Source organism: Corvus hawaiiensis, chromosome 2, assembly GCF_020740725.1.
Source record: "Corvus hawaiiensis isolate bCorHaw1 chromosome 2, bCorHaw1.pri.cur, whole genome shotgun sequence".
NCBI lineage: Eukaryota > Metazoa > Chordata > Aves > Passeriformes > Corvidae > Corvus > Corvus hawaiiensis.
This window is the reverse complement of record NC_063214.1, coordinates 94,295,462-94,528,684: the sequence shown is the minus strand read 5'-3', so window position 1 is coordinate 94,528,684 and position 233,223 is coordinate 94,295,462. Positions and strand designations below refer to the sequence as shown.

General features: G+C 40.5%; 4 protein-coding genes across 9 annotated transcripts; 2 read left to right on the top strand and 2 right to left on the bottom strand.

The window, feature by feature from the left end:
* The first annotated feature begins 34,452 nt into the window (after window positions 1–34,452).
* Window positions 34,453–88,922, top strand: FHL2 (four and a half LIM domains 2). 6 transcript variants are annotated; one of them, XM_048326561.1, is made up of 7 exons: window positions 64,440–64,666; window positions 69,892–69,992; window positions 75,585–75,759; window positions 82,517–82,691; window positions 86,327–86,496; window positions 87,131–87,317; window positions 88,048–88,922. In XM_048326561.1, the coding sequence occupies exons 3-7, from the start codon at window positions 75,604–75,606 to the stop codon at window positions 88,197–88,199; spliced, it is 840 nt and encodes a 279-aa protein (XP_048182518.1). In that variant the 5' UTR covers window positions 64,440–64,666; window positions 69,892–69,992; window positions 75,585–75,603; the 3' UTR covers window positions 88,200–88,922. The 6 variants fall into 6 exon arrangements, with proteins under 6 accessions (XP_048182538.1, XP_048182548.1, XP_048182511.1 ...); XM_048326581.1 differs by lacking the exons at window positions 64,440–64,666; window positions 69,892–69,992 and adding an exon at window positions 34,453–34,473; XM_048326591.1 differs by lacking the exons at window positions 64,440–64,666; window positions 69,892–69,992 and adding an exon at window positions 36,720–36,743.
* Window positions 88,923–91,027: 2,105 nt separating this feature from the next.
* C2H2orf49 (chromosome 2 C2orf49 homolog) lies at window positions 91,028–103,153 on the bottom strand. The gene is made up of 4 exons (XM_048326601.1): window positions 102,994–103,153; window positions 100,971–101,137; window positions 95,482–95,851; window positions 91,028–92,554 (listed from the first exon to the last, which is right to left on the bottom strand). Exons 1-4 carry the CDS (start codon window positions 103,129–103,131, stop codon window positions 92,498–92,500), a joined length of 732 nt encoding a protein of 243 aa, XP_048182558.1. The 5' UTR covers window positions 103,132–103,153; the 3' UTR covers window positions 91,028–92,497.
* Window positions 103,154–106,871: 3,718 nt separating this feature from the next.
* On the top strand, window positions 106,872–140,415 carry TGFBRAP1 (transforming growth factor beta receptor associated protein 1). Its single transcript, XM_048326500.1, has 12 exons — window positions 106,872–106,955; window positions 109,634–110,335; window positions 117,729–117,923; window positions 118,881–119,035; window positions 124,673–124,755; window positions 130,420–130,761; window positions 132,120–132,177; window positions 133,541–133,684; window positions 134,657–134,803; window positions 136,123–136,282; window positions 137,881–138,314; window positions 138,937–140,415. Exons 2-12 carry the CDS (start codon window positions 109,651–109,653, stop codon window positions 139,123–139,125), a joined length of 2,592 nt encoding a protein of 863 aa, XP_048182457.1. The 5' UTR covers window positions 106,872–106,955; window positions 109,634–109,650; the 3' UTR covers window positions 139,126–140,415.
* Window positions 140,416–168,518: 28,103 nt separating this feature from the next.
* Window positions 168,519–202,698, bottom strand: MRPS9 (mitochondrial ribosomal protein S9). Its single transcript, XM_048326479.1, has 11 exons — window positions 202,605–202,698; window positions 195,623–195,802; window positions 187,128–187,190; window positions 187,007–187,037; window positions 184,626–184,705; window positions 178,273–178,355; window positions 175,451–175,526; window positions 172,619–172,787; window positions 171,096–171,204; window positions 170,080–170,249; window positions 168,519–168,724 (listed from the first exon to the last, which is right to left on the bottom strand). The coding sequence occupies exons 1-11, from the start codon at window positions 202,692–202,694 to the stop codon at window positions 168,633–168,635; spliced, it is 1,143 nt and encodes a 380-aa protein (XP_048182436.1). The 5' UTR covers window positions 202,695–202,698; the 3' UTR covers window positions 168,519–168,632.
* Between the last annotated feature and the right edge of the window lie 30,525 nt (window positions 202,699–233,223).

Genomic DNA, 233,223 nt, shown 5'->3' with positions numbered 1-233,223 from the left:
GTGTAGAACAAGTTATTGAGCAAACTTATTAAGCAAACACCACTGAAGCACCCAAAGGATAATACAGTGATTGAAACCCGGCAATCTTGGAGTTATTGAGAAGAATAATGTCAAACCAATCCCCAAAGCAATCTTTGTGTCAGATCTGCCAGCCCTGTATGGCTGTCCTGAGGGCACCACTGTCCAGTTCAGACAACAAATTCACCTGGCCTCTCATCGCCCACTCGAGGATGATCCAAAGAGCTCTCCAACCTCCACCCATTGTAACAGCAGCTTAGATACCTAGCTCATGGGTGGACATGTACACTGAGGGTAAAACATGCTTAGAGTTGTTTCTTGCTTTGTCAAACACGTATGTGTTTCAAATAATGTTCAGTAGGGATTTACCATGGATTTGGTAAGTTGGGTTTTAAGCAGCTTGTAGAACAGAATTGAAAAACAATTTTTTCTGCCATTCATAGATGACAGCTAACTGGGAAGGGATGCAAGTACTTTGGAGGACAGGGATAACATTTTAAATTATTTTTACAAGCTTCAGAAGTGATCCAAGGTCTGCAGGGTGTTCAATGAAAAGAAATTCAAAAAGCTTCCTTTAGTCATAAGATGTGAGTACAGAACTGCACAATGGAGAACTAACAGTAAGTCACCATTAGAGTGGAAAATAATTCAGCAATTGCTGTGATTCAGAAGCTAAAAATGTGTGTGTGATGGTGCTGCAGAAAAGACAACTCCCATTCTTGGATTCACTGGCAGGAATGTCTTGTACAAGACATCAGAAGTATTTAGTGTGCTCTCATCCATAATGATAAGTTTCCTGCTAGTGTGTTACTCTATTCAGGGCCAATAACCACACTTTAAAGAAAGACATGACAAGCCACAAAGAGAGTGGAGGAGAAAAATGAGTATGACAGGAGAGCTACAAAATATTATTTCTGTATAAATTCGAGAATTTTGCTGTGTTTACTGTGGGGAAGACCCAGGGGGCAAGGGGGAGGGGAGGGCAGGAACCCATACAAAGCCTACAGCTTATCAGGTTCTAATGAGAGGGAAGGAGATCAAACTTCCTCTGTCTGCTAAGGGCAGTACACAATATAATTGGCTTGATTTGCATCAGTGAGATGTATTTAAATCCTGGAGAGTTTTATGAGAGATTTTTGGGAACAGGTTCTGTTGCCACAAGGTTCAACAAATAGGAATGGTTAATACATCAAAGCAACAGAAAGGGGAACCACAGCTTTTCTGTGAGGAGGTGCTAGAAATGGCAAAACTGCCTCAGAAACCATTGCTCACCCCAACATCCCCCTACTACAGGGAAGCAGAAAGAAACCCTAATTAAGGAAGTGGCTGAGAAGCTCTTGAATGGGCTGGGCAAGGGGCAGCTGAGGAGGAGCCCTGGTCTGGTGGCCTTCCTCTGCAGGAGACAGGCATTTCCCCCAGCCCACTGAAACACCACCATGGAACTCATTTGAGACTTGGAGGCTTGTGTTTCTGTGGCTGTTGATCGAACACAATATGTAAATGGTCTGTTCATTTTTTCTCTTGCTGCAAAGGTGGAGTGATGGCAGTTTTATTATAGCACAAGTGTTCTTCAGTAAGGTGGTTAATGAGCTGTCAAGACTTCTGTAATAAACTTCTCTGTCAGAGCTGTAAGTAATAACTCACTGCAAAATGAAGCTTACTTTTAGTCATTGCTCAGAAATGTGTTTTGAGAAATAAACCTCAATTTTGAGAAATAAACCTCATCTTTTTCAAGAGTCTTATCTCTCAGTAAAAACAAACTGTGAGATTCTCCCAGAGCAACAGGGTAGGGTTCTTTTAATATGAATATAATTACTCTTTTTTGCTTATAGTGGAAATATGTGCGCTATAGAGTTGTAAAAAAGTGGAAGGGATTGGGAATTCTGGCTCATCGGTACCCTTATTTCTGCCTCATGCCACTTCTCTTTCCCCATGTGTGCTCTTCCTGAGACGACAACTAATCCTGGCTACCAGTAACTGGGAGTGCACAGATCTCTAGAAAGGACATGATAGTGCCTTACAGCAGAGTGCAGTTGCTTTTCCGAATTAAAAAAATGTCAATTTTTATTTGCCACCTCCGGTCCTTCCCATCCAATATTCATTGGTCCCAGCTGTCCTCAAAGGGGCAGGGAGAAGAGATGAAGGTATTTGCTGCCAATAATTTGTCTGAAAGCACATTTCTTTGTGCAAATGATGTGCACACTGTTTACAGTCCATGACTTTAATAACTGTTTAAAGTTTTACAGCTTGGATATACTTCAGCTGATTTTCTTCCTAAGCTTTCTGCTGCCTTTCCAATTTTCATGTCTTATGGCTGGTCAGAGAAATCATGTGCTAGTGTTTCTTGTCCACAGGCTGATCCAGGCTTTATGGTCAGGAAAATTCCCTCCCTGGTTTCTGATTATGCTCAGATGCTTTTCTAGTATTCCTGAAGTGTCTCTACAAATAATAAAATTTGGTTTTGAGGAAAGCTGTGGGTGCCTTTTTTGAATATTCACACAGGTTTCAACAGGGATTTTAGATTCTGCTTACTTCTTGCAAAACACAGAAAGTTTCCTGCGTTAGTGTTCATGAATCAGCAAATACAAAAGGCCAAAATATTCTAACATATCTGTGTTACACCCAGCAGTGTGAGAGCAGCACCTCTCCCCCTGCCTGTCTCCCAGCTCCTGTGTTGGCACACTGATGGCTGCACTGCTAACCTGGGCATCTTCCCTCCCAGTTGATGGGGATCCTTATGGTTACCGCCTGCATTTTACTTAGCAGGAATGTAGCAGTATTAGCTCTGCTGACTCTCCCACTTCCTTTTCTCCCGGCGAGTGACTGAGGGACTGAGGTGTTTTGCTTATGACCTCTGGTGGTAAAAGGGAGACTCTACAACCCCCTCATTTGCATCAGAAATGATCAGGAAAAAATCAGGTAGCCTTGTTTTCTATCAAGAATTAGGATGTGGCTTAGCTGGGCATGGCTTCTTATCAAGCACTGAGTTTTCCTTAAGTACATTCTTGCATGATATTGAGTCGATTGAATGAATGTTGTCATGCAAACAGTGTCATCTGCAGAGACACAATGGGGGACACAGGACCTGTACATACCTGCCTCTTGAGTGCCTGCTTTCCAGGAGTGTCCTTGCTCCATGATGTTTTATTTTATGACATCTCCTTCTCTAAAGTAATGTACAAAAAATTATACACTTTATTTAGCACTGAATACTTTGCTTGTAAAATTCAATTCCTTTCTCACTTCTTGAGCACTTTGCAATAGATAAATTGTGAACCTGTTTGCACCCACACAAATCTGTAGGCAGGGCAGGATCTGGACAGAGTTTGGTTAACCAATCTGCAGAACTGCAGTGAAGTGTGTACATATAAACTGTGCATTAGCTAAGTGTATATATAAATATTAACTACATGCTACTGAGGGGGATGTTGTGGAAAATGGAAATCAAATAACATACAGACATTTGCATAAGAAAGGCAGTGCTGGATACAGGCCAAGATATCTGAAACCTAATCTCGTCTTCAGACAGCTGGCAGCTCAAAGCAGCTACCAAACCATTTTCCTCCTCTGTACCAGCCCTAGCTGTTGCCCCCATCTCCTGCTTACTCTGTGGAGGTGGGTCCTCGAGTCTCTGTTGTCCGGTGGATTATGCCTCAAGCTTTACTTGAGGGAACAAAAAGGGACAGTTTTACTCCTGCTCAAGCCACCACCTCCTTGAGGGGCAGTTATACAAAACTTCACAGCAATGAAGTCGCTCACTGACTGAGAAGGGGACAAAGCAGGGCTCCAACTCCCTTCCAGACCTTAAATTGCAGGGGAAAACTCAGGGTGGGTATTTTTGCCAGAATCAAACAAGCCTCTCCTGAACCATAAAGCAAAAATGAAATGCCATTTCCCAGACACTCAGCAGTGCAGCAAAATCCTTCCTCTGCAAAGTTTGACACGGAAGGATAAGAACTAATGACACTGAAGGAAGGGAATGAACTGCAGGAGTGAGCATTTCCCCTGCAGAGACCTGCAAGGAAATTGGGTCACGGCAGTGAGCCTGACAGCAGGGCTTCACCCTGCCAAAGCATGTCAGCCTACTTTTAGCCCTGTGTACGTGTAGATCCCTCTAGTCTGTCCTCAGTTTTAAGCCCATTGACTTCACTGGGACCTTTCCTTTGCTTAAATCTTCACGTTTCTATGAACTAGGTCAGCAAAGATGGCTGTTTGAAGCTCTCCCTCTGTATTAATGAGGCTACATGTTTTTGAAGCAGCCCTTTCAGAAGTTACTTTACAAATCTGTATCTTACATTATCTGTGTTCTGAGAAAGGCAACATCACTTTTAGTGAAATGAGTTATCAATGTGTCTGTTCCTGTGGCTGACACAGAAAGAAACACACTTTCTTCTCTGAAAAGTCAGCGAATATATACAATTTATTATCAGGCTAAGCAATTAAGTTGCATTTGGGAAGAGTTTCATAATACATAGCAGACAAAGTCCTCCCAGAAGATGGATACAAAGTCCTCCCAGAAGATGGATACAAAGTCTCCATCATGTCTCAGACATTTCATACACTCCAACTCAGAAGTCACTTCAGAGACATGCTGATACATCAATGCCCCAGCTTCAGCACCTTTTCACCAGGCGCTGTGGACTCAGAGAAGCGGAGGTGCAGCCCAGACTCATGCCTGACCACTACATCCCACCTCATACCTCACCTGGAAGTGCTTGTCTCTGGCCTTCCAGTGACCACAAAGAGAGGTGAAGATGGGGATGAGATGTTTACCAGGCTCTTCAGTTACCTGCGTGAAGTTACGGAACATGGATCCAGACTGATGATTCTACAGTGGTTGCAGAGGAGGAGACATCCTGGAGAGCTCAGAAACGAGTTCTGTGGAGCATTTGAGAACTTGCCCAAGTGCACATAGGCTTTCTGGGTGACAGCCAGGGATGAGTGCTTGGCTCTACTGCCCTTGTCCTTGTTCACTCAGAGAGGTGTGAAACAGGCAGCTGTGATCTGACAGCTCTTTTCACAACTGTCTGTGAGAAAGGAGGATGAAAAAAGCCATTAGAAGAGCAGAGATGCCAAGCTAAATGTCCATCGTTTCCCCTGGCCAACACTTCCAAAGCCAAGATATTAATTGTAGAGGAAGTTTACTGTGTTTGTGTTAGACCTCTGAAATCTTCTACAGCATCATTACCCCATGAGAGCTTGGTGCCAGGAGATTCACAAGCTTTTTAAGTTTAAAGTATCTGTAATGAGATGGAAGGTATGTCCTCCTTCCTCCCAAGCACACACCACAGCATCCTATGAGGTGCAGGAGCGGAATTGGTCACCTCAGCTTCACAGGTATGTTGCACAGCAGCCCAAGTATGTTGTGACACCAACAGGAGCCCTATATAATGTTCCCTATGCAACCATGGCCCTATGGTTTTGAAGAAGTTTCAAAAACTCCACCCAAAGATGAACAATATAGAGAAATAAAAGTGCATGAAGTCCTTTGGTATTGCTGAATTCAGATTTGATACCTGAAAAGAGTCTTAGGTGTGAGAAAGGGAGAAGTAGAAAAATAGCCCATTTTCCATATTTATGTGCAATATGGGAGACATGGGAAAGTGCTCAAACTCAAAGACCATCAGCAGGTGTTAGGTATTCACCAGACAGCAAGAGGAATGAAGCCAATTTTAGCAAGGAACAGCTGACATCCCTGTGCCAGGCTGAAGGCCATGAGATGAGACAGAGACAGGCAGCAGGCTAAATTAGAAAACAAACTGAGCGGCCGATGCATGTGCACAGGCCATGCCACAGCCCTCACAAGTCTAACATGATCTCAGCACGGGAAGTATAAAAAAGGGCACAAGGGAGACAAGGGCAAAAAGACAAGGACAAAGAAGAGAAGGGGGAGAGAAGTGTGCCTCTCCCAGCAGAAACCAGCTTTCCTCTTCTGTGTATGCTTTTGCTATCTTAATGTACAAAGCTTGCGGCCAGTCGATTAGATCGCTCTCTCCTCCTTGCCATTTGTATGTCACTTCTCTGCTTATCTCAGATCTTCCCCAGGGCAAGGAGTTTATCTTCGTGTGCACAGCCTAGCTGCACTGCAATGCAGAGGTTAAGAAAAATAGGAAAGCACTCACAGAGAGAAAACAACATAAAGAGATTTTTTTGGTGAACAATGGGGGGAAAAAAATGATAGTGCCTGAACTTGTTACATTTAACTGCGTAAACATATTGAAAGTCTGCTGCCCTCTGTGCCTTTATTATTCCCATGCACCTATTTCCCTAACCTCACTTACCCTGCACAGCTAAGTATGGTGCCCTTTTACTGGAAATAAGCCCTGTCTCTGTCAGTGTTGAGAAGATCACTGTAATGCTTGCTGTAGGGGAAAGAGAGAGGAAAATCAGTGCCTGATGTGCTAGCAGACAGTAAAACTCAAGGGTCATAGGAAGCCACAAATCTGCCAGAGATGATTAATTCAGTGGAAAAGGTAGAAGTCTAAAGTTTTTTCTGTTTTCTTTATACTGTCAAATTTCTTTTTACTTGATACAAAGGACAACAAGGGATTAGGACTGATGTCTGAAAGGAGGGGTCCCAGGGCACAGGAGACTCTGGGATGCTGAGCTGTTGCAGCGCAGCTTGCCAGCAATCAGGACCTCTTTGAGTACGGGTGACACATGCCTGCCTGATATGTCAAAGCTCTGTCCCATCTGTGACATGACATGTTAGGTGATGTACGATCTGGGCAGCCTTTGCCTAATCGGACAGGAGCCATCTGTGGTGCTGCCTCCTGACCTCCAAATTCATGGCTTTACCTCTGTCTTTGGAACAGCAGAGATGAATTGTGTGAGACCTGACTAAGTGAAGAAGAGTGGACAATTACTCTAAATGTAAGAAAAGCTTCAAGAAGCAAATATTAGGAAACCCACCGTCCATGGGTTGCAGCAGCAGCAGCAGCAGCAGCAGCAGCATTTGTTAAGAAGAAGAACCTAAACATTTGGACCAAAATTATTTCTTAGCTGCTTTTCCCTTTCTAGGAATGGATTAGCCTCCATCCCACTGTACGCACCACTGATGCCCCCTCATCTTCCAAACCTGTCTTCTCTCCATTTCACAGCTTAAAAAATACATGTATCCCCCTTTCATTATCAAGACCCTATGTCCTTGATCTTTTGATCTTCTCTTCCTATCGCTTTATCCCAATAGTGCCCTTGGCGTCCTTTCATTCTCCATTTCCCACTCTCATTCTGCTGCCCTCCCTTTTGCAGCTCTCCATGCATGAAATAACCTCCAGAGAAAGGTTTTTACATTCTCATCCTTTCCTGTCAAAAAGCTCACGTCTGTCATGGACCTGACAAGTAGTACAGCGATATGATAGCAATAATATGCTAGATTTTCAAGATGACCACGATGCACATATATATATACACCTATATAGATACGGGTGTATATATATATATATATATATATATATATATATATATACATATATGCATTCATAAATTCATGAATGCAGGAGACCTGTCAGGAGTTTGTAACCAAATAGACATGGGACATTCTTCTTCCTCATTCTCTTTTCATTCATTTACCTCAGGTTTTGCATTGCCTCTTCATTTTCTCAGTGAACTCTTTTAAACAGGGGCTCTATTTCCATCACTGGAGAGTACTTAAAATGGAACTAATAACAAACAAAAAAGCGAACAGAGGAGTTTCAAGGTTTACAATTTTTTGCAGTTTGCAGTCTCACAGTTTTTAGGCTCATAAGCTTTTTCTCTACTCCTCCTTTCCAAAAATCCTAAGTGTGGTCACGCCCAGGCATGCTGGGATGGTCCTTTCACGTCCTAACCTCTGAGTTCCATCTAGGCACTGTCTAGAGGACTGTTGGTTGACTGACCTAACCTGTTTAGGGAAAACACTGATAAGACACACAGATGTATGGAGGAATGGTGCTCAAACTCACGGCCTGGCCCTGTTGTGCAAACATGCTCATATTACATCTGTTCCCCAGTAAATGCTTTTTCTTATCCTTGTTTTTGCTGGACAAGCTCTCACAACATTTAGCTGTGCAAAGGAAGTGAGAGTTCCAATCCCACTCTGTCCAGCAGAACCTGCAGAAAGTGCTGTATTGAGAAGCAGATCTGTGTAACACGAAATTCTGCAGGACACTTCTCCAAATGGACTGAGAGGGCATTCTCAAGCACATGAGGCCAAGGTCCCCAAAACACCCAACAGCAGCATCTTTTGAAGACAAACTCTGTCTAATACACACCATTTGTCAACCCATTATTTGTATGCATACAGACACAAACAGAAACAGAGGCAGTGCTCAGAACGGTGTTCATAATGAAAGCAGCTGAAGTGATGATGCCCATTCTTCCGCCCCTTCTTCCCCACACATATTCCTAAGCCTGGGTGCTGGTCTGCCAGCCTGCCTTGGGCAAAAGAGCTGTCAGAGGTGAAGCACTCAGAACTGTCTTATGACTTTGCTTTGGAGCATATGCAAAGATGGTCACAACAGTACTTTATAATGGACAATCAGATTGCAAAGAATTTTTGATACACTGAATTATAGACTTTGAGAACAAGCTTCAGGACTCTGGATGTACATCGGGGTAGGAAAATGATTAGCTGAGAAGTGACCTCTGATGAAGTGTATGAACACACTGGATCTAAACCTCCCTGAATCTTTGCCTGTGGGCTGTTGTGCGTGGGCTCTTTTCTCCTGACTCTATAACTGACAAATTCTCTGATCTTCAAAGCAGGAGAAACTGCTATGGCTGACAAGTTTGACCTCTTCCACTCTGCCCACCACAGAGATTCACTATATAAAACATGCCCAGGATGTAATTCTGTAATTGCTATTTGTGGTTATCCATGCAAGGCATATCTGGTGTGTCATTTCTTGCACAAAGTTTCATCTGGGATGGGAGGAATTTGGAACTTTGAGCTCAGTAATTTTGAGGTTAAATACCTTTCCTGGGTGCCAAAAACAAGTACCATGCATTTAGCTTTGATTTCCCAAAGACTTCCTGTAAACTTTTCCCCTGGGAAGGAAGGACATATACCTGTGATACCAAGTGCATGACTTGCATGCACACATTTTCCTCTGTTGGAAAAAAAAAAATAGTGGAAGGTGTAGGGTTAATGTATTCCAGGGCAAAAATGAGAACACATGATTTTGAGACCCTCTACAGGACTTTCTTATCAAGACAAACCTAAAGCAACTTGGGCTTATGAATTATGTTGCAGTGTAACCAATGAGGCTGAAGTAGTGGGGATTTTGGAAGATTACCCTGTGCAACTTATGTACCTTGATGAAACAAAGCTTCCCCATGCCTTGTGATTCCTCAGAAGGGAAGCCCAGGAGTCTGAGCTCAAAGGTTCCTCAGAGTGACCCATATCCCTGTGACTGGGGAACAGAAAGTAGGACAAAGTCATACACTGCATCTGCTCTGCAGTTTGGATGCAGCTCTTCCTATAATTTCCAGTTCATTCATTTATTACTTACCATGATTGATTTCTGTGGTTATTTTTTTCAGTGATGCATCAATAACTGAATATTATCCAGTTATTTCTCTTCTCTATAGTCTAATACATAAGAAAAGTCTTTACTTTTATGAAAGCTTAACGGGCATAAAACATTGATTATTAAAGTGGGGAGGAAAGTAATGTCAGATTGGGCATTGGGAAAAAAAAAGACTGAGTTCTCCATTTATGAAAACTGAAGTCCTAAAATTGGTATTACTCATTTCATCTGAATAACTAAGGAGTAATGACCGTGGCACCGACTATTGCAGGCAATTAATGATCAGCTCTCAGGGTTGATGGCCTGTGAGGGAGTTAAGGGACATTAACCTCTGCTGGCTATTAGTCATTCAGATATTACCAACTGCTGACTCTGTTGCAGATTCCTTCCATTTTTAAAATATAGGACTTAAAATTTACAGTAAATCATCCACACGGTAATGACTGTAAGTGAGCCAGACATCTCTGCAAAAATAGCAAACAATGAGGTCACTGTTGTGATGGCCCAAAGACCTCTTGAGGATGTCTTGGCTTCTGTTTGAGTCCGGATGGCAAATTAAAGAAGGTGAGAAGGCACCTCCACTTCTTCCAGTTCTCCTGGATTCAAGGGCACCCCTCCTCTGGGGGCTGCTTTATTCACATCCACCAGCAGGATGTGTCCTAAGAAGAAATTAGAAGGGGGATATTGCATGTTTTCCTTTACTTGTGCATGAGTTTCAGCCCTCTAGGAAGGGAAGAAAGAAATATCAGAAGAATGGAAGGTACTTGGGAGGTTTGTATATACGTGTGCATATATATATATATACACACACAAATATGAAAGAATGGATCTTATACCAAAAAAAAAGCATTTAAATATTTTTTTTTGGTAAAGAGGACTTGTAAGGAGTATTTATTTTGACCTTTCTTTTAATGGGAAATAATTAACAGAAAACACCTGATCTGCCCTTCACCAAATCTTTTGCGGCCTGCTTCATGATGCAGTTCAATAGTTTTGTCCCCAGTACCTTTTCAAACTGCAAACCCAGACGTTAGACACAACTTTATAGCATAAACAAGCATAAAAGGCCATAGATCCCCCTAATCTTCAACAACCAGTCTGAAGTAGATAAAGGCTAAAGAGTGAGAAGAAGGAACCATAATAATTATTGGGTTTTTTTCAAAGGCAGAAATTACTTCTTTTACTTTTTGTTCTTGTTTTTCCTGTGGTAAGGATGGATGTCAGTTTTGTTTTACAATGAAGTTATATTAGATAGGATCCACCAAGTCACATTTATTGCTGGTGTAATTTTGCTTCAGACAAAACAGCCTAACTCACATTAGATTGCTTTATTGCTGATCTCACTGGGACTCTTAGAAAAAACACTCTAAAGAGAATCAGGAGAGTAAAAATTGTAGGGAAATGCATCTAAACAGCATTTACTGTTTCCATGGAAGATGGAATTCTTAGATGCTGAAGAGTTTATTTATTTTGTTATATATTACTTTGTCCTCAGGCCCAGAGTACAATTGCTTTTTCATTGTGAAGAAGAGCAAAACTGATGCCATCAGACCTGGAGTATTGTTAGAACAGTGGTGACAAATTGAAAACACACCTTTTGCTGTAGCCTATGTTCTAAAGCTGCATCCAGATTTCACTCCAATTTACAGATGGTCTATTCAGCTGTAAATCCATCTACTGACAGGTTCTTCTGTAGTACTGCCCTGGATTTTTTTTTTTTTTTTCTTTTTCTTTTTTTTTTCTTTGGTTGGGTTTTTTCATAATTGCCAATAAAAAAATGAAAGGAAAGAGGAAAGAGGAAAGAGGAAAGAAAAATACCCTGTTCCTAGAAGTCCAACCCAGAACAATCTCTACTCTTCACCCCTGGACAGTACTAAATTGTTTGCAAACAGAAAATGAGCAGCTGGTTATAAACTGACAGGTTGGTCTGCCAGTCCCATGGCAAAACCAGCCTGAGCTTTGCACTGGAAACAACCTGTGCTACATTTTCTCTTTGTTGAGAGTCTGATCTTTGGATCTGTGTGTCCAAAGAAGCTGTCCAGGTTATAAGTTCTTAAAAGTGTCATGTCTAGTACATGAGATTTGGGAAGATTAGGGACTAAAGGAACTGTCTGTGAAACTTCAAAAGAAAACAGGTGGAAGGAGGAGGACATGGAAACGCAGTTGTACCTTCCCAACCCTATGAAGTCAGCACCCCTCTGCCCCTCTCTGGTTTAATTAAGACTGGCAAAATATGCTTGCCTCAGCTCTCTTGGTCCTTCCTGCTGTGATGAATGCAATGAAAACACTCCAGCTATTTTGCATCCTCGTTTAAAAAAAATAAAAGCAGCTTACTTTTAATGGGTAATAATTTTGCAGATGGTTGCATTTCCCTGGCAATTAGATTTATCTTCTTAGGGTTTTTTTACTACTTGTATTTTCATAGTTTCTTGTTTGATAGCCTAAGTGTTCAGAGCAGCTTCTCCTGATCATACTACACACATTGATTACCTTCAGGTCTACAAACCAGTTCCTGACAAGAAATAACCTAATCCTTCATCCTTTATTTTCTTATTCTTCTTTTTATGGTAAGGTTAAAACACTCAAAGCATTCATATCATTCCCTTATTTATTACTACAAGGAACAAATTAACTTCAGATTAATTTAGAAAAAGTTGCAGTAGATGCCATGTACACAAGAGGGCAGATCTGCTTCTCCTTTCATCATCAGTAGTCTCTGCTGTACTTTGCTCATCCGTAACTTCTGCTTTCAGCCGGATATCTGGGGCTGGATGTCACAGGAACAGCATGGCTGTAAGGATGGCTTTCAGTCTGAATAGACCAGTGATGGTCTAAAGGCCTTTTGTGCTGCTAGAGCAATGCCTGTGAGGGTAACAAATACACAGTTATAAATCTTCCTTTATTTGATTCCCACCGTGGTCACTGAACCTAACTTTCTAGCTTGCAATTGACTTTCAAGCCTAAAGGAGCAGGGTTCACACCTGGCTTTCTTCCCCTGTCCATCATACTCTTTCCTCCTTTTTCCCCAGTACAATGCTGGAACTCAGGTACCAGTTTCCACCCCTCTCTGCTGGCTGACTATGAAGATTTCATTTAAAAGCCCTTTGACAGGGAGGAAATATCTCTGACCTGAAGGCAGCCCGGGGGCCATGTGGCTCCAGCATGTTGTGTGACATGGAACAGAACCCCCAGCATGGGTGGCTTGCTGTCCCATCTGCTCTGCTACCTTGGAATATCACTTGATGCTGGGAAGCCTGATTGTGGTTTAACTCCCCAGATTTAAACTCCCTGAGAGGAAAGGACAGTGTGTCTGAACCCAGAGTGTTTGCTATTCCCTTCCCAGGCTTGCTCTGGGTACTGAAATGGGGAGCAGCCACCCCAGGAGACCCAGGGTGTAGGTCTCATTCACAGAGAATTTTTCAAACCCCACAGAGGACAAGGGACTTCTCCAAACTCCCAGAATTAATTCATGGCCAGCACTGTGCTTCCCAGGAGAGCTGGCTGCTGCCTATTAATTCCCTGGGGACAGACTGTACCCCCTTGCCTTTGGCTCATAAACCACTGCTGGCTTCTCTGGTCACCACACAGCCAGAGGAGTCCAGGAAATTTCTGCAAAACTATCCCAAGGGATGTAAGCAACCCAGCCAAGGTGAAGGAATTACGCTCCGTCTCCCACAAAGTTTTGATTTAACTTAATGAAACAAAAAAAGCAAAGTTTTATACAATGACATGAAGACACACTGTCTCCACCAAGTGGTCCAAACCCAAAAGAAACTTACAAATTCCGAAGAGCAAAAAAAGACTTATTTTTTAAAAAAGAAAAGACACTTTATGTCAAACATTTTTCTTTTGGGGAGGGCAGAAAAGAATACAGTGTTTACCTTCCAAATGCCTTTTTACCTTCTAAATTACCTTCCACCTTTCCAAAAGAAAGGTGGAAGCAGGCAAATGGGCTAGCAAACCCAGGTTTTTTAAAGAGCAAAGGTCAGGAAAGCTCATCTTTAAACAGGCAAACTAGGAAAAAAAAAAAAGAGATCTGGCCAGAGTTTATCTGGATGCTTTCCTCTCGTACTTTATGATGTCTCCCAACACTGTCACATACCTTGTATTTTATGTATGGGGCAGAATATTGTTGTCACCAGTGTCACTTGATTACCGTCCAGCAAAAGGCCACCTGTTGGAGAACATCTCAGAGCTGAATGTCAGCTCTGAAAAAAACAGGGATATAGTTAAAGCCACTCATGTCAGACATAATTAGAGGCTTACTGGGACATTGCTGGAAAAGACTCTGGAAATTTCCAAGACATTGGGTTGCCAATGTCCAAATGTATTTGCTTTTCCATTCTAACAAATTACGAATTTGCACTTGTGGAAAGGCTGCTGCACAATATCTCACATCAATCACAATTAGAGAAGTGCTAATCATGTTCAGGAGTTTTTAATCATACATTAAATTAAATGAGTGACACATGCTCTAGTACAGTGTACTCACCAAATGGCAAGCCCATCCCAGACCCTCTTGCATGCATGCTCTCTTTGGTATGCATGTTTGGTCTACAAGTATATAATAATTTATGCTTTTAATTAGATTATTGTAGTGCATAAAAAAGTACCATTCTTATCATCTATTAGTCATCTTGTTCCTTTTAAGAGACCTCTGCACAGTCAAGACATTAATGGGGGTACTTTACCAATACATTCCACAGTGCTGTTGCAAAATTGTTCTAAGGACCCTCACCCATTCAATGGGAAGGAAAAAAGGGGAGCTGTATCAATATGACCCCTAAAGAAGCCAGCAGCAGGAGGCAATTAATCATTTATGTTAAACTGGGGTTTGCATTACCTTGCTGGGTCGGTACAGGGGAGGTCCATCAACAGGTAAAGAAGTTGCATATCCAGAGGACTTGGCTAAAAAATGTCTCTTCTGCAATTGGCAGAGCTTTGGTCGAAGAGTAACTTGTTAATAGTGAAGGTGGGAACACACGTGCGTGAGGGTGCATACCCCTGTGTATATATGGAGAGGTGAGCGTAGGAAATGTAGAGACAACTAATACACATCAGAATATATACAGTGTAGAAAAACAAGAGAAAATACCAGTACACTGGCTGGCTGCTGGAAGAGTACCTACGGCTATCTACCTGTCCTTATCAGCTCTCCTCAGCATCTGCTTTCGCGTGCAGCTAGTGCTGTGCTAGCTGCCTCTCTGGTCAGTGGCACAGCCTATCTTCTACCTGAGTCACAGACTGTTAGAGGAACTCTAATCCTACCAGGAGCAAAATATTTGCTGTGATATCAGCCAATTGCTACAGGGACATGGCAAACTATTTAAGATGATAATTTATTGAGAATTTCTATTAGTGGTAGCAAAAAAGCAAGATGGCCTATTCTGACACTAATTTTGTAGAGGTCTTGCAGCCCCATGCAAATCCCAGAAGAGTGGGAACATGCTGATTCTGTGCCAACAGCAGACTTACTCTGGCTGCTGAGCCTGATATTAGTCATTAGCAAATTCAGAATAATAAAAGGTCTTGAAAATTAAAGAAGAAACAAAGGCAGAGTATTAAATCAATACTGATCAACATGGCCTTATGGAAAACTGGCTGTTCATAAGGAAAGTCTGATTTCCTTTTTTGATGAAATTACAAGTTTGTGGCATAAAGGAACTTGAAAGCATAAGAAGTATACTTGGATTCTCCTTAAAAAAATCCTACCTGACACATGGGCTAGTGCTATCAATATAATACACTAAATGCCCTAAACTGTCTGTATGACAGACACCAAAAATTGTTTGTCCATGGATAGTCATAAATGTCATTTCTAGTCATGTCCCACAGGCATTTGTATTAGAATTTAACTCTGTCCATCACTTCAAATTGAGAAGCATACGTAAGATTATTTCTAGAAATAGGTGTAGGTTATGAAGCAAGACACAACGCAATGGTGAGGAAAGGACTGATACTGAGTAACCTTGATCACTCAAGGAGGCTGGGCTTCAACATCTACCTCCAGCCTAGGGCATCCATGAGCAGTTCTGGATGTACCTCCCTCAGGTGAGGTGTCACAGCCAAAACATGCTTTGATACCAGTGCCAAGTGGGGATCAGACCTGGAAGAACCTCAGCTGGAACAGAGCCAGGTCATCCTCGCAGACTGGGGACCTGTATCCTCAGAAACATCAGCTCCTAACAGCAATTTGAGAGGTGACGGCATACAAGGACCAGCACAGTCACCCAGGGCATCTGAGATCCTGAGTATATAATCAGAGGAGCAGTGAGATAAATTTAGCTCCGTTGTCAACACAGATAGATACCAGCACAAAATTCTGGCGTGCCCATTTTTAAAGGGACTTGAAAGGCTACTGAGACTGCAGCAAAGTGCTGCCAAAATTAAGTAAAGGCTGGAAAAACTGCCGTGTACTCTGATACAGGAAGAATCTCTTCATTCTTCAAAAACAGACTGAAGGGGGATTGAGGTTCTGTGTGCAATTTCCTGTGAGGGGAGGGAGGGAATGGTTTAATACCTGGAAGTTAAATCCAAGTGCATTTAAACCAGAAACAGGAACAGATGTTTTTGGCTGTGAGATCGTTAATTGCTGAATAAGTTATAAAAGTAAATGCTGCATTTGCTGTCATTAGTTGTCTCTGAGTAAGGGAAAATATTTTGGTGGGAACAATTTCCCTTTCCTTTCCCTTTCCCTTTCCTCAGAAAGATCCTGCAGTGTGGCCTTTGTGAGGCAGATTAAGAAGTTACCTTCTCACGTCAGGATGGAATGGAAGATCTGGTCCTACAAAGACTGAGCAGGTCATGGCCATGTAGTCTGCATCACTGCAGTGTCTCCTGCTGAGCCTCTGGGACCAATATCTAATTTTAAAAATGGACTGTATTTCTTCCTGTGCTGTGCCTGTTATAGCAGCTAAAATAAGGTTGCTTATACGAGTGAGTTAGACCTGGGCACTGATGTAAGAGACAGGTGTTGGCTGGAAGAGCCCCAGGAATGTGTTTAGATATCCCGGACAACAGTTTCCAGTGTGTAACAGATGCACATCCCCATCCAGCCTCACACTCTTACCTGTTTACTTTAGTGCTGCTGGAAGCTAAACACCCTCCTGCTTTTCTTTAGTTGCTACGTAACAGGCCCATCTATTGTCACAATCCAACCTTGCACTAGACCAGGATCTCTCCCTGGCTGGTTTTCTCTCTCTGCTATTAAGTTTCGAGTGACTTAGTAGACACTTTGAGGAAAAGGCTAACTTCTCTGAATATTTTTACCTCTAAGTTGCAAATGTCACTCAAGCCAAAGTGATTATTTTGAGTTTGCACAGTAGATTTCATGCACACCAGGGTGCATTTCAGACCTGCTGTGTTTAACTGCTAATAGGATTTGCAGCTATGTTTGTGAATTCCAGCTACCCCATTTATTTCACTGAGCTTCAAGTTTATACACTGTGAAGGACTAGAATGAAATATTAACACCATACAGCTAAACAGAGAAAGTTTGTACATTGTTCTGGACTACATTTTTCTCCATTTTCCATTGGAAAAAGGACAAAGGCACAATGAGGCTAAAAAAAAATCTATATCAATATATGGGCTTTTGGGAACATTTTCTTTACTTCCAAAATACCCTGGCTCACATAAATTTATGTGGAGTGTGCAATAGATTTAGAGAAGACCTTAAAATGACCCATTAATCCAAGTTCAATTGGAAACTGGAATGGCTGCAACTGATCAGTTGTCACAACAGCAGTACACAGAACAGACTGAGAAGATAATGCTGCTAAAGTGTACATGTTTTCCCAGAGGATCTTCAGCCAGCTACAAACACTTTTGTAGTTTTCAAAGAGATATAACAAAGACAAAAATTACGCTTGAAGTATTTTCTGTACCTGCTTTATGTGAACCAAATCATTGCTTACTTTTTTAACATTTAAATGATCGTTTCACCCTGTATTTCTCCTCTGGTTTTTTTGTTCCCTTCACTAGATTTATATTTTTAGTACACCCCTCATTCCCACATATCAGCACATCGCCTACACATTAGGATTTGCAGCACAGGGTTTGTTAAAACAGGAAAGGTTTGAACCCTAACTGGATCAGTTCTAGAGCAGAAAACAGGGATAAAGATCTTATTAACGTGAAGTCTGTAGGCCTTGACCAAAATTAATGAAGAAATATTTCTTCATTTCTTCATAGGTGCTGGACTGCATCATTTCTGTACCATTGTAAGTTTTTTTTAATCCCCTGAATATTTGTTCATACCAGACATTGGGTCCAGAAGTAACTTCAGCCTGGGGACCACTGGAACAGCTCCTTCTGCAGCTGCCAGGCTTGGCAAAAAAACTGGAGGAGGAAAGTTGGGAAACTCTCCCTCAAGGCGGCCACAACATATATGGAGGCATGTCTTTGTCTGTGTCCTTTCCTGGCCTCATATGTCTCCCTCTTCTGAACTTGTCTGACCTTCCTACTGAGGCAGGGGTTTCTCTGCTGCCCGAGAAAGCCTGCCATGAAAAGTGTGAGGGAGCACACGAACCACCACTGTGATGGACATGTAAAGTTTGCAGCAATTAGCAGGACTTCTAATTGTAATTTTCAGTGTGAGCAGATCCACTTCCCACCACATGATTTACTTGGATACAAAAAGCTAGTCTTGTCTGGTCAGGTCACATGGATGCTTCTGCATTTGTTTGCTGTGTTTTTTTCTTGTTATTCATGATTTATTTAGAACCAACTCCGTTTAAAGTCATAACAAAGACAGTATGTTCAGTCGTTCAAATTATGGGCCATTCTCCAGGGCAATAACCCAAAACTACAAAAATTCATACAATGCCTTCAAAAAAGAGAAGGAAAAACAGCAGCCTCATTATCTGGCAAGCAAGATTTATGATTTTGTTGAGACTTGCTTGAAAGAAACATTATCAGATTTTGTTTTGTCTTGTCACTAAGGAATCTGTTCATAAGCATAAATTATTCAAGCATTCAGGATTTAGGATATGATAGAGTAAAAACTTCCATCACTGTACCCTCCATTTTCCCTTGTTCCTCCAAACAATCCTCCTGTGCTGGGCTGCCTAATGATCCATGAAATGCTGTCCTACTGATTTCATGAAGTGATTTTCTATCCCATGAAAAGATGGTTCATGTCAGAGTTATGAACTGCAGAAGGGCACGCAAGGAAAACTGCTCAGAAAGCTCTCTCAGTTGAGACGAGAGACATCTGGATGCTCACAACTGTTGAAAGGCTCAGCAACAAACTTCAAAAAAGAGGCCACAGGACAATGGTTGCACTAAAAAATAAAGATGTTTTTCCTGGAGATGTACTTGCTGACTTGGAATTGGCCTCTTTGCAGGCCCAGGTGGATGATGCTCACTGTTGACTGTCCAGCAGGAGCTTGGGTATGGCCTTCTGATTGTTGAAATGAGCTGTAGGATGAGGGGGAGGTAGGGGAGATGTGCCTTTCAGGATGTTATAAATATATAATCCCAATCAGGTTTCTTCAAACAGGCTCCTTTTCTTTTTTTTTCTTTTTTTTTTTTCCTCATAATTTCTAATCAGAAACACACAAAACGCAGTGTCTTACTTTTTAAAATATTTATTGTCTAGACATACTATACCTTTCTTTTTTTAAGAGGAATGTGATAGTCATTTTTGGATACTGGGAGGATACTGTGGGGGAGGATTGCTGTTCTTGTACTCATGCCTATATATTTATTTTCAGACACTTTAGGAGGCAGATTACCAAGATGGTTGGCCTTCTGGACATATGTCATCATAATTTTGTCCTCCCCAAAAAAGTCTGTTTTCTAAATAATGGCAAAGATGGACAGACCCTGATTATAAGTAGCTTTGTAACATTCCTCTCTAAAGCAGCTGTAGTTTTATGTCAGTAATACAGAAGCCTTATTCCCTGGGTACATTTCCCAGGGGCATAACCTGATGTAGCAGTGTGTGTGGATCAAACAGGTTTTATTTCACAATGGCTAATGAGCAGCCACAGTATGGCAGAAATTTTTATGACCTCCACTTAGTTTATAATCTTCAATCAGGTACCATTCCCTAAATGAAATTACTAACTAAAATTCAGTCCTCTAGACCACTTGAAAACCTCAAAGGTGTTGTTGATTCATTGTTTTAGTTCTGGATTTTATGTCGACCTTTGAGTGTATTCCCTCTAATTTGTTAGTGAAGGTATTAAAATGGGTATCAGAAACAGATAAGCAGAATGCCCTAACAATACTTTTTATTCCTCATCAAAAGACTTAGACGTTATCATATAATTAGCTGAGGTGGTGCAGAAGACTGACTGTTATGTAAACTTTGAGGAAGATGCAAGAAGGAAAAGATAAATCAGTAGAACTAGAACAACAAAAAAGAACTCAGTTACCATGCTTTGTAAGCTGAAATAAAACCCAGTAAAAGAAGATTAATCATATGATCCAGGAGTTCAGTGAAACCATCTTTATGCAGATTTTTTTCCCCGATTTACCATTTAAGTTACTTCTGTAGATGAAGGCAAAATCTTCCATCTCCTCCCTTATGAATTTAAAGAGAAAAGGCCATCAGCCATTTCCTCCTTCTGTCCCATGACACAGCAAACCTCTGCAGAATGATCAACATTTAACCATATATTGGAGTCCATGTGACTTTTAACTTATTTTAAAAGGCTGTCAAAACCAGAGGTGACTTTTATGCTATTAACTAAAAGGGCAATGAGTAAGGGTCAAGTCCTTCTTTTTCTAAAGTCAAACAGGCTGGGAATGGCACTGGTGGAAGAGAACTGAATTTCAGGGTAGGTGTGCCTTTCTCCCTGGCCATGGAAGAGACTTGGGGTCTGTTGTTGACTGAAGAGTTTTTGACCCCACTGCCCATGCTGCTGCCTAACCCATCTGCATCTGTACTGGGAACTGCTGAGCCTGCCTTACTCAAGGACCAGAAACAGCCATATCAGGTTAAGTATCACTCTTTTTCATCTCTCCCTCTCTCTCTCAACAATTGAATGAGAGACAGAATTCCTCTCCCTTTCTGGACTTGCCTTAACCTTTGCCAGAGACAGGGAAATCTCCCATTTCATTTTCTCTTCTGCCTGAAGACTTTCCTCCTTTTCCTCCTCACCCGTCTCCTGCACACTGTAAGAGAGGTGACAGCCTCTGGCGTGGCTGGGACTCTCTGGGGTACCCGGGAGGGAGACACCCACAGTCAATTTAGCACATCAGCCATGGCACAGGTATGAATGTATCAGAGGTATGATCTGATCTACCCACCATCCTCTCTTCCTCTGGACATCAGCATACTGTCTTTGCCTGTAGCATCTGAGTGGCAAGACTAACAAGGCTATGGACATTAACCAGAGAATTACTGAGCAGATGAGGGCTGAGAAAACCCAAGGATGAAATGGAAAAGCAGGCAAGGAAAAAATAGAGCTGAGAAGCCAGCAGAGAACTGGAAGTCAAACCCCATATCTTTACTTAGGTTTGTGAAAATTTTCTACTTTTATATCCATGAAAGTGACTCATGACTCCCCCAGAACTGAATTTGAGGATGATGAGGCACAACCTGGCAGACAGCCTTCCCATGCTGTTCATGGTCTTGCTCAGCACTATTTCTCTCCTCCCACGTGGGAGTTTCTTTAACACATGAGAGCTGATTCTGGGGAAAGTTTTGAAAGACCAACACGAAGGCAAAAATAGGGACATATCTTTCGAGTGCTTTTCCTATTTAACTTGATAGAAAGGAGCGTGATAGGAAAGGTTTTTAGGCTGCTGGACACCACAAAACTCTGGAAGAAGGAGAACATCTTGTTGGGTGCATTGTTATAGATATCCTTCTGTCCAGTCACACTGTGTGTGTATCACCCGACAATCATTGAAGACCCTGATAATTTCCATATACATTCTTAGAAGGGTGGTGCTCTCAAATAGAACTCTTTTTTTTTTCTTCCTACAGGAGTAATGAAAATAAGCAGCTAACTAGAGAAACAAAACCCTAAAAGGATGTAGGGTTGAAGTTATCTCCTCATTAGGCATCAGAGAATTGACCCAAAATGCCCCAAACAAAGCACAAATTTTGCGTTGAGCTTAGGTATTGTTTGATAATGCTGAGTCTAACGCAAATTCATAAACAACTATTTTTTTTACTTTTTATTTGCATAGAACAGTAGGACCCTGCACTTGTTTTTAATTGCTAAAAGGTCTCTGCTTCTAGTTGTATCTGGTGTACATGTTGCACCTAAACTGGCATTTTTTCAAATTTATCATAGGTAGGAATCTCAACACATCCTCATTTTAGTTTGTCTGTATTTTAAATTCTTATTGTGGTCTGAAATGTACTAAGAATTTTGTAAAACAAATTTAAGGATTTGCTATTTTTCATCTAGAAATCTGCTACCTCAGCTTCAAGAAAGAAATGTTTTGGTTTCTCTGAAGTTATGGTCTCTGTCAGGGCTCTCAGGCACTATGGTGATACAGAAACATAATGAATGCATCGAGCACCAAATGACACAGGTGCAAAAATAGCTTGTACCAGCTGAGAGAAAACCAATGCTTCCCTCTCACTTTGCAAGGAAAATTTGGTTGTGTGAAAAAAAAAAGAACAGAAACATCTATGTTATTGTTTTTATTTTTAAAAATATCACCACCAAGAACCAACGTATTTTAGAAATGTCTCTCCAGTGACTGTTGAGATCTGTTTATTAGCTCTCTCACATCCTTTCCATACACAGCAGGCTCGCTGGGCAAGTGACGCCTGTGACCTTGCAACTCTGCTGCTACAGTGTCGTGTTCCCTGGGGAAGCAGTGGAACATGGTAGGAATAAAGCTGGCACAGGGGAACCAACTCAACCACAGCTTTCGTAAGATCCTAGGGTCAAGGTTTCCATTAATTAAAATTATTTCCTCAATAAATTAAATATTCATCTTGGAAAGCAAACACTTACTTGGGAAAATAAACTCTACATTGGTTTTCACCAAAAAGAGTTTTGAAGGAAGATTTTGAACAAATTGTTGTGGTTTAGGAATGGTACTCCCCAGTTTAGTGTTCCCACTGAGACTCTCCAAACCACACTGCTACCTGCTTGGTACCCTCCTCCTTGCCCCTTTCCCTCTTCCCCTGTGATGGGCTGGAGAGGAAAATTGGAGGCACAAAAAGTAAAGGTCATAGGTTAAGATAAGAAACAGCAATGAGATAAGAAAACGAACAATAAGAGTAGCAATACTGATGACAGAGGGTACAAGAAAACAGATGCTATTTGTTGTAACTGCTTGATTTTGCTTAGCAGGCTGTAGCTCCCTGAGAGCTCAGCGAGGGTTTCCCAAGGCAATGCGACCCGTCACATCCTGAAGTCCATTTCGGACAGCCCCGCGATCTGGCTCTGGTCAGCGATCAGCGTTACAGCCAGTGATGATGAAGAAAGTGAGAAGGGTCTCTCATGAGGGTTGAGACGGCCTTAATCACGTCTTGTCCCCGCGATTTCCAGAGGCAGAGAGAGAGACCTTGTGGTGTGGGTGCGGGGTGGTTTTGTCAGGGGTCCAGGGGCGGTCCCTGGGCAGGATTGGGGTACAGGAACCAATAGGGAGGGTCCGGGGTAGTGGCCAAGGCTAGGGCAGGGAACAGGGGGAACGTGGCATTGCAAAAGCAGTGGGTTAACAGACTAAACCAGCTGTTGCTCACCACAGAAACCCCTGACAGTAGCCAATACCAACTGGTCCCTCCTCCACGCCACCCGCACTGCCCCTCCGGCTCGGAGCCAGCGTTAGCCCAGCGCTCCCTCTGCCCCGCTGGCTTGGCTAGAAGGAAGCCCTTCTCCCTGGAAGAGAAAGTCCCTTCTCCCCACGCCTGGCAAGGATGAGGTGGCATAGAATAACCTCTAGCTCCTGGCCATGGCTCCTCCCAGCTACTGCAAAAAATAATGGAACCAGGACACTAATTAAAACAAGTAGAGTATTTCGGTCCTGTAGTTTATGGTGTTTTCCAGCGTCTGATCAGAGGAAACCAGCGTCTACAGAGCCACAAGATCTAAAATTGAGACATTTACTGCCTGCTTCTCCCAAGCCTTAGTTGTGGTAGAGGATTATTGTATGATGCTTTAATGAGAAATACGGATGTCTTTAAGAGAAGACCACAACGTGTTGCACATGACGACTATCATTTTTTTTCAATGATTTATCTTTTACATCAAGCCTCACATTCTGAAAATACAGGGCTGAGTAAGAATCCCAGATTTCATTTTTTAAAAAGACACCATACAGCCTTGTGATAGGTGAAACAAACCTGTAAGGGTAACATCTAATATTTCCCTTCCCACACATATGCAACCTCTCCTTAGCACCACCAGCTTGAGTATCAGGAGGCCATTAACACAAGCCAGAGGCACTGCTTTTAATCTCATGTTTGTTGAAATCTGCCTCATTGTTTGTCTTTTTCTTAACACTTGGCACTGGCAATGATTAACTCTGCCAACATTTTCCTTGCCAGAAAAGAAGTTTTTTTCTTCTGTTTTTTTCCAGTGAAGCCTGGAGATGCCTCCCACTCTGAGACTGCCTTTTGTCCCTCGTCTATGGGGAGAGCAGCTAAGGAGGAAGACAGAAATTTCAAGCCCCTTTTAAGAGAGGTGTTTACAAGAGGGAAGGAAGGAAGGAAGGAAGGAAGGAAGGAAGGAAGGAAGGAAGGAAGGAAGGAAGGAAGGAAGGAAGGAAGGAAGGAAGGAAGGAAGGAAAGAAGGAAGGAAGGAAGGAAGGAAAGAAGGAAGGAATTCGGAAGGAAGGAAGGAAGGAAGGAAGGAAGGAAGGAAGGAAGGAAGGAAGGAAGGAAGGAAGGAAGGAAGGAAGGAAGGAAGGAAGGAAGGAAGGAAAAGTGGCAGTTTATAAATTTCTTGTGGGTCTAGAGCAGTGGGAAAAGGGTCTCTTCCTTTTTCACTGCTGAAACATTAGTCAGAAGCTGCTGATAGCGTCTCTCCTCCCCTCTTCAGACACAGCACCATACCTCCATGGATTACCCCAAGAAATGCTGCTTGGCAGAAAGATGTGGTCAGAGTTGCTTGGTTGACCTCCAGTCTGCTCTAGGTTGTTTCAGGAAATGAGAGCTACCAGGATGAGTCCAGTTGTGTTTTCTCAACAGTCTGTACCTGTTGGCTAAGACTTACACTGATGCAGGGACCTGGGTTAAACTTAGCTCTGCATGGGGAACATCTCCACCTGCTTCTTCTAAATTTTTGCTCTTCTTGTGAGTTGGGGAGGCCAGGAGAGGCATTTTTGCTGGTCATTTGCAGCTCTGTGTTTGCCAGCTCCTTTTCACCTCCTGAACACCACAGAAGTGCCAGATCAGATTTGATAATCTGGCCTATTATTTTTTTATTATTGTACCAAGGATAGAAGAGCACCCTCTTCACTTGTCAGCAGCTAATAGGTCACAAGTTGGCTGGTTTACCAAACATGAAAACAATTTGCCGACAGCAGGGACTTACACCCTAAAAGGAGAGAACACACATTTGGCTGGCAGCCACCTCGCCACCTCCAACAAAGGAGAGATATTGGGTATCAGTAGCTGCTTTTAAGTTGTCCCAAGTGCTAACTTGTTTCTGATTTTTAGGCTGTCTGTTAAGACTTTCTTGTCTATTGCTTACAACTGCTCAGTGAGCTAATACTTTTTAAGAGCTGCTGTCATTCAGCCACACTGCCCTGTCTGAAAAACAAATGTGAGGTTTTTGGTAGCTCACTCCTTATCCCACTGCATCAGTGGGATCCCGCCATCAAAGACAAAGGGTGAAAAATGAAAGCCAAGTCATTCTCTTGCCAATTGTCAGGCTTCAACAGTCTTAAATATGCTGAAAAGGCCTAGATTAATTCAATTTCAAATGATTGTAGTGCCAGATGCCTCTTATGTGAATACAGAGACAAAAATTCCTATTTATCCTTAATGGTATATTCTATTAGTATGTTCTAATTGCATATTCTTCCTTTCCTTGTATTCAGCAGCTACAAAACTTGGAAAGAAATGCCAGTAGTAGATGAAGAGGGTGTGAAAGCTATAAAGATGTGTGGAGGAGGGGAGAGAAGGCTTAGGATGGAACAAAGGTCATTGCAACCCCTTCCTTGCTCACTGCCAATCCTCCCCACTCCCCAGCCTCACATTTCTGCAGCCCTTGCCTCGGATTCCCCTGCCACTTTTCAAGACTCTTCCACTACTAGGACGATGCTTAAGATGGGAAGGTAACCTGTAAGGCACTGAAATGTGGCCCTCAGTTGTGATTCACAGTGGAAGCACTCCTTGGACCTCACATTCTACAGAGAACTTTGGCAGAGGAACAGGGGTGGGGCTTGGTTGCCTGAAGTTCATGGAGTTATAACAGGCACAATTTTTATCCTTATTAAGACAAAGGGCTGAGTGTAGTTATTGGTGGTATTATGTTTGTGTGAAGATTCACCAGCCCTGATGTAAGAACCTGAAGGTTAGGGAGTTCATTCCACTGCCCACACCTTGGCCCACCACTCTGCGTGGTGCCCTGGGGTCCCTCAGGCAACCACAACAGCACAGGCCACCTCCAGCTCCTGTGTCCTCCCTCTTGCCCTGTGCAGGGGTCTCAGAGACCCCAGGGTATATCCAGTAGCTTGAAATAGCTTCCTGTGAGCAACTGCCTGGAGCCATCTAGAGCTAAGAATAATATAATTTCTTTTACTAGGAATGAATAGGCTGCTCCAGAGGGCAATTAAGCACCTAAGAGAGGTCAGATGAATTACTCTCTGGAGGTTCATGTTCTACTTCTTTGGTCATGCTCACAGAATTTGGACTTGCAACTTTCTTTTATCTTGTATAAAGTGAGACAAACCCCAGTTACGCTGCAGCAGTTGCAGTCATTTTTTAGAACTTCCTTTTAGGATCAAGTCACAGAGCAAAACTATTTACAAACCTGCATTTGTCCTCTTTTTCCATTCACACATTACCTTTCTATTTTTGTGCTTATCTCTCACGTTCCCTTTTCAACGACTGCCAAAAGGACAGCAACTGCTGTGCATGGCTCCTTCCCGGCACCCCACATTCAGCCCCCAGGTGCGTTTTCCAGGAGGTGAAGAGAGAGCAGGCGTTGGTGTGCAGGCAAGCATATGCTTTATAACAACGCTGAGATGCTGAGAAGCAGTAGCTGCAGTGTTGATCATATCAAGGCAGCGTTACCAGGAGACACCTCACAGCACAGTAAGTGCGCGCCGTTGGAGGCTTTTTGCCCTCTGAAAGGTAGTGGGTGTAACGTTTTACATCTCGCTCAGACATGAAGGATGAGCAGCTCAACAAGGTCACATTTGTTAGAGGCATGCATATATCCATCTGCTCAGGCGGATGGCAAAGTGCCTGGCACAAAGCAAGGAGATACTCTAAAAAGGAATTGTTTCAGAGTGGAGTGTCTAGGCAAAGCTAGGAAAACAGTGGTGGTAAGATACCATGCATTGAGACGGGCACAGGTACATTAGATCAAAGCCTCACCTACCTATCAAGCAAAACAATAAATGCTACTTCTGATTTTCAAAATCCTTCCACTGTATTGCTTTTCAGGGCACCATTAGCAGAGTGGAAGAGAAGATGCATGAGCCTTAGCAATGATGAACCCCCAAAGCTGAAAGTTCATTCCTTCACTTCTAAGGCAGAACCTGCACTGCAAAATGGTTCATGGCTACTGCTGAGCCTTTGCTAGGCTTGAGCAAGCACTGCTTCATGTGGCAAGCCTTAGACAGGAGATCCACAAAGATATATTGCTAGTTTAGGTTGCAGCTTAAATTTTTTTCATGGTGGATGAAGATAGAAAAAAATTCTATGAGGTGAGAGGCTGAGAAAAAACTCTGAACATAATTTTTGCTAAACCCCTTTGAGATGAAAGCTATAGCTTCACTTGTTTCACACGCAGCACTCAAGGATCTTCAGGGCACAGATGTTTCAAAACCTAGTATCTTAAAAAATCTGGTATCTTGGCTCTGTCAAGATAATCGAAATTAAGATGTCCATTAGGTTCAATGTTATAAATATTTTCTTTCAATTTGCTAAACATATTAAACTGACTGTACATGCTGAAATACGGCATGGGGATTGCAAAGAAATAGAGAAGAGTGCAGCATCTAAAAAATAAAATTATTCTTTAATATTTTTCTCTTCAGACTTCTATGAAATTTAGTAATTAGTAGGGAAAGGACATGAGAGTAGAGAAGAAGGAAGGCACAGATGAATTTTTCCTTTGAGGCATCACTAGGATGAGTTTTGTGATGACATACATCATCAATTAAAGTGTATCTTATTGTATCCTCTTTCAGGTTTACTCAGGTTTAGGGCAACAGCATTATCCTCTGTTGACTCCTGAAAAATATAGCTCTTATTTGAATACAAACCATCATTTTTAACCAGCAACTATTTCCTTTCCATAGAAAGCTTTCTGCACATTTTGCAGTTTTGGAATGTTCCAAGTATTCCTCTATCAAAAACACAGACTAAACTCAACTGACACTACCTGAGACTGCTGTCTAAACAGCAGACAGCAGGAAATATTCCTGCTTTTGGGGCCAAGGTCCATCTCCTCCCTATCTGACTTTGATATTGATGTCTCAGTGAAGAAGAACAACATAGCACAAAAACAGATGCTTGACTTTTAGATTTTAGAATAATGGCCTGTGGTACCAGAAGGCAGCCAGAGCCCACTGACACAGTAGCAGAAAGCCAGGCCCTTGGCTAAGTTCTGACTAGGAATACACCTCCATGGCCGGATGCAAGCAGATGGATCATGTGGTGATGGTTCACCTGCAAAAATGCCCCAGCCACCCTCTAACTCCCAGGATGGATGAAGATAAGCACATTAACTGAGGGCTGAGTGAGAACCACACAGCTAAGCAAGTCCATGCAGTGCTGACGCTGCCATCCACATGTCCTGGCTAGGTCTCTGCTTCCATGGGCACACCTGTGTTTGGGGGCCGGATGGATCAGAGGATGTGAGGATCAGAGTAACAGGCTGCTGGGCTGGAAGGTGCTCATGTGGGCACGCACGTGTCCAACCTGATTCCAACAGGTTCCCACAGCCTAGGGTCTGCTAGGAGCCATCACATGTGCTGCAGAAGACGTGAGAAGCAGTGGCTGTGGGGGAAGCCCCATATCAGCCAAAATATGCATTTGGCTTCAGATCCAAGAAGATAGACCAGCACCAACTCAAATAATGCACTGTATCATCCTACCAAGGGCTTTCCTGGAAATCCTCTTCAGACTCCCTGACAGATTTAGTTGCTGTCATTGGTGTAGACTGACAGTAGGCAGGTTGCTAAAAATTGAACATGACATAAAATTTCAGCCATTCCAAATGCAGGATGACATTTCTAAAATTAAGAGCAAATACTTTGTGAAACCTATAGCCAAAGAATTAAAGAGCTACTTAACTTGCTTTTGGCAGGTGCTAGGGTATAGATATAGAGTGAGGGCAAACCCTTAATACCTGGAAATGGCTTCTAAAGACAATGTTTATCTTTTACTTAGCTTAATTAATAGCTAATGAGAGACACATGATGGTGGATAACCACTACCTGACTTATCTATGTCAAAGCTTCACACAACTCCTCCTGGTGTGTTTGGGTCACTTGAGGAGGGGTATCAACAGCAATTCATTACCTCTGAAGTGAGGCTGATAGGCAGCAGAGAGTGTTCTTAGAAACTCAGCTCCTGTGGAGGGATGGCAAAGGTTGGCTCTGCAGGAGCAGCCTGAGCTCTGAAGCAGTACTTAGGAAGCATTTCAGGGGCCAAAGTCCCCAGCTCTCCTGCTGAGGGAGCTGCTGCAAGACACTGGGGAATAATACAGCAGAGCCTGTCTCCAGGATGAAAAGGGACCCTTTACTCTCCTGCTCTTCTCAATGGGATTGCAGGCACTTCGGGAGAAGGTTCACTGTTCTGGACTCATCTTTTGTTTCATGCTTAGCAACCAGAGGTCTTGACTTTTTGACCCTTTGTCGACCTTCTAAGGACTCGACCACAAGAATAAGTAATAGCCAGCTGTTCAGAGACCGTGATGGCAAGCAGAAGAATAGTCTGGGTCCAAAGTGTTCCCTAAATTGAACTTGTCAGGATGCGAAAGGGGATATCAATCCACTGATGCTAGAAGTCCTGAATGGCACAAAGCTTTTTCACAGCTTAATGCAGACCTCTCCATTGTTGATATATGAAAGCATGAGGTATCGAAGGAAGACATAAGGAGCATTGGAATTCATTAATTTGCTAACATGGAAATTTTTAAGTGATAACTATTGTTCATTAATAGAGGTAGAGGCACCTCTCAATAATAAGATCATAACACTCTGTAAGAACCCTGTGGTTTGTATTTGTTTAAAAAATGTCTTCTGTTATATGCCCCTGTTAACGTGATGAGGGAAGGAGGAAAAACTCCTGTATTTTTTTCTTTGGTATCTTTATTGTCAGAGCTTCCACGGTGAGCATCTTTGCATGTGAATCAGTGTCTCTTTTTGTATAATTTTGTTAGTAATACTGTTGCTGTTAATGTTTATTTTCTTATCTCATTGCTGTTTCCAGTAAATTGTTCTTTCCTCAAGCTGTAAGTGATCTTCACATTTTGTGCCTCCAATTCTCAATTCCATCCTGCCACAACAGGAAGCGGGAGGTGAAGTGGGATCAAGAGAGAGCAGTGATTTGAGAGAGTCTTGGTGGGGACACTGAATTGGGGAGTACCATTCCTAAACCATGGCACTGAACAAGCACTCTCCCAAGCTGTGCTCAAAATAGTACTGCTCCCCATGCACAAACTGGTCCCAATACTTTGTTTCCTGTAATCTTGAGACTGAACTCTTCTTGTCACTTGAGTCTCTCAGGCAGATTTCATGCCCTCTTGTCAAGAGAAGAAATGTAATGTGAGAACCATGTTATACCCTAAATGTAGCAGAAGGCTTCTGTTGAGCTGTTTGTTTGAGTCCTGTCACCTTCCCACACTGGGTAATGCTGATCTGTAGGGTGAGTTGTGGGCTCTGTGTGGTGTTAGATTAGAAGATCTTTTTGTGGAAAAGCCTACAGATACACACCATGCTCTCTGGCCACCTCTGTTGACTGCTGTACTGATTTTTCTCCTGATCTCTTGGAAGCAGACGGTTGGAAAGACAGAGACTTAGCCTGAAACCTTCTGACTATGATAGCTTCCGATGGTGCAGGAAGCTTTCTGTGATACCACAGATTTTCTTTCTGTGGTGACTCCAGCTAGAAGATCCTCTGCCAACCTTCCCACTTTCACCAGTAGTTTCCAATGCCATGTTCCCACTTTACTTGTGTTACTACATTTTTTGGGGGGAAGCACACACTGAACCATGCAAGGGAACAAGCCAGGTATTATTATTATTTTTTAAAGAGTACTTTTAGGTAGCTCAGTAGTCTCAGTACAGACCCAGGCAGAGCTGTACCCACTCAGCTGAGACAGATCTGTCCTGTGTTGTGGTAGCAGAGGTGGGCATCTGGGGGCTTGGGCAAGAGGAGAGATGGAGTGGGTTTTGCTGACAGTGGTGTAGCTGTGGGGAGAGTTATCCATGGAAACACACGCCACACTGAGAAGATCAGCTAGACTTGCCACCTACAAATGCTGCTTTGTGAACTGAAATGGATCTGCCAGTGAGCAGAGGAATGGCTTTAGGAGACTGGAAAAAAGCAAATTAATTACTTCAGGAAAAATTCCTCAAAGCTTTCCCTTTTCTTTGAAATGAAGATACATCAATAGGAGCTGTGGCACTTGGCAATATGGTTTAGGGGTGATTACAGTGATGGTTGGACTAGCTGATCTTGGAGGTCCCTTCCAGCCTTGATGGTTCTGCGATTCTATGATTCTGTCTAAGCTTGCACAAGTAAGATATACAAGCTTTCAGGCAGCGCTCTCTGGTAGTACATCTTCATGCAAAGGGAAGGTGTGAGGCTTACCTGTGCTTGCTTAACCCAGACATCTTTTTACACAACGGCAGGGCAGACTGTGATGTAGAGTACAGCTTCATCTAGAGCACACCCCTGGAGAAAGCAGCATTGGCAGTCCATCTAACCTTCAGGGTACCTTGTACCTATGCTGCGTATCTCCACATGAGACTGAGCTGACAAATGACACAATCACACCTTTGCTGCATTTTTTTAGTGACAATTTAACCCATCCCTTTTTCTTTATCTGATAGTCCTGGAAAGTGATTGATCCCTCAGGCATGTGGTGGTCACTGGGAGTGCTCAGGGCTGCATTCTGGCTACAGAAGGCAGGGCAACTGAGGCAGCTAGAGTAGGACAGATTACTGTAGATAGCCTAGGTTACAGCTACCACCTTAAGAGGCAGCATCTGTGGGCCCAAAATAAGACAGATGTAGCATGACGGGTTAGACATGGGGCACAGGTAACCTCCTGCTAGTTCTTTCATTTGTCTGTGTGGGTGAAGTTGCTCTATCATGATTTACAAGTGTCATATGTGACCTGCTATACATCTCAGGTCTTCTACATTCTTGCTCCCCATCAGGTGCCTGTAGCTATTAACTTCAGTTCTAAAGTGCTGAAGAGCTGTAATGGGCATTTCTGTGACACATACAAGTGTCTGAAAGCCTGGGCCCCAAAGTTGTTTATTTATAGGCTACTAGACATGCTTGGCTCCTATTTCGGAAACAGGCTCTCCTCCATCACAGTTGTGGCCATTGCAACACACGCTTAACTCACACAGTTCAGGTTTTCTGCTCTCCTGTGCCATCCCTTAGTAGAAGACTTAGGTGGTGGAACACAAATCATCTTCTCCAGCAGAGGAGAACTACAAACAGAGGGTTACTTATCATACAGGAGAAGGAACTGTGAGGGTAGAGACTCAGCCACCAGCAGACCAGGTAGGGAGGGCCCCAGCCATGATGCCTGTTCCCTGCTGGCACACTGCCATGCTTTAACAGGGTTACAGAAGAGAGGGATGCAGGTGGCTCCTGCTGCAAGAGCCAGACTTATCACCTTGCTGTGTGCTTATGAAACAGTCTCACAGCTCTGGGGAGCTAGTCATTGCAGGGCTGATGGCTGGTGAAAAATGCAGACTTTTTTCCAGGATGTGAAGTCTTGCACAGTATTAACCAATTGTTCAGATAACGCAAAATCATATTTTAAAATCATTGAAGCATGTAGATAGAAGTGGTTTAACTTCTTTCAAATTAAAATGTACTGAAGGGTGAAAAGATTCCACAGTAAAAGGCTAAAACCTCCAGCAGAGGCCTGAGGGTTGTTAAATCATGCCCACAGGTGAGGGGTTGCTAGGCTGAAGAGCTTCTGCTGGGAGCATAACTTCACTATGGAGAACCACCTGCCTCTGGTGCGAAAGGAAAAGAGCTGTGACCAAATGTGAACAACTCAGTGGCTCCCCCCCAGCTTCATCTTTCAGACCACCCTAAACTTTTACTATAGAGTCCTCAGGCTGAGTGTCAATAGCTCAAGGACAACGAATGTCTGCATTTTGCTGGGCAGTGGCTTGCAAATTAAGAAACTGATTTCCCTGGAACCAGTTCCTAAAGTCTTAGCACATGCTTAAGACCCCAGGCCAGAACAAGATTTAAATGTGTGTGAATGTCCATTGGCTGAAACATGCCATGAGCATGTACAGTTCTCAGTGCTGAGAAGAAGGTTTTGGTCTCTTCCTGGAACTGTTGGGTCATGGACTCAAAAACCAAGGTAGGAAGCTGATCCCAGAGGGACAGTGGGATAGGCAAGGATCCAGGTACTAAAAATATAGTGCCCCCTTGTCCTGCAAATAGAAAATGTTTCCTCCCACCCACTTGGTACCTCTTTGGTGCCGGGTGAGCCTTATGTGGGTGTTGAGGGGAAAGAGGCCACCACTGTCTGCAGGGACAGCAGTGATGAGGATGCAGAAGGAGGGCATCCCTGCAGACAGTTGTGGGCTGCCAGTCTGGTAAGCTTGTGGCATTGTTTTTGTATTAAATCCCTATTAACTCAGTTTTAAAGGATGAGCCCAGGCAAGCGTGTGTTATAGGGGGACTCCTCGAGGCAGCTAAGGTAAACTGTATGCTTTATAACTTCTGCTTTCCGTATCTTTTTTCAAGATTCTCTTAACTTAGCAAATAAATCACATTTTTAAATATAAGTGAGATGTGTTTAAAATAGAAAATGCTTGGAAATTCAGGTTTTGATTACTATTTTTCCTCTGTACTTCAAATTAAGCGTGGGCTATTAATGGCAACACGGAAGTTCTTGTGTAATGCAGTTTAAACTGGGTGTTTTAAACCATTTAAACATAAAGGATCACATTCACCTTTATACAAAGGCACTAAAGTGATAGGAAATAATATTTAAATCCTGTTTCAGACTTACACATTTTCATTAAAATTAATTATTATAGTATGTGTCTAAGCCAAACTAATCTTGCAAAAAATGGTTTCGTGTATTTAGTACAGAGTATTTACATGATAACAGATAAACTGCATCATTTTGCCAGTTATTAAAAATACTTAATAATTCCAGTTGGAGCACTCAGCTGTAAGAGCTCCTTTCCATTTCAGTGAACTTTCTGCTGTGGAGAGGAAAGAAATGATTTCTCCACATGGCTGAGCATCAGGTTTCTTTGAGCATGAAAGCAGGCTTGTAAAGGGTAGGTGTTTATGCTTACTTGTTTCCATCGGGACTGTTTTCTGACATGCAAATGACCTGCCATCTGCAAGCAGGCTTTAAGCAGATCTCCTTTAAAACCTTCTGCTGCAAGCCCATGTCAGGTCAGCCCTGTATGTGCATGGAGTATCTTTATTTTAGCAGGCAGAGCTGTAGTTTCTTTAGTGCTGTGCTGCTACAGCTGTGTGAAAAGCACTGAGTGGCAAAAGGGGAAAACTGTAAAAGTTATCTGTGAATCACAGGCTCTCTTGCCCTTTTCCCTCTCTGAATCCAGCTCCACCAAGGATGATTTCCACCTGAAGGTTGACTTGGAGCAACTCTTTTTCTGAGGTAGCCTTTATAGCTAATATCTGGGGTGTTTTGTCTTGTTTTGCTTAAGCCAGTGCTCACTGTCTAAAATAGTGAGGGTGTTTAATAAGAGAGGATGTCCCTACACTTTCAGGTAAGCTGAATGGTGCTTTGGGCTCCATGGGCTGTACATGGTGCCTGAGGTGACTCACTGAGCCAAAAATCAGACAAATTTTTGAAAAAAATTATTTCAGCCTAGCAGGGAAGGTTGGTTGTGGGTAAGAATGAGCAGCTAAGACCAGGACAAGGCAGTATTCACCTAAGCCATCTGATAATAGCTCAAAGATGCCTGTCAGGTGATATGTTAAAACTGACCAGAGTGTAATCTGGAGTGAAGAGAGAGGGAAGAGAGAAAAACCAAAAGGAAGAGCAGGAGGGAGAGGATTTGTACCCATCTGGAGGCTGAGACACTCATTGTTGGGCAGCTACATGTCCCCGCTCCATGGATTCTCTGAGGTATAACATGATGTACCTGGGGAGCACAGGGAGCCACTCCCAAGTGCCCTACACTCCAGTGACACCTGTACAACAAATAGCACCTCTGTCATGTCACCATTCATCTATGTAAAAATGACTGTGTGGGTGCTTGGAGGGGCAGCTAATGTTGCAGTGCATTTCTGAAAGGAAATCTATCCATGACAGCATTGCACAATGGAACACCAGACTTCCATAAATAATTAGGAAGGCAAATCTCTGCCTGCTACCTTTGTCACAGTGACTGGAATGCACCTCACTACCTTCAGTGGTTGCAATTCATGCATCACTAAAACCACAAGGTATGCATTTTACATGCCTGATGTATGCCCCTCCACCCACCAGCATTGCTCATAAATATCCTTTTTTTTCCAAAGATGCCAGGACCCACTGCCAAAACCTGGAGACTCACCAACTATTTGCTTGAAATAACAATCTATTGTTAAAAAGAGGAGCTCTTCACAAAATACACATCTGATATTTCCAAAGAGTTCTGGTGAACTAGACTATTTGGAAAGTGTCTGTTGTGAGTATGATGGAAGAAGTGGTTCAGAATTATGTTTTGTAGGCAGGAAGAAGTTTTAGCAGGGACCTTACTCCTCTAAAAAGGGAGATGCTGATACAAGCCAACCTAAACCAGGGGCTATATTTATTACCTTTGTTAGCAGTTTTTATAATAATAGCAATAATCATAACAATAATAATAGCAATAATTAATCAATGTGGGATGGCCTGCCCACAGCAGGGAAGTGAAGATGTAAGGTGATTGAGGACGAGCCCCAGACCACTCTCATTGTCTTGTGGTGTGTTCGTATGGGAAGCTTTCAAAATAACTGGTACCAAGAAGAGGAATTTTGACAAACATCTTTGGGATGGGAAAAAAAAAATTCTTCTTTCTTATCTTTGCATGTCTCCACCTGTGGTGCCACTACTGGTTGTTCTCTCTGAGTAACTGCAACACAGCTGGCCAGATGTTCTTCACCCCTTTGGCCTTTACCACACCGCAGGGGTTGAGAGGAATACCTTTAGAAGGCTTTTATTCCAAACCAGCCTGGCACACTACAGAATGCACATAGCAGGGTGTTCATGTTGTCTAACCTAACCTGTCCAGGACACATGTGCCCCTACTTGAGCCACCTCTGGCCCACCTTCCGGAGACCTCCACTGGCTGCAGAAGGACTCATGAGCTTTTATTTATGGATTGAGCGAACGGTCTGAGTCAGGCATGACCCGAAAAGGCTGACAGAGCTCAGGAAGACTGCTGAATAAGAACAAGATAACATTTTGTCAGGACATCTGTCAGAAATTGTATGTCTGCAGCTGATCTTGCCCAGGGGCAGAGGATCCAGCTTTGTTTTTCTATGACTCTGTGGTGTTCACTGAGTCCCATGGTCAGGAGGAGGAAAGCTGGAAGAAGCCACACAGAATCTGAATTTCTTAGGGAGTTGTAACAGCTTAGAAAAAAAAAAAACGTAATGAAAAAACAACTTTGGGGAAATGTGAAGAGTATCAGAAATTTAAATTTTGAAACTTGCTTGAGGCAGCACTTCTGGAAAAATCAAGCTGATATAGCAAGTAGTGGCTTGATGTGGGGTTATCCTTACATCTCTGTGATGTTCATTTTCACTAGAAGATGGTGCTAAGTGAGGAGGGGAGTGTGTATTTTTTGCTCCAAAATTCAGTGCCTTTATGACAGACCTTCATGAGAGGCTTTGGCAAACCTTGTCCTGATCTGTGCCTGGCACAAACTGTACTAAACAGAGCTTATAAAGTCACAGGTAAGTTTTTTTGCCTTCACCTCAGCTATTTGCAAGCAGAGCTGGTCTAACACACAGCAATTTGAATGAATTAGAGTGTTTAAAATGATTCCCATCACTTTATCCTTTACTGCTCTGCCTGTCTGCCCATGGAACTATTTTTATGGCCAGATCTTTATCTGCCCTCTTTAAAAACCTTGGTGCAAGGGATCACATCAGCAGGCACTCAGGTCTGCAGAAGTTTATCTGCTTGTGGCATCAGTGAATGTCTCATCTCTTAGGCTGCCACTGAAATTGTGCTATCTAAGGTGGTTCGCTGATTGGAGAATGTAATTTAAAGGCTGACTGTTTAAAACACAGATGGCCTGGGCCATATGGGCAGTTTGGTGACTATTCACAGAGATTGTGCACAATTCTTCAGCCTGACCAGAAGTGGGGGGGTTACTATTCAGAGACCTATGGTGTTAGCAGGTAAAGTGTCTCATATGGTGACAAAGTCACTGAAACAGGGTTTTGTGTGAAATTACGCAGTCAAGGACCAGGAGAAGGACCACTCCTGTCATGTGCAGCTCCACTGCTAATGGCAATTTCACTGCTAGAAGGGAGCCAGACCTGTCCTTCCTGAGAAGAGGTTTATCTACTGTATCAGAGAGACTTGCTCATGCACTGGAGAAACAAGGAAAGGGAAAGAACTACTTACTGAGCACTGATGCGTGGCACCTATAGAATGTGTGTATTTTCAGCTGGAGTGTAAGGCAGGACACTCACACTTTGTACCACCTTGCATTTGGGGCTTGATTCAGAGACCTTGGAAAATTTTCACTGATTTCAGGGGAGTTTGGATTATTCCCAAAAGCTACCCAACAACCTGGAAGGGTAAAAAGATTAACTGTCTCTTTCTCCTGGAGAGATCCAGGAAAAGAGTTCAGGCAGAGATAATTAGGATACCATGACATTTAAGAAGTTTTGGGGGTTTTCTTTTTCTTGTTGTTTGGTTGGGTTTCTGTTCCCCATAGCAACTCATAGCCTAATGCCTGGATTATTTTTAATGTTACATTTCTCTTCCTGTTTTGATTTGTAAGGAGGACAGCCCACAGGGCCTTTGGCTGCAGGACCCATCAGACAGCTGAAATGGAGCAGCAGGAGCTCCTGCAGAGTAACGCAGTCCATGACTCAGCTGTCAGCCAGGGCTCCTGAAGGGCCAGGAAAAGCAAGAAGCACTGGGGCAGGACGAGGTTGCAGAGCCAGGCTCAGATGTCCCCTCCCCAGAGCCATGCTGGGCAGATGCTGTCATGAGGGGCAGAAGGTGACCAGCAGAATGAGGTACCAGGGTGACCCCTGAGCCTACAGACTCACAGGGGAGTTTACAAACCCATGGCAATCCTTGTGACTGTCCTGGAGCTGGTGAGCAAATGGCAGGAAAGGCAGAGGTTTGATTTGGGCTAACGAGAGCCGTGACTTGTTTTAGTCTGGGCCTGGTCCAAAGTCAGTCTTTATAATCTGGGTTGTGTTTGGGCTGAACTGAGCTTTGCTTTTCCATTTTGAGAAAGCCCAAAGAGTAGACTCCCAGTGTGAAAGCCCTATGAGGCAAGCTGCTGATGTTATACAAGTCTCACATTTGTTTCCTTTCACATCTTTTGGTTTAGAAGCACACAGATGCATTTAGCACACACCCTAAAAACAACATCTTCAGAACAGTTGGAAAATCAAGATTTTTGCTTTTTAATGATTGCTTTTAGCAGCCTGCTTTATGATTTTGCCTTAGAACTGACATCACACAACTGGTCAGCCTTAGAAACAGAGAGTTTTCACACCTTGCTACTTTTAAGATAAAATGTCTTTTAATGGCTTTCCTACTAATTAGCTGCCATGACTTCCCAGTCTCTTGGTAGAGGCTCTTTTTAATGTATGTCAATATAATCAACAAGGATTATGGTCTTTTATTCAAAGTATGCTGATAAGGGATAAGCAAACATAGTGGTGCTGCTTTCTCCCCACTAGCAGCCACCTCCAGCTGTGCCACTCCAAATATCAGATCTGCTGTGTTACCCTACTTCCTGGGCAGGAGTTGCTAGAATGGGCTGAGGGTGGGGAGACCACTCGGTAGGGCTGAAGTGACAAGGATGATGGAGTAGAAGGGTATTACCACAGCCCTGTCAGAGAATTCTCTGCTGCTAAAGCACACTGGAAAGCTCAGAGAAAACCATACAGCATAGCTCCCACCTATGGTACAGTGGATTGATAAAGCTTTCTCAGAGGTGGAGAGCGTCGTGCAGCTGCCACGGTAGGTCTCCTTTCTCACAGGACAGCTGTGCAGTTTGAGTGAGGTGAAAGTAAACATAATGCCTGTAAAGAAAAAAGCTGTCTGAGTATAAATAAAAGAGGCCAAAGCCTCCCTAACTGTGGTTAGTCATCTGAGTATAAATAAAAGAGGCCAAAGCCTCCCTAACTGTGGTTAGTCTCTAAGGATGTTGCCAACAGTCAGCCCAGGTCCTGCACTCTCCCTCCTACAAATGGCTTTGCTCAGGCTGTAGCAAGCACTGGCTGGGCTAATGTCAATAGTGGTTATTGAGGGAGTACACAGAACCTCAGTAAGGAGTAACAAATCATCTGGAGCACACCTTGGATGCCCATTTTAAAATAAACATTTACAGCCTCAGTTCTTCAGCAGTCCACAACAGGACCAGCCTAATGCCATAGCCTCAGGATTTGTTGGCTTGGATTGTGCTTAACATCAGCCTTTCTATTCTTACACTGCAAGCTGTCTGATTATTCCTAGCTAACACAATTATCTGCCCTCATATTTTCCACGCAGTCTCAATACAACAGTCAGACATTTCAAACTGATAGTTTAATTAAATTATGGCAATTAGGGTTATTTCAGTTCCAGGAGTATGTGAGGCAGAGGTGCTGAGGACAAATGCAGCACTTGTGCTTCCAGGGGAGGGGATAGATTCTGTTCTGTGGGCATATGAAGCTTTCAGAGGACTGACTTTCATTGGCATTTGAATCCCCTAGAAATCATGCTTCTTTTATGTACTTCAAGTTGGACATTCCAGGATGGAATCCATCAAAATTACTTGTGGAAACCTAGTCTTACACATGCAAGCAGATCTGGAGATCCAGGTATTCCTCTGTGCTTAAGAGGTACTTTTACTTTGTTTAGATATAGTCTGTGGAGACAGGAGTGCCAAGAGAGCATGTAGTATGGCTCCCTATGGGAAGTTCTGCTTGGCTTTTACTTTTATTAGCCACCCAAAGAGCAACTTTAGGTTTTATGTGTTAAATTATGTGTCTAAAGGGCAAGTAAGAAAGAAGTAAACAGTAAGAGCAGCAAGGATCAATGACAGATGGAGGCAGCCTAGTGACTTGAGCAGTGAAAATAGGGCCCAAGTGAATCAACTCCCTACCACCATCAACAGAAAAGAAACACCCCATGATGGGACAGCCCAACAGGTCAGAGAGCCATACACAGGATAGGGAGATAATGCCTAAAAGGATGCAGGACTTAATGCAGTATGCACAGGAGGGACAATTTGAGACTTGGATAAAAAGTCTCACAGTAGGTTTTCAGGGGAATGTGGGAATATGTGGGTCTCAGTAAGGGATGCTGATGGGAAAGACCAGAAGTGGAAAAATGAAGGAATTGAGATGAACTGTGGGGATAACAAACATGAGGAAATAGAGGGGGAATGGAGATAAAAGGGCCCAATTGAGTGTACACTTGCTTGATGGAGCTTGATGGTGCTTCTACACCACCACCTAGCTGGTATTTTCACTAGATCTTATTTCTACCTGTCTTCTCTGAGGGTGTATTCTCTGTCCTGAGCCATTTAGTGTGAGTGCTGCCAAGCTTCAGACCAGACTGGTAGGATTAGGGAGTACCAGTACCCAGAGAGGAATCACAAACCTCTCAGGCTCATAGATCCAAGCTGGAGGAGACTGGGAGCTAGGTGCCAAGTGGAGGACAGGGTGTCTACGACCAGCTCCTGAAGTATGTCCTGAAGTGACGTACATTGTGTTTATATCCCAGAAGCAGCCTTCAGACCTGATTCCCCAGAGAGGGGCAACAAGGTGGGGCTGTCTGTGCTGCTCATGTTTGTGTGAGTGCGGGTGATACTGATAACAGCACTGATTCCCCTTTGTGCTGATCCATGTGCATGTGGATATCCAGCATGTGCATATCCAGCAATGTGCATATTGTGCTCATGTGGGTGTCTGCCTATCAGGAATATATGCTCAGCCTCACTACAGGCTGGACCCATGAACACAGAGCTGCAGCAGCCTCCTCTCTATCCCAAAGATCACAAAGTTCAGCCAACCCTAGCACCCTGAACTTGATGGAGATCCTTGCTGAGGCACTTTTCCAGCTTTCCAGAGGTGAGGACTGTGTCCCAAGAAGACTTCCTTTACAAGCCTCATTATCAACTTTCACAATGTCTCATGCAACTTGTGGAGAAGCATCTGGCTACCTCTGGCTTTGTATCTTTCCTAGGAGAATCATCCACACCCCTTTAGTGAATTGTGGCTTGTATGGGAATGGAATGATGGTGGCTTGCCAGTTATCCTTAAATCACTCCTACCACCAGACAGGCTTGAAGATAAAGTAAGGAATGAATTTATTCAGGAATCCAAAGATCAGCATTACAATCTCCTTATTTGGAGGCAGCTGTGCCTAAAGAAAAGAAAACTTACAGCTGCAGACAGATTATTCTGTTATCTGTTTTATCCTGTTAAAATGCTCTCAGCATGCTTACATACCTTTCAGCTGGAAACTTGTCTTTAAGCAAGACCTGGTCCACAGCATGTATTTCATAGAAGGGATGTTTATTCAGGGGTATGCATGTCCTTGCACACCTCTTTTCTCCCCTAGGGTATTTCAGGTCCTCATCACACCTCTCCCACTCATGCCATTGCCTGAGCTGGGAAGTGCTGGTGCCTGCTGGATAGGTGTGTTCTTCTGCCCAGACCAAATATCTTGCTACTTACCTTAATGCATGTTGACTGTGAAGAAGAGCTTCTCCTCAAAGGCAGAGCAAGATTCAGGCCTCCTTGCATTAATTTTTTATACACTGAAAACACCAGCTAGTATATATGAATAAGTTAACAATCATAGCAGATATAAACGGTGGTAATACATGTAGTTAATTAGATCTTGACTGTATTGAGACAAGAATTAATGGCAATCAAATTATTTCAGGATGAAAATGACATGAAAATGCTTGGCATGATCTATGACCCTGCAATACACCAAGATGGCATCCTCTTCCTTCAAAGGTTTTGATGCACTGGATGAGAGACTTCCGGGAAACATTAAAACCAAAAATAATTTATCATACTCCATATTCTATTAACACAATTTTATTTTTCATCTGTTCTCCCAAATCCAGGATTCATATTAGCTGATGCATCAAGCAGTCCCTGTGTTTAGTTTTCATATGGGACAGTGGTGAAAATCCTCACCTGCAAAGTTTCAAAACCAGTTGCTGATGGCAGAAGTTTTAACTTCTTTTGTAAGGGCTATAGATACCTCTGCAATAGTCACACGTACAGGAGGAATAATCTTGGGTCGTTTGACATTAACATGATCACATCTCTGTGAAAAATGGTTTTGACTTAGAAAATAACTTTCATTTTTTCACAAGCACTGCTGGCTGGACAGTGTTATACAGAAAGGGTTGTCCTCAATAAGATTCTGGCATTCAAATCTACAGAGCTACCAAGAAAAAGCTGAGCAATTTGGGCTGCTGACATGTTTGAAAAGGAACAGAACTGCTTGAGTCACATGGAGAGATGATGCAAGTCATTTTTCATCATAGCAGCAAAGGTCCCATATGTGAAAGACTTCTCAATTCAGTCCTTTAAAACAACAGTGCCAGAAAGGGTACTTCGAGAGCTGTGTTTCTGGGATCCCCTGGCCTTTCCCTACCACACTTTCACCTCTTCCTCCTCCTTCTCCTTCTCCTTATCATCATCAATATCATCATCAATATCTGCCAATAGTCAATATCTTTTTTACTAAAAATTTTATTTATGGAAGGCAAAGTTGTCTCCAGAGCCCTTCCTGACATAACAAAAGATCTGGACCAGAGCAGCATCACAGTCAGAGAGACCACAGGTCTGGGATCCAGTCTTGCTTTAGGATTTGTTGTGATGATATGCAGAGCTGAATGCTCTAAATGCATTTCAGAATGCAAGGCAGAGATAACAATTTCACTTTCTTTCTATTTGTTCATCTCCCTTAGTTCTAGACTCTATGATGCCAGGAGGTCTTTCTTTTCATATTTGTTTAGATTTGGCAACTACTGAATCTGTTCAGGCCCAAGATCAATTTCAAACTGCAGGTAATGCCCATGGCTCATGCAGAGACTCAGAAAAACACCTTCTTCTCAATACATTCTTGCAAAAGAGCAATTTTTTCCTAAAAGATGGGAAGAAGCATTGCTGCCTGCTGAGCAGGAGCTAAATTTAGCACAATCACAGATCAAAGAGAGCTGTGAACCTCTCGTCTCCATCTCGGCAGCGTGCTGTCCAGAATATTTAATATTTGCGCCCAAAAATTCAATGGCAGATTTGTTTACGGAAGTGTTTTCCAAGATGTGCTTGGGTTACACTCAGCAGCTGCCCTTATTGCTATCCCTGGGCATACCTGGCATGTCTGGGTGATTTATTGATTTCAACTGCCCTCTGCAGCCCTCCTGCTTGAGAGACGGGGGCTGCTCCAGTGCGGCGAGGAGCCATAAAACAACAGCTGCAACAGATGGTCACAGTTCCTGCCCTGCTTTGGCACACCCTGCCAAAACGGGGCCAGACGTGCAGCTTGTGCGGGGCTGGATAGGTGAGGAATACCACAAGGACATTTGTCAATGGCAAACGAAGAGTAATAATGTGCTGTAGGGAAATAAGGTTAAATGGGGAGATGAAGGGAATGAGGGGAAGGTGCAAAATGGCAGGTGTTTTGAGGAAACATCTGTTAATCCTTGAGGGGAAAGAAGTGGTGGCAAGGATGCTAAGGAGGCAGCAATTCAAAGGATTACCTTGCAGGTTTCATGGCTTGAGTGGAGAGGGGAGGTTGGAAGACCACAGTGCTGACACTGCAGGTGTCTGGGGCAGAAAGGAAGCAGGGGAGACGTAGTGTGCCAGCCATAGCAGCTAAGAGGAAAAGAGATGGTGGAACGTGGAAGAAAATGCAAAGAAAATTGTGGTAATACTGAGGTGGTCTAGTGTTACATTGGATGATGATTTTGTGAGGTATGCATACAGGTAGCATTAGAAAAAGGTCAGCAAATTCATTGCCAGGGTATGTGCAAAAACAGAATGCAGATTTTGCATGATGAAGACTCTAATCTCACTGTCCTTCAGTCATATTGAATGTAAGTGCATTTTTTTAAAGCATAGGAAAGACACTGTGGGGTTTTTTTTCCCAACAATTTGAAAATTAGAGAGCTCTTTTGATCAGTGTGCAAAAATTTAGCTAGTTTTGGCTGAGAAGGTCCATATAGCAAAGACATGTCATGTACTTGCTCAGCATGCTTTGCTTTTGATTTCTGTGCTCCAAAAACTTAATAGCTAAATATGTCTGTCAAGTCTTTCAAATTAATGCATGCCCATAGAGCTGATAATTTGTCTTTGAATTGTTTTTGAAAGATCTGAACAACCCTGATGGTGCCAGAAGTAGCTATTGTTCAACTGAGGTGGCATAAGGAGCTGTCCTCCTGCTAAATATCATGTTGTCTGTTAAACTTAAGCATAAAACTACTGGCAGTTTTAATATACATAACTCTTTTCATCCACCAGTGAGATCCTTATGAGCTCTCACGAAAGGCATCACTGAAACAGATGAAGTATTAATTCAATCATCTTCAGACTTTTTATGTCATGGATGAGAAAATAAGTGACCCAATGAGAAGAGAAAAGAAGCATTTGAAGTTTATTGTAGTCACGTACAGGATCTAGGGCAGTGGCAGGTGGCAGGTTGGACATTAATCTGAGCGCTTGCATCCAGACTAATCTAGGCTCTACAGTGAAATTCTTCTCATTGTGCTAAAGAGCCTAGCAGGTACACGGTAGCCCTAGGCCGCACTTCTTTCAGCAAAGTTCTAGCAAAGATTGAGTTACCAGTTGGTTGTGTCTTCAGGGGAAGGAAGGACATACCCTGTAACACCAGCAGCTGCTCTTCATAAACACAACTTTTTAATGTCACTGGGCTTGCTTCAAATTGCACATGATGGCCTTCAGCAGGCTAACCTGAGCCACCAGGATTACATTAGGGCAATATCAAGAAAGGGGGTTACTGCCCTACTTCACAGTGAGCAGACACAGATAAGGCTTAAATATTTTTGTGCAAGATTTTAGATTTATCACCATTTCCAGCTGCATTATCCTAGTTTCTATTTGCACACTGTTTTGGGAAGTGCCTTTGAAGGTAGTAGAATGTCATACTAATTTTACATCTGAAGTCCTACTTTATATAGCCTAAGAACAACCTATTGACTGCAATAGGTTAGTAATGGGTGCAGACAGGATGATTTTGAGGTGCTGAAGGACCTCTTCTGGGGACCAGGTACCCCTCAGCACGAAACCTGAGTCAAAAGACATGGGGAAAGAGCTATCAGTCATGGGACTTTTTGTAGAGAAATTGCTCCTGACAGAAAGATCCTTTTACTGTCTGTGGAGGTGTGGAAAACTCCAATCCACTGAGGGCTGGGGTTTTTTATCATCTCAGTGTATTTTTCAGACCTTGTTCTTGAGCAGTCATCTCTTCCAAAATTTCCCCTACAAGTGGGAAACCTGAGCCCTTGGGAGCTTAATTTGATTACTTTTCAAAGCACTTGGCACTTGCACCATCTCTGTCCTTCAGTGGGACTTGAATGTTCTTGCCAGGTTGGGTAACGGATGTGAGTGTCATGTCCAAGGTCACACCATGAATTAATGTCAGAGCTGGGATTATTATTACTTATTATGGGGGGGCTGCTGATTACACCCATGCTTAAGGCAATTTACAGCTTCTATTACAAAAATCTGCTCTTGTCTTTGTGCATGATAAAATAAAACTGCTTAGGCTAAAATTCCTGATCCATACAAACAACCTCGTACTTGGAGGCAGGCAAAGCAGGCTGGGCTCTTGATTTCTTCATTTTGCTAGCGGCAACTCCTGATCCCGCTGCTGGCGTCACAGCGCTGTACTTCTCTGAGATAAGGGTTACCTCAGGAGAAAATGCATCTCTTCTAAAAGGAGTCCTGAAAGAATTTTTTGCACATATACTCACTGGTGGAGTTAGGTAGAGTGGGGTAAAGGCTTTAGTTCAAACAGGCAAGTAAGTTGGCAAACAGGGCACCAAAATTCAATGTTACTGGGATTGCTCCTCTCATCTGCTTTGAACTCAGGCAATCACTTGGATTCCTCTGTCACTAAAAACCACAAAAGGTTTTATTATTGTTAAGTGAAGCCTGCTTAGCTTTGTAAGGACTTATTTTGGTGGATTATGAGGGTAGATTTAGTTTTGGACTGAAGAAGTCTTAGCATGATCCAAAAACAGCAGCTAAAGCATACTGAACGAGTATTTCAGCCAAAATGGGAAAGGGCAGAGATGGAGCCATGAAACAGCTGCTAAGAGCAGTGACCTTTTGTGAGCTGTGATATTTGCTGGACACATAAATGGAGGAGTGAAGAAGAAATGATTTCTGCTTTTCCAACTTCGTTTCTACTCTGAAAATATATCCAGAGTTTCCTCTGGCTTAAGAGTCACCACCCAGTTCTCTCTTTACTCAGGGCATTTGTCAGTGCTGTGCCATCAGGTCTGCAGAATGAACCCTGAGACATGGGGCCATTATTAAGCAGGTGCAGAAAGGCAGCCTGGGGACTGGATTCATCTCCCTCAGTGTGAGTGGGACACAGGAAGGAGAGAGGCAGAAAGGGAAAATTTCCCTAAGTTTTCCACGCAAAGTTTGGTTTTAGAGGTTTTGACAGAGCTGGGCATCTGAATTTTCAAACTAAGGCACATCTGCATCATTTACCCAAACGTGGCATTGTTTGTGCTAGGGGAAGGTCTCCTGCCTGTGCTCTGAGCTCTGACAGCCACCGGGGTACAAGCTGCAGAGGCTGGGCACGGGAGAGAACAGACATCTCAAGTTTGGGATCAGAAACAGCAGGAAATTCACTGAATGAAAAGGAAAAAAAATGCATCAAGGTCATTAAATATAATTTGCTTCTGTCCCAGAGAGTTCCCAACCCAAAACCTGTGGGGAATTCAAGGAACTGTTTTGGGATATATATATTCCAAAGCACGAACTGCTGGCTGGAAGCAAGAAAATAGGCTAGGTTAACCTACATCTCACCCAACACAGGCATTTTTGTGGCACACTACTCAAAGCCAGGGCATCTCATGCTGAGTGAGGCATATTTCACACAAATTCAGTGACCAAAAGTTATCTGGTGACCAAATTTATGTGAAAGAAAGTCTGGTGTGAGCCATCTTCTCTCACCAGGTAGTGAGCAGCAGGAGATAGGCACCTCCAGTCCCAATATAAAGCACACAGATGACTGGCTTACACCCAATGCCAGCTTTTGATGGCAAAAACTGGGAGAGGTGAATTGCTGATGAGAGTATCCATGGAAAACATGCGGGTCACAGGGCTCCGAGCGTTTCAACCTGCTCTCAAGCCTGAGCATATCATGCAGCAATGACATCTTCTTGGAGCTTCAGCTCAAAACACAGGGCAGGAGGGGAAATCAGGCAGAGATGAGGCCCTTGGAAATCACCATGCTTTGCTGCTTCATACGAAAGCACCCACATCTCACCTGTACTCCACAGTCTGAGCACAATGGTGTCCACGAGGAGAGATGCCCACCAGGAGAGACATGGGGTTGGGACCCTCCAGGTACTCCCCATTCCCAGAGATGTGGAGTTCACTGGCATCCCTGAGCCTGCTGTTGCTAGAGCCCAAATGCTGCCTGCCACAAACATTTTCACAGGTCTGGGAAGGCCTGAAGATGTCAGATGATGGCCAAAGCTGTGGGCAGGTTTCCGTGGGGGTTGGCATTTGAGCATGCTCTTCCCCCAGGTGTGGGGGAGCTAGGTGTGCAGTTTTATGTGCAGGTGTCTAATTTGGAAGGCATTGGTGTGACCTGTGGCTGTGAAGGGCTAGAAGAAGCAGACAGGCGGATGTCTTGCTAACACAGATGAATCCCCTGTTCATAACAGCAAATGCTAATCCCATCTTCCTCACTGTGAGGACCTGAGTGTGAAGTGTTTGCAAAATATCAACTACCAGCACAATCTCCACAGGTGCCCTCTTCCCCTCTGGCTCTGCTGCTAAGTCTCTGGCAGTCAATATCATATGTATGGAACCCACCTCTAAATCCCCCAAATTAGATTAAAGGCTCAACAACATCATTACACAGTTTTAATCGCTGTGCTACCTGCCATGAACACAAATGTCAGGACAGCAAGGGCAGATTCCTATGAATTCCTATGAATATCTATTAGTAGAGCTCTTCTTTTAGTAAAGACAGTACCAGTGCAAGCTAGTTAGACTTTGGTTTGTTAAACCTATCCTGAACATTTACATTCTTCTTGGATGCCCAGACTCTGGCATCTTCTGTGACTTGCAAAGAACGGCAGGGTGAATCCTGATTGAGAGGGATTAGTGCTAAAACCTCTAACCTCAGAGCAATGAATGGCTAGTGGCACCTTGGTATGGTTTCCACAGGAGCTGTGCTTTACAGCTTGCAGCATTTCCTTTCTATTTCTAAAGCACATTTGGACTCAATTATCTTAAAGGACTTTTCCAGCCTAAATGATTCTGTGATTGTAAAGCAGCTCTTCTTGTACACATACATCCCATTGCCTTGGAGTAGGGAACCTGCTGAAATTCTTGCTTTGCTGCCTGCCTGTGCCTTAGTCGTGGAAGCAGCAAGGCTACTGCCCCATGGAAATGGCAAGGGGGCCTGTGCCAAGCAATACCATCACTGCTTTAGGATAGAGAGTCTCAGCCCCCATCCGTCTTCATAAAGGCTAAATTCCAATACCACTGTATAGCTGAGACACCTGGAGATGTCTCTGCTTCTGACAACATCCACAGGAATACCTCTCCTCTACTGTTAGCCTGCCACCTTTCTGTACCTTGGAAGTGCTGGTGCCCTGAGTGTGGGGGCATTCCCCTGCCCGTCTCAAGGAAGTGGCTCAGCTGTTACCTGCTGCCAGGAGCACAGGATCAAGGCCTGACATGTTGCTGATGCTTTAGCTTTCTGGCAGCATCCTCTTGCAAGGAGTCCTTTCCCTGGTGAGGCTCCTCAAGAGTAAAGCAGCACCCAAAATGACACTAGTGGGACAACGTGGGGTAACCAGCTTTAGAGAACATTTGCTCTTAGCAGAGGGAAAAGCAGTAATGTTTGCATTAGCAGATCTGTAATCCACCTTCTCAGGTTTTTAGATTGAGTGTTCTGGAAGGCAACATTTATCCCAAGCTGGTCCCTAGGTGCTGGATGTGTACACCAGATCCAAATATGTTCTGCAGTCAGGCTAACACCTGGGGATTAAACATGTCATTAGTGCTCAGAACATCCTGGACTGGGCCAGGGGACAACCATCATTTATCCATGTTGTTTCTACAACACCAGCCGGACCTTTGAATCATGCAAACAAAAAAATTGGCTAACATGAAAAGGTTGAGGCTTTCCAGAGCTGTCCAAACATATGCCTTAACTACCCCATTTTTGCTTCTTAAACAGCTTTTCATAACTGTTTATTGTTCTAGGAAATGTGAAAGGACTGTTTACATGGTAGCTAAAGGAACATGAGGCAAAAAGCACTAGATCTAGGAGGAACAATACTTTCCCCAGGAATCTGTGGGATATTTTTCTTATCTCCCTAACCAAAGTCTCTAGGCCATGCTCCTCATCCACAGTGCTTGGAAGCTAGGCATTTCTGCATGGATAAAAGGAGATGTGTGAAAGTCGTTTTCTCCCAGAGGCTTGACTGAGGCTGTCAAATCATGCTGCTTGGCAGAGGCTGAGGACATGCTGTTGTGATCTTTTTAATGTTAGGATGAATGCCTCAGATGCCAACTTCTCATTGGTTTGGAGTTAAAACCATAGAACCTGACTGGGCTCCATGTCAAACCATAAATCAGTTTGTCATGCCAAAAAGCCTGGCACACAGTTTGTGTTAGTATCCAGTCTCTGCAGCTTGACCTACACTTGCTGCCCAAACTGCTCAGAGACAATGTGAGAGTCCTAAGGACTATTGCTCAAACAAACCCCTGAAGAAAAGAGAGAAAAGAGGGAGATGAAGGGAATGAGGTTTTCTTCAGGACCATGGAAGTAATAAATAAATCCAGCAAAGAAATTGAATCCCTCATCAAGTACTGCTTCTTCAGCCAGGAGGAGGAAAAACTGGCAGCCTCAGTTCAACAGCACAGTACTTCCTCAGATGAGTATGCTGGTGTGGAAAGGAGAGTCATTTGCCTGCTGCTGTTTCTTCACCTCCCCATCTTAAAGAGGTTTTCCTTTTCCTCCCCTTGAAACAGTTCAATTTTGTATCAAGGACCATGTCTCTGCTACAACTGCCTCTGCAGAAGTACACTGAAATGCAGAGATGGACCCAATATTGGCAAGGAGGTAGGCAGGTTGTAACCCCACCTCTACACTGAGCCTTGCTTGGACAGCTTTTCCTCCACACCCAGCAAGACTCTCCCCATGGGAGCTACTGGAAGAGCTTTTTTCCATCTCAAACCTCTTGCTTTTTTCACGTACAAGTGTCCCCTTCACTCATCATCACACTTACCTTGCAGCAGGAAGGGAGAAAATTCACCACTGAGCTACTGACAACACAGCCTGACTTTGTGATGTCAGGCTAATCTCTAAAGTTGCTGTCTTTTGTAGTGAGGCGTCACTACAGCTTCCTGTGCAAGGAGATGCAGGGCAAAAACAAGGCAGGACACAAGACACAAACTACCCTGCAACAGGGCTGCACACCTGGGGCGGACAGACAGACAGATGAAGGGGTGTTAGAGTTTGTTACATCCACAGAGCAGTCAGCACTTCTTAAGGTGTTTCTGTCAATCCCAAAGGCCTGACAAATAATCTGATTAATAAATTAGAGTTTCTCATATCTCAGCCAAAATATTGAGCCCTGAAGTACCACCATCTCCTTGGGGTCTCTTGCAGCACCTTCTGAAGGCACTCCCAAATGCAGCAAAGTGATGGGCTGGCACTACTCAAGAGCACAACAGCCCTTTCCATCGGGGCCCTCATGCAGCTCTAGCCATGATGCCTTAAAAGGCTGGTTAGCACAGAGATGTTGCAGTCCTTATCTCCTGCCCATGGCTGCTGCTTTGGAGATATCATATTTATAGCTCACCCGAAGCACGGATGCCCAACTGTCTAATTATGAAACATAGAGTTTGGGCAATCCAATAAAGAGGCAAGTCTGTCCTGTCCTCTGTCGTTCACAGACTCCTGAGCAGAGGCAGCACTGACCTGCAGCAAGGTAAGATAGTGCCTTGTTTTGATTTTCACTGTCTTTTGAGCCCTTTTTTCCTTTCCAGCTACTATTTGCCATCACTTCTCAGGGCTCTGCATAGACATCTTGAGGGGAGTGCTGCTTTCTCACGGGAAGAGTGGACTTTAAGATGTTTGCTTCTTTCTTGCTACCAAGGCACACACAGAGAGTCTCTCTTTGTATTCCTGTTCTGCTGTTGCGAACCAGGTGCTAACTAACAGCTGCTCTTTAGTTTCTTCACTAATAATACACTGTCATATCTTCATGTTCTCAAGGAACACAGCCATATCTAACTATAGACACTTCCCTGGTTTGAAGAGCAAACTGAATTACTTCAGACAGAAAGCTTTTAATGAGTTTTTGGAGTTTTTTCCCCTCTATCAGCATTTTCTTCTTTATGTTGAATGTTTGGAAAATGAATAAATAGTAGAAAAAAAAGAGGACAACAGAAGGAACATTTTACTCTTTTCTCCTCTTTCAGACCATTTCCTAGTAGCCATGAAAGAAAAAAAGGAAAATTACAGGCGATACTTGCTGATTTCATATTTTAAACAATTACTTGTTATGGATTACAGCATCTGAGGGAAAAGGGAAAAGAAAGTGAAGCATTGAATCATAATTGGATGTCAAAGCAGGAATCCATCAAAACTGGCCTGTAAAATAGCATTAGCAATAACTGCCAAATGCCAATAATCAGGATATTGTAACATTAAATTGCTTTTAACCTCATCTCAAGAGAGCATTAATTTTCAAATGAAGACAATAAAAGAGCACCTCTTAGGGAAAATAAGATTATTTGTGCATGTGTGTACATTTGTTTAGATGCATTTACACATACATTTTTATTATAAATATTCTTATAACCAAAGGCTTTTAAATCCAAAGATCACAAAATATGACAAAGAGGTAAGAAATATTAATTTACTTTTAGCCTAAATGCAGAAGCTATCACAGATTTCACTAGAGTTTGTGTACTATTCCATTATTCAAGAAATTAAATGAAAGAAAGTTTTTTTTAAAATGCTGAATCCTTCACAGGCTTTGACAGGATCTCAGGTCCCTGGTACCATGAGGAGTAGAACTCCTTAGACCTGACCCAAAGCCAGTGCTTGTAGGAAAGGACTGCCCACTTCAAAGTGTTTGGTATTGAGGTCAGATCCTACATTAGGATTTCAAAGGCAGAAGGGTAGATGATTACTTGGTCTAAAGCTGCTGGAGATGCACTGACTTTAGATGAGAGGTAGGTGTTTACTTCGGTGCAATTGGTGCAGCGGTTTGGTCTGGTCCCAGGGCTGTCTCTTGGGCTCTGCCATGACAATGTGCCTGGCAGTGCTCCTGTGGCAAATGCAGCCCTGGGGCTGTGCCCAAGCCATTACACACTCATGGCCTCTGAAATCAAGTGAATACATCCAAAACACGTCCTAGGGATAGGATTTTCTCTTAGATCATGCCCAGGGGGAGAGCCCTACATGGCATCTCATCAACAAGCCAGCATGGTTGACTGAATCTCAGTGCCTGGGAGCATCCTGGTGTCCTGTGTGGTTTGAGTAAAGACATGGCCTCCAAGGTTGCCCCCATGTATCCAACCTCACCAGTGATGGGCACTCACTGCCATGATTGATGTGCTCAGGTAATATGTCATGTCTGGCTTAGCTTTCCAGGGTTATCCTGGTGGGGGCTGTGACAGTGTAGATGGCACTGAGACAACATGCTTAGGGACAAGTTTGCTCCACCTTTCAGGTCAAGAACAGCACACAACGTAAGTGGAAGAATAAAGTAATATAAAATACCAAACTGTCTGCACATGCACCTATCTTATACTGGTACTTACTGTCCCCACATGGATGCCTTGGAATGTCTCCAGACACTGCAGCCAGCACGTCCACATGTCTCCCTGTTCTCCAGCAGTCACCATTTTGCCACTACACTGTGGTCTGGTCAGATCTGCTCAGACCTCCAATCTTCTGGCCCCCAGCACTGGTGAGATGAGTTTCCTAAGTTACTTAGAGCTCAAAGGCAGCGTATCCCACCAGAGAGTGCAGTGTTTTAGAGCGGGACCAGTGGACATGGCAGCTGCCTTCACTCGTCTGGATATTACAAGATCTTTCTATTAAGCTAAACTGATGTGCTTGCACAGTAAATTGTGCAATAAAGAAAACACGTACAAAACTCGTATTTTTTAATAGAGTAGTCCTGCCTCTTGCATACTAGAAATTTTCTCATGTCCTCAAATTCTTTGTCTATCTTCCAAGCCTCAGGCTAAAACAATAAAAATAAGAAAATCATCCTGTTTGGGCACTTAGTGTTAAAGTACTGCAGCCACTGGTGTATTGACAGTGTTCCCTTTTAAAAACAAGGAGCAGAAGCAGCATTCCAATCATGTACAGCAAAGCATTAGCTTTTTAAAAAAACTCTGTTCGCCAAAAGTCTTTAGCTGGAATAAAATGCAGGAACATACATACTAATGCTGTGATTTTTCACTGGATTTGAATTTAAAAGTGAAATTCAACAAAAAGACCCAAAGCCTGTTTCCAAAATGAGGCCATTCTAAAGGCAGTCTTTCCAACAATAATACTTTGTTCTTACCTAGCATTTAAAAATATAATTAATGTATGAATAACTTTACTTTTTCCCTTCCAAACAGCAAGCCATCAGAACAAGGCAGACCTTTGACTGCAGCTGGCAAGAGGCTGTGAGGGGGCAGGCTCGTTCAAACACTTCCTTAATACAGAAAATGTAAAAGGCTATTTTACAAGGAAGAAAGCCAGAGAAGGAAGTGACTGTGATTACTGACTTGGGGGTGAAATTGTGGCCCCACAGATATCAATGGGAGTTCTCTCAGAAGCATCCATGGATTATTTTAACAAAACTCACATCTCTTTCTTTTCCTCCTTTTCCTCCTAACTCGTGTAGATTTGTACCACAAAAGTGCATTTTCATATGTTTTCTTACCATTTTTCCTTTTCTGTAGCTGTGTGTTGTCTAACCAAACCACAGACACTCTGACACAGTTGTTTCTCAGTGAGATGAATTATTACTGACTACAATATTTTATCTTTGGCTTTATATCACAATGAGTACAGTTTCATGCTGATAAATCTCACACTGTTTCAACAATGTTCATGACCTAACACTGATCAGCTTTGAGAAGCATAGGTCATGTTACACAGAGTCCTAGTTTTTCTGAAAGCAGCTGGAGCAATATTGCCTGGTTTTGCCCAACTCCCTCTGACAAACATGGAAGGAGGACGACCATAGATATTTCAAAGGGATCCATCAGCTCCATAAAACTCAAAATGTTTCTGCTGCAGGTTGATTTAATGGCTACTGTTAAGACATGCTACCAAGAATTAGTGAAACTGAAAGAGCTAGAAGAAAAAAAAATTCCCTCAATTTCACTTCATATTTTCAGTAATATTTTTTATAAGGCCACTTATACAGGTTCTCTTTTATAATATTCTTTTCTTTCCTGTGTCTGTGGAACTCCCATATCACAAAAAATTAGAGTAAAACTCTCCTTTAGAAAGGAAAAGAAGTACTTTGTCATGAGAATAAAATGGGCACATACGTGGAGACAGAAGTTGTCTCAGACAATCCATAATCAAAGCTAATGGGCTTTCAGACCAGCATATTCCCTGTCAAGCTAAGCAGATTTTCACCAAAGCCTCCCTAGAAATTTGCATGTTTTCTGTAGGAAAACATTGACAGCATTGACTAGTGCTCCTTTTTGGTAGTCAGTGGCTAGGGAAGCAAAGCCCAACATGCCTAGAGATTACCATATGAAAACACAGAAATACCTGCAAGCCATAGATGCCGCCACACAGAAGCCCATTATTCTGTTATTTATCCCATATTTTAAAGGCTGTGTATCCTAATTTCCTATGCATGGTTTCCATTGCAACACATCTCACAGGCTCCACGTTGGGTGTAGAAGGCAGTGGGACACTCGGGGCTTGGAACACTAATTAGGATTCAAAGAGAGAGATACAGCATGGCACTTTTGGTACAGAACAATAAAACAGGAATTTCTCAGAACAAACTCTGTTTGTTGTAGTTTTTAACTCCACCATGTAAGCCCCACTCAGGAATTCGCTTGAGCACAGGTTAAACACATTGTGTGTTATGCGCTAACGTGGCCTGCATTTCACATTGTTGAGTATTTCTTCTCTCAACATCCTTTAAGGGGAGAAAAATAGCACTTTTTCCTAATTCAGAAAAGAGAAGTAAGGGCCTTCTAAGGGCCGGATCTGAGGCAGCCATGGTTCCTTTCTGCCTTTTCACCCTGTGTTCACCAATGCAAATGTAGGGTGGATTTGCAGATCGCTAAAGGAAAGAGCAAACAGCTCTGGGTCCAGGGCATGCTCACAGAGAAAGCCAGCAGAAGAAGCAGTGTGAACATGGCTGTGGAAGTGCTGTAGGCACTCAGGCAGAGCAGCTTCCTTCCTCACAGGTCTTCCTCTGCCCTCTCCTGCAAGTGAAGTTCCCACTGTCTGCCAGTGCTGTGTTTGCTGCCAGACAAGCCAGTCCCTTCTCCACATTTTTTTCTGGATATCCAAGTGTTAGAAACTCTTCCTTGCAAATGAGGAGTTCCTGGAAATCCTTCTGGATATAAGGAAGAGTCAGCATCATTGTGGACAGGCTCTTCAGGGACAGACAGATGGGCAGTGCTCAGTCACATAAAGCATTTGCATTGTAGCAACCCAGCTGGGACTCACTGGACTTTTAGACATTAGGGATAAGTAAAAGGACTAGCACTGCTTCATAATGTGAGTTCTGACTCCTCTTTAATGATTCATAAAAATTACTTATCTTCCAGCAAGAGACACTTTATCTTCAAGACAAGCCATTATTGCAAGTCCTTCCTTCATTTTACTCACAACGTTTGAATTTCATTTACATTAAGACAGCAACTCCACTAGACAGCCATGTGAATATAAACTTGGCAGGGGCAAACACAATCCATATGCCTATCAGGCTGACAATGGATGGTATATTTTTTCAGCTCTATGTGAAGTTTTAGATACCAAATTCACATCAGCAAACAAATGATTTCTTTAATCCTATTATTTAAAGGGCCTGAGCATTTATAGGGTTCAAAGTAAGCACAGGCCTAAGAGGATCAACAGCAAGGACTCTACTTCAAAGTGCACAATCTAAGCTCATATACTCAATCATAATATATGTCTGAGCCTACATCTCAGACTCTCTCATTTTATCTGTAGTATATACAAACAATAGTTGGGAAGAAAAATAATTGTTGCCGTACAGAAGGGTCTTTCTGCAAAATAGGATATCCCCAGTCATGGTCAGATTGGAGAGGGTGACTGTTTCTACTTACATCAAAATATTATGAGTCTGAAGTAATCTGGGAAGTGATTTGCAGCTGTATGCTTCTTTTGAATATTAGGCAAGTTAAAGGGTTTGGGGAATGATAGGGCCAACAGATAACCAGTCCTTGAGGAAGAGATGGCTGTAACAGAAAAGGCTAAATGATCTCCTTTTTTTGCTCCTGTGTTCATTGTGAGGAACTTGGAGAGCTTTCTGCAGCAGAATGCTTCCTTATGTGTGTCGTCAGAGGATCTATTTCAAGCTGGTGTCTGTAGAAGAGGTGTGGAGCAAATAAAGAAAATGAATAGGAAGAAAATGTTAAAACCAGATGGTGTTCATCCAACAGATCTAAAGGGACTGAAGGATGAATTAGCTGAAATAATAATAGTCCGTGGCCTCTTATTTAAAACAGACTTAGAACTGAGCACCTGAATGTATCCAATACAGCATCAGCCTTTTTAAATGCTTCCAAAAGAAAACGGGAGAAATAGAGCCTGGTAAGAATGACAAATTTAGTAGAAATCACTATGCAGGGTAGAGAAGCTGGGTAAATATGACACATTGGGACAAATTCAATACAGCTTGGTGAGGTGAGATAATGTTCTACAAATCCATCAGGTTCCTGTAAGACAATAAACAGCATGGAGATACAGGAGATCTCTGGTTGACAGCATCTGCCTATTTGTCCTTTTCCATGTCTTCAGTAAGGGCCCTCACCACACACTCTTAAAAACACTTAAGCAGTAATAGGATAAGAGGGAAGATATTTTCATGTATTGCATAAAATAAATTGAAAGATAGACAGGTTTTACATTAAAGAGATTAATAGGAGATTATTAGTGGAAATTCTTCTAAGACTGAGAAACAGGATAAGAGAAAAGGATCTTAGGCAACAGGATGAGTGGGCACTAGAACAACATCTTAAAATGAATGTAGATGAGCATAAAACAGTGAACGTGGGGCAAAAATGTAACTTTAGCTGTAAAGTAATGTTCTGAGGTTCTGAGGTTCTGAGATATCTACCAGGGTGTGAAATTTAGAGGTTATATAGATTGACAAAAAAAACCCCAAAACAACAGAACGTACACTGGTCACAAGCAGCCAAAAAAGTAAACTGAATGTTAAAGTTTTGGCCACATCACCTGAAAAACTAAATTGTTGTATTGAAACAGTTTGAGGAGGAATGATATGACATGAGGAGTAGCTTTCATACAGACTGAATAGGTAGACTGGGACTCCCTGGCCTAGGAGAGATGGCTGAGGGGAGATATGATAAAGATTGACAAAGGTGTGAACAGCCTGTAGCACATGAATAAAGATCAGTTGCTCATTATATCTCCAAAGGTAAGACCTAAGAGGCCTCAGATGAAACTAGTAGGTAATATGTTCAAAATTAACACAAGGAAGATGGTTCTTCAGCAGCACAGAGTAGAGCTATCTGTTACTGGAAACTGTGAATTTTCTTTCAGGCGATCAGGAGGGAACTGCAAGCTCATGAAAGTGATACTCAGTATGGATGCTGCCTCCAGGTTGAGAAACCCCCAAGCCAAAAGTTGCTGGAGGCTGGCAGAGTATTATGAAGAGATATCATTACATTCTCTTCTCACTTTCTTCCCAAGACATTTCCCAAGAGCAGCATAACAAATTGGAGGAACCCTTTCTTCAGTGTTTCTCATATTGCTGTGGTGTGATCTGAATAGCTACAAATGACAAGTTCTGCCTGACACTATTCATCCTTTGTAGGCATGAATGTTAGATTGAAAACTTTAGTCTGAACCAACCTTCCTCCCTTCCTCCCTTCCTCCCTTCCTTCCTTCATCTGTGGAGGTTGTGGAGTCGTAATTTTAATCCATAAGGGCAAATTAGATTTGCCAGGAATGAGTTAGACATTGTTACTTCTGCCTTGGAAATTAGATAAGTTCTTAAGATGTCTGCCAACTACTCCGTTTTTCGAACCTCTCTTTGCTCAGAAGTTCCTGAGGCCTCTGGTTGTCAGATAAAGTGAAATGGTAGTCTCAAATGTTGCTGTTGGTTATTTCCAGAGGGTCATAAGAGATATCAGGGATGCAGGCAGAAAAAGAGCTAAGAGGAGCAGAAGCAAATTATACACACAGAAGTAAGGTTTTGGAGAAAAAGCTATGAGCAGTGGGGCAGTGAGAGGGGGAGGACTATGGAAAGGGGATTTTGCCTAAAACTGCTTAAGTGTGCTGCTGGGAACACCACAGGGAATGTGAGCTATTTTTTACATAATAGCAAGTCTGGTGCTGTCAGGAACACAGAGCGATTCGTTGCTTGGAACAATCACAGTGTGTTTGTTTCATGCGTCTGGAACATGGAATAATAAATCATGATTATACTGAAATTAATAAATCTTAAATTAAGGGGTAATATTTGCCAGATCAGAAGACCAGCAATTACTGCAACGTCTGTAGTAATTTGACATCCCAGATTCCATCTGCAGGAGTAGGAAACCCAAAAGTCTCTTCCTGTCTGTCACATTCAGGACCAGCTTGGCAGTCAAGTTGAATCCAGAGGAAAGAAGCAACATAGACCTATGCATAGGTCTCTGCTCTACCATCATTTAGAATCATCTGAAGACCCCTTACCTGTTGTTGGGGGTCGTCTCTCTATCCCAAAGCACTTCCAAACACATGCCACCAACATCTCTACCCTTGGTTACAGATGAAAAAATTATGGAGCTGAGTTTATTGAACACTTAGAATAAGAAGGAATGTGAAGATGGGAAGGACCAAAATGTTTCACTCTAGTTTCCTTAAAATTAAAGGCACTATCTGTTCCTTAGTAAGGGGAAAAAAGGAGAAAGGATGCTAGGGAAAGTAGGGGGAAAGACTGTATTCCATAAGAATTGTTGTCTTTCACACTCTGTGTTTTAACTCTTCATTATTTCTTCTTTATGCAGTTCTCAGCCTGGTGAGGGCTATTCAGGGTGGCTGCCCCACTTGGTACAGACAGCTACTGCTTAGGGAGTTGTTTGATGGGCTGTCTTTATCCTGCAATGGCCTGTATGGCTTTTTTTTAATCCATGAGGTCCTAGGATGGATTGTCTGACAATGTTGCTTGTCCAGTGAAGGACCTGCCAGTCCTGTAACATGGTGCCTCAGCTTTCCAAGCTGTTGGAAACTCAGCCGTCAACAAGAGGGATTTTCCTTAGCAGATACCATTCCTTTAAATGCTGGGTTGATCCCTGAAGTGTCTTCTGGTATTCTGTCTGCTTCTTCATCAAGCACCACTACACTTCTCCTTTGTGATCAAATTGTGTTCCTCTGCACATCAGTGATAAAAGCTGTTTGTCTACTCAGCTGGGAGAGATGAAAGTAGCAGAAAAAGGGACACAGCTGTCTTTCTGCCTGGGTCATCCATTGCAAACTCTCTCTTACATCTCAATTTTCCACAGAGAGCAGGTCATGGTAGCAATTACACAGAAAGTGACAGACCCCATGGTGACCAGTGTCTCACTGCCACATTCACTTTGGGATGTCTCTTTTAGGAGATAGATTTCTCTGAATGAAACTGGGACTAACTGGATTGAAAGTCCTGACTAACTTTAAAAAATTAATGAAATCTTTGTCCAAACTGACCATAATGGTCTAAAATGCTTTCGGCTCCATCCCAGACCTTTCTGTCACAGAGACACACTTGGATTTGAGTCTCAATCATCTATCTTATCACATAGCATCATATTATCCTTCTAAAGATAGCTTTTCCTTTAAAAAACAGAAGGTCTTTGATGCTACTGAACCATGTCACCTTTCTCTAAATTACTGTAGAAAATTGTTTAACACTGTACGTGAAAACTCTTCAAACATATTAATAAAGTAAACATGGAAGTATTCTTTTTTACAGATTAGATTGGAGTTTCTAAACCACTAATGTTTCCACATTGGTTTAGGCTAAACATCAATAATATAAGTCTTGAATCATCCCAAAGCAGCCAGACTTTCTCTATCTGCCTTGGCTGGGATGATTTTAATGGATTGTCCAAAGATGTCTGTAATTCCCTCATCAGAATCTGTGAAACCCTGGTATTTCTTACCTGATGTGTCTTTCTACTTGAGGTTCAAGTCACCTAGGGGATGAAAGGAAGGTCAGAATATTTCAAAAAGCCTTGTGACTTGGAGACTGAACTGGGAAAGAAAATGCATGCTGAAAAAACCTTTTTATCCTTTGCATATTCGTCATAATCTTGGGAAAAATACATATGTGTGACCATCTTATGAGAATGAAATTTCAGGAAGATTTAATATTGCCTGGCTGTTATTTTAGGTTTAATGAACTAAAATGCAACATCTGCACTAGTCTACACTACTTCCTAAGTGGTAGTGCCAAAAATAGCAGCTCTCCTAAATGCACCCTCTCATATTCAATTGAAGCTTGTATTATACAGATTCAAGCATCCAAAAGGAGATTAGTTCAATTCTGATAAAGTAACTTAACAGTTTCCAGGATAAATTGGTGGAGTAAAGAATCAACCAGTAGCTTAGCCATTTTCAAACCTAAAAGTGTATATTTTCCTCTCCCCTGCTCTCTCAGAGACATTATATTTCTCTGTGTCTCAGACTGGGGGAAATAGAAATATTCCACTTCCAGCTGTCTCTTTCCACCACTTTTCTTAGTTCGTTCTTTTCAGACAGAAAAGGAGATAAGTGCTGAAATTATAGTTATTCCAGCATCAGCCCAGTAGCTGAAGTGAGACTTATGAAGGCTTAGTAAAATCACTGAGAAGTCCTGCTATGAAAAGGATAATATTTCCACCTTTTTTCCCATATAGAGGTACAGCATTCTACACATAGAATTAACCTGTTAAACACACAGACCACTGAAGAACAAGCAATATATGCTATGTAAATGCTATGTACATGAGCAGAATATAAACCATAGGATAAGCTTCTAAATCACTGTATGGTACTTGCATTTCCACTCTTAATTTAGGCCCCCTGTTGGAAGCACTGCCCCTGTTTTCATTGCATTGACTCCTCTGAAGCCTTGAAGATGCCTGATCTCTGCTGGGATCATCAGAGAACCAATGCAGTAAAAATAAAATATTATATATATATATATATATCAGAGAACCAATGCAGTAAAAATAAAATATTATATATATATATATATATATATAATATATATATATATATTATATATATATATATATATATTATATATATATATATATATTATATATATATATATATATATATATATATATATACGGAAAAATAAGAAGTGGGTTACATAATAAATTTGTTAGTGAAAGGACCCCTGCCCTTTCCTCCCCATCCCTCTGAAAATTAATTAAATTTGGGGGTCTCCCACCCACCCACACCTGTTGGATTTGATTCTGATGGGAAAGGGGCTGGGGGCTGCTGCCAATCACTGATGAATATTTATTTGCCAGCTAAAATGTGGAGTGAGTGGTACTGAAGGAGGCTAAGAGGTCTGATGTTCCCTGTACCTTCCCTAGCAGTGTTTGGTGGAGTGCATACACCTCATCTTGGGATGAGGGAAGCTGTCTGGTAACCTTCCTCACCCCTTCCACAGCTCCACACAATCTTGATGTAGCTGCTGAGTGTCAAGTCCCATATTGAGCCCACAAATCAATGGGTTGTAAATTGGCAGAGTCTCTTCTGCCTTCACGGAATCAGAGGTGTTATATTAAATTAGGCAAAAATTACCTTAGCTCCCCTAAGTCAACCCAGAGCTGCAACAGATAAACTAAATCACTTCAGATGGAGCCAGTATATATTTAAACTTGTAACTGTGGAACACACTTGTCTTGTATGACCACAGGGATCATCAAAAAATTTCTGTCAGACTTGCTGCAGTAGCTGTCAATGGAGAGATGGGGAAATAAAAATATCATGGAAATTGAAAAAAATCAATTAACACATTCAGAATATTTAGTTTGTTTAGAAAACTTTGGAAATAAACTGAATCAAATATCCCAATTCTAATCACCTTCAAGGCCTTCTTTCTCTTTAATGTGCACTACTAAATCAGAGCTGAGGTAAGAACAGTAACTAAGATGGAAATAAATTATCATTGTTGCCACTGTGCAATAGTTTAATCTAAAAGAAAGAAACTATTACTCCTATTATGTTTATGCTCTAACTAGTCCTTTGTAAATTTGTTCACAACTTACACATGCGTTTGGCTGTCCTGAGCTTTATATTTACAGATGGTGAAGCTAAAGAACAGAAAGATGAAAAGTCTCATCCAAGGGCATCTAGCAAGTCACTGATGGGGCTGGAAATCCAACCAGTAGCTTTCCCAAGATACAGGTGCAGCTCCAACGCAGCTTGTGGGTTCAGTGAAAATTGTTTACTCTCTGGTTTAATTCATTTTACAGTGCCACTGCGAATACAAGGGAAGAGTCAGGGACTCCCCATGTGGCTGGGGAGTGCAGCAGCTTTGATTTAAATAAGATTTAATTGTCATGGCATCCTTAATCCTGTATGCCCATTGTCAGTCCTCCAGGGCATGGTGCCTGTGTTTTGAAAACTCAACAGCAAAGGCTGGATCACCTGACAAACAGATCATTGCTGATCATCAAAATAACTCACATCTGTAAAGGAGATTTAGCTTCTGATAGAAGAACTAAGAATGGCCCTTTTCCACCATTTTATTCTGTGCTTTCCTAGATTTGAAGTAGCACTGAGACTAACTAACACATTTCACCCCCATTCCAAATCTGACTACATTTGGGTGCATAAGAGGACAGCAAGTACAGGTCAGGGTTCTGGCATAAGTTTGTTTTGCAGGAGAAACCCTTATCTAACCCATGTGCACATCTACACCACTGCTCAGGCACATGCCAGAACCCAGTGTCCAAAACTGGACCATCTGGCGTCTTCTGGATGCAAAGCAACAGCAAGACTGTCTCAGGCTAATGGGCTTTACATTTTTATCCTTCTGGTTTTCCTTAAGGTTGAAAGCATTCATACTAAAGCTCCTCCCTTTGGCAAGCACCAGTCATTACTGAAGAATTACCCCAAAATGCCTTCCCAGCCTACCCCTCAAGCTGCAGAGAGCGGACATCTCCCATGAGCTTCTGATCCAAATTCTTCCCTCCGGGAGGTTTCCCAGGACCCTCACTGTTTTGATTAGCAGAATGTGTTTCTGCTAGAATGGTTGATAGATGAAATTGGATTTTGTATCAGAAAAAGTAGTTCCTGGTTATAGTGGGATTAATAGTTCCCCCTCTTCCTACCATGTGCACACTGGCAGGGCTCTCGACTGGATACTGAGCATGTGCTGAGACAATCTGTTCCTTTGGCTTTCTCTTACACAAAGATGGATGGTTTTGGTTTCATTGATTTCCCCTGCTTTTGTTCATTTTCCTCCTGATTATGGGGAAGCTTGGCAAGAAATAAGGGTGGAGAGAAACTAGGCTGGGGTCTGAATGCTCGTAAGGGAATGCCCGCACGCTTGGTCTTTGTAAAAATGTGCACCTCTCCACAAAGGAGAAGAGAGACAGGTTGTTTCACTCTTCTTTGGCAAGACACTAAGCAGGAAAAATGACCAAAACAAATAAAACCTCATACCAATCTTAAGCAAGGACTTTATTCTCTCAGCAAGGTGAAGAGCCTTACAAATGCTTGGGTTTGAGTTGCTGTAAAACCTCTCTGGTAAAGAGCGAGCTCTTGGATTTAGCAAAGCCATGTTATTAATAAGCATCAGGGGTTTAGAGAAACAAAGGCTGGAGGAGGGGAGAGGGAGCCTTATTTTAGGAAGGGGGCCAAGAACGACAAGATGTTTAGGAGGGGGAAGTATTGACACCCTTGGAATAGAGAAAAGTGTTGAATGCCAGCTGCAGAGCGCTTCAAAGAATGAGAGTCTCCGATGCTTTTGTCTCCTTATATGGTAAAATGATAGCGAGGGGTTTCACTAGGCTGGGGAAGGCAGCAGTCTCTTTCCACACAACACTGACTGCAGAGCTGGAATCGGCAGAGCCGCTCTTTGCAGGCAGCAGAAAGCCCCAGCTGGCCGTACAGCTCTCCGCTGCAAGCAGGCCAGTGTGCTCTTTGCACATTTGTTAATGGATGTGACCCCCTGTCCCCGGTCCAGGAGGTGGCATTAACTGCCCGCTGCTGCTCTGTAAGTAAATATCCCTTTTTTCCCCTTCCCTCCCACTACCCACAGAACATATCTTTGGAGGTGTCGCTTTAAACAAAGGGTGCAGAGAGGAGGAGAGGGTTGTTTAATGCCCCAGTGGGTTGTTGGGGAAGGGTGTAAGGAGAGAGATTGCCGGTTCCCCTTTCTCCTGAGTGCTCCGGGAGGGCTGTGAGGAGGAGAAAACGACAAATTTCTTATCACAGCAATTACTGCTGCATGTCCGTCAGTAAAGTGACACATCAGCGAGCTGATGAGGAGCGGGTCTTTTCATGTGTAACTATTTTTAATGACTGTATTGTGCTGTGTGTGTAATCCACTGGGGAAGTGATAAAAAGTAGAAGATGGGGTCTTAGATTCCTTACACCTCCGTGCACTCCTGCTGCAGAGCTCAACAAAGGAGCGTTTTTGTACTGTAGCAAGAGCAGATGCAAATGAAACAAAGGTAGCCTTTCCTCTTTGCAGGCAAACAGTGTGGACAGATTGTGTATGGGAGAAACGGGGAGCCATCAGCATTGTATTTCTTCTTTTTATGTGGAGAGAATAAATTAGAATACAAATCCCAATTAATAGCTCTGCATTCCTTCTTTCTGTGCTTCTCTCTGTGTGCATGTGTGTGCAGCCACAATAACCCAGTCCTTACTGTATGCTAAGGTGGATTTCTCTGTGTACATAATAAAGGAAATACTAACTTTCATTGTCTGCATTGATGGCTGTTCCAAACTTTCTGCTTCCCCCAAGAGATATGGCTTTTATTTGGTTGACCTGATACCTGCATATTTCAGCTTTGCTGTGTACAGAGACACACACAGTCATGAGACAGCAAACCTTACAAAAATATATATAGCAGCAAGTCAGTCGGTCTGTGATTGCTACTCCCCTGACTCCAATCTGGAGCTATATTAACTGAGATTGTTAATTGACACTGAGATTGCCAGGGTCAATAGCTGTAACCTTTATTGATGGCTTTGCGTATTTATATGTTGGCTTGAATAGGAATTGTTCTAAAAGGGACCAACATAAGGCTGTGTTATTAGATAGACAAATGCATCCAAATGTGAAAGAATGCTACAGTTAAGGTTGTCTCTGGGTTTCTGCTGTGAACCCTATTTTCATCAGTTCATAAATTTATGGGACTCCCAGCTTTCTGGCCAAAATCTTCTGTGCCTTATATCAGCCAGATAGTAAACTTTGAAAATGATTGCTTCAGGCATTTGGATATGGAAGGCAAAAAAAAAGGTCTGTATTTTTTTATCTTACAAAAATTTATGTCTGTTTTGTGCACCTGTAGATATACCTAGGAAAGGATGGATTCTAAAGATTGCTTTTTTAAATAGAACCTGACCAATTCTTGGTCACATATGGAGAAAATTTTTTTTAAAAAACATCTGAGTTGCTATATTGAAAACTCAGTTCCTGATGCACCAATAGCATTACTATCAAAATCTGACCAGAGCATCAATAAAACTATAGTTTACCCTAGCCACAGGGCAAAATGATCTCTGGCTTGTGAACCAACATGTGGTTGAGGTGAGTGGGGCAGCTGAAAAGACAAAATTATGTTGTTGAGAAATCAAATTGTAAAAGTTACCTGGGGTTCCCATATGACATCTCCATCTAACTAGCACACTTGAGGCTAGGGGGTGGACCAGTTCTTGTGGTCTTTTGGAAAAGCCCAAGATGGCTAAAGTGCTGGGATAAAATATAGTTACTTTTGGTTCTCACCATTCTGCCAAATGTGCTCCCAAGGGACCAAATAGTCACTTCCAGATGGTTTGGATTTACAGGAAAATATTACTAGCTTTTGTGAAATCACTGTTATCTCACAGCAGTGGCTATATCATGTCAAATATTGTTTGGCCATGTGAAGTTCCTACCGTGAAGAGCATGTAATGGTGATTCCCAACTGAAGTACTCAGGTACAAATAATGATCTGTTTCCCATTTCTTAGAGAAGTCTAGGGATAGCACTTTGCCTGAAATCTTTCCTGTCCATACAGACATTAGCTCTCCCAGATGGCACACCATTAGAAAAGAGATCAGACAACTCCTTTGATCACACACAACACAGTCTGCCAGGATTCCATCGTGCTTGGAACGTCAGAAGCAAAAAAAAAAAGCAAACCCAAAACATTGGTGGCAAAGTACAAGTCCTACAATTGTAAGGGTTAGTGACAGTTTCTGCTGCACTGCTCTGTAAACACAAGCTTTCATCCCAAAAGAAAGGGATGAGACAGGCTGCAAAGACCTATATGCACAAGGGACCCCCGGCTCAGTTCTCCAGGGCCTTAGAGGGACTCCTGGCTCAGTTCTCCGGGGCATTGAGCCCTGAGCCTCAGAGCCAAGAAATGTGTTACGTGCTGATGTCCTCACCTCCCTGCCTTGCCTCATCTCACAGGGGCCAGGACATTCAGAGTTAAGGGAAGGTCAGATAAGTGTTAAGACCATCAGCCACAAGCAATGCCTGTTGCTGCTGGCCAGCATGCTCACGCTCTTTCAAGGTCCCCACGGACCAGGGACATTCAGGTCTAAGTCTCATTCATGTTTCTCTGATGGATAAATCTGTCCTGAGCATCTCTGGACAAACTCTGAATGGTGTAGTGTTGTAGGCAATCATCTTTCCTCACTTGGGTACTGCTTCAGAGACTGGGGGAATCTCATAATTTCCATTTTTAGACTCATTAATTCTAATAGTGTAATTTTAATGTTTCATTTACATATGCACAGTTATTTGTGATGCAGATTCACCCCAAGTGAGAGTGTGAAATGGCAGGGTAATGACAGGTTTCATGAAAATAAATCTTGGATACATTGACAGCCATTGAAGCATTAACATTTCAACAATATTAATTAGCTATATATAGACAGAATTTGATTGTAAACCACTAGAGCCTTCTTCTAAGGATGAACATCAAAATACCCATGCCAGGTGAAAAAGTTAATTTTGCTCCTTTTCACATACCCCTCTATTTTGTACTGGATTATATCAACTAGGATGTTGAGTGGTTACTGTACATGTAATAATACGCTGCAAGAGGAATGCAGGAGAGCATAACACTGACATAAGCATATTCGATGCTCCGTTTTACATTAAATGTTTGAAATTGAAGTTTCAAATATATCAACCACTCAAGAGAAAGGTCTAAGGTATCACTCTGATGGTGTGTGTTAGTTCTAGACCCTTGGCAAACACAAGTGTAAGGGCTCAAAACCCACCACTGCTTCTTCACTTCATCTTGCATAATAAAAGCAGCAAATTGCATAAAGCCATTAAATACCTGTAAGCTTTCACATAGATGTATTTTGTCTTTGCTCTGAAGCACCCTTGAGATTTAGAGCGTGCAGCTCTCCATGGTGGATTCAACATCTTCCTTCTTCAGTTAGAAAGAATCTTGCCCACAAAAAGATTTCCTATGTCCATGTCACCAGGCTCTCTATGTCCTTCTGTGCTCTCTTCTGTAGCTCCCACGCACCAGAGGTACTTTGGCTCAACCTTAGTAGATGTTCTCTCTGCTCTCTGTGTCCAGTCTCCAGCCACAAACTCCCCAAAAACTGGGCCAAACTGGTTCCACCCAGGTGCAATCAATCTGGTTTTCTAAGATGTGCCCAGCTGAATGGGTGCCCCCCAAGGTTTACATAGCCTCCTTTGTCATGCTTTGGAAGGCCACGGGCATGGCAGCAGGGAAGTTTGGATAGCTCCAAATGCCCTGAGGCATTCACTGCCACAGCAGATATACATTAACTGATCCCCCAAACCACGCATGCCAATTATCTTAGACACAAGGGGGCTTTGTGGTCTTACCTCGGCAAACAGAACCAGAGCTACGCTGCTAGAAGCCAGAACAAATAATAAAGCATTCTTCTTCCACAGAGTCGTCCCAGCTTTTCTTTGATCCTTTCTATAAAGAAGGAAACACAGGCTATTTGGGACACTGTTCTGTTTTTGTGCCCTGGGTAGTAGTACACAGGATTTCAAAAAGACAGAAAAATTTGGAAACATGACTGAACGGTAGCACATGGCATTTCTGGGTATTTTTATCTTAAAGTCTAATTTCTCTGAGATTAGCAGTGTTCCTGTCAATAAGAGAAAGCAATCCTTTTCTGGAAAAACAAACCTTTGTTGTACTTTCGTGTCTGCAGACATTTAGCTTATACACTACTTTTGCAGGATAGTGCCAGAAATAATAATAAGGTTTATTAATCTTATAATATTTTTCTCCTCTATCATTTTCTCTTATCTGCTCAAATGTTCTTATTAGAAATATGAATTTTTATGCTTAAGCAGTATCAAGTACTCAACCTTTCCTTTGAGCAAGTATTTGCTTATTCTGCAAGAGAAAGAAGGAGGACAGCAATTTCAAAAGGCTTTAAAACAGAAAAAAAGAGCAAGCCTTTTCACTTGAACTGTGCTTTTCCTTGCTGTGGCAGATTTAAGTCATGCTACATGTTATTTCAATAGGCTCCTTTTGTAATTGAAATATGTGTAGGAATATTGGTAAGACCATATATCCTCCAGTCATTTCAATATCAACCTGAGAACACCACAGAGTAAACTCCGTGGGGTACAAAGTGTCAGTGCTCAGTTCTTCTGTGGCATTTGTAGGTATTACCACCGGTTCTTGCTCTACCTCTGCTGGTGTGGTTCTAGACTGGAGCAGATTTTTTTTGACTGCCAAACACAATAAACCACACAGAAACCACAAGTGGAGTGCTCCTTCTCCACTACTACAACTGGGATTACTTTAGCCAGATGCATGAGGAGCCTTGCCACACAAGAAACATTTTCTGTTAGGGTTTTTTTATTATTTATATTCTGCGAAGGAATACAATCTTAACCAGCACACTATCCACTTTCCAATTCATGATAGGCTGACTGGGCAATCCAGGCAGGAACCAGGTGTGCTTTGGTTACCTGCATATGTTAATGCAGTCTGTCTGGTCAGAAAAATGCTCTAAAGAGATAAAAAAACTCTAAAAAAGAAATCAGAATGTTATACCATACGCATAAGTCAGCCATTTCCAAAGAAGGTGAGTCCTTGGAAAAATCCAAATCTAATTTGGAAGAATACTGTAAGGTAACTTTATTAAAAATTAAACTTTTTTTCTTTGAATAGCTTTTAAAATTTAGCATCTAAAGGCATGACTGGGATATTTTACTTGGGGTCCATTTTTTATTGGTTTTTTGTTGTTATTATTACTATTATTTTCAAGCATTAAAGCAAATGTTCCTGGCTTTTGCTGAAGAGCTTCTAAGACATCTGTGAATATCTACTCTGAGCTTAAGAAACAGCAATATACACCTCTGTAACTGAGTACTTATATCTTAACCTTGATGTGGACACAGGTAAGCACTCTGGGCTTGTTAACAGGGCTGTTCTGGGAGAGAAATGACATATCGTAAGGGTCTTGTTTCCTTGAAGACAGAGTGTCAAATTCTTTTGATGTGCTTACTTCAGGATTGCTCTTCCATAGCAGCAGCAAGAGAAAAAGGCTTCTGCTTTCTTCTCAGTTTAAAAATTTAAAGGAGAAGGAGTGCAGCTACATCTGCCTAAGCATCCCTGTCTCATCTACAAGCTGAGCATTAACCCAGATCAGTTGTCCCTCACAGCCTGGCTAGCCTTTTCATTGGCCAGCCTTAGTGTAAGGCAGCAAATGTCTTTCTGTGGCCCCTGGAGGGAGACCTGCCTTCTGTGCATCAGCTGGCTTGGCTCCCCATGGCCAGGAGCCGCTGCTAAAGGGTCACAGCTCTGAGCAACTCAGAGCATCAGGGTCTTATTGCCAGCAGGACCTCCAAGCACACAGGTTTCCTTTGCTCCATCATGACAGTGTTTGTAGGCACTTATTCCATGATGAAGAGGATAAGATACACCTGGACAGCCAAACAAAGAAGGCTACCAGCCTGTAATGTGGTTTGGTAAATCTAAACACACAGGAGTGCTTTGGACGTTGGTGATGTGTATCTACACCAGCTTTCTCATGCTGGGGTTCAGGTGAATTCCAACCATATATAACTTTCCCCCACCTCTCATCAGTACTACATGAAAATGGTCATCTCTTATTTTTCTAAAGTAAATTAAAAAGAAATAAAATTAGATTTCCCCTTTTTCCCCTTGCATGGCCTTATGGTCTGGTTTGGAAAGAGGGTTAGGTCTTCCAGGAGTGTTTTCCTGTTGCTGCAACAAGATGATAGATAATGAATGTGGTAGGAGCAGCTAAGTTACAGGGAAAAAATCACCTCTTGCCAGAAAGACCAGCATAGTTTGAACTGTCAGTTCATGGTTGTAAATAAATCTTTGCATTTCAGCCTTTGGAGCATTAACATAAATTGTTTCCAAATGCTCTAGACCTGCATGGCTCATGTCACTGGAGTTGCCAGACACAAATCTTCCGTCCTCAGGGGAAGAGAAATAAACAGATAGAAAATTCTCCATGTACACTGTTCTTCTGGAAAAATAGTCAGGTGGGAAAAACGTGTGTACATTTTGAAGGAAGAGCTTATGTTTCCTGTGCAGGTGGCTGGCACAACATACTGATCCAGGGGCACAGGTAGAGAGAGCCCCAGCACTATTGACCTAATTAAGTCAACAGCAAGTCCCCCTTTGGCATCTACAGGGGCTTAATTCTGTGTCTCCAAATACTGTTACAACAAGAGATCAGAACTTCACTGAATAAACTAAACAACTCCTACATGTTTTAGATATTTTCCCTTGGCCTCCTTCTCTCTCTTGCGCATGTGCACCTGCCCCTCTCAGCGCTCAACACCCCTAAGAAGAGTTGAAATAAGAGATGCACACAACATCATTTATTAGGCTTGCAGACATAGCTGAAAAAGCAGGCAAGGTCTGTTTTTTCAGCAGTCAAAAGTGTCATGGGATGGGAGAACATTGGATAATTTCTTAATGACATGATGAGACCTAATATTTATGAGTTAATATGATACCTTTAGGAATTGCTGCTAGTAAAATGACACTGAGCCAACATGGGAAGAAGATAAAATAAGCATAGAATTTAAATCAGTCTGCTAAATTTTTGGTAATTTTCCTGCCAATTCTTACGTCCTGGGAGACACAGTGTGGGTAGTACTAACATTTGCCATAAGCTGTAGCTTCTCTTTTGGGCATGCAACAGAAAGCTCTTTGCCTTTTGGAGATGTACTTGTTATGTCTGATGCTGTAGGAGGGAGACTGAATGGCAGAAAAAATCAATTTCTCCTTCATGATTATGTTGAGAGCAATCTGAAAAGAGCATAACTATAGAATGACTACAGTGATAAAATCTAAAGACCTTTTACCACAAAGAGGTGTAGTAATGATGAGCTCTGTCCCGCAACACTTTACAGTCAACAAGTATCAAACACAAGAGAAAGAAATAGATCAATGGCAAGGAGGTTGAATTGCAATTTGTGTCCATCCACAACTGTGCAAGCCTCCTGTTTTGTTTTGTTTTTTTTCCCTTAAAGCCCAAAACAATGGATAAAGCCTGCACAAAGCCAAACATGAGGGGATTTTATATAACAGGAATTGATGGACTGGCAATGTAAAGGACCATGTGTACAAAGTGACAGGCAAAAATATTGCTCAGTATGATTTCACATTTCTTGATTGTAAGACAACAGTGAAATTATTTGTTTGAAATTCCTGCTAGTATTTAGTACATAGGACCCATTATTACCTTACATTTAATTCTCCCTGGAGCAGAAAAAACCCTGTACAATATGCTCAAAATACCACATAGTAGATCATGAGATCCAGTCCAAGGCCTGGATTTAAACAGGTATGCTTCACCCTGAATTCCAGCTTACTGAACGAAACCACATGAACCTGAATTCCTATCTATAAGAGATATTTGATCCAAAATTGATCCCAGATCCAATGAAAGATTAACATAACTAAACCCAAAATGCAGATCTTGGAAAAATTCCTTTCTTTTCTTTCAGTTTCCCAAATCTCTAGAGTTGTTCCTTGAATCTCATCCAGAGCTGCCCCTGCAGTGTCTTCATAGAGCAGAGTTCATCCCTAAATCCATTTGAGTTGTGGAAATAAGGACTGCCTCTCACTGCTCAGGGTGAGGGGGACAATGCCCTGTGACAATCTTAGAGCACATTTAACTAGATCCCTTTCAGGATAGGAGGGCAGTGCCCAGGAATTTTCTGAAATAGCGGCAGCAACTGTAAAATAATTGCTGAATTATTTTGAATTGTTGAATTATTACATTATTATATGAATTGTGAAATAAATATATTACATAATGCTTGCCTCTGCTCCTGTGAAATGTACCCAGAAGACAATACAGCACTGAAGATGAAAAGTCCTCTGACCAAGAGACAGGAATGTCCACCTCTAAGGGAGCCGTCCTTCTTCCAGTCATAATGCACTTCTATATTTTACATTTAGCAGCCTTGGATGAAATGGTATAAACCTACAAAGGAATCACAGTCTGTAGCTTTTCTTTTACACATCATCATTGCAGAGAAATTTTTCACTCTTCAGTATTACACATCTACTTTTAATTCAGGACTAGAAAGAACTAATTCTGAGGAAGGGTGACAAATGCAAGGTCATAAGTGGTTTCTGCTCACACTTTAACTTAACAATAATGCACATTAAATGGGCAACAAAATCCCATCATTTGGAAAAAATATCTAGTAAAACCTGGTAAAAGTACAGATTTCTGTCATAAACAGACTATTTGAACAAAAGCTATCACTCCTCTCAAACTTAGTCATACATCTACACATACAACTCAGTGGACATTGGTCTGACTCCATTCATTTTGCTGAAATTACTCCAGAAGGAAATTAAGTCCTGTTTAGCTCCTTCCTGGGAAAGTCCAAACATATTATATAGGTTAGGGGTGTAAACAGGCTCAAAAGAGAGAGGAAAATCTATGATCATCTTTTAAAAGTTCTGGTAAAGCCTGCACCGCTACTTCAAGAGAAGACTAACTTGCTGAAGAAATGTCCCTTTTTATTGTCCCTGTTCTCCTGCTTTATACTTCCATTGCTGGCTCCTGCTGTTGGAAATGGGCTGGAGGGGAGCTTTGGGCAGTCATTGCACTTCTCTCTCCAGCCTGTCTTCTTACTCTCTGTCTTCTTATCAGTCCTGTGATCCTCTCTACTCCTTAAGGACAAAGTGCACTCTACATACTCCCAGCTCCCCTCTGGGATAAGAAAGTTAATTAGTTCCTAGACCATCTTTAAGGCCAAAGTAGTTGCACTGCTAGTCCTGGATTATCAGTAGCATAACGTGACCAGCTGCCAGGATTGTGCTTCCTCTAAGCACATTCTGGGGTTTGGTAGTTTGTCTCTCTTCTTTAGTAGTTACTTGGAATTCATAAGGCTTTCCAGCAGTTGAGACATCACTTACCTACTTCACACATGTAAAAGCACTCACCCCTCAGTCTGTGCTAGTCACCACAAAATTCAGCAGTTGACTGACCATTTAAAAAACAAAACGCTTTCTAGTCATCAGAATAAAGTTTGTCCATTCAGACAGCCCTAAAACCTTAATCACATCCCAGCTAGACAGAATGAAAGATAATAATAAAGACTGAAATCCTGGAGGAGAACTCAGGATTTCAGAATGTCCTATGGGTGGCTCCCGCTGCCAGAAGGAGAGGACAAACTCCAGAATCCAGTGACCTGTGCCAAGAACACTAAGCAAGTAACAACATTATGTTTAAAACTGAGAGCTGAAGTTGGCAATAGGACTGCAGCTGCTGTGAATGTCACTTGTGCATGAAAGACAGAGGTAGTCACTTAAGCTATTAGTACTCAAAACATTTAAGGATTTATAGATCAGATATGGCTTAAAGAGGAGATGCAGCCTAGCAGGCAGTGAAGATCATGCAGTCCAGGTGGCATGTACTTTCTGCTTGGGAAATTCCCTTTCCTAAGCAGGCAGCTATGCCCTGCTCCAGCTGTAACCTCCAAACAAATTTCAGGTGTAACACATGCTGCAAGCCTCAGGTTAAGAAAGAAGGTGATGATTCTAATGAAACCCAAAATAAATTGTCCCAGGCAATAATAAATATTCATGCAGTTTATCAAAGGCATTCGTGTCATCCCTGCTTGTGTGTGCATCCAGAAAATGAGAGAGACGTAACAAAACCTGGGGAGCAAACAGTGATTGTCCCTTATTCAGACAAGCTGAAACATCATAAACAGTTTCTTCCCTTTTCTCTTCCATAATCATTGTTTGACATTTGTCTGAGCCAGGACACCTAGCTCCCATTTGTGTCCCAATACAGTACAGCTGTTAGATAACTCGTCTGGTTGCATCAGAGGAGAATCAGACACAGAGTCACTGACCCTACACCTCCTGTGCACATAGTCCCATGCACGAGCAGAGATGGAGGGTCAGTGTCTGCCTGTGGGAGAATGATTGCTAGACACTGGCTTACTGAGAATGCAGAGAAGGAAGGTGCAGAAGCATATAACTGTGGTGCCTGATAGGCTGCCTGTGACTGAAGTCTACAAGCAATGTAAACCTTTCTCTTGCCTTATGCAGGAGATGTTGCTTCTGAAGATTAGCTGGCTCATCCTCTTAATGGACTTGACTCCCTCCATCCCCTAGGCAGACACCTTCTTTTTTCAGACCTATAGGTCAAATTCCATTCACAAATCCCACGGGAGTTCTTCAGACTCAGGGTTTACTCCTCCCCCTCATTTCTAACACTAGGTCTGGCCAAAGATGGATCAGCAAAAGGCTGAATTAGATGGGCTGTTTTCGTTGCCCTGCACCGCAAAATTTATAGTCCTGTTCCTTCCTATTGTGTTCATTTATTTGACTGAAAGTTGGATTAAAACTGAGGTACAAAGTGATAAACCAGAATTGATGAACCTTTCCTGGGGGATTGGGTCAAGTGTAGCTCAGTCTGACATGTGCCTGTTCCTGTCCTTGTAGCTGGACTCCAGACACCAACATGACTGAACGCTTTGACTGCGACTACTGCAAAGAGTCTCTGTTTGGTAAGAAGTACATCCTGAAGGAGGACAGCCCCTACTGTGTTAAATGCTATGAAAATCTTTATTCCAACACCTGCGAGGAATGCAAAAAACCTATTGGTGCTGACTGCAAGGTATGTCAGATTTGTGTCTTGTTATAGAAATCTTGGCAGAGCAGCCTGGATACAGAGCTCTGAGATCTGTAAGGATCCAGCCTAACAGCTACACATGGGTTTCTTTTGATGGGAGAGCATGTTTTCTGGACCCCTGTATCTGTTCTGTACTGTTTTACTTGGCAAACCCTTCTTTACCAGGCATGGTAATAGAAATATGTTCCTGTAAAGCACAGAAAGATCTGAGGCTCTGATGTAAGAAATTCTCTGCAACTCGTTGGGAGAGCCTGTCCTCAGGGCCAGCTGGGATCTGGAAGGATGGCAGAAGCTGGTTTTGCCTACCTTTGGGTCAGAGGGAGCTAAGCCACTGCTGGCTTTGCAGTGACCACACTTCTGTTGTCGTTAAGAGACAAGACACACTCAAGACAAGGTGCCAACCTGGAGATCACAGAAGTCTAGATAATGCTGACCCAAGCAATAAATCAGATAGAGTTAGAAAAATTTGCCTTTTAAGTACAGAATTACGATAGTGGAATCTAATTAAAGAATGGGATGGACAGAGCAGATGCCTTGCTAGCTTGAGTTGTGCACTGCTACAACACTTGGAAACACCTCCCTGGTACAGATCAGGTGTGACCATGTGCATTTCTTTTAAATTAATCAAAACAACTGGAGTTCATGCCAGTTTCATCCTGCCCGATGAAGACAGGGGAGCCATCCAGTGAATTGTCTGTTGGACTACTACCAACAGACTTCATCTGATATATACCCCTCTTGCACAAAACTGACTTGTTCAAAGCTGGGCAAGATTTTCACTGAAAGAGTGAGATTGTGGTAGAACTGCAATTTGTATTGCATGGCCATAGGATTCTTCACTGACCCAAGGGGATCTGATTTTTGATTTCCCACTGCTGATCCATACCTCTAGAAGCACCAATTAACTCCTAATAGTGATACTACCACTCAATTACTAGTTCAGAGATATAAAAATATATGCTTACTCAGATTGGAAACAAGAAATGTCTCACACCTTCCAAATCAATATACAACACCCTATTGGCAAATCAGTAGGAAAGTCCCTTTCAGAAGCCTTAAAAAGGTAAAAATGTTTCACCATTAAGACAGGGAACTGGCAATAATCTGTAAGAAGGTCTAAAATTGCCAGCTTTCCTACAGCTCATAAATATTCAGGTTAGAGAAGAGATACAGCTGGCCTGGCCTGACCTGAAAAAGCAAAATATTTCTGCCCCGTTCCAGAATGTGCTTTTGTTTTAAGGTCTCTTTCTAATCTCCTGAGAAGATATTTCCATGTGTTGATAGTCAAGAATTTAAAAACTTGGACCAGCTTCAACAAATCTCGGTCAAAGTATTCAGGAATTAATCAGGCTGAACTTTTCAACCCAGATTTATGTATTTAGGGAGTGTGGGTGTTATCTGATATACTGCTTTTCTTTACTTTAAAGTGAGACACACTCTAATATCAGAAAAAATAGAAAAAATAGAAAAAAAAGAAAAAGCCCCAACTGTCTGCAATCTAAGAATATTTTATATATGTAAAGAACCAGAACTATATGTGGAAAACACATCTAAGAGACAGTAAACAAAGATTTCTTAAAGTGCTATAAAGTGTGCCAGAAACAAACATGTACTTTTTTGTTTCTGTGACTGCTATTTGTGCCTGTCCATGCTTTATGCTGTAGCTTTTGAAGCTGTTGACCAATTTTAAGCAAATTCTGACAGATGGATAAAAGTTGAAACCTAAATTCCTACAAGTTTTCTGAAAAAAAACCCCCGTGCTTAGTAGAAAAAGAGATCCTATGAATGTTCTGAGATGAAAACTAGAGCAGTTTTTCAATGACAGTAATAGACTCTAGAGGACACATTTGAGAGAGCCCTTACAAGTGCCTCAGACTCCAGATGAGTATCGAACGCAGTGTGTGCACTGTGTGACTGAGTGTAATTCTGCCATGAAACCGTCACAAGAAATCAGGTTTCTTCTCATTAAACTGTACGGATACATAGCTATATAAATAGACAAGAAATAGAACACATACATATATGTATGTATTTACTTTTTCACCTGAACAAAGGAGATAAATTGTACTATGTTTGGGAATGAGACCAGTGTGTCTACTGCATGTATGAAACGGACTCCAATTTGTTTGTGTGCTCGACATAACCTAAAAATGTAACATTTGGAAGAAAAAACCTAATGGAGTGACAGTGTCATGGGAAAAGGTCACATCCAGGCCTCTGCATCTGGCAGTGGTGTCCACACTTACATCCACATTACAACCTGAGAAGTTCCATGTAGCTCTCACATCAGATTTTCCTTTGCAAGTACTTTCTTGGCCATCATTGTTTCTCTACACTGAGAAAATCTGCCCTGAGAACCAGATGCTCTTAATTTCCTTCTTTCCCACCCTCCCAATTACAATCAACCCTTCTATCACTGACAGGGTTACACCCAAGTGATACCACAGGTGCTGAGAACTGGACAGCCATTTCACTGTCTCTGACACTACTGTAGCGCATCAGCAGTGGTGCACAGCATCAGTTTACCTGAGTTGAGCTTAAGCCTACTCAGACTCTGGTAAATACTCGAATTCTGACAGCACTGGACTGTGAGAGGATGAAATTGATGCCAGATTTTCACATTGTGTTTTAGCTATAGCACAGAGACCCCACAAGGCAACAATGCTGTGGAGAAACATTCCTTGAATTCAAGTCAGGGGAGAATTTCTTCCAATATCTTTCTAGTTTTTAAGGTAGTTTATGGGTAACTGTGATTGTAACTGAGTAGTAACTAATTTGTTCTTTATTTTAAAAGAACAAGTCTCTTCCACCAAAAAATCCTGGAATGTTAATGTGTGTCTGAATTACACCTTTGGGCACAGGCCATTTCATTAACTGTAAGCTATTCTGGCTGATGTTCATGAAACTTTCACAGACCAATTAAAAGCTTCATATACTGAGCGGTAGGAGGCACCAGCAGGCAGTATGAAAACATGGTGCCATTTCTCTCACACCTATTACACATTATCCATATGCCAACGGGTTATAGGAGAAATTTACTTTTTCTAGGAAAAATTGGCATTTTATTGGCTAAGTTGCTGGTGAATGCTCACCACACCTACAGTTTCATGCTTCTTTCTGGAAATCCATCCATCATGTACCCATTTGCTTAACTGCTGAAGGGTTACTTTTGGTGGACTTTGGCTTTTTTAATACTTTCCTTGCAGATCCTATGCTATAGAAACCATTCCAAATGCAGGAAATTCCTACAGTAATCCTGTGTTTAATGTAGTCCACAAGTTGCCCTTGGCAGGCAGAAGGGCATGAAAACTCTCTCTGTGAAATGTGAAAATTAAATTATAAGTGGATTGTGACATAAAGCTACTGTGTCAGCATGCAGGCCAAAAATTGCTCAAAAGGATCAGTCTCACACATAAACTAAACAAAAAAATAAAACCTCCAGTAAGGAGGATCAGGAAAGGGTTAAAGTAATTATTTTTCTCATTTTTAATGTTTAAACCCTGTCCTGCCACACAACACTTTTTCAGCTCATTACTGAATCTCAGACTAATTGTTGTAAAGTGAAATGGTGAAAGAAGTGGATATCTTAACATCTTCTCATACACATAAGGGGCTGAGTCCAGCACAATATCGCTCATTTTTACCTTTTCTCAACATGCTTTTGATGGGTATGTTCCAGTCTAACATACTTAAGTGTTTTGTTACAGGGTGTGTGTAGCTAAAATCTGCACAGCATTTAGTTGGCATAGCCCATTTCCTACATTCAACCTTCTGAAAAGACCATTGTGGCAGGCAAAAAAAGCCTAATGTAGTCTTCATTCATGAACAACATATACATTTACTGTTCTGGCAATAAGCTTTCTCATCTCCTTCTTCCTACTGGGTTCCTGTTGAAACCCAGTTCAAGAGAAATGGTACTGCATAATGGCTTCAGCTTACTTAGACTTAAAAAGCCTGAGGAGAAGACAATATAAATGCAGGGTATTAGGAGCCCAAGCTTAACCAAGCTACCTGATAACCCTAGTCTAAGGGAGTCTTCTGGGTTTTTTTAAAAAACCACACTTTTCTAAGACACATGCAGTCCCACCCTAGAGGCCAAATAAACAGTGCTGGAGCAAAACTATACAGAACTATGGAGAAGCTGTAAAACATGATCTTGCCAGTGTTAACAGTTATCTTGTCAAAGTTTTCTTTGTGAGTGACATAAAGAAAATAAGTGAAAATACAACAGCAATTAGTTGTATATCACTTGTACTTTCTGCTGGAACAGATTTATTTGGGCTACAGTCAGTTAGCATAAACTAGAATTCACATGCCTAGACTAATGTTCTTTCAGCTTAACAGAGGAGCAGCCTGATATTCAGAAAGCTTTAAGTCAGTTTTTGCACATTTTTCCAGTGTAGAATCTGCTCCAGATCAATACATCCACATCTTATGGACAAGCCAAAGGCTCCAGTAACACATACAACATGCTGAAGTAGACCAAACCTCCTCTTCAGTGACCTTAGAACACTCAGGATGCATAAATGGTTTAATCAGTACCTTGGACTTCCTTGCTCTCAGATGTGACAGATTCAGAGAGAGAAAGCAATATCCATTTCATCAGTCTAATATTCTACTGACAAAGCCAGACATCTTAGACTCTCTCTACATTCAATGACAATAGTAGTTGTAGTAATACAGAGTAGCTAAAGATTATTCAATCCACTTTTTATCTTGGGTACTTTTTGTTGTAGTTGTGCTTCATCACTTCATCGTGATGAAATATCTGCTGCTGTCACCTACCCAGCTACTGCTTGTAAAATCTTGCCATCGTAACTGACTCAGGAATCAAATCTTTCATTATTGACACCTAATCTTTGTCTTCATTACTCCTCTTCTAAAAGGCATGCACCTTCTTCAGGGTATAATTTCATTGATAAAATAAGCAGCCATCAGCGCATTAATTTTGGATATTAAAAAAATAGCTTGCTGAAAATTGCAAAAACAGAAAAAGGCAGCAAGTGAGGAAAAGTACTTGAATACATCATGTTACAAGAGAAAGACAATCGCATCTGTTGTTCTACTTTCTAGAAGGCAAATTTCACATTTTGGAAAACACTGTTGGCTGTATATCGTATTTTTCTGCTGAAAATATAATATGAAATCAGATTTAGGCTATTCAATTTCACTTAAAGAGAAGAAATAGATTGTAAATAACTTCCAAAGAAGATTGGTTTGAATTTGCTATTAGAAAAGATTAAAATTTTACAGTGAGAAATTCATGCTGTTTCAAAAGGAAGTAGCTGAAATTGTTAGATGAGCTGAATAAACAACTGTCTGAAAGTTGTAAATTAGAAGTCTTAGATATTCTGTCACAGAATGCAATCTCAGAGATGAAAAATACATTGGGTATCAACTGTTACTCACAATAATTCAAAAAAATTTAGGTGAGTAGCACAGATATCCAAACAAAAATGCTTAATTGCATGGTCAAATTCCGACAGAAATTAGTACAGTTTAACATGCTACCATATATCAGCTGACCTAGATGAAACTATTTCAGTGTTTCCTGCTAGCTATTCATGGGAACAAGGCTCCCAAAGACACAATGTTATTTTAGGTTAGCCTAAATCTGTGGTATCTTTTGTTTGCTCTGGGCTAAGATTGCCCATTTGGAGTTACCTGTGACTGTACTGACTGACACAGCACAGCTTAGGCCAGTTCAGGTACGAACCCTTTGAGATGCTTTACAAGACTAAAAAATCTGATGTTCTGCCACTCACTCTTTTCCTTCAGTTAATCCAATTTGTTTAGTGCCTGCAATGAATACACAGTAGATCTTGAGCTAGAACCTGAGAAGTTATTTCTGCTGAGTTTTTATACTCCCTATTCATGACAATTCTAGCCTTGCACACTTCCAACCCAAACCAGAGCCTATATATTTTGGGGAAGACACTGTTTCTTGGAATCATCCAAGCTCTATTTTGTTTGAAGTCCAAAGACACTGTTAACTGTTACATGATTAGGCCACCTTAAAATTTAAATTTTAAAAAGCACAGTCACAATTTTGGTCACAATTTTGAGAAGGATTGTTCCTTTTAAATAATAAAAGGAGTTACTGTGGAGAGTATTTTAAATACTTACATGCCCACACTAATCCCTTGGACAGTATTCTGGATCCCTGGATGCAGGTACAATGTGGTCTTGCATTTTTCAGACCCATCCACATCTGAAATATAGGTAAACCAGAACACAAGAGTCAGTAAAAATTTGTTGCAGTGAAAAAAACCCCAAAGAGATCAGACTTATTCCACCCTTGGTATAAATCTGTCGAAAAAATACCAGAATGCAATTGGGAAAAAACGGTTTCTGTTCAGGAGTAAATATCTATGGAATGAACCAGGAATCAGCAATAGTTAAACCAAACAGGGGAAGTCAATCACACCTGTAAGGTTAACAGGCTTTAATCTGATTCAAAAGTGGGACTTTATTCCCAAAGGAAATACCTAAATGAAACTAGCTGTTCCTCTGTCACAAGAAAGGTTACCTTGAGCTGAAAAAGGGTTGATAGTTGTCATGAGCTGCTCTTGGTTATCACAGCAACGTAAGTTCACCTTCGTTGGAACATTTGTTTTCTTGAGCAGTGCAAATTAGCCCCAGCTCTTCCCTGCAGTTCAGATTTGGATGTGTTTGCATTCTCTGAGCTTCCAGTTGTGCAAACTATTCATTCCACTTACTCTGTGGTTTTGGATTTCTATAGGATCTGTCTTACAAGGACCGCCACTGGCATGAAACCTGCTTCCACTGCTTCCAGTGCAAGAATTCACTGGTGGACAAACCTTTCGCTGCAAAAGAGGAATATCTGCTTTGTACTGACTGCTACTCCAATAAATACTCTTCCAAATGCAATGAATGCAAGAAGACTATTATGCCAGGTTAGGATGCTCACTTTTTGGACTAAATATCAAGCCCAAATTCAGCAATATTTGTGAGAAATGTTTTTTCTTGACTATCTCTGCTTAGTCATGGTGAACTGCATAAAAAACTGGTGATGGCGCATTCTAGGCCACTTCCATGACCAGAACATGTAATATTCATAATGGCTCATGGCAGAACTTGCATTCATGTGAAACTTTTTGTGTGATTACTCTAAATTTAGCTTCTCTCAGACAACTGAAAAATTGGCCAAAGTGCCTCTGAGGCCTTTCTTGAGTACAAAGATGTGAAGAACTAGGAAAGAGCTATTTTTTTTTTTTCAACATGAAACATGAGGTTATAGTAATAGATTGTTAAAATTTCATCTTCTCATTCAATACTATAGCATTCTGTGAGATTTGAGGGCTTTAAAGTTGAAGTGCTATCAGTGCAGAAATAAAATATTAAAAGGCAACTTGTAGAATCCTCATCCACACTCCATAATGATTACTAGTTACGTTGTCAGCTAGTTCTGACATTGGTTGTCTTAGATAAGAGGAGAAAACCACTTTATTTTTTAAACATTTTATTCCTGGGGTGTAAAAATGAAGTTTGATGATGAAATAGGACTGCAATATTTAAAAGCAGATGACCCTATCTATTCATGACCGAGTTTAGGCATCTCCTGTTGTTCCATGTGCATCCCTTTTGCTGACACAGGAATAAAAACTGACATACTTGGGAATAGCCAGTGCTAGTTTTAAAGCTGGAACTATATGACACAGAAAGTCCACTCACATCCCAGAAAGCCAGTTGTATCCTGGGCTGCAACCAAAGCAGCATGGGCAGCAGGACAAGGGAGGTGATTCTGCCCCTTAACTTTGCTCTCAAGAGATGCTCACCTGCATCCAGCTCTGGGGACCCCAACACAAAAAGAACATGGAACTGTTGGAGGAGTCCAGAGGAGGGCCACAAAGAGGGCTGGAGTACTTCTCTTATAAAGACAAGCTGAGAGAGTTGGGATTGTTCAGCCTGAAGAAGAGAAGGCTCTGGGGAAACCTGATTGCAGTCTTTCAGTACTGAAAGGGGACCTATAACATAGACAGGGACAAACTTTTCAGCAGGGCCTGTTGCAATAGAACAAAGCATAGTGGTTTTAAAGTAAAAGAGAGTGGATTTAGATTAGATATAAGGAATAAGTTTTCTACAATGAGGGTGGTAAGGTAAAACACTGGAACAGGTTGCCCAGAGAGGCGGTGGATGCTCCATGCCTGGAAAAATTCAAGGACAGTTTGGATGGGGTTCTGAGCAACCTGATCAAGTTAAAGATGTCCCTTCTTATTGTGGGGGCTTGGACTAAATGATCTTTAAAAGTTCCTTTCAACCCAAACTATTCTGTGAGTGTATGATTCTATAATTTTATGTGTATATATTTTTAATACTGTTTGTCAGATTCATCGCCGTTATCAGTGATTTACTGAATGGATCTCTTTTTGTCTATTATGGCAGCTATACATTGATACATAGTAATGGAGGCTGGATTCAGTGACACAGAGAATCCCTTCTTCTCTTATAACCCAAAAGAGAAGAAATTAATTTTTGTAAGCTTTACAACTACCTGCTGGTCTTTAGCTGTTTACCCAAGATAGCTAAGATGTCACCATATTGGAAGAGCTCAGCGTGTTTTTCCTACTTACACAGCACACCACGGTAGTACAGAAGCTACACCAGAGGAACATGGTCACCAATGGAGGCATACTCTTTTTGAAAGAACCAGCAAGTGACAGGATACCCTTTGTGGAGACTGTTAATGCTAAATTTGCCCTTTGCTTTGAGCCACTAAATGTACCACGTAGATTTAATGAAACTTTATCATGATGTGCCCATTTAAGTTGATTACAAGCTTAGTCTTTCAGTCCTTCTGCAAACATGACTCACGCTGACTTCACTCTAGCAGCTAACAAACAGGGCTCTGCCTGCTTTGAGTTTCAGTGACAACACCATCCCAAAGACAGCACAGCTGAAAATTTGAAAATAAAACTCTAGACTACCAAAAAAAATCATCTACATCTCCTTTTTCCAGAATATTATTCTTTCAAGGACTGATTTATTTGCTCCTTGGCATGATATAGGAGGTTACCAGCATAGAGAGGACATAATTTTTAGAAGGTGTCTGTTAATAAAATGGAACAGAAATATTCAAGAATGTAAGCATCAGAAAGAAAGATAATTAGCAGTTCACTTACTACTGATGCAAGTGAATTTAAAACAAAAACCAACACCAAATAAATCCTGAACTATGCCTCTCAGCAGAATTTAATGAGATCATAAAAGAAGAAAAATATGCAACTAGTAAACAAAGATGAATTAATGCTTGAGAAGGGGAGAAAAGGTAAAACTTCACCCTGCAGTCATAGGGGCGGGGAGAATTGGCATCAAAGGCATTAGTGTGGTTCTTCATCATCAGCCAACTCAACCAGCTTGTCAGTCTTCCAAGCATTTCACTTTGTTTTTGCTGTTACAGGCTCCAAGAGTGATGCAGAACTGTAGAAACAACATTTGTTTGTTTATCCTTCTGGCCAGTATTAAATATTCTGACTCCAACTGGTACATAGGAAGTCATACCATGTCCAAAGAAATTTATCCATATAATAGGGCATCTCCAGTTTCCTGGAAGGGCTCAGAGTCTACCTGCCGTACAGTAAACTGAATCTGCAAAGCACACTATCTGAACCCTAAAATCACATTCTAAAGAAGTGCATTAATTTACCAACTACCATACCACTTTTCTGCTATTCAATAAAGGACTGTCTAAAGATTTTTCTCCCTGCCACATTTCACCCATATTTTCAATACAACTGAAAACAGAGAGAAAGCTTCTTTCTTACTGCAAGTTTCAAGAGACAGAAAGACCTTTAGGATAGGTGCTGCTCAGCTGGAAACAATTGCAAACTTATAGTACACCTCAGTGAGAACAAGAAAAAGGCCCCCAAGCAGGTATGAAATAATCCTTTGTCTCAGACAGTAACTATATTTCATTGGGAAAGGGAGGTAAGATGCTTGCCAGGAATTGGATGCCCCATCCCTGGCAGTGTTCAAAGTCAGGTTGGATCAGGCTCTGAGAAAGAACCTGGTCTAGTGAGAGGTGTCCCTGTCCATGGCAGGGAGTTTAAAACTAGATGATCTTTAAGGTTTCTTCCAACCCAAATAATTCTATGAGTCTGTAATTAACCACGTACCTTGGTGCTATTTGAAAAAGAAACAAAACAGTTGTGGAATGAATGATGTCAATCTTTAATGAGGAATGGCCTTACTTCTGCTCAGCACTAACAGCAGCTTTTATTGGTGTCTCTCCAATTCCCTTGAATCTTCCAGTGCATTGGAATTCATTATTTGCCTAATAATACCACAAAAAGCTGTTCTAGGCTATAGCTATTTGCAATAAATGTTTCTCTTCTTTGCAGAAGAAGAACCACTTGCTCTCCAAAAACCTAAAATGGTACCAAATGTCATGCAAAGCTGTTAGGAACATTAAATGGCCTCTAGCTCATAGCTGCAATGCTTCTTGACTGACAGCCAGCTGCCAGGCAAACAAGAGCTACAAATTGCATCTATCTCATCCAGAAGTTCAGTTGATGCTCTGGTCTCATTACAGGTACGCGGAAGATGGAATACAAGGGCAACAGCTGGCACGAGACCTGCTTTATCTGCTACCGCTGCCAACAGCCTATTGGGACAAAGAGCTTCATCCCTAAGGACAATCAAAACTTTTGTGTACCCTGCTATGAAAAGCAGTTTGCCATGCAATGTGTCCAGTGCAAGAAGGTAGTGCTATTATTTTGCTTACCTGAAACCTAAGGGATTGAATTCCATCCCATTTTATATCCAAGTAGGTAAAATGTCTCATTTATGTATGTGTAAAAAGATTCAGAATTACCTGATTTTAAGAGATGATATAATTTCAGTTCTGGTTACTGGTAAGAGAAAACTCCCTGACAAAGTCTGCAGAAGCAGAAAGTAAATACTTCAATATGAAATAAACTAGTCTTTCCCAAAGAAAGTAACAGTGAAGTTGAAACACATCAGGTAATTCCTCCACCATGAAGAAAGGGACAGGGGAAGGTACGTAATGAGACAAACTCTAGTATATGCATATGAAAAGCAACATACAAAGAGTACCTTGAAAAACAGAGTACAATTGAAATTGAGATTTTACAATATATGCAGAATAAAGTACTTTTAGTATGGGGCTTCTTTTTATAAATTAGGAAATTACAATAAAGCACTTGCATGATTTTCTCAAGGTCAACTCCAAGCAAAATTATGATCTTGCTGTTGTTAAGCCTTCTTCCCCTCCTCCCACCCACTAAAACCTCATCACCTTTCCTCTTTACCAAATCTAAATATGAACCTGCCACCCTTAAGAAAATACTTTCTTGTCCTTTTTTTCCTAAAACAGGCTATCACTACAGGAGGAGTTACCTACCGGGAGCAGCCATGGCATAAGGAGTGCTTCGTGTGTACTGGATGCAAGAAGCAGCTGTCCGGACAGCGCTTTACCTCCCGGGATGAGTTTGCATACTGCTTGAGCTGCTTCTGCAACCTCTACGCCAAAAAGTGTGCTGGATGCACAAACCCAATCAGTGGTAGGTTTCTCATGGCTGGTGCCTTTACATTTCATGGCAGTTTTGTGTGTTGAGTTGCTACTGAAGGCAAAACTAAACAAAAAGTCTCACCTGGTACAAGATATGCCCAACTAAATCTTTTCACAGAACTCCGGCTAGTCATTTTTGAGGTTAAGCAAAAGACAGTTACTCCTAAGAGATATTTTTCCCTTTTTTTTTATCTTTTGTACAACTTCAATACACCTTATGATAACTGCCATAGCCTCAAACTCTGGAATGCTTTTTTACTAACCTGCTTCTTTTCCTGAGGCATTCTTCCTTCAGAGCTATGAATCAAGTCATGATACATGACAAACTTTTTTTAATTATCTAAATGAACTTCTACAAAACATAAATTAACATACTCAGATGCCATAAAACATTCTGTAAAAAACTATCAGAATTCTATTCAGAGGCAGGTGCTTTGCTTTTCTTCTGCTGTATGTTGCAGGGCCATCCCTTGGAAGTTCATTTCTGCCATTACCACTAGGGATGACAGCCTTGCTCATTAACTTTGCTGAAAGCAACAGAAGTATTTGAAGATGAAAATATTAGTCACTACAGAATAAGGGTGGGAAAATTAGCACAGCAACAAACAGATTTGTCACAATGGCATTTTTTCACTGCTGTATGTGGGATCTCCATGTCAGTCTGCATCACTTGATGGCTGACCTACTATTCTTTTCTCGTAATGATTTTGCTTTTCAAACAGGACTCGGAGGAACCAAGTACATCTCTTTTGAAGAACGGCAGTGGCATAATGATTGCTTTAACTGTAAGAAGTGCTCCCTTTCATTGGTGGGTCGTGGCTTCCTCACAGAAAGAGATGACATCCTTTGCCCTGAATGTGGGAAGGATATTTAAAGCTCAAACTAAGAGGTGAGGAAGAAGGGAGGAAAGCTGTGCTTGCAATATAGTCTGAAACACATGGATGTTCAGAACTAGCTTTGCCACTCTATGTCTCACTGTACTATTAACATTACTTAACCTTTTTCTTTATACTCTCCAAATCAGGAGGGAAAACAACTTGAAAATCTGTAATAGCAGTGTTGGTGTTTAAGATTTCTATCAGTAACGAAAACTAATGCAAAACCCATTATATAAAACTATTTGGCTGGTTTTGACATAACATACTATTTTTAAGGTGTTTTTTTTCCTAAAAAAATATTCCTGTTACAAGCAAGTGATACAGCTCAAGGGTTACAATGGCCACACACAATACATTCATAGGTGGATATTCAGGGTGAAGCCTTCAGCCCACTGAAATTAATGGCAAAGGCCATTCAATTCCAATAAGGCTGGTCTCACCCCAGTGCTCTTGAGCTATGTGACTAGTGTGTGCTGTCAAGTCTGTAGAAGGGCTGCAAAAGTAGAGTGTGTTTCAATGTACATGGATTTGTGACATGCCATAAAGAGATAATGATGAAACAGTGGAAGTGGGAGTGCTTCATGACAGGTACATATTTTATTGCATGACTAGCTGATCGTTGTGTGAAGTACAAGTTCTGATCGACAGTGTCAGTATTACAGTTAGTTGACATCACACTGCACATTGTATTTTTCAAAATAAAATCATTTAAGACAAAACTGTGATTGTGGCTTAATTGTATTTACATAATATTTACAAAAATGTTTTCACATTCTGAAGAAACACAATGCATACAAACACAACCCTTTTTGCACGCAGTTTTTGAAGGTGTGAAGCTTAGACAATTCTGAGAAGGGGCGTGCTTTACAACATAGTCTTCTACTAATTGAAGTCAGTGGGAAAATTATCAGCAAACATGAACATGCGTGTGAAAACACTGAACTGACTGCAGCTGATAAAAATGTGTTCATAGGCTCTAAACTCAAACCCAAAATATTTTTCTTCTCAGCAAGAAAGGAGGTCAAGACAACTCAAAAGACATCTATCTTTGCAAAAGTCAGAAGTTTAACTTCTATAGTAGGGCATGCTTTAATTTTGTTCTCTATTGGGATACATAAATACCCTTTGTTGTAGCATAATTTCTGCTACATGTTTGCCACAGAGGCAACTGTCAGCCAACAGCATGCTGGCAGGACAATAACATCAAAAGGAAACAATACAAAGGAAGATAAACCTTTTTCCAAAGCAAACTGCAAGAAATATGGCCATGTTACGCAATGTACAGTCCCACTACACCTTCCAGATGGAATTCATTTGTGTCCAGAAAAACGAGGAAAGAAGTATGTCATACCTCCAACAGGTGGTCCTGTTCTCCAACAGGAATCTTCAGATGTGAAACTAAGATTTAGGAATATATTTAGTCTGTGTGTTACTGGGTAGGGAGAGTTTGCTCCTAGTTTCTGACACCAGTCTTGAATTTGTCTCTTTGTACAAAGTGCAAAGTGCTCACAGGTCATTCCCCTCTCACTAATTCAACAAGCTAAATAGATGTATCAGATCAGATTTAGTTTCTTGCATGCCATTTGAAGAACCTGGCTGGCTGACATTTTTAAAGTGCACACTGCACTAATCAGAACTCACTGAGTGAATAAATTCTATCCCTTGGTGATTTCATTCTATGATGAAAGTTGTGGCTAATAGCCACAAACATCACTTTTATATACACACCTCCAAAAGGAGGGCAAACACTCTCTCCTCAGGGGTCTGCCAATCCCCCAGCACACTGCAGCTCTGCTCTAGTACTTTGCTGAGAGAAGAAAGATTACTTTGAGCCAAAGGGGTAGTGCCCCTGTACTTGGCACTGATGAGCAGCCACATCTTGAGTTGTGTGTTCAGTTTCAGGCCCCTCACTACAAGGACAGAGGTGCTGGAGTGTGTCCAGAGAAGGGCAGAGGTGCTGGGGAAGGGGCTGAAGCTGGGAGTTGCTTAGTCTGGAGAAAAGAAGGCTGAGGTGAGATCTTACTGCTCTCTACAACTGCCTGAAAGGAGATCATAGCAAGGTGGGGCTTGGCCGCTTCTCTCAGGCAGCGTGTGACAGGACGAGGGGAAACAGCCTCAAATTTTGACAAGGGAAGTTCAGGCTGGATATTAGGAAAATTTCCTTGACTGGATATGGTAAAGCAGTGGAACAGGCTCCCAGAGAATGGTGGAGTCACCAACCATCCCTGGAAGTCTTCAAAAAATGGGTAGACATGGAACTTCGTGATGTAACTTAGTGTGCATGTGGAATTCAGTTGAAGGTTGGACTTGATGATCTTGGAAGTCTTTCCCAACCTTGTTGATTCTAAGAAGGCAGTAGGAACAGCACAGCTTGCACCCTGCCTCCCAAGTGCTACAACAGATGGCAAAACAGCCCCAGCTTTGGGGAAAGGTAGGTGAAAAATGACAAGGCTGGAAAGCATCCCAGCCTGGAAAGAGGACTGCTACCATGCAACAGCAGCATCATGCTATTATTCCAGTGCAGTTCTGCATACCCTGCTCAACACATACCAACACACATGTGCTCCTGGCAACTGGAACTACGCCAAATCCATCCTAGACTCTAGACCACTGACAAGAAGCCAGCCACAAAACAGAATTCCCATCAGACACTAGTGCAAAACCCAGCACTTCACCTGATGCTAACTGCTGCTACAGCTGCGAAGCAGCTACTGACCCTTTTATCTTGTAAGCTTTAAGTGCTGATCACTTCAAGTCCACTGAAATATAACTGTATAAACTGAACAAGCATAATTACATCACAAAAACAAGTCAGCACTGTTTCGTTTGCTTTAAATTTATTTAAATAGGATAAGGCTACTTAAAAGACAAGTCTTTACATACAAAATGTACATTACGTTAAAGTTTGCTGTACTCAAGTACAAAAACTGCACAAGTGTTTAGTAAAAGGGAAACAGCACACCATTTCAAAACACACATTCTTACCATTTTACAGCATTCAAGAAGTGCCTTTTACATCATAACAGTAAACGGAGAACTTCTGTAATGAAATAAGCTACAGTTTTGGTTTCAATATAAACCAGTGTTAAAAATGTAAACAAGCTTTCAGATCACTACTGAGCTTCTTTTACTGGGTTTAACCAAGTGGATTCAGAAGTTGATTTTTTGTTTTACCAAGTCTGGGAGCATTGTTGTTATTTACCATCCATATCTAAAACTTATCTAAATTGGCTTCACCCTGAGCCACTGAGTTTTAATAAAAATGTTTCCATCAACTTAATTGGATTGTTGCCCTGTAAGGCACTACCAATAATCCAGATGAAACACCAAGTTTCACAGAAAACCAAAATCCATCTTAAATTATCAAAGGAAGGAAAAACAGGTTTGTGGGTTTTTTTCTAGAGCGCAATTACATCTGTTAATGCTCTCTAGGTACTTCTGTCTTCCTATCCACATCCCTCTCCCAACTGTTTGTAAGCTGAGAAAGCACTGGTCTACATTCCGCTGGTTTTCCCCATATTTTATAAGCACGATTGTAACCAGGAAAACAACCAAATTTGCTACATTGGCACATTTTTACACTTATGCATGTATAAAATATGCCTGTGTACTTAAGAGAACATGGCACTAATCCATTCACTACTTCCTCTCGAAGTTTCATATCAAACAGTCTAATCACATATTTCCATCTGTGCATTCCTTATTTCACATATCAAGAGAAACTTCAATTTGAAGTAATGCTGTTAAAATAGTTCATCTCTTATTACCAACCTAACTTGAACTGCAAATTCTACACCCCTGTGCAACAAAAAGGAAACAAATTTACTGTAGACTATCTTATCAGCAGAATGGTCAGTTTTCTCACCTAAATTAATTACCTTTTTAAAGCCAAGAAGGCTCTAGGAATCACTCTAAATTTCAAAAGCTATTTTAGCTATTTAAACAGACATGGAGCAAAACTGAATCTTAGTGAAACAATGTGTGAATCACAGTGACATGGAGGAGATGAACTATAACAATCTTGAAAACGAAGAGTGGGGGGTTTAGCATAGTGTAATATCACCACCTTTTAAAGAAGTAATTAACTACTTGGTGCGCAAGAGTGGATACTTTTAAGGTGACTGGTGATAGTGACTCCAGCTTTACGACAGGGAGCTGTTAAACTTGTTAAACAACTCCACAGCAATCTGAATCTCTGTAAGTTTTAAAATAATTTTATTTAAACTGTTTAAATATAACCTATCTATTTGAAAATATGGAAGTAATATTTATGTTTCAAGCACCATTAGCTACTTCATGGCCATGTAACATGCTGGATTTTCTTCTTTGCTTCCGAAGGCTTTAGGTCATTCTGGAACACAAGAAAATATACAAGTATTCTTAGAGATACTGTGCAAACAGGAGTCAGTCATTAATCTGACATATTTCTATCTGGCTCTAGTACAGTATTCTGCTACAGGCTACTACAACGGCTTTCTATTGCCATCTTGTGGAGAAAGCTAAATATCACAGAACCTCTCTGGTGAAGACAAAAACAGAGCCAATGAATTTAACTACCTGCAAATCACACATGTGTTTTGGTTTTTAGCAACCTACAATTAAATATTCTTACATATTAAAAAATTTCTTTCAATTATGCAGCTTAGAAACGGGTACGTATTGGAGTTTCAAAACATACTTCTAAAGTTCTTTCAGGTTGTCTTCTTAAAATACTTGTTGAAATGGGATTATGTAAGGAAAAATCCCAAATACACAACTAGGAAACCAATTTACTTTTGTCAAATAGTAAAAACATTAAAAAAAGAAAAAGAAAATTTGGTCTTCCTTTGTAATGACCTGGATAAAAAGAAGAGAAATAATTGCCAAAGCCTCAGATGAACTCATCTTTCATGCCCCCCTGCCCCAAGAAACCTGTAAAATCAAGAAGGCCCAAAGAAAAGCAATGGCAGATGAAGCAGTGAAATATTTAATTCCCTTTCATCATCTAAAATAGTATTTTTTTAAAAAATCTGAGAAATTAGAGCTTTAATAGTTCACATAAGCAGAGCAAAGACAGGTATATGAGTTTTCAAGAACATACTGCAACACACTGGTTCAGGGAGCACAATCTAGAGATCTCTCTTCTCTTTAAAAGACTTTCAGTGTTAATTTATTTACAGGAATACTGTGGACTGCAACTACTGAAAGGTTTAAGGGAATTAGACCCAAAGATAATAGGGATAGTTCTGTGCTATTCATTAAGTTTTTCTTGCAAGTCAAGGAACAGTCACTTGCTTGGAGACAGAATTGTCTTTACTGTCATTACACTAAAAATAGATCAGGCTTTACAGCCATCTGCCAAGTACACTGATTCTTCCTGACTGCATCACTTAGTATTCAATAGCACATTCTTTAATTTCAGATGGTAAAGTAACATCCATAGAGCACACTTGTCTAACTTCACATGTGTCTGACCAACACCAACCAAGGCATGACTGAACTTACAGGTATTAACTGGAACAACCTAAACTGTGGCTAACATAGAAAGTCAAAGGTCAGAGGTCACAGCTTCTGAGTGTCAGTCACACACTGGCTCTTAAAAATGTCATCACTGTGTCTACAGAGCACTTAAATTAAATATAAAGAAGCTGAGAGGTGTGTACTAAACAAGTTTCAAAAGCTCTGTAGGTTCAGATCTGAGCAATACTTGGAAGAGTTCTAAATACTAAAAGTTAGTAATACAGGTAGTAGGAAACACACCTCTCAAGCATAAATTCCATTCAGAGCCTCAGCCATGATTTTTTTAAAAGTTGCTAAAGCTGTCTTTCAGAACAGCCACGTGTTTAGGTACTCATGTTTAACAGAAGTCTGATGGAATGTACCAATCCACACACCAGGATATTACCTGCATTCTTTCATTAAAGGATTTTAAAAAAGATATTATTAAAAAGCCTTTCATGAGGCAATATTGAGAAAACAGAAGTTCAGTCTCATGTCTTGGGAAAATTCTAATCAATGTAACTGCATGCTGTATCTCTAAAGCTCCCCCTGCAGCTCAACTGACAACAGCTATTTCTATTTCTTCCTTTGAAGCCCAGACTCATTCCAGATATTCCTGTATTACAGTGGAAATGTGAAAACTCCTTCATTTGTATCACGTATCATGAATACAACACAAGTGTTAAGACCTATTCCTATATCGTGGCGTGTTTTTAAGAGATGGCCCATTGCTCCTTGCTCACTGACAAGCCCTTTCAGCCTAGTCACACCACTATCAAAACAAACCACTGTTCTTTGTTCCCATCTGGCAGCTACATTCAGCACCATTACCTACACCTTCAGAGATATGCCTTGCCGAATTCACAGATCCTGCCTTAGCTCTACACTCATCACTTAAGCTCACCACCTTCATTCTACCCTCATCTGTAGTGTAGCTCCCTTATGCACAGAAAATTTGTAAGCAGCCAAACCTAACTTGCAGAAATGAGGTGACTATTTACCTCTATGGTTAACAACTCACTCATCAGACTTCTAGGTGAGAATAGCACCTTTGTGTCCAAGATCTCAGCACATCTTTCTCACTTTCAGAAGCCCAGGTATCTGATTAGGATTCTGCACATCTCAAAGAGAGCATTTGACCTTTGGCATCTCACCTCGACTGATACGGTTTGCTGTAATGGCTTCTCATTCAGACCCACGACCAATCAGCACTCTCCAGATTTACGCAGTCAGCTCCTGCCTCTAGCTTGCCAATTGCTGTGTGACATTTAAAACAGATGGCATTCCTCCTCTAAGGATATATTCTGTGGCTCTCAGCATCTCACTCCAGTTCCTGAAACATCGCTTCCTTTACTTTGACAAATGAAAGCCTGTCCGACTCAACCATTCAAGTGAGATTGCTACAAATCATTTAATTTTTCCTTCCCTGCTAGAGAAAACAAATCACTTGTCCTCCCTTCATGGCTGTTTTCATATTCTTCTACAATACCTGTTTTTTCTCTCAGACCTAACAGTAGAACTAGTTTGTGTTTTGACTGCTATCAGCACCACCTTAAATATTACTTACTTACTCATTTTAAAATTACATGCATGTTTTCTGTAGAGTTGCATCTCTCACACAGAAGTTTCCTATGGGCAAGTACAAATTTCTTTCTTTCTGATATTTCCCAAACTAGCTCCACTTTTGTCTGTTTCCAAATACTCTACTGTTACTCTAAAATAAAATCGTCCTAACTTTGGTTCCTGTAAATCTCAATTTAAAAAATAAAAGCTGCAAAACAAGATACTGCACAAACATACCGGCAAATCAGATTCCTCTTTTGGAACAGACCTCTTTAACTTCACAACAGTAGCTCCTGCTATTGGAGACAAAGGGTAAACCTTCAGACTAGTCAACACACTGCTGTCAGTCTTTGAAATATTGTTCTGCTTAGCCTCATTATTCCTTATTCCCAGCTTAGCGTCCTCTGACAAACTGGAGGCTGAAATGTATGTTGAGGCATTTGAAGGAACTGATAATCTTCTAACTGTGTTGGTGGTGCTTCCAGCTGGAGGAGGCTTCAGGCGATCGGCAGCTCCGTTCTCAGTCTTCTTCACCTTTATGCTTGTACTTGTGGAATTGCCATCAAATACAATTAATGGCCGTTTCCTTAAACCTTCCACTGTTACACTGAAAACACAAATCATAAAGTTCTCAGAAACATAGGTTAGATGATCAAAAAACAGCACATCCATGATATGAGAAGCGAAAATGAATTTTACCTTGTCTAAAGTAAATATATATCCCAAAATACTAATATTGAACTCTGAGATGCTCCAAACTTAAATAAAAATAAATACATTTATATACACTTACATATACTTAAATAAAAATAAAAAGCAATAAAAGTCACTTTCAAAATATAAAGGCACAGGGGACTGTGTGAAGACCAGTGCTCCTCAGCAAAAAGAGTTGTGTGAGGAACTGCCTAAGCAGACAATTACAGCTGTACAACCAAAAGCTCTATGCTTATACCACTGTAGCTATTTCAGAGTAACTACAGAGACAGTAAGTGCTAAGTATTTCAACAGATGAGTATTTGAGAAAGTGTGTGCTGCCTTACCTACAAGAACAGCATCTCATATTCTGCTACTTCTTAATTTCCCTGTTTCCAATCTTATTCAAAATCATAATGTTACGGTAAATCCAAAAGATTGTTAGTCAAGGAATAAAAACATTAAGCAAAAAAAGCACACCTTTTAAAAATAAGTTGTCTTTAAACAGGAACCCTAAGTGGATTTAATGACTTTTTTTTAATAGTTTGTGCCTTTAAGCCTATGTGTAGTCAGAGCTGTCCAGTTTAGTAACCACTGATTCATGAAAAGGAATACTATCAAGCTAATATCAAAACAGTATTATCAGAAAACATCTTGACTGAGAAAAAATAAAGTACAAAGCTAACATAACTCACACTATATGAATTCAGAGTTTCAAAAAAGCAATGCTCAAGAATGACAAAGAGAAAGTATTTGGAAAGTGCAGATTTAACAAATAAAAAACCCAAGCCACCATTAAGGTATATAATATGCCTGTTTAGAAACTTCAGTTTTCAGTATACACTGACTCTTCAGCCATCTCATTCTAAACAGATGAATAAAAGTAGAACACACTGTTTGCAACAAATTAATATATCCATTAATTTGCAGTTAATGAATCTGACAATATTGATGTTAGGTATCTCAACAGACTTTAAATTAAGCCACAAGCAGAGACTCAATCAGTTGGGCCTGGAACAAGATTAGATTAGTAGCAGCTGATAACCCTCACACATTAAGAAATTGCCTGCATAATTTCTACCAAAATCGGGGGGTTCTTAAAAAAGATGAAACTAGTCACAGCTCATAAAGCAAGAAGAAGTTCAGCCCTTAGTCAGACTTTTTTTTCAGTCACCTACCTTAAAAAAACCAGTCTGCTTTTTCTATGGAGATGGGGGTTTTTTATATATTCAGACTGGTGAAGAGTGGCAAATTAGGAACTAACTAAAATTCTAGGATTGTTATCTATGCTAAACAGAATTTTAGAATTGTAGCACTTGTACAAATGACCACATGCCACAATACAAATAACGTTCCCAGAAAAACACTTTGGGAAAGTTCCAGAAGAATTTGGATACTGTCCCACCAAGAATTGTCACATTCAATTTTTAGATACATGTCTCACAGAACAACACAGGACTTTGGGTGTGACGTTTGCTTTGTTTATATCAAGTACAGGCAGTTTAAGAGCTACAGAGTAGGACTCATATTAGCCAGCACTCTTCTGAGGGAGGACACTGGGGCCGAAATGAACCATTTTGGGATTGTGTCCCTTTCTGCAGGACACCCTCTGCGAAACCTGTATTTCAGTGTACATTTACATCCTAGAGAAATGTTCTATCCACACTTTGGACTGGGCTGGATGGAGGGCATGCTGTAACCCTGCTGTTTACTTTGTAGTGCATGGTAAAGAACACAAGATTTACTAGAGGAATCAAAAGCTTCATTATATGTTTCCACTCACATGATTACTCATGCAGCCAAGATGGCCTCTGGGCAACTCCCAATCATTATGACAGTTTAATGAAAAATGCTCCTAATTTTGTCTATCTTAGTCTAGAACTTAAGGTAGCAACCTAAAACCAGAGAGCAATGTAAGCTTTAGCTCCACACCCTGATTATCCTAAATATTTGCCTCTTACCAAAACAGGCAGGTGCTCACCTTTACTGTGAAGATCTGACACTGGTCAGAAGTACAATGTTTTACCCTGAACTCAGTATTATCAGCACATTAGCAATTCTCAGGGGACACTGAAGTGGCCTCTTAGGTGACTGTGCAGAAATAATGAGCCCAAGCAAGACCACACTCTAAGCATGCACAGCACAGTGCTCCTGGAGACTGAGCATTTGCAGTGAGTCTTCAGATATGATGGCACTTCAGAAACTACATATACTCTCTGAGACTCATACTATCCTCTTTCTTCCAGTAGGCAAGATGATCTTGCGGATCTACAAAATTAACCATCCCTGCACACAAACAATGTCTGAAGTTGGAGAGACTGTGCTTGTTTTTATTTGGTATGATTGCCTGCAAGCTCAGATATTCAGTAATGAGATGCATAAACCATCACGTGTAACCTCAGATATTTAGCTCTGTTGCTGAGGTATAACAGGTTACTTCAACTCAGCTGATATACAGCAAGTGTTCTAGAGCACAACATTAATTACCAGCAGTAAAAGTAAACGCAGTATTCAACACTGACTTTTAAATTTCAATGTGTTTTTATCTTCTATCTGTAACTACTAGAGGCAAGCCAACACACACTGAGCTGTGCCGATCAAGTCTTCAAGCCTCATACTAATTGCAGTGCATGCTGTAAAGCTGTGCTTTCCACAGAGAAACTCATCAGAGAACTCCTGTTGTTCATACAATCCATCAGTCTCTCTGATTTCTAAACGGAACTAACAGCACACTGAGCTCCCATCACTGGCTTGCACATAACTTACAGCTTCAAAATACCTAGGCATTTTGTTTTCTTTTTAGAAACAAGAACACCAACTTCTACTTCCTCCTCTGCGCAGCGGCATTGTGTCAATTCTGTTTAGGTGGTGCACACAACTACGAAGAAAAATATAATATCTTAATATCCAAAAAGACAACTGAAGTTCCTTCATTTCTTTAGGGTTAGTAATACTAGCAGTAAAAGATTAATTTTTCTAGACAGTTTTTGCCAGTGCATTTGTTAAATATGAAAGAGGTAATAAAAGCAAAACCAGTAACTTCTGCAAAATCTTAAGACTGTCTAAAAACAGAGCAAAAGACTTAAGTCTAATGTGCTAGATGTTAAGTACAAAGAGCAACTGGCAGAGAGAAGCAGACTGGTAGATTAAACTCATCTCCTTAAACTTACTGTTTTCCCAGAAAATATGGCCTAGGTTTAACCATTATTGCATTTTAGTGTACCAAAATAAGAGCCCCTAAACTTACTGTACATATAAACTCTGGATGAAGCCATCCTCCCACCTAAAAATTAAAATTGCCTCTTTCTGTCCAAAATATCCAGCCTGCCATCTTTATTTCTTTGATAAAAAGGTCTTTTGCACCTATTTCAGCACACCAACAGTTTCCTACCCAAACACTAACCTCACACTTCCATCCTCAAGTCCACAGATGTAAACAAACTGAGGTACTATAACCTCTTATGCACATGGAAAATAAACCTGATATAAGACAGCTCAGTGTTCTGGCCACTGCTACAATTTAAAAAAAAAACTAAAAAAACCTAAAAAAACCCAAATCACTTGACAGAATTTGTTTAGCTCTTCACAGCTAGAAACCTCAGTAAAGCTAAAAGAGACTCAAGACATCAACAAGGTGTAATACTTAAAAACTACAGGAATTTCCATTCACCTTTCCTTCAGACTTACTGCTGAACATATCAGAACACCACTCATGCATATCACATGGCAAAGTCAAAGTCTTGGGCAGGGGGAAGGTTTGAGTGGAGAGATTCAGTAAAACAAACTTTTGCTTTCTGAGCAAATACAAACAGAAAGATTTTTAAAACAAGGCAGAATATTTCTCTCAGAAAGCAAATGTTAGTTTTGAAAGACACACAAAATTGCTGCAGCATGCACCCCTCACTCTAGAGTAGGCCACCCCTGTCTAGGAGCAGGGATAGTTAACTATGCTCTTAATACTTTCCTTAAACACTACAAACATGATTACTAATTAGCAATTATACAGTGAAACAAAAAATATTTCCTTTCTCTTCCTTATAAAGTACCTTGAAATGCACCAATAATTCATTATCGACACATGCTGGGGGTATGAAGAAACAATGCCAATTCCCTGGATCAATACAGACTGGGGGTGAAGGGATTGAGAGCAGCCCTGCTGAGAAGGACTTGGGGATACTGGTGGGTGAGAGGCTGGACATGAGCCAGCAACATGTGCTTGCAGCCCAGAAAGCCAACCGTGTCCAAAGCAGCGTGGTCAGCAGGTCAAGGGAAGTGATTCTGTCCCCCTACTCTGCTCTGGTGAGACCCCACCTGGAGTGCTGCATCCAGATCTGCAGCCTTCAGCACAGGAAAGGCATGGACCTGTTGGAGTGGCTCCAGAGGAGGGTCATAAAAATGATCAAAAGGAAAGGCTTGAGACAGTTGGGGTTGCTCATCCTGGAGAAGGCTCCAGGAAGACCTTACTGCAGCCTTTCAGTACTTAAAGGGGACATATAAGAAAGATGGGTCTGTAGTGATAGGACAATGGGTAACAGTTTGAAACTACAAGAGGGTCCATTTAGATTAGATATAAAGAAAATGTTTTTTACAAGGAAGGCGCCAAAAGACTGGAACAGGTTGCCCAAAGAAGTGGCAGATTTCCCATGCCTGGAAACACTCAAGATCAGATTGGACAGGGCTCTAAACAACCTGACAGAGTTGAAGATGTCCCTGCTCGCTGCAGGAGGGTTGGACTAGAGACCATCAAAGGTCCCTTCCAACCCAAACCATCCAATGGTTCTGTGAAAAGAAGCACTATAAGCTAGACAGCATTAATAACATTTAGATGACAAAAGCAAAAAAAAATTATCTTCCCCTTTTTCCTATTTTTGCAGTAGTAGAATCTAACACTTCTGACACAAGCAATCTAACACAGCATTCTCTGTAAACTGTAACAATGTCCAAAAGCTGTACAAGCTTCATTAATCAGGCAAAGATTAAACCAAATGCATTGTCCCAAATTGTCCAAGTCTGGCCCAATAAAGATAAATTACCTTTTATTCTCACTTTTCAAGTCATTTTGCTGTCTTTTCTTTTCCATCATTTTCCCCCATCTACTTTTTGGCAAGTCACGCTGAGGCAGGGGAATGGCATGTTGAATATAGAGATCAGTGAGCCCATCTTTGTCCATCTTTACATCATTTTCGACTAATATATTTTTCTGTGGGGAACAGAAAAAAAATTGTTATTTTTATGGCAAATTCAATATTCAACCATCGGAGTGGCAAACACCTTCTTTCAAAATCCACTGTAAAGTACTGTATTGGGACAGGGTTCCAGAAGTGGAGGGCTGGTTGGGGTGATCAGTTTGGAGAGGCCGTGAACTGCCCAGTGCCAACAACAGCCTGGTCTCCTACCTTCCTGCTGTCAACGTCCTTCATTTTCTGTGTGGATTACACTCAGTCTATCCCTTCAGTGAGGTAATGGGAAACACAGGATGTTTTGGTCAGTGCTTAGTGGTTTCTTTTTCACCACCTGCAAGTGCATTTCTTCACGTCTTCACGTCTCCTCATGTGCCTTGGGAGTCTCCTGCCCCCAGTGTTTGCTGCTCTTTAAGTGCATTTGAGTACCGGTGCCAGGAGCAGCTCTGCTTCAAATTCTGGGGTGTGATGGGCTGCTTTCTTCAACAGTGTGAGAGACACATGGATCCAGCTGTGACCAGCACTGAGCAGTTATTCACCTTTGCCCACACAGGTCAGCTCTGCAGCCCCTCTCTACCCAAAATTCTGCCAAGTTTTCCCAAGGAAAATAGCAGCCAAAAAAAGGAAAAGTTGTGATAGACATACTGTTGATGATTGATGTTTTCACGCACTCTTAAACACACTTCCCTGAATCCAACTACAATAGCAGAGCTCTTCTTCACACTAGACAGACAACTAGAATGTAATGCAAGTCAGACTTACAGATGTAGAGCTGTGCTTTCTTCCCAGTTCCCAAAGAATAATGGAGATAAGCTTCATCCCAACATGAGGAAGAACTTCCTCATGTTAAGGATGGCAGAGCACTAGAATGGGCTGCCCAGGGAGGTCGTGGAGTCTCCCTCTGGAGACATTCAAAACCCACCTGGATGTGTTCCTGTGTCACCTGCTCTTGCTGACCCTGCCTTGGCAGGGGGGTTGGACAAGATGATCTCCAGAGGTCCCTTCCAACCCTAACTACTCTGTGATTCTAGGAACCATCAGTAGTTTTCTTCCTAATCGTGTATTGGGCTGTGAACACTTCATGGTACTGCATGCCAAATTTATGGAATGACAAAAGAACTCCACTAACATCCTACAAATCGAGGTCACCGAGAGCAGGTCAAGCCTCTGCCACTACTGGTTCTGGCAACGCTTCATGACTTCCGACGTTGGCCTGAAACCTGTCCATATAGGCTCCATGGACAAAAGCATAAGAAAATTCTTTGAATCTATACAAAACCCTGAAACTTTGATTACTATTGTCTCATGCACCCAAAATTTTCAGCCAAGGCAGTAACTAGTATTCCAAACAACATCAACTAAAGCTTTGTATGGTCCTAAACTGTTTATAACTCACTTTCAAACTCTTTTTTTTTTTTTCAATTATCAAGTATTAATAAACATAATGCTTACACATTTAAGCATTAGGTTGACTGATTACATAGGCTGCATTTCGTTAATTCACAGAACCACAGAATTATTAGGGTTGGAAGGGACCTCTGGACATCTTCTAGTCCAACTGACCTGCAAAGGCAGGATCATCTAGAGCAGGATACACTGGGTATGGACGTAGCAACTTCAATGTAAAGCTCCTTTCACCGCCAGTTTTACTATATACAGACACTGTCTCGATTTGGGCAAATTGCTCTTTAGCAGCTTCGGTGTTCAAATACAGCCCCCTTGCAAACATGGAGACATCTCCCGCGCCAGGGCCTCCTCTCTGCAAGTCTGTGGTGTCCAGAGCACGACCTGATGCCTGCTTTTCCCTGTGCGCCGTTACTCTTCTCGCCCCGCCTCAGGAGCCGCCGCTCCACCCGGCCCGGCTCCCCGGACGCACCTGCTCCAGGGTGAGCCGCAGGAATTCTTCCGAGAGCAACTCCGGGTGCAGCAACAGCTCCGACTCCGAACGCCCAGATCCCCACTCCTCCTCGCCGTCGCCGCCGCCACCCCACCGGCCCCTTCCCTGCGCCGCCATCTTCTTCCCCCGGCGGCCCCTTCCCGGACTCCCACAATCCCGCGCGGGGAGGGAAACGCGTCTCCAGAGCAGCCGCGCGGCGTAGTGGCGTCACAGGCGCGAGCGGGGCCCGGGGCGGCGCGAGCGGGGCCCGGGGCGGCGCGAGCGGGGCCCGGGGCGGCGCGAGCGGGGCCCGGGGCGGCGCGAGCGGGGCCCGGGGCGGCGCGAGCGGGGCCCGGGGCGGCGCGAGCGGGGCCCGGGGCGGCGCGAGCGGGGCCCGGGGCGGCGCGAGCGGGGCCCGGGGCGGCGCGAGCGGGGCCCGGGGCGGCGCGAGCGGGGCCCGGGGCGGCGCGAGCGGGGCCCGGGGCGGCGCGAGCGGGGCCCGGGGCGGCGCGAGCGGGGCCCGGGGCGGCGCGAGCGGGGCCCGGGGCGGCGCGAGCGGGGCCCGGGGCGGCGCGAGCGGGGCCCGGGGCGGCGCGGCAGCCGGGTCAGGAGAAATGCAGAGAATCCCACAGAATCACAGAATATCCTGAGTTGGAAGGGACCTGCAAGGATCATCGAAGTCCAGCTCCTGGCCCTACACAGGACAGCCCCAAGTAGTACACCATATGTCTGAGAGCGTTTTCCAAATGCCTCTTGAAATCTGCCAGGCTTGGTGCTGTGACCACTTTCCTGGGGAGGCTGTTGCAGTGCCTGACCATCCTTTGGTGAAGAACGTTCTTCTAATATCCAACCTAAGCCTCCCCTGACACTGTTTCAGGCCATTCTCTTGGGTCCTGTCACTGGTCACCCGAGAGAAGTCATCAGTGCCTGCCCCTGCGCTGCCCCCCATGAGGAGCTGTAGACTGCGATTAGGTCTCCCCTCAGTCTCCTCCAGGCTGAACAGACCAAGTGAACTCAGGTTCTCCTCACACGGCTTCCCCTCAAAACCGTTCACCACCCTCGTGGCCCTACTTTGGATGCTTTCCAGTAGCTTAATGTCTTCTTTGTATTGTGGCACCCAAAGCTGCACACAGGACTCGAGGTGAGGCTGCCCCAGTGCAGAGCAGAGCGGGACAATCCCCTCCCTTGCCCGGCTGGCGATGCTGTGCCTGATGCCCCCCAGGACACGCTTGGCCCTCCTGGCTGCCAGGGCACTGCTGACTCATGTTCAGCTTGTCATCCACCAGGATCCCCAGGTCCCTTTCCATGGCACTGCTCTCCAGCCTCTTGTTCCCCAGTCTGTACATCCAGGGTTGTCCCATCCCAGGTGCAGAATCCAGCACTTGCCCTTGTTAAACTTCATACAGCTGGTGATTGCACAGCTCTCTAATTTGTCTGGGTTTCTCTGCAAGGCTTCTCTGCCCTTGAGGGAGTTAGGTGTTGCTGATAAGATGAGGTCAACCCCCAGGTGATAGCATTGAACTGGGAGAACATCTATTTTATTGTCACTCTGTCAGCACACAGGAGTATGAAGCCTTTGTGCTGCTGCATGCCGGCACTTTGCTACGGAATTAAACAGGATCTCCGTCCTGCCCATAGCTGCGACACCCACTGGTTAACGCCACTTGATATGCAGTAACAAAAGTTGCTTTGTAATTCGAAAGTACAATAACTGCCTGCCCATTGGAGTTTGTCACCCGCTCACATGTTCAAAAGAAAAATAGGGAATTACAAATGGTTACATGAGTAAATAACCATGTAGTTGTTACAACATAAAATTACAAGATAATTTGAAGTACTTGACGCATTTTACAGAATTACAAGGCACAGGCAACAATGTAACACAATAAAAGTACATCCACGTGGAAGGAGTTGCAGATATATGACTATGCAAGTCACATTATAGCTACATAGATGCAGCACTTCAAAGGGCATAATTTCAAATTTTCAATATTTAAAAATCATTTAAGTGTACAAGTAAGTAGTAACATTATGTCATATGGCTTCCTCAAAAGTGTCTTCTGGCAGTATATACACTTTGTTCCCTTGTGCTTTTCCTCTTCAGGGAAGCTGCATCCAAGGGGAAGCACAGGCTGGGTGCCAGCGCTGCCAACTGCCCAAAGCCCTAACTTTATAGTTCTGTGCCTAGTAGGCACACAACTACAGACTAGTTCTATTTTCATCTTCTCGTTCATTTCTCACTTCAGCCAATTATGTCACAAAATCAACTGAACTCAAGTAATCTTGTAAATGAATATAGCTTCTAGGGTGAGTGTTCAGCCTGTATTTTGGCGCTTATTTCAATGAATGAAATTACTTTCTTCTAAATTACATGGATCATCTCCCTCTTCCTAAAGTACTTCATAAGTTCTGTCCTCACAGAAACATATCCTTGCTAACCAAATTAGTTGTGCTGATCAAGATTTTTACCCTGTGATTTTCTTATGTTACTATTTACTTTGTAGGCATTTGTACCCAAAATTATACTTCCTCTTTGGTTAACCAAAGAATGTCCTCTCACAATAAAGTTCTGATAGGGATGAAACGTAAACAGTCTGATAAAAATGTAATGTTTCTTTTCCAATCGCTGTAAAAATAATAGAATTTTAATAAGCAATATTATTTTCATAGATTTGTTGAGTGATCCTATTGCATTTCATAGCAGAGATTTTTTGGGTATTTTTTTGTAACTGCAATAGGGTAATTTTAAATAAATGATACCAGGTACCATTTCCCATTATTTTTCTTTTTGAGATATTAAAATTAGAAAAAGAATGCTTTACATCATTCCAATACATTCCTCTTTAGCTGTATGTGTTCAGCAGCTGTATGTGTTTTCCCAAAATAGCTTCTTTCACCCAGTGTGCAAGAGGCCAATACACACAGACAACTGAGATATTTGAATTATTTAGAGTTCTGTGCAGAAAGGCGTGCTGGGTAGCAAATCCACAAAGCCAGCATGACGACCATCAAAGCTTCTCATTATTTATATACTTTAGCAAACAAAGGCATTAATGTTCACTGGCTACAAATTACATAGTTCTTTTATTAATTAGTCTTCTATTGGTTAATGATCCCCTCACTTCTCAGGCTAATTAGCCTGCACGCTCAGTCGTTCTCTTTGCTTGAGCCAGTGAATTTCTTGGGTCAGTGGCCGTGAGTCAGTGATCATAGCTCTCCCCCTTGCTGGAATTACCTTTTACCCAGTCGGAGCTGATTTCAGCGGAGTTGTTGAGCAGGCTTTGTTAGTTTCTTCCTTATCTTGGGAATTCTGCCAAATATATTTGAGGCACATAAAGTCTGCATTCTTTGTATCAGTAGCTCACCCTTCTCTCTAAGCTTTGTTAACCTCCTCCTAGGTCACTGAGGCATGTCAAGCTCTAAACTTTAACAAGGCAATTCTACCGACAAGTAATTTATCTTTTTAACATATAATACTTGAGAGTTATATATATATAAAAATAATAGGAATGGTATAAATCTCTTATAATATATGACACTTATATACTATATACAAATAGCATTATTGTAAATCTTTTACAATAGATCTGAGACTTAGACTATCGCTGTTATTAAGTCCAACAATCCCAAGGCTTTGGACTCTCTTATGTCTCTATTATAAATATATTATATATCTATATTAGTCTCTTCTCTTGGATGCGAGGTCGTAGAGCTGCCTGAGGAGCACTTTGGGCGCTTCCCGGCCGGTGAAGGCGGCCTCTCCCGCACGTGACCGGACGCGGCCTCCCCCGCTCCCCGTCCCGGTGACGCGGGCTCGGGGCGGGGCCGGCTCCGCACCGGAAGCGGCGCTTCCCCCCCGCCCGCCGCCGGCGGATCCCAGCGCGCCCCGAGGCGGCCCCGGCCGCCGCCACCGCACCGCGAGGCCTCGGAGCGGCGGGCCCGGCTCCCGCTGTGCGCGGCAGGTGCTGCGGGAGGGCGGGCGGCGGGAGAGGCTCCGTGTCGGGTCGGGTGGATGCGGGCGCGGCGGGGCCGGCCGGTGGCGGGCCTGGTTGCGCGCGGTGTGTGTGAGGGGACGGGCAGCGCATCCCTGTCCTCCCGGGGGCTCCTCGGCTCGGGAGAATCGTGTCCACAGGTTAATTAGAGCCCGCACAGGGTGTAGGAGTGCGTGCAGGGTGAGGGAGGCAGGGTGTTGCTCTCCAAGGCAGGGGCCAGCACAGTGTAATGCAAGGTTATTGCTTAACTGGAGCGGGGGAGAGCTGCTTCCCACTTCTTGCAGGAAATGAGCGCGTGTGGGGTTGTTATTGCGCTTACAGATCGGTGTCTACTAGACTGATAATTTACTTGATTATTGCTTTATTTTTCTTTGACAGCAAAACATTCCCATTGTCTTGTTTTCCGGAATTCTGAACATACAAATGTACTATAAAAAGTGCTATCTGTAACTATGGGGTGGCCTCTTCCACTTCAAAGGAACAGCATGTTCTGCAGAACGTGTTCCTTTACAGTGCTCACAGGCCCCTAAGGTTTCATAAATAAGAACAAGATAAATGCTAAAAAAGAAGTTACAGCCAGGTCATGAGTGCTGGCATGGTTTGTTCCTAAAAGCTTTTTCTCATGGCTTTTTTTTTTTTTCCTAGAATGGATGTATTTATTTCTTTGTTGCCAGACTTATGTAGCACTATGGATTTTTTTGTTTTTTCTGTTCAGGAGTCATGTATCTGTTAAGAGTTCTTTCATACTTTTACTTTTCATCTACTTTCATGTAGGAAATTTGTGTGGACTTTTTAACACATCTTGGTCAGGAGCAAAATTCTGCATTTCTCTCAGTGGCATACATTAATATTCTTACTTTGGGCTTCAGGAACATTAATTAAGTCCTTGGCAACTTCAGGTATGAAAGCTGCCTGACCTCTGCAGACAGTAGTGTATCACTTCAGGCTACACATGGCCTCTTAAGAACTGTTGGGGTTGTTTTGGCAGTCAACATTTGGATAGATCTCTCTAACTTAGAATGCTGTTTTTCTTTTGATCATGTTGGAGGATGCATGGCTGTGTTGCCAGACTTGTGTTATCATTTTACCTTTGGCTATTTCTCTAGTGCTTCCTGGGTTTGTTTGGTTGCAGTTTTTTTGTTGAAGGTCATAACAGTAATTCACACTCCAGGTAAGGATGGAACTTGAAAATGTCCTGGAAGCCCAAACTAAAATCTTTTTGATTTCTGAAAAAAACCCAAAAAACTAACTCGGAAGTATTTGGCATTAATGCTGTATCTTGGTAATATGGTTTGCTTCTAGCCATAATCTTAGTTTTATATAATTTTGTTTCATGGCTACCTGCAAGTTGTGTACCTTACCTTTTCTCACTCGATTATGAACTTTTTTTACCATGGTTTTTAGTGTTCTCTTGCAAAAACAAGTTTTGTTAGACGTAATAATTGGAAACTAAATTTGTTTTGACTGTGTTTAGTTTCAGTTTTGTTCACAGGAGTGTTTTGTTGATGTTGGTTTCTCTGTTGGTCCACAGAGATTTCTTTTGATGTTTTATATCACCATTGTACTGTGAACTAGAAGTAGTTGTGTATGTTCCAGATGTTTGGTGTTGTGTCTTCCCCTGTGTTGGCTAAGTGACTGTTACAAGGTCAGCATTTTCTCATCTGCTCTTCTTTAGTGTTGAGCACAGTTGTCTGCTGGTTTCTTATAACAGAAGTTATATATATCTGGAGTATAGTAACATTGCATGGACTGTTTTTAAAACACTATTATCTGCTTCATAAATTGCATCTCTCCCTTGACGGTGCTTGATTGCAGAAGGGTAGGTATAGTTTGTAGAATAAATATTAGATGTGCTGCTTAGCACTTAAAGACAGACTTTTGGAATGACTGTGATAGTGGAGAACAGAAACACTCTGAATTTCTGTGATACTGCATCTTGAGCTTAATGAATGCTTTATGGGCTGTGCACTCTGCAGATATTTTAAAAAAACCCCAAACAAGCTACAACCGAAACCAACAACTTTTACTATGAGTTGGATGATACCTTGTATAAGTTGTTATTTAATTGGCTTGGAAAGTATGTATTTCTGATTGCTGGAGAGTAAGGAATGTAAAATATATGCTAAAATGGAATACACCTGTGATATTTTGTGAAAAGACTGTGTATTAATAGGCCTACAATGGAGTGTAAAGCAGCATGAGATGTTAACTAATAGCGCTAAATGCCTTGCAGCCTCCTAGGAAATCTAAGACCTGAAGCTTGTCTGTTTTTGTGTATAGGTGATAGAAACCTGTGCATGACAGGTTTATAAGTCAGTAAGTACTGGCAATAACCCCTTGTAGTACCAGAGTGTCTGAGAGAGCCAATAACATGCTGGTTACTTGTGGAGAAAGCATCACTTCAGAATAGCTGGGTGCTGTTGTGAATCTGTTTCAGAATAGGTTAGAAGTGGAAGCATACCATTTGATTAATTTCTGTGGTTATTAATGTGCTTGCACCGGCTTGTGTAGTTGGGTTGGAAATAGAGTATAGGCTATTAAAAAATGCACTTGTTAAAGTTTTTGTATTGGTGAATGTTAAATTGCTACCTCTGATACTTGATTCTAAGTGCAGAGGTAAACAGTAGTGCTTTTTTCTCTTTAATTAGATCACCCAGAAGACACAATGAGCGTTAAAGCTTTCAAGCTCGTTTCTGCTATTGAGCGGGAGATGTTAATGGGAGACAAAAATTACATCAACATCGAGTGCATTGAGTGTTGTGGGAAGAACCTCTATATTGGAACCAATGACTGCTTTATCTATCACTTTCTGTTGGATGAAAAGGTATCGACAGCTGGAAAAATAACTTTTGCTGCCAGCAAGCAACTACACAAATACCTGGGCTTGAAGAAGCCTGTGAGCGAGTTGAAAGCAGCCTCTGCCCTCACCAGACTGCTTGTGCTTTGTGACAACACGATAACACTAGTGAACATGATCAACTTGGAACCTGTCCCCACTGGTGCTAGGATCAAAGGAGCTGTGACGTTCACACTGAATGAAAACCCTGTGAGTGGGGATCCTTTCTGCGTTGAAGTTTGCATTATCTCGGTCAAACGTCGGACCATTCAAATGTTCATGGTGTTTGAAGACAGAGTCCAGATAGTGAAGGAAGTGTTTACTCCAGAACAACCCTGTGCTGTGGCTGTAGATGGTTACTACTTATGCCTTGCCCTTACTACACAATATATAATTTTGAATTATAATACTGGTGTCTCCCAGGACCTATTTCCATATTGCAGTGACGAGAAACGGCCAATTGTGAAAAGGATAGGCAGACAAGAGTTTCTGTTGGCTGGCCCCGGAGGCCTAGGTGAGACTAAGGATTTTAATTTTTTTGCTTTTTTTTTTTTTTTTTAACTTCTCTTAATTTCTCTGAATTTCTGAAGCAAAGATTTACTAATTAAGTGTTATGCATAATAATGATGCTTTCCTTCACAGGTCTATATTGGAATGTTGAGATAAAAAGGGAGATGGTAAATTTTTGGTACTTAGTACTATTATAACTCTATAATACTATTATAACTATAAAAAAAACCACACTAAGTGTTTTTTTAATGCACAAAAGTCTATGATTATTTTTATTTTCATCATGTGTGTAGAAAGCTTCATTTCATTGTATCTTGCAGCCCTTAGTAAAAAAATTGTTGGGTACCAAGTGAAACTTCAGAGATTGATACACAGTCTGTAGTGACTAGTGGGTCTTGGTATGTGGAGCCCCATGTTGCTACAAAATTGTTACATTAGTGTAGATGAGTTAATTTTTTCCTCAGTTGCTATTCAGAGGAGCTCATATTGATGCCATGATGATTTTTTGCCTTTTCTTTTATACCTTTTTACGACTTCTGTATTCTTAGTGCTTTTTGCCTGCATTCTTGGACTTACTTGTCAAGCTGAGAAACTAAACATTTTAGAAGCTTCGTAGTTAGGGATCAGTGTGCCCCAGACCCCAAGGTCCTCTCCAGAACACATTCTGTAAACTAAGATAGAACCATCCAGGGGAAGGTTCCTTGGAGAGGGGGGCTCACTCGAGCCTCTCATTGGGGAATCTTTGATCGATATGCTGATTAATAAGACCTATAATGTTGTAGCAGATCTGTTGTGGGTGTGGGCATTGCAGTGTGCATTGGGGTGCATTCGACCTGGACGTAGTGCATCTAAGGGTCCTAAAATAAATACCAAGGTAAAATCCCTTTTCCCCTTCTAAATGTGTTTGACTCTTGATTTTAAGACCAGGAAAAGACATCAATATGAAGTGTATTTTATAGCTTTTAACAGATTCACAAGTAGGTATGTTGTACTACAGTGTTAGTAAGAAATTTTAGTGGAAGCAAGTTGCATCCTAACTCCTATAATAGTAAATGCTGTCCTAACTGTAGATGTTATTAGATACTACTAGTTTTAATGCTCCCATTTGCTTAGTTTTTTAATAGTATTTCTCAGCTCTGTGTTACAGATAGTTTAAGTATTGCAAAACTAAAATTAGATCATGTGAAATCATGCTCTTGTCTAAGAGATGACTGTAAGGACTACTGTAATCTGTCTAAATCAACAATATGCTGTGAGGTCGGTAATCTTGAGCTTTTTTTGGAAAAGCTGCAGTATCCCAGAGCTGACAGACCACAGGCAGAAGGCTTTCATGCTGTTTGCCATATGACTCTCCTTTCAGGAGGTGTGGTTTATGTATTTTCCCTGAAACATTAGGAATAGCATGACACAAAATTCACAGCTATTTAGGTTCTTAATTTGGGTTCTGGCTTTTTAATATAAATTCCAAAGAGAATCAAGTGTCCAATATAAATTCCAAAGAAAATCAGTTGCTTATATTGAAGTTTTGCTTTGTGACCAGAATGCAAGATGTACATCAACTCACCAGCTTTTCTTTAAAGAAGTAGACTCTCAGTAGAATTTGAGTTTATGTGAGTTAAAGATGTTCCAAGATGAACTTGGGTTTTTTTTTTTTTTTTGCATACAGAACTTTTCTAAGTCATTTTGGCTGTCCATGTCCTATTAAAGCTCTTAGTTGTTTTAAATGTGAACGTGTATTTGTGGACATCAACTTTTTAGCAGTGCTAGGGAAGTTAAAATTTGTGAATTAGCTGATTTTATAAGAAGATTCCATTCTTATTTTCATTTTTAAAAATTGTTTAGATATGTCAAACCAATTCTGTTTAAGTAATTTCTCTTTTCTTTCCTTTTTTTTTTTTTCCTTTAAGAATATAATTTCCAAAGCATAATTGTATTTAGCTAGAAATCAGAATTTTATTTAGTCTGACTTTTGCTTTTGTCTGGTGTCCTGTAACAGAGATACATGAAAAAAAGGTTACTTATAAAGTCCAACATCCTTGTGTAAGTAGAACGTCCTGGGGTTAGAATGTCTGGTACGGGAGATCTTAAGCAAGTGCACTTCTGCTGCTGTAAACATGCTATAAACTACTCTTTTCTTCATGATACAGGCAAACTCTTTCTTGTACTGCCTCAGAGACCTTATAGAGTGTTTGCTGTCAATAGTATAGTTTTTCCTTGCTTAATTAATCTTTTTTTGTCTCCTGTTCTCTATTGCCTTCCCACTGATGTTTTGACTAAGTATTATCCATCTTACTGTTCCTCCTTGGTAGAATTCCTAGTGTCTTTAACACTTGTCTCTTTGAAGTTATGAACATGGTTGGGCACCTTTATAATAGATAAGCGTTGTGCATCTTGATATCTCAGGTGGGCCTCTGCTGTAAAGTGAATGGACTTGAAAAGGCTTGATGTAAATCTTCAGTTCTGATTTTGATTTGCTTTCATATGCCTCATTGATTAGGGCATGCTGGTTTGGCACTTGGTAGAGCATCTATGCTAAGTTCAGCCTCTTTTACAGAGGTGGATATATTCTGCATTAATATATTTGGCTTTAGAGTGTTTGAAGTGACATTTATTTATATTAATTTGCTTTTGAATTAAGACTGGAATTTAGATTGGCAAAAAGCAAGTGCTCAAAATTATAAAGTAAAACATCTCTGAGTTTATTGTGTATGTAACCTTTTTCTTTCTCTGGACTCTGGATTTTAAACTGATTGTTAGAATTGTTCATAGCAAATCCTTAGACATTTGGTACTTTGTTGTCTTTACTTGCAGTTAGTATTTAGCTTGTTCTTTCAAAAGGAGGAGGAGCTTCATTTTTGGTACTTCTTCATTCTGTCCAGTAATTAGTTAATTTACAATTGAAAATCAATTCTATCTGATATGTATGAAACTGCATACCAAAATTCAGTTTTCGAGTTGGTGAAGCTCTTGTTGCATGTTTTAAATCAGATTTCGTGCTCTAGAGAGGCTTTAAGTGTTTAAAATTACAGCAGACGTGTCTTGATATTGGCACAGGATATGCTTCTCAGCACCAGCTGGAGCAACTGCCCCAAAAGGTCAGAGGTGTTGGCTCAGGCTGAGCTCCCAATGGAGGGTGCAGCTCCTCACACCTTGAGCTGAACAGAGCTCCTCCTACCTCTTCCTGAGACTGGACCAAGGAAAAATGTTGTCCTTGCCCATGGGAGATGTGTACTTGATTGAGGATTTCTGTTGCCAAGTAAACGAGATGCAGTAGGAGGTCAGCAGAATACATGACACCAGAGATGGCAAAAAGGAAATTGAGTCTTCTCCAGGACCCAGGCATGAGCCTTCAACCTCCATCTGTACAGAGAGGAAGGACAGGCTGTCTCTGCTGTTCTGTGATGGCTGACATTGGAAACTCATGACTTCTCATAATTGGAAGAATTCTCCTTCTCTGCTTGCTGATCTACATCTATATAATATGCTCAGTGCTTACAGTAGCAGATGAAAAGCAGAAGTTCTGTCCAACAAATCATCTGAGCCTGAACAATGCAGGAGCACCAGAGGAATTAGCAAGTAATAGTAGTGGGAGATTCCCTCATACTGGAGATGGGGGTTTTCTCATCCAGCCAGCTGGTAGGGAAGAACATCTTGAGGAGGAGTATGTGGATTGTGCAGATCACCAACCAATTGTACAACTTGTGGTAATGGGGTTTGTCTTTTAGGACTATGGATCCCTCTTTAAGGAAGAGATGGGATCCCCCAGGTCAAGTGAGGCAAAAGCGTTTTTGCCGACTTGTCTGAGCAACATGGTGAGTTGGATTTAGATTAGGCATGATGGTGGTAGACTGTGTTGGCAAGGAAATCAGTGCAAGATGGTGTGATTAGGGACTTCATGAGCAGTAAACAGAGCTGAAGACGTTCTGTTTCTGGCATATGCAGAGAAAGAAGTCTTTACAAAACATCATGGTAGTGGAAACTCTCACTTTTTCTGGGAAATCAGCACAGGTACATGTTAAGAGCTGAAATGGGGGTTACCCTTTACATGGGAGCAGTAGGAAGATGTGGTGGGGTGCCTTGGAACAAAGGAGGAGGCAGATGAGAGTTTATGGATTTGGGTTAGAGAGCAAACTAATATAGTTGACATTGTGGTGAGTGCCTGGAATGGACCACTTCATCAGGAAGAAGGTGTAGGTAAGACCTTTGGGTAACGGGAAGAGATCTACGTTTGCAGGCCCTGATTTTTAAGGTAAACTTGAACCACTCCAGTACCTGCTAAAGGGGCCGCACAGCAAAGACAAGCAGTCCACGAGTTTTCTGGAGTGCATTGATGGTGGCAGAGGAGCTGATGAAGGGGTGTGCTCTGTTGAACATTAGTGTGTTATCGACATTGTTCTCATACTGAATCCAAAACACCAGCTGCTAAGAAGAAAATGAACTCTATCCAAAACCAGGGCAGAGGCCAATGTCCATCTGGCATTGGCTCTGCTGAGCACCATGAAGGGCAACAAAAAGAGCTTCAAGCATATAAGCAGCACAGGAAGTCTAATGGAAGCCCACTGGTAAGTGGGGCGGAGGACCTGATGCCAAAGGGCATGGAAAAGGCTGAGGTACTTAATGCCTTCTTTACGTCAGTCTACTGGTATGACCTTCTTTCAGGAATCATCAGCCCTTAGGAACAGTGGGAAAATCTGGAGCAACAAAAAGCTGCCCTTGGCAGAGAAGGATCAGGTTATGGAACATTTAAATAAACTGGACAGACAAATCCATGGGACCTGATGGGATGTTCCCATGAATGCTTGAGCATGATGGTCAATGTCATTGTGAGGCCAATATTTATTATATTTGAAAGGTTGTGAAGATCAGAGGATGTTCCTCAGGACTGGAAGAAAACAAATGTTTTCACTCCTGCCTTAGGTGATCGAGAGAGGAACCAGGGAATTACAGCCAGCTGTACCCTAATCCTCAGGAAGGTGATTTGGGAAAATCCTGGAAGCTATTTCCAAATATACAAAAGGCAAGAATGTGATTTGAAGTAATCCATGTAGATTTAAAAAGGGGAAATGGCCTGACCAGACTGAGCATCTTCTGTGATCACATGCTGGCTTGGCAAATGAGGGGACAGCAGTGATCCTGTGAAGTTAGCAAGGCTTTGATGCTCTCTGCCATGACATCCTTTGTAGACAAATGGATGAAGAATGAGCTGGAGAAACAGTTGAGGTGGATTGAAAGCTTGGCTGGAAGATTCATAGTCAGCGGTGCAGAGTGGAGTCAGAGTGCAGCTGGAGACCAGTCACTAGTCTTGTACCCTAGGGGGCCAATGCGCGGTCAATATTAACATAATTTCAACAACCTGGCTGGTAGGGAAGAGCACACTTTCAACAAGTTTGCAGATGATACAAAACATTTCTGTATCTCTTGGTGCTGAAAGCAGTGTAGCTTTGTTTTGGGTAACTTGTAATCCTTGTGTAGCCTTCGCAATTTTTAATACGGAATTGATTTCTGGCCTCATCTCAAGTTTCATCAAATGCATTCCTGTACTATAAAAAGGTTGTGGTTTCTGATTGTAGTTATGTTTATTGTTATCCTTAGGTGAAAGCTGGATGAAGACAGAAAATGCATCATTCTGCCACAGAAGCCCTAGCTATTGAATGCAGAGGGATGTAGAGAGACATTGACTTGAATGCATACCCTTTCACTTCCATAAGGATTTTTAAAATTACTTAAAAAAGAGCTTTTTCATTTTAAAAAAGTATGGGGTTTATAATTATTTGTGTTAGAACATCATAAAAATAGAAAAGCCTAAGAATTAGTCTTTCAAATAGAATAAGCCCTAAGTTTACTCCTGATTAGTATGTATTTAGTACAGGTTTTCTCCCATGTTTTGAAATGGGATTATATCATGGAATAACAACTGAAAGCCATTAAAACTGGACAGTACATTTTGCCTAACATAAAATTTTACTTCTGAGTCATAAGAATATCAAGATCTAGAGAGTAAATTAGGAATTATGTATTATGACCCAGAAAGTATTTTCTGTAAGGTGCTCTGGTTGAAAAGCTGATCATTGTAGTGAAAAAGAACCCTTAGTCAAGGGGAAAGGTCTGATCATTTGAAAGCTGCTGTAAGGGATCCAGAAGCTTAGTGTCTACGCTGTAGTTCTGTACAAATCTACAACCTTCTGTTTTGTTTTCTCTGTTTTTCCTTTTTTTTTTATTTTTTTTTTCATTCCAAGGAGGTCCTTGTACTCAGCTCACCTTGCCTCATTATCCTCTGTTTGGAAGAGATTTTGTAAATTGAATAACATAATCTTTTAATCTCTTCTGTTCTTTAGAGCTCAGACTTATTCTGCCAGCTGTCAAGTGGCTCACTGCTGCCAAAGATCAATTTTCATGGGCATGTCTTTTTAATGGCATGAGAATACTTGTTTTAAGAGGTGTGAATTCATATTTTGAACAGAAGTTTACACTGTGCTTCAGTATGGCTCAGCTGGTAAATGATTACTGAACTAGGCCTGAAAATTGTAACTGAAATTTTTCTTCAGTTAATGTCTCAGAATTGGGAAGTATCAAGTAGCATGAAGAGAACCAGTGGCATGTGGTCCCAAAGCAATTTAAAAGTCTATTAAGGTAGGAGAAGAATGGAGGACAGAATAGATATGAAGAAAGGTAGTGACAAAAAACCACCCTGCAAATTAACTGAAGTTTTAATCTGGTTATTCTGAAGACAGCATAGGAGTTATCACTGGGATAATAGAAAGTCTTTACTCTGTGCTGCTTTATACACAGCCTCTGCATTTTTTCAAATGATTGAAAACACAGATGCTTCACAGGAAGTGACTCATCCCAAGGAGATGGGCCCTTGTTCTCGGAAAATGTTGTCTGTAGCAAAAGTGAAGAAGTGTGGTAAACAATTGTGTCCACTAAAATGCTCTTTAGACACTTGACACTACAAGAACAAACACATCTGCACTGCTGGATTGGTTAGGTGGTGCAGGTCTACAGCTCCTGCTAAGGCAAGATTGTTTGGAAGCTGGATCTCAATAAGTGTTACTGTTCTGAAATGAATTCGAACTACATTGCATAATTCCTATAAGAAAGCTCTTAAACTTACTAAACTTGAATAATTCTTGCTAGTTTGGTTCAGTATTCATCTCTCCTCAGTTTTTGGCATTGTCTGTTCCTGTGCTGACAGAGGATGAAAAAAAAAATTGAACTGAATTAACCAACATATCAGTTCAGGTCCAGGGAGGTGTGATGTGTTGTTATCATCCTGCCTGATACTGCATCTGCTCTGAGACTTTCCATTGCTGCACCTTGGTACCCATGCTTTCTGTTGGGAAAACAACAGTCTTCAACTAGCATGAGCCTCAGGCTTTGTTTTTCCCTTTTTGTAGGCATGTTTGCTACTGTAGATGGGATTTCGCAGCGTGCCCCAGTGCACTGGTCAGAGAATGTGATTGGGGCAGCTTTGTGCTTTCCTTACGTGGTTGCTCTCGATGATGAGTTCATTACGGTGCACAGCATGCTGGACCAGCAGCAAAAGCAAACCCTGCCTTTTAAAGAAGGTCACATTCTACAGGACTTTGAAGGTATTAAAAAGGACACTTTGTCGCATCAGTAATTCTGCAGTCACTTGGGTTTGTTTTTTAAACAAAGTATCTAACAAGTATGTTTACTGTTGAAACTTTTATTGCAAATGCTTTCCTGGTTACATTCCTTGCAGACTTCAGTAATCCAAAATTCCACACTTCTAACAAAATGTATGCTCATTAAATGTGCTGTAATTGTCAAGTTAATTGTTGGGTAGGAGTCTATGGAGTTAGAGCTTTATCTTGTAACTTGATTGTTTCTTTCAAAGGAGCAACGTTAATTTAATGCTACAACTCAATAATTGTGACCTACAGGTATTTGTCCATTGACTATCTTGACAAATTTCTAACTTATTAAAAAGGAATACAGAAGAATAATAAATTCTAAAATATCTGTGTAAGAGGTTTAAAATTGGATCTTTCACATAGAATTATTAAACAAAAAAGTACAAAAATTTCTATTGATCTGTTCTTCAACTGAGAACTCTTAAGTGTGGAATATACTATGCTACTACATTTTTTTTTCCAGAAAAGCTACAAACTCTAGCACTGTGAACTGTATATTACTTGCTAGATTTGGTGTACAGCTTAAAATTTTCAAATGTAAGCCTGGGGAAGTACCTGTTAGTTAAAAGTTCCTACTCTCTGGAATCTGGCGCTAATTTCAGTGACCTTACCAGCTTAGTTCATCATGAGTGATTCTAGCCAATTTCTCTTAGAGTAGAACAAAATCTGCTGTAACTAAATAAATTTACCATTATCTCTGTATTTCTGAGTTGGAATTTATAGGCAAACTGTACTATGTAGTAAATGTGGTAAGCAGCAAAGGTCACTTTTGGGACTTTAACACTGTTTAGGTTCTTGTATCTTAAATTGTGTATCTTAAAGCCTGTTTCTGATTTTTTTTTTTTTTTCTGTAGAGGCTGTAAATTGAATGTATCTGTTTGTTCTGTCCAGGAAAGGTGATTGTTGCTACTAACAAGGGTGTGTATATCTTGGTTCCACTACCTTTGGAAAAACAGATTCAGGATCTTCTAGCTAGCCACAGAGTGGAAGAAGCCCTTGTTCTAGCAAAAGGAGCTCGAAGGAATATTCCAAAAGAGAAATTTCAGGTCTGTCCTTCCTTTAATTTTCATGAAAATGTAAATTTCACAGTGGTGTCATGTATTCCATTGGTCAAGTGATTGGAGAGGGTGGGGGAGGGATTTACATTGCAGAGAAGTTGTAATACCTGTTATGATTTCAGCCTGAGGAAATAGGTGTTCTGCTAAATTGCTTTGTACTTGTAGAGGCTGTGACATTGGCAGGGTTGAATGCTGTTGTTCTTCTGGGGTTTTGTTGAATTTTTTCAAGTGTGTGACTTGAGAGAATTGAAAACAGAGCAAAACAAAAAAACCTAGTGAGAGAAAATCCAGTGGGATTCTTCCTTAGTACTAGATTGTTATTATTTGCTATTGCTGTTTAAAAATGTATACTTTATTTCAAATTAGAATTGTGTCATTTTTTATTGAAGATTCTCATCATATTCTAAACTCCACAGTAGCACCTACCTTCGAAGTTAAGTGATGGGAAATCTTAAGCAAATAAATCCTACTTCCAAGCTCTTACAAGTAGCACTTGTACTGCTGTGTAACTCAAAGGTTTTTGTGTGGCAAAGTGTCTTACAAACTCTCTGATTAGAGTGTTGATTAGGGATTTGTACTCACTCCCTTCTACCTGTGATTTATATTCCAATACATGTTCTACTGTATTTGCTCCTATTTAGAGAATTGTAAAAAGCAGCATGACATCTCTACTCATAGAGTAGGTGAATAAATATTTGGCTTGGTTTCTTTGCTATTGTAAAAGAAAAATTTGATCTGTGACCTGCAGAAAAATCTGTGGGGTTTTTTTTTTTTTTTTAAATATACTTTGGAGCATTTTTTTGCCATTAAAACAGTTGTGTTACTTCTGGTTTGTTTAGAAAGGTGTAAAGTTTGGAACATGTGGAAGTTACAGGATTGCAATGGTTCAAAGTTATTCAGACTGTCAGGATTTTTTTTTTTTTATTTCAAGAAGGTTCTAATTCCTTTTCATTTCAGTTTCAGTCAAGGCACTTGAAAGGCAATCATTAAATTAAATGAAACTTGTATCAGCTTTCATTTTGATCCGTAACTCCTCTCTTAAATGAGCAGCTAGGTGATTGCTGGAACCAAAAAAGTTTTTGAGAAAAGTCTTCCCATTGTTTTGTGAAAGTCCAACTACCTGAAAGTACTTGAAGCTGAAAAGTACTTAGAAAAATATAGAGTTCAGTTTCCAGCGTGTTTTGCTTTGCATCTTCACTTCCAACTTTTCCCTTCCAATCTGTTTAAAGAAGCAAACAAAACTCTTGCAGGATGCATAATCTAAGCAATGTCTTCTATGTGTGATGAACTATAATTTTCCAATTATGTCTTTACAGTTTACGTGGATTTAGTGTGGGAGATGACTTTCTGTGTTTTGCCACAGGATGAACCACAATTCATTATCTAAATACATGATGTAGAATCTCATTCCATCTTAGTTTTCTTGTGTTTAGAATTTTTCAGTCTCTAAAATAAGTTACTTTCTTTTCACAAATGTCTTAAGTGCGCAGTGTTGGTCCTCCTGAAATTATTCTGTTTCCTAGAATATTGTAAACTCTTTCTAACTTAGTGTGCTTTTAAGGGTGTTCAGTTGCTTTAAGTCAATGCTACAGCTGAAAACCAGAAAACATAGTACTTGCGAGCAAAATAGCCTGTTCTGTTTCTGGAGTGTATTTGCAAACTGATATTAACCAACTTGAATTGATGGAGTCTCCCACTGACTGGTATTAAAATGGCTCAACTTGGCTTAGTTGTTGAGACATTACTCCAGTTTTTCAGAGCTTATCTGTAGCTGGAAATGTAACATGTTTTCTGTGGTGATGCTGGTACCTGGTGTTGTCGTTACAGGTTTGTTACAGGCACGTCAGACTTTCTTTACTGTAGTCTTACGTAATACAAATCTGATGGAGCTCAACAAATTAAATGCCTTGCATATGTCTTTGAAACATTTCTTTGGCATACTTTAATCACACAGTCACTCATTTCTAACTCCTTTCTGAGAGCTATCCGCAGATAATAGATATCTATTAGATAATAGGTATCTTCTAATAGGTATCTTCAGGTATCTATTTTGCAAGCATTACTGAATCCTGAGCCGCTGACACTTTAAAGGCCTTATTTTGCCATTTTGTACAAGCAGTAGGAAGGAGTGCATAGGGTTGGCATTAAGGCACTTGATCCAGGCACTATAATCTATCCATACGTAATAGTGATTATTATTGTCTGTTTCATGAAGTGTAGTGTTCCCTTTGTCACATGATGCTTTAATTCTGCAGTTTGCAATGGCTGATGCCATCTAATGAGTGACTTGAACTCAGGGTGCTGCAGGGCAGATCTTGAGGACATGGGGGTTTTTTTTTTCCCCTACAGTTCAAAACTTTGTCATTGCATGCATACATGGGTGCATGCTCTCCCTCTGTATATCAGCATAAATATATATAAATATATGCTGGTAATGCAGAATGATGGTGGAATAGCAGCAGTGAAGTACTGTACTCTCAGAATTATTTGTACAGTCAATATTTAGTTATTGGAAAGTAGCAGGTCATGCCATAGTAGTTCTAACCTGTTATTTAACTTGTGGTCCCTGCAGACTGCAAATTTATCTCCGCCATATCAGAGGAAAATTTCTTTGTTTTTGAGCATCAGGAATTCCTGCTAGGTGAAAAATGCTAAGCAAAAGTGTTCCAAGGAGATGACTCTGCTGGATATCATTTTTGATAGAAGAATACAAAGGCCTTTCTACCATGCCACCATGAAATGACTGAATACTACTTATTAATTTTTCAGGACAGCTGACGTTTGCAGAAATCATGGTTGATGGTAGTGAAGACCTTGGTTAGATTGACACACATCTTGCATAGGTATCTCTCTTTTCTTTTTTTTTTTCTTCCTAATTCTTTTTAGTTTCAAAAAACATATTAACTGCACCCAAATCTGACCAAAAGACAAAGTGGCATTCTAGAAAAATTCTTTTGGACAATATAGTTGGTAGTTCTGACTATTTTAGAAAAGACTTTTTTAGTAGTTGAGAGAATTAAGACTTCACTACAGCAATCACAGCTTCAGTAGTCACCTTTCTTTTTCCTATTGCTTTTTCAGATGTGAATTAATACAAAACTTTTGTCATGTTTTTGTAGCTACTGTTTTTTTCCTGTGAATTCAGTCAACAGTGCAGAATTTGCCTAAAGAATTGCAAGTCCTATGGTGGTTCTTCAGAAACTATAAAGGACTAAACAACGTGTTGAATTTTGACTGGGTGTGGCTTAGAACCTTTTGAAAAGAAGCCTGTTCCAGATCTGACAAACGGATCTGGAAGAACAGAAGGTGTTTTTTCTGTCATAAACAGAAGTTAACTGTGTGTGTTTGACTTGTAGGTCTAGCCCATTCTTAAAAATCTGTCAGAAGGGGAATACTGGATTTTCCACAGTCTGGTCTGTTTCCTTCCATAATCTTTACCCCAGGGCATCTTAATATCTATTATTTATACTGTCAGCTAAAAATCTACCTGGATACTGCTTATCTCATCATTACATCTTTAAAAAGTTCTGAAAGTGTCTGTAGATATTCCACAACTTTTTGTTTCATGTCTTTAAAGGAAAATTGAAGATATGTCAACATTTAAATGACAGTGAATACTGCCTTACCAGTTCAAATTTAAAACTGGTTCCTTCAGCCTATAGTTACACTATCAATGAGCTCTTTTCAAGTTTTTGTTAAAAAAATGCTGTACAGACTAAGCTCTGCAATTAAAGCAATGCTTTCAGTGAGATTATTTCAAATTTTATTACAATATCATAATTGACTAAATATGTAAATTTTAGTGATCACTCCGTTGCAAAAATTGAAAACAGGTTGGGGGCGGGGGGAGGGCGGGAATCCAGCCTATCTACTTTTGATACTAGTCAGCAGAGTGAGAAGTCTTTCCCTGGAAAGTCAGGCTGGATTTTAACATTTTTCTGCTGCCACGAGATGCAAATATTTGCAGATTGAAATACTTCAGCAGTGTCCTTAGGAAGATGACCAAGTGGGTATTCATCAGTTCACACATTACTGTGTATTGATGTAATAACACTGTCAGAAATCAAAAATATTTTGGCTATTTTGTGAGTTAATCCCCTAAAGAAGTTTTACTTTGTAACTGTAATTAAATTCTCTATTAGCTTTAGTTAACTCTATTTTTAATTATTACACTTGAATGTAAACATTAGTTAATATAAAGATGCCATGAAGTATTGTTAATTTAATTTTATATTGTTGTATTTTTCTGAAAAAGTGTGCCTGGTAACATTTCTCTGTTACCCTTTTCTCCTGTGCACTGGGGACGCAAGAAAAGTCCCACAAACTTACAAAGCATTTTAGAGACTTGCTAACAACAGAGATTAAGTATTCCCTTAAGACAAACCATTAGTAAAGCATTCACAGACTAAATGGACTGAAGCCAAGCTTTTCTGTTGGCAAATCTATAACCTTTAATCAAGGTGAAAAATCATCAATTAGAGTGTCAGTCCACTGTACTTGAGGCTTAGTGCTCTTCAGCAATTCCTGTCTGGAATATGTTCCTATTGTATTGTCGTTTCTCTGGATATTTTTATTGAAAATCGTTTTTTAAAGTCTAATATTAGTAACAGCTTTCATGTACAGTGTGAAACATTAGAAAGCTGTGTATTCATGAGCAAGTTGAAGAGACAAACTGAGGACATGTGAAGGTAGCTGGGTGTATTTGCCAAAATACCAGCATTGTCATAAATGGGAATGCTCTGCAGAGCACAGTTTAGGTTCCTGGCTTTCAGTACTTCTCTTTTCCTGTTGGAAATACTCTGAGCACAAGGATTTCATTTAATCTTGTAATTGGTTGACCATTCAGATTTAATAACTACCTATCATTTAAAGTAGTTTTTGTGTTCTCCTTCTACTGAGCTTCATTTAAACATTTTCTGTCTAGGTGTGACATTAACAATAAAGCTTCGTAACAAATAACTTTCCATATGGTTTACTTGGTTTTTAACCATATTTTTATGGTACATTGCATAATGTACTACATACTGGATAGGTTGAACTGCTTTGAAAGAATTTTTTATTTAAAAAAAAAATCAAAATATAAAACTGGCAGAAAGTCAGAAATATGGCCATCAGCTGGAGATGAGATTATGAAAATTGCCAGCAAGGTTGCTGCACCAGAGAGATGAGACAGGAAGGAAGTGGCTGTGTGTGGTCAAGTGGGACCATCTTCATTTCTTGCACTTACTGAATCATGGGGAACTTCAAAGATAACCATTGGCTTTTATGTTTGCAAATAACCCAAGAAAAAACTTGAGGCAAGTCAGCATGATGTCAGATAAGTCATTATTTAAACAAGAAAACTTAAACTTGCTGTTTGTTGACTTTGCTTTTACTAAGTATTCGTGAGCAGTGTTGTGTTCACACACATTTGTGTAAGAAACTGAGTCTGGGCAGCAGACTCAATATATTCAGGTACATAAATTAAAATGTAGAGGATCAAGGTTTATTTTGCTTGTGACTTGTCAGGTGTGGTTGAAGATCATGTGTTTGGTGTTTTTTGGCAGGCAGCTATTGCAGTAGTAACTAGCACTGCATAAATACAAGTATAATAAATATTTTTCTCCCCCTCCTTCTTTTTTATAGGTAATGTACAAACGAATCCTGCAGCAAGCAGGTTTTATACAGTTTGCACAGCTTCAGTTCCTTGAAGCAAAAGAACTCTTCAGGTAATTGTGTGACAAGAAATTTAATAATTTACCTTCTTTAAATAAGGAGTTAGTGTTCTTGGTTTGAAAAACTTAGTTGCTTGAATGTTTTTTGATGTCGATGTGAGTTCACTGTGATAAAATGGTTTTGTTGGGGTTAAGAACAGAATAGCATTGAAACAACTTTAGAGCTGAAGAGTTAATGCAACTGGTTTGGGTTTTTTTTTGGAGATGCTAACATATAGTAGCATTAAGAGTTTGAGTGTTGTATGTATGGCAATTTTTTAAATTTATCCCATGAAGGTCAAGGCTTTATTATTGAGTCTGTGCTGTGATTTACAGCATGAATATTGCTTTGTTCCTTTTTTCTTTTTTAATACTTTTAACTAAAGGTATAATTTACCTATTAGTTACAATTTAAATATTATTGACACAATTGCACTAATTTTTATGAGGATGCTGATATTGAATTTGCTTTAACACTTGTTCTGCTAGACCTTTTCCAGAAGACAGATTTGTTCTTGAAGTCCGTACTAACCTTGCCAATTTAGCCATTTCAGCAGTCACTTGTTTATAAATTGACCTTGATATTCCACTTTCATTCAGAAAATGCTGCTCGTTATCTTTATTCTACCTGATAATTTCATTTCTGCTAGCCATGTCTCATTCTGTGATGTGGCACTCTCTGTAGTTAGTGGAATGCATGCTGACCACATAAAATAACTCTCCTTGTTATCTGCTGAAATTCACTTTAAATCAGTTTAGAGTCTATGGAATAGGATTAAGGTTAGACGATTTTCAGTATATCGCAAGCATATTTACAGTGTAGGAAAAAAGTTGTCCTTGGGTTTATGGAAATGCGTTGAGGAAAGTAAAGCTTTGAGGAATGTTGCTACTCATGAGGGACTTTGCCATTTTTCCTCCTGCTCATAATGGGAGACACTGGGCTTAGATGAGCAGTGTACACTGAGGAAAGATGAAGGAATGACAGGAAAGGCCTGAACAGCATTTAATGACAATTTGTTCTGGCCACAACCAGTTTTTTTATCACCTAGTAATTTTTGTCATTAGTGAGCAACTTGCAGTCTTTCTCCACCCTTATGAACTTTCAGACACTTGTGTATCTGACCCCTGGGTTGTGTATCTGAAGCAGAAGTACAAGCTGTACATAGTTAAGACTATTTTAAGAACAGTGAAAAGAGAGAAATGTATCCTGTGGGGAGGTCTACCACAGGTGGAAGGAGCCCAGATTTGTTACGCATCCTCCATCCCACTATCAGTCCATCTGACAAACAAGCTTTAATGAATAGGATTGTGGGAGCTCCTCTGTAGAAACAAACGTGCTTCATGAGAAAATGTGCTGTCCAGCCACAAATTTTGTAGCTGAATCAGCATCCCAGGGTGTTCCCTTCCTCTAAAAGCTGCAACTCCAAAGCAGAGCAACGGTTTGTGAATTGCTGGTGTCTGCTCAGGGAAGAAAGCCAGAATAAGTTTCTGTGCTTTTCTTCTGTCCAGCCATACATCAGCTAAGCAGAGTATTTTGGTGACTCTGAAAAAACTTGTTATGGAGCTCATGTTCCTTGATGTTTAGCCCTGGTGGGCACACCGAGCTAGAGTAATAGCTGGGTGCGCCGTGTGCCCTGAGACAGTCTCAATCAATCTTGTTCATTTTAAACTTACTGATGCTCAGAGGAAAAATGGGAAAGGGAGTGGCAGTCTGTGAAAGCACTTCCTCCCATCCCGGTGTGTTGCTCTGCAGATGTTTCAACCTTGTCTTAGAAATAACTTCAGTCTTAATGTCAAAGGGAAATTCGGTACCTGAGAAAAGACAGATTTAAGCAGTGAAACAGGGTAGCAGCAGTACCTCAGAGTTCTTGGTGTGGTATGTGGGCCTCTTCTGTCTAAATATGAGGTGAGATTATCTCACTACTTGGAAAATATCTGACAGTTACAGGTTAGCAGGGGGAATTATACTAAAGGTCTTCATTTTCTTGCATTATTACCCATCTTGGATAACCTTGTCAAGAAACTGTTATATCTTATGCTTGAATTCATCGTTCTTAAAGACCGGAACTTTTAAGAGGAATAATTTGCCAAGTTCCTTGTGGTTAATGCCGATGCTTCTGAATACTGAAGAAGGTTGACAAAAAGGAAGAAAGTGGTAGCTTTATTGAAACTCAAATAGTTCAACAAAAGGAGGATAAATTTCTTCAGCTAGATCCATTAACCTTAAAACTGAGTGAGAAGTAACAGTAGGGCTTCTTTGGTCTGAAAAAATCTGTTATTAGCAGTAACAAAATTGTGATTGTGTTATGTAGTTGTGATTTATACTATTTCACATTGCTATCATTAGAGCTATACCAAACAGTGCTTTTTAGGAGGCCATTTGCTGAATTTTACATGCCTTACCGAGATGTTTGGCAGTTGTCACAGGGAAACCAGTTCTCTTCGGTGTTTACTGGTTAGATATTGCTTGCCTTCTGACACACTGGATACTGGAACTTTTCTGAACTTTATTCTTTTTAACAAATAAAAATGTTAACTCTTTACACAGTATTTCTCACCTTGGAAAGCCTATAGAGAGACTTTAGGTATAGGTCTCTCCTACACTGAAGAGGTTAAAAAATTGCTGGTACTTACGCCTGGAGAAATAAGAAGTAGGAATGATGTGGAATTTGCATCTTAAATGTGATTCAAGAATATAAGCTTCCAATACAATCAATTTAGGCAAAACAGCTAACACTGTCGGCTTCTTTGGCATCTCTGATATCTGTAGATATGGGGTTCTGAATTTAGACCTAGATTTCCTGAAAACTTGTAGATTCTGCCTGTTGCATTGTCTATATATATGAAGCCCAAAGAGAACTAATGCAGAATTGCTCAAAGGGAAGTTGCCTCACAACACTGATGTCTCAACTTAGGAGTTTGTTTTCTACTGTGAGATAAGTTCCTGTCTGTATTTTGCTGAGCCTGAGGTGCAAGAAGCTGAAGGCTCAGACATGTTTTTCAAAAGAGATGAGATCCTTTGTAGCTGCTCTAAAAGGGTCTTGTCCAGATGTGATGAAAAGGTCCACAAGACATCCACAAATCCCAGGAGCCATAAGTCTTGAGTTGAATGTTAGCCATTCGTGCAGGTGGGGTCATTGTTTAGTATCTAGTATTTTTCTGAAGAAGCTTGTGGATGATGTGGTGCTTTTAGGAGGCTGCTTGATTGCTGCTTACCACTGCTGTGAGGGGAACAAAATTGTACAGCTGAGCTCGAGTTAGACCTGCTGAGAAAACCACAGATGATTCACAGCCCTGGCTTTAGGCTAGCCCAGGTTGAAAGCTCATTCTCCTTTTGGAAACAGATTATCATTGAGGCCAGAATCTGTGAAGTCAGAGGTAAAGTAGCTGACTACTTCATCATCTAGGAAAACTTGGATGGTAAGATGAAAGGACTCAGAAGCTACTGTAGAAGTTAGAAAATGTTTTAAAATGTATTAAAAGTGGCATATTAAATACAGCATTTTTTAACTTCATCCATCTCCATGGTCATAGTCTCCAACTCAATCTTAGGCCATCTCCAAATACTTGACAGCATAACCAGCAAGGGAACCAATGTTTGTATCTGAATTTCTCCAGATTTATTAAGACTCCTTGTTTCTGCACAAATTTTGAGCAGCCTGTGGATGTTATTCAAGTTACGGGTTAGCTTTTGTTCTAAAACAAATCAGAGAAGATTCATTTGGATTGGAGGGAGAAAAAATCTCTTCTTTCTTCAAATAGGGTTAATTTTCTAGTGTGATGCGTCTCATATTTAATCTGGTGGTCCTCAGGACTTGAAATTTCAGAGTAGTTGCAGTAGCTAAAACTGCAGTTAAGTTACTGTATTAAGTTCATACTGAAAACTCAAATATTCTTGAAAACATCAGGTCATGACACTGACAGAACTTGCTTGGTTATTCTGCCTCTTACCATAATGTAGATCTAAGAATTTCAAAGCTAAATCCCAAAAGAGGGATTAAAAGAAATTTGAACTGCAGAAATCTGTGAAGTAGACCTGAATGCTTTACCCTTGGTTAGAGGTAGGCCTTTCTGCTGTGGAGGTAGGTTTTAGGCAGTAGGATTCCTGTGTATGAATTGGGAAAACCTGCTGTTCAAACCTCTCCTCATGGGAAGGCTTCCCATTTTTGTCTGTTGTGGTTCTTTATTGGCTATGTTGCTACTCCTGTGCTTTGCAGTCACTAGGTTCTGGAGGAGAGGATGCTGCTTTTAAATTTGCTGTTGCTGCTGTCTCCCAGAATTTCCTTCTTCTGGTATAGATTTTTGGAGCCAAAGGACTATATTAACTTGAAAGAAAAGTTCTAAATAGGGATTGTCATGGTGATGGTTCCTACTAGTTCATATTTCCTGGATTGTTTTGGAATTGTGTCTCTAGCAAGAAGTGAACGATGCAGGGCGTGCCCATAGTGAAGGGATGAGCCTGTTTATGATGGTCTTTCACACTTTATTGCCTGTAGAAATCTGCTGCTTTTCTACTTCTGCGTTTTCATTTATTTCTTCCTGGAATTCATTCCAATCAAAGTTGTGAAGAGAAAGTCTTTGAGTTTGCTGATCACCAGATAGATAAAAATTATTTTTAAAAAGTTATTTGCAACAAAATAACTAAACAGGGTTTCTTTTAGAGAAAGATTAATGTCAAGTTAATGTTGATTTTTTTTTTTTTCAGCGACAGTATTTCCTGCATTTCAGGAACATTAATTTTTAAAGGTGAATTCTGAATAAAAACTTTGACAGTGAAATAAAATACTATAAAATATAAATTCTGATGTCTTGCTGTTCTTCTAAAGTAAGGCCTGGAAAGAGGGTTCACTCTAGCTGTGAAAATTAGGGATTATTTACCATGTGTAAAAAAAAAAAAAAAAATTACTCTGTCAAAACAAGCATTCTTTAAAAGCCTGAGGAATTTCAGTCTAGGCTGAAAGAAAAATGTTTTTTGTGGTGTATCTATGTTACAACTTGCTGCAGAATAAAAGTATAGGGTGTCCTTCACACCTGAAGTGGAAAAGCCACTCCAGAGGAGCCTCCATAGATGTGCACCCAAGGCCTCTGCCTGTACAACAGACTTACTGATTAAACGGATGCATAATCGGTATCTGTGCTTTGTTTACAGAACCTCTGTAGGAAGAGAGCCAAATGAGGAATCTGGTGCATTTCAGGGCTGGGGAGATGTTTTCATTATCCAAACACATGTTCTGAAAGCTTCAGTTTTGTACAGGAAGTTGCTGTTTTCTTCAGAATTACACTGACAGTCTTTTGTGGCTTGTCTGAAAGGGTTCACTTTCTCCATTTTTATTTTTTTTGCTGCCATCAGAAGACTAGCTCCCACAATGTATGGATGAAGTCTAGGACAGTCCTAGGACTGCTATAGGGCTGTTCAGCTGATTTTTGTAGATGCTAGAGAGGAGCTGTGGAAGGTCAAAAGCAAAAGGCTGAAAGCTCTGAGAATTTGGAGACTGGCCAATGTCTAGAGGAGTAAGAACAATGATAAACAAATAAATAAAGATACAGCAAAAAATACTCCAGAAACTGACTACATGTTAGTGTCCTGACTCTAAGCATATGTGAGCACACATTTTTTTTTGTGCCTATGTATACTTTTTCTTTCTTTTTGCTTCATCTAGTTTGACACTGTAATTGCAGAAGCGGCCAGCTTGATGTCCGGGAGCTGATCTCTCTCTACCCCTTCCTGTTGCCTACTTCCTCTTCATTTATCCGGTCTCATCCCCCTCTGCACGAGTACGCGGACCTGAACCAGCTGACCCAAGGGGACCAGGAGAAGATGACAAAATGCAAACGATTCCTCATGAGTTATTTGAATGAAGTCCGCAGCACTGAGGTTGCAAATGGCTACAAGGAGGATATCGACACAGCTTTACTCAAGCTGTATGCAGAGGCAAATCATGAAAGCCTGCTGGATCTCCTAGTTTCAGAGAACTTCTGTCTTCTAACAGATAGTGCTGCTTGGCTGGAAAAACACAAAAAGTGAGTGGATTTTTTCATTATCGCGCCTTCTGGACCAGAGGAAAAATTGTCTTAGATGCTCTTGGCTTCTAGAACAATGTGTTTGAGTACTTGTACTTTCTGTGCTTACACTTGTCCAAAAGACGACTCAGTCTGAATTAACATTGTTAGCATTTAAAAATATTGGTGAAAAGCTATTAATTGACAGTCTGAGGTAAAGGAAATGCATTCTGTCTTATCCTGGTTAATGAAACGCAGAGTTCTCCATGGAAGTTTCTGTATCCAGTACAAAAATAAAGAATTGGTACAAGCTTGGGAGGGAAAAGTTAATTGTTTGCCCTTGTGATAATGGGGGAGTTGAATGGCTGCAGCAGTTGTACACAGAATGCAAAGATGCCTTAAAGCATGCACTACCTTGGGTAAAAGCTATTAACCAGTTAGTGGCTTTGAAATTGTAGTTGCTTATTCAAGGAAGGAGCTCTTAGTTCTGAATTGCAAACTTTGTGTTCCACTGATTGACCAAAAAGAGGTTCCTTAAGATGACTGCAAATTACTTCAAACCAGAAATTCCAGTGGGCAGAGAATTGACTCTCATTAAGCAGGAAACATTAGGTAGTAAATGTGTAAAATACAAACTCCAGCCTTAGGTAGTATGTCTATCTTGGTTTTCCTTTCTTTAGCTTTAAACTGTCTGGTGCAGTAGTAGCAGCTATAGTGGTGAGGCAGAGTCTTTCATTGTGGTTATATTTAGGGTAATTTCATTTATTTTAGGTGTTTTGTTAAAACCTTTTGGTAAGTGTGGTTTGCATGGCAAACTTTTGAATTGAATGAATGTTAGAACATTGTTCTGTGAGGACAGCCATTACAGAATTTGGCTGTATTTTTCCTAGAGTACACAAAGCCCACTCTGTAATAGCACCATACAAAGCTCTTCTTTGCCTGACTTGACTCCCTGCCACAGTAAAGAAAAAAGTTTCTGATAGTAAAACAGAGTTTTAAATAAACACATAATAAAATTTGATTTAATGACAGCTGATGAACTATTGGAGCAATAGTTGCTTGGAGGTGGGTGTTAAGTCTGTACATAAAATTGACAGAATGGTGTGGGAAATATCTCTAATTGGGCACATACTTAGTGTAAGTTGGCTCTAGTCCCCAAGACAGGTTCTAGTTACAGGAGTGACGGAGACACACTTTTAGGGCAGAACTTCTCTCCTTTGATTCATAAAAACAGCCTACAGAGACTTGTTCAAGTACAGACATGGCCATGTACATGTCATTGTAAGCCATTATTTGTTGTACTCTGTGCTAATCAGTCCATAATGAAATTAGTGGGAAAGTTCTAGCAATTTTAATATTAATTTTTTCTTTCTTTACAGGTATTTTGCACTTGGTCTCCTGTATCATTACAATGGTCAGGATGCTGCAGCACTGCAGGTTAGAATAAAGCTTTTAGTATCATCTGTAAACCATTCCAAAATACTGTTTTAGGTCTGAGATAAAAAAATTTGAGGTCTTAGTTTATCTGTTTGAAAAGTTGTGATGTGTATGTATATATGTGTGTGTGTATATGAGAAATATATTATAACTTGAAACTTATGTTAAGACTTCCTTGAATAAAATAATATGCGAAATGTGAAAAGTCTGAAGAGCTTACTGAAGTTGGCAGTTATTTAGATGCTTGTATCATATTTTTAAAGCAAAACTGTACATACCAGAACATATGTTTATACTCCTAAAAGATGGACAGAAGTGCTAAAATAATCAAGCACTCACTTTAAAAGATATTTATGGGACTCCAGAAGCATGCCCTGTGCTGACTGATCTGTATACACACAGCAAAACAGCATTGTAACCTAATGGCAGACACTGACAGCGACTGAGAGTTTACTCCCTTATCTGGTGATGAAGAGTGAACACATTCTGCAAGATCTATGGGTTTTAGATGGATTAGTAATCCCTTTGGGGATCTTCCAACTGATGTCACTAATACTAGCAGTGGCCTGTACACTGCAGACTAAATAATTCTGTTGTTCCTGTCTGCAAAACTTCATCTGGAGAAATCAGTATATTCTTGATGAGTGCATAGTATGTGTCTCAGACCATATCCAGTATTTTAAGTTTGCCTTATTGTGTGGCTTCTTGAACACATTAATCACAGTAACCCCATCAGATGCATTCAGGTCAGTTATATAAATAGTAATAATGACCTGGGCAGAAAACCAGTAAGGGCAACAAAAACAGTATGTACATTTGTCATGTGTAAGAAATCTTGGAAGAATCTTGATGCTGGAAAAAACAAGGTTTATTGCTAAACTGGTCAGCTAGGTGTGGCACATTTTAATTCCAATTATAATGTACATAAAAACAATATCACATGGAACTTGCAGTTCTTCAGTCAAAATGAAAGAAAAGCAGAAACCAGTTTTTCTTCCAAATTGCTTGTATAATTTGCTTTTAATCTTGCACACACAGAACACATGAAAAGTATACTATGCATTGGAGAAAAGAAGAAAAGAACTTTTGATAAAAGCTTTCTTTGTGATTAGTGTACTTCCTTTAGTCGCTCTCACAATGAGAGCCCACATGATATGGGGTCTGAATTGGGTGAATATGGCAGGTGCAAAAGGGTGTGATGGCAAAAGCGAGTGACCAGCGATGTTCCTTGCAATTTGCGTTCCTGTCAACTCTTTCTAATTCCACAAGTCTTATACTAAGTCTTTCAGTAGCTCACATAAATTTTGAGGTGGAAGAGCTAGTACATGTTTTAATCACTTTAATCTGTGTGTTTTTGTTGCAGTTATGGGTGAAAATAGTTGATGGAGATATTCAAGATTCTACACGTTCCGATCTCTATGAGTACATAGTAGACTTCCTTACATTCTGCTCGGACCAGGACCTAGTGTGGAAGTACTCTGAATGGATTCTACAAAAAAATGAAGAGGTTTGTGAGTGATACACTTTTCACAGAACATCAGTATTTCCCTGCAGTGGTGTTTGGCTTTCCCTTAATATTGGTTTTTCTTGATAGCTGATTGGACCTTTTGCAGCATACTTAATGCCAGTCAAACAGTGATCAGCAGAAGAAAACTTGCAGGTTTCTCAATTCTTCCAAGTCCCTGTATTAGCAAGTGCTAGTGAAAATTGCCTCTTTTTATTCTGAAATCAAAGTTTAGGGTAGGAAAAATACAGCATGTCATCTTTTTTCTTCATATTGAGATATTCATTATTGAGATAATTTTCAAATCTTTAAATAAATAAATAAATCACCTGACAGGTTAGCTGTTGCTGCTGCTTCTTATTTTAAAGGGGATGGGTGGTATCTGTGTACACCAGGACATGGACTAAATAGCCCCCATTCAAGACGAAACTTCATTGCTAAAAGAATTAAATTAATCTGCCAAAATTAAAAAACAAAATAATTGTAACATCCATCAGCATGTGTGCTGTTAAGTGGGATGTTTGATGCTGTATCAGACAGTCTGTGCTGTTGGAACTTGTTGCTGCCTGATTTTTATTAATTTTAAGCTTAGTTACTTTGCGCAGTGGCAGGTTTCTAAGCTTTCGGTTTGGTTTAATTACAAAAGTCTCTTGCTCCATCTATGTCATCACATGTGAAGAGGCTTAGAACATTCTGGTCTCTCTGTTGTGCAGATCCATTCGATATTTTTTGTGGAAGTTGTGCCCAAGACAAAGTTTATCAGCTGGACAATGTATAGTCTACAAATTGAGGTAGTGCAGATAGGAGTGAGTGAGACCATGATAAGCACAGAGTAGTGTAATTCTCTGGTGTTGGGCAGGGTTTTGTTTATCTTCCTGAACAATGTATTAACAAATGCTATTCCTTTTTCATTTTAAATATTTATTTAATAAAATGGTTGCCATTGAGTTCCTAAATGCAATTAACTCCTTCTAGGTTGGCGTACAGATTTTCACTAAAAGACCTTTGGAAGAACAGGAGAAAAACAGCATTAATCCAGATGATATAGTCAGTTGCCTTAACAAATATCCTAAAGCACGTGTCAAATATCTAGAACATCTAGTACTGGAAAGAAAAATAGAGGTGAGTTCTGTGAGAATGCTAAAAGTAGGCATAGGATTCAGAATGCAGATTATAATCAACAAGCCTGAAAATAGGCAATGTCTGGAAGAAATAGGCATAATATGAAGTCTTTCAAAAGTACTCAGAGTAGGCTAGGAGTGTTTTTAAGATTAAACTAGAAGGTGAGGCATGGATACCTTCATTATTTTGAATTTTTCAATGCTTGTGATAGCAAGACAGTTGCTTGTGTTCCCTCAGACGTAGGGGGTTTTTTACATATGGTTATTGCATAATTTTCTATTTCACTAATGGGGCTCAAACCTCCTTCTGGTAAGATCATGGGAAATGATCAACAAAAGGTTGAGCAGCTGCTGATCCTATTGCACTGTGGCAGCAATATATTAAAATTGCTAGTTCAGTGTTTTACAAGTGAGAATGTTTTATTCTGTCTTTCTGGAGAGATTTGAACAATTAGCAATCAAATTAAACCATGCACCCTTCACTAGAATTCCAAACCACTCTTGATGTTGAATGCCCAAAAGATGCATTCACAAGTCCTAAGTGACAGTGTATTACACCTTCGGGGGTTTTAGCTCAATACAAAAGCAGCCAAATTATGTATTTGGTTATGAGACATTTTAAGCACAGAAGTTTTTTAACCTGGAAATAAAGCAAGGAAATGAACAGTGAAAGAACTCTGCAGAACTGATGGTCAGTGCACTAATTCACATTCTTCAAATACATATCGGATCAGTGGTTTCCCCTTATTGGTATTGCAAGTGTGTTATATCATGACTGATGAATGTATTAGTCTCTGATGTTGTGGATATTTCCCAACAAACTTTTTGAGTTAAACACAGCGCCTTGTAGAATATTTGTGAAAATATTTTACAATTAGATCTATCTGCTAGTAAAGGCTGGGTTATAAATCAATTTGGTCTTTAAAAATTACTAGATTATTGTGAATGTTTTAGTGAGAATGTTTAAAACAGTCAAATCATTAGCTTGTTTTGATGAATATTTGATAGTGGATAACAAAAGAAAGCACTGTGCCTTCAGAGTGCTTTTCTACCTCTGGTGGCTTTGTCAGATTTTATTGCAGAAATAGAAAAGGTCAAAGAACGTACCTGAATATGAGGGATCCCATATTTACAATGTAGTTTGTGAGGCTGCTCTGAAATAAGTTATCTATCTGTAGGGACAAAATACTTTGTGATTAATTCAAATTAAATAACTTAAACCACATTTCTATGTAATTAAGTAAATATTCATCAGTGTTATTGCTGGGGACAAGAGATCGTCTTTGCAAACTGAGCTAACATTGTTCTATTCATCTGTAGAAAGAAAAGTACCATACTCATCTAGCTGTCTTGTACTTGGAGGCAATACTTCAGCTAAAATCTGTGACCACAGATAATTGTACAGAAACAACTGAACTGCTGTTGAAACTTCGCAGTCTGCTTCAGAAATCTGATCTTTATAGAATTCGTTTTATTTTAGGTAAGGTTGCATGTTGTCTGTTGTAAATGCTGTATGTCATTTCCAGCTGGACACAAAATAATAGTCCTTGCAAGCATAGAAAACTAAAAGATCTAGGGTTTCTATGTGTGTTTGTTTGATAGGCTGTATTTCTAACAGACACAGGTTAATTTAGAAAGAATATCTGTTGGTGTTGTCCTTGGTCTCCATAGCTCCACTGGTGTGTTTGCCACTGCACCAGAGACAGAATACCAGTTGGCCAGAACAAATATAATTTCCTTAATGGTCACCTTCTGTTTAATGATGAGCATGTAACTTGTAACAACCTTTTGCAAATGAAAGACCTACAAGTCTATTTATTTAGCAGCCTGTTTCTAGTGAATGGAAGTGAAACTTTGAGGAATCTAATTGCCAAGGACTTGTTTGTTATCCATAACCCTGAAACTCACTCTGGGGTTCATGTTAAATAAAAATATGAGCATCTTCTTAAGTGAGAAGTGTGACATACATATTACTGTTGGTATAAGGCAAACAACAGTTCAGCTAAATATTTTCCTTGGTCAATGCTTATCTTGGTTAATTTTTAATGTTTTATCCACTGGAATGCAAACATACAGTGCAATTAAGCAAGCCAGGTGTTTAAATTAAATCCTCTCTGGTATGGAGGATTATGGCTGAAGAATGATGGAATAGTGGATGAAAGGGAAGTGACTTGTTATTGAACTGAAAGATGTGAAATGATTTTTTGAAATTCAGTGGAAAAAAATCCAGTGTATGTGGAAATCAAAATAGTTGAGTAGAGACCAAAATAATTTACCAATGCTTAATGTTTCCTTGCCTTTCCAGGCAGCAAAATGTTATATGATGTATAATGTACAAGTCACTGAGGCACAGTCATTGAAACTCTTGTTCTTTTTCATCTTTTAGTTAGTTTTTAAGCAAATTCTTCAGGGCAAGAGTTACAAAATGGACTACCCTCTTGAAATCCATGTACTCCAAAATAAAGGATTTCTTACCTGACAATTCTTACATTACATAAAAGTGAGATCAGTGCAAGCTAGTGTGTTCTTCCCTGATAAACAAAACATTTTGGTGAGAAAAACATGGTATTTCCATGCATTTTACATAGGCCTATGCCAAATCTTTATCACCTTTACAATAATTAGATGATTTTCTACTTAATTTTGAAATGTCAGATTAACTTGCCACTCTATCTGCCTGTTGCTGACACTTAAACTTTAAACTGGATTAAGGGTTCGTAGTGCCCTTTTCTTAAAGAGATGTACTATTTGATTTTTATTGTCTTTTATGGAGTTTATTCTGTGACCTCCTATATTGGGAGAAGCAGAGATTAAAAATATTGCAGCTTCATCTCACAGCTCATTATACATGGTAGCAGTGTCTGCTAGAATTTAAAAGATGTCAGTGACACTGGTTCATCATTATTATTTAGTAATTTCTTTGTCCCATATTTTGTGTTGCTCTGATTTTATGTGTTTCCATACATCTGGGCATTCCTGTACTTACAAGCATCTGTCTTCTCTACAGTTGCACTGACTGGGAGAGGGAGCAGTTGTCTACTCCACTGAGCAAATATTGCCTTGTTTCTCATTTAACAGAAAAAATCCAGGGCACAGACCTTCATATGGAAAGTGCAATTTTATATGGGAAATTAGAAGAACACGAGAAGGCTTTGCATATCCTTGTCCATGAGTTGAAGGACTTCCGTGCTGCTGAAGAATACTGTATATGGAACTCTGAGAAGAGAGATGTGCAGTACAGACAGAGGCTTTTCCATATGCTGCTGTCAGTGTATTTAACTCCAGGCACTTCAGATTGTGCACTTGTCATGGCTGCTGTGGATCTCTTGAATAACCATGCTGCGGAATTTGATGCAGGTCTAGTTCTGCAGGTGGTGCCTGACAGCTGGTCAGTGCAGCTCCTCTCCCCATTCCTGGCTGGAGCAGTGAGACAAAGCATTCACACAAAAAGAATGACTCAGGTGGCACTTGGGTTAGCACAAGCTGAAAACTTAATCTACAAGCACGAGAAGGTAGGTTACTGGGGTGTTTTAAAATAAAAGCATTTTGAAGCTTTACAGTGAAGTCCTTTGATATACAGTCATCAAAAGAAGTTTGAAGAATTAGTACAAAAGTTGTCTTCATGTCTTTGGCATTTATTAGGGGTTTTTTGCCATGACTACTAGATTCAAAATTAATTGTATGTTTTCTCTGTAAAACAAAAGGGAAAGTGGGGGCCTTGAAATAGGAATAACCTTGGTGAGCTTCTGGGCTGAATATGAAGTGAATCTGGGATTTGCAGATTAACAAAGTTCTTGCAGAAACTTTAACAAATGTGAGTTAGCATTTTGTTCACTAGGAGGGAGTGTCAGAATTTCCAATTCAGTTTTTTTACAATGTCACCTGTCAAAATTTGTTTAAAAAAAATTATCCAGCACTTAGTATTAATTGAAGCTTGTTAGTAGATTTTGTTAATGGTAAATTCAGTTGTGAAGCTGTCTTCTATTCCTAGCTAGGGCAATATTGCTTAGAGTTCACAGCAGATTCTTAAAATTGTTTTTGTTTTATCTATTTGGTAGAGTGACAATTATGCTCCATCATTTCCCTTCCTTTCTGGTTAGATTCACATTTGGATTTTTTTTCCCCTTTCTTTAGGTTAAACAAAAAGGATCCCCAATTCTTCTTTCAGACAAGAAGGTGTGTCAGGTGTGCCAAAATCCTTTCTGCGAGCCTGTGTTTGTAAGATACTCGAATGGGAGTATGGCCCACACACACTGTGCTGCAAACAGACATCTCAATTCCAATGTGACTCATCACTCTCCCAGCTCCAGCAATCAGACTTGAAATATTCCCACAGTTCCCATGACTTATACCCCATTGAAAGTGGTCTGGAAAGACAAAAGTGCAGCTACTTTAAGTATAAATCAAGATGGACAGCTAGTTTTTGGGTTAATGGGAAGACTTCCAGTAAATATGAAATACTGCTACTTACCCTTTTGATTTCTAATGAATGTAGATAGAAAAGAAAATTCACTACCAGACATGGAGAGGTGCAAATATGGGCTCTTCTGTGAATAGGAATAAACACTTAAGAGAAAAGGAGCCTTTTCTTCACAGTGAGGATGAATGTTACAGAGTGAAGGCAAACAGTTATTTTAAGAATTGTCACTTTGCACTGACTGTGGTGTTGGTAAATTTGTGGAGGGGAAGATGGCATCTATTAGAGTTGGAATTCTTGGAAAGTGGTGGGACAAGATCAGCATCGTGCAGCTTGCTATGAAGACAGAAACGTGCATCGATTATAGTGTTTGCTGCAGCATGTCTTCTTTTGGGCTGGATTCTCTTCCCCAGGATCACATTATAAACTTCTTTTTTTTTGCTCTACAAAATGTTGGCTTTTGATGCACTTTTTAGTACCTCCCTCCGATCCACCTGCTATATGAAATTTAAATGTAAGCACTGCTCTGTTAGGTTTCTGCTCCTGCAGTTACTGTAACATACTGAGTGGAAACCAATAGCCTCAAACACACAGGTGAGCTTGGAAGAAAAAAAAAAAAGAAAGATTGTCTGGTCAGACTGTAGTCACTTTTATATGGGGGAAGAGATCCTAACTTTAATATTGATTTATTTATTAATATGCAAATATGCTGTACATACAGTTGAATAAATTGATCTTATCATTCTAGCATTTCTTTGGAGGATTAAGATGTAGCTGATACATAAGTGTACAGATTATGTGCTAAGTGTTTGCTATAACATAACTTAGGCAGGTTGGAACTCCACAAAAATAGGTTTTAGTGCTTATGGATGACTTTGTGCAATCAAAACTACAGAAAGAAGGTATAAAATTGTATGAAATCTACAAAAATGCACTACAGGGATACTGAATTTGTTACAGTCTACTAAATACTCTGTAAACTAAAGTTTTTCAAATAACACAAACCCCTTACTTAACTGCCCTCATATGTGTTCACATTGCTATTTAACTATTTTAAAACAGTTAATTTAAAAGATACAGCTTCCCCCAAGAGAGGTTAAAAAAATGACAACTTTAAATAAAAGTTAAGTATTGCAAAGTGAAAGCATTTCTTTTAATTCTGTAAAGCTCTAATAAATACCAGGCTTACTGACCAGCATGCAGTTGAGTTAGTACCGCTGTTCCCCATTTCAGAATTCCGAATCAGTGGAGGCTTTCAGCAGAATAGAGTGTCTGCATCATCCTTTCCAGATTCACAGAATAAGCTGAGTTGGAAGGGATGCATCAGGATCATTGAGTCCAGCTCCTGGCCCCACACAGGACACCCCACATGGGGCTCAGTGTTGTCCATGTGCAGCCTCCTTGTACGAAAGGCTGGCTTAGAAAGCTGCCTTCTAAGTGCAGTGCTGCCTCCAAGGAGGGGCAACCAGACCTCATCCAGGGGAAAAAGAAATCCATCTCTTTTTCACAGAAACATACAATGGTTTGGGATGAAAGGGACCTTAAGGATCATCTATTCCAACTCCCCTTCCATAGGCACCTTCCATTAGACCAGGTTCTTCAAAGCCTCATCCAACCTGGCCTTGAACACTTTCGGATGGGGTGTCCAAAACTTCCCTGAGCAACCTGTGCCTGTGCCTCACCACCCTCACAGTAAAGAATTTCTTCCTGATAGCTGATCTAAACCTGCCCTCCTTCAGCTTAATGCCATTCCCCTTTGCCCTATCACTGCATGCATCTGTACAAAGTCCCTCTCCAGCTCCCTTGCTGGCACTCTTCAGGTTCTGGAAGGTGCTGTAAGGTCTTCCCAGAGCCTTCTCTCCAGGCTGAACAGCCCCAGCTCTCAGCCTGTCCTCATAGGAGAGGTGCTCCAGCCCTGTGATCATCATTGTGGCCTTACTCTCAACTCATTCCAACAGCTCAACATCCTTCTTGTATTGTGGGTTGCAGAGCTGTACTCAAGGTGGGGAGTACTTTGCTTTAAAGCAAAAGACCTTTGCGTCTTTCTTTTTCCTGATTTTGAAATTAGGAAGGTATAACTGTTGTGTTGAATTTTTTTTATTTTTAAAAGCCTGACTAAGGAATTTTGTAGTGCTTTGTACTAAGACGTGTAAGCCAAGTTTAGTGAGAGACACTTAGAAAGAAGTCAAGTGTGGGCATTTCTGACTCAATTCTGGCATGAGTGATTCTGCTGTGACACTGATATAAGCAGATTCACTGTCTTGTAGTCATGGGTTTTGAACATTGTGTATACAACTGACAGTGATGATGTAGAAAAATCTGTAGTCCTGTCCTCAAAATACTTGCTGATAAGAGTGGAAGTAATTTTTAAAAAGACCCTATAAACCTTTTGTGTACACTAGCTTGCATTTCATAAGAAATAATTTCTTTTGCTGCCAGCATCCTCAGTATTCTCTTTTTTTTCTATTTAGTAAGGAGGTACTAAAACAAAGGCCCCTCTCCATGATTTAGAGTAATTCTAGCCACTTAGTAGTGTTGAACTACTGCTGCAATGGAATAAAGATCATATCATTCCAGACCTCAGGAAAGTTCTCAGTTGCTATTGCATGAAAAGATATGCCCATAAAAGATTAAACAATTCCTTATTAATAGTCAATATCTTTTTGCAGATATGTACTTTGGCTAAAATGCAGCAAAACCAATAATTGTATGTATAGAACAAATACAGAAATCAGAATAATGCAAGGTAGCATTTTTGCTATCAAAAGTGTGATTAATATTTAAGTTGGGGGCATCTAGTTCTTTTAAGCCCAGTCCCCCCAAAGCGTGGACTGGAAAAATTGGTATTGTATTCATATGTTGCTTTGTTAAGTTTTATACTAGAACTCATTTGAATAATTTATATGGAAATCCCATGGTAATTAAAGGAAAAAGCAAAGGAAACCAGTGTGAGGCTGAGGCGCAGAGCAAGAGCTCAGCAGGGAGGTGGCAGGTGGACGATGCTCTTCCCGTGTGTGTCCAGTATGTGAGCAACTGGGATAATTCTCGACCAGAGGAGATGTCGGCCCACATCAGAGTGGTTGTGTGGTGGTCTGTGCTTTGTCACCAGGAAATTTATGAAAGGTCTGCATTCAGATTTCCTTAGGTGGGACAACTGAACACCTCTTGGGTAAGAGAGCTTCATTCTGGGGAACCTGAGCTCATTCCTTCTTTTGTTTTGGCAGTGTCAGTTTGATCATTCTTGGTTTATGTCCCTGCAATCCTGGGCCAGCATTGCTACTGTAGTAAGTTCTGGTATGGCTGCAGCAGCACGGAGGGAATGAACAGGGAAGGAACCAGATTTGGTTATTAATTGCATGACTGCATTTGTGAAGGAGGAGAGGCAGGAAAGAGGAATATTTCTTTGAGCATTCTTCTAGTTTGGAAATAAAATGCTTTCTGGAAGTTTAAGCTTGATGTGATCTTTTTATCTCCAGTTAGGGAATGTGGTGTCTTAGACCTGCCCTTGGAGACTGGAGATTCTGCCAGAATATTTCTCCTTAATTTAGCTGTTGCTAAATTATTTGTAATTCATCTCTCTCACTTTTTCCAATGAGTCTCCTCCAGCTTTGTATGTGTGAAAACCAAAACAGAAGTGCAGATTATTTTTTAATGTGACACCGTGTCTGTGATTCAGGACATAATAAATGAGATTAGTCTCTTACACTGATGTCTCTGCAGATACCAAAACACATTTGTCTAACATGTAGCCTCCAGTCATCGAAATACTGCAGCTCTGACTTTTTTTTTTTTTAGTAATCCACTGTAACATATGATGGTACATACAAAAAGCACTTGTTGAACCTTCTTCTACACTTTCATATCTCCATGCTTCCTCACATAAAAATTCCCTATGACGTGTGTACATCATCATATGCAGGTTTTGCCTCTTTAAGTCAAAAAGGGGAAAAACCCTAATAAAAAAATTGCTCAGAATCTGGCACTCAGCTCAAAATAAGATTCATGGCTGTATATTCATGAGAAAGGATTCGGCTACATCTTCCTGTTTTTTATTTAAACGGATACATTGTCACATTGAGATCAGTATCCTTGTAATATTGTCTAAGCCAGGGGGAAATAAGCATTTGGGATTTGTTACACAGAGCACACCACAGGTACCTATGAACTGACTTATTCAGGCAGCCCGTACTGAGGTGGCTCAGGTGTGCACAAGATTCCAGCGTACAATGAGAACTTCTCTCTTTGTTCCCTTGCTCCCAATCTCCAGAAAATTTCCAGCCCTTGTTACCTGATTAATGTCACTCTTCTAGCACTTAACTGACATGGGTACAAATCTTGAGAGGTCTGAGGGACTCAGGAGCACATCTGTTTTCAGTAAAATGTCGCTTTATTACTCAGCTACATGAAGCCCTACTAATGTGAGCTGTGGAAAGGTGGTGGTAGGGATGGAATATGTGTATGTTTTCGGAGAACTTTATTACATGTTTAAACACACAAGCATTATCCTGACTGCTGAGTCTTTATAACAACATCTGTTCTTCACAGGACTCCTATCCTGAATCCTATTAAAAATATTTTGTTTTATACAGTTCTATCAAGAAGGAATTTTTTATTTTATAACTCTTCTCGGTTTGCTGCAGTCTTATTCAGCGTGGCTCTAAGTGTTTTATTAACATCCTGCTGTTCATAACAGGCAGCAACTAATACGTTTTCATTGTGAGCTCTCTTCCTATTGCCTGTATTTGCTAATTAATTTTGCTGTACAACACTTTGGGGCTTATGCCTTGTGAACACTGGTAATTAAATGTGCTGCTACTTTTTAAGGGAAAAGAAGAAAAGTTAATAACATTCTGTAATGTATGATTGATTTCAAAACTGAAGATCCCCTGCAGTAAATTCGTTCAGATGGAAGTCTGTACTGTTAAGGCTTTTGGACTTAGTGGTTATATTGGTGAACATACACAGCAGTATGTGGAATGTACAAATGTATAAATATATTGATTTTTAATAAAAAAAAAATCTTTTAATTACATTTGTCATGGATTCATAGATAAATAAACCCTGGAATGTGAATGTCCAAGTGAAGGGAAAAGATTATCTACTGATAAATAGAGGATTCATCAGGGTGACTGACAGAGGAGTCAGATCCCTGACATGTGGAAGTGAGGCTGGTGCTTACATACCTTGCAGAAGGCAGCAGTGTTCCTTATCTTCCTCCTCACCACTCAGGACTGATGGCCCTGGCTTCAGGGCCAAAGGACCAAGTGCTCCCCCGTTCCAGCAAGAGGGGCAGGAGCCACCACAGTGGCACTGTAGGACCTGCTGGTAAGGAAACCCCAGGAAAGGAAGGGTGGTAAGGGCTGGTAAAGAGTCTGTGGTAAGCCAAGGAAACCCGTGTGATCTCCAAGGGGAGGGAGAGAGGAATGCAAAGGAGAAGTGCTAAAGGAGTGCTTAGGACATGCAGGTGTGACCTAATTCAGCTGCTCTCCAGCCCCACTCTGCCAGGCAGTGCAGGCACTGGCAGTGCTGCAGGCATCTCCTGGATGCTGAGGACGGGTTGTGTGCACAGCATAACTGGGGATCCAGAGGGGCAAAAATCCAACACAGTGGGAGCTACAGGGAAGGGCTCTTGTTGTGAAGTTAGGTCTGTGGTCACTTGACAAGGTTTCTACAGCCTATGAGGTGAAGTTTGTTCCTTTGGCTGAAGCGAAGGCTGCGGGAACATTGGTGGGTCCTCAGGATGCTCTTACAGAGGGTGTTTGGGATGCAGATGCTTAGTGCAGCATGATGCTGAAAGGAATGAAAAACTAATGCTACAAGCATGACTTTATTAGCTCAGCCAGCAGGAAATACACCCTGGAGAGGCCCGGTTTGCTTTTCCCCATCCATCCATCCATCCATCCATCCATCCATCCATCCATCCATCGAAAGGTAATGCAGAAAGCATTAAAAAAAGCCCAAAACCCAGTTGTGACTCCAGCACAGTGGGATTTCAGCTACTTTTGCCTCTAGACAGTGGTTAGAAGATGGTCCATGCAAATCATCCAGATGGCAACTCCTTCCAAGACAAGTAATCAATAGAGTATAGCTGAGTTTAGGCAGAAATGAGTCCCAAAGGTCCAGTTCACTGCAACAACTGTAGCTGCAGGACAGCATAGGGTCAGAGGCCAGGGCTGCCAGCAGAAAGCTGATGGCTGAACACATGGCAGGTTTTCAGTAGATAACAAGGCTGATTATAGTGCCTAAAAATCCAATAGCAGTCATGAACATCATTACCAGTGCCTATAATTGCCAATAACCCCCTGAAGATATTGTCCCGTAACCACCTTTGTCAACGTGGTATTTGCATTGAGCGGGGTCTGACCATCCCAATGCATGTTAAAATCCTAGAAAAATCTAGGCTGGCTGGGTTCTTCAGAGGTGGTGTTGTCCAAGCCCAATTTGATGCAGGGTCACCCTGTATCGGGTTATTTCTCTTGTTTTAGACCAGTGCTGCCAAGCTTGAAACCAAATTGGGAAGGGTCCAAGTGTCTTCTTGTCATGTCTTTGCCAGAGGAATATATTGCTTAAACATCCAAAATACTCTCTGGTAAAGAAAGGTAAAAGGCTAAAAGGTACATTTGTCTTGAATAAATAGTTCAGTTTGTTTTGTGGTTTGGGTTTTTGTTGTTTTGGTTTTTATTTTTTTTCAAATATTACAGAAAGACTAAATAAACAGGGAATTTCTAAAAATTAGCAAGTTACTGATGACAGATTCAAGATTATGCACTTGGTGCCTCTCTAACCTGGAGAAGTATATTCAAATAAAATGCAAGTTCTTGATATCTGTTTGAAGGTCACAGACAGCATGCAAAGATGTTTCAATCCCTTTAGTCCCTCTAACATACAAGGTTACTCTGCAGTGCCATGCCAGAAAGAGTGTGACAGAAGTAGGGGTTTTTCTACTTGAATCACAAGCAGTTGAAGATGGGGAGGGAGGAGTACAGGATGGATTTGTATCTGCTTTTTTAAAAGATGTCATTCACTGGGGATTTATATTTGCGAAGCGAAAGGAGGTTTTCATTTCTGTACGTTTTTGATCCATCTTTAGGTTTTAACTTGTCATATCTCATTTCAAAGCATCTCTATGGCCTTTCGTGACATGCTGATTTGTCAAGCAGAAGTTTTAGTGTTCCTGCTTCAAAACCTTCCTGAAGTCTCTTGTTCTGGATAGCAGCCACTCAGTACATCCCCTCCAGATACTCCAGTCAGTGTGTCAGCAGTACCTCTCCTCACAGTTGCTCACTCTGTAATGTGAATGGCCATACAACTGTGCTGGTGTCATGGTTTAACCCCAGCCAGCAGCCAAGCCCCACACAGCCCTGTGTAAGCCCTGCTCACTAATAACAAAAACATCTCTGTATTATCAACCCTGTGTTCAGCACAAATCCAAACCACAGCCCCATACCAGCCACTGTGAAGAAAATTAACTCTATCACATCCAAAACCAGCACAGATGGTCAAAACTAAAAACTACAAACCAAAGAAATCTCAGTCCCAGAGGAGGGAGGAGTCTCTTGTTAAGCTGCTGTTAATTATCAATGCCTCAATACCCTACACTTTTAGTTTTCCTATCTGCCTGATATCAAATCGCAAGAGTGTGTAGGGTTTCATACAAATAATCACTTGTGCTGATAACTTTCCTCCCTGTGGAAGGGAAAAGGGGAAGATTTTCTTAATTGAAGCCATGCCATGACAAAATTTGAAAGCAGCCAAAAAGACGACAGGGCCTTTTTTCCAACACAAGTGCCCTTAAAAGTACCAAGAGGGCTCTGAATGCAAAAGTCAGGCCTCATGAAATCATGAGCCAGAACAATTTTAAAGTGGAAAAAGCTCAGGAGTTGAGTAGGGAGAAAGTTTTAGAGGTTTGCAAGCAAATTCCCCACCTTGTGTCTTGTCAAGTCAGGTTTTCACTTCTGTCAAAGCAGAACAAACTTCAATGACTTCCTAAGTTGCAGAGCTCAGTCCACTCACCCGCTTCTCACCCCCTTGGGAATGAACCATGCTCCTCCAGCTCTCAGGGGCTGCCAGTCTGCTCTGTCCCCAGGCTTCTGTTGGTCCCTGGCCACCTTCCTTACTTGGCCACACCTTGTTCTTCTATGTCTTCCTGGCTGCAGAGCTCTGTGCCTTTTGGACCAGTGCAGGCTGGGCCCTGCCTCAGGGGCTCCCTTACCTGGGTTTGATGACTTTTTCCCTCCGGTCTTCTATCAACTTCATGCAGTTTGACATTAAACTTTAGTAAAATGCTAGAAGATAAAAATGAAGTAAAACTAAACAGAGATTCCTGACTTCATTAAACAATGTTGCATTAAATAAAAGCAAAGCTGTGCTCTAACACAACAATTCATGGTCTCTTTACTTGGTAGCAATATCTTTTTGTGTTTAAATGTTTTCATACACCCACTACTTTAATGAAGTCTCTATGGTGAAATGTTGTCTTTAACGATTTTACTAAGGAAGCAATATCTAATGCATCGACTTAGTGTTTTAATACCAAAAGGAGTCTGAAGGCATTTGTAAGCAGGTCTGTCACATTCTGTCCAGCTCTTCAGAGATCTGAGGAAGCCAAGGACACAGCCGTGCTGCCTGTTGACTTGCATCATACAATAAATAGCAAGTATCTCTGGTGGGGGTAAGCTGGGGGACATGAAGGAAAAGATAAGCCCTATCCATATTTATCCATCATGTCTTACCTAGATACTTGAGTGCTGTATAACCCAGCACCTAAGTGTAGTATGCTACCTGCAGCATCGGGTCAGACCCATCCCAGAAAACTCATAGAATGCCTTGTTCTGGTAGTCCCAGCAATGAAAATCATAGAAAACCTAGCAGCTTTGATATGCTTATTTTATGCATCATTACCTGCTGCAGTTTTACACAACTGTCCTCCTGCTGTCAGAGCACTGGGAATGCTCTGACATACAAAGAGCTTTTTTCCTGCTCTTTGTAACATTTAAGGGGAAGAAAGCTGTACCCAGGTAGAAAATGACCTCATTTCTCCTGGAATATTGTCATGCCTTACTTGTGAAGTGACAGTGGTGGTTCTCAAACTGTGCTCTTGCTGACTGTACTTTCCAGCAGGTGATATAACCACAATGTAAAGAAAGCAGGCAGCACCAGAACATGTGTGTTCTCACCAGTGTAACCCATCCTTTCCAGTATAGCCAGTCCTCTCCAGTATAACCAGTCCTCTCCAGTATAACTCTGCTCCCTGCAGATGCCCCATGTTGTGGAGAGAGAGAAGCAGCTCCAGCACTGTGGAACACAAAAGTCAGAGGCAAATGTACCACATGCTCAGCTGTGCAGCAAAACCTGCTGGTGCCAAGGCTGTCCTTCACTTGGCCTTTTTGACAGAGACTTTCTTTGAGCCAGGCCCAGCAGCAGGTGGGAGGCTGGGCACCCAAGAGGAGACCTGTTCAGTACCTACACTGCTCTTCCTAAAGTGCAGCGACAAAGAGATGCATCAAAGAGGGGTACCAGCTTCAGTCTCACACACCCTACAGCAGAGCAATGACAATATTATATAAAAGAGAGAAAGATTGACTCACAGCATTCAGCCAACTTGGTGATGCTCCAGACAACCACTCTTGCACTTGAGCTGTTTCTTCCACCAAATTACCCAACCTGGCCTCAGGAGCAACATGTGCTGGTGGCACCAGTGAAGGTCACCAAACAAATCCACACAATAAAAAAGACTGGCAGCTTTATCTTTCATGGCATAAGGAGGTAAATACTATGCAGAGGTGATGTTTATTCAGGTCATGCTTGTCACTCTATGTGGATTCTTACCAGAAAATTTTAAAACCTGAGTATGTGCCCCAAAAGATGAGTACATTTCTCTTCTCATGTAATCATGGAGAATAAATTTCCAGCCTTAGCTGGAAAAGAGCTCTAACACTGTGGAATTACGCTACCAGGAAGCACCTCTTCTTCCTCCCTGCTCCTTGCCCTAGTCACTTTTGGGACATTTCTATTCCATTTGCTGTCTTCCAGTACCATATATTAAAGTGTGTGGTCTGTAATAAAGCAAGTTCCATTCTTGCACAGCCAACACATAAAGCTGATTAATTCACTCTTTCTTAAATTATGCACACTGCATCAATATATCTAGTGTTTCACCCTTTAAATAGTGTTTAAAAAAAGGTCACACTACATTCTCCCATCAACAGTACTTTAGAAACTCTGAAAAAAACCCTATGCCCACAGAAAATGTCAGGGGTCTTGTCCAAGTGCCCTGAGCTTACAAGCCTGAGTTTAAAAACAAATTTGTACCTGAACAGTGTCAGTGCTTTAAGTAGTTACATTTATTATTTAAGGTTTAGCACAATTCAGGTTGGTTTTTTTCTACAAAGAGAATGCAGGAGAACAGCCACAACAGAACAAGAGAAATAAAAGAAAAGGCAGAGGACAAATAAGATTCCCTCAGTGCCCACTCAGCTTTTAGGACTCCCTTCCTGGCTGGCGGCACCCACATCTGCCACTGGGGCATTGAGAATGGTGGTCCTAAGACCCAAGTGAAATCTCTCCCCTTTTTGTCTCTTCTCTTCCCCTTGGCTCATCCCACGTGCAAGTCTTGGGCTGTACTCTCAAACACAGTGGCCCTCTTGTCACTCTGACCTCTCTGTGCTGGTGGCTGGGAAGGGACAGGGACTCTACCTGTCTCATGACATTTTTTTGTACAACCGTAGTGTCACTATCTCAGTGAAATGGCAAAGTTATACCAAACAGATTCAATAGAAAGGTGGCTTATTTACAACTTTAAAATATATACAAAAAGGACAATAACAAGCCTACTTAATGATTGTGAAACAGATTTAATGCCATTTAATTACAGCACCTGTACTAAAAGGCAGAAGGAAAAATATAATTAAACTCCAGAATTAGAAAGAAGGGGAAAAACAGTCTAATAATAGCTACTTCACCAATAAACATAAAGGTTATAAGCGGAATCCCCAGAATTTCAAAGTCAAAATATATTTGTAAAAATGAAAAGGTTAGAGGCAGAAAAATAATAATCAGGCAGTAAAAGGTAAACAATCCATTAATCATGCACATCTGCCGAAGCGACGGAGCGAGCAGGATGCAGGTCGGGCTCGGAGCAGCGGGGGCGGTGCCCGGCAGCAGCGGGCGCAGCCAGCCCCGCTCCGGGAGCGCCGGGAGGCACCTTGGCCTGCAGCAGCCGGGGCCATCGCCTGCTGGCAGGGAAGAAACGCAGTAATTAGGAGCAGCCACGAGAAGCGGCTCCTGTGGGAAACGCTGCGCGTACAGGGGAGAAGCATATGGTAAGAGGCAAAACTCAGCAGGCTGCGGCTGGACAGGTGCCAGTGGAAAACCAAGCGTGATGCAATGGAGAAAGCTGTAGGCAAAGGAGTGTTAGCCAGCCTTTAACCACGGACATGGCAGCTTCACTTTGCCACTCACCTTTTTCAGCTTCCTTCTTGTAAAAACAACTTTCAGGTCACTGACATGCATGAAAAAGAAGGGTGTTGTCTTTTCACTGAGCTTAGCGGCTTGCTGCATTTCCTTTGGATACATTTGGGGTTTAGGTGTGTAAAACCCATTAATGACCCCTGACACCTTGTGCAGAACGGTGCCAATGAGCAAACATTTTCAGATCTGTGAAGTAAAACAGACTCCACGCTGCTTCATGCCTCAGCACAGCATTGTCTGGCCCCACAGCACAGGCAGGGATGGGCACAAAAGAGAAGCTCCCCCACACCTCCCTTCCCACATCTGGGAACAGCTGCTGCCCTGGTACCCACATTGCCGCATCCCTGAGCGATGACCTCCAAGGCTGTGCATCTGTTGAAGCACTTTACTGAAATGAGCCTCTTCATCTTACTCTGCTCTGAAGCAGAGGAGTTGTGTGTTCTAGTGTGAGTATACCTTTTGGTCACCCTTCCCTGGTGCCTCTCCTGAAGTGGTCCTGAGGCTGTGAAGGAGCATTTGTTCCCTGGACATTTGAATAACTCCATGTCTTGGCCCAGGGTGTGGAATGGCTGGGACTCTCACTTTGCTTTGTGTTCAGGTGCTTTGCCCAACCCACTGCAAAACACTTGCTCTGAGGAGGTTTGCAGATCATGGGTTTCGCTTTTGGATAGCAAAAGGGATGAGATACCACCACAGGCAGGGATCTATTGATGCAAAAGGGCAGGAAAAAATGGTACCAAAAAGAAAAAAAGGATGATATTGAGCAAGGACTGAAATCAGGTCAGTCCCATAACTGCTCACTAGGTCTTAGAGAATGAATTAGAACACATTTACAAAAATACTTCCTCATATCTAATTTTGGTTCAAACTCAGTAAGAAGGCTGATCCTTTCATAGAATTGTGATGCTGAGATGCACAGAGAAACCTGGTTTAGCAAAGCTTGCTTACATGGAAAAGCGACATGATTTTACAGTGCTTTGATAACCTCATGGAGATTTTGCTCTAAGGGAGGTAAAGATCTGGACTTGGAAAGTGAAGGTCTTTGGCACAAAAACACACTTTGGCAAGGTTTTTATTCCTGCAGAAAATAGTTCCTTCAAGTACTTGAAGCAATACAGAATAAATTTTTTTTTACGTCAAATTCTCTGGACTCTTGAAACAAGAAAAACGTGATGCTGATTTTCATGCTAGTTATTGGGCTGAAAATATGCACAGGAAGCCATTGAGAACCATTTGAAGAAACATTTTCAGCTTAGACTATAAAGTAAACAAAGAGAAAACGGGTTTGTTTCTTGAGGAAGAAGGAATTTAGTAGTTGTCCCTTAATTCGAACACTGCAGAGACATGCTCTGGGACAGAAGAACCACTCCACTGCAAGAACACCTACCAGGCTACTCAAAGGCCCACAGAAGTCTCTTTAAAAGTTTTAAAGATACTTTTAAAAAGATACTTTAAACTCCAAGCTTTTTGGTGTTTGTACTGAGAAGCCTGCAAATGTGTCAAATTAATTGATGACTGCTAATTTAGATCCCTCTACTAGCACACAGACATATTTGTTCTCAGTCTAGCTCCTGGATATTCTCCCTACCAATGCTTAAGGCAGATCTTATTATTGAATTGACAGCTGAAAAGAAGCTTCATTTCTATCTTACCAGGAGGTACCTCAATTTATCCACATTTCATGTTCAGTTGCAAGCAAGTCTTAATTAAACAGCCATCTTAATTCAGATGGCTTTAGAAAAATGATTCAGAAAAAAAATGTTTAGATGATTTAGAACAAAGAAGCTGCCTAATTTAAGGAGTTGATGTAGAAGCTCTAATAAATGAACTAATAAAAAAAAAATAACTCTCACAACCTTGAAAGCAAGATTGTTTTTTCTTCTGTGCTAGCAATGCTGTATTAAGGGGGCTTTCCTTTCCAGAGAGGTGGAGCCATAGGAGGTTATCATTAATTAATAGCTTAAAAATATTTTGAATTGAAGATTCAGAAAAAAAAATCTCCATAATCTATTCAAAACACAGCTGCAGCATACAGACCTGTGAAGCAGCTATGCTAAAAATGCCAGTGTTACAAAGCCAAAGGTGATCCTTTGGGGCTCCACTCTGCTGTAGGGTGGCAAAGTCCCTACAGTGACCACGGTGAAAAACAGCTGATTAACTGCAAGAGCTGGGGTTTTCCTGAAAGGTTCAGAGGACAGATTCACACACTGGTCCTGTGCCGGGAAGCAGCAAAGTAGGACAGAGTGGTTTGATGTGTGCTCCCCTTCTCAACAAACTAACACAAAAATGTGTGCTGAATCAATTTAAGAGGAATCTGCTCTTCACTGAAAAATTCATTCAAATAATGGAGAGCTTAACATAAGCAAAGCAACATGGAGAAGTATTTTTTGCATTTTCATGACCATATGTCATAAACAGTTCATATGATTAATATCATTGTAGCAGGAACTTGTTTCTATGGTGCTTTACTAGTACACAACCACAACAATTTTTTATTTAAAAATAATTCCTAAGCCTACTCCTCTACCTATGAGTGCACAGTAAGTCTCTTCTTGTAGCTCTGGTAACCTCTTCTAGATCCATTAACTTTGCCTGCTCTTCTATCACTCCTCCCCAAGTCCTTTGCCTCTGATGCAAATAATTCCCAGTGGAAGATGCCCTATGCTCAAAGCTGGCTTTTCATCCCTGAATAAGGGCCCATGCAAATGAGATGCTCAGCTAAATAAATCCAACCAGTAAAATAATGTCGTGGAAACAGACCCCCATAACCTGCCTTTGCTTTTACCCACCACTTGTCAGACATGATCACGACAATAGCAAATTAACTTTAGGGGAAAAAACACCCTGACAGGGCAAAGATACTTGGGCAATATTCAAATGAACCACTTAACCTTTTGGAACTAAAAGCTTCCTGCAATAATGACACATTAGTCATTAACTCAATATGTGCTTTGTTAAATATTAGGCAAGAGCTCACATTCAATTTAGCTCTCACATATACTCAGCCACAAAGAGCCATCTGTGTCGACTACAATCTCCAGGATGGGAAGTGTGCTGTGAATGGCACTCCAGCCTAGTAAAACCCTGGTATGGGGAAAAAGTACACAACAGCCAGTATAGCAGGGGAAAAGGTGATCCAGACAGGAGAATAATCCTCTTTATGAGGTTATTCATCCTCCTCAGTGCTACTGATCCTGTGCAAGCACAAAGGAGAACTGAAAAAAAGGAGCTCCATGTAGCCTCTGGGCAAGCAAGGAAAGCTCTGCCCAAAGCAGGGCATTGCCCGTACTCTCCCCAGGGCTTCACCAACAGGCTGCATCATATCACTGCTTAAACTGGCAGCTGCCATTCCCCAGGTCACTGGATGGCACAAGCATCACTGGTATGATGTGTCCCTGAAGCACTGACTTCCCCTGAAGCTGGGGAACAAAAGGGGAAGAGAATGACGACTTTAAAATATTTTCCCAGTTAAGGACACAAAGGCTGCATGAATGGGACCTATACATAAAGTGTTTTGAGTTCTTCCCCAAGTGAAGGGAAAAAGGAAGACTAGATTTACTGTGTGTCAAAAATTAATTTTTGTCCTCTTGTGTTCAATGCAGAAAATTGCTGTGTACCCTTGACCCACCGGCTTTCACTTCCTTAGCCCTTCCTGGCTCCCCAGTCACCTTGACTGACGTGCAGTTGCCAGTTCATAGATAGTGTCAGCTGGGCTCCATATGTTCTCCTATGCTTGATATGAGGTAAAAAAAACCCATCCTGACAGAGCTCTGCTGATCACCTGATGTTAGCCCAAAGCGCATTAGTAGGTCCTCAAACGAAAGTTCTTCAAAATACCTAGGTCTGAATTTCATTTACTGCATGATAAAAAAATTTCAAGATGAGCTTCTGGGCTATAAAACACCCCATTTCTTTGTTTTAAACATGTGTATTAATATATATTTCATTATTTTTAGTAGTTGTAGTAGTAGTAGTACTACTACTACTACTACTAGTATAACTTGTGTTAAAATAAGAAATATTAGTTGTCTGTCATCACATGTGTTTCAACTGCCTGAAATTTTCCTTCTTGTTCCACAAGAACTCAGAAAATGCTTTAGACAGCTCCTGACCAAGACACAGTACAAGTGTCATCTTGTTTAGCTTTAATGATATTGCTCTGGGCAAGGTCAGATATTTCATATTGTTCTGTCAAGAAAAGAAAACATATAAGCAATAAGATCTGAAAGGTTTCAGGCCTCCTGGGAATCCTCCCTGTAAGCATCACTACAGCAGAGTCTCAACAGGAACAGTGACAAAAATATGTAGCAAGAGGAACAAGCTTCTACAGCATAAATTTATATTTTCAATTATTTCCAAGACTTTAGAGTCAGAGAAATGTTTTTACAATTTCTACTGATCCCTCTATAGAAGGCTTCTCATCAGGACTTGAAAATACGGAGGATTCTTCAACTTTACAAGTTCCTTTTTTGTGACATATATCCAAACCCATAACAAAGTAATTCTTATTCAAACAACTCAGTTAAGTTCCTGGAAGTGAACTAAGTTTTACCACTAAATCCCTCTACTGTGAGCCATGATTTCTGTATATTTAGGGTTTCTGTGTGAGTTACTTGCTCCCTTCTTTCCAAGGACAGAAACAAGCTCCACTGAATCTTGGAAAGTCTACAGAAAATTTGCAGTTACAAGCCATAGAAGTTTTCAGCTGGTGTCTTGTCCTTCTGCTGGAAGAGGTCAGACAGAAACATGCACGTTAAAAACAATTGAAAAACAGCAAGAGACCTGCTACAATTTGTCCCGTATTTGTTACTACAAAGGTTTTTCTCAACTACTTCTCTATAATATCTTGCCAGACAGTGAAAAACTGAGAATACACTGAATGCCAAAACATAAAGCTGAACAGTTCTTGTCACAGTACATTATGATATGATGATAGCGCTTTTTCTGAATTGTTCCATTAGAAAAGCTATTCTAAGGGGAAAAAATCCGTGGTTAGCAGTCAAAATATTAGGAAGAATTCTTAGTAAATGACGCCTTTAAAAGTCTACTAGAATAGATATGGAGATTGCACACATATGGAATGAAAAAAAAAACCAAAACCAAACAGTACCTGGGTTTGACTGAAAGATTCAATCTACATTAGTACTGTGTAGGCAAACAGGAAAAGGTACATTTTTTAGAAATATTTATGGATTTCGACAATAATATACAGGGTTAAAGGTAACTAGAAAAATGAAATTGTAACTGAGGATACATGCTTACACTGAGGAGTATGAGCAGGCCCCAGCCTGATAATGAGAAGCTGTGGAAACATCAATCCAACTCCAGTCATAGCCATTGTGTGGTCTGGAAACAGGACCTGAGACAAATGTTTTACTCGAGGTTACAAATGAGCACAGTGAATTTTAAAAACTCACATTGCCTCATGCAGTGGTTATTTGGGTTATGTTCACTGGTTTTACAAATGCACAAGTCTCTGTTCCCTATTACCATAGCACCTGGCATTGAATTCAGAATCACAAATACTGAAGTTCAGTAGCAAAGAAAAATTGGATCCCAACAGATTTCTCTACTACCTGCAGATAACCTCTCCTTTCTGGAGAAAGAAAAGCAAAGCTGTACTGTCTGAGCCAGCACAAGATGGTTCTTGCTTGGAGAGGTACTACAGGGTTGGATGCCAGGGAATCTACAGACCCCATTCCTCTGCATCATTAATCCCTTGCAAGCTCTCATGGGGGCACTGCCAGCCTGGTCAGGAGCTTCAAGGGTGTGAAACACTGAGGCTGGGAAATTGAACACAGCACTATCACGGCAGAGCACTGTCCCACCACTGTGGGATGTTGCTGGTCAGCCAGTGTGGCTGGTGCCCTATCATTGACCCTCCTCATTCAGGGTATTTCAAGTGAGGAGAATGAATCAGAATTCTGGTTCTTACTTAGGGTCTGGGTATTTTCCCTATTTAATAAACCAACACCCTGTGTATGTGTGAATTGATTATGGTATAAATGGTACTATCTCAGATCTATAGTTAAGTCATTGTTATATTTGTAGCAAACTGCATTGAATCGCTTTGTAAATGTTCAAGTACTCAATGATTAAGTGCTGCTAACCCCTTTTGCGTCCTTACCTTTGCATCCATATCCCTGGCACTCTTAGCCCTTTTGCATTCCTAGCTTTCATGTAAATTATTCCAAATTGTTTCTAACTTTATCATCCTATTGATGCTTTAAGTTATTTAGAAAGTAATAGAGTGAACGTTTCCATCAAACTGTATTTTCACAAATTCATATTAAACCTGCTTTTGCCAGTACCCTTGACAGTGTTTCTTTAAGTGGCCAAATCTCTCACTCATGACAAAAATTCACCACAGTAAACTCAAACAGGCCCAGAGGAGGATTCCAAGCAAGTTTTTCCACAGCTTTGCAATGAGTTTGTTGCTCATTTCTGAGCTGCTCAGACGTGGTAACCAGCATCAGCTGCTCCAATGAGGACCTGTCTCCCTTCCCTGCACTGGCACTTTCAGGAAACCTGGCCAGGGCCATACCCAGGGAGCACTTCTGGCCAGTTCCAGGGCCCTGGGGCTTGGTGGGGGACTCCCACAAGGGTCCACTGGAGGAAAGCAAGCTTGTCTATGTACATAACTACATAGAGCTGCCTGGGACTTTTGGAACGGATTTTCATCTACCTTGGGACATTCCTGCTAGTCCTCAAATCTCAAAAAGCTGGGTTTCAACTTTAGCAAAATATGCACTATGTATTTTATCAGTACATGTACAACACATACATATGATTTTGTATTTGCTTTTTTATATAAATGTATACATATGAACCTATACATAACTATTATTCATGTCTGATTCCTACAGAGAAGCAAAATAGGCATTGAGTGGATGCCTGATATAATTGTAAAAAGTTTTTCCAGATTTGGGGAGGGGGAAAAGGGGGAGAGGAGAGGAAAGGAAGAGAGAAACTGCATGTGAACATTTTTGTTTGGGGGGATTGAAGGCATTTAAGGGACCTTTACAAAAATCACATTTGAGAGACCTCTCGTTCATCTTGCAAATAGTACAAGAGCTTGCAGGAAATGATAATTATCTCCTACTACCACTTGCTAGTACACTATAAAATATTCTTTTAAAATATCTAATGCGTTGAGGTGTGTCAAGTAGCTTTTTCACCACATGATGTGTGATAAACAGGATATCTCTCGTAATCAGAAATCTAAAGCACGCGGGATGTAAAGTTTAAAAGAGCAGTGTTTTTCCTTAAATGAATGTAATCAATGTGCTTATTAGTTTGCTGCGGCAGAAGGAGGGAGTGGGTGGGTGTTTCAGAGTTGGCACATGTCTATTTGGCAACAGTGAATAGCCTGAGTGTTTATAGAGAGAGCTCTGTGGAATCCCTAGATTCTGCAGATTTTCTTACCAATTTTGTCTCAGATAATTAAGGATTTTAAATAATAAAAGAAAAAGTTAAAGAGGAAGTATGAGCTCCAGCTGGATCAAATAAAAAATAATAAAAAAGAAAGAAGGGTGTTTAAATTCTCAATATTGCCTTAAAACTAAAAATCAGCACTAAGGCACAATTTGGCTCTTAAAAGTAACTATGGAAAACTGGCACCTGCTTCCTCAACAGATCTCCTCCCTGGGTGTATCCAGAGATATATCTTCTTAAACTAGTGATTTAAAAAAGTTTCTACAGCTGTTGGACCTGCAAGGCACAACCCATAAATGAGACAGAATTGAGCTAGAGATTTCCTGGTCCATACCTGGTTCGTCACTTCACTGACCCTGCAAGCAACAGCCCCAATGTCTCGCACTCCTACCCTCTCCTGCAAGTAAGGATGTTACAGAAACCCTAAAATAAAAAACGTATGTAAGTTTGCACAAATGCAGCCCAGTTGCTCTCTGGTCATGCCTGGGAGTAACTGTGTCAGACCTCCAGTTGGCCAAAGCTGATCTTTCCTGCCTGAGGACAGCCGAGGCTTAGGCACAGCCTTACCTGTGGGAGGAAACTTCTCGCTGCTACAAACTGGCCGCAGGGTCAGTGCCTCTTTCATGCACACGAGAGCCAGCTCGGGCACCAGTGCTGACATCAAGGAGGAGGTGAAAACACAGAGAAAGGATATAATTCAGTTCTGAGGGATGATACACTGCCACCCCAAAGCAGTGGTCATTTATGGCATCTCCAGTATTGCTAATGGCAGCAGAAACAAAAGGTCTGACCTGCCCTCCTGCCCCCACCTTTCCTCCTTTCTGTAGCTCAGTCTCTCATCCTAGAAACACAATTCTGTTTCATCTACAGCTCCAAAAAGCCATAGGCCAGTTTTGAGCACCAGCTAACAGCTGTGTAGCCATATTAGGTTCAATAAGTCCCAAAAGCCTGTTGAACTGAGCCCTCGGGGGTCTTGTGGCAGACTTGGAGCAGGGAAGGAGGTAGCGCTGCTCTTCTCTGAGAGCAGCACCTCTGGTGCCATCAGACACAAGGACTTAGCTCAGGCCACAGCACGAGGGCTGCAGCAGAAGCTGCAGGCTGCCTGCGAGCAGCCATGAGGATGGACAGACAGAGCCAGGGGACTGACATTAGCATGCTCATATCTGGATTCTCTTCTGCAAGCTTGGACACTGTAATGAGCTAAACAGACCTCCTGTGCCATTGCCTCTGTTCGAGTATTACCAGATTCCTGCAGATCATGGCCAGGCAGTAAGCTATTTCTGTACAGTCACATAGCAGCTCTGGAAAGGAGCAGGAGCTGAACTATGTGCTCACCCAGCATCATGAGAGCTTCCTAACTGCAACTTTATTCTGAATTGTTCCAGTCTTTATAGCTAAGTCATAACTACAGCACAGTTACCAAATTAGCTCAATGAATTATTTATTTAAATCAGAAAGAATTACGTATCTTCCCTAGTTCTAATACATGTAAGTGTGTAACACCTGGATGCAAATGTGTTTGTGTATACATGCATATAATACACTGATCAAACACTACTTTATTATTAGGTGTTAATATCTGGCTGGCCACAATCTCTTTCCTGCTTTTACTGCGACTAAAGAGATTGATACTCTTGGGCAATGTATTATTTTGCCAGTTATATCAAATTAAAAGCTAAGCAACACCAGCAGCTATTCAAAAGAGGGAAAAATCTGTATATTGTAAAGATGTTATATCTCATTTTGTCCAGCCAGTGACTAAATGAACTAGATGATATTCAATAAAACGAAATATATTTCTTAAACTGCATACCTACTAGGTGCACTTTGCCCCTTTTTTTTTGTTAATTTAATATTCAAAAGTTACACTGAGCCACTAAAACATACAACACCAAGGCTATGTGTAATCTTAATTCACACATCACAGGTCTCTGACAGACCCTCATTAAGGAGGCTCCTTCTCTCATGAAGGGGGCTCCTTCTCAAACACTGGCATCCTCCTCCTTCCCCCAAAAAAGAAAGATCCTGTGTTTTTATACCCTCTCCAGGAGCCACGTTCATGCACTGGTATCAGACCCAATGTCCAATGCCAGTTTAAAGTAATCTTTGCTTTAAAGCCATTGCACTGAAGCCTCCCTGCCTTAGAGGCATCCTCCCACCTGAGGAAACACTGTTAGGGATCCAGCAAGGGACCCCAAAATGCACAGCAAAGCTTGCAGCTCTCTCAAGGCATTCAGTACTCGATGCCACATCCAAATGGGTGGTCACAGCTTCAGAGGCTTTGCCAGCTTTCAGAGCCTCGCCAGACTTTTCTGATCAACAGCTGCAGAGCACAGAGGAGCCTCTTGGCTTGGGATGCAGAAGGAGAAAGGACAAACCTCCACCTCATTCACTCTCCAGTGAACTGGAAAATCTGAAGGAGTGCAGCCCATAAACCACACTGTGCCATAGGCATTGACAGGAGTTCACCAGAGGGATCTTAAATCCTTAAAAACATAAGAACCTGATGTAAAGGTTTCCACTGACTTCAGATCAGGTCCTGAGTGTAGCACACACTGCGATATTATCCTTAGGCAAGTCCACAACAACTGTCACCTGGAAGAGCCAGGCTGAGGAAAGAGATGTTGCACATCCTGAGCTGTGGGGTACATCCAAAGCCCTGTCCTGTGTCCTTTCTCAGTACACATAGCATCTGGATTGAACATTTTAAACTGTATCCTTCAAAGCACTTTCCCAGCTATTCAGCTTTGGCAGTGACCATTTCCTCATGAGATGTTGATTACCCCTACCATTTCCATGACCAGCTATTATAAATAATGGCCATGCACAGAACTGTGTAGGTGAAGCACATTAATTTTCATACTGCTCTGTGATGGGGGCATGCGAAGCTGCTTCTTTGGGAAGGTCCCTCCTCCCCTCCTATTTTGATTTTTCTGCTTCTATACTTGATGACTAGCAATAAAAATGGGTAAACAGAGATCCAAGAGAAATGAAACTACATCTGCGGAACATTCAGAGCCAAAATACACAAGGTGGATAATTTGCATGCTGTATGTAAAAAGTAGTTATGCAGCTTTCTTCCTACTCTTTACATCTCCATAAAACATAATAATAGATTTCTAATTATACATCCAAATAATAGGCAAGCTGCAAGATGCTGGGAGAAAATTAGAAAGGGGGAAAGAAACTAACCAAAGGTACAGATGTAACGAGGGTAGTGACATTTCTATAAAGACGCTTTAATGGTTGTTAAGTAGTCATTTTGAAACAGAAATTTTGTAAGTGTCCTAATCGGAGTTTTCATTTTCAAACAATTTGCTATGCAGTTAAGTGATGTCAGACTACAAGCTGCAATCTACTACAATGACCAAAGAAGAGCTGTTTTCATAGCCATCACAATATATAATTGATTCCTAAATTGGCTTTCTACAAAAGAAACCAATCAGATTTATGCCAAATTCAGGCAGTGGATGAAGTCTTGACTTTTGATGTTAAACATCTGACAAACTTTATGCTAACATAACATGCTATATTAAATGAGAAGTTCCTTAACATAAAAATAAGCTCACAGTGGATCATGAAACACAGCCAGTGTCCCCTTTTTACTGGCAAATAAAATCAGCTGCACTGCTGTAGGGAAAGGGTACATCCTCTGCCCACGCACAGTGTGAGAGTTCCAGCCAGCAGTTCCTCCTTCCTGTCGTGAAACCCTTCCCAAACTTTTGTCCTGCCAACCTGACAGCAGCCCAGCTGCCAGGTGGGGGAGATCTGGAACCCCATCCTTCATGAATGAAGGGTGATACCCCAAACTGTTGAAGCACTAGACACCATCACTGCACCAGTCAGTGCCACAGCTTCCACACTGAACAGCAATTCACCACCAGAGGTGGCTCCTCTCCTAGGGCTTTGACCGACTTCAGCACCTGGCAGGGTTGGCCTTGTGCTTTGGAAGTTCAGTTGCCCCTGACTCTCCATAGCTGCTCTGAGCTGTTCTGCCCCCTGCCCAGTTTTTTTTTCATACTTTGCAGTATCTTCATGGGGCAGCTGTTTTCCACATTCCTGGTCTGAGGTACGAGTCTTCCAGAGGGTAATGTGTATGCTTTGTGCACTCAGCCCATCAATATCAGCTCCATCAGCACACCTGATGCAGCCAGCTATCCCTGATGAAATAAGGCAGAGATCACCCAGAAATCTGGCTGTTAGAGAAACAAATAAGCAAATGTTTTTCTAATGAAATTTTCTAAATATCGTTTTCCTTTCTCATTTTGCCTTAGTCAAATAAAATCATTAAGGGATCTTCGCAACTTGAATCACAAATGAGTCTTTCAGCCTTGGAAGCACGACTTAGAGAAAAAAATAATCTGCCTGTTTTCTTAACTCTGAAATTAAACAGAGTTCAGAGGTAATACAGAGGGAGGAATTAGAATAGATCTCAAAGTGACTTTCTCATGGGGAAGGAAACTCTTTGAGGGAAGCTGACTGTTAAACCTGTGTGTCTTCACAGCTCTCCTAGCAGAAGCAATAGCTACCAGAGATACCTCAGATGAAAGATGCAGGAGGGACACCTGTGGCCTTGGCTCAAAAACATCCAAGAGATGTCAGCATGCATGTCAAGGTCTCACTAAAGAACACACTTTTTAATTCCTAAGAATTTAACAGCAGCTGAGCAAGGAGAAAAGCAAATTCCTCGCTACCTTGCAGGTGATGTAATCTGTGGGTGAACTTTATTACTAAAGAACAGATCCTAGATGTCTATTATATGAGCAGGGGCAGCCCTTGCTTCAGCATTGCTGGGGTCCCTCCCCTCCAGAACACTACAGCTTCAGTGGGATCTTTCTGAGCCTCTCACAGCAAACCCAGACAGCAAACACACCAACAGTGTGCCTGGAACTGCAACACACACTGCAGCAGCTGCCTGGGGCTCTCCTCAGCTGTTCCCAAAGGTTGTTACTGGGGGTGTCCAGCTCGGGTTGAGCACGACAGGTGACATGTAGCAGAAAGGTGTAAGATCCTGACCGCCCAGCTGCCCTATGATTTTATTTGTGAGCTGAGTGAGGAGGATATTGTGCAACCATGAGCTTGCGTTCTCTTTTTGCAACAAAGTTGAAGAAGCAGATGTTTTGTCTCACACAGCACTGTCACTATTCATGTCACAGCCTTCTCAGGCATTGCTGTTCCTGCCTAAGAGCCCTCAGTGATGATTTTGCTGGCTCACCTCACACTTGCAGAGATGGGCATGCTGTGCTCAGACCAAGTATGAAAAGCATTTTATAAGACAGAGACATGAGGTCCTTTACAAACCAATGACCTCTTCTTTGTCTGTTATGCAGTCTATAACAATATTCTTATCATTTTATCATTGACAGTGGATAATCTATACTTATTCTTGCTTGGTGAAATATTTTCCTCTAAAACCTCAGTTAATGTTATATGAATACAAGTTTAAACAAACAAAAATATGCTGCTGATATCTCCACCACCACAAAAACATTACAGCTGCCACTGCCCATATGTGATCCATAATTAGGTATACATGGCCAAAGATGTAGTGGTGCCACCAATCCAAATCCTGCAGGGCTGCTCTCGGATTTGATATAAGGATTGTACCAAGACATGTTGTGATTTTAAAAAATAATTTCTGCCCTGGTACTGTTAGTGCAATCAATTTTTTCTTAGCATTATGTCAGCAACAACAGTTACTAAGGCAAAGTGTAACCAGGCCACCAGGAAAGTGTCAGGACCAGTTCTGAAACCAAGGAGAGTTTGCTTTTGTTGACCTCAGAGGCAAATCAGCATTTTCAAAAAGATTTAACCGTCTTGTATCTCCTGCTAATTATCTCTCAGTCTCAAATTGCTTCTGTGATGTACTAGTCTGCTCAGGACATGTGACAAGCACACACTACTCTGCTTACATTTTTTATTATGCCACTATCATCAGCATCTGAATATGACATTTATTAAAATGATGAAGAAATAGGACACACCTTGAATACCTTAAAGATTTAATGTGTTGAAAAACATGGTGCTGTGAGTGGAGCACTCAAGGTTTTCTTCCTTCAAACTGAGCAAGTCCCCAGCAGAGCAGCAGAGTATCCATGTGGCTGGTAACTAGGAGAGAAATGGCAGGTGGACTAGAAGTTGATCAGGAAGACTTCAACATTCAGGTATTTAACACTGAAAACTAACAGTGAAGGTGATTTCTGAGCCGGTGGCTGGGGGCAGATGCTAAGCACCATGAGTCTAAACCCATTACTGCCCATTTGTTTGCTTGTTTTGTTCTGCTCCCACACTGTTTACGTGGGCAGGAACACGGGCAGTGATTTATGTTTACATGTTTGTCTGGACACTCAGTAAGATACCACAACCTATATCCACCGTGTGCTAGCACAGCATAAGAAACACATTTGCTTTCAATTCCATCCCATGAAATTTTATCCATATAAACTCTCACTGAATACCGGGAAAATTAATTTCAATATTTACAGAGATTTTATGAAACTGTACAGGTAAAATCCAGTGTCAGTAACAAATCTCCCTCACCTTAGCCAACACTGATTTCAGGCATTTTATTTAAATAATTGTATTTATTATGTTATATCTAGGTTTGGTATGAGATTTCTAAGGATAGGTTTAGGTTGGACAGAAGGCAGAAATTCTTTACAATGGAGAGACAGTGGAACAGGTTGCTCCAAAAAGCTATGGCTGCCTATCTCTGGAAGTGTTCAGGGCTAGGTTGGGTGGGGCTTTGAGCAATTATGTGCAGTGGAAGGAGTCCCTGCCCATGGCAGGGAGAGTGGAGCTAGATGATCTTCGAAGGTCCCTTCTAAACCATTCCGTGATTTTTTAATGACTGGCACAATGTTACAATACCATTTCCAAAATGCAAAGAGCAGCTGGCATTTCTTAGCATAACGTACTATTAATTTGAAGGTATTACTTATACACTGAAATTAGATTGCTGAGAACTACTATTAACTGACATTTATTATTTCTCACTAAAACCTTTTCTCTCGTCACGAGTGAAAAAGAAGTCCTGGAAACACAATTCGATTAACACCCTTTTGAAACCCAATGCACCTATTCTCGTATTAACCTGTTGTTACCGAAGCACTGTTTATGAGGAAGATTCCTCATTTCTTTCCCAGGTGTCCGCATCCCGCTCCCGGCCCCGCTCTCCGCATTCGGTTGCGAGCTGCGCCACCTCGTGGCCCCGCGGCAGCACTGAGCGCCCCGGGACAGCCCCGCGCTTCCCCGGCTGACCGGAGCAGCGGGACAAGCATCAGACACCGGCGGCACGCACACGTTCCATTTGCCCCACAGGCAATTGCGGTATCTTACAGCAAAAACAGCAATTTGGTGGATGGGGGGGGGGGGGGGGGGGGGAAAGAGCGTGGATGAATCACAACATACATTGCCCAGAAAGCACAGAGGGCTTACTTCTTTTTGCCCACACTCAGAAAGTATTTTAACGTTTAGTGTGTAAGCACCTGTCACAGGACACTAAATCATGAAATCTTGTTGGCAAGCTAAGTTGGTCCACACTGCAAGTGTTCAAAAGTGAGACCTAAGAAGCCCGGCTTGCACACAGAAGGCAGGTGTTCAGGGCTGCTTCTCTCAATAACCTTGGAAATGCAATGGAGTAGGAGGAATGGGAAGTTAATGGAGATTATTCAAACTGATGAACTGATTCTACCACTGTGCTGCTGTCACAAATGATGATTAACAACCCTGATAATTTCCTTATTTTGTTCTCCCACATGATAGTTGTTCTGATGTTTGCAAAAATGAGTAAAAAAAACGGTAGTTTCACCTTTTCATCAGCTTTAACACTACAGACATAATCTTCGTACATTATTTAACTTCCTAACTCCTAAATGTTGACACATGTTGCAGATGATTGAGAGGAACTTCATACAAATGAAAAATGAAAAAACCTCAAACTGTACAATTCTGGTTGGTTTTTATTCTCTTTTTAAAATGTTTTTCTCTTTTGGCTCACCTTCAGATTTAGTTGGAAGCCTGATCCAGTAGCTATGAAACAAGTGACCTGGCTGCACAGCACTAACCAGTATTTCTAGGGACTTTCCTAAAAAGCTGTGGTTCTGAAAATTTACCTCAATTTTTTTTACTCAGTTCAAGCATCAAAGGCCATAGCCATACTTTTTTGGAAGGTAAAACAATAATTCCTTTAAAACATGATAGAAGACTTTGCATGTTGTAAGTGCTGATATTCTGTTGCACTTGTAGATTCTTGCCCAGTAATAAGGCAATCAGTATGGCCAGTAATGTGACCAAACTGATCATTCTCATTTGAGAAGATACTAAGATAAAAATTCTACTATTTAATCTTTTCCAGAATCTCCTTCAGCTAGCACTTTCAAGACCATGTGCTCATGTTCATTTCATTAAGTGAGCATGTCAAAAGAATCCTTAGGTACCTGTCCCAGTATGGATTAATGTTTTTATTACAAATCACAACTTCTACTGATACATGATATATTTTGCTACACGCAAGCAATTCAGATTTAAACTAACAGAAATGCTAGTTAAGCCTTTCTGTATTTGCCTTAGTGTAAAATATCTCATGTAAAACCCCCATTTGTTTTTCAAAGGCACAGGTGAATTGCCTCAGCTGTTGAATTCAATTTAACCAGCCATAGAATGTTCTGTGTTGGAAAAGACCTCTAAATTCAGTCTGACCATTTACCCAGCAGTGCCAAGTCCACCACTAAACCATGTCCCTCACTAAACCATGCCCCCAAGTGCCACATCTACACGTCTTGTAAATACCTTCAGAGATGGAGACTCCACCACTTCCCTTGACGGCCTCATCCAGTGCTCAACAACCCTTTAGGTGAAGAAATTTTTCCTAATATCCAATCTAAACCTCCTCTGGCACAACTTTAGGCTGTTTTCTCTCATTCTATCACTTGCTACTTTTTGTTGGCTGAAAGAGGCCAACAACACCCACCTTACTACAACATCCTTTCAGGTAATTCTAGAGTCATGTATTCTGATTGAGATGAACTACCTTGGTAATGAGAAATCCTGCCCGAGTTTACAGAGTATTCTCATGGAACAAGAGTTAAAAAGAAGCACAGGCTTTGGAGAGAGGAATCACAAACATGTCACTCAAGGATGCATACCCAGTTTCTGACCTCTGTTTTACTCAGCTGATGAGGTCTATTAACTTGCTGCTTCCCTCACCCCCAAATGCTGCTTGGGAAAATAATGACCTGTACACTGTATCACTTACAGCTGCTTATCACCTGCAATGACCTGCTGGCACCCTTTGTGACCTCTGAGGTGTAGTTTTTGGCATGGTCTACAGCAAATAAAAAGCAGAGCAGGTACTGTAGCGCTTAAAAAATATGGCTGGGGAGAAAGAATCTGAAGTACTGAAGTGTTCTAAATTAAAAGAAAGCTGGAAAGTGCCCTGTTGTTAAAACTGAGTTGTATTTTTCTGCTTTTCCTGGTGAGATGAACTTTATCTTCTTTTTTGCTGTGGCCCACTTCCTACAGGACAGATGAAGGATATGCTCTTCCTTGAAAGTATTTGACCTCTGTCCCAGGAAGGAAGTTGGCAATAAAGCAAAACCTTAAGCTTTTGGGTGAGTGCTGTAACCACTAATCTATTTTGGAAGGCTACAGTTATAGACAGGAGGTGGGCAGCACTGTCATCACCTCCTGCTTCTGATTTTAAAACAGAAAAGTTATGACTGTATTTGGCAAAGAGTCCAATGCTATCTTTGTGCATTAGCCATATTCAGAACACGCCTCCTTGAACAGGCCCCTTGAGATTTAAGGGGTGGAGAAGAGTGTTCTAAAAGACAACTTCAGCTTAATCCCTCCAGCTCTTTCTGCATTTGGGGGAAGAACAGAAAAACTGACTCCTCCAGAGGATGATTCAGAGAACCTAAATTTAGGTACTTGTTCTGAATCACTCCCTACTTAACCTGGGGAAGCATCCTGGAGACAACTGAATCCACAGGCAAAGGTTATCCTCTGTGACAGTTTCTCTCTCAATATCCCCTCAATTGTCAGTACTATTCTCACTGGCTTCTCAACTCCACCACAGTTTAGGTAGGAAGTTGTTGCTTATCCTCAGATACCTGTGAGGCAGAAAGGGAGGCACATTGAAGATGTCCAAATACCTGGTTAGGAGCTGCCTAATTTCAGAATTTAAATTGCCAAATCATTAAACAAATAAGACTGATTTTCAGAAATTATAATCTACCAAGACTTTCATAAATCATTAGTGATTTCACTAGAGCTAAGATGCAAAGCTGGAACTGGGGCAACTATTTTAGATTTAGCATTCTATCAAATTGTACCATGATTTTCCACAATTTTTTAGAGTTGTTGTTTGCTTTTTAAACAGAAGACATAATAAGTATAAAGGGAAAAAAAAGTCTTTATTATTAAATATATTCATACAACTGTTTCAAATCATAAATCAGTATGTTTTGAAATTTTGGTAGCACTTTGTTGTTCTTTAAATGCTCAAGACTTAACGCTTTTTCCAGGTGAATTTCCGTCTGGGTCCCTCTTGACCAGGCTTTTTTCGTTCCTTCACACGTGGGTCAACTGTTAGTAATCCAGCTACAAAACACAGAAAAGCACCCATTTATTTACTGCTACTGGTTAATATTACAGGTATACTATCTCGGAGCCAGTAACTTTGACTTTCACTAACTATGATTTGTAACATCTAGAGGGCTAAAGGTTCAGAACCACAAAACACTGAAAGGAGTGTCATCAAATCCTCTAGCATTTTAACTTCTCTTTAGTAACTGAACCGCATTCATACTTTCCTTTACAAACCACTAAAAAAACCCACACATTGTTTTTTATCTATCCATATTGCTTAAGCCCTTAGAGCAGTGGTATCCAAACTTTTCTGATCATGCAGTCCTAACAGTATTTTTGAGCACGTACTCCCAAATGTATGTATTTATTCGTTTATAAATTATATACAGCACATTCTTACTGAATCCTAATGGATCAGTTGCACATTTCCCACTCTGGAAACCACTTCTTTGTGGTATATTTATATATAAATATACTTAGACGTATATTTAGCAATGTCCCAAACATGTTCAGAATTATGCTGATCTCAGGACAGGTACCAAACTCATTACAATGTCTATTTACAAAGGTTTTCCTAGCAAGTCATACTTGCCAGTGCTGAAAAGGTACAGTCAAAGAAAATTGTTGCAAAGCACGAAGACAGGTTTGGTTTCATGGCTGGCAGTAGAGTGAAAAAAATCACAGCTGTTCTGCCTTTAAAACAGGCAGGTATGCTTGCTGCTAGTCCAGAAAGAGCACAGTTGGTTAAAAGCTCACCATTCATAACTCTGCATTTGCTGAAACAGTATGGGCATCTCATCACTGAGAAGCATCAAATCCTGCAGTTATCTAAATAAATTCTATCTTACCCTAAGTAACTTGTAAACACTAAATAATGCAAGAGAGGAAAGCAGCTCCCTCAGTTTGGCTAGTTGCATGGAGTGCACTTATGCTCATTACTCTCTCTTCAAAGCCAACCCTCCAGCATCTGTGTTCAAGAATAAAACTTTTTAGAACATGAAAAAGACGCGACCAGCCAAGTCACAATCTCAGTACCTTACAGCTCACTAATGTCTGATCCAGATTTATTTAGTAGTGAATACACATTCATGTTTTGTGATTCTATGTTGAGGCAATGTAAGCTGGTTAATAGACCTAAAAGAGGTCATGAACAGATGGAAAAATGCTTGAGAAGTCATCCAAAATGTACACAAAGGATGCTAGAAAACAAGTAAAAACAATCTATAAATAAATGCAGATCCCTTTCATACAATATACAAGGTTTCACTGGGATTATTTACTCAAATCTGATCCTTAATGATCCTTGTATTAATTCTGTTAATTACCAGAAACACATTAAGAAACACTGAAATAATTTCAATTCCTACCTTGCCTCATGAATTCCACCTCCTTTTCTGTCACAAAACTCCTTAAGGCTTTTGCAGAGGCTAAACGTATTGCTCCAGCCTGTGCAGATCTTCCTCCACCAGAGACTGTGCAAACCATGTCATGTTTTCCAATTCTGCCAAGAAACTGGAAAGGGAACAACAACTGCTCCCTAAGGGGGGGGAAAAAAAAATTAAAAATATTCCTGTGCATAAAGTTCCATGCAATGCACATTTCTTATCATTGCATATACAAAAACATAGTTAACTTTTGGGCAGAGATCCAGAAAGGCGTTCATATCTCATTCAAATCAATAGGAAATTAGCAGCTAGGAGCATATTCCAACTGCCAGGGGTAAATACTTTAAGTTCAGTTTTACAACTACTTTTATTCCACTACTTCTCTACTACAGATGCCAAGATCCATCAGCTTTGGATACTGAAACTGAGCAACCTCTCCCTCTATTCTTGAGCTTAAAAATCACAATATAAAATAAAAATAAAAAACACATTAGGAATACAAACTTTATGTCAGCCTTATAAGAAGTCTTCTCTATACCAGACTGTGCATATCCTCCAAAATCTGAAGCTTTACATGAAGTGCCTCACCTTGTTTGCTTCCACTACGTTACTGAATGCCAGGGAGTAAATACACATGCATACAATTTGCGAATCTCTTGGGAAGCACTTAAAGATAATATTTATTATATATTTTTAAAACAAATTTCAAGTCCTTTCTAAGCGGACTAAAATCTGAACTATTCAAACAGTCTGTGCTCTTGGTTTTTGCATCCCTTCAGAAAAGGTGGGGCAAGGAGCACAGAGCAAGGCTTGCCTATCAGTAAACTCCTGAAAATTAGGAGGAAATGCAAGACATTTTTATAAAACAGATAGTTATACAGAGACAAGAACACAGAATCAACAGTGTGGAACGCAGCACCAACATATAATTGTATGGCATTACTTTTGCTGGAATAATTTAAGTACAGTAAAAATACAGCATTTCATAGTGCTCTCACCTGTCCTGCAGCACTGGGAAGTAATGTAAAATGTCTGTTCCATTCACTGTAATTTTTCCAGTCCCGTTGTCATAAACTACTGCAGTAGCTCTTGCAGTTTTTCTTTTACCTTAAAGGAATTAAACTAAATTTTTATGAGGTTTCAATACTATATAGAACTTCCAAGTGCCCAAGTAGTTAAACAAATCTCAACACATTCATACAGTGCCAGCTGTTTGGTTTTACAGGCGGAGGCAACAAAAAAAAAAAAGCAAACAAAGAACAACTATCTTTCAATATATTTTCATCAATGTCTATTAAGTGGGGGAGAAGCGTGGGTTGGGAGACCAATCTCCTTCAGCACAAAGGAAGCAATCATTCTGATAAAGGAATTATGAAACAAATAAGACATTCTTCTTCATTTTGGGGGTGATGGGGCACAAACAAGACTGGTTTTGAACTTATTAAACTTGGTGGCTTTTCTTAAATCACATGGGTTGCATGCTCATCAAACTTCATTAACTACTGTTCTGAAGATACTACTGAAAACCACTGCAAATTAAATCACGGTTTGGTGCTCTCACATCTTTGTTGTCATGCAATCTTGAAGACCACCCAGGTAAGGCAGAGCTCTCTAGCCATTTTGCCCCTCAAATTCTCTGTGACCTTTGTTCTTATTGCCATCAGCTGCCTGCTGCATAATACCCATCATCTCTAAGATTCCTCTTAAATGTACAGCATAAAGTGAGTGTGGACACATGCTTTGTCCAGAAAGTCAACAGTCTTTCCTATACATGTTGTTGCCAAATTATTTTTTCTGTGCAATCTCTCATATCCTGTATCATATTGTTTTTCAACTGTGTCCCTCCAATGAAAATGTAACAGCCTGTGTTTAGAAGATACAGAGACCTTCATGGCTTTTCTCTAACATTCCCTCCATCTCAGTATGAATGATCAATATCCCATTATAGACCTCTGTCCCATAATATTTAGGAATTTCCTCTTCACATTTTCCTAGGCTGTTTGTAAATATCCAAATGCCTTGCTATTTATTCTTTGCATCTTCCAAGTTCCCCTTTGCTGGACTGCCTACAAAGGTCATGATAAAGGTTACCCAGCAGCCTAAGCATGCCATTTTTATACTAAGCAACAACACTGTTATATCCATGGAATTCTTCATACATGTTTGTGCTCCTGCAGTCCTCCACTCTTTATGTTCAGCAATCAGCTCTGGCCAAAAATGAAAGTCCTTTTGTATCCTACAACTTGTAACACAATGGGGTCCTCTCTACAGAGGTACCACTGTATAGAAATACATATAAAAACAGCTGATAAGAGTCTGGGCCAAAAACTTGTACTTTCTGACCAGACCATGTCTTAACTTGGTGCTCCATAACATCACTAACAGCTACACATGCAGCATACATATATATGAGCATATAAAATGAAGCAGTGACACTTTAGCAGTGTTGTACATACTATAAAGAAAGCAGTGCAAAGAGAAAAGAAGTCTGCATCATTACCAATCAACTTGAAATTATTACCTTCCCCAGTGCTGAAGGCCACTCCCCGCTCATCATATTGCAAGGGCTCAATCACCACCTTCTGCAACTGCACAGGAACTTCTTTGGAAAACTTCTGAATATAATTCTCCTCGATGTCAGCACAAGGCAATGCTACCAATTTTTGTAAGAGTTGAATAAATCTCGAATACTGTAAGACAACAAGACTTCATTAAACGATACAAGTGTAATTGCATTTGCGAAAACTTTCTATTTTTATTTAATGGATCTTTCCTACTTCACTTTTATTGATGATTTCTGACAAGATGACACTTTTGCACCTACATGCTGATTTAAGAACAGCATGAAGTTGCATCATTTTCTGTGTGACTAAAGACACCTAGTTCTTTCTTCGCAAAACAGTGAAACTTTACTTCAAAGCATAACCAACCCCTTTTTAATAAAGGATTATTGTATTAGAATGAAGTTCATCTCACTTTTAAAAAGAAAACATTGGGGGGGGGGATGTCTTAATTATTTTATTATTGTTTTATCAAAATAGGAAAAGGAAAAGATTTGCACCTGATTTTTAGTAAGTCAGCATATTCACTGATTTGGAAATAATTTTATTTCACTGAACTGAATCTCATAAATGATTATATTTCATAACATATACAGAAATGCTTATCTATCTTTGGCTGTTCAAGCTGAGTTACTTTAATGTTTATGATTTCCTTTAAAACTGAACAATCAAGGCATTTAAAAATTCAAGAGATACTTGACTTAAAGGGCAACCTCTTGAAATAAATTATCCTTCACTACTGTGTGGTTCTCCTTCCCCCTTATATCTCCCTCCAAAGTTCTTCAACATGTGATTAAAGAGTACCCACCACTGTGTTAACCCATTTGTGCCAAAAGCTGGGATGTCCTGTTACCAAGTGTTAACTGCCAGGAGCCCCAGACAGCTGTCACCAGATATAAAGCTATCATACCATCAAAAATGGATTTTTCATATAGATATCATAACCTGATTTTTGAAGGTTTTTTTACTTACAAGTGGTTATTGAAAGTATTTGTTCTTCTCTCTGTTACCAGAGTCTTCTCTAGCACAAAATTACTACTTGTCTTGTAACTTAATGATAGTCCCTGAACTCCGACATCACTTGAAAACTACTTCTACCTAACAATATGACACAGACACGTGGTAAAGCCTTTGAAGATCAGAAATATGAAAATACAAAAATGTAGAAATTATAGGGATGATAGAAGTAGAAAGCTTCCAAAGTTTTCACTTGGAGAGTGGCAAAGGGAAAAAAACCCAATAGCTCTGATTTTGTTTAATAATGTAAACACCACTGAAAATTTTGTTGCAGTGGCACAAGATAAGAGTCTGAGAAGGTAAGACTGGCAGCTTATACCAAGACATTTCAAATATATTTAAACAATGTTCTTTACTATAGGCTGAGGCTTTGTGGTCTTACATGGGAGAGGCCAGTATGTAGAAGGGTTTGGTGTTGGTTTTTGGTTGGTTGGGGTTTTTTTAAGTTGTACTTTTACAGATGTAGAATGTACTAAAACCAAACAGTGAAGAACACCAAACTGGTTGTACAAGTAGACCTGGCACTCGGACAGGAAAAATTGCCATTCCAAATGCAGGAGCTACTGAAAGCACTGAAGTCATAATGGCTTCTACTGTGAACAAGATAAAGTCTTCTGGATATTACCAGGATGGAGAATTTACAACAACTACTTCTAACTTATGCTTATGGACCACAATCTGCTCGAGACCTTTTCACATCCCCCACAGACAAGGAAGCCATCACATGCTACTGTTCCACATGACAAGTGAGTAAAGGGCATGTTTGCTGCTGCATGCTATTTTTGCAAAGCTGTTGTCCACAGGACAGACAAGATTGAAGAACACTGCTTCTATGTGAGAAAACACTTGGTATGTTCAGACAAATAGAGTTACATTCTCTGGTACTGTCATATTCAAGCTTCCAAAAGCTGGCCACATAGACTAAACCTGCTCTTACAAAATCTAATGCTCTTCAGAGGACTGTAGGGAAAAGCTCTGAGTGAGAAAGAAGTGTATGACTATTAGGATGAATAGTCTTATCCCCAGAGATAGGTATAAAGGACAACTCCAAACCTACAGAGTGATACAGTTTGCAGACACTGGGGAAACTGCAACACCCTCCTCTCTCCCACCATATTCATAACAAGGAGAACATAACAGGAGGTATCTGTATCAAACCACAGATCTACACAGCTTTGTGTCTTGTTTCTGATATTTGATCCTGTAGCCAATCACTAAGAAAAAGGACTCCTTATTTCTAATAAGCCTTCTGTGATTTTTCTATCATTACCATGTCATCCTAAGGATTCAATAACTCTGTGCAAGTTTACTATTGTACAAATCCATAGCGTTTCCCCATCTTGAATATTTACCCCTTCTCTACAATTAGTAACAGAGGTTCTAGCCCTGTCCATTTTTCATCTGTAACTACAATAAATGACTCTTTCTAAAATAAATTGTTATTACACCCCATTCCTGACCACATAATTAGATAACAAGGAACAAGTGCTCTAGGTCTCGCAATTTTATCAGGAGAAAAACTAAATTATGTTAATAACAATGGAAAGTTCTTAAGAGTTCTGTATTGTGCTAGATAAAAAATATCAACGCAAGTCACTTCAAAACAACATGAATGTGACAGTGCTGTCAACATATACAGACTTCATCAGAAGATAGAAAACTCTTTTGAAGAGCACTTGCTTCTGCATAGTACCTTTCCAGTACCCAAAAACGCACCCAGAGTCCATATTTTTAAGACACAAGCCTCCTTAAGATTCGAAAGATTAATTACTTACATCATCATCTGACAGTTTTTCTAACAACATTTCTTCCAATTCAATCTTAGTCAGCCATCTGCTGCCAGCCAGGTTTCTGTTTAAAATATCACATATATTCTTCCTTTAATTAACCATGCAATTAGAGTTACATCACAAAAGACCACACATACAGTCAGTCTTCGTTCAGAAATACGTTTTCCATTACAAATGAATGCAGATCACATTCCTATAGTAAACATGTGAAGGCCTATGTTGATTTTTAAAAGATCTGCCTTTTGAAAGGTATGGTAACTTCATGTACTGAATTAACCACATGAGCATTATGAGTATCAGTTATGCATTATTCATATTATTGAAGTCTGAGATTGAATTAGAGTAATACTGTAATAGGAAGTGATCTTCCCTCCAACTAAGGACTTACTTTTAAAAGCCTGCTGCCAGGAAAAATTTGGTTTACTAGCAGCAAAGAGCAAAATCAAAGGCAGAATGTTAAAATCAAATTATTTTGCCTCTGGTCTTTACTTTTCTGATCAATATAAAGAACTGCACTAGCAGCAAGCATAGTCAAAGTACTAACGTGGCAGTGACGCCCTGTACTCTATCTACTGTGTATCTTGAGCTGCTCAGCACAGAAACTGCTCTGATGATAGAAAAAGCCGAAATTTCTAAGAAAACAGCCTTGTACAGGAATGCTAACACAAAGAAAAACCAATGCTTGAAATAAATCTTTGAAATATATATGATATGAAGTGACCAACTAAACAGAACATCACCATAAATATACATACCAACATTATCAGGTAATTTTAAGGCAAAGATGTAACTAGCTTCTTAACTCCTCAGGTTTTTTAGAAACGGTGTTTTCAGCAGCATTAAGGAAGCTGTGATTCAGCAAAACACTCCTGAAGGTGTTTTTAAGGAGTACTACTTCTCAAGCATGTATTTTAGTGCTTTTCTGAGCCGGGACATGAGAAACGATTATTTAAAAACCAAACAGATTTTAACAATGATTTTAAAAAGATTCCAATCCTGACAGACTGAAGTAGATACTTACATTTACACACTGTTACTTGCTACTTCTAATGAAACTGGATAAAATTTCTTACATGTGAAAACCTATAAACTTAAAGCAGTTCAGAGCAGGTCCTAACCCTACAGTTAATATTACAGAATGTATTCACAATAGATTATTTTCTGGGAAAAAAACCCAAACCAAACCAAACCCCAACAAACCCCATGCCCCTCACACCAAAACAACAGTCCTTCCTATCAACCCTCTACCTACACTTAGGAGATAAATTATCCTATCCAGACTAATCTCAGAGGAAGTACCATATCCAGTGTGGAAAGTAAGTCTCAAAAATCCTTTAAATTCTCTGAGCTTTACAAACCTAACACGGAAAAAAACCTTTCATCTCTGACTAGCTTTAGGTCGTTTTTCACATCAGTAAATCCACTGGCTGAGCTCTGTAAGGAGTCAGGTTATTTTTCAGTAGCATACATCAAGAAACTAAATTCATTTGTTCTCTTGTCTGCTCAGAAACTAGCATGAATCTGTAATAAAACATTCTGTGGGTCACAGGATGCTATTTATATCATGAAGAAACATGAACTTCTGTTATTTAAGAAATTGAAATAATCTCAGCAAATTAATCCTTTCTCTTCCTAACATAAATAACAAATGGCTGAAATGAAGAAGTGACAAACCAACACGATGTGCTCCTGGAGCAACGCATAAATCTGGCTAGAAAATACACAGCAAGAACAAAGACAAAAACAACTTGGGACTGTGAAAAAAGTAACTATACAGAAAAGCAGTAAATGCCAAAACCAAAACCTCCTAGCTGTATCCATTTCTTTTAAACGCTTGCTTAATTTAATGTTCTAATAGAAAATCCTTGCAAGAAATCTCAAAATAAAAAAATCAAGAGTAGTCCAAGAGGAACAAACAACACTGAAAAGCATATTCTGACTGTATCCACAAAGAAACCAACAACTGTAGATCTCCCATAGCTTCTGGTTGACATGGACCTTTTCTGTCCAGTGGCTAACTAGCTGAAGAGCTTGCATACCAGAGAAGCTGAACGGGAAAAAGAGAAACTAAATTGAATTACTAATAGTGGTGATAACTCAAGAATTCCAGCCAAATGAGCTTTTCTAAAATTACTAGGTTTTGATGATTTCTGTTCAAAGACATTAGAAAAAAATTTGTGAAATTAAGTATTTTGATACTCTTCAACTTAAATATTGGTATGTTAAAATATTCAAGAACTGTAATTAAAGACTCTTAAATAGCCCAGCCTTAGGTCCTAGGATTTTCTCATCAGGAACAGTGCAGTTGGTACTTTAAAAGCCCTTGTTTTCTTATAAAAAGTTTACCTCCTTTTTTCAAAATGCTTTAATAAAAGACATAATTAGAAAAACTCATACAGAATATATGTTTTTTATATATATATATAAACCATTCATATATATGAGTATATATATGTATCATACAGAAACATAGAATTCTGGATATTTTCTGTTTATTTTCAAATCACACTTCAGAAGTTTTATAAAGCAAAGAATACTGAAAGGAGCAGAGAGAGATTAAAGAGTAAGAGAAATAGGTGGGCTTTCCCTACTCTAGCAGTGAGAAGTGAGCATTCCACACATACCTCGTAAGACTTTTCAACCTGAAATTACCATACAAGTATTACACAAGGAATGGAGCAAAAGTCTGAAAATATGTTTGTGGAATAGAAGGCAGGTGGGGTGGGGAACTACCAGAAGCGCCAAAACAGGATATGAAAGTACATTAAGAAAACTACTACCAATATTCATTCTAATTGGAAGCTTACCTTTTTTCCTTCTGAAGGGGATGGTCTTCAGCTACCAGTTGGTCTTGGTGTTTCTGAACGTTCAGAAATTTTTCATATGTTTCCTTAAATGTATATGGAAAAAGTATTTAAATGGATTTTTAAATTTAACCTTTAAATTTTTCTATTTAAAACAAAGGTTTATGTGGTTCTACTCTTCAAACACTTAAAATGCAGAGTCAGAAGACAAGCAGAGCTCTGACAAAAAAAAAAAAATTCATGTGCAGTTCAAAATAATTGATTTTGAATTCTCCAACAGTGTTTTTTGCCTTCTTACATATGTTTGTAAAAAAAAAGAAGTTATCAACTGTATACAGAAAGACAACTACATTTGTATAATGAATGCAACTCCAAAACATACTGCACAATAATTTCATTCAAAATAATTGCATTCAAATTTTGGTTTGACTTCCTCAAAATACTGACAAGGTTTAAGACTTATTTAATTTCATTTGGTAAGGATTTTCGTACATGTAGAAGTGTCAGATTTACTGGTGGCCTGTATCAGTCAGAACTTCTTACCCTGGCATGTCTACATGGACAAAAAGTTGCACATTTACCATAGTCAGAACTTCTGTTCTTTTAACCGTACAGATACACTTACTCTCAATTTTCAGTATTTTTAAATAGTTTTCTCAAAATTCTTAGCTATGTTATTATTTTCAAACAATGGTGTGACAGTGATTTAGTACATCAGGAAAAAAGAAAAAAAAAGGAGAAAACACTCAAGTCACAGTAAAAATATTACAGAACAAACATATTTTAAATCAAGTATTTTTAGTGGTTTTTTTCAGTTCAGAAACTTATGGAGACTACTTGTTCTAAAATATAATATCGAACACTGAATTACAACAGTGATTCAAATGCAAAGTTAATAGGAGTATTTGGAGAAATAATTATAAATTATATTGAAACAACAGGACAGTTGTACTACAACCAAGTACTTAAATGCCAAATAATTTACTTTAATTTACAAGTGAAATAGAAAACTTATAGTCACTTTCCCATACTGTAGTAATATGAATTTTCGCAAATACTAGAGAAAAACAACGGTGTAAGAATTAGTGGGGACAAGAAACAATGGTTTGGGTTTTTTTTATTTGTATTACTTACATAAAAACAGTAAAGGAAGAAATGTGAGACAGCTCTATATTGTCAGATATTAACTAATGAAATACTAGTTCTTAACATAAAACTGGGATTTATAACAGGATGCAGTGACATTTCTGCAACAGCCTAAACATAGCCCCAAAATAGAAGCCCCTTGCTTAATTATAAACACCTACTGTTCAAGCTGATTTTTTCGCTAATATAAAATACACCTGCATATACACTACAAATATTTGTACTTAAAATATATGAACAAAGAACAGATTGTTATCTGAGCTGCACTCAAAGCACTTAAATAGGGACAATTCACTGAAGTCTCTGATGCAGGTCACTGATGACATTTTTAATGGCACAGTGGAAAAAATACTTTTTAAACAATTCATTAAAAATCTTGAAATACAAAATCATTGGCTTTTGAGACAGCATGAGAACTCATATGTTATAGTAGTAAGCCTTTCAGAAATCCTTAATTTTTTTGAGATAATTGTATCAGACAGGAACTAGGAAAAACTTTCAACGTAAGAAAAGTTTATTTATCCTCAAACACAGGAAACATTCACATACAAGAGAAGAAATCCTATTTTCAAGTATTTCCAAACCTCACAAATATAACTCTACACCTCTAAGAAAACAAGATACGGCATCACTACTGTGGGCAAGATTTATGTCACATCACTCTTGTAACCTTAACAACTCCATCCAGAGCTGACTATTAGGCTTCAAAAATTTTTGCCTCTACATTAAAAGCACATACATAGGTGGGGTTAGAGAGCATGAGGTGTACCTGCACAAAGCAATTTTTAGGCATCTGGAGTTAAGACACGGAAAAGAATGAGTATGGAAGCTTCTGCTTGGGACTGCAGAGCGAGGGAAGAGAAGGGGAAGGAGGGCTGTGGCTGTCCCTCGGCAAGCTGCGGAGAGCTCAGCTGGAACAGTCTTAAGAGATTGATTCTGATGAGCTCCATGAGTTTCTGCATTTGGAAGAAGTCAAATCAGGCACAAAGATGATATTTTGGTGTCAGATGATTAGAAGAGGTACTGGGTTATTAAGTCTTATAAATGTGAAAGGAGATTTTTCACCTTACTGCTACTCTTGACTTAACTCTTGCCTTCAAAAGGCAGAGGGTATCACTATCCTACTTGCAAAAGCAGTCCCCTGTCTGCCTCCTCACTAACACCCATCCTTCTCCAATACATTCTGGAATACATATTTATGTATTGGTATGGTCAGCAAAAATACATGAACAGGAGCTCAACAAAAACACAGTTACATCACAGTTCCTTAAAAAAGGACATAGGGAGGTAAACAGACTGACTACAGTCAGAATCGCTTCTAAATAGCAACTGAAGTATTTTCAGGTAATATGACACAAGTTAAAAGAAGACTTAAGGATTTTATCATATTTGGAAACTACTGATAAACACAGGCAAATAAAACAAGATAGGGGTTACCATCCACCACTTTTTAGCCTCAGAAATTAATTGTCAGTTACAATGACAAAAAGCTTTAGAACAGCTGCAACAGTAAGATTTTCCTTGAGACCCTCCCTAGGTATTCTCAAAGAACACCAACACTCCACAGCCCGTTCAAGTTCTAAGAATGTGCACTTTTAAGAATTAAATGATCTCTCTAAACTGTTCTGGTTAAATTACAGCAATCACGTCTATTCAGACAAGGAACCCTTTACGCAGGAGATGAAGTCAAACAACACTAAAAAGTAGCATTTTAAAGTAATTCCAAGTGTAAGAGAAATGTTAAATATAATTTCCTACATATTTCTGGCAATGAAAGTGGACATGCAACTCTTATAAAATTTTGGTCTGAAGTACCAAAAAAAAAAAAAAAAAAGAAAAAAGAAAAAAATTGATGCATGTATCTAATCTCTGTATAGAAATGAAGCCAACAGACTGAAAGAACCACTCACGTGTGAAGTAAAGTGTGTGGATGAGCCTTTGCAAAATCAGGAATCACATGTAATGCCCAATAATTTATCTGACAAATCTTCACTCCCCAACGGCTAAAGAAAGCTTCAGAAGACACACTTGCTTTTTCAAAGCTGGCAGGTGAAGATTTTACTAATCACTTGAGGATTCAATAGTCCAATTCATGACTGTACACATCTGTGTGTCTTGTAAACTCAGCTATTACACAATCAAAATAGCTGATTTTACAAGATTGACTATGTACTGAAATGCTTACATTTCTAATAGAAAGATCAAATTTCAGATCTCTACAAGGACACTTAAAACAATTAAAAATTATTTTACTCTGCATTAAAAAAATAGGGAAGAAATCAGCAAATGAAACCCTAAAAGAGATTTTTATGGGGAAAAAACCTCTATTAACATTATAGTTAAAATATGCTGCAGAGCCCACATTTTACCTCAGTTTGCACTTTACTTTGTTTCTTCTGTTTTGAGGTCAGCATACACTTTGATGGGTTTTAAGTTTTGGAGTATTTTTAAGAGTTAAAATGCTCAATTGTTAGAGCATTTACCTCAATCAGCAAGCCCTGATATTTCTAAAAAATTACAAGAAGCATGATTATATGAAATTACTATTTTTCTATACAAAATGATATGAAGATACCATTTTGTCTTGCTCTGCACATTACAAAAATGATATTATTCTAAAAAACTTTTAAGTTAAATGATGATCAAATGTACTATCAAGCATTTGTGAAACGGTGTTTCATGCAATAAACATTCTTTTGTGTATCAGAAGAAAAATAAATTGTCCTTTTCCCTACAGCTAAACTTTATTCAACAAGCAGAACAAAGACAATAATGCATGTAACAAATATCTTGCATGATAGTTCATTTCATATTGAAAGCCAAACATGTAAAGTGGCAATTATAATGCATTCAAAGATAGTTTCTTTTCAGTAAGTGGATAATACTATTTATTAGCACTAACTAAACAATAATGCTATGCCCAGTTATATGACTAAACAATAATAAAATTCAAGTTCCACACGAGCCTATGTAGCAATTAATAGCATACAAGTTTAAGCTAAATAATATGTTTATCCGGTTTATTAGATTTAATGTAGCAATTTAAAAGACATCCTCAAATGAGATTGATTACTTACACTAAGCTGTATTAACATACAACTCTTTTCTGGACAAACTAATTAGCTTTGAGACTTAAGAATACATTTTGTTAAATACACATTAGTTTAATAAGTGGTTAAAACAATGTTGGGAATTTCATGCAGATTTTGGCTTTTATTTGGCCGACTTAAAAAACCCCTGTTAAATCTCACTTAATGGATTTACATTTATAGAAGCCTATTTAATGAAAATATTCAGAAACACTTGAAGAACACTCAAGTATCCTATACTAATGAAAAATGCAATTGTCAAGGCCATTTGTTTGAAGGTGGTTGCCACACTCTCAGAAACAAAATGCGCACTATACTTTCAGAGATTTCCAAGGCAAGCTTGCATACTCTAACTGCTAGGTAGAGCTAAAAATAAACTTGTGCTCCTTGTAAAATTTGTAATTTCTTCATTATGATGGAATGCAACAAAACATCTTGCCCTTGGGTTGCTCTGTTTCAGCCAAAACAAATGCAAATGGCTTGTCAGATGACAGCTGTTTGATAAGGCTCCTCTACAAGACCTGCATGCTTTACTTTTTTCCGTGAAACTTGGGATGAAAGGCAGAAGGCAGGAAGAGAATTAATGTAGCATACAGTCTAAAGGCAATGCTACAACCGTGATTAAGTAGAAAAGTTAAAAGGCACAGATTTTCCACAGCCTTGCTGCGTGCAACCCATCCGTGTAACAAGTTGACAGGCCTAGCGCGTCAGCTCCATCATCCCCTCCGACAGCTAAAACGCAGCATTGCATCCCTTTTCAGAGAAAATTTGCGTCTGCACCATGAAGCGTTGTACATTATTTCTTAGCACTGCAGGGGGCTCAAGTCCATATGGAACCTTCACAAATATTACCACAGATCAAACCAGCGGCGTTTCGAGGCAGATTTGACATACCTATTTAAATGAACAGCAGGAGTCCTCGGGCTGCCTCGGGCTGTGCAGGAGAAAACCTCTGTGGAAAGCCTATGCTGCAGCTCCATTACTCAGCAAAGACACTCTCTACATTTATCATTCATTTCATTTCTGCCAGGGCAAGAAGCTCATTTGCCCAAGGTCAACAACAAAAAAAAAAAAAAAAGAAAAAAAGAAAAAAAAAAAAAGAAAAAAAAAGTGGGGGTGTTTTTTATTCTCCCAAAGAAATAAATGTACCTGACAAGAGGGGATTTTGTCCTTTGGGTACACAGAACGCAAATAAATATCAGATCATTCTAATAAAAACACTATACTCAGTAAAGCTGTGCACTGAAATTGTGATCATAAAGTTTGTTTTTCTGACAACTGACTAACCACAAAACTAACTTAAGACTATCTAATGAGGAAACAAAATCTGACGTGAATATCCAATTAAATATTTCTGCATTATTACATTATACATTATTAATGCTTTTGTCTTCTATAAGTACATGTAAGAAACAGGAATGTCTTTCCATAGACTCTTCTAAAGATGAAGATAATGCTTTTGCCACTGATGGTCACAGATACGAAAGGTCTGTTCATAACCCATGTTAAGACTCAGGGTCTAGTGATGTTCTATTAGATACAGCTTTTTTCATAAAGGTAAAAGATGCAGATCCTTTACTCCTGGAACCATATTAATCAGGAAAAGCCTTAAGTTTGCATGAATGGAACCATCTTAGAAAAATCAATTAAGCAGTTTAAATGCAAATTTTCTTCACACTAAATGTCAGCACAAATAACATTTCCTATAGCTTTGCCCTTCACAGAGGAAAAAAACCCTAGTTTTTATTCTACAGTGAACTTTGCTAGAACTAGCCATTTTTGTTGGATGTGCATTCTCCACTACTAATCTTTTGCTACCAACTAGATAGAGCTTACAATAAAGTGTTCAGACTATTCAAAACCAGTCCATGGCCAAACCTGTTAAATGAACCAAAAATTAAAGGGAGAACTATTATGTAGTGTGTTCTCTTAAATGTGACATAAAAATGCTCATAATAATGAATATTGTGTCACAAAAATATACATTGCATTTAACTTCAGTGGTGATATTATGGCCTACTGTGAAGACGTAACTAAACTCAGGAGCTCCTGAGTGGCACCTCTAGAATAACATGCACTTGACTGGGAGCTGACATTATTTATTACAGATAACATACTTACATGCATTAATGAATAATATGACTGCTTGCCAGTATAAAAGAGGAAGTGAAATGGTCGGCCATCTTCTCCCCACTGGATTTCTACGGGAAGGCAAGATTAGACAAGCAAGCAATATACAATCACTAGAAAACAAATCCCTTGTATTTAACTGCAGTTATAAATCTCTTTCATAATACTGATTGTCTTTTTAAATATTAAATTTAAAATTTAAATATTAAATTTAAATATTATATTTAAAGACATTTCACAGGTGTTCAATCTGCCTGGAAATCTTAATGATTTAGACAATATTTTTAAAAGCTTATCACCATCTGCAATTATAATCAAATATTTATCATTATAGTTGTAAATATCATTTTACATGAGGAAATCCCTCATGTACATCTTAAACTTTAAAAGACTGTATAGGTGGTATTATAAATAAAAGCATACTTTTTAGAGCAAAAAGAAGTACAAAGTAAGAGACAACTGAAATCTACATTGAAAAATGAAGGATGAAAGATTAGCAGCTCTGGAAAACAGTGCTACAAAAAAGAAGGTTTTTCTTACCATAATACATTTAAGCTAAACTAGGTATGTGTACAATTGCCTTTTGTGGCAACAACCGTATTCTGAACTTGGGTGATTTTAGAACTTGTTCATGTTATTACATTTGGCATATTTAAATACAAAGACCTACCCTATAGTTTACATAATTAGTTCAGCAAGAAAACAAATGTTCCATATTAATTCAGCACATCCAGTGTATTTTATTCATTACAAAATGTTATTTAAGGACAATAAATTTCAACTTTGGAGAAAAAAAAAAAAGCAAACTTATATAACATGACAAAGATCTCTTCCAAATAAAGAAAAATTACAAAAATAAAAACCTGAGAGCTTTTTACAAATTGAACTGTAGAGAAAGTCCCAGCCATTTTATCCAGTGAAGTTCAACTAAAGCTATCTATAAACTAAAGGCAAATATAAGACTCCAAAAACCTGTCTGATAAGCACTATATATACTGGACTGGAATATCAAGATATAATAGAGCAGAAGTTGAATGTAAAGATGCAAAACTTAGCAGAAGAGAAAGAATACAAGGGACTTTTACCCACATATACTACGAGTGGACTGCGTCATTTTCCATGTATGCAGCTGTGAAAGCATATTTTGTTGAAATTACTGTTCAGGGAACATTCTAAAGTATAAATTTAAGTTTTTGTACTTCAAAGTTATCAAAGACGCAATACATAGACAGGACAAAGCTGCCTTAAGAGATACTTATTGAAAATGTTATTTTTAGATGCAAATACAAAACTACACATTTATATTAATTTGTTCTTACAGTCCTCAGGATATAGCTAGCATTTCAAAGAATTCTTTAGTCCTGAAAGCATATAGAATAGTAGCTTAGTTCTTCCATAAAACAGCCTTTGGATTTTAAAACTGCTTAATGATTAACTCTCTCCTAACCTTTCAGTTTCTACTTTTTTACTTTACAATACAGGGAAGTTAAAAAATAAGGCATGATACCATTTGAAAGATGAAATTCAAGATTTCAGATAGTTTAGACAGCTTTCCAAAAGACAGAAAGTTCCTGAAAAAACAAGTATCATTCATTCCAGCAGCAAGAAAAAGGAAGGAAAATGTCAAGATTTTAATGATAATCAGAAGTGTTCATCTGGGACTTCACAGCTCAGTGAATGTAGAATTTCACACCCATGCTACTAGTTCATACCAAATGCTAGCAAAAAATGGACAACAGGTTTTGACATTATTTTTTAAATGTCCTATGTAAAATTAAATTGCTGATTTTAGTGAACTGACCAACGTACTGGCATATCACTGACAACTGGGACTTGTCTCAGGAGCAAAACCAAAGACAGTATGGACAGACGTACAGAGTTAGGACTTTTCACGTCAAAGAGCTGATTAGGAGAGTTTCTACTCTGCCTATTCTTTCAACAAACTCAAAACTGTAATTTCTAATTGTCTAGAGCAATAAAGTTAAAAAGAAAACTTTTGGTTTAAAATAGTATTAATGAGTATTTTATGGAGGTGACAGACAGCTCTGACAAAAAACTACTGAATTTAACAAAAGGTTTTCCCATTACTTCAAGAGATTCTACACATCATTCCACTTATTGCTTATTTTTAAACAATGAAAAACATTTATCTTAGTCAGTTAATGCAGTTTCTGAGAAGATCAGTGGTATTCCGGAATAGACCAATAATTTTTATCCTAAAACACAAAGTATCAGAATAGACTTTTACTGCTCATGTCTTAGAAGTCATTAGGAACATAGAGAAAAGAGCCAATCCATAAAAATAAGAAATTCTCCATATGTAACAATTCTAATACTTAGAAATAATAAACTAAGTATCTAAGAACACTTACTTCTCTGCTCTGGAAAAACTTCAGTAGGATGCTGTAAATAAATAAACAAATATCAGCAAAAGGAAAAACTTACTCAAAATATCATGCTACAGTTATTCAGAAACGTAACAAGAAATCCTACCTTCATCATAGGTCTGGCTTGTTTGTCGAATAAGCCAGAAGGAAAGAGATAGGCAATAGCTCTCTGAAAACAAGAAAAAAGATCTTGTTACTTTTTTTCCCACAAAAGCATCATCAAAATGTTTCTTACAAACAAAAAATAGCAGAACTTTTGTACAGTAAGCAAGCAAATCAGTAAGAAAATATAACACATATGTGATGTGCTGCAAAGAAAAGCAGACGATTTCCTCTGGCATCCTCAGAAGAAGCAAAAACTCATTCTGAAGGCTGTACTCTGCTGCATCAGAATGAGTGAACTTTCTGCTGCCAGATTTAGTTTTTATAGAATGCATTTATCACAACTTACCAGAACTACTCAAGTGCAAAGACCACCTTTATACACAGTGATTTTCCAGTAAAATTTCAAGTGCTGTGACTTCTAGAGGAAATCACAACACTTACCTATTTATCTTTCTGAAAATATCAGTGCTTGTTAACAGTGCCTACTGACAGACCAAGCATAGAAATTTTATTTAAAGCAACAGGAAAAAGCCAAATTTTAAACATTTGGAATCCCACTTCCTACAATTTCCAGACATAGTTTCCTCAAGTCTAAAAAGCCATGTTTGTTGCGCCAGTAATAGATACTTTACATAGCCTAAATAAGCATTTCACTGATCATTGCATTTGGAAACAACTGTGAATCACTAAAATCTTTGCTGAACTTGAACAAACTGCTCAGAGAAGAAAGACTCAAGTGACAACTTTTTTTTTTTCCCTTGGATACCTAAAGGCTTGCTAAAATACTTTAGAAGAATGCATGACATTCATTACACACTCATTGTTTACCACTGTTTTCACTAAGTACGAGGTACATACTTTACCTTTTCTTAACCAATATTTACCACTATTTATGTGATGTATTAAACAAGCACTATTTGCCTCCAACAAAGTTTGTGTACCAATATTCCACATCATTCTGGCAAAATGCAAGGCAAAGCACCTTACAAAGCTAAACCCTATGACACACATTTCTGTTACACATCATCCTACTCTCCCTCTGCATTTAATAATGCAAAAACATACATTTGTCAGAGCTATTTATTTTCATTTGTTAAAAAAAACCAACAACAACAACAAAACAACAGAAAAAGCTAGCCACCAAAAGCTCCCAGATGTAGGAGTCTGGCAAGAGTAGCCAACTTCAGACAGTGGGTAGTAGAGCTTCAGACAGAAATCTTATGCTTGTACAGTAAAATGGACCAACCAAATAAACCCCTCTGGCAGTGGTCTCATTTATATTTCCATTAGACAGTACAGAAAAGTAGAATTACAATAAAATCTGAGTTTAAAATCTTCTCTCAAGAAGAATGGTTCTTTGTTACTTAGGCTACCTTAGGACTATTACTTGCTGATAATTTTTTCCATAGACTTGGAGCGGTTTGTCAGTGCTTCAACGGATTTAATACGTATGGAGTGTAAAAAGACCTAACCTATTACTTTCATTAATCCCCTACTGGCATTCTGAACAGAAATTTTCAGAATTCTGAAGCAAACAAAAGGCTCAACTTGATTTTATAAAATGGTAATTTTGTTTCTCTTAGTGACTACTGTATTCCCATTTGTTAGTCAATGGGCATTTTATGCATACGCACAGTAGGTGAACACCTATTTATGAACAAATGGGGATTAATTATGATGACAAGAGAGAAATCTGCTGTGAGCCAAATGATGTTAAACCAACACCTTATATAATATATTAAAAGAAATTATTACAGGATCCTGAGACTGACTGTGTGTGTACTTAAGACATAATCCTTATACAAGCATTTCCAGAATCTCAGCCAAAACAGCTACTCTAACTATGGCACCTTAATAAATGCCAAATATAACAATTTAACATTTACAATGAAAAAAGTAGCTGCCATCTGAGACCTTCTACTTCTTCGAAAGTTTATTTTATTGCTAAGGGTATACTCATGCCTTTCACACTACAACACGAACACATCCTGTATTAAGAAATCCTAACATCTAACTCTCAGATCTCCACACAATAACTAACCAAATAAGAATGGTTCATTTTATAGGCTTATCTTTTTGTTGTTACAAAATGGAAAGAAATAGTCTTCCTGACTTCTCTCTTCTTATGGAAATGTAATTAAGGATGAACTATCCTGGAATGCAAGAGACTCCAGTTCAACTTTATACAGAACTTTCTTCTTAATTTTACACAGCTAGGTCCTCAGGCTGTACTTTTTTACCAACTACATAGCAAGTTAGACAGCCTCCTGGGAGCTTCATCTACAGAAGCTGATTTTGTCTATGCAAATGCTTCATTTTTGTAGAAAAGAAATATTTAAAAAAACCCCTGTACTAGCAATATTAAAAGATGGTGGATCAATCTGAGGAATTACATCAGAATTAGTCCCTCCAAAGTGCAGCTGAAGCACATAACCATGAAATTATTTTCTTCAAATCTTTTTAAAATGTCTTCAGATATGGAACACAGGTTTCCTTTCAGGAATCTCCAGGTCTCAGACTAAAATTCCATAGAGAATTAACTGCACATTCTGCATTTTCCTGAACAGTAAAAGCAGGTGAATGTCTCTCTTAAAACTTTATAATCAAGGTGTAAATGCTAGCAGTAAAGTTCCCAAGAAACCTTTTAGTTTTAACTGCAGTTTCCCATTCCAGAAGTGGTTTTCACCTCAAGGGTCCTGGCCCATACCCTTTTTTTGGTGCTTGTTTGGACTTGAACTCCAGATTAAAGAAACTGCTGTGCTGAATATGAAGAACTACTTTCTCCCTGTCATCACGTCAGCTATATAAGATACATGCACTCCACTCTAGACTCCACAGGCTGCTGTTTCACATTCTATTTGTTAAATCACACTGTTGCCATTGTCTTTGGAAACAAACCACAACTTTCTAAAAACGAAACATCCATAATTACTTACAGCAGAATCAGAATTAAAAGTCCTGGTACCTAATAACACAACAGTGTTTCCAAAAATAATTACATAAATTACTTGAAAAAGGTGGAATGGGTACAATCAGCTTCTGCTATGAGTTACTAAAAAAAAATTTAGTCATATCTTTTAAGGATTTGAAACTCTTTGTTTTTAAATTTCACTGTTGATCCACACAGAGATAAAGAAAATACCCAGTAGTCACATCTTTAAAAACAGCAGATCATAATGAACACGTCAGTAATAAGATAGTTTACATCTGACATTTCTTAAACTGCACAGTTGGTAAACTTAACTTTCCTGTACCAAACTAAAAGAAATCCTGTTATATCATCACTTTTTGAGGGACCAGAAGAGTCAATACACTGCCCACAGGACCAAAATGTCTTTCACTTGCAGCTCTAAGTTTGAATTCAAGCCAGTTGGAATAATGAGTACAACCTTCCATCCCTATTAAGAAAAAAAACCCCAAAACCAGAGAAATCAAAAAAAACCTATCTGGCAGTCCTTCAAACATGCAAACCAATTAATTATATAATCTGTCCAGCACTGCATGTGCTATGCTGTGCTCATTCAGAGTACCTGCCACACCCTCAACCTTTCCTCTTCCCTGTGGGTGTTGCACATCCGGACCTCTGATCCTCCTTCCCTTCCTACCATCCCCCTACAAGCAAAGAAGTTTTGTTTGCTCACATGTCAGAGACTAAGTCTGAATCAAACAAATTCAGCTGGGTCAGTAAGAGTTACTTTTGGTTTTATTTCCTAATGTCTAAAGAAACTAAGAATTCAATACTTTAATTCAAATAGAGTTGACAAGAGTCATTTTGGGATAGGAGACTTCAACAGTTCAGGTCTTAAATTGATCTTGCCCAAGTGTCTTTCCACATTTTTATTGAAGCTTGAACACAAAACATTCCACTAATTCCCATTTGCAAAACATGTGCAAAAATAGTTATCTAAGTAACATCCACTGAGGAAAGATATTTTATGGAAAAGGAAAGAAGAAAGGAAAAAAAATTAAAAAAACCCAAACAAACACCACCTCTACCCTTTGCAGCAGCACCCTTTTTGGCAGTGGACTCAAGAATCCAGCTCATTCCTTTTTAAATATATACGAAATTTTAATCATCAAAACACTGAAGTGAGAAGTGACACTTTATGCCATAACATTTTAATGAAACACCTGAGCAAAAGCTGTTTCAGCTTCTACTCCTCAACTTGATCACACGAGAGCCACTTCCCTTCTTAAACTGTGCCTCTTGAATCACATCATTTAGTCACTGTACTTCATCACCTCTCAGACCGAGATGTTTTCTGGAACAGCTGTTTTCCTGCTAACCACACTAGCAGTATTCTTTAACAGTTTTCAGCATCCAAAATCTAGAATACCTGGGGTAAACCCAGGAATGAATGAAATAAAAATGGGGCACAAAATGTTAACTCTGAAATATTTATTTATTTAACAAGACAGAAAAGGTTAAGAACAAAACAAAAACACCAAAAAAGCCCACAAAAAAATCAGTGACACAACTAAGTTCATATTGCAAAACAAACCCATCCTCTAACAACTAACTAGTAAAATTTATTGAAACCACCCCCATCACTGTACATCTAACGCTGAATTCTAGCTTGTACAGAAAGTTTCAAGTTCAAAGTGACATAACATTTTAACTCTATCACTTGAAAAAAAACCAAAACAAGCAGAACAATCCACTGGCATTATATGAAAAACCCCGCCTTCTTTTAATATTACATTATATTTATACTATGTAATCACTTTCAAAATGAAAATTAATGTCCTGTCATGAGCTTGCAGAGCAAAAAAAGCCCCAAAAAATCTGTTGAAAGAAACAGTTGTTATTTCTATCTTCATTTCATTTTTTCAAAATGAGGAACAGTATTAGAAAGGGTAAAAAAAAATGCAGCAGTCATCAGCTCAGATTGACGCAGAAATAAAAAAATACTGATGCAGAGTTTGCTTCCACTGTGAAAAAAAATTAAGAAGAGTTGAAAAAAGCATTCTAGCTTCCACTATTTAAATAAATCCAAAATCCATTATTTCTTGTAAGGACAATGCTGGACAAGACACTCTTCTTGCAGACAACAGGCAGTTCAGAAACACATTTTGTTCTGAATAACATTTGTGACATTTCGCATTTGCCAATATTCACTCATTTCTAACACTCTGTGTTGCTAAAATTTGAACACTATTTAGAAATGAGATGTGCCGAGTCACCTTTAAAAGTAACTGAATACAAGCAGTTTTTCATGAAAGAAGCCTTAATTTTTTGAAAGAAACCTTATGAGGAATTAGGTTTTTCAACATTTAACCTTTTCACAGTTAACAATCTTACTGGTACTTTTCCAACAGTATACATACTAGTAAAGCATGTATTTTATATTCAAATTATTCCATCTGCTTGACAACAATCTATTAGATCATAAGACAGACAAAAAGCAAAAATGAACGCAGACCTTTAGCTTTTGAGTTTTACTAACTCTTACGGGGAAAGAGTGTTCCTTTATGATGAGCTCGTATCTGGGAGAGCGTTTAGCGACTGCATAAAAATGAATTATAAAAATACCGGCATATAAATAGGTCATGAAACTTAAGATGCTCCTCTTGTATTAATCTTACTTAGATTTCTGGGCTTTAAAGTGGAATATCACAGAACTGACAGTGGAAAATTATTGTGGGCTGTTTACTACAACTGCAAGTTAAAAGTTAAATCACAAAATAAAAGGATTACAGACTCAAACGGGGAAAAGCACTAGGTCAGGACTGCAATCTCTATTAATTAGGTATCCCAGCTGGGCAGTGGGTATGCAGCTGTTAACTTGATCAATGACTTACCTAAATGTCATCTCTACTGATTCGCTTATAAATTACCAGCAAGTGAGACTAATGTACAGGTGCTAATTTATTTAAACTGTTCTCTGCAGTTCTACATAGCTTTATAAACTGCATCTGGCACCTAATGTTAGCTGTCAGTTGTACTTAGACATGCCTGTCCTAACGACTCTGTTCATTAGAAATGAGCACAAATTATGAAATATTGTGAAAAATGATACATCAAATGGAATGGGCAAAGCAAATCAATTAGAAAAACTTCATAGCACATATTCACACATAGGAGAATAAAACATCCTAGCTTCAGAGTAAGGTCTATAATACCAATTAAAAAGCAATTGGTGGACTTGTGCAGAGTTATATATCAATTTGCTGGATTTTTTTTTCTCCTCCAGAAATACTGTTGTAATGCACAGCTTAACTTTTCATTCCTAAATAAAAGCATCAGTAAGAGGCAATTCTGGTTCCACAACATCCGAGGATTAGCAAGTAAGTCAACTTATTTTTCCTGTTTTAAAACTTCACAAGGTTTAGCTTTTATGAAACTCTACCTAAACTCCAGTGAAGCACAGAATCCTAGGATGTCTACTTTTGAAATACACCGCAAAGACTGATTAACAGCAGAAGACATGGAGGTATATAAGCACTCATCAGAAAGAATTATTGCTGTTCAAAATGTAAAGCTTGGTAATTCTCCTGCCAGTGCTTAAGGAGCTTTTATATTTTTATAACAGAAATTTAATTATGCATAGCAGACACTATTACACACTCTAATTATTTCCCAACACCTGATGGAATATGAAGAAATCAAACATGTACTGCAGATCCTTGGTATCACCAAACAAAACACTACTCTTTAGGCTCTACTTCTCCATCTTTTCAGAAACAGTCTGCAAAGCAGTCCCATACTTGTCACCTGCACTGCATTTGTAAAAGCTGATTTCCAGAATGAACCTGCTTTTACTAATGGTGGAGTTTAGTTAATGTTGTGCAAATGACCGTAGCGCTATGGATTTATAAAGAAGAAACCACTACGTAAATAGGGTCATTTTGCATTTCTTGCAGTCTTGCTTTCTAGAAGCCTTCACCTTAGGCCCTATCAAGGAAGGAAGGAAGCCAGACTACAGATTAATGCATTCTCCTACCATTAACCTTTCAGGCAAACTGAACCATCAGCATCATCATTGTAATGTATTAACATGGGACATATTCTGGTGGTAGATTGGTGCATGCTTGCTTTACAAGAAAGTAACTCAAAAAAATAAAGATCATTAAAGGTAAGAAAAAAAACCCCTGGAAAATACATGAAAAGGAAATGTTATAGTTTGCAGAGAAATAAAATAGCCAGTGTAAAGAAACAGCCTGGTATTACTGCTGACCTCAATGAACACTTTTACTGTCGACTTTACCTACTTACACTGAGACTGGCAGGGTCTCTGCACTGGCACTTGTCTGTAGAAGGGCAGAGTGATACCCACATCTCTGCATGAAAGTAGATGCAGTATCAGTGCATAGCTTTGTACTCACAAAGCTTGATTTCCTACCTGAACTCAAGCTGCCTTTATGGATTTTATGACCTGATAAAACTCAAGTCTCATTTCAGCCTTTTTCTCAACAGGCCATTACTCTGGATCTCTCTACCTTGCTGCCTGGTTTCAGAACTTAGTTTTGAAGCCTGTCAAACATGTTTGAAATCAGCCTGTATCACAACCTACAGATTATTTCTTGGTGTAAGCACACTGTCAAGACCTCTCCAATGGACACAGCCATGCAGATGGAATTTTGCCACTGAGAGAGGCAACAAACAAATCTTGCTCTGAAAAACACTAGACCACGGACACCTCTTGCTTTGCACTTACCACATCACCTCCTCTAGCCTAAGGGTCCTGCTGGCACACTGGGCTGCCTTGGCTACAGCAGTAGTGTTGCTGTTGTGCAAAGAAAACTTCAGCCATGAGACTTCACCTAAGAGTGAATGTCACCTGATGACATTTCTCCTTCCTACCTCTGATGTACGATAAAATAAGAGAAATGACAGAAGTGAAGGCCAGCTGAGATGTAAAAAAAAAAAGAAAAATCCATGCAACAAAACATTTTTCTGAGTGAAATTGAGCTTATCTTTATATAAGCCTAAATGACAGAGAAAGAGGAGGCCACCCGTCTGCCAGTCATGAGAGGGAATGACAGTAAAACAATATGTTTGTAGATACTGATATGAGCTTAAAATCACATCCACATTAAATTCTCAAGCTAATCCACAGCATTGGTTATAAAATATCCTATAAAATTTAATATCCATTACCAGCAACTACAGCATCACACAAGAAAACCCTAAATATACACAGCAGGTCAAATTGTGAGTAAACATTTTGAAATGCTACATAAACCACTACAGTGCCTCTTACAACCTCAGATCAAGGGGATTATCCATTAGTACTTTTAAAAAGAACCTACTGTGCTTTAGCAAGATATAGCATACAGCTCTATACTGTGATGTCTGACCTCACATGGTAGCAGAGGTACAATCTCTATTCACAGTCACAGTTGCAATGTTTGCAATGCATAGTAGCATTCTTCCTTATTCTGACAGTTTGATTAAAATTCACAGAGAGCTGAGGAGCTCATGCTGAAGTAAAGTGCTTTCAATATCTGAAACTCTACAGTAAATTACTTCTCCAACAGAGCAACTGTACTTACATCAATATCCTCTTGGGTAAAAGTTTCTGGATCTTCTCCCATCATGTTGGCTAAATGTCTCTTTCCTAGGTTGAACTCTTCAATCTGTTTTTTAATAAATGCCTCTGTGTACTTTTCAGGTCCTGAGGCTCCTACATTTTTCCTCTGCACTGCTGTAGTGGCACAGATCAGCCTTAACATCTAACAAAAAAAAAGAAAAAAAAAAAGAAAATAAAGTGAGAAATTTTACACTTCTGGAATAGTGAGCTCTAAATAAAATGAATACATGAATAGTATAGCAAGCTATTCATACCCATAACAAGATTCAACACATTACAGGAGTAAGTCAGGAAAAGCATTATTACTCATTAAACCATTTTCTTCCAATGGTTTAATGTTCATAAACAGATAAACACATTCTAAAAGCTTCACATTTTCACACATTACAATTAATTTAGATTTTTTTGATGGAAAGAAACATAGTATATCCTATATCAGGAACATCCAGCAAAAGCAAAGGACAGCACTGATCAACAGATCCCATCATAAAAGAAAACAAAAATCTATCAGCAAATAAGGTTTTGCCTTCACCTAGAAGGTATCCCACAACAAAGTATGGTAAGAATATGCAGGGCAGCTACCAAGTGGCTTTTCAGAAGCCACTGACCAAATACTGCTAAAGGCTCTGGAAAGGCTATGAAGTGCTCCTTCCTTGTTTGTGTGCCAAAATGGTTCTTAAGCTACTTCACTGTCTCAAGTTGACCAAGCAGAAAACTAATAGCGTAGTCCAGCAGCAAATACTACTGAGCACTGTACCAGCTCAGGTCATAACTCAGGGGGCAGTTACCTTCCAGTCTTTGTGGCACACAGGTTTGGTCTTACTTCCATCAAGACAGACAGTTTTTAAGATGACTAATTTCAGTGATGCTCTCTGCCAGACAACAGGAGCTTCACTGACAGAGCTGCAATGTCTCAGTTCTGGCCTAGTGCCAATATTATGCACTATTTTGGCTCTCCAACATTAGTATTAAAGTTCTCTGCAGCTTAATTATTCTACAGACTGAATGAGAACTGATTATTTGTGTGGTCTTCTGTGGGTGGGGGGAGGAAGGGAATCACAAGAAAAAGCGATGTGAGACAGAAAAGCAAAGACAGAAAAAGAATCACTTCTGATTGAGAAAAATGCCAAGTTTTGTTCATCACATAGTACTCTGAAAGACTTCACCCCCATCCCTTCAACATGCCACGGCTAGGCTTTGTGAGCAGACAGCGCAGCTTCACAAGGCAGACAGTGCCCATCTCATAGTCCACCCCTGCCAGCATTCTTTCCTCCACTCCCTTTACTCGCCCTATGCCAGCTCTGGCACAGAACAACTCTGCAAGCCAACTCAGCTCCCTACATGTGGGAGAACACTAACTTCTGCTTCATCTCAACAAGTGGGCAATTCTCAGCCAAGCTGGTACGTCTGAGCAGTTCAGAGATCACTTTGAGAATTGCCAAAGCTGGAACAAGAAGGTGGCTGAAACACACAAATGGGAGGAATAAAGTAGAGGGGGAGTCCTTTCTTTACCTTCATTTCCTTGAGCAAATTATTAAATTGTCCTGCTGCTCTGGGAGCTGCAGCCTCAGTCTACCTTTAGCAAAACACTAAAAACCAAACACATGCAGCAATGTGAACTAGTTCTGCTCCTGATTACAAGGAACAGAACAAAGGCAGTATTTGAAATTATTCAATATTCTCCAAGTCATGAGAATTGTCTTCTTCCAAGCACAATTTAGACATGGTGAACATTTTGACAGATTTCACCCTTCTGAGTTCAGCTAATATAAAAAAAATAAAACACTTGCTACCTTCCTGTAAGTTACACAAATACAACATTAATCTCAAAACCCAGTTATAACTACAACAATATAAACACGTCTCATCAAAACAAGATTACATAAATGTATTTACAAGGCAAACACAAAAGCAGATCATACTTGTACCTTCTGTTAGTAACGTCAGTTAGCTTACAAGAACTTCTCCTGTGAAAAGAAGCTTTTGGTGTCCTGCATTACATGATAAAGTCCTACTTCAACAGGAAACGAAACACAGCTTTTCCTTGTACTTTCATACAGCCCAGTTGGTATTTTGGACATCTGGCCGTCCAGGATGGACTGATACAACTCATTAGATTTGTTGCACATATGTAAAGCTATTCATGACCAATTTACCCATCCATACCTATGTCAGTCTTCAATATACAAAACGTAACAACTCCACTTGAAATTTCAACTTGAAATAAAGACTACAATATGCTGCATTAAACCTCTGTATAGCCCATGCCTGGGCTGCAAAATAGGTCCTATGAATTCAACCAGGCTTGCTATAGAAGGTAAAGTAATCTTTGAATAAGATCACATGAGTCAGAAAGGACTAACCCTCTATGCTTTTACCTGACAGACAAATATTTGCCCCTCAGGGTATGATCCTCAGGAAAGTAACATATACCTCTGCTAGAAGATTTAAAAACATGTCAAAGGTAGAATTTGGTGATGAAGAGCCTGTTGCTGCTTCGTTTTCTCCACAGCTTATATGTATTGCATGCAGTGCTAATCCTGGTTTGTCTCTTCCTCTTTTAATATTCATGTTTCCCGTGAGGAAACACTGACATACACAGAATTAAAAGAAAAATAATCAAAAATTTAAATGCACACATTTTCCACAGGCAAGGCACTGGTGATTTCCTTATAAAGCAATGAGGTAAGCAAAGGTATCTCCACATATTCCCCATTCTCTCCTAGTCACTCCTCAGGACAGAATTCAATTCATCTTCTGTCTAACCTGTCTTAATAGTAACTAATTATTTGTAATTCCTGTTAATGAAAATATGACTCCTTATTACTTGGCCCAAAATAGCTTTCTCTCTGGTATGCTTTAAACAGAATACTTTAAAAAAGATTCCTTTCATCTTATTCCTGTCAATTTCTATTGTAATTTTCTCATTTTTGTCCTTCTTCCCTCAAGCTATTCATATTCTTCCCTAGTTTCAATTCGTCACTAATCAAAAGTCCCTGGACACACAAACTATTCATAATTAGAAAACAGCCTCTTATGCAAATTAATACCTACTGTATTGGGTACCTCTTCTGGGATAAGTGCACTATTTCATGGGTGGCACAGGCAGAAACTGCAAAGCACAGCTAAATGCTTCTGGCGTTTCAGTCAAACAAGAAAGCATGCTCCTCTACTTTGTAGAGGAAACCACAGAGGTTTGCATTCACTTCTCACATATTTCATAAAGCATCACTGAAGACAGCAGCCTCACAATTTTTTTAATAATAGTAACGCTTATTAACATTATTAAAAATGCTCATGTAATAATATGCTCTTCCACCAGAACTTGGGAGAAGGGAAAGCCTTTACTTCTGGACACAACTCATTGTGATTAACCCTTCCTTCCCAACTCCTTTCTGAGCAACCTAGAATTAAAACTGGCAAATCCTGATTTTACAGGGAGACCATAAACTTACAGAAAATCAGCTTATGTTAAATTTGCCTTAGAAAAAAAATTAGCATTTTCAGACAACTTCAACTTCTCTGGCCTATTTTCTTTCAAGAAGAGAAGTAACTAGGACTGTCTGTTTATTCATCCCGTTCATTTTGCTTCACTGGAGTTACATAGATACAAACCAAATCAACTAAGAGAGAAGTCAAGTTTCCCATACTTTTGGAATGGGAGGAAAGGTGGATTGGAGTCAGGAGATTTAAATTCAAGCCCAAAAGTTGTCCGTTCTACAACAAAACACCCAAATGACATAGCACACACACTGTTGCACCATTTTCATGATTCTTCCATGCTCTTATCTGGCAGACTTCAACCACCTCCTTTTCAAAAACCACGCAGTGCACAAACAAATTTGTACTAAGAAGTTATTTCTGGGATAGGACTTCACTAAGAGATGTGGAACTGGGGCTGTATAACCACATCAGAACGCAGGACTTAAGCTGCCCAGTGTCCAATATTCCAGCTACTGGCACAGCTGCTGCTACTGAACCCAGTAGACATGCAAGACAGTCCTCTGTTCACTTGTTGCACAAAAACCCCCATTTTTTACACAGCAATTATACAGAATATAGATGCTCACAGCCATCCCAGTTTCTAAAGAACTGCTTTTTGCTCAATAAGTGAGTTTTGGATTTCTAGTGTGCTGTTTCACAAAAATGTGTTTTAACGGATTTACTTAAAACACCACTGATATAATTTCAGATTTCACTTGGCCTACAGACTAGTTATGTGAACCAGTATCAGACTTATGTCTCAGAAGCATTTTGCAAAACACATCAGAATGTATGACAAGATGTCAGCACATATGCATAAGTGATTTGATGTTATTTTTTATACCTGATTTCACGAAGTATTTAATCAGAAGAAAATTTTTTTTCAAAATTAAGTCCCTTGGCAGGCAACTATAGAACTGTATCTCACCTGCTCAGAAAACCTACTTTCTGTGCGTGTTTGACCAACCCTACATATAAAGTTTTGCTTACAGTGGGGAAATAAAAGATAGCTCTATATGTATCGATACATGGCAAAAGTCAGATGTGTGTAACAGGGAACAGAATTCAGATCTGGTTGTTTTTAGGCCCAAGTTTTCAAGTACTAACAGGCTTTTCAATTGCAGCTTAGTTAACAACTGCAAAAAAGGCTTCTCTTACATTTCAAGTATGTAGTTCTGAAAGACTGTCACCAAAGTACCATCATCTCTTTCTGATATCGGTACATATAACAACCACTGTGATTTAGATAAAGTACTCAACCCAATCAAATTAAATAGGAACTCTGAACTCTTCTGCTGAGAACATCTATTCAATCACATCAGAGTGAATGATGGATAGTACCTAAGAGAAATCCTTTTTTCTTTATAAATAGCACTAAATCTCTGCCATTTGCTTATTGGAAGAACAGGAAACTATACCTGTTGCTCAGTCACTGCTAAGGGAACTGAATTACAAAGTTCCTCTCCCATTTTGTCTCTCAGTGCAACAAACTTTAAAGTTAAGAAATTAAACTTCTTCCTCCACTAAGACAGACAAGAAGTAATGAACTAATCTACTGCAAGGGGTTTTTAGGACAAGCATAATAAAATAATTTCCAAACAGTCAGGACAGGTAAGCGCTTGATGTAAGAAATTGTTATGGCAGGTCAGAACATGGATACATCAAGTTATACCCTGTTCTCAAACACAGCCTGTATCAGAGGCACAAGGACAGGACAAACAGGTAGTGATAATTTTCCCAGGACACTTGCCCGGTTTCCAGCTATCCACAGTTCAGACATGCTGGTATCTTGTTTTTAATGGTCCTCAGGGGAATTTTCTTCCAAGTTTCTCAACTTGCTTTTTGTATTCACATAAATGCTTACCATCCTGAACATTCTCACCTCATTCTCAGTTGCACAAGTTAACTACAGCTAATGGAAAGAAGAGTCTATTAGGTTTCTGGGCCTTGTCTCCCATTAGTTCTCTTCATATCCTTTGGTTCACAGACAGCTAGACAATTTGTATATAGCTACAGGATTAGGTACTGATCCCATCTCTGGGGGTGAGAGGAATAGACAAATGATCCCTCAAGGCCCCTTCCAGTCCTACCTTCCTCTGTGACTCCTCCTTTGAGAACATTCCATCATTTACAATACAAATCATTTTCAGCTAAAACTCAAGCATGTGCCTGGCCAGGAAAACCAAGTTACTGTCATAAACATACCTTTGACACAAGATAGCCAAAGTAACACAAACTATTCCAACTGAGAATAAAATCAAGTATTAGAATATTTTCAGCCTTTTTCTCTTTGTCATTCCTTGCGCACCGTAAGACCATGTATTCCTGACTGCTGCATAAAGAGCTACCCACATGGGCACCAGGTCTTTATCCCTAATGGGTAAAGATAATCTAGATGTAAACAATATAAATAGCTCAAATTGCTCCTTCCGGTATTACATTTCATTTCCTTACTGCATCTTTCTTCTGTTACCCCATGGTTTGGTTTAGTTCAGTCACCAACAGTTCTTCAAACCTTATTATCCTAAATTACTTTGTAACTTGAAAGTGTTACCAGCAGGCCTTTTTATCCACTTGCTGGTCACTGATTAAATATCTGTACAGGTGTATCAAATATCACAGCACAAACAATACTGACAGCAGCTAAGCTCCTTAATTAAACGGCAATCAGCTGAACACCCCTACCTCTCAAAATGAAATTATTCTGTTTAATCAGAAGTTACCTTACTTGTGGTGCACATTTCTCTCTCCACTGTAGGTATTCAGAAACTTGCCCAGAGAAACCCAGTCTAGTGGGATGTGCCCCTGGCCATGGCAGGGGGGTTGGAACTAAATGATCTTTAAGGTCCTTTCCAACCCAAATCTTTCTGTGATTCTATGATTCATGATCTACTCACCTGCTGACCAAATACTATTCACAGAATCACAGCATTGTCAGGGTTGGAAGAGACCTCTGGAGATCATCCAGTCCAACCCCCCTGCCAAGGCACTGTCACCTAGAGCAGGTTGCACAGGAACGCGTCCAGCTGGGTTTGGAAGGTCTCCAGGGAAGGAAACTCCAGGCCCTGCCAGCAGCAACGTAAAGAAGTTCTTCCTCATGTTGAGGTGGAACTTCTTGAGTTTTATCATTCAGAATTATCAACCTGAAAACTGCCATATTTTGCGCGGGCTTTGCCCTATATACCGCTCTGTCAATTCTCGGCTTAACCAGGCTTCTTCTGCTTCACATCAAGGGAAACAAACGCAGCTCACGAAAGAGGCGACTTGAACGCGACTCCAGCCGCCGACACTCCCCACGCAGGGCTGCCTCAGTCCCGCCGGCCCAGGAGCAGGGTGAGCACCACACCGGGGCCTGCCAGGCAATGTCGCCCCTTGGGGACACCCGGCAGGGCCATTCCCGGCAGGGCCATTCCCGGCGGGACGCGAACCCCCGACCCCACCACCGCCCGCCTGGCTCTCACCTGCGCGCGCGGCCCCGCACCCCACCGGCGGCACAGCCGCCCCACGCGCCCCACGGCCGCCGCCATGACCGCGGCGCTCCGCCCTCCCATTGGCGGGCGGGGCGGGGGGCGGGGCCAGGGCAGCGCCTGCGCGCTGCTCCGCCGGCTCAGCCCGTGGCCGCGGGCCGGGGTCGGTGGCGGTTCGCGCTCAGCGGAGCCTCGGCGTTCCTGAAATCCAGCCGTGTCGGGAAAGTGGTGGGTTATACCTGGACTTACGGCCACAGTGGCCGCCAGGTCAGCAGGAGACCCCCGGGCTGGCCTCCTGCCTCCGAAGGAGCGCGCTGAAAGCAGGACTCCTTGTTTGAGTACGCAGCGCTGGGACTTGCAGCGTCTGCTGCAGCAGCACTGCTCTGGAGATTTGTAGCAAAAAGCAGGTTTCACCTTAGCACTGGGTTGTGGGTTTTTTTCCCCATGGACAAAAAAAAAAAAAGGAATCGCAGAATCAACTATATTGGAAAGACCTCTGAGATGATCGAGTCCAGCCTGTGGTAGTCACCGTGTCAGCGAGACCATGGTGCTCAGTGCCGCATCCAGCCGGTCCTGAGCACCCCTAGGCACGGTGACTCCAACACCACCGCGGACAGCCCATTCCAATGTCTAATCACCCTTTCTGTGAAGAAATTCTTCCTAATGTCCAATCTAAACCTCCCCTGGTGCAGTTTAAGTTCATCTCCTCTTGTCCTTTCGCTGGTTGCCTGGGAGAAGAGGCCGAGCCCCACCTGGCTGCAGGCTCCTTTCAGGTGGTTGTAGAGAGTGGTAAGGTTTCCCCTGAGCCTCCTTTTCTCCAGGCTAAACAACCCCAGCTCCCTTTGCTGTTTCTCACAGGACTCGTGCTCCAGACCTTTCACCAGCTTCATTGCCCTTCTGTGGATGACATACTTTAGACACACAGGAGTCGTCTCTTTCTGAGGGGAGGCTGGTGTTATTCCTGGCACCTCCCAAGGTGATATTAGTCTGGATGCTGAACCTTGGGAGCTTGAGAGTGTTCCTAGTTTCTCCGAGTTACATAGGATATACCCTTACAGGTGATTAGATTTTGTCAGTTGTTTTTTTTACGTTGGGAAAAGTGGAAATTAATTAAAAACTGAATTTTGAGAAGCTTTTCTTTAGACTTACTGGGACCTTCTTTTTAAGAGGAGTTACTATTTGAGAGGAAATTCTGGAAATGAATCTCTGCTTTTCCAGGTTTATTTTTCTGTTAAGTTTTTCATGGGTGGCCCTTGCTTCCCCACCCCCCCCCCCCCCCCCCCCCGCCATGCAGGTGTAAGTATGATTTCCTCTCCGGGTTGTAGAAGAGGTTATAAGGAGACTGGCCGTGGGCAAAGGAAGTCATCCATGTGGAGAAGTCAAGGAGAAGCTGCCTGGAAAGGTGCATTTATTTTTGCAATTGCCAGCTGTGAAAATGAAGACATCAGCAGTTTTACTGACATGGATACGTGCAAATGATTGCTATGAACACTGCACTGAAGGAGAGCAGTGAAGTGTCTCTCCTGTGCACACCTGGCCAAGCACTGGGAACTGCATCCATGCACACACAGGGTATGTTGGGATGGCATTTAGTTACTAGCTGTTTCTCCAAATGAGAAAAAGGGGGTTGGCTTAGGGTCACAGTCCCACTGACCCACCTTCTGGAGCAGCCAGCAGAGCTGAAGGGGTGGAGAATGCCAGCGATGGGTATGGCCTCTTCACGGCCTATGGTGAATCTCATCTGCCATCTGTCGCCCCACAGCTTGGCTTTGTTCAGCAGCAGAGGAGCTCTTCAGTCCTCACTGTGCTGAGCAATTGTTACTTCTCACCCCTGTCAGCTCTACAGAAACAAAGCGCCGCTGGAGTGAACGGTTTTTATTCCCCACATATAATTAATCATCAATTAGGCTTGAGGAGCAGGCCACCTATAAAATATTGCCCACTTATCCTTGGGAACTAGTTGATGTGAATACAGCTGCCATGATTTCCTACGTTTTTCTGCTCCTGTGCTCACTGTGAAAAAATCCTAAATGTGTTTGCAATCTGGAGTATGATTTCAAAGACATCGGGCTTCATACAGCCCATGGTTTCAGTTGGAGGTTACAGAATTGTTCTTGCATATTGCTGAATAGAGAGCATGGTGTATGTGAAGTCCAGAAATGAAGGGCTATGTTGTGTTTCTCTTGGATCACTAGAGCTGTCAGCCGTTAGAAACTGATGGCTGCCCCTTCAAGGCGGAAGATTTTTGCGCAAATTTCAGGTATATTTCCCAACCATCCTGCTGCTGCCAAGGAGTTTACCTGTGCATGCTTGCCCCTGGAAGACACTTGTACAGAGATCCCTGAGTGATCATTTTCTAGACTGATCAGAAGTGCATGTAGTTATTACTTGGGATGCTTTGAAGGAAGTGTACTTCTGTGGTAGGCACGGCTATCGTGTTCCAGAAAGATTCCTTTTAGTGGAAAGATTGCCACTTCTGCTTGAATGGCAGGAGTCTGGGTTTGCCAGTTCAAAATCAGTTTTTAGCACAAATGAAGGTAGGATAAAAGTGAGCAGAGGTTATTTACATGCTCAACCACCTGCACTGTGTCCCTCTGTCAAAATTTGTTAAGACAGAGGTGGAGGGAAATGCAAGAAAACCATGTTTAATCTACTTATCTCAAGATTAAAGGGCTTCTCTTTCTGTCTCTGTGTTTAGTTGACAGACTGTAGATGCTTACCTAATCCATGCAAGCTACTCCAATGCTTCGCTAAGCCCTCTGAGGAACTTTAGTCACTTGTGCAGCAGGGATGTCCTTTTTGAGCCCAGCTGGGCAATGTTCAGCTCTGGGGACCTGTTTCAATTGTGAGCCTGATTACCCATACCCTCATGTAACCTGCTATTCATGCTCTGTGCAATCACAAAACTGAGGACTGTTGCCTGCAGCATATTACCTGCTTTTGTTTTTAGACTTAGATAATGAGGGGTAAGCATATAATTTGGGACTATTCAAAGCTTTGGAGTGCTGTCTTTGAGGATGGCCTGACATAAGGAAAAGGGTGCTTCTGTGTGGGGCTTGAGGTTTTTGAAGTGAAAAATCACTGAAAGCAAAATAAGGAAACCAGGCTGAGCCTGTCACATGTGTGGGTGAGGGGACAGCCTGAGGGGCACATCTGTAGTATATGCAAATTCTTAAGCGCAAACCTAAGGCTGAGCTTCGTCTAAAGTTGCTGATTGCTTATGTTATCAACCTACATGCAGACAGTCCTGAAGTGAGATTTGTGGTGTTCTTTTGTGATCAGAGATGGGGTTTGTAGATAGCATGAGTTCAGGTTACTAGTATGGGTACTGTGAAAACCGGTTGCTTTAGGAACAGGTATCCTGGTGGCAGTGCTGGAGATTTATAGCTCACGGCCTCATAGATGCAGTCTGAAAATTGGCAAGGATCTGGGAAAGCCCAAAGGTCCATTGAGCCTGATGGCTTCACTCTACTAGTGATACATGCTTACAGAATCACAGAATAGTGGAGTTGGAAGGGACGCACAAGGATCATCAAGTCCAACTCCTGGTCCTCTACAGGACCATCCCCAAGAGTCACACCATGTGCCTGAGAGCGTTGTCCAAATGTTTCTTGAACTTAGACAGGCTTGGTGCTGTGACCACTACCCTGAGGAACCTGTCCCAGTGCCCAACCACCCTTTGTGTCAAGAACCTTTTCCTAATATCCAACCTAACCCTCCCCTGGCACGACTTGAGGCTGTTCCCTCCCAGCTTGTCACTGGGCGCCACAGAGAGGAGATCAGTGCCTGCACCTCCTGTTCCCCTCACAAGGAAGTTGTAGACTGTGATGAGTTATAAAGACAGGCTAGATATACAGAGAAAAAGTCTCATCGGTAATGAGCTGAAGACTGTATCTTAAGCTTAGATATGAGAGAAACTCATGCAGGAGAAGAGGTCAGAACTTGATGAAGGATGTAGCAGGATCTGCTGCCTTGCAACAGAAGAAGCTAATCTGCAGCAGAGGTGGGGAACTCCATCTATCAGAAGACAAAGGAAATAGTTGTAGGAGAGTTCAAACTTTGCAGGATGCTGTAATCCAAGTCCATTTCTGAAGATATACCTAAATTTTTGCATTTTCCCTAAACAGAAATAAAAGAGTAGATTTGTTTTGGAATTCTGAACTAAAGTTACTCTTCTTATGAAGCGTATTCTGTTCTCTTTCCCCTGTGCCTTTTTTCCTTAAGCTGTAAGTACTTTGGCTGAAGTTCTGGGGCACATGTGCCAAAAGGGACAGCAATCAACAGTGCTCATCCAGGGGCTGATTGCATGACAGGATCTCAGGATGTTACAGTATCCACATGCCAAGAGCATTTCTCAGAGCCTAACCAGGAGCCCTTTCTGGGTTGTCTTTAGACCCAGGGAAGTTTAGGAACACCCAGGTCCAGCATTGAACAAAAAACTGGAGTTTTTGGCTAGGGAGAGCACTGGAGAAGAGTGGCTTGACAGACAGCATTGTGTTTTAGAAGCTGATCAGTATGTGTTTGAAAAAACAAAATGCATGTTAAAAATGCAGACAATTCAGCAGTATTTTAACTCTGTTCCAGTTAAGTAATTTCCAGATATTTTATGACATGTGTGTGCTTTTTGACACAGAAATTGTTTTGCATTGATCTTCTTCATCACTATTGAAAGGCTTGCGGCTGATATATCCAGAAGTCATGCTTTCTTTAGTGCAAACACATAAATTCTATTTTAAAAGGCTAATAATAGCAACTATTTCATTGCACCTACTTTTCTTCAAATGTGGAACGAACACACTTCATTTCATACACTGCATATGCCAGCTACCTGAGGGTTGTCAATTATGTTACGCTATAAAAGGCAGAGCACTTAGGGGGCTGTCAGTCAAGTCTGTAGGGAGAGAGATTTCAAGAATCTTTATTCCAACACTATCAAATACAAAAATAAAGAAAATTTACATGACAACACCAAATACAGAGGCATCATATTTAATTTTATAGGGAAAGTGGTTTGGATTGAGCATAGAATTAGTAAAGGTGAATCAAAAGTAGCCAGAGATCTTTACTTGTAAAGCAGTGCCCCCTGTTTTGTTCCTTACCACAGCTTTCCTTCTCCATGAAAGAAGGTGTTACCCAGATTTTCACTGCACTTTGGATCACAGCCCCACATCTGTTTCATCTTTTCTTCACAGTCTAAGGGTTGCTGGTTGGTTTTATTTTTTCCCCCACAGTTTATGGGTATCATTGAGCACTGCAAGGCATTTTGGGGAACATTCTTTTCTGCAGTATTATGTTCCAGCTCTGCCATAATTTATGTGCTTGGGTAGACCCCACTGAATTTACAAACAGTTCCCAGAAAGAAAGAGAACTTATATGGATGTAATTTGGAGGCATCTCAAGATAGTTTTATCCCACACGAATGCCAGAGTCAGCCCAAAGAGATCTAAATGCAGTGTCTAGGCCTATTTTTAGTTGGCAAGTGCTTTTAGACTATGTAATGTGTCTTTGTCATTTGTCTACCATAAACTTTGCCTCCATATGTTTATCACTGTTGCTATTGCTGATTCAGTATTTCAATAATAGAATCGTTTGGAACTGTTCTTTAAACTAGGGTTTGCATCAGACTTTTTTGTCTCTGTATGATTAGACTAATGTCATTGCTGATCCTAGCAGCATCTTTGAGTCAGGGCTGACATTATATCCAGAAGCTGTGCCTATGCTTCTAAAGAAAAGAGGCCTAAGGACTGACCTTGAGACAAAGTGACCTCGATCAATTCACATCAGCATTGATTAGGGCCTCCTTCCCTGTATAGCACAGCTGCTTGGAAGACCCCAAAACAGAACTAGAAATACAAATAATCTCCCTCATCTAGACACAGAGCAGTAGTAGTTTTATCCCTTCATCACACAGAAGGAAATATATTGCTATTTGCATTACTGAACCTGTTCAGATTTATAAACTTTTCATTATTGATTCTTTTAGGGTCTGGATGCAAACATATATTCAGAATAAATAAGTAAAACAGTCGTTTTTCAGATTGTGTATGCTTCCCAAGATTCATTTGTAGGCACGGAGAAGCCACTGTAAGTCCTGTCTGCCTCACCAGATAACCAGAAAATACATCTCAGAGCATGCCCCCCGGGACAACCTGAGGGATTGGCCGTTCTACAGTTTATGGATGCTGCTGGAGGTTATGAACTCCATCTGTATCTTTGTCCCACTGCAGGCTCTCTTTTGTTTTGAAGGCTGGCATGTGTCTTCCTGTGGCCTCAAGTCTTTCCTGCTGGATTAAAATTCGTGCAGGTGCGTGATGGTCGATGACCAAGCACTGTTTCATAGAGTGCAGTGGTTCCAGATGCTGAATTAATCCTTCTGAGCAGACCAGGTTGTGGAAGATGTGGTCACCTTAGACACACGCTAGTCTAACAGAAGATTGCATTCACCTTCTGAGAACTGGGTGGGAGCTGAAAAGTTAAGAGAATAGAAGTGGTCCTCTCAGTGTCTCTGGAGTTCAGGAAATGGCAGATCCAGCACCTAGCACTTTCCCGTGCTTCTTGGAGATGTTCTAAAGAGGACCAAGTGGTTATTCAGAACTAAATTTCTTCTCCCCTCAAAATGAAACTAATGACCAAACTACCATCCAATTCAGAGCTGAAAAGGAAGCTTTACTTTAATAGGCTTTGAACCGGTCTCTGAAATAATAAAGTACAAGAAATTATGACTGAAATTATTTAGCTTTTAAAACAGCTGTAGCAGCAGAAGCTTCTGAGTCATCAGGGCTTCCAAAGAAAACTCTAAAGAAATACATACAATGCATCTTTACCAGAAATAACAAGGAAAGAGAATGACAAATTGAATCTGGATTTAGGAAAAAAAAAAAGCATCTATCACTGCTCTTACTTTCTGACCATTATATTCAAATAACAAAGAAAACAATTTTTTTTTTTTTTTACAGCAGTTGTCTGCTGTAAAACTGTTCAGAAAGAAGCAAATCATGCACCTGTATTGAATCCATGTCAAGGCCATAAAGTGTCCAGCAAAACCACCTATCTAACATATTGCAGATGTCTTACCCAGATGTTCTGAGTAAAGAACTGATCATTTTTGGCTTCTCTCTTACTGCAGCAACAAGGCACTACCTACAGTCTACTCTGTGGGTACCAGTACTGAAAACCCAGTCAACATGACACCTGGAAGTTGTTCTGCTGCACAAGATCTTAATCCACAATAATCTTGTGTGGGTATGGCTGGAGAGGGAAGTAAGCATGGAAAGCTTCTTTAGCATTCACACATCAGTGCAAGCGGTAACTAAATGCAGAAATAGTGCTCTGCTCTTGGACAACTAATCTGTCACCTGGAAAGTAGTTTTACTTACAGGTGTTTTATGCTTGCCTGGAGAACCTGTCAGATACTGACCACTTTGAGCCAAGTTCCAACTCTTGCTCTGCCATCTTCAACCGTCAAAGAAAGCACTTAAGAGGGTAAATGATACAGTCTGGAGCTCATTCATGAAGTTGCACACATAATTGAGATTATTATAAGTATCAGTAGAAACTGTCTGAATCATCACCTCCTTACATGTGAGAATCTAATACTGCACGTCAGCCTAAATCTGAACATCTGCAGCAAGCAACTGTATTTCTTATATTATGATAGCTCTGTTTCTAAATGGGGGGTGAAACAGGGGAGAGAAAGTTTGCAGATTTTGAGGGGGAAAAGAGAAGGAAGCTCCAACTTCTGTGTCACGAGCTGACTGATTTATTTACGTATTGATGACATAAGTCATGTGTCATTTATAATGTGCTGCCACAATCCAGCCGGACACGGTTGGCTGGCAGCAAATTATCCTGAACCTTGCGGAGGTAAGTAGGCTCCAGCATATTTTAAAGATGCCAGACATTTTGTCTCTTTGGCCAAGCCTTCTCAGTCATTTATAAAGTTACCTGGAAAGGTCAATCTGTACTTACAGATACAATATGATTTAATCAGATGACATTATTTCTGTTTACTTAAAAAATAAATTTTTAAAAGCACAGCAAAATGAATAAGCTTGTTAAATATCTCTTGGGAAAGGACTTCCCTGTCCCCTGGGATATGACTGCTAGTTTTCCACTCTTCTGAATGCATTAAAAAAAGTTAATCAAACTGGAATTGCAGTAAGAGTTTCTGTTGGAATATAGAGTGTTGGGGTCCCTCCCCCGCTGTGTAGCCCTGGGAGAGGGGCCCTGAGGGCACAGACACGGGGCTACCCTGTCCCTGCTCAGCCTCGTTCCCACTGGTTGGTTTGTGTTCCCTGCGCGGGCAGAAGGAGCCTTGGTCCCGTGACTGGGACAGTTCCTCGGCAGAGCTCCGGACATGCGGCTGGAGAAATAAACATCTCTGAAACAGCTAGCAAGAATCTGTCTGTCCATATATATTTCCTTTCCACGGGACTCCTGGTTTGATATATGCGTGTTGCAGTATCCCCACTGCAACAAATGGTGGAGATTTGAGAGCAGAACGATCCCCGATCCCTAAGCGACTGATTTGTGTGAGTAAACCCTGGAAACTTTGGATTCCTCTTCTTGGTTTTGCTTTGCTATTCCGTATCTAAACTATGGAGGAACCGTGGGAAGACTCTTGGCTCTCAGAGCCGCATATGGACATTTATCTTAAACTTAAAATGATTCTTGAACAACGATTTGTAAATTTTAGCTTGATTCAAGCTCAAAAAGAACTGAAACACTTCCTGGCATGGTTGTTTAAGAACTTTTTCTATGTTTCTTGGGATTTAATTCTTACCAAGGGCTTTTGGAAAACCGTTTGGACACAGTTAATATTGGAGTCAAAATATATGCCGATGGAAGAATATTTTCGTGAATATTATTTAGTTACTGAGACTGTTGAGCAATGTCAGCTGTGTCCTGGTGAAGGGAAGCCTGGCGCAGGGACCGTGCGGCCCAGGCCACGTGCACCGAGCGCTCTGAGAGCAGCAGCGAGGCAGTTCCCGCGCGCGGGCGGAGCCACGCGAGCCACAGTGTCGGTGGCGGAGCGGGGAGCGGTGGGACCCGGCGGTGCCTGCCCGGTCCTGTGCAGCGCGTGGTGGAGCGAGCCCCGTGAACGCCCGACCGAGAGGGGCGGCGCGCGGGCAGCGGCTGGCGGCGGTGGCGATGGAACGGAGCCGCGCCCAGCCGAGACACGCGCTGGAGCAGGGCGCGGGGGAGTCATCGCTCGGGGGCCCGGCCGAGACGTGGGTGCAGCGCCCGGCATCGGCAGCGAAGCTGCGACCAGAGGAGGCGACGCACGGAGAACTGAGCGGCGTGGCCCGGCCCGGCCCGCGCAGCCCCGAACGCGACCCCGGGAAGAGCGCGCAGGCACCAGCAGCCCCGACAATTCCAACACGGGAGCGACCGAAAGAGACAGCAAAGACGCAGCGAGACAGAAAACAGCAGCCACTCGGAAAAAGGAAAAGATCATAGCAACTAAGACCTTAGGGATAGTAAAATGGTATAATGTTAAGCAAAATTATGGTTTTATAACAAGGTGTGACAACCAGCAAGACATATTCGTGCATAGAACTGCTATTAAAAAGAATAACCCTGAAAAATGCATCCCAAGCTTGGGAGATGGAGAGGTGGTGGAATTTAATATTGTACTAGGGAGAAAAGGGTTACAAGCATCGCAGGTCACTGGGCCTGATGGTGTTCCTGTAAAAGGCAGTATATATGCAAAAAATCGTAGTCATGTTAGACAGTATCTCCATTGTAAGCCCCCCCTACAGTTTCCCTTCCCTAATCCCACCTTTCCCTTTTACCCTATATCCTATTACCCCCAGTGTACTCCCAATCCGTTTTTTCATCCATGGTTTCCCTCACAAAACCATGCTTTTGCCAATTGTTTCCCCAAAAATCCCTTTCCAATGCCGAGTGGGGGATGAAAAGGGGGAGGGAAGAAGTTAAACCCTCTCCTGCCTCAGTTTCCCCACAAAGCATGCTCAGAGTTCTGTCTCCCTTCTGTCAGCCCTAAGATGTTCCAGAGAATCTGTTTGGACATTTAAAGACTCAGGAGGGTGGCTTGTTTTGTCTTGAAACGGTTCTTGTTATGTTTATCCAGTTGTTTTCATTCTCCTTTTATTAAAATAAAACGGGTGAGGTGTTGGGGTCCCTCCCCTGCCGTGTAGCCCTGGGAGAGGGGCCCTGAGGGCACAGGCACGGGGCTTCCCTGTCCCTGCTCAGCCTCGTTCCCATTGGTTGGTTTGTGTTCCCTGCGCGGGCAGAAGGACCCTTGGTCCCGTGACTGGAACAGTTCCTCAGCAGAGCTCTGGCCATGCGGCTGGAGAAATAAACATCTCTGAAACAGCTAGCAAGAATCTGTCTGTCCGTATATATTTCCTTTCCACGGGACTCCTGGTTTGATATATGCGTGTTGCAGGATCCCCACTGCAACAATAGAGGTTCTGAGCAAATATAGTTTTTTAAATGCAAGAAGCCTTCAGAAAAAAGTCTATTTCAGAGTGAAGTTGTCAGGGAAAATGTGATATTATTCAAAGTAAAAAATACAGTTTCAAACACTAAAAATAAAAGGGGAGATGAGTCAACTATATGTAACTCTTTTGTTGCATGAAATTAAATGTGGAATTATTTGGTAAAGTACATTCAGGATAGTGCTCAGATCACATTTTAAACACCTTATTGGAGCCTGCAAATAATTGTTGTTGCAATGAGGAACAGGCTTGGGGAAACAAAATTTGCTTTGCCTTTTTCTGTTTTAAATTTTCTACAAATGATACGTAGTTTAATTATTACTTTAAATTTCTTATTCCAGTTTATTGAAAGAGGTTTTTCCACTCTAAGGGCATATGATTGTTAAGTGCCTTCTAATTATTTTGAGAACGTTTGCAAACAGATGTTGGTCTTCATATTTTTTCTCAAATTAATGCAAATATTTGATGTACAAAATTTGAATAGTTTGAAATTCTTGAGAAAAATCAAATTTTTGTCTTCTCATGTTCATGCTGGAAATTACATGATAAATGTTTTGCATCTTTATTCCAGTATTAGAACAAATCTAGCAAAATAAATCAACATATCTGAATTAGTCTTCTTTCAAATATTAGGAGACTTTCACAAATTCTCAAACTTTCTATGCAGTATTCAGTTAATCTCTCAGTTAAGGTTTAATTTTAGATGATGGTGTGTTTTAGCTGATAGAATACATACAACAGCTTATCACTATCACTGAGTAGTGGCAGTGCTGTTACTGGTCAGGAACATGGTATCCAGAAAAATGTAAAATTTAGAAATCTTCAGAAGTCAAGGTCAGTAGAATATAGAGGGGAAGATTATATGAAAATTGAATGTAAATAGCGCTGCATTTTTTGAACCTGGACATATTTGCAGAAATGGGAGGATTCCATTCTCTTGAAATTCATTTTAGAACTGAGCCAAGGTGATTGTTCTGCCATATGTCTCTAAAGAACTTTTTACCTGGTGAACAAAGCTGTTGCCACCAATGGCACACTATTCAATGCCGTGCACCACAAGAAGGAATTTCAAAACCAGGTCCTAAGAATTTCCATGATCAATTAATGGAATTTTTTCAGGCCTGGGACTTTCAGCTTGAGGTAGAAGATGGCAGCTCTGCCATGCTGAGGGACCATCCTCAGGAGCCCTGGAGACTGGCCCTTTCCCCTGTGTCTGATGCCTGCCTTGCTAGCAGAGTCATCAGGTACTTTGTCAGGATGGCAAGCACGGTAGTGATTAAACATTAAATCCTACCTACCTTTTGCGGGTGCTGGCCAATAAATAGTTGAGTTACAATATGAAGTTATGTATATGCAGCTTGCAGCCTTTTTAAACCCTGTTGAAGATGTCTGAACAAGCTGACCCAAAAGAGGAGCCGTAAAAGGGAGTGGGCAGGGAAATATCTTCTTTTTGCTTAAAAATTTGCTGCTTAAACCAAAATATGTCATGTTTGTTTATGCTAAAACAAGATCATATCCATAAATCAAAGAAAATAATAAAAAGAGTAATTAATATTCTCTCTTTTGTACCTATTCTGTGTTTGCTTTATAATTTGTAGCAGATGGAAGCCAAATGTTTTCAAAGAATCAAAACTAATTTTATAATAAGATGGTTCATCTTTTTGAAATAACTTTTCCTTAGAATGCCAGTTGTCCTTTTGATTTTAATCTAAAAAAACATTACTGTTGGCATATGATAATATTTTTAGTAGCTCCAAGTGAATCTACATTCTTAAGGCTTCTTCCATAATCCATGTCTGAAGATTCTTCCTTTTCACACCACCATCTCATTGTTTTACTTGTCTTTGGAAAAATCTAGAAACCTTTATGCCACAGCAATATTCTCACTGTCTGCTAACAAGCTGTTATGGTTCTATTTGTGGTAGCTTTTCTTGATTTAGAACAAAATCTGTTTTTTAAAATTTATTTTATTGCATGGGCATATATATTACCTTATGAGTAATTCTAACACAAACCAAGAAAGAAGTCTGTCTTTTTTCTTAGTTAAGATTTAAAGAATATCTAAGTCAATATTTAAAGAAATGGAAGTGAAGATATGGAAAGAAAATAAACAGAACTGAGTAAAGTAGAACAGAGAAGGACGTTGACAAAATATGCTTTCTCTTAAGTGACAATTCCAAATGTTCATTTAGAAGTAAAAATAAATGGATGATGGTGATGGGACAGAACCCTGTGGTAGAAAGGAAGCTACAGTATGTGTCCAAAATACCAAAATAAACAAGACTGAGAATAAAAGTGCTTATTCTTAAATGCACAGGAAAAAATTCTTAAATACATCCTTAGGTTGCTTAATCAAGGGTTCAAAGCATCTAATATAAAAAGTACCAAATACAGATGACTTGGTTTTAGTTAAAAAATGCAACTCAACATTTCAAGTGGCAAGATTATCTTAAAATTTCCAACTATGGTCTATCCTGATCTTTCCTCAAGTAAATATCTAGAAAAACTTCTGAAGAATCCCCAGAAGAATAAGTATATTCACATAGTGAATTTCTGGGATAACTTCTGGGGTACATAGGCTACCACTGGAGAGAAAGCATTCTTTCTTGGAAGCATTTAATGCATCACTGTTGCTGGGAGTAGTCCTGGTATGTCAGTGCCATTGTAACAGAGACAGCTCCTACATCTTAAAGATAAGTGATGAGAAAGTCAGACAAGTTGAACGAATGTCTCTATAGACAGGAGACTTGTTTGAGAAATTTTTATACATGTAATCTCCAAAAGAAAATTTACAAACTAGCCCATTATGATGATTTCAGATATTTATCCAGGAATCTTTCTAAAAATTGAGTATACAGTTTTGGAATGGTTGCTATAATGGAGGAATGGTTTATAACAAGTAGTTTTGAAGCAAAGAAATGCTTTCTCTTACTTTAGTAAGAGAGAAGAATGGCTAATGTTAATGTAATTCCATGTCAAAAGTACAAAAAGTGTACAGATCTAGGAAGTAGGTAATGCTACTGTTAAGTTGTGAAGGAAGGTACATCATGTGTACTTTGCACTTCACATTTTATGATGCCAGAAGTTAAATGCATAATATAAAATTTTCAGGAGCTGAACTATATGATAATTATGATAATTGGGGACATTTCTCTCCAGGGAGTGAGCTCTAATAGTTAAGGAGTGACTTGATGTTAAAATAAAAATCTCACTATGCATAGATTAATTAAATAAAAGGTATCCAGAAGGTTTATTGCATAGTACAAGGAACATGATTTGTACTTTCTATGGGCCACAGTATGCATTTATTAAAAACCATATCTCTGTTTACTGGGAGTTAAGACTGCAACAGGACATACGCTTTCATCTGAAAATTATAACTATGGAAATGAACACCTAGGTGGGAAGATGTATATTGCCTGTAACAGTAGCAAACCCATGCTTTGTGGTGCTTCCATTTCCATTTCTGATAGCCATGAAAAGCAATACTTGCCTCAGTTTCCTCATCAACAAATGTAACTCAGGCTAGCAGCAGCACACATGGACAAGGTATTGCTCTTCACAGGTGTGTCAGAGACTGCCGTGGAGTTCTGAGGGTGAATGAAGTGATCCAATTCCTTATCCACTCTCTCAGAGTCTCCAAACCTTTGGAGAATGCCTCACATCTGGTCCTGAATTTGTAAAGGGGGCAAGTATGTCTTCAGCTGGCAAGTGTTTAAACTACGTTTGGTGGTAAGCAAAGCATTCTGGGGCCCTGTTCTGGCACTAAGGCCAGCTGTCACAGAGTGGCTTGCAACTGCACTAATAAAGTCTTACCCTTCAGCAAAGGGCATCCACACCCACACCACCTGTTGGAAGTGGTGCCAGGGCTGTACTAATTCTTGAACTATGGCTGGCGAATTCCTATATGGTGCAGACCAAAGCTATGCTTGTAACTATTCCAGTTATTCTAAATTATTCTAACTCTAATTTTACAATATAGAACTTTGAGAACACTTTGAACTTTGCCTGACACTGTTAAACTTAGGAGTATATAACCCTAGAGATTGGATCAGTAAGAGAGTACCAAGATTCACATAGGCGTAGGCCAAGGAGTTTGATTTCTATGCCCTGGCTTCAGGACATTTAGGAGAAAACCTCTACTGATTTTAAGATTCATGATGACACTGATGTCCCTGTGCACAGCTATTGCCTCTGCTTGGAGGTATTTTCCACATGCTGCAGGCTGGGTGGCCTGGGCTTAGAAGGAGATGACAGTCTCCCTTGAAGAGCTGAGGTGGTTAACATTAAATTAGGTGACATTTGCCCTGAGCTGTGGGGAGCTGTGTGACAACACACATTTCCAGAGCTCACCCTGTTCAGGTGAGATCCAAGCTAATTTCTCAGTGTGCAGCTACCACACACTTTTAATCTTGGGCTCAATCCTCTTGTCCGTATATGTAAGCAGAATATTATAGATTTAGAATTAGATCAATTAAGCTGTTTCTTCTCAGGTACCTATGTTTTTTGATCAATGCTGAATCACCTTAGGTAGCAGGTCAGAGTGTTTCCCTCATGAGCTTTGGGCTGAGAATATTTCTCTAGCTTTTAGATTCTGAATGTACTAGGTGATGCTTTGAGTTAAAAAGGGGGTTTTTCAGAGCCTTGTTGTCAGGTCTAGTAGAACAACCAGCTTCTGAAGTCTATAAGGACAGACTCAAATGAAAATAGCCTATATAGACCAGTTGGTACAGGGAATGGTTTCCAAAATCAGGGTAACTCCTCTGAAATTTAGCCCCTTCTAGGCTTCTGCCTTTTAAAGAAGAGACTTCTAGCACAAGTCCCTCTGCCTGTTTTGGCTGATGCAGTGTGACACGAGGCAAGCAGTTTAAATGCCAAGGAAGTTGATCTGATGTGCACAGACTGACATTGAAAAAGAAAACCCAGGTGGTTTTATTCTGAAATCATGTTCTTAACTGACTCATCAAAATTATTTTTGTTTTGTTAGATTAGAGGAATATGATGATGACATAGTGGTGAAGCCTGTTTCTTCTAAGCAGCCTACCTATGATATTTGTTTGTTGTCTTTGTAAGTACATTCTGTTAATGGCATATATTTTTACTATGTAGATGATGCAATGTTAGAAGCTGCTTTCCACACAGTTTAATCTGAGATTGTGTGCCATAACATTGCTTACATTGATATGAATACTACTTGAGCTTACAGTGTCAGAGATAGCTATCTCAACAGGATAGTAAAACAGCTGATTACTTCCTGAAGCACCTCTTTAAATCAGGAATTCTCACAATAAAATGCCTTTAAAAAAACCTTTTAATATTAGAGCATTCAATAGCTAATCACCTTCAAAAACTGTAGGTACCATGGCAAAAGGAGGAAAATGTCCTTCCTCTTTCCACAGGTACTTCATCCTTGTTTGAGATTTAAATGGAGCTTTGGTTTATTATTTTTAAATGCCTTAATTTAATAATTAATTCAAAAAGATTTTTTTTTGCAAAGTTGAGTAGAAAATAAGAATGCTGAAAGCCTCCTCTCAGTCTAGACTGCAATTTTTTGTGTACAGAGACAAAATGTTTGATGTCATTTCTGAATAATGTTCAGCAATGTTTTATCCATCAGAGTTATCCAAATACAAGCAAAGGGCAACTCCATATTTCAGTGACCTGACTAGTCCCTTTGTTGAATGGCCAGCTCCACTTAGGTGCAGATGGTCATATGATGTAAAAGTATAAGACATCACAAAAAAAGGTGCTGTAAACTCTGGAATCTATTTTTGCAGTCTGTGTTCATATTTTCTATTACACGGGATCTTGTCCTCAGTAGAAAAGTTCCAAAAGTTTACATCAATTAGTTTTATTTGATCTATGTAAACTAGAAAAAAATCCCAGACACTTTGAATCCAGTTCAAGCTGTTTAGATTAACTTCTCTTAATTAGCAACCTAAGTGAAAACAAAGCAAGGGTAAAGTCACTTCCTATGCACCACTGATGGATGTGTCTTCAGTGAAGAGTTAACATGAATTATCCGTGCTTGAATTACTCTGTTTGTATAAGCTCTGTTTGCATGAAAGCAACCACACTGTGAAATAACACTAGAGTTTGTTTTGTCCACGCTATGCTTGTATGTAATACTAACAGTTGTGGATGGGCATCCTATGGATTTCTTTACTGGAGCAAGCTGCAAAACAAAACAAAACAAAACATCCCCAGTTAATTGTTTATAAGAAAAGGCTGACCTCTTTAGATGAGCAGAAAGCACTGAAGGACTGTATACCCTTGAAGTTTTCCCATGGAGCAAACATATGTCCCTGCTACAGGGAGATCAATTGTTAGACTGCATCCATTAGTGGGCCAGCCAGTTAGTGCCACAGGCTTCACCACACTGAAGCTGGGATCCTGGTTAAACTTGGGCAACATTTAGGCTAAAGTTAGCTTTGCAGAGGTGTTCTTGTATTTGGGATTTGCACTCCTGCACAGTAAGATGCAGATCTAGCATAGCAAGGTTTCCTTATATTGCTCAGATCTGCTTAGTGACAATAATATGTCAGATTCAGGATGAGCTTGCCTGGGTGCACGGTGTCTGCCCCTGCTTTTGAGGTCGTGTGCCTGCTCAGAGTGGTAGTCTGCATATTTTCCTGAGCCTTTTTCTGTGATATACCTCATTCTATCTATCCTCTGATGTATGTATAAAACTTAGTCATTACACTAAAGATGTATCTTCTCTACTCCAAAGTTAGAAAATAAGAAAGAAGGTAACAGTTTTCAGGACAGGTTACTGAGAATGGCAGTTCGCTGTTGAGGAAAATTGAAAATATTAGCCAGATATTCCAAATAAAATATCTATGTTTGGGAATCAAAATCCATTTTAGATTACTTAAATGAATGGCCTGACTTTTGGAGGTGCTAAGTTGATCCAAACTCAGAATGTTTTCCATCCTCAAAAATCTGGCCAATTGCTTTCCTGTCTCTCTGTGGAATTTAGTCACCCAAGTTTGACAGTTTTGGCTCTAAGGTTTAACTTGACTGAAAACAAACTGGCTTCAAAACTGTAGGGGAGGTTAGCAGCAGCTGCTCAAACCTATGTATCCAAGAAAGAAAATCTTAAAATGTCAAATGGATTTCTTCTCATGAAGTCAACCAGCAATAAACAGGAACAGAAATATACCTGGAAGGGTAAAACCAGACCTCAGTCTTCTATGCCTTGCTCAGATGATGTTTCTGAGAGACCTTGCCCGGGGTCAGGGGCTCAGGTGGACTGTTGTTCAAGAACCTGAGGCTTGTCATTTTCATAACAACATCTATGATTTAGATACTGCTCTCTTCAGTTCTCAGTGGAGGAGCTGTGAGCTGGCACAATTATAACCTCCATATCGTTCCTTTTCAAAATAAATGAATAATCTTGCAGGAAACAAGAGCTGCCCGGGCTGTGGCAGACGGGTAGAGAACTGCTGTAAGATGTTTGCAATGCTTTGTGCATCTACGGATAAAATAAAGTTGAAGGTAGAGAGAAGAAGGTAGTTAGGAAACTTTCCAATTGAACTTGAAACTCAAACTGAAGCTCAAAAGCTGAGACCAGAATTAGTGAACCTTTTGGTTTTAAGTATTTGAAATTCTAGCATAAAATTATCTTTCAGTAATGGAAAAAATAGAAATTAATATTGAAATTTTTCTGCATTCAATAAGTGCAAATCTGTCTTCAAGTTCATTTAGCAAAGTGACATTTAAATTACTATGAGGAATTGTGTGTGCTATATATTATTTGTAATTTCATAAAATGTTGGGATGAGATTGTCCTGGGATCAGCATATGATTAAACTGATTATATATCTTATATACATGGTATGCTTCTTTTTCAGTCACAATCAAAATACAACCTACTTTTATTAATATAATAATTTAGATGTCATAACTGAAATCTCAGTTAAATATTTTTAAATTTCTATTCACAGCCTTTTATTCTCTATTAACACACTCATTCCTCTCACCTAAAAAAAATTCTACTTTTCCCATCACCACGATGGCTGACATCTGCTAGGATGACCCGCTGCCCCTCACAGCAAAGCACTGCTATGTAGAAATGGACGACAGACAGATGCTCTTCTCCTTATTCTAAAGAACTTTAGAAGTACGGATGGGTGCAGAAGAGGGCACCAAATACTAACTGTCAAAGCAGACACTGTTTTTCTCTCCTTAACACCCATGCTGAGTATTTTTCTTTTCCTCACTCCCAACCCCCATATATGCATATGTGTCTTAATACTCAAAATAAATCTTACTATTTTATTTTCAGTCCAGGAACACTTCCATCCAATTTCCTTCAGGCCTGTTGATCTTCCTTTTTTTGCTGTGAAAACAAGGGTGCGAGTAGCAGAAAACTAAAGAATATGCTACTGTAACCCACGCTGGCACTCTGTGTCTCTCCCGACTGCCATCTTTAAGCTCAGGCAGCAGAGGTTAAAGTCACTAAGCTCAGAAACCCACGTTTCAGTTCCTGCTACACTTGCTGTGCCACCCTGGGTGTTATACAAGGAGGACTTTTAATGTAATGTGGAAATTGCATAGTTAAAATTACCTCAGGAAATTCCAAAATTAAGATTTCTAGTGTGATATGTTAATGGGACTATATTACATAGATAGCACCTTCTGCATTTTTATTGCTTTTATAGTTAAGGCTTATTATCTGTCATACATGCATTCTGACCCAGTTCTTCAAAATCCATTGAAGTCAAAATAGTCAAGGTTTCATAACTGCAATATAGGGGTAATTGAAGAATTACATGCTGATGATAAGGTGCAGGGACAGGATAGAAGGCAGAAATGATGACTTTACCTAAATCTAGTATTCCTGTTGTCCCAGAACCATGGAATGAAACTCCTCCATCATTGTTCTCTTCTCCTGTAGATGTAGTTTGCACATTTTTCATACATTATGGCTGAATATCTGTAGCCTGGTCCATACATAACTCCCATGGAAAACAGGAATTCCAAATTAAAATCCTTTTGGAGCTGGGCAAGTGTAGTTTTCTTCAGGATTAGTAGAGCACTGAACTATGTGGGAACTAAATGCCCAGCTAGTGATGTATGAGAGCAAAGCTCTTGAGCATGTACTGAAGAATGCTTTGTTTTGGTGTCTAGGAAACTTTGTGGCTGAAAGCAAAGGCAGTGGTTGATGTTGGACATATGAAAGCCAATTATGCTGTGCTTGTTCAGAGACTTGAGAAACAAGCAGAGCATAATTGAGCTGGTGTGAAAGAACTGAAAAAATTATGAATCAGCGAATAAAGAAAATATTATAGGAATATGCATTACTTTACTGACAGTAGAATATTCTGGACATACAATATGTTGAATGATTTTTTTTTTGTCTATTTGTCTTTCAGACTATCTGCTAATAATACATGAGCCCAAAGAGACATGGAAAAATTTATCCACACATTTCCATACAAGGGATAGGAATCTGTACAATACCCTTTCATCAGAGCTGTGTATCACCATGCACAGTCATAACTCAAGCTTTGCAAAAGCTTGGGAAGCTAGTAGCTTGGGAGTGCTAGTAGCTCAAAGTCAGGGTCTCTAAAAATCTAGAAATGGTACAAAATGGAGACTCCTCTGTATACTGATGGTGATGCTCAGACCACCAATGCTAAAAACTTCAACAAGAAGTAGCTGTCTGTGTGTGTCAATTCCAGGTACTCGTCTATCAGGTCACTGAGGGATTTCTTAGGGTCTATTCCAGATTTGAGAAGGGAAAGGAGTCTTGGATAATGGCTGTAAGCATCATAGCCAAATCATGGAAAGCTGAGTGCCACAAAACTATATTTTGACTTCTACTGAAAAAATAATTCTTCTAGACTTCATATTGACGTAATGTTTTCACTTCTCTCTTTTGGTTTCCATCTTGGTTCCTGATATAAACCGCTTGTTTCCAGTTTCCACTGCCTAGTACTGTTTTGAATTTTGCATCCTTGTCCCATGAAACCACAGTTATTACCCACTTACTGCACTTCCAAATAAGTACTTTCACCCATTTGCTCATCTTTCTCTCGGGAAGAACTCCCAGCAGATGTCTGTAAACTTACCTCATTCCCTGCTTTAAAAGCATCTCAAGGCCTGCAACACATATAGCAACAGTCAGGCTGCTGGTCATGATGCTGAACAATGTCAGCTCTCTCTTTCTTTGTGTTTCTCTCCAAGTGTCCTTGTTCTCAGTTCTGTCTCTAGTTTCATACTTAGACTGTCTCTTCTTTCAGGCAGGAGGACCTTTTGTGACTTTCTTGCAGTAAAATGTGGGCTCCAGGTGAGAATATAAATCAACACACTGGGGCTGATTGTCTTAGGCAATCACTGTATTCCCCTGTGCACATTGTCTGTCAATTCCTCTACTGTATCTTCAGGATGCTGGTAGAGTAGGAAAGGGATAGTTCAGGTGGTCCTTCTGACCCAAACTGCTGTACAAAGGATTCTCCAGAGCAGATGGAAGTGAAGGCTGAGTTAGGTCAGGTCCCATTTTCTCACTGTTATAATGGCCCTTTGGTCTGCAAGGAAAGTTAAAGCTGCCTTCCACAGCTTTTATTTGGAAGCCTCTGCCTGGCGATCTGCCCCATCTGCTTCATCCAGGCAGTGAATCAAGCCTGTTGTACTTAAACCATTGACCCCTACTCTGAGAAATACCAGAGAAGAATAGACTTTAACTAAATCTTTCAGTAGCACCCTCTCCCCTTATTTTTCTCCCTCCTTCCCATTGTTTTGAAGTCACGTCACTTTTTGTTTGCTGGAGGAAGATTAAACAAAGGAAGCCACCAGCGGCGCTGAGGTTTTTTGCCGCACGTGTTGTCTGTATCACTCGGGCAGCCTTCCAGCAGGTATGCCCGTAGAGCTGCAGAGCCATTCACTGCTGAGCCATAAAACTGCTGGCAGGTCTCACCATCTGTGAGGAAGACTGTGTGAGAATTTCCCTCTATTACTGGATGGCTTTCAAGACAAATGTCAGTGCCGACCCCATTAAGATAGCCAACATTTGAGAAATGGCATAATGTATTGCAAGTCTGTTCTCTTTCTCTGTCCTGGTAGTGTGAGTCACGAATTTTTTAGATGTTCTCACATGAAAAAATACTTGAATGGCTATGACATTTTAACACCGTGAAACTCTTCTCATTGAGTGTCTGACAATACAGCAAAGATTAGGGTGGGAAATTGTGGAATTTTAAGGTATGCTGCTACCAGTACAGGAAAGAAAATGGGAGAGGGAAGAAAAGAAAAACCAACCCAAGAGCTAGCACTCAGAACCTTGTTTGGTAGCCTGGCACAGTCTCTGGAAAAAAAGAACATGGCTTTGTACGTCTAGTCCATCTTCCACACATTTTGGCCTTGCTGTTTACAAAATAAAAAGCCATTGCCAATAACTCTCCTGTCCAACAGTGTATGACTTTAATTTCTAGCTGATTATGAAAGATATTGAAATAAAGGTCGTTTGAAATGGTACCTGACAGTTGCAATGCAAGTACCTGTAGCTAAGCCCAGGGCCTCCCTACAAGTTATTGTTTCAGGTACCTCATAATCATATAGAGCAGAAATATATATTTCTTCTCTGGCGGATCAGTATTCAGATTACAAACACTGTTACCCAAACATCTTGCTTTTATGAAAAAAAGTACTTTTGAGTTTGAAAAGCCAAGTCATTTTATACAAAGAAACAAATTGGAAAGGAAAAGAACCTTAACTGATATAAGCTTCATCTGCAGCCATAATCAATGTGGACAAGGAGAAATAACCACTGGGCTCCTACTTCAAGGCCACAAAAATCAGTGAGACATCTTCCCTTGCCTTCAGTGGGTCTTGAATCATATCCCAAAAGATGACCGCTGACTTGACTAGCCTTTTGTTCAGTCTAATGATGCTTAATGAACATGACTAAGGCATGTTTGAGCAGTCCTAGGATGGTGTGAGCAGTAGCGTGATTTAAAGAGGCAGAAGTTATCTGGCATTTTTTAAAGATTAGATCACACCCTTCAAACTTTTTAATGCAGATGCAGCTAGCTGTTATGGTTGTGTTAGCCATCTGGTACTATAGTCTTTGGCTGAAAACAGAAGCAATATGTATCACCACTGCTTTTTGTTTCCAGGAAAAAGGAACGCTGTTTTTATGATCATCCATTCATTTGGTATCAAGCACATTTCACACATGAGTTAACTGGAGACCTGCAGTTGATATATTCTGTGGTAAGAAGAAGGGCTTTTTATAGCTGATGGTAGAAACAGAGATGCAAAGGGGAAGGTTGCAGTTTCAGAGTAACTGAATATAATATCATTGGGTTTTTAGCTTTCCCTTCATAAAAAGATTCTTTATTTAGTGACACATTGTCTCAAGTAACAAAAGGGTTTGCACTTTCTGGTTTTGCAGTTCAAAGCAAATAACATCTTCAGCTATATTTTGCTAAGCATAAAAACATTTGTAATTGCCTTCCCAGCAAACTACAAGTAACTTGATTTTATATACTTACTCACTTGAAAACATTTTATTTTGTTCAAATAACAGATGCATGCAAAAATATTACCAGCAGTAGAGAGCAGAAAGGAAACTGTGAAGGCAAAGGACATGGTGACTGCTTAAAAATGTTATTCTTGATACACAGTAGTATCAAATTACATCACCCAAGGGAACCTTCTGACTTCTCATTGCAGGGGGTTGAACTAGATGACCTTTTAAGGTCCTTTGCAACCAAATCCTGCTATGGTTCTGTGATTCTCTCCAACGAGACACAAAGTCTTTTTGAGAATAAAAGGAGTGCTGCTGCTGCACCATGCAGTAAAGGACACTAAGGACTCCTGTATCATCTATATCCTGGAGCTAGGAGTAGAGTTGGAGCACATCTGTTACCTCAGGTTTCTTTATGTCTCCTAGAAAAACAACTAGCACTCAAAAGGATGGAAGAACATAACAAATCCTGGGTTCATAGTTAGTGACTTTGTTTGACCAATGCACAAAGTCAGGAAGCAGTACAGCCCAGCAAGCTCACTGAGCTATTGCCTACCTGACAGCAGTTGCATCCGCTTTTTGAAGAATACAGCTTAGCTTCCTGACAGGTTGCCATTAAAAATGCCTCCACTATTTCAATGAAACAAACCCTTATTTCTGCCAGATCGATGTGTGGGTCCCTTCTCTCAGTTACACCTGAGCTGACCTGCACTGCTCTGGATAGAGCAGGTCACTACTATGGCTCCCAGTAAGCTGGCTAGCAAGGAGATTTTCCCTGTGTCATGCCTTCTGTATCTGCACAAGAAATTTTGCATACCCAGGCATGTAACAAGATACCTGTCAGCATTTACTGCCTGACAATTTTACTCTAGGGCTGTTGATGACCAGGAGATACGTAGGAGGGCCACGTGGCCTTTTCCTGTGCTGCCCCTCAGCTAAAGATGATCCTACATCCTACAGTGTTCAAACACCCTTCTTTACCTTATGCACGTCATCCAGCTATTGCGTATTTTAGGTACCTGTCATCTCAGTATCTAAATCCCAAAAGAACAACTTAAGCAACTGAGGGGAAGCTGGAACTGGGGGCAGATTTCAGTGGAAGCTACTCATCTAACCCGCTGAGATGTCTGAAACACTTCCACCGAGGTATATATATCTAAGTACTTGAATAGCTTAAAGGATCCAGGCTTAAGTGCTGATGTGGCTGTTGAAAATGGCTCCTACGTCATTTATGCTTTATTGAAAAAAATTAACTGTTAAATACAGAGAAGCTTCAGAAATGCTGCAAATATATATATAGAGAGAGAGAGAGAGAGAGAGGGAGAGATAGGCACAGTCTTCTCTGAGCAGCAGCAAGTTATACCAACTAGTGTAGCCACTCACACGTCCGTTAGAATAAACAGATCAGGAAGCCCAGATTCCTTGGTCCAATAACACAGATTCCTAAAAACCCACTGGAAAAATATTTTAAGTGATAGGAGCTAACATTAAAACAATGGGAATTTACCCTTGGGATTAGAAGGGTCCACCACATTGCAGGCAGATTAGCAGGCAACTGGAGTCACCCTGTTTGTTAAGATCTAGTAAAACATTCCGTTTCTTAATAGCTCTAGCTTTATAAGTCTGGGGTTCAAAATGGTCTTGGGAAACGTTCTGCATGGGCAAGCTCTGCTAAGGCTGAAGCACAGGGCTGTCTATGCCTGTGCTTCTCAGAAATGGCGAGCTGCAGCACGGAGGAGGGTAAGTGCTGCTCTTTGCCATTTGCCTACTGCCCACTCACAGTCCAATTGACTGCCACGCAGACAGGCTCTCTGGCATGTCTGAACATCCCGAGGAATATGGCTTTCCATATGATATGAAACACCATGCGGCAGCCGTGCCTGCAATCCTGCAGCTGGCGCAGCAGGCAGGGCTGATCTTGAGGGCAGACTTTGGCAGGCAGGAGAGACATCCCCTGGAGGGAACCTCCATGTGTTTCATTGAGAAGGGAGCTGGCAAGCACGGCTTTTACACAGTCTTGCTCTTGCCATTTGCAGTTGGTGAGCAGTGAGGGTCAGGCTGCCTGCTTGTGGTGTACCTACAGTCATAAAACATCATATTTTCTTTGCTATTTTTCTGCCTGTGTCTATATTTGTGTTGTGTGAGTCCACTGTTCCCGCCTGAAGAACTGTGCTTGTGGTATCAGGATTGAAAGGAATCCCCAGCCTGTCCTCTGACAGACAGAGCTGGAAACCTCCTCTCACAACTGCCTGCGTTTTGCACTTAAGTGAAACAACAGCTAAATCTTGTGCCTCATCCTCTAAGTGCCCATCAGTTTTTCTGTCTCTGGAAACAGCATCACTGACAATTTAAAAAAGGAAGAAAGGGGAAAGAAAAGAATAAGTGAAGAAATGAGCAATGTCCAAAGCAAGTAAGGAAAGTAATGGCATAAGGGGAGGCAGCGGGTGAGCTCCTCTGCCCTGCTCTACTCAGGGCCTCATCCATCCTCCTACCGCTATAGATTGGCATAGAAATGTGATGGGGAGACAGACACATTTTGAGGCTAATATACATCCTCCATCCTCCCCATCACAGCTGCATCTGGCCCTGCGGTGGGTTATCCTCTCTCTCCAAATGTTCAAGTCATTATCAGTTTGACAAATCCAATATATATAGAAAGATCTCCAGGCAAAATCTGTATTTCCAGAAAACGAGATTCCTATACCATCTGCAGCTAATTGTTTCATACCATATTCATCTCAGGCCTGCTGAGCCCACTCTAGGCCTGCTGAGCCCATCACTTACCCTGCTTTTACACAGGAGGAGCTCCACTGTCTTCAGTGGATTAACGCAATTAACACTTTTGTGTATGAGAGCAGAATTCAGCGATGAAGGAGCATCCACCACTTCCTCAGATCAACCTTGTCATCACCTTAGCATTGACAGGCATGTTCTTTGGTGGTGGGAAATGAGTCTGGTTTTCAGGGGAAAGGGAGAGGAGGCAGCCAGCCAAAACTGGCTGTGGTAAGGAGGGGAAAGAGGGGTTGCTGCCTCTGAAATCAGATCCAAACCACTGGGCAGGGACATGCCGGCTGCAAAGGGTTGCAGCCGTGGCCCTGCACTCGCCTCTTGCCTAGGGTGATTGGCAGCATTTCCCCTCATTCAAAATTAGAGAAAATAACAGAGCTCAGCAGTAATCTTGATTCTAGAGCCTTGTTGAAACTCTAGACACACATATCTGACAGATACAACAGAGATTAATGAGCCATGACCAGAAGTTTGATTTTTCTGTCAAGTGCTCCCATCCGTTTTTAATAAACAGGGGAACAACATAAACTCCAGTGCCTGCTCTCCGCTGTTTAAACTGGGCAGGTTGCTTTTGGTACTATGCGTGCCTGTGCTGAGTTATGACTGTAACCACTGAAAAATGCTGGGGTTTTGTTGGTTATTTTTTTCCCCTGTTGGCCCTTTTGTGGCTCCTTTTTTGATGAGTTTTGCTCCTTCCATATTGTTTCTTTTCTCCTCAGCATGAACGGTCTGGTATTTTACCACTGGAAGCTGTCAAATGTAATATCATGTTTACAGCTAAATGAGTTCAATTTAGTGTCATTGGTGTATTATCCAGTGCACATAAGTGCCTAAAAAGCCCACTGCTTTGTTTTAAACGGCACTCCGCTTTATTTTTTTATGGGGTTTTGGAACATGGTTTCCTCATCCCTTCCAAGTACAACAGGCTGAGCCAGCTAGAGTGGAGCCCGAGGAACATGTCACAGTCTCTTCATGCTTCTGGTTACTTTCATTATAATCAGGCATTGCTCTCATAAAATAGTAATCAGTACATAGATGTCTGAATTTGTTGGGAATTCATGGTAAAGCAGTCCCTAAGGATTACATGCCACAGAAATGTGTTTGAGAATTCCTCTATATTTATTTCTCACGAACTGTGATAGAAGCCACAAACAAAACAAAAGGCTATCAGAGTGTGGTTTATACCCTGAGGTATTTATGGGAGGGGAAGAAGAGTGAGGAAATGCTGCCATAAATCTAACTGGCCACAGAATGTCACTCTTGCTCCATGCAAATAAAACTGAAAGGAAATTTACCTGGTAATATAAAACCTGAGTCTTAAGGAAGGCAACTCAGGGAAGCTGTTGCCTGTAGACAGATGAAGTATGGCTATGCAGACAGAAATGAGTGGGTACACACACCCAGTCCCCCAGGGAACCCAATGACATGCCGGCACCAAATGCCTTTGCAAACCTCTGATCTGGGTCTGTATCTGAAGTCGAATCCTGCAGGTGACTCTTCTCCCAGAGAGTCTTGCCAACAGGTGGGTTGGGGGCCTTAGAGGAAGAAAACCCCTGGATCTTAAAAAGCCTCCCCACACTAAGACAGACATGCACAGCAGGCTCCAGTCTGTGCTCAGGGCACTTCAGTCTCCCTGCTGAAAATACCCGATTATCGGAAGGATTCTGGCTGTGAGCGAGGTCCTTTCTGAGGTGCAGGATCAGGACCACAGAGAAACAGCTAGGCTATATTATTTCAAACAAAAGCTGCTCTTGAATAAAAAGCACTCTCAGTTTCAAAACATGAAATAAAAACTGCCCTGAAACTGAAATTGTCCTTGACTTGATGCCGCCTACAACTGAAATTGCCACTAAATTTAACAGACCAATGCTTAGCATTTAATTGCCTCTGAAAAGATGTCACTGTCAGAAAGGCACAGTATCAAAACCCAAATCTTTTAGTTTTCATTCAGGGCTTCATTTCAGGTAGCAGGTACCTGGTTCTCCAAGCTGTGACCTTGACCAGACTAGAACACAGTGGCCACTCACCTGTGCAAGAAAGGATCCCACCACGGTGCCACCTCTATGTACAGGGGGAGGGCACCAGCTGCAAAGCATCTCTGCATTTCTCCTTTGAGAAAAAAAGCTTTTTCTGAGGTCCAGAATGAGATTGGGGAAGCAGAGTAGAGATTATTTCCTAACCCCCCAGGGCTGAGGGATTGAGATTACCCCACCCTGCCTTCTGGATGGGTGAAGCTTCTCTGGAAAAGATACTGAAGCTTGTGTGCTGAAAACACATTTTTTATAGAACTGCAGAGGTGAAAAAGAAAGGGTTTATGCACTTATCACTTTTTGCATGTGCAGAAGTGCAAATCTTGAAAAAAATTTGAATTTAAAGAGTAAACTGCAAAAATTTAGATCAGATCAAAAATTCTGCAATGATGATTTTTGGTAAGCCTTGAAGTGTTTTGAATTAAGTATTTTTTCCGGATGTTTTTGATCTAATCTTACTTAGATTTCAAAACAGAAACTTAATTTCAGTCTGAAAATTACATATTTTCTTTAGAAAGTTATAAAAATAGGATATTCTGATAATTTTTAAAAATGTTTTCCAATTGTATTTGAATATAGCATTTTCATTTTAAAAATCCCATCTCTTCCCTAAGGCTTTGATTTTGACAAATCCACATCTTCCAGGGAAAAACACTTCGCAAAACCCTTCCCAATTTTGCCTAATATTTACATCTGTTCTTCTCTGAGAATGTGTCACAGCTGTAGATCAACAGGAATCGCATAGAACACGGTTGATTTATGGTCAAAATAATATTTTTAAATCAACTTGTATTTAAGAGTAGTGAATAGCACATGTCCATATACCAGCAATGTATCATAAGGATTTTGTACCGCTTTTACATTTTTTACATTTCTTTTGCATAATTATACGCGATTCATGTGTGATTGTAATTTTTACAATTATTTTACATAATTACATGTTATTAGAGCTGAAATTTGGGCAGAGTTAAAGACTGCAAGCCAGATCCTCAGTGTTTCAGGCACCCACCCTGATGGCATCATCTGTCTCCTGAGACAGGCAAATTGGACCAAAAGGGACTACTGTCCACCGAAATTAGAACAGCCCCAGAGAGATACATGACTGTGAAGTAGCAAGGAAAAGAAGATTGTTTGTCGCTGCTGCTTTTATCCTTAGCTGCAGTTTTGGCCTTGTATCGTGTGATCCCAGTTAGACACAGCGCTCATAGGGAGTTGAACAAAATTCATGGGAAGCTGCACACTGCTTTCCTGCATTTGTCCCCACTGCCTTCGTCTCTGGCCCCCAAACCACAGGTACTTGGATGCAAGGCAAACCTACAGAGGGGCTTCCGTTTAGTCCCAGAACATTGATTCGTCTGCCAGAAAAATCACATTTTCAATGTGCTTGATAAATAAGGGGAAGAAGTGTCCCGCACGCAGCAAAACCTGGGGCGTTTTCTTCACCTTTGCCAGGTGCGCAGGCATTTTCTTCATTAGAATGGTTGCTTGGTGGGACACACTACCCTCTGTGAAGGGGGATATAAATCACGAGTTTAGCTCGTGGGCTTTGCTAGCACCATTTTTGGCTGGCTTTCTGTTCCTCTGAGCTTACGAAGGTCTCTGACAGCTGAGGTACATGGGGTGGGTGAATGCCTTGTTTCCTTGGCTGGATTATCCCTCATCCCCTCTGCATTTTAAGAGATTTGGTGGGCCCGTTAACAGCTTCTACCTGTTTTAAGACCTGTGACAGGAGGCTGAATGGTTCGCTTCATGCGGCCCCATTCGCTCGCTGTTCCTGCTCACGGTGTTGACATGATTTATGTAAATCATAAAATGTGGTGGGGTGACCTCATGAGTGTCCAGCTCTCCTCACGCACGTCTCCGGGCAGAAGGGCTAGTATTTATAAACAGTGGTATATTCACATCTCAGTAACCTGCTTTATTTACACTGCTTCAGCAGGGCCGCTACTGCACAAATGAAATATTATTCCCTGCCATGTGCGTTTCGTTTTTCTGTCGGCTCTGTGTTTTCTTTCATGCATTGCCCTCCCTGTCGGTGAGTTTGTCGGCAGCTCTCCCCAGCAAGGGGCTGGGGAAAGGGGAAGGGGGTGAGTGAGGTTTGCTGCCATTTCCAAAGCAGATGGTGACAAGCTAGTGTGGGATCCCAGACCAGCAGACTAGCAAAGTCCACACTGGGGCTACAAGCTGAGGTCCAGTTTCTGCAGGTTGGAGGGGAGCAAACCAGGGCCCTGTGTTAACAACCAGCTGGGCTGCACCGACACAACCTTTCACCACAGCCGAAGCCATTGCCTTTGCTTACAGTGCTCCAGCCCATCACATGCTTCACTTGCTGCTCTGCTGCTAGCGGGCTGATGCTTGCTCCTAGGAAATCCTGATCTTGGCCATCCATTGATGAGGATAGGAGAGAGTTAGTCAAGCTATAATTAAGCTTCTCAGGCATCTGGATATGGTTGAACCAGCTGGAATTTTCTAGCAAAGTCATCCTTTTGCAGTCATTTTTAAGGGGATCTTTTTCCTACAGCCTCCAAAGAGCTCATGTCTGGCTCATGAATTAAGAGAAAAATGTCTTCTCTCTCAAAATAACCACAGTAATGAATTCAACAATAAAAACTGCTTATCACCCTTCTGGTTTGGGGGCACTTGTTTTTCATTTTTTCTTTTTGCCACTAATTTAAAAAAGGGAAGGAAGTTTTAATGTTTTAAAAAATATCTTGTTTAAAGTTGTGTCTGGTTCATTATCTCACCAGCTTCTGCTGTTTTGAAAAATGTGTTTTTTCTTTTCATTTTCTCAACAAGATATTTGTGGTAAATATTAACTTATGAACAAGTCAAGAAAATCAATAGCTGGAACTCCATCAATC

What these genes read in the sequence shown, in the direction of transcription:
- FHL2 (XM_048326581.1), top strand. Translation starts at nt 75,604, where the DNA reads ATGACTGAACGCTTTGACTGCGACTACTGCAAAGAGTCTCTGTTTGGT. An exon ending in CTATTGGTGCTGACTGCAAG is followed by an intron (nt 75,760 to 82,516) that starts GTATGTCAGATT and finishes GGATTTCTATAG; the next exon opens with GATCTGTCTTACAAGGACCG. An exon ending in CAAGAAGACTATTATGCCAG is followed by an intron (nt 82,692 to 86,326) that starts GTTAGGATGCTC and finishes GTCTCATTACAG; the next exon opens with GTACGCGGAAGATGGAATAC.
- MRPS9 (XM_048326479.1), bottom strand. Translation starts at nt 202,694, where the DNA reads ATGGGAGGGCGGAGCGCCGCGGTCATGGCGGCGGCCGTGGGGCGCGTG. An exon ending in GTGCGGGGCCGCGCGCGCAG is followed by an intron (nt 195,803 to 202,604) that starts GTGAGAGCCAGG and finishes TTTTTTTGTTAG; the next exon opens with ATGTTAAGGCTGATCTGTGC. An exon ending in GGTGGAATTCATGAGGCAAG is followed by an intron (nt 168,725 to 170,079) that starts GTAGGAATTGAA and finishes TGTGTTTTGTAG; the next exon opens with CTGGATTACTAACAGTTGAC.
- TGFBRAP1 (XM_048326500.1), top strand. Translation starts at nt 109,651, where the DNA reads ATGAGCGTTAAAGCTTTCAAGCTCGTTTCTGCTATTGAGCGGGAGATG. An exon ending in TGGCTGGAAAAACACAAAAA is followed by an intron (nt 130,762 to 132,119) that starts GTGAGTGGATTT and finishes CTTTCTTTACAG; the next exon opens with GTATTTTGCACTTGGTCTCC. An exon ending in TTCTACAAAAAAATGAAGAG is followed by an intron (nt 133,685 to 134,656) that starts GTTTGTGAGTGA and finishes AACTCCTTCTAG; the next exon opens with GTTGGCGTACAGATTTTCAC.
- C2H2orf49 (XM_048326601.1), bottom strand. Translation starts at nt 103,131, where the DNA reads ATGGCGGCGCAGGGAAGGGGCCGGTGGGGTGGCGGCGGCGACGGCGAG. An exon ending in TGCGGCTCACCCTGGAGCAG is followed by an intron (nt 101,138 to 102,993) that starts GTGCGTCCGGGG and finishes TGTTCCCCACAG; the next exon opens with AAAAATATATTAGTCGAAAA. An exon ending in AAGAGGAATCTGATTTGCCG is followed by an intron (nt 92,555 to 95,481) that starts GTATGTTTGTGC and finishes CTTGTGTTCCAG; the next exon opens with AATGACCTAAAGCCTTCGGA.